Consider the following 245,304-nt stretch of genomic DNA (forward strand, 5'->3'; position numbering starts at 1 on the left):
AAATAATAAATGTCTTCAACGGATTGGCATGCTCGGAGAATGATCTACATCGTCTTGGAAATATCTCAAATGCCTCTAATCATCCCAAGGACATACTTTAGTCTGTTTATGGCGGCCTTGACATAGCGTTACAACCTCCCCCCCAAACCAAACAATACTTCTTCAAGAAAACACTCTGTTATGGCTCTGAGTAGAAATGCAAAGGCAAAGTAAAGTGCCAAGAGTAGATTTTGAAGAGCCTAAATTCTTTCTGTAGAACAGAAAAAGTAGGAAGGAAACTCCAGATGAGGAACTGCATAAAAAAAAAAGACCAACTGGGCAAGCCTAAGCCCAAAATTAGACATAAATGTTGGATATGGGTTTAGTGAGGTAGTGTGCATGGAGGTCAGCCAAGGAGACAGCTGAAAAACAACTGGTCTGTGTCGAGCTGGAACTCACCGATGAAAAGTAGAACCGACCAAAGGACATTCTTTTCTAAAAAAGGGAAGAATTCTTAGAGTAACATTCCAGGTCTCATGGACACTAGGAGGAAATGAAGAAGGACAGGAGGCAGATGTTGAGGGACAAACAGCCTGATACCAGGTATGAGACAACGGGTGCAGATGGTGGGATGCAAGCGAGCACTTGGACTACAAGAGTGGGACCACTGCACTGAGCATCTACTCAATGCGGAGCTTTTGCTATTAACAAGGTGCTCAGCTCTACCTAGGGACATAGAATTTGAAGACCAAGAAGGGAATTAATCAAGTTCTCCAAACTCTTGTGACTGCAGGAAAAGAGCTTACCAAGGAAATTGGAAAATCAACGGAGGCAAGAAAACAATAGCTGAAAGAACATCAGAAATCCTGTAACGTTATCTGCAGAAGATAACCGTATTGGACTATGTCATTCAAAAGGACAAAAACACAGAGCCACAAAGGAAAGGTTGTACAGTATAATGAAAGAAACTGGGAAAGAAAACAGATGAATAACACAGTTCAGTCTTCCTGGAAGATGTGTCACTGACCTCAGTACAAAGGCAAATTGGCTAAAATGTGACACACTGACTAAATTCAAGTCAGCCTACATGACCTCATGTTCAGCACGAAACAATAACTGGAATTTAGAGACGGGGAAAGCCAACTTAAACAAAGCAGTGTAAAAATTATAGTGACGGCTATCCCCTGTTTAAACAAACCAGCAAAGCAAAAAACCCATCACTTGACATTTTAATATAAAGACTGGAAATCTTTCTGAAAGATTTACTTAAGTCAAAACAGGGTATCAGGTTTAATGAAGAAGCGTATCACATTTAACGGCTTTACTAAGTGGTCAGACAAAATGATCTAATGTTACTCTCCGCCCTTAAAACCAATGGCTGTTTGCTTTTTTCCCTTGGTGGGCTTTTTTTTTTTCCTTTTTCCTTTTCTTTTTTCAATTTACAAAAGGTAGAAAGGTTGGAGCAAACTGAATAAAGGCAACAGTGGCAGTGCTGCCTTCTCCTTCAAGCAGAACAAGTGACATTACTGAAGCATCCACCGAGATTGAACAAGAGGAGAAGAAAACCCTTCGGTCTGAGACAAGGACTAACAGGTAACAGCCAGGCTACAGCAGTCACAGTCGTTCAGAAAGCCAGCCTTAATCATTTGAGGTGGAAGGCTGGACAAGAAAATAATAAGGCATTTTCTCAAAAAAAAAACCCAAATCAAACTACTAAAGGAAAAAGCCTTGAGGCTTGTTATAAAGGAAGTTGAAGTGGTTTACCCTGAATGGAAAAGGCCTCTAGTTGTTGGTCTGGTAGCAACCTTGTATGACCTTTAAACAGCGTTCTCACATTGTGGAGTGTAAAAACAAAGTCATAAAAAAAAACCCCTACACCATTAAAAAAATCCCAAACACAAAAACAAAACAAAAACCCCAACCCAAGCTGCAGGGACTTCAGGACTGACTCCTGGTCACCCCAGCTGGAAACCTCTCCCAGGATGTCCCTGCTGACCGAGATCTTTTCCTGATCCCTGTTTACGCTTCTCTGTTCATATACCAGCACCTCTTTCACATTTCTCCTTCCTCCTCAGCATTTACTGGTTACAGTCATTTCTCCAACTCAGCCTCCCTTTAAGCTGGAAAAGCCGAGTTACTCAGATATCCTCTCTTGCACAACAAGCCCTCCGCGCCATCAGCCGTTGAGAGCCGGTCTTTGCTATGACTTCAGCTCACGCTCACCCTTTTGAAAGCACATGACCAAAACTACACAAAAAATGCTCCAGGCCCTGTGTAGCATCTCTGATCCACTCTCCTCCCTACCAAAAATACTGTGCCAGACACATCTGCCATCGCACTGTTCTTTTCCATGGCTGCCCCACAGTGGCAATCCATCGGTCCTACCATGGGAAAACACCTACGGCTCCTTTTTCTGACAGCTTTTTGTTTTGACTTGCAACTACACGACTTTAAATTTCACAACTGGTATCTTTCTGCTTCTAACAGCCCACTGGTTGATACCATCCAATTCTTGCGCTGGGTCCAGAGCCTTCTGCGCACTGGTGATGCCTACTATCTTTGGGCCAGCAGCAGCTTCAGTACAGTTGGCCTCATTCTTGGCCTAGATCCTTAATTCAAATAACACCACCAAAAAAAAACCTCGACTGTCTGAGGCAGGCATTTTGATTACCTCCTCTTTCACCTTTCCACACTGCCTCAGGTCACCTCCTGCGGCCCTCTTCTGCCACCGCCTTCCCCACTTTGTATCACTAACTGCACCTTCTTCTGTCTGAACTTCATTCAGCACATCCTTTACCAGACAGAGGAAATCTAATCACATTTCCACTACCCAACAAAAGCAATCGTAGACGATGTTAAGGTTAGTCTGGCGTACCAGCCTTTGTTTATTACAGTACACTTTTCCAATTAGTCATTTACTCTAAGCCTTTTTTTTTTAATTCCGCTTTCAGACCACAACCTAGAAGTCAGTACCCATCGGTCTTGTCATTGCCGGGGTGGCTTTTCTGCTCCAATAGAAGCAGGAAACTGGATTGCTCTCCAGTTGTCAAACCGACAGATACGTTGTAAGCACCAGCATACAAAATATTGCACACATTACCACCACAATGGCAAAGCCTCTTTGCACCCATCAGTGCAGTATTTCAGGCTCAAATCCTGAAAAAAGTTGCGCCTGAGCAAGACGGATGATGGCTTGAAAATATGCAGTTGAAGGACAACAACCTTCAGAACAGAGCCCAAGAAGTGCACGCAATAAATACTGCTGCCTTCATTTCTAGTTCATCAATTTATTGATTCACTGGAAACAAAGCTTACTTACATAAACCATGTCGAAACTGATGCAAGAGAAGTTAGAAAAAAAAAAAAACAACAAAACCCTTTGGTTTTGCTCAGGAAATTTGGTTGCAAATGAGGCTGTCAGTGATTCTTAGCAGCCAGATGTTAAAGGTTTGTTTTACAGATGTTAAAGCAGCATCTTCAGCCTGACAAAGAAGATTCTTAAAACACAAATTGCCAATGAAATACGAAATCCTACTTCAACTGCAGGAGACCACCTTTGACCTTTTGCAAGTTTCTGGCCACAAAGCTGTTAGCGGTGTCTTTGCTGGGACAACTCGCAGCTGTACAGCTGCTTTCTGCTCCATTGCACAGACGGACTAGGATTGGGTTTAGTATCAAACAAATTGTAATGGATGACACTTTTGGCTCTAAATGTTCACGGCAAACACCTTCCTCCACTCTCCCATGGTGATAAAATTTCACTTTATATAGTGGCCCTTGGCTATAGACCTGTGAGTTTTGGTCCTTCTTGATTTACAGCCTCTCACCACCGGCCTAACAGATGGGGAGGCCGCTCTGTAGAAGTGCGGAAATGGGGGACAGTGATTCTTCACAGATCCCATAAAACCAGCTCACTAACCTCACGTGCACAGTTACTAATTCAGATTAATCGTGAACAAATAGGTAAGAAACTACCAAGGATGTTTACGTCCAGGTTCACTTTTGCCCATCCTGGATTTTCCTTCTTGCAGCAGCTAAACTTTCATCTTGCTTTTTTAAATTGTGTAGGGATGAAGGACATCTTATCCAGGAGCACAGGAGAGGCCGAAACAGCTTCCAGCCGAAATCCAACCTGCCTTAAAAGCACTTCTGCCTGTGCTCAAAGAAACAAATCCCTTCAATACAGCAAATACAATTACATCCTGCTGCACGCTTCCGTCATCACAAAAGCAAATAAAACAATGGACACGTCTCATGTTGGACTTCGGCAAAAGACGTTTATTATTATTATTATTACTGTTGTTTTGCTGTTGTACCTCCTCTGCTCTGCCCACAGTGGTGGCATAAATGCTGTTACCACATTGTAGCTGATGATGCCGGTGTACAAATCAAAAATCCATCTTAATTTCAAACTCCATTAGAAACACAGGAAAAAAGATCAACATTTACGAAATGTAAAGGGAAAAATGGTATGGAAAGAAATTTTTTTTTTATTTATTTTTCAAGCTTCCAAGACAGTATTACAAACAACAGAGAGCAAAGTAAAGCTAGAAATGAAATACTTGACAGCATCTGTTTAAAAATTACAGCTAAGAAACCTAATAAAAGTTGAATAAACAGTTACTAGAAATAAAAATTTTTACACATATGATATTTGTCTGGGATTTTTATTTCTTTAAAATAATTCATACAAATGGTTACAGTCACAAACATTATTTTAACCAAAAATATTGCTAGCCTACCACATTACCAGGAAGGAATCAATGTAGGCAATGAAATGCTGCTACTTTTCAGTAGTCTAGTGCCTTTTTCGCATACCACCAATAATATATACTTTAACTGGTGACAAAAAGCACAATGCTCGTTTATACAAAACCTTTTATTTTTTTCCTCAAAATCTCTTCGCAAGGGTGTCTTTATTTTGAAATAAGGGAATTCATGCCAAAATGAGGAGAAACTGTTTTTCTTTTGTTTACTAAATTATTCTAAAAAATAAGACAAGCAGGTAGAAAAAACAATGCACTGTGTGGCGTAAAAAGAAAAATGGGAAAAATTCATTGTCCTGAGAAGTTTGCCAACTGCCTCATTTTTGGGCATGTTTGAAAATATAAAAGAAAGGATTTTTAATCTCAAAATTGGTTTGTTGAATGCCTCCCTTATGTTTTTCCTTGTTGACAGCTAAGCAAACAAACCCTTTTTAATGTTCTAAAAACTGTACACAGACAAGTACATTCATGATATAATTAACTACTAACTTCTCTTGCTTAACAAAGAACCCATAGGACACAGAAACAGTGAATCAGTCCACTGGACAGGGACAAACTACAATTTATACGGAGGAAAAAATGTTTCCAAATCTTCTTTTTGTCTCCCACCTTTTCCTTTTATACTGTATATTGGACCAGTTTCTAAAACAATAATCGTCTCCTCCTGTAAGTTCATGGTTCTGCCTTTAATCAAAATCCAGGGTTTTGTTTTGTCTTGTTTGTTTGTTTTCCACACGCTAAAGTTGAAATTTCTGATGTTGGGAATGACGTTTTTGTAGGCTACAATTGGTCGCTTGGGTGGTCTCTATCAGCTTCTGGTTTGACAGTTTGGCCGGGGGAAGGAGCATGGGGCGGGTGGGCTACAGCAGGGAGGCCGTGTGATAAAGACATAGGGTTGGGGACTATTCCTTCTACGGCTGCAGGTATGCCAGTTGAAGCCACGCTTACCACGCCTGGGGGATACCTGCTGAGAGAAGAAAATAAGAACACACATTAAAACCAAGAGGAGACTGATCGGAAAGCCAACCTTGCCTCCTACTAGAGCTACAGAGATGCTGCTTTTGTTTTAAGACCAGTGAGAAACACAGTTGGTTAAGCTCCAGATGAGATACCGTATGCAGATGCTGCTAAATTAAGCAAAAGATGTTGTATTTTACCCAAATGAGAAATAAAAGTTTGCTAGATGGTTTCTTCAGATTTCAGATTAAACAGCACGAGTGACAGCACAGCAACAGAAACAACCTGGAAGTATCGCTCCTCTCAACAAGAGGAGGAGGTGCAATACCTATCTGTCCCCTACGACTTTTCCTGAAGTTAACCTTTGGGCATTCTTTTTCTCCTTCATTCTCATGTAGAAATTTTGGCATCTCACTGTTGTGATTTGAAACAATACTTCTTTAAACTAATCTTGCACTCACAGCTTTCTGATAGCTCCGCAAAAAAGCCGTCATACTTTAAGATGACAAATTCAAGGCCATTACATCCCAGTAACCTTTTCGGCATCAAACTTGCTACTGTTCTCATCTGCAAGAGAACCACTAGTTATACAGAGGGTAAGTGCTTTAGGCAAGAGAGAGAGAGATGAGAGATGCAAACACAAAACACTATGAATGGGTTTAAAGACTTGTTACTCTTTCTGGATTAACACCAAGGCCTAAGTATTTTACAAATTCAACAAAAAGAATCACCCTCTGATTCAGCCTGACTTTATGACGGTTCTGATATTATCAGGCAAAAAAAATTTTGCAAATCATTGTTTCAATCCTGAAGTTCAGATGTAATTGATGAACAGAGAGGTATTTCACAGTGCTGTATATAAACAACAGCTACACACGAACACTTTTTACAAAAATGTGTTTTCTCTTTAGCCAAGTACTTCAATAACAATCTGCAAGTTATCTCACACTGGCCACTTGCACCGCCCCTTTGCTTCCCCCAACATCAAGCTGCACACTCATCCCTCCTTCCCTCCTGTTGTACTCTGCTCAGCCAAACATCTCAGCCAGAGCCTTATCCATTCAAAAGCCTCAACACACAAACCTACCACTCACTCACTGTGGCATTTGCTACCCTAGTATTCACTTAGAACTAAATGAGAGAAAAGGCACCTGTGATCTTGCCAAGTTTTTCCCAAATATCACATTATTCTGCTGTTGTTCTTTTTCTTCTCGCCAGAGTTCAATGCTGAATGCACCAGGGAATTTCACCCGGTTTCAGTAGCATCTTTTCTGAAGTAATGCACGTTTGTGCTGCTCATCCCAAGTTCCCTCACAAACTGACAGAAAATTAGCGCAGAACTTAGGCAAAACTCCAAGGATGAAAAAAAAATGGATGAAAGCCCATTTACTTGTTTCTTTTTTCTTCCCCACAGAAACATCACGGGAACTGCTTTTTGCAAGCACTGTGCCAGAGGGGCTCAGCATGGCTATCTGACATGGCACAGGGACAAGGAAGACACTCGCCTGGTCACTCTGGGAAAGACTCCTACAGATCGTAACACTGACTGTAATCTGGGATGTATAACCAGGATGTGAAAGATTGCACCACCTGTAGGCCACAGAACTTTGTTCCCAATTGTACACGTATTTACAGGGCTTCCTATGCTAATTCCTTCTCCAGAGAGGTTCCTTAAAATTAATTTGCAGTTGCTAATGGAATTAGTTGCTTGTTTCAGTACCTCATATTGAATCTTATTAATCAAATTTGCTTCAACTCCTATGAAAACTGTCGGTCTGGGTATTTTTTATTTATTTAAATTTAATTTTGAAACAGCTTATCTGTTACTCTCGGTGCTTCGTAAAAAAACAAAACATGAAATGACAAAAGCTTCAATTTAAAAGCTCAATACAGCAACCAGTTCCAACACAGAATGTCTACTGTTTAACAACATATTCCCTAAGCAACACACCAGAGTTTGGAGAAATCAAGGAGACCACCAATTCTACAACTAGGAGAAAAACTCGGAGCCTCCCCTCGTGAAAATGGACAGTGCTGGATCAGAAGCATTAACAGTTGCCTTATGAACAACAGTAAGCAGTTCTAACTAGACATCTGTAATTCTCCTTTGACTCCGAATATTCTTTCTATATATAAAAATATTCCCCTTGGGCATAAAGTTATAATAATTGGGATTCTACCTGCCAGCACCTCTCCTCAGATACAGGCTTCCTATGGACTTTTAGTAATATCCAAAAGCTCTACAATTTTCTTGTCCTACAGCTACATACGGGCAGTAGCTGAAATACAGATAACATACCCCTCTACGGAAACTGTATTTTGCTTGACAATTCCTAACCCTATTTTGCCATGCTCTTTTCATAATTTTTGTCCTTTAATTCAATCATCAGTGTTGTTCAAATCGTGTCTGTGAAAGGGAGAACATGTAAACTCAACAGCCTCTACACGTGGGCATTTCTATCCTACATAACCCTCTCCCTATGTTGCTATTTATTGCTTTTCTATTCTTCATCAGCAAATACACTCCCTCCAGCACTTCATAAAGTTGTTCCCAATCTTCTTCCTCTGGTAGCAAGAAGTTGAAACCTTTTCCAGGTAAAACGTTCAATGAAGAAAATTTTTGCAAAAGCAGAAGGGAGACATCGGTAACACCTCCTCTGCTACTTCATACTCTTCTTTTCCCTTCCCCCACATAGTCTTAATTTACAAAGAAAAATACAGTAGCCCTCTTAATTACAACTGAAAAGCAACTCCAATTTCTATGTTAATCTGTATTTTTTAAACTACAGAAACACCTTGACCTCACTATTTTAAGCTCTGTTCAAGAAACTGAGTCTGTCCCAAAAGAGCTTAAAAATTTAAGTGTTATCTTTAATGCTGTTATCTTACATTACAGAGTCTGAAAATCACCAGTGAAATATCTCTACAAGAAGTAACTCCTGAAGTAACTCCTGAATCACCTACATCTAACCATTTTCATTCATGCACCTCTTCAGTACCTGGCTAGTCTCACCTTCTACCTGTTAGAAGACAGAAAGATAAGTCAACATGGCTATAAATTGCACAATCACTGTTTACTGGCTGTCGAATTTCACTTCGCCTATAACCTGCACACTCTGTGACAGAGGAAATGGCAGGGGGTGATGTAACAGGCAGCTCAGTAACGAACACACACTAGTAACACAAAAAGCAGGGTATATTATTATGCTGTTTCACCGAGACCATTTCAAATAGTTCCTTCTCAGGAATAATGTTAATCTTTACTCATGGGATAGGTCCTGTTCGCTTGACCCTTTGTGTTGATAGGGTGTCTCGCATTTCACATAGCAAATGGTTTTGTTTTCCACAGCATACGATGATATTCAGAAGATCTAGATTATATTCTGCTGAGGAATGCTGAACATTTTGCTTGCGATGGTATCTGATAATTTAAGAGTTCTGCCCTACATCAAAACACAAGCAAATGATACATCTAGAATAAAATAACCTTGTTAGTTTTAATTCACCAAAAGAGCCATTTGCATTTTTTAACATATAAATTATTATCCCAGGTCTTATCTTCTCATGCAATTACATGACTACGATACAGTTATTAGCACATCTGAAACATACTGCCTGCAGAAGACTCCAGAACTCAGCCAGTAAAATATAATCTTGGATTGCAAAGAGAAGGCGGAAAAATTTGTTTTGAACAATTGAATCAAATTCTGTACTTAATACAGGTAGGAATTAAGCATCAGCAAATACTGCTACTGAAACCAAATTCTTCACAAAGCCTGACGTTCAAGTTCCACATATTTCATACTGCACAAAATAATAACTGCCTTCACCCGCACTCAAACAGTATTCTATCACCTCTCTAAAAAGAAGCTTTTGTATTTGGTTTATGACTAACTTCTTCCTCAAAATTTCCCAAAATGAGTGTTTTTATATTTGAAAATAATTGTCAAGTCAAAACGTATTTACGATGAATTTTCTTTATTGAAAAATCTGACCGAAACCATGTCTAAAAAAAGTATTCAGTTCTGTGCCTATCCCGCTTAAATTAAATACATATGGTCTTTACCTTGTAAATCATTAACTCCCAAAACATTCCTAAGTTAAAACCCATTTCTAGCTGTGAAGCCTGCTTCTGCTGGACTTGTGACCCCCAAAACGAGAACAAACAAGTGCATTTTATTTGGGCACCCAACCCTGCTCCTAACTGCCAGGGCAGGGTTGGAGTTATTACCCCTGCTCAGCAACACCTGCCTTTAAGCCTCAGTTGCGTTCAGCTCCACTCCGAGTACTCCAAACTGAAGTCAATGAAACTACACGCTGTGTGGAGGAGGACACGTGCTTGAACTTTTCACCTGAGCGAATAAAACCACCCTTCTTCAGATATTCAGGGCTACGGGTACTTAAAATACTTTCCAAAAATAAACACCCTGATGTGATATGAGATATATGCATGTTGATCAAACCAAAGTTATTCTTTTCCTTTGGTGCACTTACAGCTACCAACAAGGAGATTATGGCAGAGAGTGGTGACACTCTCCCCTGTCATCTCACCATCACTTTCCGACGAAACTGTTAGAAGTCATTGGGACATGAAAGCTTTGCTTCACTTCTCAGCACAGCACAGCTGGGTTCTCATATGGGCTAACACCAAAAAAAAATCCTTTATCTATTAATAGTAGGGGGTAGTCCAAAGATAAGAAAGATGTATGAAGGGAGTAGAAAGATTAGGACAAAGAGGTATAAAAAAAATAATGAAACTATTGCACTGTCCCTTCCCTCAAGGCACTGAGGGAAGCAGCTGTCTGTAGCTTTCTCAGCCACTTTCATCCTACTTATGAGTAAATACCATACTGTAAGATAAAAAATTGCCGACGTTTTTCATAAATGGAAATCATGTGAAGCTGGCTACTAGGAAAAATCTGCTGCTAGAACAGCTGCTAGGGACGAAGAGACAGAGAAAGACTCTCAAACAAAATGACTAAGAAACGTACATACTAGGCTTAAAAAAACCTGTCTCTATTAATTATTAAGAGCTGCTTTCACAGTTGATTGAGAATACATAGCTCAAGTCCCTCAAATGCTTTTGCTTAAAAATTAAATGTGTAATTTAGAAAACACTACCTTAAACATATTTTCATAATCACCACAGGCTATTCCACTGTACTGAGTTATTTGTTTTCTTGTGTGTCTGGAGGCCATAGAACTATATAACAATAGTTTATTATTGAAAGTCTTTCTGGAACCTTGTCCTAGTTTTAGCTGGGACAGAGGTTTTTTTTTTAACAGCTAGAAAAGCTCCATGTTTTGGTTTTACTCAGAGGCTCACTCTGAGAAGAACGCTGATAACAAGCTGCCAAGGACTTTTCAGTGTGCCAGAGTGCAGAAGCACGGCAGGATAAGGGGGGAGCATAGATGGGACAAGGGGGACACGATTCCCCTTGTGATTTGTGTGGAACTTAAGACTGAGGGCCAAACTGGCCAATTAGTATTCCATATCATGCAGCGTCATGCCCAGTATAAAAGCGAGGGTCAGACGGGAAGAAGAGCTTTTGCGCTTTGGCTTTTGCCGCTTTTGCTCTTTTGCGCTTGCTGTGTTTTTCGCTCTATTGCTTTTTTTTTTTTATTTCCTCTCTCTCTTCCAGTACTCCCACTCTCGGAGTACTCTCTCTCCCTCTCTCCCCCTCTCTATTTCGGGGCCTCGCGTTCGTCCGGGATTTGCAGCTTTCGGGACGAGACGGGCTTCGCATACGAGGGGGTGGTGAGCATCTACATTGTATTAAATCATCTGTATTAAATCACTCTTATCTCAACCCACGGGTTTCCCGTTTATCCTTTAATTCCTCTCCCTCATTCCTGGGGGTGGGGGAGGGGGAGTGACCAGCTGTGTGTGGGGGGGGTGGTTCAACCTAACCCACGACAAACCTACTGCTGTATCATTACCTTCAGCAAAACGAACATAAACTTCTACTGCACTCACTGGAGATAGAATCATAGAATGGTTTGGGTTGGAAGGGACATCAAAGATCATCTAGTTCCAACCCCCCTGCCATGGGCAGGGAAACCCTCCACTACACCAGGTTGCCCAAAGCCTCATCCAGTCTGGCCTTGAACACTGCCAGGGATGGGGCATCTACAACTTCTCTGGGAAACCTGTTCCAGAGATGACCAGAATTGTTTTACGGGAATATACAAAACACTCTGTATTGTTCAGGTACTACAAACCACACCAAAAAGATAGGAAAAGGAAACGTACTTACGCATTGCATGACTAACTTCAACTAGCAAAACAAGATCATTCTCCTGAATGCAACAATTACGAAAACAATATTGCTGGGGTCTAATCCAGAAACACTCCATTAATTAATTGGAAGGTCTTTTATTTATTTATTCTGGAATACATAATTCTGAACTACGGAGGTATTTCTTTTACACCTGCACACTTACCTGTATGCAGCACCATTAAGCTCTGGATGAACAACTCCAGGATCCATGCTGGCCCAATGTGTAGCTGCAGTCAAATGATCTTTGTTAACACAGTTTTTCAGACTGTCTGGAATACGACCTAGAATGAAGCAAGGGAGAGGAAATTAAAAAAAAACACACATAAAAATTGTATGCCTTATGATTTTAATATATCTATATTAGAAATAGTTTCAAATATTCACATATTTAAATCAATACAGAAAATGACACTAAGAGCTTATTTTTGATGCTCACTGTTCCCCTTTTGTCTGGGATTGAGTTAGTAACTGTCACAACGGTCTGTGTAATTTTTATTTCTGTCTTTTGTGTACGGGGTCTCAACAAAACTGTAATCAACAAGATTCACGCTTTCCAAGAAGCTAGAACTCAAATATAGAGCATGGCTGTCACTCAAATTCAGTAATGTAGCCTCCTGCTCTTGTCTTTAACTTCACTTTCCTCTTTTTCCCTCCACACGTAACAGCAATAAAAACACTTATTGAAGAACGCAGGATTCTGAATAGCATTTTGCCACACAACTGAATACGACTGACACTTTTTCCCTGTCCTCCTGATCTTCCTCTTCTTTATCTCAATGGTTCTTCACATTTATGTATCGTAACGTATTAAGCCTCAGCCATTTCTTTCACTCCTACAAAAAATTAAAATACACTACAAATCTCTCTTTTTCATTCTGTCAAAATTTTTGCTTAACCTCTGAAACACTACTGAAGTTTTAAGACACGGATACTGGAAAACCTGTCAACCTGATTCAGCACGTACTGGACAAGCCTCTGACTGCCTTCTGCAGAACCATCTCCAGCCCTGCAAAAAATGACACGAACAGATACGATACACATTTTCTTCATGGCAACAGGATTATTTTCACCTATTTCAATGGGAGATCAACTGGAGCCTGTGTTTTTTTCTGACATCTGTTTTAATGGACCCTTTCTAAAGTTTAATCTTACTGTACATTCGCACACCCAGAGGCAGAAAGAGTCCACCCCTGCTACTGCTGGCAACAGTATTCCAGAAATGCTTTCAAAAACTGACCATGCTCCATCATTAAAGGATTCAGGGTTTGTGTCTCCAAATTCCTACTGGAAATTTGATTAAGGACTTCACTACTCTTTGCCTGCTCTTTCTATCTATCAGCCTGGCCACAACGGGACTGCAAAAAAGCCTTTTCACAGAATTGCTTTTTGTCTAGTGGATACTATCAAATACTTGTTACTCCATAACTTGCGCTGCTATCACTAAAACTTCCCACGACTCCTGTCCACAAGCTGAAAGGGCTTCTTAGTTCAGTATTGGACAAGATGAGGTACATGTCCCATTATGAGTGAATTCCTATCATTCTCCTGATCAAAAATCACCTTCTAAATTTAGCTGACATATATATCCATCTAAGCTGCTGCCAAAATTGTCCATAAATTTAAATGATATCTTTGTTCTTCTTAATTCTTCTCAAATATTTTTGAACTGCAATCACGTCTTCCTCCTTGCCCCTCTCAATCTTTGTTTTGCCAACTTCTGTAGGCATGTTCTACTAGTCTCCTCTTCCAAAACAGTATTTATTTAAAAGTTATTTCCTAACGATCTTTTCACTTGCCATGCTCGCCTTCTCATTTCTTCCACTACTGTTTTCAGCGGTCCTCTTTATTTAATACTTTGAATGTTTCGATGTTCAAAAACATATTTAAAGATATTTAATCTCTGCTTATTATTTTTATTTTATAAATCAGAACGTCATTGACTTTTTAGGAACAGCAGAACCACTTAACATCTTTATGGTCAGATGGTAGTCACAGCCTGTTTTCCTTCATTGTACACCTTTTTCCAATTAATTTCTCTCTCTACATCTTCTCTTCTCTGTGTTCCCCTATTACTTTATCCCACACTTCCTGTATCTTTCCTGCATTTGTTTCACTGCAATTCAATGTCATTGTCACCTCCCCAACGCTGGCCTCAGTTTGATCTTACTACAAACCATGTGCAAACACTGAAGTTCTGACAGCTTCAATACAAGTCCGCTTCTTAGATAACTGATAGCGCAATCACATGCTTTAAGAAAATACAGGTCTGTCGTCCCAGGTACATATGTTTGGGCTCTTGCACAATATTTAACATAAAACTTACTCGGTTTTCAGACCTTAGCCTATTAATGCTTATTTGCACATCAATCATTCCCCCAAGTAAATATCGTATGCTGGTTTGCGCAATCGCTCCCAGAGCTACTTGGGAGCAGGTCACAGTTATACAACAACTTAATGAATATACTATTAGAGTTCTTTGGGAGTATAAACACAAGGACCAATCCCAGCAAAGGGACTGTTGGACTATTTAGGTTACCTCTAAAAGAGAGATAAATAGTCCTGTAAAGGGCAATTCAGATCAGGAGTTTAAGAGGTGCCTTTAATCACCATCCAGAGGAGAATCTTCTTTCTGCACAGGCTGTAAACGAAACTAAATTGCCCAGCCTCTCTAGGAAAGGCTACTGCTAGTGCTTTTTGTATAGCAGAGCAATGTGTTGGCACTGAACTACTCTCAAGGTGACACAGATGGCCCTTCATGTCTGCAGAGCATTCAGTCTATATTGCCAAGGGGGAAACAGCAAAGTCCTACTAAAGAGAGAACATTAGTGCTTAATGAATCATTTTCCAGTATGAAAATCCTTCCTTTTGTTTTAGGCTACGAGGGATTCAAACCAATGCCAAATGGCTCACTTTTCTCATTTTGTTTATTAGCAGTGCATGTTCAAGACATAACTGTTTTCTCTTATGTGAGCAGTTTACAATTACATGGTAGTTATACAACAAAGAGAATTTGCCCTTTAAAATGCCAGACTTCTTTAGCAATGCTTTAAAGAGAGGAACATGTGAAATAGAGTACCCTCCCAATGAAACATTGAAAACTTTGTTCTGACGTGGAGAATGAGTTGTTGAGATATGAACATTACTAGAAACGGCACAAAGCTTCAGATGCTTTATCTCTGAACATTACAGCCTTAAGGACACTGAAATTCCAGACCGTCCTCTAAGACAAATCTGGATGAACTTTAGAAAATACAAAGGAGTCAATGAGAAAAGAATAAAGGAAACACAACTGCTCATGACAGGTATAAAGAAGCATCTAGGAAGACGTATGAAAGATACTAGCAGCACCTGGATGACTTGCAGTCAAACCCATCAAATGGGTAATACTTACATACAGAAACAACGATTTTTCACATGTAAGTGCATTTCTGTTTTATGGAAAAAGTACTTAATTTGCAGTGCCTGCCTTCTCTCTGTAACTGTGATGACCCTCCAAAATTATCCGTTCCAGTTCTGAGAACAGACTTAATGACTATTGGCTAGATTCTATGTTCCAAATACTGGAAGTGGTAAACAAAACCTAAGGTTGGTTCTTTTGGCATCTTTCAAGACTGAAGAAAGAAAAAGTTTGTTAAAACAATTGGCAGCGAAAGAGCTAGTAAGGTGATTTGATACCTGTGATCGCCCTTCGGATCTCTCGTGCTGCTTCCTCCCGCATCTCAATTGAGGCTTGTTCACTATACCAGGCTGCATGTGGGGTACAGATCAGGTTTGGTGCATCCTTCAAGGGGCCCTGACTAAAGCTAAATGAAGATTTAAAACAAGATCAAACAACAAAAAACACTTGGAGGAGGGGGTCAAGGAAAGGAGGGGGAAGGAAAGGGGGAATCCAGATGGATTTGTATATACACAGATTAATTTCTACAACAGAAAAGAACTGCATCTCTACTCCTTGTTGGGTTTATTTTTAATTCTGTCAGTTAATTTCACACACAATTCACAGTATAAATAAGCAGCAATCACCTCTCATAGACTCAAAGGGTAGAAACTAAGAATAGTAGCAACATTAGCTTCTGTCCAATGCACTTACTGCTAACTGCAGTCACAGCCACTGCCACTCCAGTTCTGGTGCAGAAATGCATAAAGCAAGACCCAAATCAATTCAGGATGCCATTCCATTTGTCCATTTCATCACAGTTTTACTGCATTAGCCAACAAAACTCTGTTCTCTCAAGAGTCACTGTCAATGTGACATTTAGTCATTTAAAGAAAAAAATCTTACAATTATTTCCAAAGCAGCAGCATGTCCATCAGCAGCCTCAACTTTATTTTTTTGTAATTATTTTTTTCCTGTTCTTTTCAACTATTTTTTTTCTTTCCTCTTCCTTTAGAGAAACTCCGCAGAAAGAAGTAAATTTACTTTACATATTGATTTTCAGGGAAAGCAATGAATCTGTGTAAAAGTGTGATCACAGATACAGAGTAAAGAAAGCGAAAATAATGGAAACTTGCTCCTCCTATTTATTTCCAGTTTTAATAATCTTACAGTCAACTGTAACAACAGGAGAACAAATATTTTAAGACAAAAGCGTGCTTTCAGAGTTGGTCATAATTCATAAGACAATAGATTTCATCTGTAGTTCAATAAACATCAGAATATCTGGCAAAACTCTTGAATAAAGAGTTGCATGCTGCGATCAGATAGACATGCAGCACCAAAGCCAAAGGAAATTGTGGCTGTAATCCTGCAACTGAATCTCTGCAGATGGCATCTCCATGCAGTAAATGGGGCTTCCTATAGGTGCAACGGTCTGCTTGTGCAGATCTGAGATCGGAATTGGGAAGAATGTATGTAGCTGAAAGTCCCCTGAGCTGTTAAGACTCTGGCTTTGCACAGCACTACTGCATTGTAATGACTACATTTAGAAGTAAATGAATGCAGGGTATGCATAAATAAAATTAAATATTTGTGATGTGGCATTGTGTCTCAGTAAATAGAAAAATTCTACCTAAAAGGATACTATTCTACTTTTTTAAAGCTTCTATTCCCCCCCACACGCTGATACGAGAGAGACTGTCCACTCTCCACTCTTTACAACCTGCCCTCAAGTCCTGAATCTGTTCCTCTTCAGAAATTTATGTGGATTGTTCCAGTTAAAAATAACATCTCTCCCTGTCCAGGCTGAACAACTGAAAAAGGCTTGTCACACACAAGCACTGAGCTACAGCAGTCTATTCTCATAACTCTAACTCAGAAGTCAGGTTCAAGACTCAAGGACATATCAAATAGACTCGTTTCTGATTAGGAGTGCTGATATCGTAATACCAATGCCACCTTGGGGAGCGGTACATTTCTGCCTAAAATGCTGGATTTCTCGGTGTCATTCAAAAACTAAGGCTTGTGCCACCAGCTCTGCTAATGACAGCAGTTATTACTCCCCTGATAAAGGGTAAACCAAAACAAAACCTGCACTCGAAATACCTTCCTTAACTTTTTTTTGCAACCTGTTACATTTATGGCTTTCCTGAGAGGCAATCTAGACAAAAGTATGTCTTTTCCTCCAGAAAGGTGTCATGAAGTAGTTACTTCTCACACCAAATCTCGGCTCTTTGCCGTCTGAAAGAGAGTGTGCAGACATCAACATTAATTGCCTCCAGAGTTGCATCTAGGACAAAGGAGCACTCCCCTCAAAGCCATGACACAAAGCCATGCCCAGGATTTGAACCCAAGACCCTGCTCTTTCTACTAAATAAACTAATTTGATTGTATTTGTTTTGAAGGAATTAAATCTTGGATGTCACTTTTTTCACTTCTGACCACATACACAAGCTCCATCTACGTTTGCATTAGCCCAGTGCTGCACAGATTCATGTTGCTTTACTATGGAGTATTTAGCTACTAAATGAAGGGAAAACTCAATTTACTTGTTGCTGTTGATTGTACCATGCACTAAGAATTAAAAATAACAAAGTGAACAAAATAAAAAGAAAAGAAAAGGAAAAGCACCTGAATGGTTCTGACTCATGTACATCTAAGGCTGCCCCTCGTATCCTTCCTTCCTTCAGGGCCTGTGCAAGTGCTTTTTCGTCTACTAACCCACCTCGAGCTGTGTTGACCAGGAAAGCCCCTTGTCTCATCTAGGGAAAGTTAAAAACAAGAATGATGAAATAAAAATAAATGAAATAAAACCGTTGTGGCATTATTTTTTACTCAAAAGAAGCATCCATTACAACAAAGGCTATTCAGCTGATTTAACCTGTAACAGTTGTCTTCCCTTTCCATTGGAAAGTACCACAAAATGTGATGCTTCTAACATAAAATGCTATTTCACAGCACTTAATAACCTTTTGTTTCTTGTAAGTAGTGTCTTTTAATAGAAACGTTGTTTCAGATATTGTGCAGTAACATGATCAAAAGATACAACTGTGCATATGAAAGTGACAGATCATTTTATGCCTTTTTATTTCACTGTGAAATTGCATGAGACAGAGACTACAGCACATTCTTAAACAAATTCATATTTTGTGGTTTTCAACTTTCACACAAATAAAAGCCTACATGAATTTTTCAGAAAACTCAATGCTTTTGGATTTTCAAACACTTTTCCCTTTAGTTGCCAAAACACAGTAGATGTATTTTTTGCTTATTTTTGTTACTTCGGCTTCCTCCTGCCCGTGAGACTTTTCAAATAAAAGTCTAAGAATTCTTATATTATTCAATTAAAAGGCATGAAAATGAATTTGGTTGAGAACACTGCGTGCCCGGAGAGAAGCTGTGCTGTGCATTGTGTAGATTAGCATTGTAGATGACACTGTGTGGGGAGAGCTACAAGAATTTACACCATAATATATCTACAACGTGAAAACAAAGTGGCAGTTTAAATAAGAGAGATGGTACCAAATAAAAATAAATTACTACATCCTGCTTCCAGCCGCCCTAATACTTCATCTTTTACCAGATGTCTCAAACACAGCTTCTGATCTCAGAAGCGTTTCTGCGCACGAAGGTAAGCACGTGAAGAGCAGGAATCATGGTGAAGATGAATGATAAAAATCTCATTTTGTACTGACTCCATCTCTCACCGTAAGAACAAAAACACCCAACATTTTGACACCAAGTCAACTACTTGAAACCTACACATCAAACTAAAGTTTATGTAAGTGGATCCTTACTCTGAAAGGCTGATTCAAAATGTGAAATTCATGAACAAGGAGGTTTGGATGAAAGTCAGCTACGAGAGGTTTTTTTACATGAGATCACAGGAAATATTAAACAATTAACGTGCATATACTTGCAGTAAGGTTACAAAAAAAAAACCACACCACCATATTTTACTGGCCAACTCACTAGGTTTAGTGTGGCCCTGCCTTTCTCCACTCGCAGACGCTCGAGCTTACAGGAGAACTATCTACTGGTCTGTACAGCAAAACCAAACTTCACTTACAGGAGCAGAACTAAGGGATACTTCTTTCAGTTTTATGGAATTAACTTAAGAATTAGAGCAGTGAAGAAATGGTGGCATGGTCCTAAGTTGGACTCGTAACAAGATGACATTCCTGATGGGAACCATCACTGCATCTGCTGTGAGAACTAGACCAAAACTAGCACAAGAAGTCTCACCCCAACACCAACACACTGGCTACACAGACATGCCATACAGGCTCGTGGGAGCTCATATATCCTTCCTGTGTCTGTGCTCTTGCAAATTGATGATCTGAGTTTTAAGAACAGCTTAGTGTATTTATATGCCCTTTGAAGGACTTCAAAATTTCCAAGTGAACCCTGCTAAAATTTTCTGTCCAACCTTAACAACCTTGCTTGAGTTTTCATTATAGGACTACTTACAAAACTCTAAAGCTAGTACTAAGACAAACCCAAATCAAACAGAACATGGCTGCATAAACACATTCCAGTGGGAATGAATAATGTGACTCACAATAAACTATAAGGGTGGATGCAGCTGGACATGACCCTTAACAATGGGTGTAAGCTTGAGAGAGCTTCACAGCTAGAACTGCTGATGGCTGTTAAATTCGCCTACAGTAAACCTGCAATAGCTGCTTTAAAAACGTACTGCATTTAAATTGCAGCTTCTTTTTCCTAAATTTGTAAGCATAAAGACGACCCCAGCTTCTCTTAAGAGCAATTGACTATCATGAGTTCAATAAACACAAGCTTGGAACACTCTGAGCTACTCTGGGTTTACAAGGTCAAGCATAATGGCAGGACAGAATGCTGACTAATTAAAAGGAAAAGCTACTGAAAGAGAAGACTGACACCAAATTTTCAAAGACATTTTAAGGCTATGTAATTTTAGATTTTACACAAAATTTGGGGTGAGACTTTAGTGAAATGAGATGCACCATACTTCTCTGTACTGTTTAAAAACTGGTTATTACACGAGCATGCAATATTGGACAAAAGTGGCATGCAATGCTCTCTAAAAATTTTAGGCCGACTCTTAACACCTGTCAGCCTAAAAATCTATTCCACTCTTTTTGATACACACTCAGAAGATCTGCTCCAAGCAAACTAAGCAGTCAGAGGTGTTACAATTTTATGGTTTTCACATCAGCTGTTACAATACAGACTGCTTCATCCAAACTTTGATCGAAAGCAAGAACTATCTTTAACATTTTAATCCTTGCTTTAATCATGAAGGACAACAAACAGTGAGATAAATGGTTACGATATCCTTTCCAGCACAGACGTTATTACATGCATTTCATTTGAGATGGTATCACTCAGTTTTAACCTGTTTTGTTCGTTTCTCTGATTACTGCATTAAGCTCTCTCCAAAGTTTATTGCATTTATCTACCTCCACTCAAAACCTTCCTGTGATACACTGGCCCAAGTTGCACAGCCCACTGTACAAGTGACCACTGCTAAGCCTCCAGATGGTCCCACTGAATTCAGTGTGATTCTGATTCTACTTGGGTCTAGATGTCTGCTTGCAAAGACATCTACCTACATAACAACCACTAAACATACCTGAGCACACAATAGAAGAGAACGTTCAGGGCAGAGTGACAGAGCTCTGTTCTCTTACAAACGTGCATCTTAAAACTTCTTAACTTTTTAGAGTTTTAAATCACAAACCCTGATTTTATGTTGAGATGGATCTGCAAAATCCCTAAAGTCTCAAATCAAGAAGTGCGTTATACCATCAGTTTTCTGCCATGATCCCACATGATTGTGGAACATGTTCAGTAATTGCTTCAGTTCTCCTACAGTTCAGGAGCAGTAGGTGCAAACCACTTCTCAGTAGCCAAGCAACGATTTAACAGCAAAGAGTGCTACTGTCATTGTTACCAAGGTATATAAACACGACATATATAAAGAGCAGCAAAATCAACTATTATATCTTTCCTGTACATTATTTACATTCTTACATCTCAATGTTCTATTTCTTGCTGTTACCTACACTGAGGTTGGAGTCAGAAGCCAGACATTTAATGAAAACGCTTACTATCAAATCAGTTAATAGCAGAGCAGTTACTATACTACACCTAGATTTTGAAATTATTTTAATATTACCTAAAACTTTAAGAGGAGGCTAGTGCTAATTCCAAGAAACATTATTTTCCCAAATTTTTCAATGCTGTAAATGCGATCCATCCAGGAAGCGCTCTGCAAGCATCAGGACTGAGCACAGGGGGGAGCCATTTAGTCATAATCCTTAAATTGCATCTAAAGAACTCAAACTGAGGAACAAGAATAAAAGGCAGAATTGCTACCTGAAAATACACAAGTAAAGGAAGTAGCTCCTAGAAGACACAGAAAAAATGCTTTTACATATATGTAACTTTATTAAATCTAAGCAGTATTAAGAAGAGCAAATTATTTCCACAAATGCAATGTTACTGAGCAAAAAAGACAATAAAAGCAAGAACACATAAGCTGCCAGCTATTTCCTAATCAGTTACAAACTTGCTTGATCTCAAAGTAGCAAAACAGAAAGAAATTTCTTTAAAATGAGAATCTGCCTGTTTACATAAATAAACAATACACGGTGGCAGCCACCAGCAGCACCAGTGAGGAGGGTACCCACAGAGCTTATTACCTGCTTTATGGTGAAGTCGTTAATAAGATGATGATTGTGTTCATTCAAGTTGCAGTGCAGAGTAACACAGTCACTGTGGAACAGCAGGTCCTGCAAAGTGCTCACCCGCTGCAGTCCCAGAGCACGCTCCATGCCATCTGAGAGGTATGGGTCATAGAAAATCACACTGAAGCCAAAGGCTTTGGCACGTAGTGCTACTGCTTGCCCAACACGCCCTAGAACAAGATAAACACGCGATGAGAACAGATGTGAAGCAGCTGGTGTAAGGCAGCCTCCTCCTTCCTATCGCAAACGCTTGTATCAAACCATACCGTTTTGTACAACAACCGAAGACAATTTAAAAATAGAGGCAGCTCCCATCCCACTTGAAATCATTACTAACACCAGAAACGTTGCACCTGGGCTGTTTCACACTGCTTTGTTCAAAACAAAGCAGGAGGTTTGCACCTTTTGCAACCGGAGATCTGAAATGCCAGAAGATGTCATGTAATCTGCAATAATCTGTGTAATACAAGGGTTTGCCTGCTGGGCCTGTTTATGGTAAAACACTACTGCTTGTGAACAACACATCCTGCCAAGGACTTTATCTTACCCATGTCAGGCTTTAATAAAAAGCTGTAAAATTAATCCTCAAAAATGGATGCAATAAAAGATAACTTGTTTAATCTGAAGCTCAACCATTCTCAATGCATGGAATCTCCTTTCTGAACTAGTATTTTCTTTTGTTTTGAATAACATCCTTTCAGCATTAAAATGCCTAAAGAGAATCCTGTCATCTAAGGCCCTACAAAATTCTGTATCTGTCTCTCTAAATGATTAATACATACAGTCCATCACATGGCACTTAGTTAAGCGCGGTAAGTTTGGTATTCACATGGACTTTAGCTTTTCTCTGTTCCACTTCCCTTACTGTGATATTTGAGAGTTGTGACTGAAACGGCTGTTTGGGCATCAGCCCACGCCACATGTATCAGGAGGGGTGTACTTCCCTTTGACACACTACTAGTACAACACAGAGGGAACAAGTGAGTGAGCACATCTATCTACTGAATAAGGATATTTTGAAGAATGAGAACTAACACACTTTTCAGGTTAGAAGACTACACAGTAGATACTCACATTAGAGTATTACAAATGTTAGATAAAGACATTTTCAAAAGCATCACACCATAATAATCACGTCTCAGCTAAAAAAAAAAGCCAACAAGTTTTCTATTGTAACATCTGAGTTTGTTCAAAAAAAGCATCACATTAACACAGGGAAATCCCGTCTCTTTCCAATTGTGCTTGGAGGGATTTCCCTCTGCTTTTCAGTTTCTCTTTGAATAAACATACGAAGCCACAGGAAGAAAGGTTTTTTTGTTGATCATTTAACCTGAACACAGCAATTCTGCAGTGCTTAGTGACAAGATGTGCTTGGAATAGTAAACAGTATGTCAATCTGATGGGGGCTGTCTGGTTTTCTTTGGGGACATCAAGTTAAAATATCTTCTAAATCTTTCACTTCAATACTTGCTTACATGTTATTTGTTTGCTTTTCAAGCTGGTTTTTTATGAACTTGAATTAGACAATTTTCAGCACAAACACTGTATTATTTTCAAATTTTGGCATGTTCACAGCTCAGAGAATCAGTCACACAACTGTAAACAATTTTTTTGAAAAAAAGAATCATACGCTCCATTCATTTTCACATGCAAGATTCTGTCATCTGTTCTTTTTCACACCCTTTACAACACTAATACCTGAGGGGATTCACAACAGTGAATCTCTTACAACAAAGCTACACTTTACATTCACTGCAACCAGGCTAATAAACCAAAGCCGCTTTCACTGTCCACGTTTCCCTCTGAAACACTTGGGAATCACATGCATGAACTTCTAGTCAGAATTGTCCTATTATGATTATTTTATGTGATAAAACCCTTCTGCAATTGACAATTCTTATTTAGTCTTAGTTGGCAGACAAATACATAGGTGGACACATGTTATTTGCCAATTCCTTTTCAAACCACAGTCTGACAATACAGCACAACCACAAACCTACGACGGTTTTTTTCCTTTCCTGAAAACTTCTTATGTCAGACTCTCCTGGGCATGACAGGTACCTCAAAACTACCTTAGCACATCAACCACAGAACAGCACAGAAAGCACCCCACCTTTGGGACAACTCTATCTTAAAAGCATACACAATTGCTATGAATACTCAGGGATGCCTCCAGGGAAGGCAAATTCTGGAGTTCAAAATATTAAATGAACTTCTGGGTCTGCAGTGTGGGAAGAATGCAGAAAATGCATATTGCATACAACAGAAAAAAAGCAGAGAGCAACAAAAGCCTATTTTACAAATTAGAGATTTATACAAAGCTCTAGCAAAGCCCACGCATGATTTCAGTGACACCAGAAGTGTAAAGAGAGACTCATCAAAAACGCCTGGGTCTCCTGTTACACTCTGACTCACCTACTCCCTCCAAGTCTCCCAACTCCCTCAACATCTCCCAGTTTGTAGGAGTCTCTGACCTTAACCTTGCCAACAACCTGATTTGAGTGTGACAGTACTGTAGCTACACCTGTCAATGACCCCCACCCAGCCCTTGAGTGAAGAACGTGCATCCTATGCTGGTATTACAAAGTTTTACAAAATGCCCTTGAGGCCGTGGAAATGTTGACGACCTGCCTGCAGACTTCCATGGAAACAAAAGGTGCTTTCGCTCAGCAGCTCTTTCCTGTCTATGCAACAGTAATGGAGAATCTGGGTAATTTTTCCTCCCTCTTGAAGAAATCTGAAATGTGAAGAGTGCCATTTTGTTACATTTCCTGCCGAGTACATTAAGAGAGCTAGTAGGATTGTTAAGGGTGCATCATTTATTGCATGGTAACACCACCCAACTCTTAAGCCTTAATATTGTCTGATAATGCAGAGCAGTACTTTGGCCAACATCTAGTCCGGACTGTGGGACTGTTGAGAGAATATAGCAGGTGAAGAAAGACAAACTGAGTGATGACATTTGTTATGATGCAGAGACAAATATATTTGGAGGATATTCACCTCCAAATGAGTGAGGAAATGCATTAGCTATTAGTCATCAGCATTTGTAACTGGGAAGGAAGGGGAGGGGAGTGTGACTTCACTGCCTTCACTGCTGTAAAATCGTCATTACAGCAGAATCAGGTCCAGCTATCTATTCATCCAAGTACTTACATGCTGCTGCTCACAAATATTCTTCCTGTAAAAAAAAACATACAACCAAAAACGCTAGATGTCTAGATATAAGGTGAAAAGGTATCTCTTTTGTTTTGGTTTTTGTTTTTTTATTTTGTTTGGTTGGTTTTTTTAAATGCAGGCTTGCATCCAAGCTTGTGATGGATCACTTGAAGTATAGTACACTGGATAGTATTAAAGCCTAAAAGTGACAAAGACAGCTGTTTACTGATGTGATATTATTTATGTAAGGCTCAAAAAAAAAAATCACACACTTCATAAAGACAGGAAAAAAAACACAGGCTCTGCCCTAAGGAGCTCAGAGGCTAACCAAACAACAAAACAATGACGGATGATACCCAACAAGCCCATGAAGCAGGCATTATGCTGTTGAATCTCTGCTTATCTTCAAGCTCAATACAAGTAGAGGATGAGAGATGGGGTTAACTTTAAAAGAGGAGCACAGAGTAATAGGATTAAGCAGGACAGACCAAGTGTCAAATCAGGAATATGCATGAGAGGAGGCAAAGAAAAGAGAGAGGGTGATGGAAAGAAAAAGGCAAGTGAGTCATGAAACTTGGCTAGACCAGTGGATAAGGAAGTGAGTAGCTGAAGCTTTGGCGGGAATGACAGCCATTCCCTAGCACCGAGATCGGCAAGAGCTAGGGTGTTTCTCCCTGGCAAAACAAGAGAAAAGCCCAGGAACAGATGTGTAGAAGGTCTGGAGGTAGCTGTTGCAGCAGCAAAGTGATAAATTTAAGCAACCCACTGCTGAAGAGACCACAAGTTTAAGACAAGAATAGAGAAACACAGCTGTGGTTGAGATATGAGATGATCTCAGACGCACATTAACGAGAAGGACAGAAACAGTGACATTACACAGAACTAGAGAAAAGACTTAGTAACAGATGATGAGAATTGTTTGGTTTGTGCCCTATACATTCACTTCACAGCCTCCTGAATGGTTCATCACTGCTGGCGTTGACATGTCTAAATAACAAACTGAGGCAAAACTACAGATGTGGGAGAAGGCCGCTAGTAAAGAAACATAACCTAAGGGCAACCATCTGTTGAAGATGTTGTAAATACACATTTTAGTCTAAAACTAGAGACAGGTAGCCTCTTGCAGTGGTCTGCAATAGAAACGAGCGTATATCACAGCCTAAGTGCCTGAAGTGCTCAAACGTAAAGTCTAGTACAGCCTTATTTCTGTATCTTCTAAGACTACATTTTTATTCTTCATTAATACATAGCTACATAGGAATTTGTGAGAACAGGTCAAAATTAAAACGTACCTAATCACATACATGCACAAAAAGAAACAGTGGAAGTTTTCAAAACTGACTTTAAAACTTAATTTTCCTTGAAATCGTGAATATTCTATTGTAGGAAAAGAAATAGGAACAGTAAAAGGCTAGAGAAAATTACAGGTTAATAACGATAACAGATATGTACTTTTAAAATCAGATTTTACTACTCTTTTAATATACCATGCACACAAAAGGCTTGCTTTTTAAAACTAAAGCAAAAACTTAGCGTTTTATGTAGCTTTACGCACACATTTGCAATCTGATTACCTGTTTGTTTCTCTATACTTTTCAATCATCCACAACAAAAACAACACACACAAAATTCACTTAAGGAAGTCAATAATAAATTACTTTTCTTCTAATCTCAGCCTGGAATTTGTACAATACAAAAAATGCAACGCTAACAGGACAGGTACCTTCAGCAAATATATACATAGTACGTGAGCCAAGGTTTAAGTTTCAAAATCTAGGTATGCATTTCCATTTTTAAAACGCTGCAGGTGACTGTCTATTTACGTACAGATGCTGTGACTGAGTGCAATACTCGGTGCGTGTTTAAATGAGGTGCAAAGCTACACGGGTACAGATTTGAGAAAGCAGCTTCACGACTAACTTACTGAAAGTCAGATTTTAAAGGCAATTCTTTGACTGTGAAGATGTTTTTGCTGCCTAGCATACTCATTTAAATGAGTACTATGTAATGCCAGGCTATTTTCAGCTTCCAAAAGTAAGAGTTTGTGGCTTGAGTTATTTGACAGCAATGCGTAACTGGAACAGTCATTTAAGTATGATGCCTTGTTGTCAAAAAATCACATTATTAATTCCTGTGGATGAATACCACAGCAATTACATCCACGATCTATCAGATCTTTGATAAGACAAGCACATGACTAAATAATTTTTATATAGAAACTGACTTGCTTGTTTTTCTTCTCTACTTCTGTAACAGACAGTAATTAATTCATCTCAAACAAGCCTGTCCATCTGTTAGATGCTGAAACACATTTAGGGCCATTCAGAGAGGTAAGTAGGTGATTTTATTAGGTCTGGAAACATTTCAAGCTTCCTTGCACATATTTTTCCTCTCATTTGAGCTGAAATACAAATTCAGACGCAGCTCAACTAAACCCATGAAATAACAGCTCTGCAGGCTGTTACTGCAGCAAAGACTTTTCAGGTATATTAGAAAAGGTAAAAGGGAAAAAGCACAAACAGACACAGATATGACAATGGATGAGAAGTACAACATGTACATGCAACAGCGGGCTGAGTAGCAGGATCCTTGTCCTGGAAAAGGGAAGCAATGGTGTCTCCTCCTCTTAAAGCCAATGTGCCTGAATCCAGGCAATACAATAGCAGAACGATGCACAGAATCTCAAAGAATTCAGAGAATATCAGAAACAAAAAGACGTTGTCTGAAGGAAACGATGATGTCTAAAAGGAAAATAGTAGAGGCACATGAACATCAGGAACAAAGGGGTATTATACAGAATGCCTGACATGGAAAGGAGTGAATTAAGTGTTCCATTTTTACAGCTCAAATCTTCATTTTATTTTTAAAGCAAAGAAGGTGTGGAGTATCAAACCACCTCTCCGAGCCAACATACCTAATCCAATAATGCCCAAGGTCTCCCCTCTGATCCTGGCAGCTCCAGAAGCCACTTCCCGAATCTGTTCAACGCTTTGTACTCTCGTGCCTTCTCGCAAAGCCTGGTGAAGCCAGGTGGTTCGCCTGTACAGGTTCAGAATGTGGCACATGGTGGAATCTGCTGTTTCTTCTACTGAGGCAGCTGGCACATTACACACTGCGATCCCTGTGAAGAGCGGGGGAAAGGGTATCAGATGCCAAATGTTTCTTACATTTTTGCGTTTAACAGCAATTCAGGAGTATGTTTAAATTTGCAGATATTTAAACACCTGCTTTGCACAAATACTAAGCTTCTGACTGTAATAGCAGAGAGAATACTTGACATAAGAGTTGATACATGTGTGCAAACATTTTTTTTATTACTATTTATTGTGTTTGTAAACTAAGGTAAGCAGCACTGAAACTACAAAAAGGAAGTACTGAAGATGTCAAGTAGTTTAGAACACAAGTTGAGGTCTTAGTAAGCGTTTTACATGCACACTGAACTAGATGTTCTGAATAGCAAAGAGATACGCCTTGCTCTCAACAGTGCAGTTAATGATCATTGTTTAGATCTAATTTTGTCAGTTAGTTTTCCATCACTAAGCAGATATTCTCCCAAAAGCTATCTATTCAAGTCATAAAGAAGAAAATAATTTATAATGACAGCAACTCTTATAAAGTCCTCACAGAATGACTATTAGTATTTCCAATTCATGTATGGGTAATCATGACACAGGAAGGGACAATTTGTTTCACGTTGCACATGCGTTTGTAGAACTACGACAAACAGAATCCAAGTCCTTTCCTGGTCCCTCAAAATAAATGGATAACCCATCTAATTGTCAATAGGGAAACATAAAACCTGCTTCTGCACGGCATGTAAAGATAATGCAAAAGTAAGTCCACGTTCCTAACAGCTGAAAAGTTACTAGCTGAAAAGAGCGTAACATCAAGAAGCTAAAAGACCGTTACGGGTTTCCACAGACAATCGTGGAAGGCGAACTGATTCAGGACTCACAATATTCTTCCCTTTACTTCAGGAAACAGATCAGGCAACAAGCGACTGTAATTGCATAGAAGTTATCCCATTCTACTTTTTACCTTCCAGTACTCAATGTACAGCAGTTAAGGAAAATGTTTATTCGAAAAACTTTGTGACCTTTTTGACTTGTCTCTCCATTTTTTCTGTTTACTACACGTTCTCTAATCATTAGCTCCCGCCAATGTTTGTGTCTCAGTTGTGCTGACTGAGATCACAAACAGTATACAGTACAATTTCACAGTGGAGAAAAAAAACGTGTTTTGTGTACTAGAAAACACCCTAATACTGTTTTCACTGGCTTAGTTGTTTGGATTTTTACATAAATAAATATTCAATGAGTCCTCAGCTAACACCAGTATATCTCATGAAGCAAGGGAAAAAAATTATCTTCAATAACAGTAATAACAATAATCTGATAAATAAGCTCATACCATATTTATCTGTGTTTTACATTCAAATGCCTTCACTCTGCTGCCTTGTACTTTTTTTACAGCTTTCTTTAGATCAGTAAAAACCAACATAATTAACCTGCAGAAATATTTTTCTTTTCTCTGCTGTAGAGATACAGTGTCTGCTGAGTCACTGCACTTAAAATTACAAAGATAAACCAGCATAATTTGCTGGAATATTAATCTTGGCATCCTGCTAACATCAATGGTAGCATGAAACAATTTTTTTTTAAAATGAAAAAAATACTGTGAGTGGGGATAAAAGTACAAAATTGAAAAATAACAGTCTTTTAAATGCATCCTATTAAACAGTTGCATTTGTTTATACAGAAAGACTTTTTCATGGAGCAAAACCGCAGGTTTTAGATAGCAAAACAAATTTAATAACCATGTCTTCTAATAGCTGGCATCAAGAAAGTAAAAGGAGCTTAAGAAGTTATATGACATATTTGGGAAAAAAAATAAGAAATTGAACTCACCTTACACCTTCCTCCCTAATAGGTTTCCTTAGGAAACCTGAGGGAGAAAAGTCAGGTAAGTTCTTTCCTAAACTGTAGAAATTCCTTTTTCCCTATTTTCCCCCAAATTTAAAACCAGCTAACTTCTGAAAGGCAGAGACGTGGTGAACCACAAAAAAGCACCAAGAGAGAGGCAAGGATATGAAGAAAAGACACACTTCCCCTAAGAAGAGATAGCACACTTATATGTATCACTCCTATGCTCCCCTTCCCTTTCCACTTTTCCCACCACTTTTAGAGATCTTGTGCATTCAGCTCAATGCTGAAAAACTCAGGAGTCAACTGGCACCAACCACGACTCCCACTTCATTTGCATCCAGTTACACTCACAACTCGTACATATTTTCTAGTAAACAACTAATAAACTGGAGAAAAAGAATAGGAGATCTTAAAGATTTTTATCCAAGAAACATCTGTTCTCACGCATTTTAAGAAGAGTAAAAGTGCTAATGGGAAAATAATACTTAACAGCAAAAGCTAGTAACAATCTCACCAGCCAGCTCTCTGAAAATTAACTCAAAAAGTTACCTCGGAAGTTCAGGAACATGTCATACTTTAAGGTCTAACTCTACTATATTTCAAGGGAACCAAAGCTTTTTCAAAGAGCAATTAACTCTCATGTTACCTACTTGAGATGCATATTCTTTTTACTAGTTCAACAAACGGAAAGCGATTTGTACCAGTAGTGGTGAGTTAGTATTTAATTCCAAACGTTTCACCCTAACTATTAAAATCAGATACTACACTGCAAGCCTTCCAGCATTTACTGGCTGTTGACAGAGTGGACAATTGTATCTTGTAAATACTGGAAAGCACGAATGGGGTGGACCAGAACTTAGCCTAATCACAACGTTGGAACTGAATGATTAGGAAATTGGCTGTTTAGCATTTCATACGAATGAGAATGTCCCACATCTGCCATACCTCACTGGCTTGAAGAATTATGCAGGTATATTTAGATTATAAACTTGGGTTACCACCCAGAATAGAGACTTGTAACAAGAGTCAACAAACATGCAAAGATATTCCTTTTATCAGGGATTCTCTGCATGAATCGGACTCCTGACTGGACAGGGCCTTTGATCTGTTCCTAGGTTTTGGCTTTTGATCCCGGAATTTACCCCAGGCCAATCTCTACTTATAAATGTGTTTTCTGGGGCTCCCAAGGCATGCACCTAACTGTGGCACTCGTTACGGTATGCAGGAACGCAGCCTTGCACGCTCTCAGATCTGATCTGTTCTTCATAGAAACTCACAAAGAAGTCATCAGCCTCTGCCTGCTGAGCAAACTACAGAGCCATTAGAAACAGGTGATTATTTTACTATCATTTACTGATAAACAGACCATATTACAGCTCCTCACTACATCACTGGGGTTATTATCAGGACTAAGCACTGTCACATCGAAGTAAATATTTCCGAGATCTTACCAGAGCATAATGGGAAACATACCCGGTCACCTCAATCTTAGAAAAGAATCTAAGAAAACATACACATTTATTCCACATGGTACTTTGACCTGTAGATTGTAGATAAGAGATTATTTATCCTAAAGTAAGAAAAGGACAAATCAGACCGTTGCTTTTTTATAGTGAAACACTAAGCACCATCTCTTCATAGTTCCAGTACCTGAATTTGTTCTAAAGCAGCAACAACTGATTCTCATAAAAAAAATTCTTATTTCTATTTTATGGAGTGGTTTAGTACTAAATCTCATGCATCATAAATAAGTCTCAGACAGTTGATAATGATCTCATTTTTTATGCAAACAGAAGTAGTATGCCACGCTGATGGAATTATACTTTGTGACTGGATTACAGCAGTACTAGTTAAAACATACAACTGGGGTAAAAAACAAAGAGACAAAAGATAATGGCCTTACTCCTTGGGTTTATATTGAACAGGCGGATTGTCATTGTGTCACAAAGCTGTTAATATTATCACTTAATTAACTAATGCTAGTATCTCCATAATGACTTTTTAAACACGTTGATGAGAAAATTATACAGCTTACATACTATGTTAGTATAAATTACATGGAAGACATTAATACAAAGACTTAGATGCTATCAGATTTCTGCAGGCAAGTATAAGATGTAAAATAATGTCTTTAATAGTCATACCTAAATCTCCAGCAGATTTGATGTCAATATTATCAAAACCACTGCCAATTCGGACAATTATTCGAAGTGCTTTAAATTTCTCCAGGTCTTCTCGTGTTAAAGTGATAGTGTGATACATCAGTGCACCCACTGCTTCATTTAGTACCTGTAAATAAAATGAAAAAAACCACTTACTTTTTTTCTTTCATAAGATCTCAGCTTAATCATGTATACATATTTTCAGGTATAAAAAGCCTGCAGAAGCAATAAACCCAGGTCTTTTGTTTTAAAGGTTATTTCTCCAAATATCTGCCATCCTCTTGTTAGTCTTTTTCATCTGATGTATCCGTTCTAGCATGACAAGATTAGCTTTAGGAGAACTAAGTGATCTATATTTGTGTTTGTATTAAGAGGGAAAACTCTTCTCATTTCACAGGAGATACTCTGCAATATCGAACCCTAAGCACAAGCATCACTGGACTGCATCTGCACATGCAGTTGACACACAACATGGGAGCAAGCACTCACTTTAAACAGTAAGTTTTTTTTTTTATGCTTAGGCAGCTGACGTTCAGTTTTGAATGGAGTCACAGAGCAGTATCTCTTCACCACACACGCAGTGGTACAGGCATTCACTGCGCTATTAAACCACTTGATACCTGAATAGAGAACATTCAGTCATCATCACAAAACCCTTAGACAACAGAGACTGAAATCTGCCAATTCATACATTAAAACAAAGTCTTTGTCCCTTAGTTTATTGATACTGCAACTGTCTAAGCTCTCGCTGATGGAAAACTGGATGTCCTATCGATTGGTACAACTGAGATGCCAAACTAGACATTATCCAGAAAAAATGACACCTCTAAGAAATAAGAAATTCTAACAATACAAAAATGTTGCAAAAGAAAAAAAAAACAAACAAAAACAAACTTGTAAGAACCAGTTGACAGGATCGGAAAGGTCTCAATATCTTTCAAATTACACTAGACTGCATCCAATCTACTTAAGAAAGGTTAAGAGGAAGTGATGTAGAGACGGGGAAGAGAGTCCAGCACACCATGCCCAGCAGTTTCAAATTCTGCTACCAAACAGTGACACTGCACGCCACACAACTGATACAAGTTCATTGTTCCAAAAGCAGAAAATATTCTCCTCTCTTTAGATGCAAACTGGATGATTTCACTTCTTCAAAACACTTCTGTTTCCACCTTCAACGCACTACCTAATATCCTCATAGTTCTACCACAGACAAAACATACACGACTCACTTCAACATCTAAGCAAGATATAATGACTTCAAGATGTTCCTGTGATGCATTTCACATAAAAGTTCTGCAGAGGCTCTAAATTTCTTATTGAATAGGGTTTTGGGTCTGGTACATGTACAGATTTTGTCATCTCAGTTATATCCACACATTTTCTAAGGTACTGCGAGATCAGTAACAATAATCAACATCAACATAAATCATGCAAAAAAACCTACTGCAGCAAAACACAGTCTCACACACAGAGGACTACAACTGTTGGAAACCAAGATCTATAGCAGTAATTTTTCAAATTAAAACACACGAAGAAAAATTTTAAAAGAAAGAAAATAAAACCAAACTCCATAAAAATGAAAGAGAACCACTTCTTATTGAATACTTCACAAAATGATTTATGTTATTTCAACAGGTGTTTCTGGATTAGCAACCCCCAGTCCTAAGTTGGATCAAGACCAGAATTGTTTGAGTAGAATTTGGATTTACTTGTAAGAGTAAGGATTGCAAAAAAATTAGAAGTTACACATGCTTAACGAATGCAGCTACAACATAATTCAAAAAACAGCTGTAGGCTCTGATCTTATAAATGATTATACACACACAAAACTCCTTGATTTTAATGGTACAAACAAGTCCTTTGGAGATTACATCTAGCAGTCACCAATCAGAAAGACTGCACACATCAAAATGTGTTTCCTTTAGGTGTTACAAAGGGTTAAAAAAACCAAATCAATTTACTGGGTTTGCTTCTACAGCGACATTACAGTTGGTATGGACCAAGTCAAAGTCCATGCCTGGAGCAGTCTGCACAAGAAATAGTCCCTCGTACAACCTAAGCAGCCACCTAAAATGCCGTTAGCATTGTTTGGTATTTTTTTGTACCATTAACTCCTGAAAGAAAATTGTTCCAAAAACCTCACAGCTCCAACAGTACAAAAATTTCTTCTAATTTCCAGTCTCAGTTTATTCACAGGCCAGCTTGTATCCATTTGCTCTGGTGCCAGTGTTCACCATTTGCTTGAACCGTACTCTCTCCCCCTCCTTGGTGTTTACAATCCATATGTATTCATAGACAATGATCATACAGAATGAATCATAGAATGGTTAGAGTTGGAAGGGACCTCAAAGATCATCTAGTTCCAAGCCCCCTGCCATGGGCAGGGAAACCCTCCACTACACCAGGCTGCCCAAAGCCTCATCCAGTTTGGCCTTGAACACCTCCAGGGATGGGGCATCTACAACTTCTCTGGACAACCTGTTCCAGTGCCTCACCACCCTCTGAGTGAAAAATTTCTTCCTTATATCTAATCTAAATCTACCCTCTTTCAGTTTAAAGCCATTGCCCCTTGCCCTAATATCCCCCCTCAGCATTTGTCTGGCTAGACTTTACAAGCCTAGTCCTTCTAGTCTCATCTAGGATGATGTCCTTCTACCCCCTTGATCAGTCTAACACTTCTCCACTGTGCTCATACAAGCCTAATCTCAGCTCTCTTGTGGGTGACCACAGAGTGCTACTGGAGGTCTCCCTCCCCACCATGTCACACCAACACCAGCACTGTCAGCACCAGTAGTATATGTACTGGAAATCTCTCCTAATGAAGTTTCACATGAAGTGCGACATTCCTGCATGGCCACCATCATGCTGCCAGCTTGGACTAACGTATAAATATGAATCCCTCTCCCTGAAGCATGTGTTTGTGTCACACTCCCAAATTTATACTGGGACTTCTTTCTCCCAGGTCGCAGCAAACATGACTTCAAGCCCCAAGGTCCTCAAGTTCTTTACAACAACCTGGTCCTTTCCAAGTACTCATGTCCTCCATTCTGTGTTTTATCACATACATTTCCTCCACCCCTTCCAGAGTTGCTCTAGATGGCTGTGATGCAGGAGAAAATATCCAGTTTAGCTGTCAGAAGGGCAAAACCTGAAGTAGCTCAGAGCTTACAATGACCCACCTAAGGCTCATACGACAGCCAGACTCTCCTCTACCAGACTGGAAAAGGTCAATGCTATGTGCATTTTTGTACGTGCAGACAGAGAGCAGTCACTACTTTAAGGACTGCATTAAACAGAGGCTAAAAGACAGCTGAAATGGCTCAGACGTTTGTGCTCTAAAATCACAGTGCTTCTTTTGGGAAGCCGCTTTTCACTTCAGAATCATACATGTTTTATCAACTCAGCCAGTCAAGACTGTAATTTGGACCCTAAGAGTGCCAGTCTGGACTCATCACACTACATTTTTGGGCCCATCTACGTTATGGTTTGGCACTAGGAGGAGACAGAAAAGTATTGGGAAGCTTTGGAATGTGTTCAATAAAAAGAAAATTATTTCTCAGCTATGGCTTAATGCTGACACTAGCCATTTCCACAGGCGGTTATTTACCCATCATATGGGATATGGAATAAACAGATGCAAATGAAAAAATCTTTTAAATTTCTTTTTAGCATGTGAGCCTCTTCTTCTAGGATTATGGACCAGTTAGCAAGGAAATGCATTGCCAAAAACGTAACCTTCTCTAACTGTGTATTATTTCACATTAATTTGATAATTTAATTATGTTACTGCTTTTCGCACCTGGCCATGTGATTGAAGTATGGCAAAAAGGCAGAAAACAGCAGAATATCTGAAACAGAATCATTCAGCATTGATGAATGTTAATAGTGCCACTTACAGATTAAAAAAAAATTAATAGTGAAAGTTTCTGTGCTTTGGAATTATTTGTATAAATTACATTCTCAGTCAATACATAAACTAAATGCACACAAGGAAGTTTGACAAGCTTGTCAATGAGTAAAATCAAAACTTGAACTAAATCCGAGTATAACACATGAAACTGAAATCCAGCATGAACATAAACAAGTTTGGAAAATGAAATAATCTTTAGAAAAAATAACTCTGCGTAGGAGTAATTTACTGATCACTTACAGAAGCACACCCAGTGGTGGATACATGAGAGATATTGGGACTATGTTGGTTTTTTTGTTGTTTTCCGCCATTGATTGATATAACATTCATCAAATTCTAGTACAACAATTTTATTATAAAAATATCAACTTCTGTCAACTTGACGGAGATACATATTTAACAAGCCAGAAATTTCAGATCAGCGCAAGAATGTGGCAGTCAGACAATACTCTCTCATGATCCCTCACAAGGAAAGACGAGCAAAATTTCACAGAGAAACCACAGAGACGGCTGTGTACCTTCAACAGCCATTCCTGCCTTTATCAGACTGCAATTGTGCTTTTCAGGAAGAAAGGACCTGAGGTGAAAGTTGAAACACAGGACATGAGTTGGCTTCCTTGTGTTACCAAATGATTATGTAGCCCATTTGTGTGACTTCCGTGCCTTCAGACTCACTTCCAGGTGAAGGTACAGCACACAGCTTGTTGAAAGCCTTTTTCATACCCTCAATGAGCTGACATCACTTCCAGTCACGACTGCTCTGATACATCTTTCTGCTGTTCTTCAACTTCAGAATGACTACTCTGCTTTCACAACATGCCAGGTCTCCAAGGCTCTTAGAGAACATATGACACTGTAGTAGGAGACATTTCTATTTCAAACAATTTAACAAATCTCGAGCACTGAGTATCAAAGGTTGAAATCTTTCTTAAAACATCTTCCTATCTATTTTTTTCACCTTATTTCAGCACCAGGATATTTTAGCCATCATGCCGAACATCGCGTAGTAACCATTGTGAAAAAAAAGGCCTCATTATTTGGGGAAGAACTCTTAGCATCTTGTTTATTTTTACAAAAAAAGAGTAAAACATATCGTAACACACTAAGAATAGAACAGCGAGGCCGCCTCTTCTTTGGTCATCTGAAGACACACTACTGGATTTTACTACAACAGACTGATCTCTGAGGCATCTGGATCAAATCTAGAGTACAGAAACGTAACACAGTATGTACAATGCCAAACTACTTCAATGCAGAGACAGAATATATTTATAAATTCATATTGAATATGACAATATATTGTAATTTTTTAAAAGACTTCTAGAAAATCCTCACTAGAAAGTGCTATGTTTCATCTGGTTCTAGAAACTACAAGGTATTGCATTTCTTGGACTTGGAGTTTGATCTGTTATCTCAAAAAAACCCCACAATGTTCCAGTGTCACCAGACTTGAGATATTTTACACATTTGGGTGCAAAAAAGGTACTTGACCTAAACTTAGCAGGCCTTGCACTATTTGACTTGCAAAAAGCAGCTGCACTTCAAATTTGTCATCAATAGTCTGCCACAGAGGGGAAGGCTGCAGCAGACTTACAGCTGCTCTCAAAGCCTCACTACAACACTACAAAGGGTCCATGTGAAACCAGCACCATTAAAACGAAATGAAAAGCCAGTATGCTTAAACTGTTATTTAGGAGGTTTCCAAAACTGGTAGTTTGTGTTGCTTTTTTTCAAAGTTCCGGTTTCTCTTTACGAGACTACCAGCTCAACATTAGGTTCCTCTGATCCATGGCACTGTCAGTAGCCTACCCCTTTCATGATTAGTCAGTTGAGATACTGCCTAGTGGAGACCCTAAATATTGATATTTAAGTTTATACTGTACAAAACCACAAATAAATATTTCATAAAAATGTAAACAAAACTTACTTGCAGGCTCCTGAAAAAACTCTCTCTAAAAACCTGTATTTCCACACACTGTATAAGCTACATGTATATACACAATATATATGGCAGTGTATTTCTAGTCTTTTTAAAATACACTATTGAAAAATATATACATAGAAATAAACACAACTATATAAATAACCTGCATTGCCCATAGCAAACTTACTTTTAAAAACTATATTGAAGCCAGTCTTTCAAACCTAGGATTTACTGACAATTATATGCAGTTTAATGACAGAAGTCAGTTTGAGAATACAGACTCTGAAAACATTTTTACTAAATAAAAGGCTTTAATGGAAAATCTTGAACAGGAGTTCTGTGTGTTAACTTGTATGTTCTATTAATAAGGCTGAATTGTGTTTAATTCAGTTTATCAGACACTACGATGGATTAAACATCTATAGCAAAGGATCATTATGTCATGAAAGTCACTGATGACAATGCATCAACCCACGCATCTCTGTCTCAAAAAAACCTGTTAATAATCACCAGCAATTTTCAAGCCCCAATGATCCTTAGTAAAACCTGGTACTGGGAAATGAAAGAAAAAGTGAGATGATAACCAACTGTATTAGACTCTAATCTGTCTGTAAGACTGATGTACGCCGCTTGCTGGGTACAGCAGCACTTCTATGCTGCTTTTAAAGGTCATCAGTTCAGAGGAGACACTGGCAGCCTGCCCCCTCCCGCAATGCAGCCCTTGACCTGTAATACTGACACTGGCGAATCTGACAGAAGTTGGCAGAAGGGTCAGTGAATATGAACAACGATTTTGTATACATCCTTACTGTGACAGCTCTATGTTAACTGCTTTGTTGTATAATAAAGTGTAACAAAAGTTTTTAGGATTTCCTTTAGTTAATTTTTTTCAGAGTCTCTCATAAGGAATCTGATCCAAGGCTCACTCAGCTTCAGTAAATTTACAAGGTTTTCTAACAGCTCTGAGGTGACAGCTTATTCCCAAGCATACTTTACTGTTTAGAACAAGGCAGCTTCCTTTCAATCTATATTCCTTGAGAATTTAATTTTGATGGAAAACTAAAACACTGCAACTGCATCATGAATACAAACAGCACTGACGGTACAAACGCAAGACTGCAGCTTCATTGCTAAACAAAGAATCTGAAGCTGGAAAAACCATCTCATTAACCATCTATATAACAGCAACAAATCAAAGACTCAGCTGAACAACAGCACCATTCTTGATTTGTTTGTATTGGTTTCAAAACATTTACTGCAATATGAAAGCTCTTCAGCTCTTCTTTGAAACAGTTTTAGATAAAACTGTAATGACTGTAACTTTCTACATTTAATTCCTATGTGAAAGTGCGACTGAAAAATTTCAAGTCACACACTGTTGAATAGGAAGTTCAGGTTTTACGTTTTTTTTCTAACTTAAAACATGGAAATGCAGCATCCCTGTGAAGTCAAGGGATCTGATAAATTCTAACTTAACTCAATCACTTGTAAGGCTGGAGCATAGGTGTACCAGAGAGACTATTATTTTCCCGCTTCCAACCAAATAACCTATTCTCTTTAATGTTCTGGTGCGTATCTTTATGCGTATCTGCATAAAGCAGTAAATCCAGTCAAAAACACACCCATTTTTTCCTTCTAGCTGATTTGAGACAAGATGTAGGAAACCACATAATTACAGAAAAAGAGAATAACGTACACAGCTTCAAAAAAACTCTTGACTTTCTTCCAGCCTATGTGTTCTGCTTTAAAGATCATGCCTCATCAGCTGGGCTTCCTGTCCTTCTCATTTGGGTTTGCAAGGATCACTTTATTTTCTCTCTGTCCTGCTTGGTCGAGACATCTATTACCAGATCTTGCATATTATGTTTACATTTAGCCCTTTAGCACTACACACCACTCTCCATGTTACAGAATACACTGCAGAAGTCAGAAAGCCCAAAGAGTAAAGAATTTGAACTCCAAAAATCTTAGGCAACACAAAGACCTCATGGGCATGCTTGAGTCTGATGCCTTCAAAGGTACAGAAGTAGAAAGAAGCAGCAATACTGCAGAAATCAGAAGAGCTGGATAGGGTGCCAAGGAGCAAGGAAAAGCAGTAAACCGTGAATGGCACTGAAAGGAAGAGGGATGGGGAAAAAAAGAAGGGGAAAGACAACAGCACACGAGACTGAAAAAAGCAAGCTGACTTGGAAAGAGGACTGAAGCAAGCTAATTATTTTTAAATAATTTTTTTTTGGATGAGCACCTATGTTTTTGGCAGAACAAATCAAAACAACGCATACATTTGGAAGCAGTCTGACATGGTTACTACGAAGACTGATTTACACATGATTAATCGTAAAATAAAAAACAATTTAAAACATAGTAAGTAACTTTTATTGACAGTAATGCAAACTCTATAAAGAAATTTAACCATCAAAATCTTAAAATAATTTTTACCCTAAATGATAGAAGTTTCCTGTTAGGATGCAGCGAACCCAGTTCCCAGTTATCCCATGATATAGTTTGACAAACGTAATGCTCAACTTTCACACAGCCATATGCATCATCTACAATAAAACAGAACTTAGAAGTCAAGAGTATAGACATGTATATTGCGGCCCTTCAGACTGGTTTGAAAACAAAATGCATTTTCTAGAGTGGGTGGGAGAAAAAAATAAACAAACAAAAAATCGATCAGTAAAACCTTACACATGAGTAATTACTGAAGGAGTGTAATAAGCGTCCTCTAACTACAAAGTTATTTCAAAACCTTGAGTCACTCTCAGGAAATGTCACTATTCACTTAAGCACTGGCAGCCTCATTTTCAAAAGGAAGGAAACATATCTTCACCATTCAACTTGTCTTCCAAAGCAGCAGCATGACAAATGAATGCTTTGACCTGAGATGAAGCAGAATTCTAATACACATTTTTATTTACTTGTGACCTTAAACAAGTTACTTATTTTCCATACTTTAATTTCCTCAGCCATAAAAAAGAGAATGACAAATGAACTCTTTGACATATGGTAACAGCTACAGAACTGCAATTCCAGCATCACCCAATTTGGAGAAAACTTTAATTAGCGTACGTAGTAAGGCATATTATTATTTGCTTATGTCCTGCTTTTGACTCTGTATACAAATGGCATTCAAATCATCTTTCTTTTCCTCCTTTCTGTATGTGTTAAAATCTCTCAGCCTCCTTGCTTCTCTATGAAAAAATATCTAGCTTGTGCTTTGCTGTCTCGCAAACTACTACAAATTCCCCTTCTCCACTCTATTTCCTTTGTTGTGGAGACATCTTAAAAGACAGCATTTTAAACCATGATCCTGTCCCTGAAACATTTTCATGACCAGCAGAAATCCCTTCTCCGGATTCAAAAATGTTTACCACTCAAAACACTGACTCCTCACACTCTCGTGATCACGGCTCCACAACTACAGAAGCTGAGTTTGTAGCAGTTCTTACTTTTCTAGCCATCCCTTTGTAGTCTTTCGTTACTTTCTTTCTCATCTGATTCTCAGTTTGTGTCTTCTTTCCCCATTACATTAATCTACAGCCACTCATCGATGTGTAACAAGCAATGTCAATCACCTCTTTCAAACCCCATCCTAAATTTCTCAGTCTGTCCTGCCTTCTGCAACTTCAGACTATCTTAAGCGTTTCTGTATCTGCTACCCTATTAAATTCAGTATCTCTTCTTAAAGACAAGAAACATATGAAAGAAAGTGAATTTCACTTCCTGCTTTCAAGCTCTTCTCAACACTAAACCTTTTCCCAATTTTCTGCCTTCTCTTCTTTCACAATGGGGAACAGGCTTTTGCAAATCAACATCCACTACCAAAATCCGTATTTCAATTAACAGGACAACATCATTTAGTACAATTAGGAATGTGCATTCATAAATACATGAACATTTGTAGATACTGCTTTAAATATGCAACCACTAATCTCAAAGCTTTTCCTAAAGACAATTCTGTATTTAGTAAAGCACCATTCCCAAATAAGGTATTATACAAGCAGTACTAAAATACAAATATTTCTTTATTATAACTCTAAACATGTGTGGAAAACAGGCGTTTTTCACTGCAGATGAACAGCTAAACACTTTTCACGCAGAAGTGAAAAGTGCTCAACTTCCTCAAAACAACCTCTTAGTCTATGTTAAAGTAGTACAACAATATGATAATGAATTTAGGTTTGTGGGTTTTGTTACAGAAGCTCACTACCTGGCAGAACAGTGGTACTTTGCAAACCCAAATGTTTTAAGAATGCATCATCCTTTGGACTGGTGAAAATTTGTATTATGGCCGCGTACTGGTAGCTAGTGAAAACACATTTTCCAGATATATTACTAAGCTCACTGAGAATTAATTTTTTTGGTATAATGAAAAGCAAAGGATGCAAGCTTTAGTACAATCTACTAAATACAACACTCTTGTGAAGATCAACAACAGATTACCTGTGTTACTCATCAGTTATCTAAATGCTTTTCCAAAGCTACAATTAGAGATACACACACTGACTTTCGGTTTCAAGATCTGAAAAGTTCGTTTACCACACCCCACCGATAACAGAAAATACAGTGTTTCTAAGGGAAGGCATTCCTGTCACACAGGAACTCCCCAGTCTTGACGCATCAGAAGTAAATGATGTTGATTTCAGTAAGCAAAGCATAAAACTATACACATGGTGCAGTTGCCAACATTACAGTGATCACCTGAAGAGCAGACTGCTATTATCTACTAAAAAAAAGGTGAAACAGCATTTATTACTGATTCTCCATGTGTTATTTAGTCCTTGTAAATGGAATCCAGCTATTTCATATATTAAACTTCTGACAATGGTGTGACATAGGGAAACAGCAAGATCAAAGCAGTTTTCAACATGATTAAAAAGAAATACACAGAAATAAGGCATTATATCACATTTTAAATCTCTCTATATATAAAAGATAAAAGAGAATTGAGAGGAAAAAAGCTTAGGTTGAATATTTCTCTAAATTAAAAAAAAACAAAGTATTATACTTAGATTACTATTGTCTTTGACCCTTACAAATTAAGCTTTTCTCAATGAAAAAAGAGAAACCAAACCCAGTATCCATTTCTATGCATCTCCAACTACCAATGAAGATAGAAAAGTCTTCAATTCTTTGCGTTTGTTCTCAGGTTCGTTACTTTTAAGTTCTCATTCACCACCACAATACTGAATCATTTCAGTTCTATAAACTGCAAGATGTACTGGTCTTTTTCAACAGATGTTGAAGAGAAGGTTGAATTAATGTTAGGTTTTGATAAAACCTTACTGTTTCAAAATAGAATGTCACAACAAAACAGAAGTTCAGGTTTTGAGTTTATGCAATCCCATTGACGACTCACTGTAAAGATGGTCTTCTATGACAGTACAAACACACTAAAAAAAGACATGAGATCAGAACTGTAATATTGCCAGCTCTGAATTGGCTTAATTCAAGCATCATCTCAAAAGAATAGTTTTAACTATCCTGTGAGAAATAACTAATGAACTGAAAAAAAGGGTGTTTGGAATGCAGATTATTTCCTAGTAGACGCAATTTTTTTTTTCCATTTTCCTATTCATATTAGAATTTTACTGTATCTAAAATGCAGCTGAACAAAACAAGGTAGCGACATTAGGCCAGTACTATTGCAGCAGAAAACAACCTTAAATATCATTCCTGCCTATTTTTCTGACAAAAGCCAATTCCTGTGTGGGAAGGGTGGCAGAAGGGTAAGGCAGGAAATCTTAAAGTCTGCAGAGATATCCACCAAGGAACCACAGACAGGGCTTCAGGAGAAGGGTTCTCTCTTGTGTCTGCCTGAACCACGAGAATCAGCAGTTCTAGTTTGTTGAGCTGATACAGCATACAAGTCATTAGTCTTCTCTTTACTGGTTAAGAGAGAAAAAAAAACATAAGGGGGGAAAAAAAAACCAAACCTGCCACTTGAAAATTTTGAAAGTTTTAACAATGAATTTTTTTTTCAGAATAAAAATATGCTTCTTAAGAAAGAACAAGCTGAATAGTTGATTGATGGGTTCTCACCAGGAAGATGTTAACATGAAATGAACTACAGAGAATGAGATTTATTCACTTGATTACAGAAGGGAAGTTAGGATTAGTATTATTTTCGAGTTGCTGGCTTTGTATGAAAGTCATCAAAGAAAAGATTAAATCTTTCATCATATACAGAGACATTAGAATGTTTAACAATGCTTTATATTATGAGAACATGAAAAGTAAATAAACAATTTAAACAAGTTATGAATTCAAGAGTGGAAAGCTTCTGAAAACCTGTCACAAACCCAAGGGCTGCTATAGTTAGTGTAGGACGAGTCTAACAAGGTATCTGTAGAGAAAGAACAACACTGGTGCAATTCGGTTCAGCTGACACCTCCTTAACACCTGCATCACACTAAGCAGTACACAGTACCACACGCACAAGAGTGGATACAGACACTTACCCCACAAGCCTTTAAGTTAATACTTGGATCTGTACTTAATAAATTCCTGTGGAAGGGCTCCCTGATTGACCTTCTCTGCTGTTGTATCCAGTATATTTTTAACTTCATAGAAGCTGTAAGGTCCATTTTCATCCTTTACCAGGTGAAGTATTATTGAATACTTGGCATTTGAGGCTTACTCTGCTAGCCCACAAGTTCACCAAAATGAATTCTATCTCTACAGAAATACAGACGTGAAAAGGTTCCATAGCTGTCTAGAGAATAGCAAAGATTTGGCGTAGACATGAGGCCTTCATGCTGAAAGAACTCTCTGAAGAGAAAACGTAGGTGTACGGGCCAGCTGCCTCCTTTGACTATCATCATGAAAAACGGGTGTCTCTCTAAGAAAATAAGAAAACCTTTGACAACATTAAGAACGACTAGTTGTTTTAGAGCTCCCAAACCATCAGGAAGGGTGCAAACTTCTGGAATAATATAAAGGTAGAATACAATTCTTAATTAATTTTCTAAATAAATTTTGGATTAGCATTTGTTTTGAAACTCTTCTGCTGTGTCAGTTCTCAGTGCATAAGGTCTCCTAATAGGATTTGCACAATTCCATGGCTAAACAGAGAAATCTGAAAGTTCCTCACACGACCAATTCAATACTGAGGTCTGGCTTTCCAGTTGAAGGCGGAGCAACACTGTTTCCAAGAAGCATTTCAAAATATCATGTAATAATATAATTTTCCCAGACGTAACACTCTCAACGAATCCAATTCAGTAGGTAAGCATACAGACAACATCCAGCCAAAGATACACTGCACAAAAGCATACTTCAACACAGACATTTTCATCTTTGTTTCATCACTTATTGGAAATGACCAGTAACTCACTCACTGAGGTAATCAACTATTAACTAAAACACAGTAGCTAAACACATTGTCATAGCGAACACAACACTGTATCTGTTCATAATCATTAAAATGTTTGTGCTTCCTAAAACATTTGAATTATACCTGTGAATATTACCTTTTCGTGAATTTCTTGTGTAGACTGAGCATCACAAAATGCCACTGTGGCTACATCCTTCAGAATGGGCATTTCTACTGTACAATCCCTGCCATCCAGCAACGCTACCAAAGGGCGCGGGTGCATGGGCCCATTCATGATCGGAGGTCGAATGCCTACAAAGAAACAGAGAAGACTTGTTATTCAGGCCATGCAAGTGTAATAAAAAAAATAGGTTCTAGCTCATCTGTTTATTCTGATGGCAGAAAAAGATTTCAAGGACTGAAGCTAGTGAAACAGAACAAGTTTACAGTCAGCAATCAATCAAGCACAGAAGATGTAAGAAAAAAATGCTGTGGAGGCTCAAGAGGCTGAACAATGGAAGATGGATAAAAATCATAAAAGCGCTAAGGGAATAGTATATTCCTTTTTAAAGAGACATCCTTACTGCAGTATTAAGAAGTGTCTCTGCAATCAAGATTTATGTTTTGATTGGATTCCACACCTTTGTGAGCTCTAGATAGAGTGAGAAATATCTTGTCCAGGCTTGTAAGTGTGTAGCTTATGGAATATCATAAGCAACTCAGTGAGGATTTGAGTATTCAATTTACATACATGATGATCATCTGTTGAGACTAATATTTAACTGAAAAAAAGCCTACAATAGCAAAGTTTTGAACATACTGAAGATCCAATGTCCAACTGTACAGGCTAATATAAGTCTGCTTAAACAAAATTTTCACAAAACAATTCTGTATAGTTTAGTCAAACAAACACATCATACTTAATCCACTGTTGAAAAGTTGTACAAAATATGAACAAAATGCCCCTCTTTAAATCAACGTCACACTTGGAACATCGTAGCGTGACAAAGAAATACATGTTAAATAACGAGGGGAAAGAAAATCAGTTGAAAGCGCAGACTTCATTTATATCCTCTTTACGGAGTCTTAAAATGAAAAGTAATCCTTATAACAAGATATTTAGAGAGCATCTTTTTAACAGTATAGATGCTATAAATATACAAAAGTACTCAAGGGAATAATATTAAACCATTACGTTTACACAAAGCAGTTAAGTGTGGGTGGAAAAAAAGGACTTCCTGAAGAGATAAGGCAAAGCAAAACCAAGAATGAAGTATATTATTTTTTTCCCTCTTTTAAAATAAGTAGTTTTAAACACTGCAAAATGAAGCAGGTTAGGTATTTCTTGGACACAAATTTCAAAAACATATTTTTATTTCAGTGTGAATTTAAAAACACTGCTTATTGCTTGATAATACAAGTTAGTCCAATGCTAATGCGAAAGACTGAGTTTTTCCAGCTACCTTCTACAAGAAATCTCAGCATCTTAAGTCCCAGCCTGTGTCTAAAAGCAAGCCCTGAAGGACTGACATCTGCATTTTAAGGAGATGGAAAATTAGTAGAATCTTAGCTGTACAAGAAACCTGGTGCAGAAAAACAGCTGCTGGGAAAAGAGATTTCCACAAGTCAACAGAAGGAGCATGTTACTTCCCCACTGGGACAAAGCTGGTCTGGGGCTGAAGGAGTACAGCCAAGGACTCTGTTACCTTCATATTCCCAACTGTCCAGCCTGCACCCGTAAATTTCACGTCCACCCCTAACCAAGCCAGGATGATAGGCCAGCCCTACTACAATCTTGCATTTAATTCTTTTTCTAATCAAACCACTTTTATACTTGAAGAAGACAGAACAACAACCATATCTGGTTCTTTTCTGTTCTAGTCCCAGCACCTCGCAACAACTGATGCTGCCTTCGGACTGCCGCTGCAGTACTCTCACCATAGCAGACAGGTATTCAGATGTGAGAAGTATTCACCAGAAAAGCATTCCATGGGTACAATACCTATGAAAACTACTCTCTGTTGTAAAACCATCAATTCCTAACCTCTACTGTGACAGATGTGCTTAGAAATACTTCGGGTCCACAGATTCTTTCAGTAATATTAAGTCACCAAAATTAAACGGAAGCCTTTTTAATTTATTTTTTAAAAAAATCACACTTCTTGCAAACGTACTATTGTTATCTGTTTGAACCAGAAATGGCCACATAACCTTCATACAGTCATTTTTAGTAAATAAACCACACACTAATAATGTGGTACAGGGCACAAACACCACATGAATACACAATGTAAAGCTATCTAATTATCCAGAAAATAATGACTATCCTTTAATGGGAACTTAATTATAAAACCTCACATTAAATCTACTTAGAAATAGCCTAGAATAAAGCATGTTACAGACTTGTTCCATATTTCCTTCAAAATGGTATATATAATAGCATTAATAAAATGCAATTATGTCTTGAAACAAACATAAAAATGATACTGCAAGTCCTATTCATATTACACAGAATAACTATGCTCATTTTACAACCAAAACGTGACAGTAATCATCTTAATTGCCAGGCCAACAAAGCCAGGTTTTCAACAACAAGCTAAAATAAAATTAAAAACAAGAAAACAGAACTTCAGTATCAAAGTTGTTGGAGATGAACAAGAGAAAACATGACAGATGATTCCCTCAGAGCTACAACGAAAGTACCTCTGTCAACAGAAGAGCACATACAGTCCAAGCAGATAAGGGAAGATGAGATTAAAAACTGTCACTTTTAAGAAACACTTTTATGACGAGCGCTATCTCAGAAAATCATGAAATATGGTATCACAAAACGCAACTATTTAAAATAATGATTTCTCTAAAATACATAAAGGTGTGGTCTGGTTTTCCCCTCCTGCCAGTGTATCTATCAATTTCAAACAAGTTACTGGTGTCTAAATGCTGGTCCTAAGTGGCATGGCAGACCAAGCACCAAAGCATAGCAACAGAAGTCAGAAAAACAACTAAAAAGATAAATAAAGCCACTCCAAGAGAACCTCAGATTTTGTTAAGAGTCCTCAGAATTAAAATACATCCAGTGACCTTGACCACGAAAACCCTACAAACCTTTGCTTGCCAAAATCCTTGCTGAACCTCAGCATAGACTTCCTGTTGCACAATCTTTCTGCCTAAATACCGTATCACTGAATCGCAGACAGTAACTCAACACTTAAGTAAACTTACAGTAACTTAATCACAGTGGCAGTCACTATTTGAAGCTTACATTTGGAAAGACAAAGTTTCATTATGAATCAGAACCCTTTGAACAAAAAACTACTTCTTCCACCATATAGATACGTTCTGCCCGTTTCTTATCTAGAAATATCACACCGCACCGCGTGTTTGGCTTTGCAGCAGACCCTTGCAGTGGCAGGATAAAGCAACGTGTACCTAAGAGCAGTATTTTCCATGCCTGCATTAACAGTAAGTCATGCAACTCGGTGCCAGAGAGGAATAACTGTAAACAAGTCAAAAGTCACATTCAACACCAGAAATGTGAAACTAATTAAAAAACATAATGTCACTCAGCTGGCTTATTTAAGTATATGGTATAGCATTTCACATAACAATGATAAAAATTATACCATCCACCCCCACATCCTAGAACCTTTGTTATGGGAAAACAATCTCAGTTTATCCTAACTTGAGACTTTCAGGAACCCCTACCAACCTGACATTTCTTAATCTGAGCTTGATTTCCAGGGTCATGAATTCGATTTCTCAATGCTTTACAATCTTCAGTATTCTGAGGCAAAATAGCAGCCTGTCATTCGATCCTCATTTCCATGTCTTTAATTTTTCTTGCAGCCTCCTGTAATCTTGAACCAAAGCTTTTAAACTTCTTATCCACTGCAACCTCTGTAGCCTGGACGGCGTTCAAATTTTTACTAAAAATTAAACACAAACAATACATTAAAACAACATTAAGGGTCTGACTTACGCTCACAGAAGCCAGGAAACTCAAAGTTAAAGCTTCTCACTGCATCTGTACCCTTCCCCCTTTCACTGCTGGCTTTCCACCACACCTGCTGTGCTGCCACCAGCCATTAACATACCAGGGAAACCATCGGACCTTGCGCAGGACAGCAGGTGTATTGTAAATAGACGTACCTGGAAAAGTCGGCACCACTCAGGCGGCAAACGCTTTGCCTAGGTGAGCAGGGATCTGAGGATAGCGCGAGATCTCCAATACCACCCGGGCTGCAGAGCCAAGAGCTCCAGCCAGCGCGGGAGATGGAGTGAGAAGCCTTAACTCTGAACTCACCGGTTTTGTTGGGTATAAGTCAGGCCCTTAAGGTTATCTAAATGTATTTTAAGGAGGAAAAAAAAGTTTCCCATGACAGCTCTAATCCAGCTATTAGTCTTAGTTTGTTTTTTTTTTTCTTCTTCCAATAAGGAAATAATCTGGCGGTGAAGCTCTTGCCCCAGTAACAGCTACTGTGCCAGTGACTGCTGGAATTTCTCTAAAATAGTGCCAGGTATAATGCACACACAGAGGAGTTAGCACGGTGAATAGCTGCTACATATGGACAACGGAAGAGTGCCTTTTCAGAACTGGAGTGCCTTTTCAGAAGTGCAATTTGGACTAGCTGCTCTAAAAAAAAGCACCTTATTCTAGTCCAGCTTTTATGGAAAAAAACTTGGAAATTTAAAAAGTGGCTTTCAGCTGCAGAAGCTGATGAGAGGCCAGCCCCATGCACAAGCATTTCAAGTGACGGTGGTTCTCTCAAACCAGAGGATTAATAAACTTATCACCCAGCTTTGTAACCAAAACTGGAGAGGATGGTTCATGAATTATTACCTTCATACCTCTGGAAGCATGGAGATTTACAAACTATCAGCTACCCTTAGCAGCAGACGCTTGGGTAGCTGATAGTTTGTAAATCTTTTTTAACTTGAGAGAAAAAAAGAGAACTACCTAAGCTGGCTAGTTCCCTCCCCCCTCCCAAATCCTACCCATACCTTCTGTCACTCCTGAGGTGTGCACCGTTGTGTGTCATGCTCTAAGGGGGAGAATCAAAGCCAATACCAATCGACATACTCATAACTGGAGGATAAGCAAGCTCTCCCTGACATACTCTAGGCTGTTAAATTATCTTAAACCTTTCATATTACAAACTGACAGTTAACTAAAATGATCACGTTGCACAAATAATAGGGAACTCAAAATAGGCTGTCACCGTTTGCCGACATTAGAAAACACATCAAAATGCAACAAGGTAAGCTATTAATGATGATTAACAATGCCATTTTCACATTTTTCTGCCACTGATTAATATAACATCATTAGGATGAGGAACGCCTCAAATAAGGCATACACGTTGAAAGAAAAGGACATTGTCAGGTTTGTAGGTCCAAAATTTGACCTACCTTTCATTTTCTTAAATCTGTTTGCAAAGTCCATGTAATTCTTTAAAAGTGTTTTTCTTTTTTCAAAACAAATGCTTCAATTCTTTTTTCTGAAAAATACATCAATGCCAGAAAGCACACCACTCATCAGTAACCCTATTATGACAAACCAATATGCACATGAAATGGAGGACAGCAGCCTGGCAAAGGAGAATCTTCTTTTTCGTGCTTCTGGGGATTCTTACAAGTGCAAAGATTAAATAAGCAGGAAAACTCCCTTGACAATGTCCTTTTAAAGGAATTTGTCCTACAAAACCTCCTGTATCAATGTGACTTAAGTTTTTAACAAAATGCAAACTACTGAAAAATCTAATCAATATTTACAAAAACAAGACTTGAAAATAGCAGGCTGGACATTCAGCTAATTTACAGTCTTGCACATGGAACGTGAGACTAATCCTCTGTGACATTTATCTTTTATATTCTTACCTAGGCTGTAAATTTGGTCAGAGCTGTCACTTATTTACCATAAGCCCTCAAAAAAATTTACTTTTTTTTTTTAAAAATGCTAATATTAATGTAAGTAAAGAATGAGTTGTCAAAACAAACAAAAAATATCCCACTCATAACGTGAACACAGAAGCTGTAATGAATTAGATTTGCCAATATGCACTATTAAAATTCCTAGAACCACCATACTTTAAAAACATATTTTAAGGTTCCTAACACATCATGCATTTTTAAATTTCAGACTTTGCTTTGGTCATCTCATTGTTTTATGCTTTGTGAACTCAAGCGACATTTAGATACACGGTAGAGCAAAATTCCAAAAGCAGTCAAGCAGAAATAAATTTTAAAGTACAATGCAGGTACACGGATCAGTAAAATGGATACAAGAAAATCGTGCTTACCAACCTTCACCATTTTGACATTCAGCATATTTAGATGCCGAATATGCAACACAAAAACCTCCTGATTCCACCAGAATCAGAGCCAACACGTTTGTCACCACCTTCAGTATGAGCAGGATGTAATCTCCCGTGATTTGGGACGCGGGACAGAGGGGGGGCAGAGGGGAGAATACTTTAAAATAAAGAACAAGGGGCATGTACAAAAAGATGACAGCTACACTTAGAAGTCTGAATTACTCAGATTACATTTAATATCATCCTTTGCTTTTCTCATTTAATGTTTCTAACTACGCTTTCTAAGATTTTAGGAACTTGCTGCAAGTCTTACTGAAATTAGTAGGAACAATCCCAAATTGACTTTCAAAGGAACAAGACCTGGACTTCACAGTATACGTGCAAGTGAAAATTAAGTATAAGCTTCGCTTAAAGCATATATATGAGCAGTCTCTACTGAAGTCTACAGGGCTCAGAGGTTACTGCTAAGCACACTGAAACTTATGCTGGAAGAGCATAGCTGATGAACACTACTCCACTCTATACTTTTTATTTACCCAAACTAAGTAAAACCAAGTCATCTTCCTTCTTTTCTTTTAATTTGCAAGAGCCCAAGAAAAATAAAAGTGGTTTCCGGCAGTATGTTGACCCAATGATGTGCAGAGCAGTCACACCCACTCATATCCTCTTGCTAATGGTGAAGACTGAAATATATCCAGTCATTCTCCAGGACGTTCACAGCTCATTCATTCCCTTACACAAAATATATAACCAGAACCACTACTAGGTAATTACCACACTGGTCCATACGCTTCCATGGTACTTAGATTCATGCACACATCACATTATTTTACCACCTGTGAGAAATGAGTGTTGGTATTCAAGCAATTGCTGCAGCAAACCATAGGAAGGCCTCAACACAGTATTTTGAGACAACTATCTTACTTGATTTTCCTCTTTTGATACAACTGAAACAAAACAAGTCAATGATTTCTATTTAGAATAATATTTCACATTTCCCTGCCATCACTGGAATCTCAGTCACAATTCTGCATGACCTCTCTATGTTCACATGGCAAGTTTCCTTGCCATTCTCAGATAACTGCAAGGATATGGGTTTCTGTCGGGTTTTCAAATAGTGATCTCTAACCAACATAACACACAAGCCTATGATCAAAACTAAGGGTCTGTTAAGGGGAAACAAAATCATCTGGTAACATTTTCTATTACTACATATGTACTTCAAACATCTATGTGAAAACTGGAAGTATTTCACATCTGTCAAAAAATCACTCAAATTACATATTCAGAGCATGCTATCTGCTATGGCTTATCTTAACCAATACTTTTCAAAATAAGACTGAAAACAGCATGAATCACACCTATTTAATGTCAAATGAACAAGCAGTAACAGCATGTTACTGTAAAATGTTTTAATTGTCTATCACCATTTAAAAAAATCAAACCAAACAACAATATTCAGTAACAACTATATCAAGTAATAAAATGAGAAAGCCTAAGTACCAGCAATAAAACATACACAAAAAACAACATTGCAGAAGCACTGGTTTCAAGTAAGAGATACAGGAAAGCAAACTCCACAGAAAGGCAAAATATTTTAAAGGACTGAGCTTTCCCTAGACATGCAGCTTTTCAGTGCCTGCCCACAGTAAATACTTCACTGTTTCAAGTATTTTTCGCTTTATTAAGTAACAAGTAAAGGAAGGAGAGGCATGGGGAGAAATAAATAAATCGGCAATGGTGGAGCTGCCCTAGGTGAGTACACTCCCATTAATCCCAGTTTTAGAGAAATTCTGGCTATGGTTGCCAACTTATCCCAGGAGTTTTTACGGTGACTGCGACATGCCCCTGTTGCACAAGCTGTGGCAAAAGCCACAAACTACTTAACAGCCAAGAGGAATGACTGCAGTGAAGCTCAGAACAATACCTACAAAATAAGAATACAAGAACCTGAGAATTATGCCACTCCAGCAGCTACATTTGCCCACAACTAAGGACATCAATTTCCCAGTTACTGACGGGGCTGTATCACTAAGACAGCAACCATGGAGCAGGCCAATAACGGCAACTGCGGAGGAACCCACCTTAATACACCCCCAAACTCCACTTTAAAGTACAACTGAGCTTATATTTCAGCCCGTAAACTTTATAGGTTGGTGGGTGTAACATGAAAAAAAAAGCCAGAAAACTCCTGCTGACAGGAACAGGAAAAACAAATCTGCTTCAACAATTGTAATAGGAGCAGAATGATTAACTCCCCGAGGCATTCCAGTAACAATACAGATCATGCCAAGACTTACTAAAGAACTTTCCACGGAAGAAGCAGTCCTAGAGATTTTGAGGACAACACTTAGTATACGGAACACAAGTCTAGAACGGGTTGGCAAAACAGGGCTGCGCTGCCGTACGAACCGAAATACATCAGCGGCCCTTATCCTCGCTCTTTTCCCCACGTATTCAATACAAAGAGGCATGCAAACTTTGCTTTCTCTTTTTCAAACCATGTTATCAGAACCGGCATCTTCGCTGCGATTTTGATAAAAGCGGAACAGCCACATAATGTTGATTTAAAACATAATGCACTCAAGCAAGGACTCTTGATTTGCCTGTAAAATATTATGTATGTGAACTATGAAGGAAAAAAGAAAACAGTAATTTTTTTTCTCTCCTCCAAAATTTTTCTTCTACAGTAAGTTATTTTACTCCAGCAGGTTTAGGGATCTTTTTTGCTTTGTTTTAAACCACTACCTGAGCTGTAAGTATGCTTTGGAAAAAAATACCATTTTTTAGTATTGTCAATGCAACCACTTTTAGGGTATGAATTTCACATTGTTTTAAAGACACTGCCAAGGATATATTACAGAAAATAACTTCTGAATGTAGCCTGTCCTAATGGCTACTCTCTGTGCTTCTTTTCTCATATTTCAGATGTCGTACAGGATGCTGTCTCAAAGAAACCCAACAATCCAAGCGAAGCCAACATCAAAGGCTTCCTTTATTCTGATCCCAAACACCAAAAGCAATTTCTCTAACAGCACACCTGTACTTTGACCAAGAACGTTAAACTATTACCTGGGGCACTCCTTATTTTCCTTATCAAAAAGTCTGAAGATAAGCAAGTGTGGGGCCTTGGATAATCAAATTCGTTTCACAAGGTTTAATTTTTTTTGAGGTCAGCAGAACACACTCGAATGACACTAAAAATAACAGTACAGAAGTATTTTAGGTATTGAACACTGACCTCTCCATTTTCTTTGTAACTTCTGAACCTTTTTTTATTACTATTTTGGGAAAGCATCTAATGTGATTCACCTTCCTCTCAGCTGAACATGTTGGTGCTGTATGTGTCAGTAATCCTTATAGTGAAGAAAAAAAAAAAAACTATGACTCTTTTTTAAGGATGGGAAGAAGGGAGCAGAGCTAGAAACTTCCTCTCAGATATATAGCTAAAACTTTTTAAAAAAGAAATAAATATAATATATAGCCAAGACTTTTAAGACCAATGTAATTAAAAAGGGTCAATTCAATACAGTACTAAGGTTTCCGGTAAATGAGGATAGTTAATTCTCTCTTGAGTAACACTCCATTACGTTCTTCTGAAAACCAAAGCAACTCTGACAAACACAGAACCAGTGCAAAGGGCTCCTTAAAGCTGCTTTTTCTCTCTCCCTTTTTGGTTCCTCCCACAACCCCTGACCTCTGGTGTTCTCCGTCAATATTAAGAAAATCGTTGATGATGATGACAAACTAGAGAACAGTTTTGTTGTAAAAATGAGAAAATGAGAAAGTCTGGAGCATACTGAAATTAAAGTCCTGCACCTCCCATAACAGGTCCTCTGCAGCCAAACAAAGCTTAAAAAATAGGATTTTCTGAAAAGATGTTTATTTTGAAGGTAAGCAAACAGGATGTACAAAAATGACAATCTCACTGAGAACGGGCCAGTAACAACAGTCAAAGTGCCAAATAAAACAGGCAGTTTAAGGCAAAAGCTGGGTTTATAATATCATGTTACATTTAATCATAATAAAATAAAAGCATATGATGTAAGAGAGCTGTTCTACTGAGCTTTTCTTCAAGTAGAGGTTTGCGTTTCAATTACAAAGGCTCTGGTCCCAATATCACAGTTAAAAGCTGTACTGAAAAACAGTTAAAATTGGGAGTTACTCCCATGACTTGATGAGAGAAGCAAAATACTTCTTCCCACACATACCACATTCTAAAGGGGTTTAGAGAAGGTTTTTGAACGCTTTAAGTTGTTTCCACTGAACTGGTGAAAAGTCAGACGTGTTTAAAAATGACCCATATTTGCATTTTTTCACAAGGCTTTATAACATCTCATTTAGTCTCTGTATTTTAACCATTTTCAACATGAAAAGGGTCTATTCACATGCATAAAAATGCTTTGTCTACAAATTTTTCAGGGCACAAGTCATGTTCTATCCCTGTAAATTGCATAAAACGTTTATTGGTGCTAAAAAGATCAGTCGCAAGAAAGTGTAAGGAAAGGAATTATTGACTCCGTTATTAAGAGTTACAAAATTTTAAGGCCAAAAGGTACCCTTCGTTCTTCACACAGGCGAGACTTCTTAAGAGGTTCTCTCTCTAACTGTATATTCTCAGTTTGATTGAGCACTGTATTTTGGAAAACGAATTCACTATAACATTTCCTCGTAAATGAAGTTAAGATGTTGGTTTGTAGTTTTATTCTAGCCTTTTCCATGTACACTTTATCTAAAAAAAAAAAAAAAATAAACTTGGTACAGCTCCTGTGTCCCCCAATCTGCAGGCAGAGACATTTACAAAACCTGCCCACGGCACATATGTGCGTCACACAAATGTCATCTCCCCCTCTTGCAGTGACAGCCTCAGACTGCTGCAGTGTTACAGTCTGTGAAAAAACGGACAGTTACAAAAAACGGACCCCAGCAACTTCCTTTCAAAACAAAATCTAGATTGACGACACACTGAGAAGCAATTTGAAAGGAAACTCGACCAATGTATTAGATGCAATAAAGAATTTCCAAAATAAGAAACCTTACTTTGTTTTTTCTACATTTTCTGAAACTAGAAACAGGAGGGATGTCAGTAGCAGGATAAACAGCAGTGTGCAGAAAGGCTTGCAGGAGCATTGTATTTCTAAAATCAGACAGTCAGAGGAAACACTCCAGTGACATGAAATTTTATCATCCAAAGATAATCAATGACTTCATGCAAATAAACTCAAAGTACATCTTGAAACTCATTCTGTTGTTCAGAAAAGGGACATGGCATAGACAAAGATATGATTTGCAAAGGCTGCAATTTCTGAAAAAATGAGAAGGAATGACAGTTTAGTACTCGCTCAGTGCAAGACAACGGCTAACGGATTAACTCCCAGAAAGTAAGAATGCATTATGACTATTTTCCAGAATGTCATGGGAGAACATTAAACTAATCGTTGCTCTCCAGACTGAGAAACAACAGAGCAACAAGTCTTCAAAATATATTATTTTCCCTATTTTCTGGATGCAAAGCAAACCAAATTAGCACAGGTATATCAATGCAAAAGTAAAAAAAAAAAAAAAACACACCACAAAAACCAAAAACAACCAACCACACAGGAGTCACTATTCCTGCTCCCTAACTTTGGTTACTACCACTCTTTTTGCTTATTAGGTACTTTGATAGCACAACTGCTATTTCAGAGGAAATTGTAGCTCTTACAATATTTTCTTCAGATCAATCTTTTCCTTCTCTCTGCCCCTTCTGGGCCAGGACTGTCATCCCAGTTACAAAAGGAAGAGAAGAAACAAGCACTGAGAATAGCAGATGAACTCTGGAAAAATAACTCTCTGTAGTGAAAATTCTACATCCACGAGTAGCCCAGATCAGGGTCATTTATTTGGTCTGCACTGTAAACCAGATAAAATAAGGTACATATAAATAGTGAAGAAGCTGGTGCTCGTCAAAGAGCTAAACGCTTTAAGAGGCAACTCCACCTGTGTGTTCTCACATTTTTGGAAAAATAACTAGCATTATTTCTTATGAAGTTTACACCACCACAATACATTGTGCAATGTGACCCTCAGGGGCTCTTCCCAGCTGCTACTCCAAGTTAGGAATACCGAGAGCATCCAGGCTTCCCTGGCAGTATTTCAACCAGAAATTTGCTTTCCAAGTTTTGAACGGTTGTGACTACAAAATTACCTTGCAGTAAGTTGCAAAATATTAACTTCTTAATGAAGTACCATTAAGACACTTTTTATTGCATTATTATGTTGTTTTCTAACTTTATACAATGCCTACCACAATCTCACAACAGCCAAATGACTTGCAAAACGAATGGAGTTACTGAAAACTGCACAGCTAATAAAAGTTTTAATCATTTTTTTCCTTTAAGGTTATAAACTTCTTCTGGTGATACTCTGACACCTGTCTATGTTTTGATGCATTTCTTTTCATACTTGTTCTATAGGTACTTTCCAGAACAGTTAGATAGAATACTCAAGCAAGAGTATATATTCTTTAAAACACATTAAATATTTTTGACGTAAAAGTTTAACTACCTTTATATGAGGTGGTTAAAGGACAACACGACTAGTAGCTTAATCCTGTGGGAGGGCTGACAAGCACCTACAGCAGACTATGGAAAGCTTCCCAAGTGAAGAGAAGCCTCTGATTTCAATGAGTTCTGTACCCAACCTGTGGATAAATGAATTCAAGAAAGATGCTCTCTCTTCCAACACTGTAAGAGAGCAGGGACCATACAACAGCACCAGCTACACTTAATTGCTTTGTCCTGAATTTTGGGGGCCACCTTATGACAAAACAATACAATACAACAAGTGCTGCATGAACTTAGGTTTACCATTGGTCAGTACTAACGAGTTGTTAGTGCTGCAAGACACCAACCACGGATCACAATCTGGTTAAAGTATTAAAAATATGTAGAAAGAGGCTATGCAGATTATTGAAAATTTAGTTCCAGGGAGAACATGAAAAAAAAGAGATCAACTTAAGCCAGAAAAGTTACAATTCAGTACGAGGATTAAGTCAATTAATAGTGGGGCTCTTTTTCCCCAACATGGTTCTCATTGCTGCCCTTCCTGGACCAGGAACGCCATTAGGCACTTCAGGGAAGGATGGAGAGGGGGAAAAAAAAAAAGTAGATTACAACAGCCACAGAAGTGCATCTTGTCTCCAATTACTCCGACAAGTACACCCAGACAATAAAAGAGTGAGACTCATTTATTTTCTGCTCTTCTCTGTTAGCAGACCAATTTGTTTATGAGAGAATGGGGGGACGGGAAGAGGGGAGAAATGGTTTTACTCTGTGCATATGATGAGATACTGTCACACAGGAAGCGGTACGGCCTAACTTCTTTTCACAGCTGCATCATGGTTAGTAAAAATCTGATCTGTAAACTGCTGAAAGCAGGACAAAAAGCCCTCATCTTCTGTACTAAACTCTTTTTCTCAACCTCTGAGAAAACCACTTGCAAGTAACTACAAGGCGCTCTGAACAGTTTCGGAGGAAGGGTTTGGTATGAAGCAAACTATTTCTTTTTCCACTGAAGTTATTTAAAGAAAATATTAAATGTGAAAATGTGGGGTTTACACCTCTTGGGTTTTGTTTGTTTTCTGATACTTTTTTTTTTAAAAAACTGTCCAGAGGGAATGAGCCATATGGTTGCTGAGTAATACCATGAAATTCGTAAAATAGGACTAGTGGCATGAACAATGTTTTCCTAATCTGCAGATCTGTAGTTCTTTCATCAAAATTTGTCAAATCCTGCATAGATTTACGCTTTTTAAATTGAACTGTGTGTACTTTAACTTAGGGAATAAAGAAAAAGCAGTGCAGCAATAGATCCAAATAGGCCAGATGAACTGACTGTTTATCGAATATGTAAAATGGAGTTACAAGCAATATCACTTGAATTTGCTTGGTTTGTGCGCTCCCTACGAAACGCATACTGAAACAAAATGTTTGAAGACTGGAACGGGATGGAGAAGTACGAGCCAAAGTAAATTAATTCAAATCTTATTTTTATTCTGCATATCCAATCTGTATAAAGCTCTTCAGACAACGGTCTGTAGCTATTAGGAATTAGAATGACATTAAATCTCATCCTAAAGAACTTGAAAGCAACTACATTAAGAGCAGACAGTCTACACCTGCATATAGCATCTCATAAATTAGATATTTAGTTATCTATACTTAAACCAGTATGTATCCAGATACAGTTTCAAATTTCTATAAATGGGAGCAAACACTACCAGTCTAACCATTCTTCACAATGAAGACGTGATAGTGCTACTCGTTTTCCTCCATGCAGCAGTTACTAGAGCATACCATCATGTCACCACGAATACTGCTGCAGTAATTATAAAAAACTCTGCAAGTTCACTTTCGCCAGTATTGAGGTATTTCAGAAACTGCAAACTCCACTAACTAAAGTCACAAAGTATCAATGAAAGTATTCCCTCACTTTTATCTGTACTGGTCAAAGCAAACCTCTATAACCTTTTTCAAGCTTAAATTCAGCAAACTCCTGCAAGAAAATAGGGTGCTCTTCAGAAAAAAAAAAAAAAGGAAGGGTAACATCAATAAACATATTACTAGGAAAGAAATTGAGCGGTGTGACTTTGCATTATTGAAAGGTGTTACATGCTTTCTGGGCTTAAACTAAGATTTGATGCTAGTCTTTTTTTCACTGACTCTGTGGAATTATACGTATAAAAATTATTTTTATACAAAGTACTGTCTTCTTAATACAGCGCACATGATGCAGCACAGCATTATTTCCCCCCCCCTCAAAAAAAAGAGAGTACATTTTCCCCTGTAAGACAGAAGGAAAGATGATGTACGTTGCATCGGAAAACATGCAAGTATTAATGATGGGGAATGATGAAGAACATAAATGGTTTCCATTTTCACATTCACAAACAAGTACCTGCAAATTAATGCTAAAAGCAACTGGCCTATAACGGACCCATGTTTCCATGCCAACTGATCACAGAAATACATATAATTCAACAAAAAAAGAATAACCTACAAAAGAAGAAAATAAAAAGAAAGTAGAAGTGCTGGAAATCAAGATCCTGACCACACCCAACTATTTTACAAGAATAGCAAAGAACACAACAAAGGATGCAATTTACGAGGTGAATGGTATGCAGCTAATGGCACTTCATCACAATACTTGTAAAAGCTGTCACTCTCTAGTCAACAAGAAAAACGGGACACAGAACACCTCTATTAAGAAGGAGGAAACGCTCATACAATAGCAGCAATTCTTACGGACGTTTCACAGTTGGTAGATACGAAAGCGCAAGTTACTATTCAGTGCACATCTTTCATTAGGGTTTTACTTTTTGTCTTTATTTGAGAAGGTCTTGCTTTGCTCCTTACTCACACTGAGCTGTACTGGGGTTCTGCAACCAGTCCACAGAGCTGTTGGGGAGCGAGGAAGTCCGCTACTTGAGCGTTAGTTGCAAAATCAAGCGCATTAGGAATGAGCAGATATGTATCTGCACACAAGCAGCTCACATAACGATGTGCACATACATATCTGATGCAATAAAGATTTTTGTATATGTATGAACAACTTCAGCTTCGTGATTGATAAAAAAGATGCTACCACTTTCTCTAGTAAAACAAAAAGTTAGAAGTTTATATATAAAGTTACAGCATATATGGTCTACACATGTATGCATTTGTACGTGGAAATAACGGACTTATTTTAAGTAGGGAAGCTTATAAATATTAAATAGAAAAGAATGCTCCAGATCTAAATATAGCCAGTTTCAAGATACTGACATTTACATGCAATAAAACCAGCAGTTTCAGTATTTGTTCTTTGAATCCTAGAGAATAATAAATAACCTCCAACTAAAAGGTCCATTAAACCTATGTTCTAAATGAATACAAACCGAAGACAGGACAATAAATTTCTGTTTCTTAATATGTCTTTATTTTATAAAGTAAACAACTGTGCTTTTCTTCCCACTCAGTTCTTGAGAACATACTAAAAGTCATTAAAGGTTTGAAACAGACGAAAAGTTACAGTCGCAGAACAGGAATCTAGAAATCCCGCCATTAACACAGTTTAGTACATTTGAATTTCACTATTTTTCTGCATTTTGCATGAATAGAGAACAGAAAATTAGAAGTGCTTGTACCCATCCTACTGAACTCGTATTTATGTGAACATACACAACAGGCCCTACACACTGCATGGAAAAATGCGAAGCTTACATAAAATGATTTTTAGGTTCACTTACTGGCTTCAGTCTGTGTAGGGACCTCAGTGACATCAGTGGATGAAAGGGAATAATTACATGGCCATGTCCCAATCTATCCAGATAGCATGAAAGATTAAGGGTTTTACTAGACTTTCTTCCTCTGCCAATTCAGAATTCACTCAGAATTGAATTTTCAGATGTGACAGTTGCTTGCTGCCCTTTTAAACAAGCACCAATAATAAAAAACATGCATTTTCTGGGAAGAGCTTTGACATTTAATGGCCAAAAAAAAAAATCTGGTTGAAAAGATCTAAGCTGAAAAGTTTTAAGTTACTAAGATGATTTTAGATGATTTTTTAATAAGAACAGTGTTTATATCACAGCCCAAGAAAACTGTAGACTAAACATTTAGCATCTCTGAAATTCTTATGTTTCTGACTATCTCTCCTCAGCTGTTACCTAAGGTTGGCTTCAGCTAATTGAACCAGCATTACTGTAGCTTTTGTAAAAGCTTAAAAATGATAATTCATCTGGGTGGAGAAGCCACGATTTCTGCAGAGTTCTTTGTGTATAAACTATTACTTTGAGGCAGTACACACTAAATTCCTGTTTGGAATCCTCAAAAGAAAAAAATCTACACATACACTGAAGATACACTGAATATTCCTAATTGATAAAACTGGATAAGTGAAATTACACACCTTGCAGGAACTTTTGCTGTGCATGAACTGTTTAGCAACTCTGAAAGTACAATGATATGAATTCTGACAGGGCAAAATGTATTTTAATAAATTCCTATCAATCTTTAATATTAGAAATACTGCTCAAAACAGCAGCAGCAACTGAAAGCTGTCAGCCACCCACAGAGCAGATAGTACCTGCATCCCCAGCTCCATGCTTCCCTGACAATTTATTCCTGCTATGTTTCGGAAGGACCAGGGGTGGCAAAGCTGAATAAGTTGAAAGGTCAGTTCAGCTTCTCAGACATTCACCTCTTTTCATCTATTGTTAAAAAGACTCTGCTGTTCTGCAAACACCTTTGTAATTTTTGGAAGCTTCTGAAAGTTAGCTTTGTACTAGCTATGTCGTTTCACTACCATGTACAAAAACATTCGTAAAGCACATTGGTTTTTCATACAGCGCTGCCTTGGGCAAGATCCTAAACCGTAAAAGAGCAGAAGACTCCATGTTATTTAAATATAAACCGGAGAACAATAATGAAATAAAACAAACAAATAAATAAATCATTGTCAACAGAGCAACAACCGTGAGGGCAAACAGCAACAACTTCATGTGCAGCAACACTTCTCCCATAGCCTTGGCCGGCACAGTCTGTTTATATAAATGAAAAAGAATGCTGCCCTGAACTTGCCCATTATCCCACAGAAAAGGTATTGTGGGAATGTTAACTTTCACCTGGCTGACTTCCAGATGCTGGCAGGAAAAAACACCCTTTTAAAATTTTAGCCAACTGAAGAATACTTCACATTTTTCACATTTTCCAATTATCCCAAGTTACATATAAACTAACACAGGCTTTGAACTAAATCTATATAAAATGGACGTAATAAGATAATCGACCGCTCCGCAAAAGAATGCATCAAGGGGTCTCAAGTCCAAACCAAACAGCCAGTATCATATTTCACAAACCATGACAGCTTTTGTACTAGCCAGCGCATTTCCAGAATAGCAGAAATGTTTGCAACATCCTTAAGAGCACTTACTGGACAATGCGAGTAGGAATAACAAAAAAAAACTATCCGCCATCCCAATTTCTGCAGTGCAGCCCAATGCTGTGATACAGACCTGGTACTATGTTACGAAAATGCTGTTTGAAACCCGTGTTCTGTCACACAATTAATAAGAGAAATGCATCTTGCGATGCATCCAATATCTGAATGGGCCCATGGCAGAAATGGCAACACAACAGAGAGCCAAGCACCGCAACTGCGTGGACTGGAGAATAACCCAAAACAAAACGAGCAAAAATCTCCCTTTCTGTTCTAAACAGAAGGCATTTTTCTTGCTCTTTTCCATCTGGCACTTCAAGTAGCTGTCTTTACTTAACAGTCGTCTTGAAGTTTTTAATAGTCGTGCAATGTGCAAACTCAAACTGAAAGAAATTATCCCTTACTTCTTCTCTTCCAAAGTTCAACTGTTAAGCAAAAATAGCTCGCAATCACTTCTCCGCTCCAAGCCTTCACATCTCAGCAGGAGCAAGAGTACTCAGCTCTAGTGTAACATCCCGATATTCCAACGCACAGCACATGGAGCTGCAGCCTCCTCACTCACCAGTATTTTGGTGGTTTGCTCGTATGCGTGTCCTGTCAAGCTAATCGGTGAAATACAATTTCCTAATTCAAAGATACAGGAGAGGGTTTTTGTTGTTTAAAGAGGAAGAGCTTTTAATGGCGGAAAGTACATTTTTAATTTGAAAAAAGCTCTTCAATCACAGCAGAATGTTGGCACGGCATTGTTTTCAGTCAAACCACAGGTTGCCTTTATCAAGCGCATTTACCTTGATTCAGTTCACGACTGAAATCACACTGCCTCCCAAACCATCTCCCTGCGATAAAACACGACACAAACAAGATCTACCAAGCACCTACTCAGAGCACCGTTAACAACAGAATCCTACTCTGATTTGCTGCCATTTCCAACAGATGCCAGAGTGCTTTCCCAGGTAAGCTCACCATCGCTACCCACACTCAATGCACAGTGGAACTGGGCACAGAGAAATGAATTCAACTATCCTAGGTCACTCTTGAGGCTACTTGCAAGTGGGAGATGACCACCCAGACCATCTGGGCCATTCCACCACCACTCAGCACATCTGCTAGCGCTGCTGTCTCTGTTCCCCTCTCTTTTCCAATGCTCTTGTCAACAATTAGATCAAATACGCCCCGAAAATCAGCTACCCTGCACCTCACCTTAATTCAGTACTTACCTAAAACTTTTGGCAATGAGAAACTTCTTGTATAACCACATACAAAGAAAAAAAAAAAAGACTTCAAGGTGATTTAGTTCTCATGTAGGACATTAATTTCCTCACGTAAGTGCTTCAGCACAGTTCCTTTTAGAGAGGTACGAACCTCACACAAAGAAGCTGTATTTACACTCAAGTATGTTTCTAAACTAGAACAAAAACGCCCAATATAAAGTCATTGCAAAGTACCACATTTGGATTTGGTTTTGCCGATTCCTAAATATCTTAATGTAAACATGAATAAGCCTGGTCTACACTTAAACAAGAGTTGAAATAGGCTTGCACTAGCTTAACTAACTTGATGTAAAATTGTACTTAATTAAATGTGAGCAGTTTCCCAAGTATCATATGGCACATCCATGGACTGCTTCTTTCACTACGCACTTTTTTGATGAAAGAAATATTAAATACAATAAATGAGGTTATTTACTATTTATAAAAACAATCACTGTTCTTTTTGGAAGTGGTCTTCTGAAATGAAAACTAATTTTCACTAGTTCTCTCTGAAAATCTAACATAATTACATTATTTCTGAGGTCCCTTTTTTCCTGCACAAACAAATCTCCTCCTCCCAATAAAACTTTTGGGTATTTCAATAGCTGCTATAATTGTCTAAAGCACACTTTGGAAAATTCACCATTTCTATAAGAAATAGCATCCCCAGGACAGTCAAAAAACCCAAACTTTATTTTCAATTACTTAGGGTTTTTTTCTCTCTTTTACTCTTTGTAAGTACAAGAAAATATTGTCTATTTACGCCTTTGTTCACAGATATTTTTTTAATGTAGCCACAAAGCTCAGAAAAATCACTAACAAAATTTAATAGGCTTAAAAACAAGTCCAGAGGGAAGATGCTAGTGAAGTTATGAAAACTAATACAAAAATCTAATATTCACAGTACTTCAGGTTCTAAATTATTAGCTCAATGCAATATACTATATTGTAAACTGTCTTTATTCACAGGACTAAGAAAATAAGATTCATGATTTTGGCGAGTCCTCCTAATCCTAATTCTTTCAACCGAATGACAGAACTTGTTCCTCAACTGTAGGTACTGAGCCAAACCAATCTTTGGAAAAAGACTTTAGCAAAAAGGTTATCCTGTAGTAACTTCGGCTTAGTATGTAGGATGCAGCCAGGATCTTATGGATTAGTAAACTCACTCCAATTCCCCTTGATATCAATTGGAAGCTGACTAACTCAACATCCTGCAGGATCAAAATCTGCCAGGAAAGGAAAAGTTGTGCCTGCAGCTTACTATTCTCCAAATTCCTACTTAAAATCCTCTTTTACTGCTTGCTCTGAGGAGCTAGTTCTCACTGCTCAATACACAATAATAGATTTAAATTTTAGATGACTGCGGGGTGGTCACAAGATAAATACCAAGGGTGTTTGTACGCCTCTGTATTTACAGTAAGAAGGAAAGTCATCTGGATTCAAGGATTCAAAACATGAAACCTTTTGAACAAAGACATGGTAAGAGAAAGCCTTGAACAGAGGATTGTCAAATACAAACAACAAACACAACCAAACCCAAAAGCCAAGGTATTGTGAAACCCTTTGAAAAACTATACAATACTATGGGAATTAAGTAAACTTAAAACTCCCCTGCAATACTCTCGTCATAGCTAATTTGTGATTTCCTGTACGCTCAGTACTAACAGTACAATGGAGCCTCTATTGTGAGCCTCCTCCCACAAGCTTTTAAAAAATGCAAGATATTCTTTTTATCTAGACTGGTGTGGCTAAAATACACCCAGCTCTACACAGATAAAAGGTTATTTTCTTAGACGATGCTTTTGCCTGTAAAACTAAAAATCTGCTGTCTGGTTGTGCTTGAAGTTCACAAAGGAGTAGTGCTTTGGTGGCTAAACTGCTGATCACGAGTCTCCACCAGAGCAGACGTAGAAAGCCACTTTAGTTTTAGGATAAAAGAAAAGGTTCCACATTAAGAACTATCTGCAAATTCAACAGATTTCAAATAGGCTTGGACAGTCTCGCAGGAGCTGAAAAATCAACAAAAATTTGACAGAACCAAGGAATAGAGTGATAGCAGTGTTAACAAATCTTGATTGCAGGTGAAGGTAGTGAGTCCTTTAAGTGAAAGTAACTGGTTTATAGAGGTACTGAAAATGGATAATGATTTTTTTTTCATCTTGAAGGATTCTGAAAGCTAATGGAAACAAACCAAAACGAACAAGACTTTCCACACCAAAAGCTGGTAGGGGAAATGAAAAGACAGTAACCCTGGTAAGAGGCAGTCTAGGAAAAGAGCACAGCTAGCAGAGGGAGACTTTTAGCATGCAGAAGAGAATTTCGTGAAGACGGAAAATAAAATCTAAAATGCTGCAATGGCTTTGGTCTTTATCTTACTGACCTTTCTTAGTCAAGAAATAGCACGCTTTGACAGAGAAAGACTGAGCTAGCCAGTTCCAGTCAGCATGGAGACGTATACATACAACACCAAATTACCAAAGATCACTTCTCAGTAATGCTGATTACATGAACGGGAACATCAACAGCATGAGAAAGGTTGTGATACACATTAATACTATTCAGCAAGGCGCTAGACACGCATTAAGACCATTGGTAGACCACAAACGTGAAAACACTCATTATCGGGTTGAAAATAAACAGTTTAGCATTATCTGGTACAACACATTAAAGAGAAAAAAATATTTAAATAGCAGTTTAAGAGTTCGGAGACTGGCTTGTGGTTATCTCTGCTAAACACTTTTTGTCCTGCATGACTCTGCAAAGACTAAAGCTACATACTCAGCGAGAGACAAACTGGCTGCAACCACCTAATGAAATTTGACTCGTCTGGGAATTTTGATGAAGTGCTCCACACCACCATTTCTGCTAAGCCATACATTTTCTTTATGGAATTGGGAATGCCGTGCTGCAAATATGCAAGAAGCAATGGTAATTTTGGACAGTTCAACTTAAAAGAGGGCTAATTCTGAAAATCCATATTCAGGTAAAAAAAACCTACAGAAGCCAACAGAAATTCTGCAAATATAAATTAAAGATACTGGGATCTGCACCAATGGCACAGACACTACTGTCTGTCAGCCCGGCAGCACCTCTCGCTGACATACTACACATATGACTAACAGCTGCCTGGGGCAGCACTCCCTTCCTGCAAATCCTCCTGTGGATCAGCGCAATCTGACTGGAGAGCACACATCTTAGTAGTATAGCTCCTTTCTGGCTCATTCTCCCAACTTCTGACTCACCCAGGGGCTACAATGACATTCTGCAGAGTGAAAAAATGTACGTGTAGTAGATGATGATTAAAATACTCTGCAGTGCTGCTTCTCTCCTGGCTTTTTTCTGAGGTCTGAGTTGCCAGTGCACTGGCTGAGCATGATGCAGGACGGCACACTGGCCCCTCTCTTGCTTGGCCAGGTACAGGGTTTTATGGCACACAGTGTGTGCTCCTGTCACAGGAAAGGAATACAGCTCAACGAGAACGCAGCAGAGAGAGCTTAGGAGAGCTGGATTTGTCATTCCCGCTATCATTAGATGGCAGCCATGGGCTAATTCTTATTGATCAAATTCGGAGGGTGGGAGAGGGGAACAATCTGTCACATGGCAGCAGCAACAGCAAATCAGCCAGGCTTTCAGAGGCTGTGACACAAGCAAAATACAAAGCAGGACCAGTCTCTTTTGCTGCCCCTAGAACTCAGCTTTCCTAAACCACTATCTACTTAACCAGTGGTTAGACGCTGCTCCGACTGCCCAACCTGGATGAGGGCCTACGCCCCTTCCGCACAGGACCAGACATATTTAGGTAAAGCTGAATAACACTGGGCTGCCTGTCGTGGTTTCCCAACTACAGACATTTCTCGCTTCTGAAGGTCACATGTCAACTGAGCACAGAAGGTAGCAAAAGCAATGCTTCCTTTAAAAGGCAGCAAAACAGTTACGCTCTTGTCATGTTCCGCATAGTAGCGTGAGAATTAATTGCAAGGCTCCCAGCCTAGCCTGCTGGGACGGACCTCTCATCGTCCTTATCACAGGCTGTGTCCATGTATGACAGCACAAGACTGAATCTATCAAAAAATATTGAGGCTGTTCAGGACGACTGTTAGTGCACATCTGATAATAAGAAATTTGGACTGCACACAGGAATTTGGAATTGTAACTCAAGCCAAGTAAGCAATGTTTCTCTGCTTCCTTCATTTTTGTGGTGTGTGGTGGTTTTTTTTTTTGTGCGTGAATTGGCATCAGAGGTCCCCTAACAAGACTAAAAGGAGAGGAGGGGTAATGTGGCGAGCTCTGGCGTTCATACAGAGTCAGAAAGCGTGAACAACTTTCATGGCAGACTTATGTAACTTTGCCGGTGGTGACACAACTCGCTGAAAGTGATTTGGGTACGGATAAGGGACATCCACTGACCTGTAAACAGAACTATTACAATATGCCTTAAAATACTTAACAGAAAGCAAAATTATATAATCACATTACCTCATGTTTTAATATTGGAGCTACAAAGTCGTCACATGTAACAGAAATACAAAGCTTTCTATTAAAAAGAAAAGCAACAAAACAACTTTACAATTACTCTGAATAATTGTCTGCAGCCCTGAGGCCAGCTTTTTCTGCTTTCTGTAGAAAACCCCTTCTGGCTACCCCTGCCTGGCAGGTATGCTGCACGGAAGCTCCTCCAAAAGCCCCTTGGAAAAGACAGGTATAATAAAAGATGAAAATGTGGAGATAAGCAACAGTTGTCCAAAATAAATACCAACACGAAACATGCTATAGCATTAGCAACATCTAGTTCAAATTAAAAAAAAAAAAAACACATTAATTTTCAATTCTGTTGATTAGACACAAACTGGATAATTAATAAATGGAATAAAAATATAGGAAACACGACATGTTTGAGATGAAATGACAAAAATATTTCACAGAAGAGACAAGTTAATTTATAATCATCTTCCTCAACAATTAAATTCTTGCTCTTCTATAGCAAATATAAACATGATCTGTTTTGCACACCAAAAACTAATTAACCTATATTTTTCAGCAGAGGTTCCTTTTGAGTGATTTCTTTTTATCTGAAATTTAATTATACCTTGTGAGCTTTTTTGTTTTGTGTTTTTTTTTTTTTTTAATTATTACTTCATTACTGTTTTTTTCTTTTTTAAAGGCGCTGGCTGTTGCAGCACCCATGCAGCTGAAGACGACCTCGGTTGGGGCAGCTGTCCCTCTGCCATCAGAGCGAGCAGTTCTGCCAGCTGCAGCTTGGGCTCTGGTGCTGTCAGGAGGCAGAGCCCCAAGGTGTGGCTGAGCCCCAAGGCGCGCTCTGGATACTCCCTGTCCCTGACGTGGCCCCAGAGAGCAGTGACAAGGTGGCACAAATTAGGGACAAGCCCAGGGACTGTCTTGTATTACTTGAGGAACTGGACAGGTCTCTGGTTGGGTTCGAAAATAATTTGAAGTTTTTACTCGTATCAACCACGAAACCAAAGCTGAACAGCAAAGGACAGGGCCCTCAAGTGACCACAAAAGTCTAATCCAGGAACTCACGGCACCCTTTTTCGCATCATAAAAAATTTGAGACACTTATTCCGCTTCCTCCTCCCCGCAATACCTCCTATAAGTCATACATCTATCTCAGACAGCCAATGCTCTGATGCTAACACACTCCCAAAACACTTCCAGGACGCTAATTGTTTGGGGAGATGGTTTGAGGATTACTGTGCCTTGGAAAAGATCTTATCACGATCACAGCTCAGAGACCCTAAAATGCCCACCACAACTGGAAACGCTGCTGCACTTCTCCAGCCTTCCCGGAGGAACACTGCTGAGGGAGCAAAAGATTATTTCAGCAGGAAATGTTAATTTCAGGTTTTTTGGTAATGAGTGTTTGTTGTCTTTTCCCCATTCATACATAAGACTCAAATGAATCATCGTCTTTACTCTCAAGGCAGTAGGGGAGAAAGAGACCCAAAAACACAGCTGGGAACTTCTGTCTCCCCAAACCGTAAATCTGCCGCTACGCTGTCTGAGCGAAAGCACGTGCGGCAGAGGAGATGAGGCTAAAGGGCTATGTACTACAACTTTTATCCTCACCTTAAATTTTAGGACACGTATTAAAAGTGTAACTCCATCTCTCCTCTCTCACTAAATAAATAATTACGGGGCCAGAAGGTCAGGGAGCCTCAGATGAGGCTGCTACGTTGCTATACTGCCAACTGCTATGGGATTTGAAAGCTTGACACATGCTGGAGAGTATCACCTCATCAGCGTTCCCAGCTGGCTGGGGAGGTGAAAAGCTAAATATTACTCTTAAAGGCAGATCTCTAACACACAAGTAGCCAACCTCCCCAGTTAAGTTTCAGGAAACATAGTTATTTACAAATTCATGGTAGGGAAGGAAAGAAAGTGGCAACAAGCAATTGTTACCCAAAATATTAGCCTGGTTTGGAGTTGTGTTATGTTTCACACATGTAAATCAAAGAACATGTGCTTCTCAGCCTCTTTACTTAAAAGACATTTAAATCTGTGCCTTTCCATACACTTATCCCCCTTCAAACTACTGACTTGTAAAATAAGCTTTTTTAATTATTATTTCCTTTCCCATACTTATGGCATTCACGTAAACAGGTACTTTGGGATAATGTCAATTTTCTCCTCAAAAGGGACCACTCAGCCTGGTCACCGATCTGTGGTAGATGTTCCTATTTGATAAGGAGGGATTGACTTCAAAACGCTGGCAACTACGCTACTGTGTCTGTATGGCAACCCTTGACAGCAGCCAGCCCAATCCTAATCTCTCGAATCACACTTCTGGCTAAGTACTAAGTACTGCTCTGTTTACATTGTAAATAAAACAATAACTCTTAGAAACAGAGGGATTAGTAAACTGAAGCGTCGCGCATTTTTAACAAAGGGCAGATGCTATTTATCCTTATGATCCAGAAGGACAAGTCAAGAGCTAACCAAACCGACAAACGTTAAGGGCACTTGTAATTTGTTTTGTCGCACATTCAGGAACTCCGCGTTCTGATAAAGTATTATAGCCTACGCAATATTTACAATGATGAGCTTTTTACGTGTGCTCAAAAGCTGCATGCTCCAGCTACTCTGTAACTACAAATGACAACACCGAACTGAAAAATTCTCAAAGGTGACTGTAGCAGTTTCATTTCAAAACAGCGGTTTCATTGACTAAACTCTTCTACTGAGCACGACTACAGCAATTTTCAGGATTATTACTGTTTTATTCGCCAACTCAGTAACGAAAAAAGACATCCCTTGATGAAAAAACACTGCATCCACGTTATTTGGGGAGTGGGGAGGGTTACAGAAGGACAGAGAACACTGATCACCGACTCTACACCAATTTATGCCCTCAATGCCATTTAACACATACATAGAAACTCTATTCACATCCCAAGTACTATTTTACATTAACAATGACAAAAATGAGAGAACGTTTAACTCTCATCTGTTTATGAATTGCGCCCACCCCACAAACACCTACTTGTTGTTCAGACTGGGAAACTGCGGCAGGTTGGGGGCAGGGGCTTGTTTGTTTCATTTTGGTTTCAAACACACCACTGAACTGCAAGTGGACAAAACATTTTGCCACTAGCTTACTCTCGGGATGGCTGACATAATAACAAACCACAGAGGATATTACTTGTCAAGCATTAAGGAATTCCGATATTGAAATCTTTCTGCCTTTGGGGGTCAATACAGAGCAACATTATAAAATACACTGAAGTTGGCAGTTTGGGCTGCTAATTTTACACGCCTGCTTCACCAACGCACAGCTAAAAATAGATAAAACAGATAAGAACGCAGAACAAAGAGATGCACTGGACAATTATCTTTCTGCTAGCATAGTCTACTTCACAGTGAGCTTTTTAACTCTATTTATGAACGATGTAGCTCTTTAGAGTGTTGCTCAATGGGTTTTCAATCTACAACTGAAATTACTTAAATAGAAATTTTATTTTTCTTAGTATTTTCTTGTTGCCTTCCTAGTGGGATACAACAACGAGATTTAAAATATTTTAATAAGGGCATGAGGCTACTTGCCAAGGGGCTCAAATGCTAAGTAAGAATATTTACATCTTCTAAGACCCAGGAGAAAGAATCAGGGCGATACACTTGAAACACGTCGCAAATACTATAGTTAATTTTAATTCACTGGGAAAGAAGTACACATTCACTTCAGTTTATTAGGCCTCATTACTTTCAATGAGGCTAAAGGGATTATTATCTTTAGCTGCTCCATCATGGCCTAAAAGCAAACATTCTTCCTGATAAGGACAACGGTTATTAAAATATAAAGTGACGTTAAATTGTTTAATTCAAGTTATAACAGGTGAAATTTTGAAAACCACCGCTGATAACAGTGTTTTCTACCATTATTCTGTCCAGATCGGTAGTTCGACTTTCAAATTTAATTTTTTAGAGGAAAACAAAGCAGCACAGTGAACTGACTCATATCTACATGCTAAACACGCTTATTCTCTGCTTTATAGCCTTCTTTTGGTATCATTTGCTTACAAAATGATAATGTTTATAAACAGAATCGACATTCTGTCTCCTTATGTCTGGGGGAAGAAAAAAAAAAATCACCTGCAGATTAACATGATAATGTATGCCAAGCAGTTCTGAAGGCATATCTGTAACATCACCCCATGCATATTATTCATGTTACCTTAAAAACCAGCAGCAATCCATAAATGCATTTGCTAGCACATGTTTAAACAAAAAAAAAAAAGGAAGAGGGGGGAAAAAAAAAGAAACAAAAAAGAAACAGAGAAATTGAAATTTACGGAGAAGAGCCTTACCTCTCAGATACACAACCCGTCCGCAGATTTAGCAAAATCATTTCAACAGCCAGGCCTTAAGCACTTTTTACAGCAATAAAACGCCGCTTTTAAACTTCCTGTTTATTGAAATACTAGTACAGCTTTTCTTCCCTCCATGGCACTTTACCAGCATTTCTCTGCAGTTAAAAGCCAGAGCACCGCTCAGCCCAAGAGCGAACAGAACCGGGGACGGAAAAAACACCCCAGATTAACATTCTGGATGCAGTTTTAGCGCTGCTTGACTTTTCCATTGAAGGATGAATTACCCCCGCAGCCGACTTCCCGGTCCCCTGACTGCGCCTCACCCGCCTCCCCACGCTCAATTTCTATTTCTCTTTATGTTTTCCTTCAAACCTCCCAGCTACCGCCAGCAGCTCCCAGGCAAAGTTCCGCCGGCGACGCGGCCGCCGGCTCCCGGCCGTCAGGGGAGCCCCACTCCCGCCGGGAGAAGGGGCTGGCGCGGAGAGGCCGGGAGCGGCGGTGACGGGCACACAAAGCGCGGTGGCGGCGGGGGCCGATCGCACAACCCGCCCCCCCCTCCCCGTCCCTTCCCTCACCCACCCCCAGCCGGTCCCCACCGCCGCGGCCAGGCCGGCGCGCCGCGAGGCGAGGCGAGATGGTTACCTAGAGGCAAGCCCTTGTTTAGCAAGTGAGAACTTCCCATTGAGGCGCTACGTCCGCGCCCGCCGCGGGGAGGAGAAGGAAGAGGAGGAGGAGGAGGAGGCCGGGAGGGCACCGCCGCTCCGCGACGCCGAGGCTGGCGATAAACATAGGAGCCGCCGCGGCATATGGCGGCTACTCCGTGGGCGCCCCTGAAGTGAGGCGCCTGCGGCGCGCGCCCGCGCGCATGCCCGCCCGCGCGCCCCCCGCCGCGCGCACGCGCGCCGCCCGCCAAGGGCGGGGGGGGTGGGGGGTGGGAGGGGAGCGGCCGCTGCCGCCTCCGCCGCCGCCGCGGGCGGGGCTTCCGCGCCCCGGCTCGATCTCCTGGTTCTTAGGCAGGAGCCGAAGACAGAAAGAGAGCTGGGCGGGCACAAGGGGGCCTAGAGCCTCACGCTCCGGTCGGTTTCCCGGCGAGACAAGCGCGCACCGAAACCTGGAACGGCTTTTAGGACCTGATGCAGCCGCTTCTTTCGTTTTGTTTAAACTTAAACAAAAGTTAGCGCTAGCTGCATTCCACATCCTCCCTGGCATCCCACGCCACCAGCACTTTTGGTATTTCATTATATTTTTGTGATTCGGCTCAGGCTTTTCCCCCTTATAAATAAGGATGGAAACAATAAAAACCTCCAAAAACTAAAGCCAGAGCCCTCTAATTTTGCTCCTAGTGAGTGTAAGCGAGCTGTAGTGCCTTCTCGTCACTGAGCCACCCTCCAGGCCCAAAACTGTCTCCCTGGTCCTCCCAGCAGGGCTGGGGTTGGCACCGCCACGAATGGGGATGAGATTAGAGGGAAAGCAGTAAATTGGCCAAATACCAACATTCTTCCCCATTGCGAGTGTTCCTGCGCATTCCCATGAAGCTCAAAGCGCTGGGCAATCAGGCTTGGGCCCTCTCCGGTCCCCACTCTCGGTCCCTAAATGTTAAAACCCCGCTTTATTCATAACAGACTAAAGCACCACCTCATTCATAACGGACCGTCCCTCACTTCTCGTGGAAACGCCCCAGTAACACCACCGCGGCAGCTGACCCCGGGTGTCCCGCTCTCCAGCTCCCAGCCCCGCTCCCACACGGGGGGTGCTCGGGGCGAACGCGCTGACCCCTGGAAAGCCCCACGGACCACGAAAAGCCTCAATTCTGCTGTAACGATGCCGCCCGGCAGCACCACACTAATCACAATTCACCTTCTATTTAAGCTGCTCGCACCATCCCGCGTGAGGACATGAAGAAATAACAAAATACAGGGGCCCTCCCCCCGCCGAGCCCGCCATTCGCCCCCTCGCCGAAGCTGCGCTGGCGTCGGCGGACGCAAACCAAAGTCGGCGTGGCGCCCCCGCGGCCGGCTGGGTCAGCTGACGGCGGCCCCGCCCCGCCCCGCCCCGCCCGACTGAGGGAGGGGGCGAGGGTGGCGGAGGCTCGCGGCGCCGCCATGGCCCCGGGTCTTTTCTGTCCTCAGCCCCGGGCAGGCAGCGGGAGTTGCGGTTCCAGCCGCCTGAGAAACTTTTGCGCCTCTCGTCCAGCCGCGCCCCCGCTTCTCCTCAGCCGCAGCCGGGAGCAGGCGGAGTGTTCGTTCGTTCCGTCCCCGCTCCGCAGACGAGCTCGGCTGCGCGAAAACCCCGTCTCTTGGCGTTTTCCAGAAACAAACCGCCCGGTGTCTGTCAGCGGCTACGCCGCCAACGGCCCCGCAGCCCGCGCTGCCGCCGCAGCGCCTCGGGGGGCCCCACGGCCCCTCAGAAAACGAGCGGGGGCGGGGGACGGGCACCCGCCAGGTCAACCTCCCATGATAATAAAACTGAGATACTGGTGCTGTGTTCTGAGCCCAGCGGTAAGCCGGGGCCTGATCCTCCTCAGGCGGGGGGAACGGCGAAGCTCTTACCGACTGCGAGGTGAGGGCCAGCGGGCCGCCAAGCCGGGCCGAGGCGCGGGGTCCGGCCGCCCCAGAGGAGCTCGGGGTGCCCTTGCTGCGGGCGGCGACCGCGGCGGGCATCTGTCCGCGCCTCGCCGTGCATCGGTCCGTGCCTCCGCCGGGCTCCCTGACGAGCTCCCCGCGACAAGTTTCGGCACCTCCTCTCTCTCTCACACGTTTTCAGTCGTTTTGCGGGATGATCCGAGAGTTCATCCTGCTGGCTGCACCGCTGAGCTCGGGGCCGCGGTGATTTTTAAAAAATAGTCCGTGGAAAAGGAGGGTGTAGACTGGAGCTTTTTTGGCTTCTGCGGGATTATTCTGCAACACTTACGATACCCGTAGTGGTGGGTATATTAGAGGTAGCTAATACAAATGGTTACACAGGGACTCCTGGGCAGCAATCATTAGTAATTCACTTTGATAAGCGACGTGCCTGATACTTAGAGCGGATCATCTCTTCTGTGTTTCTATAGGCAGAGGCTGCAGCTTTGCCTGTGGTTTGGTGGTTTTTTTTTTTTTTTATTATTATTATTTATTTGGGGTTTGTTTGGGTTTTGTGTTCTTTTTTGAGAGGGGAATATTTGAACCCAAAGGTTATAAAAGATGGGTTCAGCCTCCAAGTTGTGTGGATTTCAGGAATCCATTCAGAGCACAAGTAAAGGATTTTAGCTTATAAGCAGCCTTTAGCAACTTGGCGCCAGCTCCCTAATAACTTGATTTTCCCCATCATTCTCCAGGCAGTGTCTATTTCACAGGGCTATCCAGTGGGATTGGGAGGTAACTCCCAGGACAAGTTTATGCAGCCTCTGACTTTCTTCATTTTCCTCCTGTATTCATGGGAAAGCCTTTTGTGGCTTAGTAGAGACGTCTCAAACATCCCTCAAACAACATAGTTTCTCTAGATTCTCACTGTGCATCACTAGGGAAGCATCTAGCCAAGCGCCTCATGTGGGATTTGTATAAATAAACAAATTTGGGTTTAATAACTTTAAAGTGGTTAACCACTTTATTGGCATTTCTAGATGTTAGCAAATATAAAAATATATACATATCAAAGCTGTAAGAAGAAAATAATGATACTTTTTTTTTTTTTCCCCACTACCTAAGTTGCCAAGTGGCAAAGCATCAGCAGGAACGAGCATTAGGGGTAGAACACGCTTAAACTGCAAGTGAATACCAATATGGCTATGGAAGTATCTCCGAGAAAATTTAGTAGTGGAAAATGAAAATTCAGAAATGAAATTAAGAGTTCAGTTACATTTTTTTTGCAGAGAAGCATAAACAGATACAGGCAATGAGACCATTTCCTCGGTGGGGTTACATGACTGGGCAAATGTTTAGTTCTAAACTGGAACTGCTGCTTCAAGGAGGGAGGGGAGTGTGGTACAAAATATTATGACAAGGGGAGTGCTCTAAGTGAGGATAAGTTGGCATGATGAACAGATGGAGTATTCAATAACAGGAGGTTATTAATACTGCAGTTTGGTATTCTCTGCGCTACTTCATGAAGGGATTCATATGCTTGCTCTTTTTCCTTTCCGATTATACGCAGGCTTAACAAATATGCACACCATAGGTAATGCTGGACTTACTTCCCTGCCCGCGCACGCGTGCACACACACAAACACATCACAAGATCGAGGTTCCTGGGAAAGCAGCAAGGGCTGGGTCCTCAGCTGACTGTAACTGGACCAACTGTGTTCAAGAGCGGAAAGCTGCTTTGCACCTGCCGAAGCAGAGGTTATCTGACCCTGTCGCCCAGTCGAAAGGTCTCTCCACCCTGCTCGTTGACAGCTGCCACGAGGCACCTGCTCTAGAGGACAAACTATGAAGACTCTCAGGATGGAAAAGAAAACGGAATAACCCAAGAGTGGTTGAAGTTTTCCTTCAGAACACAATGCAATCCTCTTTCTGTTTAAGGAAATCAAGCTCGCTTTCACCCAGAGTTCAGTCCTCCTCCCCTAGACGGCTTTTGGTGGCCTAGTTTGAGACCAGACAGGAGAAAATCCAGGAGCAGACCAGCTGACTCCAAGTCAAGCCTCCTGCTACCCCCACCCGTTTTACTTCCTATTTTGTCCAGCTCACCTCTGGGTCACCAAAACATTTCAGTCATCTTCACGTCTTTTAGACTATGGCTTGTACAGCTACAATACAAGTAAGTCTTCCACAAAACGTAAAAATCCCCATCCTCTTATCACATTTTGGCACTGCTGTCACTGTGACTTTTTTTTTTTTAAGCAGTAATGTTACACCGCTGAGTGTCTTCTGTGTTTCGCACTAAGAATTACGGCATTTTTCAAAGCCCCCAAACTGTTTCTTGGCTTCTTAAGAGTCAGCTGGAGGAGCACATGTGCTGAAGAGTAAATACATTGTTTTAAGCGTATCTGTTAACAGCCATATGTATAATTTAAGTACAAGTTTTATTCCCCTCAGAATGTCTAATCATAAGGGCATGACCTTGGGCTTTCACAAATTAGATACATTGGGTTACGGTATCTTCAGCAGATGTGACCCTGAAGATACTGAAAGAGGAAGTTTTACTGCTGTATCGTCTAAGCAATGAGCCAAGATACATGTTGAATGCTCTCTAAAGTGAATAATGAGGTTTCACAACATTCTTACACCTAGATACTGAGATTGGGTACTTACAGATTCTCCTTAGTCTGTCATAGCTGTGCATGCTGGCTCTTTCAAGCATGTTTTTGCTTCATTATCAAACGTACGTCACTCACTGGTAACAGTTTTTAAAGCCATCATTTTAAAAGCCTTGTGCATTTTTTAATCAAAATGTATTTCAATGGAATATCTTAAATTTGCCAACAGTAAATCTTGCAGATGCTATTAGGAGATCCTAAAAGGGATTTATGTCAGAAGAAAAGAATGGTTGGATAAAAGCAGGCCCAACATTCCAACTTTATTCTAAAAATAGATCGTTAAAATGTGTAATCAAAATAAGTCAACCATTTATTAAAAATCTGGAAAGAAGATTTTGTTTGGATTTAAATCTTTCCTTAATTCTTTCACTCAGATCCTGAAAGGCATTTTATACAATACACACATAGAGATCAGTCTACTTTCATTTTGCAGTTGCATATTTTAATTAGAGCTGCCTTTTTTTTTTTTTCATGTATAACTTCCTCTGTGTGAAACTTCCCGCTGTAAGAAGTTAATGCTTTATGGTTGATGTGAAAGATAAAGGCCATTTTGGAGAAACATTTTCAGCAGGTTCTGAGGGGGAAATGGAAAAAAAGAATAATTGACAAAAGGGAAACACTTAATCTTTAAGAAACGGTGGTCATCGCAAGCATGAAATAAAATAGAGGATCTTCATCTACTGTAAAAAAGGTTTGCTGAAGGATCGAAGTCGTAGATTAAAGTTCCACTTAATGAACAAGAAGTTCAGCTGTGCCAAACATTCAAAGTCATTTCTGAAATGCCAAATGCACATTGCTCCTTTCTCAAAATGGAATGGCCATTCCAGCTCTATGCTGGAAATACCAGCTGTACAAAAGCGAAAAAGCTTGCAGCGTGCTGAATGAATGGAGGAATGACTTCCCTTCAAACCAGCGAACACAAAAAAAACCTCTCTCCTCTGATGTTATCTGTATTAGGTAACTAAGAGATTTTCTTCTTGATCTCACCCTCTTCACACAAGTGCTAAAAACACAAGAACCAGGGTGGAATTAAATCCCCTGCGTTTTCTGGTTATCGCGAAATGAGAGGTATCATTTTCCATCTAGTCAGGAGGAGTTAACAGACCATTTCCAGGAAGGTCTGTGTTCTGGCTGAAGAGGAAAAGAAGATAGAGATGAACAGCAGAAGAAACCTATCGAGAACCATTAGTGGATGTCAGCCATTGTCCATCTGTTCACAGTGGAATAAATCCAGACCTGAAGGAACAACTGCAACCTGCCCCATATGGCTTGCTCCCTCCCGTGCTGGCAGGGCTTCTTTGGGGATTTGACATTGGATGAGGTAAAGGAGAAGCAGCGCAATCTGTGTTCCCAGGAACAAACAGCCCATTAACATGCAAGAACACAAAGCGGGTTAGTAACCCAGGGGAAGGTTTTCTCCTTCTCACCTGTCTGAAATCTTGGGGCCCGTTCAAAACGTGTATGTTGCAGAGACACCATGCTGACGCTCCTACTACTATTGAAGTCCTTAAAAATTTAACCGTAGCTACTAAGAAAATTATGTGGGCAGTGGACGGCCCCTCAGTTGACGAGTGAGACCACTGATCCAGCTGTCTCCTAAGGTATTAAAGAAGGCACTTGGAATGTATTACACTAAAAATTCCATTAAAAATTATAATGCAATATACTTTCAACATAATGAACCAGCATAACAACATTCTGCGTTTAATTTTATAGAACTGGACTGCAGCAAGTTACTATTGAGTAGCAATTTACTTCCCAAATTTTAAATCAGTCTGGGCCTGGTCAGGAAGCAAAGTATTATTTTTCAGATGTTTAAGGGCAGTAGGCTCAGACCCATACAGCATAGTTATGAACAGGTGATTGTCTCTTTAAAATTATAATGAAAAATAGATACTTTTTGTGATGCTGCATTCTATATGCAAAGAAACAGACAGATATATTAAAGCCAAATGAAGAGATCGAAAACCAGCAAGTTTGTGATAATTGATGAAAAATAATAACCTGTTCGGTGGCATTAATTTCACAGGGAGAATAATTAACCATCCAGAAACCTAAGCAGAACCAGTGGATGTCCTGAGTGAACTTCCTACTGTGGGTATGCCTTCAGTCTTAGGACAATCTGCTGAGAAACTCAACGGACGCAGAAAATCAAACTCAGAAGTGATGCGCGAGAGGTACATTCGCCTACAGGGATTCAAGGGCAGGCTGCTGCCTGCGCCGCTTCCAGAAGAAAGGAGAGAGATGCTCAGGCTGGAGGCTTGATCTCGGCTCTGGCTCTAAAGCCATAAGCAGTTCAGATTTGCCAGCGTTACTCCAAACATAAGGTGATTATCTGCTCAGAAGTGGGACTAATTAATTTGGGCCTGGCACCACGCTAAAGCAGCAGTGGGGGCATCTCCAGAAGATGCTGTACATTCACACCAGTTTGGACTGGCAGTAAGTTAGTGGTCTCTATGCTGCTATGTCATTTGCATTCTGTTACCCTCTACCTCCTTTTCAGTTCCCTTGTAACACACTTGGCGTCTTATGTTTGTCAAACTTGCACAACAAGTAGCTGGAAAAAAAGCTATAGCTGTGTCAGAGATAATTTTAAAGTTCCAAAGTAATTATATTCACAATAAAAACCACCATTCACTCACTAGGTGGCATAGAGAACATCACACTTCCTTGTTTGAAACACATACCACAAAAGTGAGGACCCCCTCAGGAATGATAAAAAAGGGTATGAAATCAAAGTAACATCTCACTAAGCATTTATCTAGGGACTCTCAAACTAACCAGGAGGCTTACAAATCTGAACAACCAGCAAGGATGCTAAAGGATGCAAAAAGCTGTTTGTTACCTCAAAATGTCCATCTGCTGTGGAGGACCGTGAGCACATCGACACACTGGGATTATATACACATTTATGACACTGAAACGAACTTTCTTGCTTTGTCAAATTTACTTGGGGTGATTACCAGCTATCAGTCTTGAATTTCATCCTCTTCCAAACTGAACACTGCTTTGTGCCCTGGTGAAATGCTGCACTACCAGCACTCCGCTCTCACCCAGCGCTGCGACAAGAGAATGGCTCATCAGTGAGCAAAAAGTGACCTCTAGTGAATCATCACACCAGCTCCTGAGGCGCACAACATCTCCCTGGCAGCGCCTGGCCTTTCGCCGCCTGGTCACGTCCACATACAATCAAAATCTGATAATGCTACAACACAACAGTTGCACACCATCGGTCGAGCACTTCAGATACCTTCAGTAAACCGTGCTCTGCACAGCAGCTACAGAAAACGACAGAAAACATTCACACATCAAAAAACCTGAACATAATGAAATCTACCTGCAGATAACTATTAAAGAATTTAATGGACTACAACAAAAAGTGTAAGCGCTAACTAGGTTTTTTTAACTTGTTTTAATTTCATTTTAAAAGTAGTGTATCCAGAATTTTGTAAACAAAATAAGAAAAACATCCTATTAACTATGTAGAAAAAAAAATAATCTCAATGAACAGCCCTTTGTACTCTAAGACAACAGGAAAATTAGAGTGGGGAAAAACAGCAGAGAGACAGGCAGTGAAAATCAATTCCATAGTTAGAACATATGGAACAAAATACAGGCTAGGCAATCCATACGAGTGAACGATCGATGATTTTAGAACACTGAAAAGAAATTAGCAAGGCTTCATGAGTAAAACACGTACCTCACTGGCTGCAGAAACACATTTCACACGTTGCCTGCCTCCATATATCTAGCAACACGATAGAAGCATTTTCGTACCCTTCCTAATACGTCTGTATTTTTCTAACAAACATTTTATAGGAAGTTATTGGGAAGCACACCTTTGTTTCTTTTACTAAACCAAAATAAAGACTCTTCTGCAACTTTTTTGCTTCCCATTCTCCAGATCTAAAACTCAATAGCTGGAAAGTAAATGGCAAGAAATTCTTATCCCTATGCAAGACTTTTAAGATACATTCAAATCCTAAAGAACATCCCTTTAGGTGCCAATGTCCACAGTGAAATGGTAACTTTCTGTATATTGAAAAGCTCCCTTTGTATTGCTGTGTAACGGAAAAAAGAGACGCGAACTGTTATCCTGGCATAAATACTGCTGCATCATACTACTTATATTCATATACCATACAGTTTCACTACAGAAGAAAGTCATTTCAAATAGGTGATAATCAGCATCAACAGATTTACCGCTACTTGACTTTATATTTATTGCCAAATACCCCAACTTACAGATTAAGGCAGCGCTCTGCATTACGCTAAGATGGTATTATTTAAAGATTATTGGATAAACTTTCCAAAGGCGTTACCATATTACATGAAGAAAACGCTGCAGAGATACACATCTCATGAAAATGTTTGCTAAACCGTTGTCTTGGGAATGGTTCAACTCCTTTACACAGGAAAACACTATCTGACAGAGACGTTTTGTTGAGTTTGTATCACGGCACAGCACAACTGTGGTCCTACAAGTGTCTTTTGGGAACTCCACCACCTCACAACGACCATTACTCTCGACAGCAGAATCGCTGGCGTGATTTTGAAGACAGTCACTGTTATGCCAGGCAGGCGCTGGCGAGGCGGCTGCGCTGACACATCTGCGGTACTCGTGATTCACGGTGACATTGTGGAAAGCCCACAACGACTTCATCATGAGCTATAAACAAAAGGCATTAAAATAAATAAAAGAACTTTCTATGATAGTTTTAAAAGGTAAATTTCCTGGAACAGATGACTGAATAGAAGAGGATTGGGAACATTGTGTCAGCTTCGGAAACCCGTTTCAGTTAATGCACCATGTTGCTTATCTTACTCTTTTCATTTTTTTTTTAATTTATTTTGTCAAGACAATTATTTGGTCTTTTATCATATGCTATCTTTTTTATGAAGCAGGGTGTCTAATACCTCTTTTGTGTAATGAACTATTAGTTTTCACTACACAGACGTGCCATTTGAACTACCAGGTCACAAGAAACACAACAGCTGAAAATCTGCAACACTGATGCAATCAACAATTTTGAAGTTTTCTTTTTTATCTAGGGCACATCTTAGGGTATATCAAACTATTTTTTTCCTTGCTTCAAATTCTCATGTTTTATTTGGGTCCTGTTTATTCCTATGACCAGCAGAGTCGTCATTGATATTTAAATAATCTTTTAATAACTTGTAATACTTTATGTATCTGAAAGAATGATCACAGTACAGGCTTGTACATCACTACGGGAGGAGTAAAGTTCAGCAGACATACGCAAAAAGGGAAATATGACCATGCAAACAGATTGGGTTCTTAATTAAAACGATTCGATAAGCCTCACGAACAGTACGAGTTGTATCACAGATGAGGAAGTTACCTTAGGAAAAATGTACTTTAAATTAACTAGTGGAGGCTAAAGACAACTGAGCTGTAATAATAAGTAAATGTATCTAGATAATGTATAAATAATTAATTAGCTTTTCCCGAAAGACCTGGAAACAAATGAGAATACTTTGTGTATCGCTGTACTGGGCTGTTCTCTAACTGAAGTGGCTTCTGAGACCCATGACCCAGAAAGGTTAAAGTTTGTGTCTTTCCCAGAGGCTGCACCTACGTGATTAACATCACAGAGAAACCCACATCAGAAAGAACTATCGCAAGAGAGGAAGGAACAATAATTCACGTAGATAATAAATAGTCTAAGGAGAAAAAAAACACCCTACCTTGGCTCAATACGAGTATTTTGAATGTTTTTCCTTTCAAGCACAACTGTAACTTCTACTAAATACCAAGCACTGAGAGGGAAGGGATGATTTTTTTTGTTTCTTAGCGTTTTACAATCACAACCAGAGTTAAGTGCTCTTAGTCTATTCCTGGATCTTTCCTGACAAGAGACTTCCAATTGTGCTAAAATCTATGGTTGTTTTGAGATGTAGACAGATGTCTGCGAGGCCGTAGGCTGAGGTCATCAAACTCATCTCATTTGTGACCTAAGCCTGATCTCTTGGTGCTCTTTAAAAAAAAAAAAAAGGGGGGGGGAGCACACAGACGGTGGGTAAGAGTGATGAAAAGGACACCAAATAAATTGTTTGATAATTTATCTAAAAATTTGTTCTACTTAATTTTTTATCTAAAGGCATATTCAGATATTTGTAACCTACGGCCAAGATGATGCACATTGAGAAGATATCTATTTGGTCATCTATCATTACTACTCCTCACAGTGTAATTATTGTTTCTGGCATTATTAGTGGGCAACTATTATTTCCTGATCATCTGACCAACGAACTTTTAAAGAACTCATGTTTAAATCTCATTTCAAAGGCAGTTTTACTGCACTAAGTGGGTAAAATTAGTTCATTTTATAGATATTTTACATAAATCTTTATTTATCAATGAGCAGTTCAATTTCTCAGTTCTTTAAACATCCAAAGAAAAAAAGTGCCACGCTGACGCTGACATCGTTTCTACTGCTTAAGGGAAGATAAAATTGGGTCTCTCCAAGCTGCAGGCAAAATACTACAATGGATAACAAATATTCCTTGTGTATATGTGATTGGAACGGCTGTCTCGTTGGGTGCTGACTGTACATTGTGGGGCACAGAATGGATTCAGAGGAGATTTTTTTGTTAGAATCTGTTCATGTGTACATGCAGTATTCAAACAGCTTATTTTACAATCACTGCTACCTGCTCCCTGACCCCAGAGATGCCTTCTTGCTTAAAACAACCCTCAAACCTCCAAAACACTACAAAAACCCCACAACGTAAAGACACAGCCCTCTGATGGCTGCAGGGTAGCCTAAATTTTTACATGTAATTCACTGTTGTGATCACCACTGTTTCCGTTCTGCTCTTAAAAAGAGAGAAAAGGAGGAAAAGGTTTTGTACAGGAGCATTAATAGTTCCACTTGCCCTGTGGCAAATGGGGAAAATATGTCAATGTGAATTATTGTACTGTCTCCATGGATCAAGATTTCTCTCCGTGCTTTCAAAATTCCACTAACAGAAACAATTGCTAAGAGCATTTACTACTTAGTCTGCTATGCTGGAATCAAGTAAGACCCTAGGATCAACTAATGCTAAAATATTATCTTTTATATTGATTTTTTCCCCCCTACATTAAGTAAAGAAAGAAACAGCTAAATAATTTTAGCCAGAAAGAATGGCATATCACTCTCACAAGGACATTCAAGGAATTTAAATAATCAAGGTAATTGCAAAATAGAATTTTGAGCAGCTCAGACTACCAAAAATATAAGAATATCACAGTACAATTTTACTTCATTCTGACCCAAACAATTTGTACTACATATTGCACTTACTACACATAGTTACAGTGGGGAACGTAACATCTCTTCTCTACAGAAACTGAGAACACCCACACACATGCATTAGCAAAAATAATTCTAATTTTGTGCAGTTGTGCGTGCACATTCATATTCAAAGGAGTGAGCCAAATACTAATAAAGAGATTCCAAGTCCATTTTCCCTACTGGAAGGCTATTTTATGGGTATTTATTAAACTCTTTTATTTTAATATCTCTTTCCTAGTACTAGATTATGGTCTCAAAAAAAGTACAACTGTAGAAATTCATGGGCCATTGGGCAGATCTGGTATGAAAATTTATTTCTAAACTTCTTGATCTGGCCAACAAGAATGCAGTAGAACAAGAATGAATGACGGATGAAATCCAGACACTGTGTACTTACACATTATTGATTATTTGTACCAAATGGTGAATTATTGTCACTGGAAAATAATCATCTTGATTCTTACACTACATTCATCACCAAGATTCACAAACATCTAATGAATTCATCTAAGGCAACCATGAAGATGGAATAAAATTAGAGCTTTGCAGGGTGTCCACGTTAGCACTACTGACATTCTGGTTAAAAAAGTCAGCGCTAACAAAACTGCTAAAAACAAACACATACTAAAACGATTATGGATCGGTTAGCTTAGGACACATTTGTCCATGGAAAACTCTCTCAATAGAGATGTTTCTAATGGGTATCTGTCATCATTCTCACCAACGATGTGGACATAGATAGAAACTCTTTGCCAAAACGGCTGTGAACATCAGAGAAACAATAATAACTGCCTGTAAGAAATAACAGCAACAGCACAATCACACAGTCATTTTGGATCACAGATAAACAGAGATAAGAGAAACAAAACATGCTTTAATAAAACCAAGATGGAAAGCTTTGCCGTTAGAAAAGACTGCTGTCACATCAACAGAGTAGGGAACGAGAGGCTTAAAACTGACGTGCAACTTTGTGTGAGCAACAAGAACCACACCTCGACAAGAGCAGGTAACGTTTTCCTTCGAGAAACAGTTAAATTCAAGTTTGGAGGAAATTTTTGCCCTTGTGGATAGGAATTATCTCAGAGATAAATAGTTAACTATTGCTGTCAGCTCTGGCATTCACGTTGTGTGGGTTCGAAAGGGTACAAAAAGAAAAACTCAATGCTGGAGAAAAATGCCTTGAAGAACACAGCGTATTCAGATTGCCAATAAAAAATTGAGAGATAACTTGATTACACTGTGTAAGCACCTTTGCAGGAGGAAGGTACAGACACTAAAGGGCTGCCTAATCTTAGAGGAAGACATAATAAGAACGAGCAGCCAGAAGCTGAATGCTGCAGATTTATATTCGAAATCTGTTATTTTCTAGGGTTTGGGGATTTTTTTTTTAAGTGGATGGTACTGACTATACTATCAAGGGTTATGGTGGTGTCTTCATCTCCTGAATAATTCAAATGCCTTTCTGAAAGGCAAACATCAGTCCAATAAAAAATTTGGAGCTGAACTGTATCAGGGATACATGTGATACAAAGGGGCTCAAGGTAACCTAGAAATTCTCTCTGGATCCTACACTCTGGGGAGTTACAGCTCCAAAAACTTAAAGATGACTAATTGTTGGTCATCGCTCTGCTCCCTATAGGAATGAACAGAACAGATGATCTGCCTTTCACTGAGCGTCATCTACCGATATAAATCTCTCCCTGCTCTTGACGTCTATTAACAGGAAGCGATTACTACTGAGAAGTTGTGATGAAGAGCCATGTCTTATCATAAACCAGCTAAATTCCAGGAGAGGGCTCATGGTGATCCCACTGAGAGCACCATGGAGAGCAGATGTACAGATTTCAACTGGACATCAGTGGGAAGCCTCACACAGCATGCGAAACAATGAACTCAAGGACTTTTAGTACTGAACTAGTAACAAGTTGGTTTTACTGTCATTAAATACATCAAAGACTTTGGGGTTCATGCATTTGTCTGCCAAGTGCACTGAGATATGGATGTCTGGAGACTAGCAATGAGTAAACAGATGGCTGTGCCAGGAGCTCGAAGCATGGTCTGCAATGAGCTGAAGATTCTGTAGCACCTTCATCACACTACTCAAAGGTATAATGCTGGCAGAAGTGTTTTCAGTAAAAGATGATGAGATGGCAACATGTACTTCGTAGGTACCAGGGCTACAGCCATCTTACTCAGATTTAGCTCAGGCAGTGCTTCCTTAAGCACCTTCTCTGTCATGTGCTGCAAGCCTATTCTTGTATCTGACAAGTAGAACTGGATGTTGCCCATCAGTTCTTGGTATTCGAGCTGCTGACATCTTAACTGATGACACAGCACAGTCTTTTCTATTCAGTTTGCAAAAAACTTGCGCAACATGGAGCCTAGAGGAATTCTGCTGGCAAGTGCTTTTGTAAGGAAACTGAGGTGTCTGGGAGAAATCAGAAGGACTGAGGCAATAGCCAAGATTCGGGAAAAGTAAATCAGTTCCTGATCCTGTCACCAGCCTCCTATCATCCTTGTCATCCTAAACCACTTCTCTTCTGTGTATCCAGGCTCCTCATCTTTAAAATATGTATAGTATTCACTTATTGAACACTCATGTTTGCTGTCAGACCATATCCATAAAAATTTTAGACATCCCACTACAACTGAAGAGTCACTCTCAGTACATCTAACGAGACCAAAGACAGGTATACATTCCCCTGTGCTATAGATCTAAGTCGTGTCAGCAATACATCACCACTCTTGTTCCAAAGCGAATGGGGTAAAGCTTGGATTGTGCTGCTACCTTATAAAGAAATATCTTAAAGCCATCCATAGGAAGTCAACTATCTAACCTCCAGTTTGGACTCCCCCCTGCCCAGCGCTGTCTCACGCACCAGTGGGTCTCCCAATGTTCAAGTAACTGAAGTTCCTACTGCCAGCAACAAACTAGAATATAAATTTGCAGGCCTGTAAAATTACATTCATTTTAATAAAACTACTGTGTTTTGGAAATATCACCTCGAGCAGCCTCACACAGAATCACGCGCATATTTTAACATACTTGTTGGTGTCTTCTACTAGCACTGAACATTTTACTGTTACATAAAGAGTAGAGTTGAGGAGTAACCCTCAACATCCTCAGTCTTACAAAGGTACATCTCCCTTGTAAGGTGGATAGTCCTGGCAGGTCCAGATTAGGAAAAAAAAATTACTTTCAGTCTAACACAAAAAGCCGATTTAGGAAACTAAACTGTAAAAACGATGATAGAACTCTGTCAGGAAAACCCTTGAACCAAAACAGTAATAAATTAATCAACTGGAGACACAGAGTACGGAAAGGAGAAATTAAGATCAATAAAAACGGTATTCATCTGTTAATGATACATTTTCACCGCCAAAAAAGCTACTGTTGTTAGAATAAGAAAGACTATCAACCCACCTGGCTCATACATTTATTTTTTTAAAGAGAGCTATAGCTGTGTTGTATAGAAGAATTAAACATGGTGGGTGTAGGACAGTACTGCCTTCCTTTGAGAGGGCCACCTCAGCTCTCGTTTTTTTTACGGGATCTGCGTAACTGTACTCCAGTCACAACCGTATCCATCAATAACACACGTCAATGCCTCCACCTGCCTCTATGCTCTCGTCATCCTTAACTTTGGCTTGATCCAGCAAAGCCCTGGGCCTGTTTAACTTAACGTGCAGTGCGGGTGGTGCCACCAACGTCCCATCGCTCCGGTCTGCACACACACAGATCCACTGAATTCTGCTTAAGTCAAAGTCTGCCACAAAGTTGATTCTCCACCACCCCCTCACTGTGCTAACATTAATTGCATAAAAGACTTGTTGGAGAAAAAAAAAAAAGAAGATCTTTTTCTAGGACCTGAGAAGCACAACATACACTCATCATGTCTGCAATAATTATGGCATATGAAGTAAGTGTGAACTATGTATTGGTGCAGTTTCCACAATCAATTTAGCTTGAAAAAAGCATTATTGTGTTTTCCAATTTACTGGGAAAACTAAGAAGTAATTTTTTTTTTTCCTTTATGGACCAAGCCTTGATGTTACTGAAATCAATGAACGTTTGCCATTCAAATATACAAGACCCTAACATGCTAAGACTGACATTTCGAGTTAAATTTGTAACTATTTACTACATAAAATAGCAACTAACGCCAGCTGATTTCTGCTTCCCAGAGGTCCAAAATAATTATGAACACAAAGCAAAGATCACTGTTATTCAGTCTGTAGTTTTTAGACAGTTAAACTGAAAGACTAGGAGGATTCAATTAAACATTTAATAACTGTAGAGGACAGTACAGTTCAGTGTGCCAAAATAAACTTCAGCTCACAGCTGTATTAAAAATCAGAAATATTTTCAGTAAAATAAATCCATATTTTATTCACATGCTTGCTACAGCTGAAGGGATAACATATGCCATCATAAAATAAGTGTTTAAATCAGTACTGTACACTGTCTTGGATATTGCCTGCCTTAAAATCAACTCTCTCTGATATTTAGAAAAATACAGATAATAAGAACAATCTTTTATCACACACTGTCTCTTGACTAACCTCTCTCTCCCGTTACAGATTAGCTACAGGCAAGACGATAGGAAAACCAAGCACCAGCTATAAACAGGTATTTATTTGTGGGATGAGAAGTCGGCATTTTTGCTGACATCAAGCGGGGCAGCGTCTAAAAAGTTTCAGAAAGCAGAAGGGGATGATTGTTGCGATGGAGTAATCTTTTCCAGGAAAGTCCTCTGAGCTCCAGAGCTTGTTGCTCCTGCAGCTGACCTGCCACCAGGATTTACCTTCTGCCCACGGTCAGGTGAGGATAGCAAAGCTGCATGTGTTTGTCCATTTTTTTGCAAGGGCGAAGCAGAACCTGACACCTTGCTCGCATTTCATACTTCAACTGATGATCTTTAAGTTCCCTTCCAACCCAACCCATTCTATGATTCTATGAACATTAGCTAGCAAATTCCCTGAATGTTGAAAGAGCTTCCAAAAGAAGGGTGTTAATAAGTTTACTGAGGGGAACAGAATCTTCATTGGCTTTGTCCTACACTCCTGACTATCCTTTAGCAGCTAGAGTCAATGCTAACCTCTTCTCAGTGAAGACCTATTACAGAACTAAATGAGTAAGACTCGGAAACCTGTACAAGTTTTGAAATCTGAAGACAGTGATTATAGTCAAAAGCTGCAGTTCAACTCTAATATCAGTGGGTGCCTTCATCATCTATTACGGTTAAATGAGCGGAGTCTTCTAACACGACAGACAGATCCCTGCAATCCTCCACTTGCCGCCGTCTCCAGGTAGAGTAGACCCCACTGAATACGACCTCTGAGCCCCATCATCCAACCAGAGCTTTACCCCTCTGGTTGCCCACCAGCCCACAACCGCCCCACCGCAACCTCCCAAGCTGGTAACACTATGGGAGGCAGTGCTGACAGCCTTGTTAAAACCAAGGGAAATCATGTCTGCTGCTCTCCCCTCGTCCCCAAACACAGCCAGGTTCTCACCAAAGTGAATGTGCTCGGATAGACAGGATTTATCTATACTAAATTCATGCTGACTGTTCCCCGTCACCTCCTTCTGTTTCATGACCCTACAAACACGTTCCCAGTCTTCATACTACAATGCAGTGGCAGAAACTTTTTTTTGCCCTTGACATTCAAGCCTCAACTTGAGCTTTGATTTTCCTAACACCATCCCTGCATGCCGGGGCAGTATTTCTAAATTCCTCCTTTGTAGCCTCTCCCTCCCTCCACCCAACTCCACAGATCCAATTTACACATATCGTTTCCTGTGCAATTTAATCTAATTATTTGCTTCCACATTTCATTCAAAAAGAAGGTTTTTTTCTTTTTAAACAAAGCCTAACTGAAGAAGCATTGATATCTATAATGGGACTTGGATGGCAGCATGTGAGTAGCATTTAAAAGCCTACTGGGCGCAAAATTATGGCTCTTAAGGAGAGTGTGGCTTCTAAAATTTAATTTAACTGTTGCCTAGGCCTCTTCTTAAATTCTTATCTGGGCTAAACAATACAAACAACGGGGTGACTCTTCAGAAAAAAATACCTTTTTTTTTTTTTTTTTTAGGTGCAAAAATGCAATTTGGGCAATTAAAAAAATCCCAACCACCCAGATTAAGCAGTATTTCCTAGAGTCTTCTCTTCTGGCAGCCACAGAAATAGCATCCTTTGGTACATTTTTGTAAATGTGATTATAGGTCCACTTATATATATGACATTTTAGTGGTAATCGTACAAGCACAGCTAAGTAATTGTACTTGAAAATTTGATGATGGAAACAACTTTTTCTTTCTTGTATTCATCACTACTGAAAAGAGAATGCAGTGGGGTTTTTTAATAAATAATAACCTAATTTCTGGATGTTCTAAGTACAAACCTTGTGATTTAAATATAGTTCAGTCTGCTAAATGTTCCTATGAAAGAAAGATGATTTAAAATTCCATCAAGTATAACTGATGACAAGCTGATTTTTGTTTTAGCAAGGAGTTTGTTTGGGTTAAATAAATTTATTTTTTTTCATATTTTGTTTTATTTAATGGCAAATAAACTGCCCTAGAGATGAAAAATGTGGCCAGATTATCAAATATTTGTTTATAAATAATGCATAAAAATATTATTAGACTGATGACAGTTGTTAAACTGATGGCCTTTTCGTTCCTAATCACAAATTTCCTATAATGTTTTAAAAGTACATTTCACATAAGTGATTTTGATGTTCATCATCTCAAACCATATGGACCAAATCACAGGAGTGCAGCCCAAAAGAGGTAAGATCTCTGACATAAATGACTGAATTGAGTAGGAAAACATAGTAGGGCACTATGCCAAGGTGTACCTGAAATCACTACAGCTATAACTTGTAATAATGTTGATTTATTTAAATTCCTTTTCAGAGGAAAATGTTTGAAGGAGGACTTTCCCCCCCTTGCCTTTTAGTGCTGGGTTGGGCAGGGTATTACTGGCTGCTTTGCAAGAGAAGTCGGTGAGCTCGGCCGTCCTCCCCCGGGTAACCTCGGCTGCTCTGTCCTTACCCTCAAATTCCTCCCCGGTGTTTCCCACATTGAAATACTTATGATTTGCTCCTCTTAACTTCAATGGTTAAAGTGACCTAATTGCAAATTTTGACATCTCTGTGAGATGGTATGAGAGGAAGAAGAAAAAAAAAAAAAATCACCCTGCGGAAAGTAACATCTCTGTGTCCTACTTCTGATGCAGGAGATCTGTTGAATCCTGATGATGCTACCGAGTTGACTTCATTGGTACTGATCTCCTGTAGTACCAGACTGAAAGATGAATCCGAAAAGTCTCCTGACAGTTTCTCAAAACACACAGAGATTTATGCCTTCTACTTATTCTGCAATTTGATCACTTTTTTTTTTTTAAAAAAAAGTGTTAATTTATGTAACAAATTCATGAGTTACAATCATAGACATCACAGTAACTCTGGAAAACCCACACAGATTTCCCTGTCCTCAACAGAATAATGAAGAAAACACCACAGTCCTCTAACAAAAACACCCTTCAGGCTTTGAAGAGTATCCTAAGGGTAAAAAAATCTGGGCTTTGACCAGACAAGGAGCAAGTTCCAGAGCTCAGGACCATGTCCTCCTCCTAACTCTTTTCTCCTCTGTCCTTTGGCGGCTGCAGGTGTCACCGGGAATTGCTTACACCAATCTGTCACAAACCACTGCTTCTACATTTCAAACTGAACGTCATTCAGAGAGCTCAACTTCAAACTTTTCTGTCCTCCCACCTCCTGCTTTTTAAATGCAGCCTTAACTTTGTAACGTTGCTCTCAAGAAAATGGAGCAGAAAAGGCTTTCAGCATAGAAAAATGTTCCCTAGATGTCTCGCATGCAAAACCGCATGGCTAATGGGGTTTCATGACCCCAAACCCATTACTGGGGAATCTCATCCCACCACTTAGTTCCAAGACTGATGCAGGGTCATGTAGGGCATCACCCGAACCAGCAGGACGTCTCCATCGACCCAGTTGAGAATAACCAATTTGCAAAGGGACATTTGTGTGCTCCCCCATAGAAACCACGCAGTGAGGCCAGCCCGCATGCAACATACCCTGAGCGCCTCTTGCACCACAACGTCCCTGACAGGCAAGGAGAAGCTGAAAGTCCTGAAGATCTGCTACATTTTGGGTTTGTATAACCATATCTAAGCCCACGTAACAAGCTTATTTCTCTCCTGGAAAATAACAGCATACATTTTCATTCTCGTATTTACAATACGTACTTGACAACAGGATTTTCGTCATTTCTGCCTTCACTTTGACGTGACAAATACTTTGACATCAAAGGTTGCAAAGAAGATGAACAGATTTCATGTTGACACAGACCAATATGAAAACAATATATCCTTAGGTCATCAGATTTACTTGAATTTTCTGTCTGGTTTTGAACCAGGAGATTTCTTCCTGTGAATGGCCATTTCGTGTTCAAACTAAAGGGCAGGGCAACACAGCTGTGTCATTTGATTAAAAAGATCTCCAGGAAGTAAATATTTGCTCTTTGCTGAATAACTGGCATGTTTGGAGCTTAAAAGGGATTTAAAAAGGGAGTGATCTACTTGGAAGGTATAACCAGGCGTGTAACAATAATTTATATAGTGATTTATTCTTTTTGTACAGGCACAGAACATAGCACTCCCAAAAACCAGACCAAAAAAACATTGCGCTGAATGTTGTGAAAGGCAAGGGGGAAAGGAGAGGACCCCTAAAAGCTTTGTAGTTTAATCATGAAGCAAAATTAAAAAGTGCTCCTTGTGTTTCAGACATTAAATAAATGTAGAACAGCAATAGCCAAACGGTACCTCTCAAATTCTAGTGGGGGGAAGCAGCTTCTCCTACTGGAAATGAAATATTGGACTAAATGAAACATCACAGGCCACATCCAGTATCTAACTCCATATAGCAGATGGAAGAGAAACAGGCTACAAAAACATATACATGCATGTCAAAGATGCATATATATGTTTGGTTTTTGCATGTCAAAAACCAAACTCAGAGTTTGAGTACCAAAACACAACTTCAATGGATGCAGCCAGGCCTTCTCCAGGATGTTTAAATAGGTGTTTATCATTCTTGTACGAGACAGAAGCATTACATTTTAATTGCTAGCCTTTATAGCCATGTAACAAAATACTTCTAATAACTGAAAGCATAAATGTGATGATTAAAATATAGTCAATCTTACTAAGTCGTCCTCTAGTCAAATGCGGGAAAGTAATTCTTTTCCTGAATTATTTACTAAAGACATTTGCGAGAGGCAATGTGCCTGAGTAATTGCCACTCCAATCTTTGTTTCCTTTCTTAACTTAACCAAGGGAAAATCAAGAAGCTCAACTGACAACACACACAAAAGGAAAAAAATAGTGTTTGCGAAACAAATACTACATTTCTCCCTCTGGAATCTTACTGAGTATTAGCACTGTGTCATTTGGAAAAAGAGAATTCAATAGATCTTTCAGCACACTTCTTGCTAGCTTCTGGAGATATATGGCGTTGGTGCAGCGTTGCTTTGGCTGATGCAATACAAAACGTAGGTGGAAAATAAAAGTGCAATTAATCTGTCAAACAATACAATGAAATATTTAAATACGTATCTAAAACATTCAAACCCTGAATCTTTTCTGGCCGGGATTGCAGTTTTTCCCAGACTGGGGAACATGAGAGGCACACGAGGTGCTGGAACATCATTTCCACCCGCAACATCCAAACATGGAAACAGACTGAGTAACACTGAGTAATATTCAAATGGTAGAGTTCAGCTGGAAGCAGGGGGAGGTTTAAGCATTGACCTAGATACATAGAACTAAGTACTTTTTCTTAGAAAGAAATAAGAATTAGAGAGAATTCCTCATTACGCATCCTACCCAAAGGTACCAAATGTTCTCTGCTTCACCTAATTACATCTTTCATGCTACTCCTACTATTTAAGTTTTTATTTCTTCTAATGGTCTACATGGTCCATCAATCCATCAACACAAAAATTCAAGAAATGAGAACAAAAAGCATTTCAAGAAAAGTAGCACTGACAGCATCAGAAAGGAAATTTCATCTATGAAATAAAAAAGATGAGGGTCAAAAACATTTTAAAAAATGAGAAATAGATGGGAGAAATAGCATCAACAGAATGTGAATAACTTAAGTATTTAAAAAATATTAATGACAAATTAGAAAATAAATATTGAATATACATTTGATTAAATTATAAAAAAATGAGATTTTGTGTGTTATATATAAAACAAAATACAATCAATGAAGTTTGTGTGTATTCCAAACATTTCACTACTTTGACACAAAGTATCTTTATGTGAAAAGAAACTAAATTTGATAATAAAAAGATAATCAATAGTTTCCTTGCCAGATGTCAAAGTTGTAAAGGTGCGAAGTGATTTTGTCATGAATTTTCTTTTCCTGTATCTGCAAGAGTGATGTACGATAAGCAGAACTTGTCATACATCGCGTGGCTGCCTGCACTGCGCTCCCCAGGTGCATCAGCATCTGAACAAGTGCTCCTCAGACGGGCTGCCCTAGCCATGCTACCAAACTGATGGACTAGTTCTGACCTGAGTTAGCTTTTATGAGAAGATAAGAACCAAATACTTTGGCCATCAAAATGTGAAAACGGATCTGGAGTATGGGTTTGACTGCTAGAGTGCAATGTAAGACCCATAAAACTCTTCCATCAAGACTGTGGTACCAATGAAGTGAAGAATGCTGTAACTCCAATATAAATTTGGAAAAGAAAAAACAAAACCAAAACCCAGAAACAATGATCTTAAGATGCTGACGGAAGGAAGAGGAAAGGAAAGGAAACAAATGTTGCTTCTGCAGTGGGAATGTTGCCATGAAAGTTTAGGGGGGAAAGGATCAGTGATGAAGGCATCTCTTCACTCTAATTCCCATTGAACAACTGTTCAAGGTCAGGTTGGATGGAGCTTTGAGCAACTGGACCTAGTGAGAGATGACCCTGCCCATTGTGGGGAGTTGGACTAGATGATCTTTGAAGGTCCCTTCCAACCCAAACCATTCTGTGATTGTAAGAACAGCCACAAGAATGGCTTCTGATCCACTGTAAATGAAAGATGACTCTGCTCAGGCTAAGACACAGCAATGAAAAGTGACCTATAAAATAATCAAAGACCATCACCTTTATAAATCTCTTCGGGATGCTTTCTGCAAACAACACATCGTGTCCCCAGCACTGGTGGAAACATCTGCCTCCCTCTAAAACTCATTTCTCTCAACCTCGGTGCCCGGTTTTTACACTGCCAACAGTCAGCATGACTCTGAACACAACCTTTAAAATGAACACTTGGCAAGACAACAATATTTTCAACTGGTCGTTTATATGAAGGCATGTTTCTTCAGGTGGTTCATCGGCCCTTTGACACACCAGGCTTATTATACCTTTGCATTGTAACACAAGCAGGTTTGGGGAGGAGTGGGGGTTGTTTTCCTAGACACCCTTTTTTCCCCGATTTTTAAATAACGATGGAGCAGCTGTAATCACCCTTCTTTCTTCTGAAAAAAAAAAAAAAAAAAACCAAAAGAAAACAGACTGAAAGTTGGCATGTTAGGCAGTCTGATGCAAGTTAAATGGAATAAATAAAATAAATTTTATTTTTTTATTGAGTCAGCAACTCCAAGAAAGCAGCTGACCTCTGGAACAAACCCCAGTGTGTACTTAAAAATAACAAGTTTTCACAGGGTTTTGTTTTACTTATTTAATTCCCACTATCTCTTTACCATCTGTCTGTAATGAGAAGGTTTTCTTCTGACCAACTGAGTACTTAACATAATGCAGCAGAAAAGCTGGCTTATTTGAGGTGGGTGATGACGAACAACTTGGACATCCTGACAAATGAGATAAATATCCTGGCACTCACAGCTTATTTGATTATAGGGAAAATTATAGTAAAAAAATAAACTATTGCTGCTATTCCACGGTTCTCCTCTTTCATTTTAGTTTTACCGGTAAGAATAACTTCTCTTAAAAGTAGATGCTATTCTATTTTAGTTATTTAATAAGAAAAGTGGCAAATTTGTATACTGAAACTGGTATAAGCATGCACAAATACGTGTACTGTATTTGCAAATACATTTAATTCTCAACATTATTCTTGAGTCCTGGTGTTTGTCCATCATGTTTAGAGCGATACCATATTAGTAGGTGGTTATCATAGAATCATAGAATGGTTTGAGTTGAAAAGGACCTCAAAGATCATCTAGTTCCAACCTCCCTGCCATGGGCAAGGACATCCTCCTCCCCTACACCAGGTTGCGAAAATCTCATCCAGCCTGGCCTTGAACACCTCCACGGATGGGGCAGCCACACTTCTCTGGGCAACCTGTTCCAGTGCTTGGTTAATCCCAAACTGGTTTTGTATCATTTTAGTGCTAATTGTAAAATGTACATTGTATCATTTTAGTACTAAGCGTAAAATGCCAAACACCACTAACACCAACTCTCCTTTTCGTTAAGTATTTTAAACAGTACTAAAGAGAGTGAGCATTATATTTAGCAAAGGTAAAACTCAACAGCTTCTAGAATTTCTTGCAGTGAATGCATGCAAGACTCAACCACCACCTTGCTAAAAGAGAAAAAAAAGTACTTGGAAACCACAGACTTTCTCTGCAGTTGAAGAGACAGCAAAGGTGAACAGTCTCCAAATGAGATGCATAATTTTTTAGTTTCATAAATACATTACCTCTCACATGCACACAATGGTGGTGCGGTTCCATTTTTGAGCCAAAGCTCATCCAATAAAAATGTGCACATGCAGGTTTTTGGAAGGTATATGCGTGTACAAATTCTATATTTAAGAGAACTGAGGCTTCTGCATGTAGTAGAAGGCACTCACTGCAATGGAACCAAAATTAACTTGGAAACCTGCATTTATTGCTGGAAAATCAACCAGCTGAGAAATAGGGTATATTAAAAATTTTCCAAACAACCTATTATTATCCCTATTCTAGCAACATCTAAATGTGCCAGATGAAATCATAGCCCCATGGCATGAACTCAGAATGAGCAAATGTCTCTCGTTAGAGATGAAGTAGATAAGACAAAGGGGAAAAAAAGGCGCAGCCAGTTGAAGTGACTTGGTTGACGTCAACAAATCCGTTACTGGCCAAACCAATAATATAAAGTCAGTCAGCTTCCTACAACAACACGGTCAGGAATTTCACCCCTCAAATTGCCATTTACAAATCAACATATCTAGGCATCTCACTCATTTGTGCACAGAATCCTCCCTCCTTCCTCACCCCAGAGCCTGAGGACACTTGTGCAAATACCAAGGACCAAAACCCTTGACTTGTGTTTTTGTAAACTAATGATAAGAGTATTTGTTATGTTCTTCTTCACGCCTTTTTCCCACTCATCTAAAAATAAAGACTAACTTTGTAAAAACAAACATCAATAACATTTCTTCTGCATTTCTCAGCCTTAACTCTTTAATCACCCGTGGCATCACTCACGCAATAATCAACAGAGGCAATTACATTGTCGACCACAGGGGGCCAAGAGAAAAAGGCAACAACCAGAAATCTTAAAAGTTTTTCTGTTTCAGATAACTGTAGTTAACTTTTTTCTGGGTGGGCAGTCAGCACAAGGTAGCCCTCTTATGAAACACAGCAATTCCTTTGAGCTCAGTCATATGCAGAGCCCCAAAGATGCTGGGTCCCAACGGAGAAGACTTGGACCTCTGCAAGGCATTTCACTGCAAAGGACAAACAGGGCTCAAGGCAGAACCTGGCGCTGGTTATGGCACTGCTGTTCCTAATACCAGCATGAGAAGGAGAGGATTTGGAACAGCACTGGCATAAGAAGCCAGTTCTGTTGGCTTCCAAGCGACCTTGGTACAAGAACATATCAGAAACACGACTGCATAGATGAAAAACCATGCCAGAAATTCAGCCTCCTCCTTCCAACTCGGTAAACCAAAAGCACTGCACACTATAGGTCTCTCTCAGTTAGCTTCCTGGACTTGTGCACATTCAGAGAGGGGGAAAAGTGCAAAATTAAATTGCTAAAATACAAATTACATCAACGAAAAAGAAAAATAGGAGGAAAAAATGGCCTCTGTTTTTTAAACACAAATTTATCTGCAGCCTGACCAAAGCAAATAAAAAAGGATGGCAGCATATAAAGATGCACATTAAAGATTTAGGAAGCGTCTTTTACGCACAAACTCCATGAAAAACAGACTCGAAGCACGTCAGGGCTACTGCCTACTTAGCAGCATTAACAAGAAGGAAAAGTGGAGCGGCATGTTAGAAGCCTAAACCTCCTGTTTTGCCTTTTGTAATTTATGAAAGCATACTTCAGCTGATGGGAAACGATAACGTCTCTGAAGAGCAGCGTCAGGAAGGCCTAAGTAAATCAGTCTTTCATACAGCTGACGAGAAAAGCAGAATACGTTACGCTTCCAGCTCCAAATGAAGAAAATCTACTGACTTGGGGTATGATAAAAATATTGCCATATACTGTCACTTTTTTCATTGCCTTCAATTAATTTTTCTCTCCGTCACATCCAGATAAATGCTGGCAATCCTTACTCCTCAAGCCTAACAGCTATTTTTCATTTTTGATTTTACAAAGTCTATATAATGTGTGTGTGAGAAAGAATATGATTTAAGAGTAGTGTAATACTTTCAAAATGTATTAATATATAATAACTTCTCCTATTTAGTTGGAGACATTTTTTAAATTAAAAATACATCAAATAAAAAACTGCGGGACTCTTGTCCAAAATGACTCAAACCATACAATAAACCCATCATAAAACTATGATCTTCTTTGTGTGATGGAGTCGTGAAATGGCTCTGTCACGTGCATATATAATTGTACATTTCAACCTTTTGAGCAACAGTAAAATAGTTGAAAATGAACTTACTACGTAATTTTGAGAAAACTGCAGTTCTGTAAGTTTAAACAGAAAGTGTAGCAAAATACTTGTAACTAAATATATTAAAATTGAGCTCATTGAGAATCAAGCAATTAAGTACAGAAATTAAAGTAAAGCTATGAAAGCATCTAAGGGGAAGATAAACTATTTGTTGAAAACCCAACAGCATAACCGTACACTTCAAAATATTTTCCAGTTGTGCTTGTTGATCTGCTTTTGAATGCTTTTGTTGCTTTTCTTCCTCGGATCCTGGGAATCCTGCTTTCCTACAGCAGTCCGATACCTACTCTGATTAAAACCACACGAATTACTGTCCTAGGTCAGACCATGGATTCAGACAGCCCAGCATGCTGTCTTTGGCCATGGCCAAACATGAACGCCCCAGAAAAGCAGGAAGATCGGAGTAACCGTATAATAATACTTTCCTGAATGTGCAATAACTCAGTGCTTGGGGACTGACGGCTGGAAGTTTACCAATACCCAACACATTTCTCTTTTCCTTGCCCAAATTGTGCCAGAATAGTCTGGAGCTCCATGTCACCACCAAGAGGCATCTTCCTCCACCTCAAGCCCCACCACAGATCTTCCTTCAGTCACAATTTACACTCTACTCTTTGAGGTAAAAGAAGGGGGAGAAAGCTGAGCTCTCCTGGTCCCCCAGTGATACTTCAAAAGCTTGAGGAGAAAACGCAGCACCAATTAACTTCTTCTACAATCTAAAAAATCAGCCAGATTCTTCAAGCAAAGCACTTTTTAAGCAAGTGTAATATTAAAGTAAGGAGAGATTATCCTGGGCTAGTAAAAAGTGATTAGTTCTAGAAATATGTATAGTTAGGCCAGAAATAAAAAGTTTAAATGTTATCTGGGAATCAGGAGGACAGACTGGGAGGTGCTTTAATTGCACAGATGGAGCACATATGAGGCCAAGAAATCAAGTTACAACTGATTTTTAAAAGTTGAATTATTTACCTCTTACAAGCCTCTCACTAGAGTTTGTATTTTTTTCTTTTCATTATCACACATGTGAACAAGAGGTTAAATAATGGTGAAATTAATTAAGCTTAAAACAATTTTCTGGATCAAGACTGCACGCAGATAAAAATCATATAGCCTGAAAGGCCGACTTTAATAATTTTCTACTCTTGGGCTTAAAACAGGAAAAGAACCACAGCACAAGACAACAATCTCTTCACCTGGCAGTAATATGAATATAAAAACAGATGAAGACGATTCTCTTCCAACATTTTCTGGCTAAACCACAGCAAATATCCAAAGAGAAAGGAGAAGGTCTGCCTAGAGATGTCTGCATAGATTGTGTAGTTGCTTATGTGATTTACAAAGTATTCAAAGAGATTTAACACTTCACAACAGTTAGATGTTAAGTACGGTTGAAAGGTAATTTTTAACCCTGACAGAGGTTTTTATTCATTTTTACCTCCTTCATGTAGGGCTTTGCCTCCTCATTTTGCACTCACAGAGCCAGAAGGACGTCAGAGAAAGGTCGTCCACCTCCGGGAAGGAAGAATGCTGGATGTAAAAAGCCTAAAAACCTACAGTTAATGTCACAGGTGTTCTTAGAGAAAGCTATTAACATCAAAGATGCTTAAAATAAAATGGTTTAGAGACTGAAGCGTTGAGATGTTTTGATTAAGGTTAAGTGGAGCTCCAGGATGGGCATCTCAGGATATATATATATCCTACCTATTTGAAAGGTCACAGCAGTGGTATCAGATATTCTAAAACTTGCATATACACAACACTGAAATACATTTGTTTGTTAACGTACAGAAAGGACTAGATTACTCAGGGTACTGGAAATCAGATGCACGTTCAAAATACAGTTTGCTGCAGCCCACTGCCCTGACCATCCACCATCCGTAGCTGCTGCATTTGGGAGTATTAGAGGATACGTCCCCACCTGCTGCTCGTAGTGCCCCTGGATCAGATATCCAAGAGTTTGCTCTGTCTGTTTTTCAGTCTATCAGGCAGACATAATCTACCTCCACCATTTCCCAAGGCAGCAAGGTCTAGATGTTCACCACCTCGTGTGTAACTCATTTATTTCATCTGGTTGATGCCGGTCTCCCATTAGATTCATTAAATTGCCCTCCTGCTTCTAATATGGAAGGATTTGATGGAACAACTGCTCTGCTCAGCCATGTATTTACTGAGACTTGTAAAGAGTCTCTACAAAAATGGCAGATTAAAAGTCCAAGTTCATATTTTAGAAATTAATGCTTTTAAGAAGGGCTGTTGTACACATGGGACTCACAAAGCCACACACCCCAAAATCACTGCAGCTTGCTTTCTTTAAGCAAAAAGTATCTATCTCTGGAGAATCACACAGCATTTTTCGAAGTAAAACTGTACGCTTGCACATTACACTGGGATTCAATGACAACTCGAATAATACCGCATTTTCTTCTAGCCAAGTGTAGGAAGGATGTGTATATATATTGCTTTTCCCCCCAAGTATTTTCTGGTACACTACTACTTGAAACGCTCTTTTATAAGGAACACAGCTCAGATATTTTCATACCCGTTAGCGATGGCTAACTGTGGAAATGCACATAAATTTTAACAAGAGTACAACACACTTAGCTATTTTTAAAGCTGGAATATTTTATTCTGGGGTCTTTTACCACATTAAAACACAATGAAAGCCAGGCAACTAATTATCTAAGAGGTAACAAAACTTTTAAACTACACACAGATGTTGAGCTGCACTAAAAGGACAATTATTTTGCCAAAATCACTGCCAAATTAAAGTTCCTATTTGGAAACTTTCACACACTTGTGTTTGGTGCAGCTGCAGCTGTTTAATTGCACATAAATTTTGTTTTCCCCTTTCCGATTGTTATTCAAATGACATTAAAGAGCAATTACAGCAGAATGACAATAACTAGTCCGTTAAAAGTTCAAATTGCGGAAGATCTGTTTTAATTTAAATTCAATAAAGTATTAGAACAGTAAAATAAATGGATCTCTCCGTAAGCACAAAAATGTTCTTCTTCTTTACACACGCACGCGTGCGTATTCAATACACGTATCCATCGTATGGGGGCCGGGCGTAACTGTCAGCCCTTGGGTTGATGCTCATCCGCAGACAGGCTCGCCCTGCGGAGATAAATGGGCGGTTTTGGGGAGCAATTTGTGTGATCAGAGACTTCCAGATGGAATGAGATAAGCAGTGGCCCTGGCACCATTTGCAGAGAACACCCAGGCGTTCGGGGCAGCTGTAGCAGATATATATGTTGCAGGCACCTACGGCCAGGTAACTCCCACGTGGTTTTGGACTCTGGTGTTGTCAGGCTCTGACCTCAGCGGGTACATACCCGGGATCGGATGCTGAGCCCCACACATCTGATCACCAGGCATTTCATTTAGCTGACCGCACAAATCTTCAGACCACAAAACTCTGCAGACTTCCATCGTTTCAGTATTTATACCGCACCTAAATACTCCCGAAGGACTTGATTACCTCTTCTACAGAAAACTCTCTTAAAATTTGGCCTTGGAAATAGATCTGGAGGATATAAATCAGTGTGACTGAACCAGAAGAACGGATACCACCAAAACACGTGCCAGCGTAGCACCGATTATGTCCCTAAGGTTTCTCCTTATCAAACTGGGCAGATAAAATAGTACTGCACATCGTAAACCTAATGGATTTATGAGATTTTCAGCTGTGTACATCAACATCAGCGTGGGAATTTCTAACACCGAGATGGCAATATATTCATGTTCGCCAAACGAGTATGTGCTGTGTATTGTTCTTTAGTCTCGGCAAGTGGAAATGAGGTACTTCTTTATCAATATTTAATAATTTCATGACAAAGTTATGTTTTAAAACTACAGTTTCCTATTACATATAACTATAAAATCAAGGTAAGTAAGGAGCTACATTCTTAAATTTAGGAAATAAACTAATCCTTCAAAGATAAGGGGATTTTTTTAGAGATAATCGTTTTAAAATACTTATATTAAAGTTGGGAGAAGAATTCTAACTATGTATTTCTCTATACAGCCATATGAAGTCAAAATCATTATTTAACATACCAAGATAACATTATTTAAATATTTGTTAAATCAAATTTTCTTCAAGTAGTTTAAGCATTGAAAATATCATCTATAGCATATTTTGTTATTTAACTAGAAAAAAGCCCTAGTTTTACTTTGGTTTTAAGTAAAGTTCATATAGGAATTTATTCTGTTTTTACTTTTTTTTCCTATTTTTTTAGAAAACTATAGTTCCCTAAAAAGAAAAAAAGCTGACTTTTCTTTATGTCAAACTCAGCCAGTTCTACTTTCAGTCTTCCACTTCTTATCTCTCCCCTCCCCAAACACAAAAAAGCCTGTCAATTAAAAAAGATGTAAGAAGGACAACTTCATATTAGATAGCAGAGACACAGAGCAGCATCACCTGTGCAACCCAGCGTAGTTATCATCTGCTATTCATACAATCAACAAAAAAAAGCGCACACCCAAATTTCTGATCCATCAGTCTAGGCAAATCAGCTATTTTTAATAATGTTGCTTGGAGAAAAAAATCTCTTGCCTTAGCAATACCAACTCGTTTCCATCTTACCTGTAAATCTCTAACCTAGAGATTTACGCATCCTCAGGCATGCAAACACTTACACATTCCTTCATTAAAATGACGGGATTAATCCCATCATATGGGTGAAAGCTATATATTTAGGTACACCAAATCAAACGCCCCAGTCTCCAATTTCTTAAATCATTATCTCCACTACTTATGTTGAACCCTCAAGGAGAGCTTTCCTATTTCTTGTCCTTGGCTGATGGGGTTGATCCCTCAGCAGCACAGCTACGAGCTCTCGTTGTCTGCAATACGCTATGCTCTACTTTCCCAGCTCATATTCAGATGAATTATCATTTTTTAAATTGAAATGCTTTAAGAATAATTTTTTCAGACTTGGCATAAGTTAGGCAGCATTCCAGTCCCTGAGAAATACTCTGAAGCCTGCAGATAGCAAATCATTAAAATTTTGAAGACTCAGTAAAAATGGAATCATAAGATCTATCAGTTGAAAATTGGTCAATCTAGTCCACATCCTGACTCTGGAAGTTGTCCAAGCACCTGATGTTTGAAAAGCAAATTTTCTGCAAGTAAGGAAAAAATATATTTATTTCAGACTTGCATTGTCAGTCCTCCTCATACCATGAAATCAGAGGGTTTTAGCACTCCTAAAATTTTCATTTGCATACACTGTTTAATTATTCAATTATTTAATTATAAATTCTAGTCTCTTCTATTCTAAATGGGCACCCGTGAAACAGTTACATTTTCAGGTCAGCCCTTTCCAAGACTTGGCATCTATGCTTTTAGGGATGCTCCTAACTACCTAGCTCAAAACCTTCCATCCCTTAGTAAATATGCACTTACATCAACCAATTTTGGATTATTGTTTTTTTTCCCGATCACTGTACAATCTCTCACGACCAGGGCTGCCAACTCTATTTGCTACCATGCTGTTGTCAGATAAATACCAGATACCCACGCTTAGAGGAACGGTCCTTCATGAGCTACAAACTTTTCCCTATTGGCAAAGCAGATAGCAGTATGGAAGCAGATATTCAGAAATCAAAAATTACCTTCAAGTTCTGGGCTTCATAAAAAAAAACGCATGTCTTATAACACCATCTGATCTTGAGCTGATCTTGAAGAAATTGGGTATCAACTGTTATTTTTCCTGGGCAGCCAATAAAGGATGTAACACCCTTCAAAAGCATTTCTTGCCCATTTCTGAAGCGAAAAAAAATATTTAGTTTCTTCTTGTGAGAGGGCACTGAGAGAGGACACAGAAGGGAAGAACGAAAAGAATTGGCAAAGAGGAGAATATCTCATTTCTATCAACTCTAGGAATCCTGTCTGTGGCCTTGAGATGATGTTAGTGGAAGAGCCAAAGCAAGGAAAATGCTCTTCTCCTGCACAAACCTGCCTTTCTGGGTATTCTCTAAGTAAAGACTTGAACCAAGATTCAGATCTAAATTGCTTTCTCTTTTGAGATTCCAGAAATGTGATATACCAATAAGCTTTTCAAAGTCCCAGCCCCAAACAAGTCCCACCTTTTGTGATAAGCACACCTCTCAAGAACAAAGCAAGCACCGGCTCTTTTTTATATATTAGGAAATATTATAACCTAGAAGATTCTTTTGTGAATACCAAAATAAGCAGAGATCTTCTCTCACTGTTTGCTCCTCTTTTTCAGAGCTGGAGGAGATACATATATCACTTCCTTTCACTCATAAATCAGAGATGCCAAATCTTAATACCTCTATATAGTAACTTCAGCTATACATTTACCAGTGTTGTTCCAGGAGAAAAAAATCTCATTTTACTACTGAAGAGTGGATATTAACAACTTATTTGTGAGGTAGCTTCAAAATGTGTTCATGACGGTACAGGTAGAGAAGAGACTATGCAACACATAAAAGACTGTGATTTCAGGTGAATCTCGAGTTTGTCCACCAAGAGCTCCAGCAGCTCTCAGAAGAGCAGTGGTCAGCAGATGTTAATGGAGGAACACACCTGGTCAGAGATAGGAAGAGGAATACCACGCTCAATATCCATCTCACTGCCACCACCTAAAAATACCCCTGGTTTGAAGCATAATCCCCCGAAATAAGGGTGGAAGAACTTCCTTTACTGGGAAGGAGGAAGAAATGCTGAGGTTTTGCAACTGTTACAGGATCTGAGAAACGAGGACAGCTTTCTCTCCACCAGAACTAATTTTCTACTCACTCCCCTCATTTTTCCAGGGTTATCACAGACGTGACTTTTAAATGGCAATGTGCCTTACGTAATGACTTGCTGAATATCTCATCTATCCATCGCCAGCAGAGTTATCATCGAAAGCTGAGTTATCATCTAAATCTAATAAACAGGAAAGCATCACAGAGAAAATAAGGAAAATAATACGAAACCAGAAATCACGAAGAAATATACTTTGACGAACGACTAACCATCTCTCTGAAGTTACTTACAATATTTACATATGAAAAGAGGATTGCACACAGTTTCAGCAGTTCATATATTATAAGCTCTGATGTTTTATCTGTTTCCCATAAGAACTAATTGAAGGATGGATGCATTTGCCCTGAGGTATTGGATGGGAGATAAAATGTAAGTCAAAATACAGATGGGGCTACAATGATGATGGCTAGTGAAAATAATGCCAACGTCCAGCAGACACGTACATCCAATACGAAGACTGGGTTATACAGAGCAGCTTTCAGTGCCAGGGCACGAAGGCACCACACCCTGGAAAGAGCAAGTTCATTTCATAGAGAGCATTTATTTAAAAAATTAAATAAATGGGTTTGGGGAAACGCCGGAAAGCAAACAGAATGGCCATTCAAAAACTTCACGATCAATGAACCATTCTTCAGACGTCTGTTGCTTTATTTCAGAAAAATGTGTCAGTTTAAAAGCCAGACTAACTACGACAGGTTTGGATAACTGATGGTTTCGACCTCCAGGCTTTCTTCAGAAAAATCTCACACGACCACCAAAACCCCACAACTGATTCTTTGTGTGCCTCCTGGCATAAAAAAAATATATAATTTCTGCTAAAAAGGCTCAGCTAACATAAGCATTTGTTTCCACTCCATTTTATCACGCTCTCTGCCACGCTGTTTGGAGGAGAAGGATCCATAGCATTTTTCACAAACTGTCATACACTTGCAGATCAGTGGGTTAATGTATCAGCCTTTCACCTTTGGAAACCACAGTTCAACAGCCTGAATTACTTTGGTAATAAATGTAGTATTGTCTTAGTTCAATACAGACTTTTGTTTGAAGAACTGAAACAAAATATTTTCATAACCTTGTGGAAAAGATAAGAAGTTGGCAATTCTCTTTTATGCCGCAGATTTCCGCTGTAATCTCAAGAAAGCTAATTCAACCCAGCCTTTGAAAATAATTAGGTATCTAGCAGTCTGATTTTACTAAGTCTGGTTTAAATAAAACTACTTTCTTTGATAAACTAAGCTATGATATGAAATAACTATAAATTATTCCCATAAATAGGTTCGCAGCAGATAAAATAGATTATAGGCCAATAATAATAATAAAACATACACCTAGCTCAGGTAAGAGCTAAAAAAATTGGTTTCTTTTAGGAAAAGGGAGAAAAAAACATTATTAAAAATCAGATTTTTCAGCTTGAAACCCGTGTTCACATTTCAATAACAAAGCTGTGAAAAGCAGAGCTTGTTAAAAAAAACAAACACACACTGGGATACCTTACAATTGCCGAAGGGTTAGTTAGGAACCCTGTAACAGCTCTACTCACCATCATTTCGCTCACAGATACATATCACCGAGGGTTTTAACTTCAGGTTCACCCATGACTATATATACCGTAGAGCACAGAGGGCAATGTAATCTTTAACCAGTATGTTTAAGGGATTTACAGTATCATAACACCCACCCTTCCCAAAAAGTGGATGGATTTTTGACTTAATATTGATGTTTTTAAGACCTCAGAGCCCTAGGCAGGATATATTGTTCCTTAAAAGAAAGGCAAAGCCTTCCAAAACCAGATACACTGCAAACAAGCGCGCAACCAGATAATTTCCTGCTTTCGTACAACTAACGGGCATGTTAATTCTTTTACTGTAATAGAGATTATAAAAAAACCCTATTCTATTGATTTTAACGGTGCTGTCACTGTAGCAGAATAATACTCTTCCAGTATCGCTTTGCATTACTGCTCCAGCCTCTGATGACAGATGAAAAGTACTGAGTCTTAGCCAAAAGCTGAATACGCCATTATCTCTTTTTGCACAGCTGCACAGACATATCCTAATACAGAGTGGGGCTTTCTACCATTTTGTTTAGGGCTTAAAAAAAAAAAAAAATTTAAAAAATCCCATATCCTAAAGGCAAAGACAACCTGAAACTTTGCTCAAAGAAGCATGAAAGCGCAATTCCTTTGCAAAATGTATGACTACCTTATAATGTCACATTACCATACTTAGAGTTAGTAATGGGCGGCTGAACTCTGCAATGTTGTTTGGGTTTTATTCTCCGTTTGTTCCAGTCAGTTCAGCAAATTCCAGAAATGGGATAAATAAATGCATAAAGGTTTATATTAACTCGGTCTAAGTTATAATGTAATTCAGATACTATTGGGAATAGAGGCACATAAGCCCGAAAGGGACCTTTTGGGTCACTGCCTCTAGTTTTGACTACTATTCACATTTAGTTTATATAAACCCTTTTAAAAAAACAAATCACACTCCACTTTAAAGCCAGCTCAGTGTCCAGACCCACTGTGTCTGTCAGAGCAATCACTCACGGTCAGAAGCCTTCCAGCATCAAGCCTAAAAGTAGTAATTGTCAGTTTACATCAATTTATTTCTTATGCTAATGCTGGCATTCGGCTGAAATAACTCCTCGTGCTCCCTACTACTTTAATTTTCTGATATTCCTGCAGACAGCAAACATATACATGCTCTCAGCCCACATTTTGCTAAGCTGCCAGCCACTCTGCCTGACCTTCTCAGGATGCTCACCTCCATCATGTTCATAGATCTTCCCTGCCCTGTCCCCATGTGAATTCTTCATTTGTGAATGGGATGACAAGAGTAACGCACAGGGTCTGAGATGAGACAAAAGCCTTATTCAATGACATGACTATTTTCCTCTCTTTAGTGGAAGTTTCTTATATGGTGCATCGTACTTGACCTCTCTCATGGCTGTATTTCATTAGGGGCTTGCAGTTAACCTGCAGTCATCGACCACAACCGGTATTTTCTCTTCCTTTGTCATTTCTAACTGTGGAATAATATGAACTGGGAAGCTCATTGTTAAAAAAAATAAAATAAAATAATTAGTAGTCTTTCAGTGCATACTCTTGCAGTTCATGGTATGACATTTGACACCCTTTGTATTTTACCCATCCTCATCATCTTCCTCTCAGACACTGTAATCATTTACGATACATTGATAATTCTGTCCCAACTCACATTCTCAGCATATTTAATTTGAACAACCTTCCTGTAAGATCACTAATGAAAATATTAAATAAAATACACACTAAGCCGAATTCGCGCATGACTAACAACCCTCTTTCTGCCTTACTTTCCTTCACATGAAGTCTTCCATCACACTCTTCATTCTTTTACAAATTCTCATTGTTTTCAGTTTCAGTAACAATTTCCTGAAGTGACACCTATTAGGCACTTCAGTGAAGCCCAGACTGAGTAGAAGTATCAGTTACTTATTTTTAGTACTTTATGTCATTTCTATCTACAAGATCAGAAACTATTTACTTCCTCAAAACACTTTCCAAAGGATGTAACTGAGGTGAGACTAATAGGTTGGCAGCCCTTTCAATAAGCTTCCCTTCTCCTCTTAAAATTTTGGTTGTACATAAACTATTTTCCCATCAGTAATTGCTGTTTCTCCATCCTCATTGCCATTAGCCATCTCTCCATCATTATCCTTTTGGGAAGGGAAAGAGGTAACTTGGGTATAACCAGTTGCATTTAATCTCAGCTTCATTCAGAATTAAGGCAATTCTACTTCTACTTACCTTATTTTCTTTTATTAACCTTTAACTATCATTTAAATTTTCTTCTGCAAGACTAAGTCGGCTTGATTTTTCATTACTGTCTGTTAATTGCTACACCTGTAAGATGCTGCTTTTTTTTTTTTGCTCTTGATTTCCCTGCTTAGTCTGTCTTTACATTCCTGGAGGCTACTCATTCCCAATACCCTTCTACAAGTTGCTTTTCATCTCTGCCAGGCCAGAACACCTCCACTTTGGTTGAGGACGTAGGATATGAGTAGCATTTGTAACTTTGACCTCCGGATATTCAACACCTCCAAATACAAGTCCTCAAACACCGTAGCCCAGCTGACACCGCTTTTAACGTTTCTGAGCTGAAAACCTCACAAATTTATTTTTTCTATTATCCTCAGAACCAGCAACAAGACAATGCAGATCCGCACCCACGTCTGCACAGACAGACAGATTTATCTCCTGCCACCGTGGTCTGGCAGGGTGGTGACTCTCTCACCATGGGTATAGGGGCCAATAACTCCATCGACCACCTTCAATCCTCTGCTTCCAGCCCTCTGCCCCAATATTTTCCAAAAAAGGAAGTGTAGCAGAGGATGCTTCATTCCCTGCTGTGTATGTTTTTACGCCAGTTTGACACAGTCAGAAGTTAACACGTTCTTCAGCTATTGTTTCTTCACAACAGTTTTATCGCGGATACCGATCCGAGGTTTACCGGCAAAGATGACACAAACTCGAGCATTTAAAGCACTATTTTCTATTCCCAATGCTGTTTCTATCTCACTGAGAAAGTAACTATTTCAGTCTATTTTACCTACAAAACCAGGTGGTCATAGTTACTTATGTGGCTGCCAATGTACTACTAAATTCCATGCCAATATTAAATAGTGGTATCAGAAAGGCCAGAAGAAATTAAAGCATTGTGGGAGGCCCTCATGTAAGTCAAGGGTATGTGATGGCTATTATAAATTGCAAGGGAACGGCCATCTCATCTTACTAACGAGGATAAAACAAGAATTTTAACTTGATAGTGGGACGTATCTTCTTAACACAGTGGTGTTCTGCACTGCTGTGGCACAGCTGCTTTTGTCGGGGACTGGCACGGCACTTTCCTAAGACAGCAAAAAATATTTTCAAACACCCAAATGTAACCTGAGTAACATATTTTTTGGTTTTAGGTAGGGAGGGCGACTGCTGCTTGGGTATCAAATGGCATACAGAACGAGGGGGAGCGTTTCATGCAAAAAGACAAAAAAATGCAAAGATAAATTTAGTAGAAATGGAAAATGTAGAGGGGAAAGCCTGAAAAGCCAGACTTTGACAAGTTTCCCAGACTCCAGAGGATCTTTACTAAATTCTAACTCAGCCTGCTAGGACGTGCTGTTGGTACTATAAAATACCAGTCGCAACACAAACAATCCTTTGTGATATTTAAGTTGGGTTTCAGTAAAAGGTCTCATACTTGCTCTTCAGGACTGTGAAACTTTTGGTGAAGTTGTATATAACTGATCAGTGTCGCAAAATAAATATGTTAATACTTTGACTAAAAGGCATCACTCTCATTTCAACAGTTGTTTCAGGAATTTCTTTCTGTGTTGCTTAACCAGAGAAGAAGAACTAAATTCAAACTCACAGAAGAAAGTACAGTGTTGGCCACGGTTTATCGATGGAAAGTTCTCCATGTTATCTGTGTTCAGCCACCTGCCTTCAGCAAATTATAGCACGATGTACACGTATCAACACAGAACTGCTGCCAGGTTAGTAGGAATAAAATATCACCCAGTGACGTTGTTTCTGGAGCAGTTTAAGTACATAGTAAATTTGTAAAGTAAAATTGCAAAGTAAATTTGAACAATAAGCTCAAATTATATTAAAAAAATCCCAATAAGCCTCTCATTCTTTATTCCTATGTACAAGGACAGACAGCTTCCATTCCCATATGCTTTTTTTTTTTTTTTATCAAACCATTTTATTCCACTGAAAATCATAGAATCATAGAATGGTTTGAGTCAGAAGGGACCTAAAACAGTACCAGTATCTTAGTTAAATAGTCCTTTCTTCACACAATGAGTGGTTATAGAGTTGAAAAGCTGTAAAAAGACTCAGTTACCATTGATCTAGTAGAACAGATTTACTATTTTATATGCTCCTTAGGATAAAAATTCATTTTTCCTACTAAAAAAAGTCTTAATTTCGTTGCTAATCCTGTTAGCAGCACCCTGCTATCTTTAGCAGCACCCATGTATCCTGATCTTATTCCAGCATGACCAACTTAACAAACTAATTTTAAACCTTACTGGGTGAAACATCGAGCTGAGGGCACATCAAAACTCAACTGCAATGTAATATTTTCATATTCAAGAGAAGTAATGATAAAATCCCATTGCAGAGTGTGCCATGAGGTTCCCAGCTACAGGTAGCTGGGGGTGGGAAATCGTTCCCCCTCTGCAGCCTTCCCAAACCCCAAAGCAGCTTTACCAAGTTGCCCAGGTGCATGTGGTGGAACGGTTATCCCAGAGCATGCACAAGCAAGAAGGATGTGGAGCTCAATTTAGAAGCTCACACTGGCCTCACACTTCCAAGTCTTCTTGTAGTGTAATAAAGAAAGATAAAAAAATAAAGATACTGTGCTGAATTCATCACCTGAGACATTAGCTGGACAATAATTGTACTTCAAATTATCTAAAAGCCAAACTTTTCTGGAAGAGAAAACGGAATCAGCCCTTTCCCATGAGCATTTTCCTACAGAAGTAGACTGGCAAAAAGTTAAGTCAGTCTACATGAAAAAGTGAAGTCAACATGGGTTGTTTTGGAGTGAAATGGTCATTACAGAAAAAGTGAGAGCAAGTGATGCATGTCGCTACAGGCAGGACTGGGAGCTGGATTACACAGGTGGGAAACTAGAGCACTGGTCAAATATTGAGAAAAAAAAAAGGCTGAAGACATTTCTCCTCCTCCAGCTCGGAATAAGTACATTCAGTATATTTTTATCCGACTATTTATCATGCTCTTTTGCTCCATCTGCTGGCTCTGCCACTGCAGGCAATGTATTTTACACCTACTATAATTAAAATATCAATTAAAAAAAGAGGATAAAAGTAAGTGGAAAATATATTTATCAGGGTCTACCTCATTAACTTTTATCCATATATTGTCTTTGCATTTATAGACAGATGTCTAGTTGCCGTATCTTTTACTTATAAATGAGTTTATTCTAGCTTTTGGGTCATTTCCCCCCTACATACTGTGAGCCTAAAAGCCTATTTTGTCACTTGTACATTCGAATTATGAGTATGAAGTGGTTTTGAGTTCAAATTCCCTTATTTCTTAAGAGTATAATGAAAAATGAGAAGTGGACGGATTTTCTTACACCTTAGAAATTACAGTAAGTCCGTATATTCAGATTATCCATATATAGGCTTACACGGATACAGCCACACACTTAATAAATCAAACTCTACTAAGGAAAAGGGTCTTTCTAGGGCATTTTTGTTACTCCCCTAGAAGGAATCATATTCCCCCGTAGAATCAAAAGCTGGGACAGGATGGGATCTAAAGAGGTCCTTAGTCCATCCACCACCTATAGTAACTCCAAAGTTACCCCTTCGAAAAACCTCCAGATGCCACCAGCTCCTAAAGCAATTTATTCCACGGTAATACCAGCACTGAAACAAACTTGCTGAACAACTTAATAATTTTAAAGCTATAATTTAACACAAGGTTCCATGCTCAGAGATGGGTAACACAGGAACACACGAAATGCGTTTTGGTGGCTGATAGTACAACATCTTTGGGCTTGGAGCAACCCAGAAGTACGCGATTAGCACTTTAATGGAGCAACCTGCAGCCCTGGAGAGCAGAGGTCAAGTATGTCATACTCTTCTGCCGTCTGGAGCTTATGGCACATGTTTAAGTAGGTTAAGATGCACAGTGGAAATGTATACACTCTTTAAATACTATTCACTCTGGCATAAAGGAAGAAATAAATTCATTGCCGTGCCAATAACTTTTTGGCTCTTCAAAGTTAAGCACATGCATAGCTATTAAGTAGTGGATTTTTACTTTCTATTTAACACTTGCAATTTCATTTTTCAATTGTCAAAAACACATATAAATTTGACTAGATAGAAGCCTGGTATGAGTTGAAATTTCTGGTATTCTTGTGAATGAGCGGTAAAAGGAGAATCTTGCAGTTATGCTCAAATTTTCCTCTTTTTATAGTAAGCATAAAGAAAGAAATATGCAAAAGAACAAAGCCAGAGTTCAAAATCCGTTTTGCAAAAGGCACTTAACCCAGAAAGTGAAAGTTTTATGATCTCAAGCTCAATGTTATTCCAAAGTTAGTTCTCCTTGAAATTTGGGGCTTGTGGAATAAATCACTACAGTCTTGCTCTGCTCAGAAATTCCTCCCTTAGGATCTGATCCTTCTCGGAGACGAGTTACTCAGTACTTTGCTTGGACAGGGTACCGCCTGTCAACAGAAAGTTGCCAAAGTATAAAGAACAGTAATGAGATTTTTGGGGAAGAGAAAACAATCATTCACTCTTTCAAATTACACTATTAGATGGTTGCACAACTCAAATCTCAAAGTATATGTATATAAGGTACCATGTATCTATGTGGCAGCTAAATAGTAACGGGATGTAAACGTAATTTGGCACCTCAGTATGATTTCTAAAGAGACAAAAACCCTTTGAATTTTATTTTTTAAAAGCTAGTACAGAGGAAAATATTACCTGACCTTAATAAACTCTTCTTTCATAGGTTTTTTTTTATAATGTGCCTAATTTTACACTTTGACAGCTCCCAAGTTACTCATTTCAGGTCACCTGAGAACATTATAAACAGAACTATGTTCCAGAGGAGTATATTGAATAACAGTCAAAATTGGGTTGTTCAGTGAGATAACAGAGCACAAACGCAGCTGCTTTTTGTTAAGGTAACATGGTGTAGTGGCAGGTGTCCCTGCCTGTGGCAGGAGGGTTGGAACTAGATGATCTTTGAGGTCCCTTCCAACCCAAACCATTCTATGATTCTATAAGGAACAAAATCAGCTCCATCCAGACGAGCATTCTCATAGTACCTCATCGTGCAGTTGCAGGTGTTCGCAAACACTAGCTGTAAACTAAATAGCAAGCATTTAGGAAAAAAAATTACACGTATGGGTTTGTTTTGATCCTTCCTTTAGAGTCACAGGGTAGCAGAGGGTCTGTGCCACCTACTGGACCCCCAGCAGTTCTGCACAGGGAGAGGGAGATGAGTGAGGAAAGGATGAGCAATGCCAACTTTAAAAATATGTATCAGAAGTAAGAGTTAAATTCCAGTCTTCATTAAGCTGTTTCCTATCTGTCCCCTGTTCCTCAGTTTCTCATGTAGTAAAAAAAAAGCTCACAGTACTTTTTATACCTTTAGAATAAAGTACTACATATGCGTTGCTTGCTAATTATTCAATACTTATATTTATGCACATCCCTAAAATACTTCTCTACAGTTTCAGGCGATGGTATTATAGATGTTTGTCTTTGAGAAGTCAGTGAGACAGCAATTAGCTACAGGCTTAAATGAAGAGTAATGCATACAGAATCTATATTTATTAGTGACGAGTCATTTCGACAAGTAAAGATTTTTTTCCTCCTCCCTGCAAATATTTACGCACTCATTTCAAACCCGAGCACAACTGTGTAATACAACCAGCTTAAAACAATACGATTGTGCTTGCTTAGAATGCAAAACAATACGAAATTAATTTTGCAGTACTGAATTCTAACACGCATTTCAGGGGAAACAAAGTAAAGCCACAAAGCACAACTCTTTCTCCTGGGCTTCAGTACTAATTGCTTGTGGACTTTGCAAGTTGTTAGAAACGGCAGAAAACCACAGAGTCTTTTCTCAGTGGAAATCATGAGAAAAATATCGTTTCTTCTGACCACAACAATAAAGGCTTTTAAACACACTAAGTCGTCAAAAGATTTTTCTAAGCAACTCAGAAGAAATCACTTCAGACAGGATTACTACTTTATATGTATATCCAAAGCCCTGCGGGCGTACTAGAGTCGTATTTGTTAATTCTGCGCTAGCCTGCTTTGACTTTACCACGGGGCTTTTGAAACATTAAAAAAAAATTGGTTGAAAACATGAAGCTTAAAGAAAACTCATATTGCCTTATACTGTAAATATTCTACATCAGGAGTCGGGGACGTTTGGTGTCCTTGCCTTTCTGTTTGGCAATGATCAATCTGAATAAGTTTATTAATTTTTTTTTAATCCATCACTTTCAATTGCAGAACAGCTCACTGGAGAAGCCTCACCGAACCGATGGGAAATCACTGTAACTGTCCCAACCCAGGCCCCTGCACATGACTGCACATGTGCGTAGAGTTGCTCTTATGAAGCTGATCAAATATGCATGTGTTATGTTCAGAAAATCAAGCCCTTTACTTATTTATGAAAATTGGCACGGCCAATACACCCAGTGAAACTTTGTATTTTTCACTACAAAAGCCCAACCCTTTCTCTCCATGTCTCTATCGTCTGGACAAGGGAAATGGTAGGCGTCCATAAAGGCAGAGTAATGTATGAGTGGAGGTTGGATATACCACTTAGTTGGCATCTCTCCATCTCTGACCTGGCTCTTGACCCTCCCCACTCTCCAGGCATGGCTGCAGCATGGATGTTAGTTTTTAGTGCAAACGAGGTCTAAAATTCTCTTGTCTCAGATACAACTCAACTAACTGACATCTGGAGTTGGCCTAACCCACAAAGATACTCATCTTCTCATATGTTCATAGAGCTGCACCAACTGGCAGTCTTGAAGGGCTCATCACTTATTGACTCTTCGGATGAGGACAGCCCTACCTTACTTAACCAATCTCACCAGGTCTAACAGCTCACTCTCAGGAACGGGCAGCTGCTTCTGAGGATTTAGAGAATTTACAGAAATTACTAGTGACACCAGGGATTGACTTGTATCTAATCATAAGAGGTTTTACTTTCCTTCTTCTCCTATAACCCAGCCCCAACAAGAACAAGAAATAAAATCATGGGTTATAATGATGGTTTAAATAAGCTATTCCCGGTTTTAGCAAAAAAAAAAGTATGCTTTTCCAACAAGGACTACATTGTCTACAAATGGATTACTACAAAGGGACATCTTTGTGTCTTTGAATAAAACGTATCTTGCAGTCTGTCTTTAAAAGTACATAGATGCATTCATCCACAAACACAGCTCAGTTTTACCCATATATTAATTATATTTATCCATGTGCAAAGAATATGGCCAAAGAATCATAGAACGGTTTGGGTTGGAAGGGACCTCAAAGATCACCTAGTTCCAACTCCCCTGCCGTGGGCAGGGACACCTTCCACTAGATCAGGCTGCTCAAAGCCCCATCCAACCTGACCTTGAACACTTCCAGGGATGGGGCATCTACAACTTCTCTGGGTAACCTGTTCCAGTGCCTCACCACCCTCAGAGGGAAGAACTTCTTCCTTAGATCTGATGGAAATCTCCCCTCTTTCAGTTTAAAGCCATCACATTACTAGTCACACTCATAACAAATGCATGAAGTAACTGATGCAGAATAAACTTCTGAAAGGTTCTTATCACTAAGTTACTTTGATAGCTTTTACAAAAGAGAGGAAACAATCCTGGGATGGTACTAAGGAAAGTCTTCTCAAGGCAAGCTGCAAAGCTCAAGGCTGTGAATGTCACCTTGCAAAATCAGCAAAACCTTCTCCTCCAGTATTGGGACATTTGGTGCAGGAATGCAATTGCTTTTAAGAATCATAGAATGGTTTGGGTTGGAAGGAACCTCAAAGACAATCTCGTTCCAGCCCCCCTGCCATGGGCAGGGACACCTTCCACTACACCAGGTTGCTCAAAGCCTCATCCAACCTGGCCTTGAACACTTCCAGGGATGGGGCAGCCACAACTTCTCTGGGTAACCTGTTCCAGTGCCTCACCACTCTCAGAGTGAAGAATTTCTTCCTTAGATCTAATCAAAATCTCCCCTCTTTCAGTTTAAAGCCATTGCCCCTTGTCCGATCACTACATGCCCCTGTAAAAAGTCCCTCTCCATGAAAACCACTTGGTATCCTTAGAAACAAGGACTGTCTTTTCAAAAGTGACTACTGCTTGGGCCTGGAAGTGATGATAATCCATCCTCTGAAAAATCAGATACTTTCATGTTCTCACACAAACATAAAAGGTATCAAAATTTTCCAGTTCATTTTTAAAGCGTTGGCCCAGGGGAACACTTTGGAGCTAGGCATATACTGTTCCCTTCCCAGCCTGAAACACTGCTTAATTGAGTTAATAAGTAGTCTACTTCTCAAACAATTTCAAAGCAAAATATACTTTTCTGTACTTTTCAGGATTTTCAGGTTTTCTAATGAACAGCGTATTAACAAAGTATTTTCATACCCTTACGCCTTCTCCCTTGATTTCAGCGCACGCCACAGACGTCCCATCGTTCCAGTCCACCCAACAATACACCTGTTGCTCCCAGTACAACCGCTGGCGTGACTAACAAGGAACTGCTGCTCATGTTGCAGTTTTCAATGCCACATTCTGTATATCCTCAAATAGTTTGTTCTGATTTCAGAAGAAAAATATGTATTTCACAACATACTGCAAAAAAAAAAAAAAAAAACCACCAAAACATCACAGCATTTACAGGCACCAATTTTCTCTCAAAAAAGAAACAATGTTCACGTTCTCACCTATGCAGAGAGATATGTACTTCTAAAAGTTCTGTAATTTAGAAAGGCCACAGGAAAACAAACTTCAAAATCTATACTCTACTAGCACCCAATTGGTTTTCCCACAATATTCTTTATACAACAAAATACACTCATACGCTATCTATGTAAATGAGAAGCCAGCCTGGGCAATGAAGCTTAAACGACACCTAAACATACAGCAATGAACCATACAGTGATTTAAACATCATCAGCAGTGGAAGTATGGAGCTAAATTAACAGGCTCCCTTTGAAAATTGAACTCATTATGAAACCTTGGGTAGAGAACAACTTGGCTGCAGCCTACCTGACCGTATCTCATACCTTTTTGTGTAAGCGTAAGCGGAAAAGATAAATCCTGGTATATGTAGAATAATATCCTGATTATTTATTAGAATGTGTTTCTCCCTATACAAATGTGTTAGATCCATATTAGGTTCGTTCCTATTAGGTAAAACTAATTTATTTGGTATAAGGCAAATGGAAAAAAAAACGAGACCATTTTACAATTGCCTAAGGTCACTTCATGGGCAAAACAATGTATTTAAACTGCAGAGATGACAACATGCTTAATATGACTACATTGAAATTGCTTCCTTGATGACAATACATTAAAATCCTCATTGAATATTCATAGAATTTTTGACAAGATTGAGTGACACGTAATCCCAGCCCCAGCGAGCACCAACTTGATAGTCTCAGTGTGCGAGGACGGATGCCACACCAGCCAGGTCATCTTTGTTCCTCCCAGGGCCGGGAGCGGCTGTACAAAACATACCAGTTTCCAGTTTTTAATACCGCGTCAGGCTGACAAATTAGAAGAGAAGGAAATCAAACGTACAAAGCTCCTCTGTATATTGGATGCCAGGGTGAGTAAGAGCCTTTATCACAACTGTACAATAAGTAAGTGGAAGAGCTGTAATTTCCTTACAGCGTGGCAACGGAAAATTAGAGAAATAGCAAAGAAAAATCCTTTGAGTGACTTTCACTTACTAAGTTATGACCTCTGCATGACAAATAGGTAAGCAGAGTTTAAATGATGTGAAATATGTCAATTCCAAATGCATTAGGATGCCATTAACAGACAGTAGCTTAGACATCGGGAAAATATTAAGATGGATAGATCACTTAGCAACAATAGGACAAAGAAGATTTTAATAAAGGCAAGGCAAGGCAAGGCCACACTAATACCGCCAGACTGATTTTTTTTTTTTTTTTTATGTACCAATGTGATAAAAAACAATTAGCATTGAGACAAACAACGGTAGACAATTGGAAAACATTGAAGCCAAAGCCTTGTTTATTAATCAAGTAAGAAATTTGACTGCTAAATCCCATACCAGTAATGGAAGATGATTAATACTGTATTTCAATCCCGTAATAAAACTGTTTCATAACTTCCTGACTGCAAAAGTGATACATGACATATTCCTTATGCCATCGTTCCCGTTTCAGACAACGTTTATGACAACATAATATGGTAAGATTTTCGGATGACCCAAGGCCATAGCGGCAAAGCACTTGTTTGCACGATGACAGTTCCCCACTACCTGTGTCCCGCTGGACGGTGTGTCAGGCCATGAAGCAACTGATGAAAGAGACGCAGCAAACTGGTGAAACTGTACTACTCCTCCTAAGAGCAGCAGGATCTGGTAGCAGTTTACAAAAGACAATGAATTATAGATAACTGCCTCGCAGGGCAACTTTAAAGTGATGCACTTCTGTTTGGTTTTTAAGCTTGGAAACAAATGAAATTTTATAATAATTGCAGAAATATAAGCCTGGCATGGGAGAGAGTAACAAAGGCATATGTGTATAATACTGCAAAATAAAACAAAAATAAAATCCAAATAATTAATTTTATCTTGTTACTTTCTTGTAAGCCCCAGGCTGACATCTTTGCAACAGCTCCAGCCACAGAATTACACCTGGCACATGCAAAATTCTCATTTCTGTTGTCATTCCAGATCACTTTTGATTTTTACACCATTGACTGGTCCCATGAGCTTCTCATCAAACCATCTTATCTACAGCCAATATGGCGGGTGCCAGTACTAATCCAGAGATACGAGGGTGCCCCTTAAACCCGTCACTTCTACTGCAACCATGGACATAACACTCAACAGCTCGGAGACTGCTCTTGAATCTGCCTTCCCAATCTGCCAGCCCCTTTCGATGTCAGTCAGCCTGGTGATGTATGTGTGCGACTGACATTCAAGGACATTGTAATTCCTCCAGTGTGAACACTTAAAAAAAAAAAAAAAAAAAAAGGAAAGGGAAAAAAAGAACAACTCTTCTTGGAAGATTTTAACATTCATAGGAAAAAAAAAAAATCGGGACACAGGAGGTTTTGTGAGGCCAAAGCTCTGCCTTGTTTGAACAGGCAATAACATCAGCAAAAACAATCGGGGCAAACATTTTAGACGTGGAGCTGCTCAGCACAGCTGGCTGCAGCTGCAGCACCAAGGCCTGTTGCCTACCCCAGGCAGTGGGGAGGGAGAGAGGGCAAAGCCTCAGGGGCCACGACCCCTCGGACACATCCACTCCTCATTTTCAATTACAGAGTTTTAAATAATTTTTTAAGCGAGGAAAAGAATCATTATTTGCCAAACTCTCAGCTACAAGTCACAGGCAGAGCCCAAACAGATCAAGGGAGGGGATTCTGCCCCTCTACTCTGCTTTGGTGAGACCCCACCTGCAGTACTGACTTCAGCTCTGGGGCCCTCAACATCAGAAGGACATTGGAGCTGTTGGAGCAGGTTCAGAGGAGGGCCATAAAGGTGATTCGAGGGCTGGAGCACCTCTGCTATGAAGACAGGCTGAGAGAGTTGGGGCTGTTCAGCCTGGAGAAGAGAAGGCTCCGGGGAGACCTTTCAGCAGCCTTCCAGTACCTAAAGGGGCTACAGGAAAGCTGGAGAGGGACTTTTTACAAGGGCGTGTAGTGATAGGACAAGGGGCAATGGCTTTAAACTGAAAGAGGGGAGATTTAGATTAGATATAAGGAGGAAATTCTTCCCTCTGAGGGTGGTGAGGCACTGGAACAGGTTACCCAGAGAAGTTGTAGATGCCCCATCCCTGGAAGTGTTCAAGGCCAGGATGGATGGGGGTTTGAGCAACCTGGTGTAGTGGAAGGTGTCTCTGCCCATGGCAGGGGGGTTGGAACTAGACGATCTTGAAGTTCCCTTCCAACTCAAACTGTTCTATGATTCTGTGAAATACAGCAGCTTTTTTTTTTTTTCAAAAGCACTTACATGACAACTGTAACTGCAGACATCCAACAGTACAGATAATGGCAGTAACACGCTGCTCTAAGCCATGTACCTTTTCCAGACAAGCTTTCCGTTCAATGCCTCACATAGCTGCAAATAAAATACAACACATTTTAAGGAAATAGCTCTATGATAAAGGTAAGGAGGGGATCGCTGGGCTCCTGAAGACTGCAGAGGTTGTTCCTCTGCTGCCAACTTCCTTTTAATAATTCACCTCCAATATCCAAGCCTCAGTTCCCACAGACAGCATCCTTCTGAATAGGGGCATGTATCACACCCCAGCTGCATTGCTGAGGGTCGCAGTGGAAAGGAGCAGAGTTTTGCCACCAGCCTCCATTCCTCATGTAATTTGGAAGCAGAAATGTGTTCGTCAGCTTAGGAAAAAAAAGAGATTTTGAAATGCAAGAGGGAAGTATTTTTGACAAAAATGATAACCTCACCTACAGCACAGCGTTCCTGGACAACTGCTGCCTGGGGCCTGTCATGGGACAGGCTCATCTGTGTGCAGCCCCACTAAATCATAGAATCATAGAATGGTTTGGATTGGAAGGGACCTCAAAGATCATCTAGTTCCAACCTCCCCTGCCATGGGCAGGGAAACCCTCCACTACACCAGGTTGCCCAAAGCCTCATCTCAACCTGGCCTTGAACACTTCCAGGGATGGGGCATCCACAACTTCTCTGGGCAACCTGTTCCAGTGTTTCACCACCCTCATTGTAAAAAATTTCTTCCTTGTATCTAACGGAGATTGCCCCTCTTTCAGTTTAAAGCCATTGCCCCTTGTCCTATCGCTACATGCTCTTGTCAACAGTCCCTCTCCAGCTTTCCTGTAGCCCCTTTAGGTACTGGAAGGCTGCCAGAAGGTCTCCCCGGAGCCTTCTCTTCTCCAGGCTGAACAACCCCAACTCTGTCAGCCTAGAACAAGTCATTAAAATCCTGCTGAAGTCCCAATTGTTTTCAGTGAGGACAATCCATTTACGGATGGGCACAGACAACCCTGCTTTGGGCTTGCAACTATTTAACTTCGATTAACTTCCGAATTTAAATTCCTCCCTGATTAATGGAAAAAGAGCTGTTTTAATGCAGTTTTGATTTACAATACACCAGTATGACTCTGCTTGGTAGGTGTAAGAAAACAGAGAAGGTCCCAGTTCCTCAAGCCATTATTCCTCAAGCAGTTAAGTCCTGCTGGGTATCACATAACATCAATTCCAGGATATACATGGACAGCAATTACAAGCGTAGCTAGAAGACTGCACCTTATTTTTGTGCAAAAGCTAAGCAATAAACAAGACACAACTTTGCAACTGCTTTGATGAAATATATTTTTTTTTCAGTATCTGCAAACTGGCTTTTTGGAAGCAACTGTTGTACCTAGAATGTTTTCACCGTTCTTCATCCTCCTGGAAGCAGAAGAGACACATACTCTTAATATACTGCCCTGTGCTCTTACTCCAGAAAATGCTCTCAAGGCTGTGGCTTCTTCTGCAGCGTGAGCTGGAGCTCCTAATACCACCATCCATCTAACCCCTCCTGCGGTGCATTCCCCGGGAATACGGACAGGAGATGATCTGGGGGCTCTGAGGACAGACAGCTTCATCTGAAGCAAACACTTTGGAAAATTTGAGTAAAACCAGTCCAGTCAAATTTTAAAGTTATTTTCACTTTTTACTCCCTCCAGGTAAAATGCAGTGTTGTGACTGAAACTGTGCTTACAGAATTAGAAGACAGTTCAACTGAAAAGAAAATCAAACAACATTGCATTTGGTTTGTTTCTCAGAACTTGCTAAAAAAGGGACGATTGTCAATACCTTTAGACAATTGGCCTGATTACACTTAAAGTTTGAAACAGCTTTTGCATGGTATTTCATGGTATTTTGAATGCAAAGCCACCTGCAACATAAGCAGACAGGGAAGCCTTTGCCAGGTCCTTCCTCGGTTAAATTATACTGCTTATGTTTCACACTTCTTAAAGCTTTTCTTTTTTTTTTTTTTTTTCTTCCTCAAAAGTTTCATTTCCCTTTTTTTAAATGCAGACAGTATTAAAGATTAAAATGCATTTGGGAAAGAGGTGCTGAAAGTTGGAAATAAGCCCAGGGAAACTTTGCACCAGCAAAGGAAATGAAAAACTTCTAATCACGAGGACTTAAGTGAAGCCTACTGCAGCACGTACTGATGGGCTCTGATGCATAATAATAGTAACAACAATAATAATTACTGATTTTCTTGTAATTACATCCAATGTGCATTTGTATACTCTGAATTACCTTTACAGAAGAAACAGGATAAACTGGAAAAAAAAATATAAAAGCTTATCAATCGCATGCTTCCAAAAAGCAATTTATGAAATGCAAAGCCTGCCTGGCAATCAAATCTTAGACCAAGATTAACTCCATCTCATTTCACATATGCAATATTTTCAGCAATAATTTTTACATTCACTAATTTTTAACACACTATATTTACTTCTGAATAAACACTAACTAGTCATGTTGATGTTTTAGTTAATGCAGCATTAGGTGCCTCAAGTTTTTATCTGCTTCATTTCTCAACCTCAATTCACCACCAACGTTCAGGTTTTACATTTAGTAAATACACTCCATTAGCCAGATCTGTTCTTTACACAACGCGAAGCATGTATATTCCCAGGAATCACCTGAAGCCAACATTAACATCTGTGCAAAAATTTACCCTCCTTGAGAATGTTATTTGGAAAGTTTCCTCAGAAAATCTTCTCTTCCCCGCTCCTGAATACTCCACTAAGTCCTTCCCTTCTCAAAAAAAGCGCCAAAACCAGTTCGGCATCATTGGCATGGACTGACTATTGATTTCGTTGGAAGTTGCTTCTCTGCAGAAAGCATCTTCACCAGTGTTAGCTTCAGAGCTTGCTCAGTAAAAGGTTTTTGATGCATGCAGTAATGCATTTGGTGCATAACAAGAAGTTAAAACAAGTTGGTCATAAAATAATAATAAAAAAATAATCAAATACTAGATTCAGAAAGGTACCAAAAAAGATCAAGTGATGAATCCATCGTTTCCAACACAGCATCTAATGCCCGGCTGGTGCTTACGAAGCCAAAGTCTATTATTTATTACTGGTTGTTAATTGCAACAGCAAAGCCATAGCTCTAAAAAGACCGGTGCGACTGCAGCCATATTAACCAGCTACCTGAAACGGTTGGACAAGTCTTCAGGGCTCACGTGATGTTTGTGAGCCTGAGGGTCTTTCCTGGAATGGCACGTTTGGAAGAATGGTCTTGCAAGGGGAAATCCAAACCGTACTTTAGAGACTTCAATTCAGAACAAGAATGTGAAAACGAATCTCATTTTCTATCATTAAAACCACCTTTTAGCAGGGATGGTGATGAGGCTGAGGTCTCACCGTGCTGCCAGCTGGCTACAGGCCTGAGATACAGCCAAAAAATGAGGTACAGCTCCCAAATTACCCCTCCGTAGGTAAGCCGAGCACTGCCTGCACAGGCTTCTGGCACAGCATCGAGACATCAAGAAGCTTTTTCTATCAAAAAACTTCAGGAATCGAATCACAGAAACTCAAAACACTCTTCCAAACCTGGCTCCAAAAGCACATAAAACCCCATTCATCACCACTCACTTCGCAAGCACTGATGCTGAACTACGCAAAGTCTCCAGCTATATTTAAAAAAGCCTAAAGTAACTTGATTCAGTAGCTGCACGAGCTTTATCCTATTTATCCAGCTGCAGGGCAACTGGGAAAGTTGTGGGGTTTTTTTCAATACACGAATTTTTTGTAAGAGCATTAATTGTTTGACAGAATAACATGACGCAGGAGTTGATAAACTCATTGCACGTCTCTGAATTTGCCACCTCGTCCTTTATCCAAAGCTTCCTCTTTGGTTCTGGCCATCAAAGTCATCCATAAAATAAACGGTAGATCTCAACACATAACTCGCTCAATAGTTACCTGTGGCACATAAGCAGTACAATTCCAGCAAGGAAGAAAGGCTGATACTAGCCTTCACAGTTCAGCAATTGTATTATTACCAACACATTATTAAACAGCAATTACTGATCTGCCTGTTATGGTTTAGTTGGAGCCTAAAGCAGTTAATAAGAGCACAACTGATCGGGAAAAAGAGCTGACTTTTGTGTTTTGATTGGTTTTTAAAAAAAAAAATCTTAAATATTTGGTAACTCACAATTCAAAGCTTCAAAACTTTGAACTTTACTAAAGAAACCAGTGCATTTTCCAAAACAGAAAATAAAAACAAAGATAGGATTTAAAAATTAAAACCCTAGAAGAAAGAGTAACATAAACCAAGCAACTATGACTTCCAACCACTGTAACATGAGAGTTACAAGTGCTCTATCAGCTTCCCCTCTCTGTAAAAGCTTATGGGTCCAACTCAAACAGAAGGTAACCAACGAAAAAAACCCACTTCAAATAGGAGCCAGGACTTCTATGCATTCACTTTTCTTTCATGATCTACTGTTGGGACCATTACAATAGCAGCTCTCCAAATACACCAGAAGATCTTCTTTGCAGCACTTGATGTCTGACTGAAAAGTTTACACTTTCTAAAAGTCTTACTTTCAGAAAGTTTCACTTATTTTTGAAGGGCACACAACTTGCACAGATCCGTAAAGAACAGTCACGGACACTGGGGAGGATTAACTTACAAGACATACATATGGTGCCCCAAATACCCAACCCGTTTCTCAGATTTATACGTGGAGCCTTTCGCTTCTGAAGCTTCTCCTCAACTGTACATGCAGGAAAGAAAACTTCTGCAGGTAGGAGATTTTTATGTTGGTAAGATTAAATCCTCAGGTCATTCTTACACCACTGGAATTTGCAAATTTATGTTTAAGTTTCCTGAATGGTATATATATATGGTGTATATATATGAATGGTATATATGGTATATATATTATGGCTATTTCCTTCTGCAAAATCCCGTTACATTTCAGTCGATAAATAAAATTGACACTTTAATTGGAGAATACCAATGCTTTAGCATAGATGACTAACAAAAAAGCTGAGCAACCAAAAAAGACAAATTACTATTTTGTGCCCCAGTTTCCATGAGCAGAAGAAAGCAGCAATACAACTCCAAAAGAAATAATCAGATATTAAGCCACAAGTAGTAGGTACTAGGAGTAATTACAATCTGCTGACCTGTGTGTGTGAAACACAGAGATGTAAAACCAACCTTTCAGTTTATGCTGGCTTTGTTAAGTCACGGGTGGAGAAACTGTAAGCACTTCCACTCATTCCACAAAATTCCACCAAATTTTTCAATCACCAGTTAAGTGCATCATTCAACAGCCCCATTTTTAAGTGTTTTCTGAGACATCACGATCTCTGCAAGTACCTGCATCCTTTATTTAAAATTACTTTCCAAGCAGCAGAAGAAATGGAAATAAACTGAATGAATTTAAATTCATTACCAATTAAGTATAATTTAATTCATGATTCTTTCAACCTTCTCATGAGAATTGCAAGCTGCAGGAGGGATGCATACCTGGGCCGACGGAGCCTGATTTACTGCTGCTGGTGCCTCAGGAAATCACACATAGCTATATATAGCTATCAGAAACCTCTTGGCCCTCTCAAAAAAGAGATGTTTACAAAAATAGATTTAAAGAACAACATCTGCGTAAGAACGGAGCGTGTGTTTCTAAAAAGGTAACAGCATGCTGGGTTTTAGGAAGATAATTAAAACCCCAAAGTTAGCATCCAGGATGGCTAATCAGAGAGGCTCCAGCTCATGTGCTAGAGCTGGGAACCTAAAGACTTACGGACATAAAAAAGCCAGAAGCAGCTAATAAACCAGGTGAGATCCTGATTAACCAGAGTCCACAGGTCATAGGTGTCAAATCTGTTAATTATAGGTTTATAAAACACTTTTTCCCCAATTTCCACCTCTGTGAGCAACCGAGTGAGCCAGTCAAGGTCCCTGCTTAACTGGGAAACGACAGCACAAGCAGGTATGACCCACAGCCCTACAAACGGAGGCAGTGCCCAAAAACAAAGAGAAATCGATGGCAACCTGCGGTTCAGCTGAACCCGGCCCAGCTCTTCCATCTTCCTGCCTCCCACAGCACTATTGCATGGGCTATACCCATATTCCCACTGCGCATCGAGAACCGCCGACAACTGCCAAAAGCTGCCAATGTCGGAAAACCAAACATGCTGGAAAACAAGAATGATAATTGTTTATCCCATATCAGCTGACAAATACATCATTAATTTGTTTGGCACAACTACTTATTCCTTGGTCCTGCCTGCTTGCTTGTTTCTGCTGTGAGATGTTCAACGTTTACCACCGTCACTCTCCGCTTTGCACCCAAGGATGCACCATCCAAGTGCTGAGAAATGTGTAATCACCTCAAGTTAAAATTTAATTTTTAGTTTGCATTTTGTAATGCCAAATTAAAAAAATACAAAAAGTAAAAAATACTCTTTTTATAAAAACATAAAAATAAGTAACTTCACTAATTTGCTCCTGGTCAGCAAAGGAAAACGATAAGATGTCAACCCAAGCTCTTGAGAAGTTACCTATAATAATATATAACATAGGATAACACCTAAATTAGCTATAATGCATGGAACTGGCAAGCACCTGTGAGAAAACAGGAATGCCCAAGTACTTGTCGGAGATGACCAATGGAAAAGATGCCAGCAGCTCACAAGAAAGGAGAATCCCAGCAGAAAAAGCTTTGCCCAGCCCAACTCAGCCGCGGAGCCTCAGTGGGAGCACGTTGGTCTCAAGGCAGAAGGAGGTATGAGTACAGCTGTGGAAAATCTGCTTTTCTTTATTCTTTTTGCATCCTTCTGAGGCATCTTAATTCTGCTTGCAGGGGCTGTGACGACTGTAGAGGGTTATATATGTATAAAATAGATGGCTCTCCGTGGGTTTAAAAGGAAAGCAGTAGGCACGGGTATGAAATATCTGGTCAGGAATTAAATTTGTCATGGAGCAATTTCAGAAATAACAGGACAGTATGTAAAATTCTGAAGATTCAAAAAAGTCTGAAACATAAACCAGATTTTTCTTCCTTTTATTAAAAAAAAAAAAAAAATCAAGCAAATAACACCTTCCCCTAGCCTGCCTTTATTCAAGATACAGAAAAAGAGATTCCACATGTGCAAATGTTTAAAACAGGTTTTCCTAAAATATGGAAGAATTAAAGTATCGCAACTGGTCCGTTACAAAACACAAGAATATCAAAAAGTTCTTTTGCCATCTGGAACTGTTCCACTCGGCCCCTCGGGGCTGCTCAGATATTCCTCTCAGGTATAATATTTCAGCAGAAAAACTATGAAGTTGGGAAAACTCGCCAATATTCAACTTTTAACTTTGCAATAAGAAAAACAGATTTTTCTTATTAACCTAAGCTGTTATTCCTTTAAATTAGATGACTAATTGCATGACTATTCCTTTAAATTAGATGAGTAAGAATGAAAGAACTTTTAAGTAGAAGCAAAAAAATCTCTTTGAAATACTTCAAACTCAGGTAACTGAAATTCCCATCTTTAAAACCTGATACCACACAACTTTATCAGAAGTTACAAGTAACTTAATAAAAACATTGATTAGTGGAGTTTATCTTCCACATCGAGCAACAATTAAAGCAGCAATTCAGCTGCAGAGAACTACTTTACTTGTAATAATTCATGCTCTGGGGCAGAATAATTTCTTGTTTCCTATAATAAAATGGCTACATTATATATATAATTTATATATATTCATATTTATTTATTTTTATGTGTGTGTATGCATATATAGAATATATATATGTATATGAGCTCCATATTTTTTTCTTTACCCGTGGTGCAATACATATATAGCACCATTTTAGTGACTATATATTTCTATATATTTGTTTTTATATCTATATATTTATAGACATGTATAAAAATATGTGTATATAGTTTTTATATAATTGTTTATATATGTGTGTGCATATATAGATAATGTATATAAGCTCAATATCTTTTTCTTTTACCCATGGTGCTCATTTTACATGAAGAACTGACATGCTAATGTTACCAGCACACCAGTATTCATAGAATCATAGAATGGTTTGGGTTGGAAGGGACCTTAATGATCATCCAGTGAATAGCGTCCTTCCTTCACGTACGTGGGACATACCTGCAGTAGCCTGGCTACGTATAGGAGCACCACCAGGGAGGGCAGCAGCGACTGCAGAAGCCACCCAAGAAGCTGGGTTAATGCAAAAGCAGCTGATTCAGACCAAACTCAGAGCTGCTGTTCGAAGGGCTGCGACATTTACGCTCTTTTATTTAAAACCAGCTCAGTATGTTTATGGGAGCTGTGAAACACACCTAATAGATACCACGCAGAGATACCCACCGTAACTCTCCTACGCTGCTGCCAGCACCAGTTACCTGGCACAGTATTTTCTTATGAGATCTCCCGCTAGATACAACTCTGGTCTGCGTTCAAACTTTCTGCAAAGAGATTTTTGCAAACGGCTTAGGCAAACTTCAGCTGCTTCTCAGCTTGCTTCACCGTAAAAGGGGGGGTCCCCACCAGCCAGACGTTTCTGCTACCCTATCACTCACATTTGCACAGCTTCAGGTTTTTCAGATGGAAAGGCAGGCAGAAAATTCGGAAAAAAAAATGCATTTTCCAATACAGGAGAGAAGCATACAAAATCTAAAACCTTGTTAAAACACATTTTAAGTAAATTCTATGAAATCTAGCAATTCGTGTACATACCCCCGACATTTGTAAAATCCTAGAATAACAAAGTGTAAAAAAAAATCTGTAATATGCAAAGGAGCATGGTTGAGAAAGTATTAGCAATGTCTTAGGGGATTATTTAAGAGTTTTAACGAAGTATTTAAGAGTCTCTTGTCTATTTGCTTATCAAAGACTACTTTTACTTAATCACGTGTAGAAGAAAAGGTATTTGGAGGTCTCTCTCTTTGAATTCAATGGCAGGAACCGGCATTAGAGAATCACGTTTCTGTCACCAGCCGTTTCATTGGAAATCCTTGCACTCATGAAGTATTTACTGCCACAGCACACATGGCATAAGTGCACGTTTCCAAATATAATCCCCCATCTGATCTATAATTAATTTTTTATAAACTCTGTAAGTGCTGTAGTAACACTATTCAACACCCTTATTTTCAAATCAAATCAAACTCTGTACTATCAACTAGAAATAGTTTCGTGATCTCCACTGTCTTGCTCTCAACAGACTGCTGAGTGTGTTCATCTGAGCTGAAATGCGACGTCATGAACTTAGTAGCAAAATGATTTAATGTATCTTCCACGTGCTTTCTCCATACAGAAGCCAGGCTGGATGATTTCTTTCCTTATGGAAACACATATCTCGAAGTCTTGTGAGACTCCCTGCACGGAAGTCAGGTCACTGAAAAATCTTATTTGTTTCACCACGTCCATCCTCTCGATGAGTCCATCAACAACGACTCCACCAATATTCAGTTGTGAAGCTAAAAAACTGTTTTTTCTTGCTGAATCTCTCCCCTAAAAGTGCGAATGGGTAACGAAGCAGAGACTAATCGAAACTGATTTTTGCTGAAGCGATTTTAACATCTATAAATTTTGCTCTGAAGAAAACAAAGGAGCCGTTGGCAAACAGCTCTTGAGACACAGTTGGAGAAGGTTAGGAATTCACCAGCGTAAGAAGAAAGAAATGATTTTATGTTTTGAACAGATTATCCTTTCTTAAAAAGAAACAATCTGGCAACTAATAGGATTAAATCAAACAGTGGCAACCAGTCAGAGATGTTTGCCAAGTCAAGGTGGTCTAAACGGTTTCCACCCAGCCTAGTGCTCAGGTCCTCAAGGAGGTCACAGGTACCCACGCGCCCAGCAGCTCTCCCCACGCAAACCCCTGCTGCCGCCGCAGGCATGGCACAGCACGGCTGGCCGGGATGCCGAAGCCAGCAGCTCACGCCACACGGTGCTCGATGAAGGCCAGCATCTCGAGTTGTATCAGAGACGCTCCATGTGCCCACGCAGGAGCCCACGCTTTTGAAGCAACACACAAAATTAGAAAAATTGATGTTTTTATAAGTACATCTCAATAATAAATGATTATCTGCTCAACTATTAAATAACATCGTCAAAAAGATAGAAATAACAACATGCAAACAGAAGTTTCAAGATTAGAAGAAACACCTGGAACAGGTAATAGCCACACACCTACTGTGAGGGATGGCAGAAAATACACTCACAAGGATGTTCAAACAGCGCGTTTCCACAGTTCACCCTTACTCAGCACAGCAATTTCAGCCCACATTTAATCAAAACGAAGCGTGTGCCTAAGCGTTTGTCTTAAAGCACACAGGATTTCCTCACGTGGCTGCTGTGCTTTTTATCAACACAACTAAAGTATCTTGTACTACGAGCCCAGTTGCCAGTATGACTGCATGCTGCACAGGCTAGAGCTTTGCAGTTTCCTCCTGAAAATTCTTCTGCTCTATACATTACCTCGTTTTCCTTGCAACTACAAGGAATTAATGGCATAAAAATGAAAAAGAAAAAAAAAAAAAAAAAAAGAAAGAAAACCAAGCGCCTGCAGCAAGTTTTGGTTAGCGTTTCGCTGCTGCTGGTTCCCCATGCCCATGGAGAGTGACAAGTGTAACTTTAAAATCGTTAAGAGAACAAACAGAAAATCTTTTCCCAGCAAGCTATCAAAAAAAACCCTAAGCACTACTGTACCACACATTATAGTTTTCTTCTGGGTGGGCTCTGGATATAAGCATAGAGAAACTAAAAAATATCAATTACAAAGATACCTAATGAAACCAGGACTTCATTTAATAGAAAATAACTGGGAGAAGAAAAAGAAGAAAAATGCCTCTCAGCCGTTCAAAATGTCTTTATAATAATTGGGAATTTTTACTGTAACTTATATGTTTTTTTAAAAAAAGAACTGCTGTATAACCAGGTCCGATGATGCTATGGAAAAGCGTCGTATCTTTTGAACACGTAAGTTATTAGAACGTATTCAGCTACTAAATGGAAGTTGAGTCTAAGACCAATAGACATCACTGGAAGTTACCACCATCCACCCAGAGCTGGGGGAGTTTTTTTAAAATCTGTTCTTCTATTCAGTGACAGAACGGTCAACTATTGCCTCAGAAGCTCTAATATTAACCCAATTTTAACGGAGAGATTCTACATCAGTGACATAAAGTGAAGGTCCTGCCACAGTACAGCTCAGAGCACCCAGTGAACACAACCCAAACCCCACATCTCTCTTAGCATAAGTGGATGTGTTTGGCCACCCTTATGCGTTTTTAGAATGTAAAAAAATATCAAATATGAAATATAGCTCCTTGATGTGAAAATTAACACAGTCATTACTTAACCAGTTTGCTGGAAGACTTTTAGACAGCTCAGAATTGGGCAGACACCATAGCTTTTAAACAAAAAGAAGTTACCAAATATTAAAGTGAGAGATGAATCAACTCCAAACCTCACTACTCAAGACGTGCTTCACTTACACCAAAACCAAGGAGGTATTAGCAAAGAGAACTACACATCCAACTAAAACATCAGGATTTTTAACAACTTCCAAATGACTTAACAAAAAAGTAGGAAATGGCTTAGCGCAACCCTCATTTTCAATTTGCAAAAAAAGTTAAGGTTTCTGTAACTCAATAGTCAACTACATTTAAAAAAAAAATAATCTCCAAAGGAACTAAGTTACATCGTGCCTCCGTGATTCTCTATTCCCTGAAGATTTCAAGCCCAGATAGGTAAAAATCAAAGCTACTGAGCACATCTGCTTTGCATTAAAACTGTCATGTAATTAGGGAGTGGAAATACCTCTACACCTAGACCACACACGCGGTACGCCAGTGAAGTGGCTGGCATCTCCTTGACAGCTCTGCATCTACATCAGTGTCTGTATTAACCGGTGACCTGTGACACAACACGCGCAACTGGTTATGGATCCACTACAGATGACGTTCCACCCCTATTCATTAATTACGGTTACCACAGTCTGCATTTAATTACTTTTTATGAGCAGGAGGCTCAATTAGATGAGTAAGGCTGCTATACCATAGCGCTCCATTTATGCGGATTCTATTATTATAAATCAGAAAATTAAAAAACGGAGATAGTGCTTATGATTCCTCATTAACGCTTTGTAACAAATAACAGCCGTTCTGTTTCAATCTCAGTCCTCGTGTAGCTCATCACCAAGACCCTCATAGTCAGGCCTCTGATCCTGAATGGGTCAATACTAACACAGCAGTGGGCATGTAAGAAGGACATGGATCTCTGGGACCGGGTCCAGAGGAGGGCCATGAAGGTGATCCAAGGGCTGGAGCACCTCTGCTATGAAGACAGGCTGAGAGAGTTGGGGCTGTTCAGCCTGGAGAAGAGAAGGCTCCAGGGAGACCTTCTAGCAGCCTTCCAGTACCTAAAGGGGCCTACAGGAAAGCCGGAGAGGGACTTTTGACAAGGGCGTGTAGCCATAAGACAAGGGGCAATGACTTTAAACTGAAAGAGGGGGGATTTTGATTAGATCTAAGGAAGAAATTCTTCATTCTGATGGTGGTGAGGCACTGGAACAGGTTGCCCAGAGAAGCTGTAGATGCCCCATCCCTGGAAGTGTTCAAGGCCAGGTTGGATGAGGCTTTGAGCAACCTGATCTAGTGGAAGGTGTCCTTGTCCATAGCAGGGGGGTTGGAATAAGACGATCTTTGAGGTGCCTTCCAATCCAAACCATCCTGTGATTCTATCCCCACTGACCCAAAAGGCATCCACACCTCGATGAAAGAGCAAATTCAATGACAACCCATGTGAACACTAGAGATCATGCTGACAAAACAAACCAGTTCATCCTCTGCCAAAGTGCTGCCACCATGGTCCAAAACCAAACCTAGAGAAGATGGGGCTTCCCTGCCTTCCTCCGTGCTGCAACCTGGCAAGATCCAGAAAACTCAGGTTCAATCTCTTCAGCCATAAAGCAAATAGAAAAAGAGATGTAAAAGATGGAGAAGTGACACAGAAAATCCCTTTTTTCCTTCACTTGCATGAAGCTGAATGCTTATAAAACATATACTTTACTGTATTTTATATGTAATGTTTTTAAGGTCTGCCTAAATCCAGATATTTAATTTTTCTTTTATCAAAAGTTTGCCAGTTGTTTGGGTTGTTTTGCACCGTGTCTGCCATGGTGCCATTACCCTGCACACTCTTACTACTCAAAGTTTAAGAAAATAAAGTTGTTTTTTTTCAAAGTAGAAAACCAAAGAGTTTAACATTTAGCATATGATGGTATCAAATGCAGGGGAAAAAACCTATGCATTGATTCCATTTCTGGAAAATTAGACAAGGAGCACAGGACATTGTAGCACGGAGGAAAACCAGCGTTTTCCCCAAAAGGCAGTAACTGGGATGTACCCAGGGTCAGGGTTACAAAACCCCAGCAAACGGTGATTGATTTTCCTTCCAGCTGGGGAGTGCTGAGCGCCCTGGGAGCCCTGGGCATGCCTCCGTCCCCCACCTTCTCACCTTCTCCAGCTAAAGCCTCAGAGAACAGCAAAAGGTTTTCGCGTTAGTGATGAATGGTGCTGTTTGGTTTTTAATTGGGAAAAGCTTTATTTCCTTTTTTTTTTTTGGTTTTCAGTTACAAATATCACTAGCAACTAAAAAAAAACAATAATCTCATGACTTGACATTCTTTAAGATAGCTTCAGTTAAAAGTAAGAGTGTGAAACCAGCGCTGTGATACAGAATATACTTGCTCATTCAAATATTGAGTTCAATAGGCTCTTTGCAATTCTGAACTGGACTTGAAGATTATTCCTGGGGAAAAAAAAAAAAACAAACAAAAAACAACAACCAAACCAAACAACCTTTTCATAATTTTATTTTGAATTTTTTTTAAAAAAAACTATTTTTGCTCCACATTTCAAAGAAAGCAACATCTGAAAGAAGTTCTTTTCCACCCACCTATAATAATAAAAGGTCACTTATTACCCCACTTTGTGAACACAAAAGAAACCTCCAGCTGAATGGGGTCTCCACCGAGGGGAACAGATGGGCCAAGTGTGTAACGTAGCGCTGCTGTATTGACTGGTGATGGAACCGAAATCGCATCGCCATGGCAACTCCTTTACTGCCTCCTCCCTCAAGACAACGAGAAATAGCTCACAAGAGGTATTTTAGGAAATCCATAAAGAGGAGAAAAATTGTGTTTCTTGCTTTCCAATTATTTAAAACGTACCTACAAAAGGCACTTTCAGGAAACGGGTGGATGGCATTGGCTTCCCAAAGTGAAAAATAATCTTCACCGCTACCGGAAAGACTCACAATGAATGCCAGGTATCGATCATCCTTCTAAAATGTTAACTGCAAACTTTATGGCGCTTCCACTAAAAAGCCTTACGCTGATTTTCTAATGTATCTGCTTTGGGTTTTTATTTTCTTAATTAGATAAAGAGAGCCGTGTGAAGCCAGGTCTAAAGCAAACCAGCCTATTTCTTCTCTGAAAACGATCTGAACTTATCCAGAGGTTACACCTTCCTGTGATGCTCACGTCATTTTTTTGTACCACTATCGCATTTAAATCATCACAAATGCTGAGGACTCCTTTTGCTTGGCAAAAATCCCTTAGAAAAAGAAAGGGAATAAAACTGCACCAAAACCAAGACCAAACTCCCCAGCACGAGGGAGGGAATGGAAAGTGGGTGGGTGCCAGCGAACTCCAACTTCTTTTAAGCAGGATATCCCCAAGCTTTTAAACAATAATAATGCTTCATTCTCAGAATACAGTTCCGTGAAGTGCTTGTTTCCTTCCAAGTGAAATTAATTGGGTTTTAATTTTCAGTAGAAGTATTCCACCTCTATTTTCCGACTTGTTTACAGCGATATATGTCACACAGACACTAAAACTGCGATAGATATTATTTATAAAAGGCTAGAACTCTGAACGCAAACTGCTCATTAAATAGTCCTAGTTAAATTCTTGTAGAAAGCTTAAGAAACTAATAAACATATTTGATTTTTACAGCATTACCTCAAAACACCAGGAACATAACCCAAAGCAGTTCCAGCTGTTTCATGTATACTTGAATAATTTTGGAAACTTTCATTTCTGACGCACCCCTGAAGGGCCCCGCTTCGATTGTAAATGTTTTTGTTTTGGTTGGCAGAAGCCCCCCGTACAATCTCTGATTTAATATCAGCTTTAAAGCAATAATAAAAATAACAAATCTCCCTCGCATGCCAAACCACCCATGCTGCTGCAGACCCCAGGGGAGGGACGGGCTGTGGGAATCCGGCTCATCGCTTCCCATCGTGTTTTCTTAACTCTCGGCACGTTTGAAGATTCCGTAACGGAGCTTTCCTCGCCCTGACCCCTGGGCAGCTGAATTCAGGCGCTTTCCATAATTAAGCGGTCCCAGCACTGGCACAGTAGGCTGTGTTTGACTGTTGCAATTCAGGGTAAGAACAGCCAAATTACGTACGATTTCGAAGGTTAAAGATTTTCGGGGAATGGTTACAAAGCTTCCCGACGTTAGGCAGGTACAGCCTGCAACAGAAACGCAACACGTACTGCTTGGCCGCTCTTTTTTTCCTGGTTACATTCTGAAACTCAGTGGGTTTTTTTGCCACATCTAGGAAGCGTCACTATTTAAAACGTACGTGGATTTCATTGGCTTTTGCTTGCTTCTTTTTTCTTAAGGCATCAAGCGTTCTCCTTCAAAAAAAGTGAGAAAATGGCAAAGAATCTCCCTGCAGCCCTTCTCTCCTGCTTGCCACCGCACAGCTCACCCTCCCTCATCTTTTCTGTCCCCATTTTACAACACACACTTCATGTTAAAGCACTTCCACTCCCTTCTGTGCAGAACCCACTGGACGATGCTGCCGTCACTGAGAGCTCCTGTCCAGGGAGCTGCAGATGACGGGATCTTTGCTTTCTGCTGCTCAGAAACATCTGGCTCCATCCTCAAACTCTCACACACTCATCCCACTGCTCTCATCCTCTGCGCACCCCTCAGCGTGGATAAACTGAGGGTTTAAGTTTGGGAACAAAACTTACCATCTTATATCTAGCTTGAATTTGTCTAACTTACAAGACCTTGGACTTTTATTTTTCTCTTGGAGTATCAAAGCATCTCTCTCCTGTCTCAGACGACAGGTTCCCCAGGCTTTTAAATCATTCTTGTACATCTTCTCCAAAACTTTTCCTACCCGATGGAAGGACCCACCTGCCTCAGACCCGCTCAGTCCCATGGGACAAGCAATTCCCTGTGCCTGAAACAGAAGGGATACCTCATTTTGGCCACAGCTCAGCAAAGCAAGCTCTGGAAGCTGACACTCATCTGCCAACCCATCCTAATTCGGAGTCGCTGCTTATCGAGATAACCCATCATCGTAAGTATGACACGCAGCTTTTGCTTCTGTGCATCAGACTTAATCTTTTGATCTACTAAATCATATACTGAATTAACCCCATTGAACCAGGTGATCCAGAGCCATCTGTGCCTATGACTTCTTCTCTTCAGTAATATCCATCTTTGTCTCAACTACAAACATCATCAATGACGTCTTTACAGGTTTTTTCCATATCATGGATAAAAACGTAAACGAGGATTAAGACAAAAATTATTCTCTACAGGACTTTGCTACAAACTGGCCACTTTTAATCCACTTAATCTTTACACTGTTCATTTTGTATCGTTCTAGTTTTCTAATTAAAACGTTGCATGGTATCAAGTCAAATGTCATAGAGAAACTTAAGATTGTTAAATCAACATTATTATCCTCATTAAAAATAATCCTATAAAAAGACCTCACAGTTCGATAATTTATACACTATAAATCTGTGTAAACTGTTAATTTTATTTCTACAGTTTCAACTCACACCATTATTTTTTTAACATGTGGCAGGCAAACTAGTAGTAGAGGCAAAGAGAAGTTGTAATCAGCAGAAAATAATTTACACCCTGGAAAAAAATTACTCAAAACCTTTTGAAGCTAAACCTCAGACTGAAACTGGGCACCACTGAAAACAGGTGTCTGAGTTGCAGTTATAACATCATTTTAAGAACATCTACCTCTACCAGCGACTCCCCTGATGCACCAATCACGCTCCTACGGCCAAACCAGTCATTCCAAAGAGGAGGAAGACTCCTCATTTCAAAATATATCTTTTGGCCTCCATATTCCCCAGATCCCACCTCGTTAACTAAAAAAAAAAATTGTTTTGGACTCTGTGGAAGAAGAGAAAGGCACAATAGTATTAACAGAGCTGTGGTGACATAAAGATATTGGTACATTAGGAAAATTGTTTTGTCATCATATCGCACTGTGTAAATAGAAAACCTAATTAATAAGGACAGGCATGTTAATTTTGGTTCCTTTCAAAACCTGGAGGCAAGGGGATGAGAAGGGGAAAAGACAATATTTGGCAATAGGAAGAAACACAGTTGCAAATGAGACATTTTTCAAACCCCTCAACTAGCTTTAGTAACAACTGAGAATAAAAATAAACTTATAAACACTTTTGTGTCCTTTAGAGTGCTCAATTTAAACAGCATATTTAATCTAAGTCATATGTAACCTAATAACAATGCTCTTCTTGCCCTCAATATGAATTAAGCATACTAAATACGTATGTGAAATAGTAGCCCATGCTGGAATGTCTCCAGAATGAAATTCTTAATATGAGTTTTTTTGCTCTCTTTTACGTTTTTGTGGGGTTTTTTTGTTTTGTTTTTTTTTTTTTTACTTTAAGCCACAAAGATATTCAAAACTAGGTCAAGCTTACAACACCCAACAAAAGTAAAAGGATCTGCAATTTCTTGGATTAAGTTTTTTAAAAAAATTTGCCATAAAAAGATGTTTCCATTTTCTTCATGAAAAGGACAAACACCGATATGGATTTCTCTACCTCCCTGGAAACAAGCATACACAAAAATAAGGTAACTACTAACACACAGCTTTATTCCTATCCCTGGTAGGCATTGCTGTTCTGGAATTACGTCTGCTATCAGGTAAAGTCACTCAAACTGTATGTCCTCTAGAGACTAACTCACTGTCCAAAACATAAAGAATTTCTAAGAAACTAAAAGAAACCGGATATCCAATTTTTAGGAATAAAAGTGTATAAAAATAAATGTGACTCTCTGGTTTCATAGAGGCATGACTAAAAAGGACATACTCATGAACCTTAAATTGTCAGCAACTGCCTCTTCATTTGCATTTTATCACTTTCTAAATTCTAACAGATGTCAGTCAACTCTATTGTTGGTTGCTGTTTTTTTTCTTTTAAATAGTAAAACAGACTTAGAAAATTAAGGGAAGGAGGCGTTACATTCCCCTCTGCTGTTTATCCCACGTGCCCCCGAGGTACTGAGAGACCCTATCCATTTCATAGAATCATAGAATTGTTTAGGTTGGAAAAGACCTTGAAGATCATCGAGTCCAACTGTTAACCAAACACTGCCAAGTCCACCACTAAAACCATGTCCCTAAGCACCACCTTTTTAAATACCTCTAGGGATGGTGACTCAATCACCTCCCTGGGAAGCCCTTGCTTGACAATTCTTTCGGAGAAGAAATGTTTCCCAATATCCAATCTAAACCTCAATCAGCCAATCAATGGCACAAATTTGAGGCCACTTCCTCTTGTCCTATCGCTTGTTACTTGGGAGAAGAGACCAACACCCACCACTCTACAACCTCCTTTCAGGTAGTTGTAGAGAGTGATAAGGTCTCCCCTCAGCTTCCTTCTCTGCAGGCTAAATGACCTCAGTTCCCTCAGCCGTTGCTATTAAGATTTGTGCTCTAGATCCTTCACCAGCTTCATAGCCCTTCTTTGGACACACTCCAGCACCTCAATGTCTTTATTGTAGGGAGAGGCCCAAAACTGAACACAATATTCAAGGTGCAGCTTCATCAGTGTCAAGTACAGGGGACGAACCCTTCCCTAGTCCTGCTGGCTACACTATTTCTGGTACAAGCCAGGATCCTATTTGCCTTCTTGGACACCTGGGCACACTGCTGGCTCGTATTCAGCCAGCTGTCAACCAACACCCTCAAGTCCTTTTCCACTGGGCAGCTTTCCAGCCACCCTCCCCCAAGCCTGTAGCATTGCATGGAGTTGTGGTGATCCAAGCACAGGACCTGACGCTCAGGTTGTTGAACCTCGTGCAATGCCTCAGCCCATCGATCCAGCCTGTCCAGATCCTTCTGTAGAGCCTTCCTACCTTCAAGCAGATCAATGCTCCAGCCCAACCTCATGTCGTCTGCAAATTTACCAAAGGTACACTCTATCCCCTCATCCAGATTGTTGATAAAGATATTGAATAGAACTGGTCTCAATACTGAGCCCTGGGGAACACCACTTGTGACCCAGCTACCAACTGGATTTGACTCTGTTCACCACCACTTTCTGGGCCCAGCCATCCAGCCAGTTTTTTACCCAGCGAAGAGTACGCCCATCCAAGTCATGAGCAGCCAGTTCCTCCAGGAGAATGCTGTGGGAAATGGTGTCAAAGGCTTTACTAAAGTCTAGGTAGAAAACATCCACAATCCTTCCCTCATCCACCAAGTGGGTCACCTTGTCAGAGAAGGAGATCAGGTTAGTCAAGCAGGACCTGCCTTTCATAAACCTGTGCTGACTGGGCCTGATCATCTGGTTGTCCTGGATGTGCTGTGTGATGCGGCACCCGAGAGGCAAATCCTCTGGCCACAGACTGTTGTACAGATGATGGGATATATCTTCTGCGAGCAAAATCAAGGAACAAACCAGTTCAATTTCTAATGAACCCTCACTAGCCACTCTTCCTTTCATTCCCATTCATATACTGGGTAGTAAGAACAGTGCTTCTCAATCACTCCATTGACCTTCACCCTTACTAAAAGACAAGTTTTTCACCTTTTTGTGTCATGTTCATCATCATCTTTGCAAAAACCTGCTTGCCATTAGATACAACTCACAGATTCCCAACATTACAGCTTTCAGTGGAAAAGCGATTTACCTAACTAAAACCACATTTAACAAGACAAAATCTAAACAAGTGTAAACTTAAATTTCAAATTCCATTTCTCTGAAAAAATGCTGCAGCCAGATCAAAGAAATCAAATTGGCTGGATTGCCACAATGCATGAAAAACACCGACTCCAACTGCTAGAGCTGTGGAAGTGAAGAGGTGGGATGCTTGAGACAGAAGGAAAACCTAACAAGGAAGAGACCTGTAATTCACAAAAAAACTAACTTTTGCCTCCGTAGTAGATACCGCAATTATAACAATGAGGGCATGTAGCTAAGGAAATACAGTATCAGACGTGGAGCCTGGGGAGAGGAACTCTTAGTGGTGAACCTAGTTTTCACTGCAGTCAATGACAAATGAACAAGGGAAGACATGCCTTGTAATGAGGCAAAGTAAATATTAATAGCTAGTAATAAATAAATGCTGCTCTACTAAACTAATGGTCAATGGTGAATACCCAGGAACGGCTCTGGATCCCCACATCACCAGTAACAACCAGTGAAACAGCAATAACCTGGAAAGAAGAAACAGCCAACGAAGGATTAAGAGAAAACCTTAGCATAAAATCTTAGAATAACTTCAGTTGGAAAGGAGCACGGATGATCATCTGCTCCAGCTCAATCTCTTTCTCAAAACAGGGCTCCAAAATGCAATTTGTACACTACCGATTTCTGATGATTTGGGAAATACATATACTGGTCAAAAAGTCCAGGTAATGCCATGAAGCTACAGTATCATCAGTAACAGAAAGATGCTGCAACATAAGTAAATAGAAGACCAATAGAAGACCTTGCCCAAGTTGAGGGCAAGGTTCATTAACAGCCAGTGATCAAAACAGTCAAGAAATATGAAGCCATTTACAAAGCTTAAATAAATCACTATGGATTAGTGCCTCGTTAGCACAGCAGGTTTTATCAACAGGGATGAAACTTCCTTGAGGCACTTGGGAAGTGTTGGGAACAGACAGGATGCAGAAGGCACCAAATTCTTGATAGACCATCAAGCAATCTAGTCGGATCAAGACAAAAACAGATTTGCAAAAAGACCTAATAAATTAAATGAAGAGCTGGGCAAAAAATGTTGAATTCCTCTATACGGCTTGACATCCTCACCCCTCCAAAAAAAAAAACCAGTGCTATGACAAAGCTTACCAAAGAAAACATGTATTGACTTAACAGCACTTATCTTGAGCTGTGTATTTCTGGTGTTAAAAAAGGTAGAGCTGTACCATAAAAGCCTGTTTCAGATTTCCTTTCCTCTTATATCGTCTATAAAGACTTAAAATGAAAACCAAAATTCGTGTTTTCTAAGGGACCGAGGGACCAGCAATGCTGAAGCTGCTGGATGAGGTGCGAAGGGTTAGCACTGGGCCAGGTGGGAAGGAAGTCGACAGGAGTTTCCAAATTTAAACAGTAATTTCCGAAGAGTGGATCTACATCCAAGAAAGTGCTCGGTGACTCCGGTTCAAAGGCTGCCATTGGATTGTTTCCACCATGAGCGGGTGGGAATCCGATGCCTCGGTCTCCTCCCTGCAGCCTGATGGACCAGCAGCAGGAGACTCCTACCACCGCCAGCTAGAAAGCCTTTCATGTTAGGACAACCTTCTGTCAGAACCCTTTTGTGACAGTGACAGATAATCATACTAAATTATGAATAAAAGAGGCAATGACTTCTTTTTGGAAAAGCACCAAAACTGAGGGGAAAAGGCTCAGGAAAATATTCCTAATAGATCTCTGAAAAATTATTTGTCTACGGCTCATTAGTGAACACAACTTGGCATAAGAATATACAACTCCAAGAGCATTTGTTATCTTGATCTAATTTATATCTATACAAACATATTTATGTAAAATTCTGTATTTACATTATATAAATTTACATAGAATAAATTCACGTTATCTATTTTATATATGTGTGTATATATATCAAAACTCCAACTTTTAATTAGAAAGACACACAGCCAAATTAAAAGGGAACAACGTGTAAGACTTCAAATACAGTTGCTATTCCCCTGGCTCTTTGTAGGGGTTTTCCTGATTCGTGAGAAAAGCGTAAAACAACCCCCATACTTTATTCACCAAAACACATTGCTGATAAACTACATTGACTTTCCAAGGCATTTCCACAACTCCCTGCACCACTAGGAGCTTTAACTAATATTCCCGCTTAGTGTAACCTGGCTTGCTTAAAAAAAAATTACACTGCAGTTACGCAACACTTCTTTACACCACGGAAACCCTGGCAAAATTTTGTTTATTAGTATCCGAATCCCCATACAAAACGACGACACTCAGATGTTTCCTGGCAACTGGCCCCACAATTTACAAGCCCACATCACTTTGCAAATACATATGGCAAGATATTCATTGCAACCCACCCAAAGTTTCTTGACTGTTGATTCAGTATCTGCTTCCCGTACTCCCGCTGAACGTTTACATAAGACAATTGCTTTTAATCTTTTTGTATTTGCTTTAGATGTACCCTGACAGCCACTTAGAAAAGTGGCATTTTCCTGACAAAATGAATCATTTGCCTTCTACCACCAAGTTGCAGATCTTTGTTACCAAAATAGAAAGGCTAGAACATGCCTTAGGAAGTCTCTTTCTCCACTTAGAAATTATAGGGAGCAGATATACTCCATTTGAAAATCCTATGATGAAAAAAATTAGAAGAAGAATTAAAAGTGACATGATTTCCAGAAGCATGGGCTCGTGATGGGAACAACATATTGCAACGAGTGGATTGCAGGAAGAAAAAATACAGCCTTTCTAAGTCAAAGTACCGACACCACGTTCTGCTGCAAAACCCTTTTTGTCCCTCTGATTTAATGGTGAATTTCATGTGACTTTTCTTGGTTGGAGGAATGGAACAGAAACAAACCTAAAACACTGTCCTGATGGATTAGTATTAAATACCTCCTTTAAGAAATAAACTTCATCTCATTTATTGTTACATAAAGTTCTATTTTTGGCCTGAACAAGGGTAAAAAAAAAAAAAAGAACCACAATCATTCACAAAGCAAGTATCCCCTGGTCTAAAAACATAAAGGAGAAATCCTTTTTAAGGAAGAACAGACTTTGATTTCCAGTCTTATATTCCGGTTTCCACCTTTGCTTGACAAATGGTGGTCAGTGCTAAACTCCTCCCCATCCAACGCATCTGTAACAGTTTCACCTTCCTCAAACCCCTGTCCTTTCACAATATTAACCACTTCTGGTTTTTGAAGCCTTGACCTTCCCAATGCTATCCCTCCCTATTTGCGCTTTGACATCCCTCCCTTCCCAGAAACAAGTCCTCCTCCTCCTCCAATACCCACCAAGGTTCAGATGTTGACGTCCTGCTTTTTCCTCTGCCCATCCTGTTCCTTGATTTGAGCAAACTCCATCTTTTTTATGCTGACAGCTCAAACTCTGTGTTTCTCTAAATGAAACCAATCTTAAATTTGGCGGAGGTACAGAACGTGTGCTCAATAACATCACTGCAGAACTATCACTTCATTCTCCATCCTCCCCTGAGACTTCAGTGGTCTCCAATTATTCGTCTCAGCAGGTAATGCCATCACAACAAAGCATCATCAGCACTTTGTCCCCCACTCTTCCTGGGTCTTTTTGGTTAGATGTAAATTGTGCTACTTCTACTTTGCAAATTAAAAAACTCGTGAGGAACACAATTCTTTCTTATGACCTTCGAGTCATTTACTGTATGTTTTCCCAATAACAAAACCCACATTCCCTCATCAAGCCTTTACCAAATATCGCTACTCGACTATTTTCTTTCCTTGTTCTTTTCATCACCTCTCTCTTTAAGCCCCTTTAACTGGTTTTTGGTGACTCAAGCACAACCCAAGATTTTTTTCCCATTGCATGTAAAAGATGTAATTACAGTTGCTCACCTACATTTTCTATCTATTGAGGATACACAACACCATTTGCCTGCTTGCTGTATTCACCTTAAGGTTTTTGGCTTTTATAGATAGCACTACTCCTGTCTTTCATCTTTTTTCCTCCTAACAAAAAATTCCACACCAATGTCTCTTTGTTATAATACCACAAATCATTATTATAGCATAAATGTCCACCAAGTGACACACGCACTTCGGGGTTGGTTTTTTTTTTTTTGAACATCCATTTGCTTTAGAGTGGTTTCCTACTACTAGTTTACTTCAGCTGCAAGTTGAAATACAGAGTGACCACTCCTTCGGCATATGGCCCTTTTGACATATGGAAAAAAAAAAATACAGATGCACAAATGTTTTATATAAACCAGAGAGAAACTGCAAAGCATCCTTCAGCTCCAATTTATATCCTTTGTACTGACACCATAATTTAGAGAAATTAGTATGTTTCAAAGTTGTCTTTGATAATAACTAAAGTACTTTTTTTAGAAAGTTGTTTTTGAAAGAATGGACTATAAAGGTCTTTAGAAGTAAGCAAGAAGATCTCTTGTGAAGGAAAATGCCAGTTACTGATGCTTATCAGACAATCAAACGTGCCCCTGTGTGGGCATGCACACTCTCGTTCTCAGAACAGACTTGCTGATGATTGAGCTACTGATTTCAGAGAAATTAATTTTTTCCTTCAAAATCCTTCAGAAAGCTTTTTTGACTTTTTTTAACAATAATTCCAAAATATTTCAAATCATGTGAATAATGATCTCAGGTTATTTAACCAAAACATATCACAACACGGGTACAGCCACAGAGAGAATCATCTTTTTATTTTCCATGAAAAAGAGAAAGGTTCAATACCATAAAATCAGACCTATATGGAGAAATGGTAACATTAAGCTTACTGATACGTCCTAAAATCTGAAAGATAAACTTGATCTAAAAAAACCCCAACCCCTCAGACTCTTCTAACTGATCCTCTGCATTCAACAGCTTAAAGTAAGAGAAGTACGTAGCCAGCTACTTTGCGATGTGTTAGTACCCATAAGCAGACTTACAAAACTGAAAGCATCAATTTAACTGTTTTCATGGAGGCAAACAAAATAAAACAGTGTCTTCCCAAGGTGTTGCACTCCTGCTCCATGTCAGGGAATGGCCATCCCATAGACTGGCAAGCACAACATCCACACCCACAAATAACCCATCTCCAGCAAGTGATGCAATTTGGTGGTCTCCAAACAGCCATCCCTGAAGGGTTCCAGCTGGATGGACTAAATCTCTACAAGCTTCTAAGGCAGTAACCAGGACATGCTGCTCCCAGCGACTGAGTTTCCAAGGTGACCGAGTTGAATGTGTCATAGGGATGTAAAAAGTTCCTGTTCAGGCGTTTTCTTTTCAACACGTTAAAAGCTTTTCTTGCTGTATGTTCTCCAGGTGAAAACAAAACCAAAAAGGAACTGGTGGAAATGTTAGAGGTATATAATCCAAGCACAGATGCTGTGGGGAATATTAATCCAACAGGCTCCACCTGCTCAAGAGAAGACGCCATACCAGGACTCAGAAAGGACTGCTGGGGCTTTAAGAGCACCCAAAAACTTGGCACTGTTCCTGACCAGGATACAGTATGGCTGTTTCATTGTAACCTTGCTTCATCAGGAAAAGAACAGTAAGAGCAAATGAAATTTAAACTTCACAGAAAGCTGATTTGAACAACACAAGTAGTGTGTCATTCCATCTTCTATTACAGCAACATCATGAGATCGTTTATAGCTCACTTTTTTTTGGACAAAGTTCCTCTGCAGCAGCATCCTCAAACTGTAAGTAGCCACGTGTTATCTCCTTCTTCTTTTCAGATGTTAAAATTCATTAATCTCTCAGTAGAAGTGTACGGATTGCTGTCCTTGTAAGGTGTGCTTCATGTCCCATCCAAGCGTCATTGACACTACGTGATCACCAACTGGAGGAAACAAAGCACTGCAGGATCATAAAAACTGGAGGTGCGTGGGGATCAGAAGAAATAGTCTTTACTACTAATAAACTCAGAATCTTTGACATAAAAAAAAAAAAATATGTGCCATTTTCTTTCATCATTGGTGAGGATAGTTTACTGGTTGTTTGCCCACGACCCTGTTCAAAGGGTCGATCCAGCCTTCTCCCAACTGCTCCCACAAACACATACGGTCTCGTGCTGAATCTGGAAGTCTAGATGTGCTGCGCTTCACCATCTCCTCTATTCCGGCTTCAATCCAGCTCCCACCTGGCTGGCAAAGCCCAAAGGCCAGTGGCAGAAGATTATCTGGGCACAGCAACCTGGGGCTCAGCTGGGTGCTTTCCGTTGAGAGACTGCCAACATTTCCTTGAATCCACCCTTGTTACTACGCTCTCCCATACCCACAGCAACTGTGAAATCACTATTAATTACATTCTTTCACCTGACCCACTGATCTCGAAATAGCGGTATCCGGGATGGGCTAAAAACAGGAAAAAAAAAAAAGAGGAAGGAAGCTGTACATTTTGCTTCCCGGATAACTCCTCTTAGAAAAGGCAACTCTGTTCTGATTTTCTCCACTAGTTTTTCCTCTTTCTTTCTTCTTCAACTTCTCTTCTGCATCTTCCTTTGGTTTCTCTCTGCAAGAAGAGGAATCAGGTTAGGAAACAGGAACGATGGAGAACGCTGATGCAAATTGCTTCACATCTTCGAAAATGTGGAGAGAATATGATGGGGCGTGGGAAGGGAATGGAGCCCTGTGGGTTTTCTTCTCCAGAGATGACTTTCTTTTTCCTTCTGGCTCATGACTGAAGGAGATATGAGAGAGTAGGAACTGCTGGAGATTTTGGCAAATATTGAAAAAGGAGAAACAAGCAACTACAATTATTTGGAGAATAAGAAGCAAATGCTGAAGAAAAATAAACCCCACAAATATAGACTATGGCCTCTATCCAGAGAGAAAAGGCTTTATTCAGTCTGAATCAAACCTGTTTATTTTTCACATTAATTCAAGCGTGGATTTAATACAAAATTCACAAATATGTACGTCAAACACAGCAGTGCATACCAGTTTAGATGCATCAGAAAACATCCTTTTATTTTAAGAGAGAAGACACGCAGTTCCGTTTCCTGAAGAATGACAAGGAACCAGAAAGAAATACAAACACGACCTTAATATTGTAACTAACAATGTTAAAATGTTCTTGTCCACAAATTCTGAGGCACCATGATGCACTTTTTGTTTACCCTGATTTTTGCAAGGACAACAATACAAACTAAAACTGACCCTGGCCTTCTGCACTGCTGTCTGGAACAAGGTTCATTTCTGGTTCAGAAGAAAGGACCTTCGTAATAAAAATATGGTACACGAACATGCCTGGGACCTGAAACACAGGTTTTGCTCCTGCAGCACGTGAGCCATTTGCCAGGTATTCAAGCAGAAGGCACCGTGCTAGAGCAGCCAACAGAGATCCTCATTTCTCCCAAAAACGGCCAGCAAGTCTTTCCTCGTCACCCTTGCAAAAACCACTGCCAGAATTAGAGCTGTTAACCTACCGACACTGAACACAAGTACAGAAAGTGAGTATTTATTTAAATACAAGCCATTCTTGGGACATCCTTTTCCGATTTTGTTTTCTTACTTGTGACCTTCAGGAAGGAAGGACACATTCAAAGCCTCAGTTGCTGTTTGTTAGCCGAGGTAATATCACTCATGTAATAGCACAAGCACCTGATTATTTGCCTTCACCAATCAATGGATCAGTGAAAATATTTTGGTTTTAACTCACTTAAATTAGAGGTATCTTTCACCAAGTTAAAGTTTTCAGGAGAAAAGGAGTTTGCACTTAGTGATGTTTTCAGCAAGACACGAGACTTAATATAAAATAACTACTATTTCTGCCTCCTGACAGGCTTGTTGGAGTATTTTAAAACAGCTTTCTAAAATAAATCAACTCTTTTTCCTGCATAGATTTACCATCAGGGAACCAAATCCTATCCTTATAAGGTTACAACAAAACAAAAGTCCTGACAAGAAGTACAAAATCAAGCCCATTTTTTAACTCAGTAAACAAGACTACTAAGATACAATGAAGTCCAAAATCAGTTTCTTCAGAATTAGCACTAGTCAGATGCTTAAGAAAATAATCTTCACAGTGATCACCCTCTTGTTCTTCAGCCCAAATCGTTTCTCTCCATCTAGTAAGATCTTAACCCATTAGAGCTACAAAGCTACAGCAGAGATTTTATATCTACAGGCAGTATTGAGGCTTTACCAGCTTAAATATTTTTATACACACAGACACAGTTACTTTTACCACTAAAGAATTCAAGCTGCTATGGGAAGGCACAAATTACTCAAATGACTTAGGCTACAAGCACCGATACTGAATCTGTATTAAAACTACAATATACACAAAAGGACAGGAGGAAAAAAAAAAACAAAAAAACAAAAAACACAAAACTTAGCATCAAACACTGGAGAAAGATCTTAAGAACAATAGACTCTACATAATTTACAAGATTCTAAAATAATGTCTGTGCTAAGCTAACACAGAAATCAAGCTATTTGAAAAGAAAATCAGTATTAACATTTCAGTTCTCGCCAAAGCAGGACAAAATGGAGTGAAAAAGCTTGAAAAGCCAAGGTTTTCTTTTCTATTTTATCAAATTTTTGCTGTGGACCTTATTCTATTTAAGAAGTTGCATGAGAAGCAAACTGCTCTGAAGCTGAGCTGAACCTCACCCAAGGTTAAGTGCAACACCAAACGCAAGTCATTTCCTTCAGTTTCTTCCCATAAAAAGAAAATATTACCAAAAATACAAAGAAACAAAGGATGCTGCTATGGTGGCTCGTACAAGCACGTTACATTTCTGATGTCTGCAGTATTCAAAGTCTGCATAAGTAAACTTTAAAGGATATTGAGATCTCAAGAAGTTATTTTCATCCTCTTTTTCATTATTCGACACTATAAGTTGAATCGTGTATAAGATTTAACTGTACTACATACAAAAGCAGCGGCACACCAGTGAGCACTTCATTAATTAAAAGCCAGAAAAGGAAGTTTGCTAAACGAAGCAAATGTTCTTATCACTCCTATCTATATTCATTAAAACTGACAGGAAACCAAATATCACCATCTGTCTACTTGCAATAAAGACACTAAAAACAGCTCCGGGGTAGAAGAATAATATAAAGTATAAAACTGCAGTTTTTCTAGTTTCAATTTTAAATGGACAAGAGAGAAACTGATGTCAGACGGGGGAGAATAAAGGATGACAAGGAGCCAGTACACAAGACTGGAAAAGAAATTACACGTTTTACAATATAAACCGAAGCCCCTTTGAAGTCTCACAAAACAAACGACCAACCTAAAGTTCCCTCTGCAGATCAACGGGTCTGCAAAAAGCCAAGTATAGCAACAGCAGCTCATTTGCCTATCGAGAAACAACTGCTACCAAAAACATTAGGAAAATTATATGATGCTACATAAACTGCAAACTTTTAATGCTCGAGCAAGTCCCAGGAAGCACTTCTGTAGTTTTATTATGTGCCGATGCGCTGTCTTTACATTTACAATAGAGATTTTTATTTTTTTTTAATTATTCCTATATTTGGATTTTGCTTGCAAGTCGGCAACTCAGTATAAAAGTTGAATAAGACTTGATGAAAGAAAGAGGATCGCAGCGGTACTAACTTAGAGCTGAAAAAAATACCAGTGCTCACACCAGTGGCTGCAAAGGTCAACCGAAGGTCAGTGATTTAAGGTAGTTTCCAGCAGTTGTACAATTCCTACCTTGTAGCAATGGCCCTTTTTTGCACTGCAGGAGAGAGGAAAGAATAAAAACAAATAGATGGTAACAAGATATTTAATGACAGAAATGAAAATAAACAGCACAGCTCCGTGGTGTTCATTTTGCACCATACCCCAGCTGCATTTAGCATAGCAATGAAAAGTGCTTCCAGTTCCTCTCCATGCTGCATAAAATATGAGCTCTATAGTCACAGTTTTTAAGACTAAATAAGGTATAAGTAATTTAAGGCTGAGATAAACAGAAAAAGAAAAGCCAGACGGCTCCCAGCCCCGTGTTGTGCCCGGGTACGGGAGCACATCTGCTGCGGGGCAGATTGCTGCCATACCTATAGGAAACATAAACAGGGTTAGGAGAGGCGAAGCAAGGAGTTAAAGATCAAATCGAAGGCTTATTGATTTTTATTATGTTCCTCCAGAACAGTACTTTTTTTTTTCAGTTTAATTTTCTGTCCTAAGAACAATAATTCATACGTCTAAAAGGCTCTCATTAATATTCTATGAGAATGCTTTTTTCAACTCAATACAATTACAACACAGCAACTATTATTCTTCTGTTAATACTTCAACAATACTAACAGACCCATTAACAGCTCAGCACAAGTATGAGAGGCATTGAAGAAACAGAAGTGTAGGACTATTTCTGTTTACTAAAAAAACCACAACAAAATTATAGAAGCTAATAAAGTCTGAGTGTAAAAAGTTACTGTACATTGATGTGCAAACATGCCATCAGATTCCTCGTTGATTCTGAGGAAACTTCTTTTGAAAGTCAAGTCAATCTATAAGGGTATAGGAAAAGTGAAGTTCTTCAAGTGAAGGTTGAAATTCAAGGGTAAACTCTCTTTTATGTTAAATATATAACATCAAGATACAGCACATCCGTTACCTGTCCATGCCAATGAAATCGTTGGGACGTTTAGAAAGGACTTTGGAAAGCTAGTAGGCAAGTGTGGAGATACATAGCAGAAGACAAAATACAAAACCATCCATTAAAAAAATCCTCTGTGTGGTTTGAAAACGCATCCAGACTCAAGCCGGAGAATGTTTGTTTATCCTAAGGTGGTTGTATGGTATCTTTAAAAAAACAAAAGAAACATTGTTGCCATGGGGGGGGGGGGGGCGGGGGGAGGGAAAGGCAAAATTTTGACATGTTAGCTTTATAAACCTTCCCAGGGTTTATATAAACACGTGTATACCTGATTATTATATTTTGAAAAATTTTATTTAATATACAGATTGTTACCGCTCTTATTTTCCTACTGAGAATAGAAACCGTGGAAGTTGCATTTCATTTTATTTACTAATAAGAAGCGTACAAAAACTCAGGTTCTTCAGGAGCACAGATAACCAGCAAAAAAGGCAAATTTTGGCAGAAAGAGCAAGCACAATTCACTCCTGTACTCCTCCTGTCCACAGTAACAACAAGGTGTAAATCCAAGCACCTTCCACAGCACGTATTTGTGAAAACCAGCCCCAGACTCCAGGCTCCTTGGATTTGAGAATGCCAGGCTAGGAAAAGCCTTCTGGGGAATTGAGAAAGGATCAATTGCCTATAATCCTCTTAAAAAGGTAAACGAAGCTCAATCCTGAAATGCACAGTGTTTCTTAGTCCTCCCGTTCCTACACTGTGAGGCTGTTTTCCTCTAATGACATGAAACTTCCTTCTAATGTCATATACACACAAGACTATGGGTACTACTAATTTCTAATATATTTATATATGTATATATCGAAGTATCAATTTATTAATGACTGGTCTATTTTCTGGACGTTGTACCTACCTTGTCTACAAGCTGAAAAATTTCCTTTGCCTGGTATTTACCTACAGATGAAGCTCTCCTCTTTATAAGGTCACCATAAAGCACACACTTTTCTCTGGTTGTACCAAATCCCCTTGCTCATAGGATCACATACATTGTGTTTAAATTCAAGATGGTCTTTGCCCTTTTGTGCTCAAACACATCATCTTCTCTTCATCCCGATACATACAATAAAATCAAAATTTGTCAAATTCGATTCTAGCTTGCAGTATGACTTCTTGTGGTGAGCAGATCGCTGTGACGCCTCCTCATCCACTGCTAACACCTCCTCAGCGGCATTATGCTTGAATTCACTTTAGACAGTCAATAACAGTTTTCCATACACCTTTGTAAAAGTAAATTTTCAGGGAGCTTTTAAGAAGTGAATGCTAAAGCGCCGATACCATAGTCACAACGCCCTCGTGTCTGTTATTTAAAGTACAGCACCATTACATCTGTACGCCAGCGATGTAAGGCTCATCACGCTTTCTGCTCCACAGCACTAAAAAAACCCGACCCAAGAACAAGTCCATCCTAGCTGTACCTTTTAATCCACACAAAGGCAAAATAATTTATTGCTATTTAGATCGCTTTAAGTATTTTCGGGTTGCTATTTAGATGGCCTTAGTAGTAATGACTGCAGCAAGCTGGAACAGGTTTGCCATAAAACAGAACCCAGGCAAGCACTAAAAATAAAACCTGGGTGTCTTGAAGCCTGGGAAAAGTACAGCGATGCTACAAGGGATTCAGTGCAAACCTGCAGAAGATATTCCCTACACAGACAATAGTTCTTATTCATTAATTTGAATGGATAAATATTTACAGACCGATGACAATCCAGAGCTTCTACAGGTTTCTTTGATGCTCCCATCGCTCCAGTTCCCGTTTCCAAAGCATTTAATCTCTCACACTGCGGTCTTCTGCCCTCTACCATCTTTCTTTCCTTGGACCAGGCTCAGGCCAACTATTTCTCCCCATCCCAGCTATGCCCAACTCTTCCCCACGCACAAACGATGTGAAAACTCATCCAAGCAGGGTCTTGGCGAGCTCCGGTGCACGAGGCCCTTGTCTATTGGGAAACAAGTCAATCTTTTTCTGCCATTTCTTCATACTCTGCAGTAATCATAGCCCCTTTCTTTCTTTCTCCGCAGTCTATCCCATTACTTTTCAGGGTTTTTTCCCCTCCTTTATCCTCCTATCACTATCATGGTGTTTAAGAGAAAGCCGAAGCTGTTAAGTACCCCACATCTGTCATTTCAGTATCATGATTAGGAAGCAGGCTCTGAAAATCCTCGTACCACCATAAAACCAGTAAACAAAGAAATTTCACCTTAGATTTTTATCACTTTAACACTGTTCTTGTACCCTTCCCTAGATACCTCCTGCTGATCACCATCAGAGACAGGATATTGAATTAGACACACTCAATCTGAATCGGTACGGCTGTTCTTACAGATTTATTGCTAAAACAACTGTTTCCGCTAGACCTAACAAAATCAGCAAGAAATAAAGTTAGGGAGTCTTGCATTTTACTACAAGCAGCTTTGTTGAGTGGAAGTCCCCCATTTCACCATCTACGTTCATCAGAGCACTATGCAAAGAGAGTTAATTCTGGTGACAATCAGCATATATGTAAAGCACTCAGATATTTCCTTTGGTAGTGGTAGGAAACACTAAGGGTAGGAAATTTCGCAAAAAATATTTTTCATCTGCTAGGAAATACGGGTGAAAACACTTTGAACTTGATTTCGCTAAGAGCATCAGCATAAGAAAGAAAATCGATTCATTGGGAAACATCCACCATTTAAGATATCCCACGTTGCTTTCCAATGGTATTTTCCCAGAGACACCGAGCACAGTTCGGTTTTGTGGTTTGGGCGGGGGACAGCATGGGGGGAGAAGGTTGTTGATGTTTTGGGAAAACCTCCCAAAGCTTGCTTTGCTTCCTTGCTCCTGATCCTCAGCTAGAGGCTGCTAGAAGACCTCACTTCAAAGGCCAGCTGTAGGGGAAATTGTCATTATTTGATCCATTAAATCTATAATTTATTTAAGTTAAAAAAACAAATCAAAACACAAAACTTTGGGAAAAAAGATCTGAAGGAGATAGCAGAAGATTTCCTCAACAGTAAAGTCCAAGTCCCATTGGCAAAACCCCTCCAACCATATATCCACCCTTGGCTTCCAGTTCCAAATAGAACTCCTCTCCTCCCCATCAGTCTTATCTTGTCAAATTCAGAGCAGGAGGAGAACACCCGGCGGCCCGGCACCCCAAGGACCGCTCCGCACGCTGGCAGGCAGAGCACCGACACACATGGCAGCGCTCCCGGCAGCCGGCTCCCGCAGTTGGTTTTCATTAAGGAACACACACACTTCTGCGCTCCAGTCAGAAAAATTCGGAGGCTCTAGCACATGAAGAATAACTCAATAATCACATTTCCTTCTCTGTATCATAAAATAAACAGAAGTTCTGAGACAGGCTCTTTGGACTTATGTCCTTTCGAAATAATTTAGTAATTGGGCAGAAAAAAAAAAAAAAAAAAGAAAACCACAAGTAAAGTGCACGGGTTCAAAATGTGCAGTAAATACTTTTGAAAGCAATGTTCTCATCTGGGAGTATTGCAACAGATGTTTATCATGAGCTACCGCAACAGTTAATCCAACTCCGAGCCAGATTAACTCTTTGCCATTGGAAATGAGCCTTTTTTCCGTGGGCAGCCTACAGCAAACAAGGGGACGTGCCAGAACTGCTGACAGCAAGCAGTTAACTGAATGAAGAGGGGGGGAAAAAAAAAAAAAGCCATAAAGCCCAACCAAATAAACCAATGTCTGGCCCAAAAGACTTAGATGAACAGGTGTATGTGTGGGTGGGAGTGGGGGAAAAAAAAATGAAGAAAAAAACATTTAAACAAAGCCTCCACTGAAGTTCTAGTCGCTGAAGTGGATACACACAAAAGGAGCCAAGCAACGCTTTTTAGCAATTCAGCAAATAATGGATTTGTTTTATTAATTTTGGAGAGGAATAGGAAATATGATTATTGATCTTGGTTTTCAAAATGCGGTACCAATATATCACAGCACCAACTCAGAGGTTATTCTATTTAAAGACATCCTGAGTAAGAATGAAATAGGAAGGTACAAAACTGCAATTCAAATACGTACCATTCAAACAGCAATTCAAAAGTTTAGAAACATTACAATATTTCAAAACACTACAAACTTCTAAAATCTAGCTTAGGCATCCATACACCAAACAGCGGTAGTCTACTAGACTATTTTTCTCTTTTTTTTTTTTTAAACTGAGTAATTTAATGGCAGTTTTTTAATTTTTCCGTACATAGTTATACTACCTGTGTATGCAATCTGGTATTTACTCTTTAAAGACACAAATGCAAATCACAATTTAAAGCATCATTATTTAAAGCTAAAATCACCAATTCTTAACAGGTGCAAATCCAATCCCAGTCTGCAGCCTTTCCTGAAGGTAAGGGAAGGGCCATTAAGTCACGGCCCAGAGCCATTCCTCTGCTCCTAATTTCACAGGCACTTAATTCTGGGAAATCCTTGAGCATACATAGGTCCCATGAAAACAGTGAGCGTTCCAAAAGAGCCAGGAGAAAGCCATTCCTCTTCACCACCCTCAGGAGATGACGCAGAAGACATACGTACACCATGTCCACCAGGCACTTGCCTGAGCATCACCTATGGCTCCCACATCCCTGGGACCACACGAGACCGTGGCTGCACCAGGATCCAGTAAAACTGCTGGGAAGCAGGGATGGTTTGAGGATTTGCAGCCTCACACAGCTTGCAAGGCTACATGCAATCTTCATCTGAGGCACACACCTTCCCCTTCATATTCCCAGCTGTGCTCAAACAACATTAAGAATCACAAATTCTGGAAACTTTGGTCTAAACTTCCTTCCTGACTGAAGAAAATCTCAGATTGGTGGTTGTTTTCTTGTTGTTTTTTTTTAAACAGAGAGAAAAACAAGTGCCAATCTGTCAAGTGTAAAGACAATCTAAAGATGTTTTGTTTATCTAATTGTTAGGCAGAACAATAAATGAATAAAAAGCTGTAGGAAGTCCTTTCGACTCCGCAGTATTTCTGCTTGTAACGCAGAACAAGTTTCACTCTTGGTGATACTCCTAATCAACAAAAGCAACGGCAAACATTATCAGTCCTTTTATATTTGAAGAAGAGATTGATGCTATTTATTCCAGAAAATCTTTATAAATATTCCTCTGATTCTAAAAAGACCGATGATCACATAGCCACGTGCTGGCAATACCTACCCAGTCCCTTCATCCCTATGAAAAGGCCAGTGGAATGGCCACTCATTACTCTGTTGACTCAAATACAATTGTTTTCAACTTGTTTTGGGTTTTTTTTCCCCCCAGATGTCAAATGTTATAACTGCTGAGAGGAAGGTTTTGTTTTCTAAATTTTTGGTATTCCAGAGAAAAATACTGACATTACATTCTGCAAGTCGTGCCAAGAACGTCTTTTGTGTTCACAGCTTCGGTGTTGGTGATAAATTTTGAACATTAACAGTGCAAAGTATGATTTAAATCAAAGCCTAAATCATAAATGTAAAAGTAATTTAAACCAGGGAACCGGAAACCTTGATTTAAATAATTTCATTTTGCAGATATACTTCTCCTAAAGAATTATTTGCTTTCAATGGTTGTTAGTTCTCACTGAGTAGGTAAACAAATTACAGGCATCTATTTAAATGATTATGAAGACTAATACACTCTAGATCTTTTATTTTTTGCATTTTATTAAGTAGATAATTTACTAGGCAATTATTTTCTTAACTATGACTCCTAAGTGCTTCAGAAATATTTAATAAGTCCTAAAGCACCTTTTATTATGACGATTATTCCAATTTTACAGGATAACCCAAAGAAGACGTAATTAACCAGTTTGGACTCTTTCCTTCACCAAATTAAACTATCTCTCAGATAAGATGACTGATCTCCACTACAAGGACTACTTGCTGCACGTAATTTTTCACTCTGACCTAGCAATCACAATAATTTGCAAATACCAGTAAGAGAACAATTAGCAGTGAAGCCTCAGGAGGCCGTAGCAAAAGGCAGAACTAAATATCTGTACAAGAACGGGAAGGTTTTGCTAGATGGTTTCATCAAGATGTAACGCTTGGTCTTATTTCGACTTCATCGTCTAAAATTCTGAAGTAAAGGTGACACACGACACAGTCTGCTGCTATTCTTCACAGCAGCACGGCTTGCTTTATAAACAGCCTCAATTATTTCGCCATGAATAACGACGGCAAAAATAGCAGTGAGCATTTTAGATGGATTCCACAGCCCAACCGAACCGTCGCACCGTGCTTTCCAAGCTGCACAACCTCTAGCTCGAGCGCTCGTTTCTTAATATCGTGCCTCAAAATCTGCAGGCTGTTGTGCCAACAGCACTTACTGTGAACATTTCAGAACGATTTCCATGTACTGAATATTGCATATCCCGACGTGCCAGCTAGGCTGAGACCTTACACATTACACAGTTTCTGCCCTGAGGGACAGTGCCGGATCTGAAATGTTTACTAGTCAAGATAGGTGATGTATGAACAGCGGGAGGAGAGGCACAGACTTATTTTTCAGGTTTTTCACAGTCTTTCACCGTTGTGCCCATTTTTCATTGGTATTAAAAGCTACTCGTGCCCCAAGATGGCCCATGATGGGAAACTTTGTCTTTCCTAAAGCACCTCCTGATCTTTCCCCCCTAAAGCCATCCCTTACCAAGGAGGAGCATCAATATCTCTCAAGCTACTTTGTCCTCCTATAAACTTGCCTTTGCTGTGATGCTTACAAAAATTTTACCAGTTAGATATTAATAATCCTCTCTGTGCTTTGCCAGGAGGGGTGAGAGGCAGAACACCAAGTGCTGGAGGAAAATAAAACAATAAAAGACACAGTGGTCCATGACAAGACAAATTTAGTACCTGTGCCCATATAAAATGCCAGCTCTTCCCATCTGCCTGAAGCCTCAGCCATCATTAAAGGGGTGATCAGTAATAGGTGTGTAGAGGAGGAGAGTCCTGACAAAATTAAGGGCCTTACTGAGACGAGACCTCTAATGAGACATTAGAGGAGACAGCCCATCGCTTTGAAGAGGAACCCCACATCTTGCAAGGTCTAGATGGATTCACCCAACTCCTTGCAAGTCCTTAGCTTCAGCTTCAGGAAATAAGGTCCTGTTCTCTCCAAAATCATTACGGTGTGTGCCAGACCCCAAATCCTACACGCGCCACTCTTTTTGCCTACGCACTAGCTAAGGAATTAGGGGGACAAGGAGAGACCACAGGGACGAGAATGGGATTAGCCAGTGATGGGTCAGGGACTGTGCTGTGGCTGAGCAAGTCACCCTCCTAAAGTGAAACCGAAAGAAGGTTTTATACTTAAAAATTTCTGCATTTCCTGCCCAGTTTCCCAACAATATATACCAGGGGACTCATTTCACTCCCCTGGTTGCCCATTCCCCACGCAGGCTCCAGCCCATCCTGCCCTGCCCTGCCGGTTTAGACATGATGCTGCCAGTCTGCGAAGTGGATGGGCTCTGATGGGAACACCGACCCCGAAAGGCAGATGTTGTGTAAATTCATATTTCATAAACACAGTTAATTGTGACAAGAGGGCTATAAAAATCCTTGTACCGCTTAAATTATTTCTCCACTTAGAGCAACTCTACCACCAGAAAATGTTACTCATCACACTTCATACTGAACCGGCAGCGCTTGGTGATAACATTACAGCTCTATTAAATAACAGATATAAAAATCACAGATCTTTACAAACTACAAATTAATTTTTCTGCTGCCATTCAGCATAACCATTTAAAAATAAACATGCCATGCAATTGTCACAAAAAGGTTTCCAATCTAACGCTGCACGTGTTTAAATATGAAAATTATACTTTTGAAATAAACATTGCTGCTATCAGGGAAAAGTGCTACTACAAGTCGCATCACTATTACATAGAAACTAATATCTTAAAGAAGTCAATAATCCCTCACACTTTACCATGAAAATATTCTCTTGCCATCCAACAAGGAATGATAAAGGAAAAAAAAAAACAACGAAAACAACAACAACAACCACCAAAAACCAGTAACAAAACAACTGAATGATACCTGTTAAAACTTTGATCCTTTCATTCAGACACATAGGTAGGTAAAAGACAGGTAATTCAGCAACTATTTTTAAATAAACGTATGATTTATGTGTTTACTGATGCTGATCCTCCAGTGATCTACGTATAGCAGATTCATCGTATCCATATGAATCCTCTTGCATATACTGCAGTCTAAACTGTTGTTCAATGCATACAATTAGGGGGAAAAAAAAACCAAGAAAAAACAACTATTTGAGTTTTACTTTTTCTAGCCTGTTTTCTTTTTTAACACTTGGTTATTTCAAAAATACTTATTAAGAGTTCATCTATCTATATTTGGAAAAGATTTTTTTTTTTTTAATAGCATGCATCTTTAGGTAATGGTCTACAGGTACTAACATTCACTAATTTAAGGGCAACTGTAACAAACAACACGGTTTTCTTCAGCTCTGCCGGGTCACCGGATCTGCACGTGGTACCAGATAAGCGATGCGGTACTGTGCGAAAGGGAAAACGGGAAGACTTCATCTGCTCACTCTCACCTGTCTGGGTGAGAAAACGAGCAGGAGGCGTGGAGGGGTAATTCGGTTCTGCAGCACTCACGTCATCTTTCATACTTCTGTTACCACCGCAAGCAGGCAACGCCTGCCAGCCTGGTTGCAGTTTGTCACGCACTATTAGAAATCAGAATTTGCTATTTACGCTAAAGAAGTCTCGGTAGGTATCAACTCGGCATAGGCGATATCTTGCCTGTTTTCTCAGGATGCTCTGGAAAAGTTTATACGAAATATGAAAGTCATGCGTGCCGTTATGGAATGAAATCAAAATACATTAAAACGTATACATGGATATTTCTGCTTTTAAACAGTAGTTACTGAACTGCAGCTGGCTTCATTTTAAAAGTATGTATCACTTGTACAAATAAACAGCATTTATTCCATAATAAAAAAACCTTCATATATGTTTCTACGTTCCTCATATACTCGAGTATTCACAATCATTTGAATACAATACACTGTTAAATTCAATTTAAACTCCCTCGACATCTATCATTTTAGACTAAGTGACTTGGGCAGATAAACATAAATCTGCAGGTATGTCCCATTTTTTTCTAGGAGCTGACAAACCACTGGTGGTGCAACAGGTACCGCTCCCATTCATCGCTATTTTGTACGAAAAGGGTCACGCTGGCACGGTCCCCCTCAGCAGTCAGGCTGCCCGTGCACCCACGGGTGCGCGGGCGAGAGGCGGGGACCCGCGAAGCTGCAGCAGCGCGGATCCTCCGGCTGCTTCCCACGTCCCAGAGGTGCAGGGGCTGCTCCTGCTCTGAAATTCTTCCGTCACTCCCAGGAAAAACCTTTACTGCTTCCTACAGCTTCAAGCTAGCAACAACAAAAAAAAAAAAAAGAAGTTTTTAGGCCTAGCAATAGGCCTGGACCCAAAAGCATCCTTCTGCCTCTGCAACACACAACAAGGGGTTAACAGCATCACGAGCAAACTCGGGTACAGATGACACTGACTTCACTGATTTTAACCCAAATTTCTATTCAGGGCACCTTAAAGGTTCAGCAGCAATTTTATTCGAAAGAAACATTCAGGCACTGATTTTTAACCTGCTCAAACCAGGTATTTGTCTCTAAAATTTCTACTGTTCACTCACATCAAAGAAATCATCATGCAAATATACTACAGTTTCAAGTACTGCCTCCAGCTGGGGATGCTCCAGTATATTTAAATTTCGAGCAAACTAGTAGATAGCACAGAAAAGCACACAAGCCCCATCATAACTGCAACATTACTCAGAGAAAATGCCACAGAGAAAAGTTGCAAAATCTGTCGGAAGATTTTTCTGTCTTAAAACAGTTCTCGATCAGAAATAACTTTTGCTACGAAATCCACTAGGAAACTCGGAACTTCAAAAGGTGGATGTGGGTTTAATATGAAACGAAATATACAGAAGAAACATAATAAATACAATTGACTGCAAAACGCAGATCAGGTATGTTACAAGACAATATAAAGCCAGATTTGACCCTGAACCACATAACAGATTTACAAGACAAGATAAAAATGGAAGATATTTAACTTCCTGTTTGTTATTTTAAATCTAAGCCAAACAAAATATGTTCAGATAACAACACGTAATCACGTCCCTTTCCAATTAGCTATAATGTCAGGCTGAAGAGGAAACTGTAACTTAGCATTTAGCAAATCCACAGAAATAACTCATGGGAAGGATCCAGGATTTTCCCCAGGGATGTGACGACAGCCCGAGAGTCGATTCCGAGTGACTTTCCGCAATTCCACGCACGCAAAACCTCGACTTTAAAACCGGAGAAACCCGCAGCGCAAACTCCGCGCTCCGAAAGTTAATTTCAGCCCACCGCCACCCGGCCCCGCGCAGCATCCGCAGGACGGGCAGAAGGTTACGCCGCGCCTAGAAACCTCCTCCGCTCTCTCCGGGTACCACCGGCGAAACCCGCAGCAGGGCTCCACCGGGCAGCGCTGACACCTGCGGGGATTTTAAACAAAACCACCGACTCGAGCCGTGCCGGTGACATCGCGCATTTTACGCCCGTCCCGGTGGCGCAGGCTGGGCAAACTTCTGCTGAAGAACGGCCTCGGCGACCCCCCAAACACGGGCGCGCACACCCGCCCCTTCCACCCGCGCACAAAGAACCCCCTTTCCCCGCAGCAGCACACCCCACAGCGCGGGGCGCGGGGGCGGGCGGGGGCCGGGGGCTCGGGCTGGGCGTCCGGCGCTGCCGCCGCGGCGCAGGACGCGGCGTTCCCCGGCGCCGGCGGGGCTGCGGCTGCGGCTGCCCCGGCCCCAGCGCACCGCTGCGCGCTGGCGCAGCCCGGGAGCGCAGGCACCCCGCCCAACGCGCCGCTGGAGCGGGGAAATAAAATCACAAAATAATAATTAAAAAAAGAAGAAAGAAAGAAAGAAAGAAATCAACCGATTCGGCCTCAGGACGGTGATGAGAGCTGGGGCGGGGGGGAGGGGGGACCGCCCGCCCGCCGCGCCCGGGTGGGACGAGGACCCCATCTATCCATCCATCCATCCATCCACCCACCCTTCCATCCGTCCACCCACCTTGCATCCCCGCCGCCGGCTGCCCACCGGAATACGCCGCCGCCGCCGCCGCTGCTGAAAATACGGGGCAGGCGGGCGCGACCAATCGGGGCGGAGAGCCTCCCGCCCGCAGCCAATGGCGGCCGCCCGCCGCCCGCCCTCCGCCAACCACGGCGCAGCTCATTACCCGGCCGGCGGCGGGGGAGGGGAGCGGCGCGGCGCGGCGCCGCCGGCGCGGAGGTGGGGAACGTGCTCCGGCAGCCGGCGAGGGGCCGGGCCCTCAGCCCCGGCTCTGCCCTTTCCTCCCTCCACCCACCTCTTTTTTTTTATTTATTTTCCCCCCCTCCACTCTTTTTTCCCCCCTCCCTTTTTCTTTCTTTTTTTCCTTTTCTTTCTCTCCTCCCCCCCCCCGCCTTCTTCTTCTTTCCCTTTTTCCTTCTTGAGGGGGAAAGGGGCTTTTTACAGATTTTTCCTGCATCATACAAACCAACAACTTTGGGAACCCCTCAGGGAACTTGTCCTGCTAAGTGTGCAAGGATGGATACCCCTGCATAAATCAACACCGATTGCTACTAGCACCAGAGAGTCATATTTTTAGAGAATCCAGAAGGATGAGGGGATGAAAACCCCTACAATCGACTCCAGCTAAAATCCGAGGCTCAGAAGAGTGTCTGTTCAGCCACCGTTTTTAATAACACGACACACAGACTCTAGTGCATCACTAGAACAGGCTCCTGGGGTGCTGGACCCAGCCTTTAAAATACCAAAACGAAACCAGCAGGTGTTTCAACCACACTTTGCTTCAGCACACAAAGCTTTACACTGCATCGCCACGGCAAAACTATCAGCAAAGCAAACTTATCTTACTCAGTCCAACTATTTTGGAAACAAATATCTGCTTTATTAAAAAAAATATTGAATGCATCATCTTACTTTAGATAAAATTGAAATTCATTAACATTTGTTCACAAAAATATACTTTTCAACAAACAAAACTCATGGCTGCTGTGTATTACAGCAGAAAACGATCAACTGTAAAAGAAGGGATAAAAAAAGCTCAGAATTTTGTTTTTCCAGTCTAGTGACCCTAATAATTCCTAAGTTTAGAGTGAATTAAAACAGTGAGAATACCTGTGCCTCCCATTTCTAACGTTCTGCTCCTTCTGACCTCACCTCCAATATTTAAAATCACTAAACTGTATTTGCTGAAAACTCTTGCCCGAACGGGCCACGTTGTTAATGTGTTCACAGGGTTTGGCTAATACAGGATAATACACGCCGTGAAGTGATAAACCCGATATCAACACAAGTCCTGATGATCATTTACAGGAGAAAGCTTTTCTTTTGCAGATCAAAAAACACTTGTTTCTAAGGTGCCCCAAGAGCCAAGAACTCTGTGGTGCTACAAACTGCTGACAGGCAACCGATAACCGTGACAAATTATACATTCATGGCATCTACAACAATCGATAAACTGACTCGCCAAATTAATAAAATATAGATCACAAAGCATACATTTTTATTAAAGAATAATTTCATGATAACCAAGTAATGTGGATGCTCCCAAGCATAAGATTAAATTACATGCTGAGCAAACCTGGCATTTTGTGATAAACTGCGAAAATAGTCTTTGCAACAGCAACTGAGGAAGAACATTGCTGACATAGTCTATAAACATGTTTCATAAAGCATAACCGAAAGTAACACACGCACACACAAAAAAAAATATCATTGAAGTGGCGGTTAGAGAATTCACTACCATAGCGGCAATAATTACTTTCTAGACTTCTCCTTGCTTTGTAATTTATTCCTTCAAATATGTTGCTGATTTTCATGTTAAAAGTAATAAAAACAGATTACCTACATAGGGGAATATCTACACCAAATTAATTCCTTAACTAGTCAGACTTCAACAGCCGTCATTATTGGAGAACACAAAGATTTCTAGTACATTTAGGATGATGAAAATTTTACTGAAATACATGAAGGCAAGTGTCTTATCAGACAGAACGACATGGTTTATCGGGAGTTTGTGCCTGCTGAGTAACTTTAAGTATTTGCCTGAGCTTAGGAATACAATGAATCCCATTGGACTTCAAGGTCTGAAGCTACACACGTGGCTGAGTATTTTCCTACACGGGTATTTTCCACTCCTGAGAAATGCATCACAAAGAGCTCTTCCAACCCCACGTAAAGGTATGGGAGAAGTCATTCCTTCCTCAGGGAGGATGATGGAGCATCTCTTACGGCAAAGGCTTTACTTCTGGGAAGAAGGCCCTGAGGCACATCCTCGGCCTCTGTTACCCTGGTTAGGTTATTGCTGTATAGCTTTGAAACACGTCCTAAACAAAGTATCTAAAATACTAAGATCCTGTTTAGTAGAGTTAATTTATAATTATTAGTTCCTGAAACTCCTTAGTACTCGGCCTCTGCAGGCTAACTATGCCGTATCAACAGCATTAGAAGACTGTCCTAAAATTAGTTTTAATCCTCCACAATGCCAGATATGGGGTGCTCTCAGGCAGTCTTCACATGGTTGAAGCCTTGTCTGGTCTTCTGAATATTTCTTTTATAGTAAAACGTCCAGCAGTTCCTGGAAGTGTACTTTCATACTTGCAATGCTTCAGTGAGTCAGTGAGCATTTTACATCCATAATGTTTCCCCACCTGCTGAACTTCCATGGATTTCCTAGCTAAACACATGATATGAGGTCTTTCCTGTCTTTCTTTCTAGCTAGTAAGTAATGGAATCTTAATTCTGAAATGCTGTTACGAAGCAAAAGTCAAACAGAGCCTAAGTAATATAAGAACAATATTTGTTTATACTAGATCCATTATGAACTGAATTCCTTTTTTAAACAAATGACATTTAATAATACATTAAACACATAAACAGGAACATATTTGAAGTTATAATTCTATCAGCTCTTTCTCATGACATTTATCTTCTCAAAGGCTGTATCCACATTTCAATCTAATTATTTATAGAACATTAACTTAATAAACAGACATGGTGCCTTAAAAATGCCTTACTACTTAGATACGCTGCGGTCTTCCCTAACTATAGCAACCTAGATCAGTTTGGGGTTTTTTTTAAATAAATAATCTATTCTCTAGCATATTATTAGCAACTGGAAATTTATTATACAATGTTATTTTCTTTTAGAATGAACTATATTTGGAAAATACACCCAAATATTCCCACTTACAAACTACCATTTATTTCACTATTTTACAAATTTTCTGCACGGTGATCATTTTATTTGCTAAGAAAATACCCACACTGCTATGAATCTTTGCAGTCACCAAAACGTGACTGCAGATAGCAGCAATGCATATTTTAGAGAAGCAGCAAACAGGACCAGCTTCAGAATTACACCCACCACCCTCAAGATAAGATGAGGCGAGAGCGTTTTCTTTTGCCATAAATTACCACTCCCTCCTATCAGCAATTATTTAACTTTCAAAAATAGCTGCAACGCAGACAAATTGTGAGCTGTAATTACGCAAATTTATCCCTGATATTAAGACTGCATACGTGCATATATGTATACCTACTCAGTCTATTCCAAAATGTATCTGCATGCATAATGTTAGGTGTTATAATTAAGTATACCAAGATGTCTTTACCTTACTGCCCAGAAGGACCACATTTCTATCCTAAATAGCCATTCCAGTGGCCAAAAATGCCCATTATGGCTCTTTTATCTGTATGGTACCAGTCGCTTGATTCTGATGTATCATCTTCTAATAAACCTTCCTCCTTCCCGGCCAGGAGTGCAGAGACCTACGTTCACAGGAGTCAAAAGAAGCACAAGCCGTGCTCCCAGGGGGAAAAAAAATAAAAAAAACCAACGTATACCTCTCTATATATATCACTGAGTACAACACAGAAGCTGCATCAGGTTCAGAAATCCGTACTTTGAAAATACCTGATGGCTGGAAGTATTAGAAATACCATATATAGGTGGTCTGTTCTTGGCTGCAGTTGGGTACAGGACATTGGGCCAGGTGGTGCTTACCATCTGATCCAGTTCAATAACCACTTAATGAAGTACTTTAAGACCAAGTCCTCTCATTCTTGTCTTGGAAAAAACAGAATTGTTGAATATCTTAAATGAAAAGCAAATTAAAATTTGACCATTCCTACAAGGCAAACACCTTTCACGTTCAGAAAGGACACTTCGCCAGAGGTCATGGCAGGACCCCAGTTTCTCCAAAGACCCAACGGAGCTTCTACTAAACCTCTATTATGCTGCAAAGTGCCGCCTCTCAAACAGACAGCTGCATTTCTCTTGTTCCTACATCCAATTATCCAGATATTCATCTTAGACGTGGGATAACACTGCAGATCTTTACCAGCAGCACTGCTTTAAGGGCACTGTTTTAACTCCCATGGCTCTTCAGAGCCTCAGGTCCTGCCTGCATGGCTTTACATTTGGCCATTTACATACCAGAGCCTGTTGAGTGAGGGAAGGGAGGTTATATGGGAGGAAGCACCATGGGCAGGTTTGGGGTGAGGGTAGGCAATCCCTGGATTCTCAGTCATCTGAATGTTTCTTTTACTCACTTATTAAAATGTCAAATTTACAACATTCATTACGCAGTCAACATTATGCAATAATGAACTCCAATTTATTTTTTTTTATTTAAGCATTTCTTATTATTCTTTGCACTCTTATGGGTCTTAAAAATCCCAGATTCCCAGAGACCTACGTTCTGCACGGAAATGTAATGAAAAGATGGCAACCCAATACAGTTGTCTTTTTCCACTCTGGTTTTCAATGGTGATAGAATATATTGCTACAACAAAAACCCTCGATACTTTCTGATTTAAAGCACAAGAACAAATGCTATTTTTGAAGTCAAAATCTGTTATAATGATAGGGTTGGGGTTTGGGGTGGGCTTTTTTTGGAAGAGTAAAGATTTTTTTTTACTTACAGTGAGAATTCTGAATATCGTACATGCACATTCACATCATTTTGCAAAACTGTCAACACCAGATACACGCTTCCTTCTTTGCACTATCATCCCTGTGTTGCAACCCTCATCTAAATTTGAAAATATTTTGGTAAACATAGCTGATGTTTCATGGGTGTAATTTGAGACCATAAGGAATTTAAGAAAACAGTTGATACTGTACTAACATCTAAAATAGGCTTTTAAGAATTTATCTGCTTTCTCAGATCAGCAACTAGTATGATAACCATCTAGAAATGAGTATCTGTAGCCCATCTACTTCCTCCTAAATTTTACTCCCTTGAGTTTTGTTTTGGAACTTCTGAGCTCCTTTTGAAGGACATTTGTACATTCTATTGTGGTGACATATTTAATAGATTAAATATATTCTTCTCTTAACATTACACATTTAGCCTATATATCAAGGTACTTGTATCACATTTTTCACAATGGGCTTTTACTCCAAGAGCAGATCGTCTCAGTATAGTTGTGAACATCCACACTTTTCCCAGATAAAGAAAATTGTTTGAATAAGGCATTGAGTGCTACTGGCGTAACACGTTTCTTAGAAGCACAGGTCTGAGAAGGATTTCCCTTGGGATGTCACAGGAGCTAGCTATGCAAAATAGTTCCTTTCATGAACTTGAACTTCCTTACTGAGGAAATCTCTGCATTCTTTACCACCCCTCCCCTTGGGAAACTGGTGGACTTTGGGTGCTCTGTCCATCAGAAATCATAGAATTTTAAAATGGTTTGTGTTGGAAGGGACCTTAAAGATCCCTAGTTCCAACCCCCCTGCCATGGGCAGGGACTCTTGCCAGTAGATCAGGTTGCTGAAAGCCTCACCCAACCCGGCCTTGCACATTTCCAGGGACGGCGCAGCCACAACTTCTCTGGGCAACCTGTTCCAGTGCCTCACCACCCTCTGAGTGAAAAATTTCTTCTTTAGATCTAATCAAAATCTCCCCTCTTTCAGTTTAAAGCCATTGCCCCTTGTCCTATCACTACACACCCTTGTGAAAAGTCCCTCTCCAACTTTCTTGTAGCCCCTTTAGGTACTGGAAAGCTTCTAGAAGATTTACCCGGAGCATTCTCTTCTCCAGGCTGAACAGCCCCAACTCTCTCAGCCTGTCTTCATAGCAGAGGTGCTCCAGCCCTTGGATCATCTTTGTGGCCCTCCTCTGGTCCCGCTCCAACAGGTCTATGTCCTTTTTACGTTGGAGGCCCCAGAGCTGAAGGCAGTACTCAGATACTATTCCAGCAGTCAGTCTAAATTCATTCAGCATATGTTGGTACCATTTTTTTCTTCTGCAGCCACTGGCTTTCAGTTCTTTTACTTTTGCTTCGTGCTGTATCTCCCTAAGGATGAATACTCTATACTCTTCATGTCTCCCTCTTCCATGATATTCCTTTGCCTCACTTGTTGAACTGTTCAGAAACAATGAACTTGCACTGACAGAGCAGAAAATTCTGTTCACTTATTATGCATATCACAGGGACTGCTAAAGCACATCCCATGATCATCCAAGTACTATTCATCTATAATTAGGATCTTGTTCCAAGTTCCTATTTTACAAAACTCTGCTATTACTCACTTAAAAGATATGACCTTCGATTCTGCATTTTGAATTTGATTCCACTCTTATTAGCCCAGTTTTCAATGTCATCTCAGTTATTTCTGTACAATATCCTGATTCTCTTCTATATTTAGGGTGCCTTCCAATTTTGGCATTAGCACAGCCCCTCTACTGATGTCAGGTGATCCACATTAAGCAAGTCAGGTTCAAAACTCTCCTGGCAACCTCTCTTGCACACCGCACCTTTTAGAAAAATATTATTTAATTTTGAACAACACTAGCCAGTGAATTTATGCAGGAAGAAATAATTCTTCTTTAGTGGAGCTTTCGAGCTGCAACCACTCCACTTGCTTTCTGATTCACCTTTAGGCTCAGAGTAAAGATACGTAGAATGAAATCGTGCCTACGGTTGCTTACACAAAGACCATGTCTGGCCTCCGCAACATCATTATTCAACAGATGGTCATGAGTAACATGTTCTGGCTCAAGGTCTTTAACAACACTGGGTGTGTACTGGAGGAATCAGCCCGTGTGGTTGGAGTCACACAGACGCTCACGCTTTGTGGATGCTTTGCTCCAATACCAAGGTCTCACTGACCTTCAAGAGGCAGGTAAAACCCAAACCTTAGCTTGTATCTTCACTTCTGATAGCTCATAAGGTAGAACCCTATAATTCTTGGTAGCAGTAAATACTAATTTTTATGAGTCTTGAGTTAACTCACAATAAGCTGCTTCGCATTCTATGAAATGCACAACACTTGTAAGTGCTGAGGGCTGAGCCGAAGCTTTTTTTTTTTTTTTTTTTTTTGGAACGAGAGATAACGTCTGGATTTCAAAACACCATGGTGGTTTAGAAACGAAGAGCAAAGACTCCTCCCGGGAGGTGCTAGATGTTGTCCCGCACGCCGCACGGCTGCCTTTAGAAACTCTAAAAAAAAAAATGTTTCTATCCAAAAAAAAAAATTAAATAGGTTTAACCATGTTTAGAAGCACTGCCAATACCAAGATGTCAAACCAGAGTCTTTGCCTGTACCTGCCTCCCTATCCCTAGAACCATCAAACAGTATCGTTAAATCACACAGGATCGTCAAAGCAGTTAAGACCGTCCCGGAGGTCTTGGACCCAAAAGCAGCAGATCTGTGGGCAAGCCCCCACTGCCTCTCCCAAGGGGAAGATCCTCGGCTTGAGGAGGCCAGCGCGCATCCGTACATATTGCCAAAAGGGCGGGATTTCTGCAGAGAGATGTCAGGTAGCTTTGGAACCTCTGCTGAGGCGTGTTCAACGAAATGTTGTGTTTTAATTACACAGTTACACAGAACTCGAAGACTCAGCTCTGAAGTTTTGCAAACACAACCCGCCTTCCTGGCACAACCTACTTCGGCGGTTAAATTCTGCAGCCATGTGCAGGGCGAGAAGATTTTTTTTCTTAAACACTTCCAACAACATCAATAACACAGTCCTAGTTATGAACTGCAGCTAGCTTTGTGCTCATTAAATCACAGCTGTTTCCCCTTGATGTAGCATTAGATCAGACATCACTAAAACCACCTCTCTGTGTGTATATACACAAATACGCTTTTCCCTTTGTTCTGCAAAACAATCTCTTAACAGAAAACTGTTTATATTAAAACTAAGTAGAATTAAATGTCAATTAAGAGCCTTAAGATAACATTTCAGATCTATCATAGTCCCATAATAAACTAGCTGCAGAGCTGACATTGCTCTGGTTTCAGCTATGTTTTGACTCAGAAAGGAACTACCAGTTGATTAAAAAACCTGAATGATCCTAAGCGTTAACACCTCAATTAGAAACGCTCCTGAGCTTCGCTGTTTGCTCTCAGTGAGGTCAACACGCCTCATTTCACTCGCCTACCTGCTCATCGCAGCTCTGCATACATGAGGAAGGGTTTGGGGTTTTTTATATATATTTATTAATTAGTGCTTCTTTAACAAAAGCCGTCTTTTTTCCTACTCCTCTAGTCCTTCATAAGCAATTTGGATCACAGAGGACCTATTTAGCCTATCTGGAATGACAATACTGTTCAATTTGGGTAATATAAACCTATTTTCAATGAAAGGGATATGTTTATTTTCAAAGCTGTCTGAAATCCAGAAAATAATCCACTAACTGAAGGTATAAAACTAGGTAAAATAGGCAATAATTAACACCCTTTATTGCATTTAGCACTCACACTCTCACTAGAGTAAGACTTCTTCACGCAGCCCATCTTGCAACATGAGTAAGAATAGAGCAGTTTTGATGGGTAAAAACCAACAGCTTAAAATTTATTTTTAAGATCATCCATTCCTGTGTGTCTTTTTGGAAGGGTTTAATAGTTTTCAGAAGCTCTAAAAAGGTTCTTCCAAAAAAAAAAAAGAAATAGGCTTAACCATTTTTAGAAGCACTGGGAACACTAAGGCTTCGCACTAGAGTATTTGCCTGTATTTGATGCTTCTGTCTGTGAATACCAGACCTCTGTAATTCTACAAAAAGCAGCAACTGATACTGTAAAAAATTCTGAACTCTATGATACTCTGAAGCATCCAATTTAAGTTCTTTGCTAATATGTACTGAAGCGTGAAAACATTTCAGTTTACCAACATACTTCAGTCCCAAGTTAATTTATACATAAATTTACCTTTATCTTGTAGGAGCATTTAATGATGTCCTCTGTCACCTAAATTCTATACAATAAGCATTTTACTACCTATGGAAAAGGAGTTAAAGCTCAACAGCCAGCTGTATGCATCTTTTCCCACCATTAATGTAATGGGAAGGTGAATGGCTCAATGTCCAAGCAGAGATCAGTGACAAGTGGTGTTCCTCAGGGGTCAGTACTGGGACCAGTGCTATTTAACATCTTTGTCGGTGACATGGACAGTGGGACTGAGTGCACCCTCAGCAAGTTTGCAGATGACATCAAGTTGTGTGGTGCTGTGGACACTCTGGAGGGAAGAGATGCCATCCAGAGGGACCTTGGCAGGCTGGAGAGGTGGGCCTGTGAGAACACCTTATGAAGTTCACCAAGGCCAAGTGCAAGGTCCTGCACGTGGGTCAAGGCAATCCCAAGCACAAGTACAGGCTGGGTGAGGAATGGATTGAGAGCAGCCCTGACAAAAAGGACTTGGGAGTGCTGGTGGATGAGAAGCTCAACATGAGCCGGCAATGTGCGCTGGCAGCCCAGAAAGCCAACCGTGTCCTGGGCTGCATCCAAAGGAGCGTGGCCAGCAGGTCGAGGGAGGTGATTCTGCCCCTCTGCTCTGCTCTCGTGAGACCCCACCTGGAATACTGTGTTCAGCTCTGGAGTTCCCAGCACAAAAAGGACATGGAGCTGCTGGAGCGGGTCCAGAGGAGGGCCACAAAGATGATCCAAGGGCTGGAACAACTCTGCTATGAAGACAGGCTGAGAGAGTTGAGGCTGTTCAGCCTGGAGAAGAGAAGGTTCCAGGTGATCTTATTGCAGCCTTCCAGTACTTAAAGGGGGCCTACAGGAAAGCTGGAGGGGGACTTTTCACAGGAGCATGTAGTGACAGGACATAGGGTGATGGATTTAAACTGAAAGAGGGCAGATTTAGATTAGATATAAGGAAGAAATTCTTCCCTCTGAGGGTGGTGAGGTACTGGAACAGGTTGCCCAGAGAAGCTGTAGATGCCCCATCCCTGGAAATGTTCAAGGCCAGGCTGGATGAGGCTTTGAGTAATCTGGTGCAGTGGAGGGTGTCCCTGCCTATGGCAGGGGGGTTGGAACTAGATGATCTTTGAGGTCCCTTCCAACTCTAACCATTCTATGATTCTATAAGGTGACTGATGAAGCTAGAGTGGGCTATAAATGTCCTCTGGAGCATTCTGCAGTACGGCACACGTGGTCCAGGTCACTTGCTGTAACAGGAGTTTGCATCCTTACTCCTTCTGCAAAAGACAACGTTACTACAATCAGCTGCTTACGAAGTACTCAGTATGTTATTTACAGTGAACTAACACTGTTACAGTGACTGGAGTGACTTGGTGAATCCATATGTATTTTACATGGAGTGTATATGGTCTTTAATAATCACCCGATGGTCAAACGCCTTCTTTCAAATTATCAGCTAAAATGTGTGTTTTATATACTCTTTTGGAATAATAAAAACCAGAATTGTTTTAACTTAATCCCAGCTCCTGACATCCCTCCTTCTCAATCACCTGAATGCACCTGCGTTTGGCAGATGAGGAAGTGCAGCTTCCATTGTGTCCCAAAGACTCACACAGGACTTACAACACTTAGATTACTTGAACCAGGTTATTTTTTTGTTTAAACACAGAAGAAAAACTCTGTTGAGCTTAAAGAAAGAAAAATTGGGAGTAGTTAACAAGGTAGAAAAGATCACTGCAGCAGCCCTTGGCATGGATAACACTTAACAAGAGCTGAAAAGCAACAGTCGTTGAAGAAGAAACTAGTTTCAACTTGTTTGAAGTAGAAACTCCTTACAGGAACTAAGCAAACATCCTTATCCTTTCAATAACCCGAACACTTGAAGCCAAAGTAACAAAGCAAACAAATATGTTCAACAGTATTGTGTCATTCTGTAACATCTCATATCTGGGGCACCCAGAATTTTCTGAGTAATGCTAGGAAGTATTGTTATTGTCATGGACCAGTGAAGAAGTTAGAAGATAGATTTCAGTCCCATGAGAGGGTGCACATCACTTGACTTAGTCTCCACACACACAAATTTCACAGGGTGTACATAACTAAATGCCTACAGCCATTTAATCTTGGTAAGTGTCAAATATGTTAGAATAAGAAAGCAGGAGTCATTGAAAAAAAAAAACAACAAAAATAAATGAGACAAGAATAAGACATGCATGAAATATAAAAGGCAAAGGATTGATTAATGACAAGCAGCAGGATGGCAATGCAAGAATAAAAACCAATCTTCACTGAAATTACGACATTTTGTGCAGAAAAATCTTTGCAGACCACCATACTGTATGGAGACCTTACAGGGCTGACACCCACAGTACCTTGATAGGAAATTCAGCCTTATCCCTTCTCTTAAATCCAGCACTATGTAACATACTTCCTCCTATAAATACTTCAAATGTCCATAAGCAACAGCAGTACTGACATAAGTGATTATAGGACAACATTAATATACAAAAATGATTTTTTTATTTCTATTATGAAATATTATTAATATTGTGCCTAAATAATTTCTGAATTGTGTCTACAGAGACTAGGCTTGTCTTTTTTTACAAAAAGTGCAAACGGTGCAATGAGAATAGAAGAAAATTTCATATCACAATAATATTTCAGACACAAAATATCATTATAAGGACATGTCATTTGACTGTATAACATCAGATAAATCAAAATTAAGTGACACTAAAAAGTGTCAGAAGTTAAGCTATCCCACTCATTTCTCTCAAACTATTTTTAATCAAGTTCTCATTTTAAAATTATTCAGTTAATCCATTGCTGAGCACAGTGTATTTTGAATCTGACACACACACTCCCCTCACAAAAGAGGCAATCCCATCACCAAACTGGTAAACTTATTATTTAAAAGTGACTGTATTTGAAAAGATCAAACTGTCTTTTTGGTCCACTGGGCTTTCGGGGGGACAAAGAGCAAAATTTCTTAAATTTACAGTATCAGTAAACAAAAGCAAGAGAGATGTAAATCAGATGGCTTTTTAGAGCATCGAACATTTTACAGAAATGGGATTTTATAAGGATACGGAAGAGAAGATTTTCTGTATTTGAAGAGTAAACCAAAAGGGACGGGAAAACAACAAAAAAGGTACAGTGTGAGGCAATAGGAATGTAACATAAAATTATTTGAATTTTAATACACTTATTTGCAATTTTTTTAATTAATTAGGTATGTATCATCACAATGGAGATATCTGCTTAGAAATTCGTTGAGTGAAGCTGAATTATAGGAGGATTAGAAATATACTGAATCATTATCAATTCAGGATGAAAAGGACCGACACGCATTCATTCCCTGGTGCATCTCCAATGTGACAGGACACGGAGCAGAGATACCGATACAGCCAGAACTCCCGCTCCACAAACAGGCAACCAAAGACAACCTGTATCGTCTCCATTTCAGCTGGAAGTATTTTACAGATTTATCAACTTTTATCACCTCAAATGCCTTGCCAAAAGTTTTATCATCCGAAGCTCAGAAAACAGGTTACGGTTTTCTTGAACACGCTGAGTATCTAACAGGCCTACATGATTTACTTGCACTGGCACATTTCAGATTATTTAAAATGTTAATCGGTGATTTGTGAAAATAGGGTTTGTTGAAAACAATAAAATGATACATGTGCAATTCTGTCTTCTAATTATATTACTTCTTTTCGTCTGTTATATATTACGTATTTGTTATATCGCTCACACAACAGTGGATTTGCTGTTTCTGGAAAAACACATAACAGCATCTTCTTTCATTTCATGACAGCACACTGAGATATACTGTCTCTGTGCAAGCACATGTCTACAGAGAAAAAAAAAACACCTGACTACCAGTTTTTAATGTAAAGGTTAAGATGCATCTGCTCTCAAGCTCATTCTATTAAACCTTTTTTTTCCCCCCTGATTAATGGTTAACTGGCAATAAGTTTGCACTTTTTTAGTGATATTTATTGCGCATTACAAGCATCGTGCTGAGAAGCACATATGTAATCAGGTTTATTTCTATTTTCATGCTACTCCTTGCCAAAAAGGCACGGTGAAACCCATCTGTTGTATTTCCTGGCCGAGGTTAGACAAGAAAAGGAGACTCTAGACAGCACTCTATCACTGCAAACGATATTGATTAAAGCAGAGTTTGGAGATGGAATCCAAAGTGCTTACTCAGAGCAAGCATTCTGCCTCGTTGATATACCCAGATGGAAATATATATAAAATACGACACACACAGAAGAAATAATGACCAGGAGACATGCAGCTCTGGAATCTGGTCAGGCAGGTCCCTGAGATAAGGACCTAAGCAGAGGCTGAAGCTTCAATAATAGTTTCTGTACCTTTGTCCACATGTACCTTCAGATACGCAAATTTTTTGTAACAGTATTTTTCATTTTGTGCCAGTTTTCTAAATGATGTATCTACCTGAAAACTGAAGTATATCTGGGATGCCTGGTTTTGTACCTTGTACAAGTGATGCAAGTGCTCTGATACGGCATGCACACTACAATTTTAATTTTTTTTTTCTTACTTTCTCAAGGAAAATAGATACTGTCCTCTTTCTTTGCAGATGGCAAGCCTTTACAGTGTTTTAACTGTACTAATTTCCTCATTCAAAACTTAAGAAATGTTCTTCCTTCTATCTGTCAAGGAAACTGATACAACACATAATTCAATGTTACTTTAGTGTGCGGAGGAGCATAAGTAATCGGGTTGTTGGTAAAATCAGTTGAGACAATGCAAATGGATTCTGACACGAGGAGGAAGAAGGGTCACCAAAATATCAGACTTAAAGGGAAACGAAAATAACTGATACATGACTTATTTTGAAGGGAACAGGTGTAGGCAGAACACCCAAGAATGGCTGTATGTTGACTACATGAGGAAAGTAGGTATTTCGGAACTAGAAACAGTTTAGTATTTAGGAAAGCAAGGGTATATGAACTATAACTGAACCATGTAACTGGCAAACACACAAAACACAGCTCCAAACAAAAACTGAAGTACAGAATTATTACAAGCAGTACCATTGCAATTTACAAGGGTCTCAATTAAAACAAAGCAGCAATTGAAACTCCTAAAGTAATGCCAAATTTTGAAAAACTGTTCGCAGTGCGGATGTTAGTATCAACACAATTGCCAAGCCTAGGTTTAGGCATAAACACACAACATGCTTTTCCTTGCCTCCCTTTGAAAGGTAAGCACACGTCTACTACTTTTAAGGAGCGCTGCTTTCAGAGCTCCAGAAAGGAATGTTCTCAATAGTAAAAACACTGCACAGTCAAGAGCCCAAGATACATGTGGGCTCCTTAATGCACTCTGATGCAGCAATAAGAGAGTTATCTCTGTGGTGAAGATACAGTAACAGAGCCAACAAGGTAGCTTTCAAGAATAACTGCTCTCCCGTCTAAACTTCAGATCCAAAGAAGTTCATCTGAGCTCTCCCTAGGCTCAGATCCTTCCTACCACCTAAAGCAACAAAACAAGGTACCTTACTCAGGCTGGAAGTTCCTTTATATTTGACTGGAAATGATTGAAACTTCCAGATCATGTCATCTCAAGTAAAATCCTAATCACTGTACAGACTTCTTTCTTCCTCCACTGATGAGCAAGCTAGCTTCACTTTGGCTCATCACATCGCTACTAAATTCAGGTACAATATTCTGAATTTAAAAAAAAAAAAAAAGTTCATAGAGTAAACAGCAGATCTCTACAGAATTTATCAAACCTTCTTGTGTGGATCAGAGTCAAAAGGCACTTCCATCCCCCATGGTTGCTAAACTGGTGCCTCCCCACTGACACTGCCAGCAGTATTATCAACCGCTACCAACAGTGGCGAACACAGTAATACAGTTTTGGTAAAACAGACATTAAACGGCATCCTGTCAAACCCCAAAATTTTGTCTTGGTATTAATTATATTTCAACAACAGGAGAGAGAACATTTCAATAAAACAGAAAGTTACCCTGCAGCTGGGGACCAGGGTCTTCCACGTAGGCACGTTCGGTTTGATTTCTTTTACTCTCAAGTTCAACCAAAAGTTTCCTTTTATCATATAGATGTTTTGGCGGAAGGCCAAAGCGAACAGTTATACCAGCTTCATCTTATGCATCTTCACATCTCTTTGTAGCTCTGTTACTTCTTGGATTGACATTAAAGACTCAATCAGAAACACCACGAGTTTACCAGATATTTCCCCATTCTTCCCTCAACCTTATCAGTGCGCTAGACATGTTTTTCTTCAAAATAAACCCCCAAGTTAACCCAATACTGTATTGTGCAGCCTATAGATCCATCACGTAGATTTTACATGTTTAGGGATATAAAGGATGCAGAGTTGTAATTGAGACCATCTCTGACACTGACAAACTGTTTCACAAATGACACATCACCCACTTTTTCTGCAGATGCCTGTTAGTTAATATTTGCATCACCGTCCTTATTTTAGGTGATTCAGTTCAATGCTATTTACTGGTAATTACATTTTTAATTTTTTTCCAGAGATAAATCTCATCCTAATGAAGCCATCCCTCCCTTATCTAGTACCTAAATCTCTGGCTGTTCAGAAAGATCACTTTCATGAAGTACTGGATGCAGTCTGAACCTAAGAAATTACTTCTCTGTACTAAATTTCAAACATGTTAGAAATCTTGGAGAAGTCTAGTAAAGTGATTCTTGTAACTGTATTACTAAAGCAATAAGATCAACAGCATATTTTTACTATTTGTTTAGTAATAGCACTTGACAACCATAGAGCACTGTAACAGTAAACTAAAATCCACTTATATTTTCATTACTCCTGCTTCAAAAAAAAAGAAATAAAAGAGTAAAATTCTTGCAAGTAGTCACAAGTTTCCTCCTTTTCTTGATGTAGTTTATATAATTGCTGTTATAGTTCAACACTTGATGAGGCAATATTTAAATAAAAGCACAAAAAAATCTGTACTAACAGAATCAATTTGGTTTTAAGAACTTTTTAAATTACTGTGCACTGCCAGCATATATGAAATCAGTTAGAAACGTAACAATGGTTTCCATTTGAAAACTCCCGAGTATAACAGAATCTGTCCTTTACGCATGATAAAATCTAGTGACACAGCAAAATATTGCTGCTGCAGTGTCCTCAAGGTATGCCCTTCGGAGAGTCCTGCGCTGCTCGCTCAGAAGTGCTGCAATAATCCATTAAGTAAAAACCATTTACATGCGCAAAAACAGCTCAACTGCTGAATCATGAAGTAAGTATATAATAATTATGTGTTACAGCTTTTTAGCTTGATAATGCTATCATTTTCTTTCAAATTTTCTCTGTAAATATGTTTCAATTATTCCTTAATAGAGACAGTTATTTGGATAGACAAATTATTAAATACTAGGTAGCATTATTCTCTAACAGTCTGTTCATCTGTTGAGGATTTTGTTTTGTTTTGTTTTTTAAACTATATATAGACTTTTCACCTTGCTGTAAAGCCTCAGACAGTAAAAGCATTATCATCATTTCACAGCTAAGGAAACAACTATAGTGGAAAATTGCTTCCACAAGAACTCTAAGCACAGCTGGTGAAGCCTTGTTCTGATACCCTGATAGACCACTTCTAGAGATCTGATCATAGATTTGTTACGTACATCATCTACATGTTTTGCATTACCGTAGGTAGCTGATACGGAAGACCATTTTTTATTTTTCTTCATTTTTAGGCATCCTGCCTCTCTTTCTATATACACTTCAGCAGTTCTGAGTTAGACAAAAAAAGCAAACTTACAAGCGGTCTCTAAAATTATATTTCTTCCAACACCTATAAAATATATATCTGACGTAGTGAAAAGCAGCATTATTTATTGCACTGACAGGCCTAATGGAAAAGTATTAGAAATGCACAGCAGCACATACCTGAGATCCTAGACATTGATATGCTGGGTTAGCATACTGACGGACTGCAATTCGGCAGTGCTACTTCAATTTTTGTCTCTAACAATGAGGCTAACGAGGCTAGATGCCTCAAAGAACAGGAGAAGGACCCTCCAAAGTTCTACTAAGTTTGGCTGAGGAAAAGAGAAGCCTTCCACAACAAAGGGTGCAAGAAAAGCTTGTGATGGGTTCAGACCAAAGGTCTATCTTGCTCAATAGTGGTTTTTTCCTGCTGCTAGATTCAGGAAAAGAACAGTAAGAAAAAGAATATGAGAAAAGGGCAAGACCAATAATTCATCTCCAGAACCTCTCCTTTCAATTTGCAATTCAAGAGGTGTGTGAATCAGAAGTGTTTCAGCAAACCCAGTGGATTTTTCTTCCACAAACATACCTACTCACTTTTTCAACCTGCATGAAACTTTAGTAACCTACAGCATCCTGTGGTGAGGAGTTTCGTAACTCACCTGATCTGTGAAGAAATGCTTTCTACACCTACGCGCAGCAGTTTCACTTGATGCCCACTGGTTATCGCACTGAGAACAGAAACAGATTTGCAAAGATACCAGGCAGGGGGTTTCGGATGCATTTGCAGGAAGCAGGAGTGCTACTTTCTAACCTCGAGCTGAGGAGACTATTTTAACAGCTACACTTCCATTAAACTAGGTCGAAATCTTCTTGCTTATCCCCAGAAAGGGACATGATGTTCTGACTATCAATAGCGTAAAGTGCAATGCTGAGTTAGGTACTTTTCCAGGCACAGCTCATCAAGACTTTCCCAATGAGAAACACTTGCTCCCTACCCCGCCTGCCAGCTGGATCCACGCACAGTCCATGGAGAACAGCAGAAACTCCAAGCAAGTCCTGAACTGCTCCCTAAAGGCACCTACTTTCAACTACAACAGCCCCCACCAACCTCCCTGGTCTTTACCGGATGCCAGACGTAGTTTGGATACCTGAAGTAGGCAATCTTCAAATCAAATCAGCAAACCTAAAAAATTCAGAGTGCGTAACTTAACTCTGTTATGAGTTCTCATCTTCATACCATCCTAGTGTTTTTAATTCTTGTTTCCCTCACTTGGCTGGTAGCAAACTCTGAAGAGGCCAGAACACAGACAGGCCAACAGTCCCAATTTAGGGTCCAGCTACACAATCAATAATCAATATACTGTTGGCAATTTGCGATTTAATTAAAATATTACGCTGTGTCCCCAAAACACAAGGTTAGTATGCTTTTTCCTTACTTTGAAACATAGTAAAAAAAATACATGACAATGAGAACTACAAGAAAATAAAATGCCCAGAGGAAATATCTGAAAGGAGATTAAGAATTTCGTAATTAGTTGATTTAGCTGGCAGCTAGCCATGCTTATGCTCAATTGCTACACAAAACATTTATGGCACTTTGTAGGTACCATGGTGTAGGTACAGGTATCTTATTAAAAATTCTATAACTCTAATAAACGCATTTTCCACTATCTCTTCTAAATTGACTAATGCTGAATTCAGTGACTGACACTGTGATTCATCACGCAATCTTTAATTTTCTTCCACTTTCTTTTCAATGAGTTAAATGCTTTTGGAGCAGACGTATTGTCATGTTGCTTGGAAAACAACAACAAAACCCACCAAAACCGAGGGGATTACACCTAAGCTTCACAGAAACTGAGTTCTGAAAACATCACATTCAGCACACACTGAATGCTTCTATCAAATTTTGTGCCATTTAAAAAAATATGCTAATCTTAAGCATTAATGGAATGTCTTCAAATGGTGACTGTATCTTAAAATAACCTTACTAACTGCTGAAACCTCAAGCCCAGATATGTTTTGTCTTAGTAGCAGCTGTGCTGATTCTCTACTTGGTGATAACATCATATGATCAATATTATTATTAAACAAACCTAGAATGAGAAAGCTCTAGCTTATAGTTACCTTCTGTGGAGACCAAACAAAAAAACCTTTCAGCAAGTAAAATAAAAACTAGATCATTGTCATATGAGCTAAATATTAAAAAAACATTTGTTAATACTATTACTATTTGTGGATAACATATTTAAAAACAAAATTAGGATCACAGGCCAGGACTGACGATGGAGCAGGTGCAGCTGAACAGTAAACCTATGCTTGAAAGTACCTGATTCAAAGTCCTAGTTTTAGGTGTGATAAAAGACAAAATATTGACAATAGTGTCAGTATTTCTCTTGTTTCTTGAATGGTCATTAGTAGATGAATATTGGGGTTTTGGGGGAAAAATTAACTCCCTTCTGCAAACTTATACATTTATACCAAATAAGTTTTTATTGTCTCACCCCATAATTTTCTAATGCTACTAGAAGGACATAATGTAATTAAAACGTAATTGATAAAAAGGGAAATGCATCATTAATAGACAACATCAAAAACATTATGCATATATCAATAGGGAGAACAATGCCATCTGGTTTTGGATGGTCAGGCAAAATAGCCAGGCGTTACTGCCAATCTACAATACAGATTATAGTAGTAATGTCAAGGATATGATGATAGCTTGAACTTACTTTTATTTATAATTTTAGTTTCCCCTCCCTCCCCCCTGCTCTGTCCTTCACAGTTAAGAAACGTCTCCACAGAATTACTTCTCTGGAAGTTTCCAGTTTTCAACACATTTAGTTAAAATCTGAAGTTTAAGCAGTTTTTTCAAGCTAAATTGTCTTAGATCAACTTAATCTGTCATACAATGAAGTAGCCCAGCGAAACTAATGGATTTATGACTTATAATGAATTTATGGACTTTCTACAAATCATGAAAACTCTGCTTCTACTATTTTTAAAGAGTTTATTTAAAGGATTAATTAAGGTTTATGATCTAAACCTGGCAACCTAAGTCAGGATCTGTCCCATGCTCCAGCTACATTTGAAAACTTTTAAGACCAAAAAAGCCAGAAAAGTGGAAGTATCCAGCAACTTTTAAAATTAACTGCTACTAACAAATCAACTTCCTATTATATATGATGTAAGTGTAGGTAAATCATAACACCAAATTCAAATAAATAAGATTTTTCAACAGAAAACATACCTCTACGCTCCTATAAAGAAATGCTGATAAACCTTTAATTTCTGTACTTCATGGCATAAGTTCTGACCTACAGAGTGGTGTAAACAGGAGACGAATTCCAGGAATCAGAGTGCCAGCTCTGACAAAACAAGCTCTGCAGTACTCAGGCATGAAGGAAAAACAGAAAGGGGAACAGGTACAAACTGTACCCGGACCAGAAAACTGCAGAAGCAAAGCAACAAAAAAAATGAATAGCAACAAACTCAAAGCAAATCAAAGGTCATAGTAACTCCAAGGTTAAGGGGACAGGTGGCAGGAATACTGTACCTACATGTTTAAAGAGTTTTTTTAATAAAAACATCTCATTTTTGGATATAGAATATTTGGTTACATTTTCAGGTGATCTATATTGTGTATGTATACTCACATATACTTTAAAGGAAGTATAATACTATTAAAAATAGGTACTCCAAAATATAAGTGTTCTTGTCTGTGCTATTATTAATGTAAACTTTTCCTGTTAAATCAAGCATTCATAACTGACTTGTATAGAATGAGGCTAAAGAAAATACTTTTTTTCTTTGAACTCCATCTTCCTACCTGAAAGTCTTCTGTCAAATTTTATCAGCACAAAAGGATAAACTTGCCTGTAAATCACTTAAAAGAGAGCTTTCAAAATTGCATACAATGTAAGGCTTTTATCTGGAACAATCCAACAATCTTTGCTTAGCAAATATGTTTTCCAATTGGATAATTACATCATGACGAGGAGGTACAAGTCAATCACGCTTCTGGAGCACTTCACGACTCGGGGAAGACCACAGCTCATATCCGACAAGCCCTTGGCACAACCAGTGGAGCTGACATGGAAACGCTGTTGGTACTTCTTTTGTAAAAGAGGAATCCACAACTTAGGGGCAGGAGTGCTTTCCATGTGGAACAGAGAAGCGGAGGCTGAAATACGTGCCCGTAACATGGGTCTCCTCCAGTTAATCATGCACAGACAGAACAAAAGATGGAATGATCTGCCATATTTGATATAGAAGTCTCCAGACTTGCTAGCTTTTGGAGACATAAGCCAATGTCAGAAGAGATAAACGTTTTCCCAGCTAAATCATCTCAATCCACTATCTGCAAAAAGCTTCAAATCTTCTTCATCTAAAAGGACTTTAATTTACCATTCAGTAAGCATTTAAACATTTTCAAACTATGTGGAAAACTACACTTTTAGGAACACATTTGCTGGTGCTTCCACTCATAAAGGACTAGTGCAATAAAAATCAGAGTAATGAAATCGAGCTGAACATTAAATTAAAAAATTAACATTTAATGTTAATTGATTTCCAGTGGAAATTCACTTGCATATCACCAAACAAAATCACACAGAATATTGTAAGAAACATTAGAAAACAAGGAATGAAACAGACAAGGAATGAAATAGAAATTATTTTATTTCCTCATTAGGAAAGAGAACCAGAAAAACAAGGAAAAGGAGACTCAGAAGTACAGAGAAAAAAAAAAAAGCAGCTAAAGACGACATCTGAGTGCAAGATCACACTCTTTATCACCAGACGCACTAGTGCTATTATCTCGGTATACACCAAGGCCTTTAAGGAGTTGCTCTAAAGATTCTTTCACCAACTATTCCAGGAGGCAACCATGCATTTGGTGATTTCTGTAACCACAAGGAACCTATAAAATAACCACTGATTTATGGTTAATACAGATAAAAGGAAGCAACTGACTAAAAAATTCTTCATTGGATGTTTTCAACTCTGGAATGAACTCCCTTTTACTTTCATGCATCAACATCTTGGACAAGGGGCAAAACTCATCTAATCTTCTGACATTTTGGGAAGTTTCACAGACTAACACTCAAAAATTAAACAGGAAAGGATTTTGTAAACTTTAAGATTATATTAACAAGCATTTCAGAATACCAGTTAAGGATTAGGACCAAAGAAAAGTTCAAAACAAGCAAGTGTATTTCAAAAGCACTGCAATTTAATTTTACTAAGATACAACTAAGAGATAAGGGAAGAATGAAGAAAATGTGGGTCTGGAGGTGTCGTATGCTGGTTTTAGAAATACTTTATCAGGGCAAGTTTCTTATGAGACTAGAAGGGAGGAGGCAGGGACAAGAATCACCCAGTGATGGAGGCACCTCACCTTGGAGAACAGAAACAGTCCACAGTTTTAAGTCTCCGTCCACAAAATTCTGTAAACAAACATACTAGAAACAGGGAAGAGAAGATTGAGTTTCCCTTCGTGAATGAGAGCACTCATGACTGAGCTCAGTTTCCCTTTTTCTTTCCGGCACAATGAATCCATCTTGCATTATCTGGAACATAGATAGCAGTACACCACACACAAAGGGTAACAAACCTCCCTTCAAAAAACTCATGATCTTTGGATTGATGATGATCTAGAAGTCAAAGTTCCCCCATTCCTGGGCGAGCGCTCTTATCTACTGAGGAGCCAGTTAAATGCAGTGCCACTTTGCAGAAACAACTTTAAAACTCCTTGGTCTAGGCAGGGAACACAATTTGAGTCCAGTGATGGAAGGTGCTTCCTTGGCCAAGGAACGACGAGGTGGCACTTCTTGTTTCTGTATGTAATATCTGACCACCTTTTGGACCGATTTTCAAAGGAAAACAAGCTTACATAATTATGTCTGTCCACCTACCCGCTGGGCCCTCCTTAATTAAGTCCTTAACTCACTAGACAATTCCAACCAAAAGCCGCCAGTAGTCTCGAGGAGAATTAAGTTCTTGCAAGTTTCATTAAGGAGAAAAAAAAAAGGTATCCAGATAAGAAGACAGACTCAAATTAGAAGCCCCACTCTGTGAAAGGCTGCTGCAGGACATCAGCAGTAACCCCTTCCATGACACCAGCCGGTCCCCAGACACGTACTGACAACTCAGACCCAGCCAGCTGTTGCCTTGTGCGAGAGATGCTGGGACAGGAGGCAACACACATGAACTTCGTGAATAAAGCACCATCGTGCCTGCTACCTTTCTGCAAAATGGGGTCCAGCTGATGTGTGCACCTGTCTTCGAAAGAGCTAATTCTGTTTGAGGATCCTGCCTTGTCTTAAGCACAAAATGTACAGTAAACTGCTCGAGCCTGCAAGAGGAGAGAAAATGAAGATGATCTCGAAGCATGGAGGGAACGTAAATTTCATCCATAAAGTACAAAGGGATTCCAAGGTGCTGATGATTTTAGACAGGCTTTGAAGTACTAAGACATCTACCTTCCCTCTAACTCCTAACTTTGGGTGTCTATATCCTTTTGCAGATCTGGACTGAAGCATGTTGCTAGGCTGCCAACAACTGCCAGGCAACAAATCACAGCACGTAGATTGAAGTCACGCTTACAATGCAACATATTGAGCATGTTTTATTGTTAAGAAATCAATAATCTGCGTTGCCATAATCAAATGTAAATGTGATCATATTGTTCCCAGGGGGAAAAAAAAAAAGACTAAAAAAAATCCTGCAAATGATTCTTATAGCCCTTCAGAAGTAAAACTTACACACTCGTTCTTCAATCTGTTATAAAATCAAATTAATTCCAATATTAATGAACAAAGCCACTCACGTTGCACAAAGCGTAATTAAGATTCCTACTACTTCTTTCTGAGCTCCTTCTATTCATTGCCCCACCAAATTATTAAAACAAAGCAGTTACTATGGTAACTAATTCATTCTCTGCATTATTATATTGTTTCTAAACATCAGCGTCTAGTTGTTCTGACTTACATGCCCTAAATTCCAGTTTGAAATTCTAGACTTTTGTCTTGTTTGTCAGAAAAGCCCTTTACAATCTATGCATTCACGCAGATAAGGATAGCTAGAGTGCAGCTGCTTTTGTTTATTGCAAGAAGAAGTAACTGTTACTAAATTATTTGAGTTTGATAAATTGATGGTGCCTGCATGCAAGCGCAGAGCAGCACTCGGGGAACAAGCATGGGAGTTTGTGGAGCACTACACAAACAGACAAACATGACCATCTGCAGGTTAGATAAACTAACAACAACAACAAAAAATGACTGGCAGATGTTGTGGAAACCAAGTAACACCTGCCTAAGTGGTATGTGATACCCAGAAAAAAAAACACACGGCTGACGCAATCTCCAAGAAGGAAAGGAACAGCAGGAAACAAAAGAGAGTGATAACATTGCCTGGGAAAAAGTTTTATTAGCATTTAATAACCCTGTTTCTTCAAACGTACACTCCTTGACAAAAAGAGACATTTATCATGTATTTAATTTTACTTATAATTATTCTTAATTACCTATTAACAGGAGTCATGGTCTATTTGTATTTGGGTGTCACCATCTAGCACATGAAGAAACTTTCTGGAAAATATAGGTAGGATCAAAAGAATGAAGAGTCTTTCCTCTTCATCTTTTGCTGTCCTACTGCCATTGCCTGTAATTTTTATTGGGTGTTTTGGTGCGTCTCCATTTAATTGGCAGAATGAGAGGTTTGAAAATTCAGTGCATAGGATGCTACTTTGAAAAATAAGCATCGGGAAAAGGGAAACATGAGTAATTCTGAACAGCTAATTTCAGGCTTAAAAAAAACCAAAACCACATCTACTCAAAGTCACGAGTAATTTAAATTTAGTTCTCACAGAAAAGGAAGGAAGAAGGAACCTTCTTATTTAAGCATCTGAGCAGGGTCATGAACCACTGCAGAGCTCTGGACCTGCAGTGGTACCAATGGGCACGTTTCTACCTGCTGCCAATGCCAGGTACTTTCAGTTAGCAAAGCCTCATTTTTCAAAGAGATTCCAGGAGTGTTACACAAGCCTGCTGTTATTTATATCACAGTAACTCTCAAAGCCTCTAACTGACTGTTTTCTGTCAAAGAAAAGGCACAGAGGCAGAGAGGCAACTTTTGTTTCCTAACCTGCTATCTGACTTCCAAAGAGCTAAAAGATAAAACACGTTTCTTAACTCCAAATGACCTGTCCATCACATCACAGTGATTTTTCTGAGGAGGAGAGATCTCTGCAAGATGTTCTTCTCCTGGTTCCTGTTTAAGGAGAGGCACCTTACAAGTTCAGTACTGACCTCATGGAACAAGGATGGAGCAGCAGATGCCTTCAGCACTAGAAGACTGTCTCCACTTTTATATTTTCTTGTTTCCACTTGCATAATCACACTTCCACCCTGACTGCACTAAGGGAGGAAACAAAATAAAATCCTTTTTTGCATCTCAGACTGCACTTCCCTAAGGATGGGAACTGCCTCTATGAAAGCTGAACATGTCTGCTTTAATTACATGATTATTTAAATTTTTCAGTATGTTTACCTAGACACTTAATCTTTGTACAGTTCAGTTTTCCAGAGCAGAGCGTAAAGCAATGTACTGCAGAGCATCTTCCCTGACCCCAGGCAGAAATAAGTATATATTACCATCAAGTATTTAGACTTCTAAAGCTTTTAAAAGTTCTACCAGACACTCATCTGCACTGTATAAAAGCTAAGTATATAGTCCAAAAAGTTTTTTTAAATTCTCTGAAGATTACTCAGGAATTAGATGATGAGGTGTGGTTAAGTATTGGATTCTGATTCAAATATATATGATATTAAAAATACAGTGATTACAACCCTGTAAACCTAGTTTCAAGCTATATTGTTTACAGTATTTAATACTGTCTTTGACATTAACATTAAATAAAACTATTTTGACTTTATTATTGCAGTAAAACGTAGTGCTCTGGATACATCACAGCTGAACGTAGCTGCTGTCTGTCACAAGCAAGCAGCATATTTTATTTCAATATACCAAAGAAAATATAACTACACAGATAAAATATGTAGTGCTGGACACCACAAAAACACAGCTTTTCTTTAAAATATTCATAACTCAAATCAGTGACCCGAACGTTCCAGCAAAATTTAAAAACCTCAATGAGATTCTTTCCTCTGTAGGTTTTTTTTTCGTCCCCATTTTGTTGTTAAAATAATGCTTTTCATTAGCAGCTACTGTTCAGCATCATTTAGGGCAAAATGGGCTTTTAAGTTAATTTTCTTTTCATACAGCTTGCATTGTTACTAGTAATACCTCTGTAACATTGTAGTAGTCTAAGTGCACGCAAATTCAAAAGCTGTTTAGGCAGCACATAATGAAGACTCAACTTATGAAAGCAGGTTACTGCAGCAATCCAAAAGAAAGCCAAAAAACACCTTGCACAGTAAATACTGAATATTCAGGATAAAAACAAAAAACAAGTATAAGCCTATGCATAAGCATGTCAACTATAATTGTAATGAGATAAAGGATGTTTTTGTATTGGGGTAAATATACCCTGAATACACAGATAACTTTCCTTAAGGTGTGGTACATGGCAAATGTTCTTGTTTATGTGACGATTCATGGTAGCATCATTTTCATTTTATTATTTCAAGGTCAACTTACCTTATTCCTTTAGAATAGCCTTCCTGTTCTTTAAAGACAACTCTTATGTAACAGATTAAACCTCATTCTCTGTATTTCAAGCTCATAAAAATATTTTCAAAATTCTTACAGGCAAAACACAGGAAAAGAGTGTTGAATTGTTAAAACACCATTGTATGCAACACAGGAAAGTATGTGTTTTTATTTTAAGACACCTGTATCAAAGTAACTTGGGTTCCTCATAGAATATTCTGCTTGGGTTATTCATAGAAAAACTCTGCTTGCTCAAACACTTTCATTTGTTACAGTTGAAAGATTTGATAGCTGTTCTGCAGAAAGATTTTGGTAGCTTTTACTACCTGATTCCTAATTTAATTTGCACTGGATTGCTAGAGAGAAAAGGAATTTTCTCCAGTTCAAAATCTTTATTTATTTGCTGAAGGCACTTAAGGTTAGAAAAATCACATTTTTGTGAAGGTTAATTAGTACTTTATGAAGCAGCAACTTCCACTTAGGAAACAACCAACGATAAAATATTAGGAATCTTTTAGCTCCCTCTGCTGCCCTAATCCTTCAATAAGGCTTCTTCCAAAGTCTGCCAAAAAGACATCAAGCAGCTAGGCAGCCCATTAATCTCTTTTTAAGAAACACTTGGCATATTTAGTATGACTAGTGCTAAGATCAGTATGCATAAAGGAAACCCTACAAAGTACTATGCGATTAGCAATTGTCTGCACATTTTACTATTTGCTTTCTTTCGCTGATATCTGCAGCAAGTGAGGCAACTAGGAACATCTTCAAATTTGGATGTCAGTTAAAAAATGTGATAGCTCGTTTTTCAAAGAACTTGACATCTGCAATTCCCACTTACATAAGAAATAGCTAAGTGTACTCACTGCCTAGAACCGTTTATTCTTCCTTCCTTTTATTTACAGATCAACTTACACAGTACGTACCAACTTTGGTAAAAATCCTTTTTCAAATTCAGGGAAAACCCAAGCACTGCCAAAGTAGGGCATGTCTCTCATTAATATGCAGAAAACTTGTCTTAACTGCCTAATTTCACAACTGCAATGGGTCAAATCACAGTTTATGCAAGCCAGATAGGCTCTATCAGTGGTCATGAAGTAACACTTGGTATTTGTCAATCTGGTACTTTCCACTTGTTAAGAAGCCAAGCTCTCTGTTACATGCAACAGAAGAAAGATAGGGAAAGAAAATGCTTTTTTTTAAAAAAAAACTAAGCCACTCGGTATTTCAAGATTTCTTTATAAATTTGGAAAGAAGAAAACCAAATTCAATTCATATCTGCTTTTTTCTCTGCATTCCTCCTGGAACCATCACTATACCACATCAACTACAAATTGAAGAATCATCTTATTAAATTTCATGCTATATAGCACCACAAGAAGGAAACAGAAGCTTTAAAAACACAGATGCTTTCTTACAGGGAAATAGAGCCTAGACTATATCCTTGAAAAGAAACTATTCCTTTATTGTGCACTTTTACAGTCCTTCAAAGAGCACAACACTTGGTTGTTTGCCAGTAATCGGACCTTCCCAAAGAAAGGCTGCCCTTCATAAGAGTTGAAGATGAGAGATTTTATCTGAAATCTCAGAAACTCATCCCATTAATACGCACTTTCTTTTCCAATCTATGATCCTGACCAACTCTTCCTCTTTTCTTAAGTAATAAAGCAGCACTGTTCAAATAGCTAAAATACATTTTGAGTTTTCTTCTGGGCGCTTTTAAAAAGGAAGAGGCAACCCGTGTACAAAGAATAACCTTAAGATGTATCAGTGCTGCATAAAAACGAAAAAGATTAGTAATGATTGTCGAGAAGCGCTGAGGTGTGCAAAGATGCTTTTTTCTTCTTCAAAACCGGAACTAGAAAAACATGTAACCTTTTTCTGAGGCATATAGGGTCTTCACAGACACGGTGTATTTGCATACACTACAGCCTTTGCTATATATATCACATATGAGGCACTCTGGAAAGAAATTCCTGGTTTCAAGCAATCATCAAACTGGAAAAGTCACTCTCACAATTTTGCAGTTACACTTCCCATGTTGTGCTGTAGTTGTTTAATCCCTAATACTTGCGTAAACAAGAAAGAAGAAACGTAAGAGGAGACAACCTTTTCCTCCTCCCAGTTCCACCAAGGACCCTAAGCTCGCCCCTTTAAAGAGTCTCCTAAAGCTTAGAAACCCACTAAAAGCAGTGGCTGACTGAGCACGCTATATCATACAATGTAATGTATTTAGAGAAAATTCAATATGTTCATCAAGCCCGATCACAGACAATTCAGACACAGTAGAATTTTCTTCACACTGCAGCCACCTTCTGTTGCCTTCCTACTTCATCTATCAGCTCCCAGCAAATTCAACAGAGGTCGGACATCACCAAGGTAACTTCCAAGCAATGGTCAGTAAAACATACACACATTTAATTAAAGATTTCTAGAATATAAGCAAATACGCAGCATTGTTTACAGTTTTGTTACAAGATAAAGTACAATAACACCTTAATTAGAGATAACAACTTTTCAAAATGCCAAAAACATTTAGAATTCTTCAAATTACCCACAAAATGAACACATTTTATTTTTGCACTGTGGCACTTCCAACTGTTCTGCCAAATGTATACTACTATAATTACGCTTTGCAATCACCAGCATCACCGGAGAGGGGGACAAAGAACAACGTAATCAGTAACTAATTAATCTTTCACAAGCCTTGATACTATTTATCTTCAAAGGAAGAATTCTAAATGTTATTTTATAAATTGTGAAGTGAGTTTAATATTAGCATCTCAGAGTGCCTAGAATCATGTCGTTATGCCTAAGTATAATTCACAGCTACTGGTGGAAGTTAGAAACCAGAATTTAGTATCTGGGTTTTTCAAGGGACAGTCTTCAATTTCCATCATCTAAGCAAACTCTAGTTTACAGAGCTATATAAGCTGGGATGACAAAGCACATTCTATACCACTCTTTTGAGATGATGCAAATAAGAACATGGCAGACCATTGAAACGTGCATGAAAATATAATTGCAAACAGCTTCAGAATTAAAAGCAAATATTCAATTTCATACTTAAGAAATCACTGAAGGGAATCATGCGTACCTCAGAGACCAAATTACTTACTCAGCTACATTTAAAAGAGAACTAATTGCTCCCAAAGTAATAGAATCAGGTTTCTTTTCTTTATTGAGTATCAACTGAAATTTAGTAGTACTACTACCATACTATCATTAACTCACAAGGTAATAGTAAATTCAGTGATGCCTGTTCAATTTGTTGCTTCATTTGCATGAGCAGTTATTATAAGCAAGTGTGCAAATTACCTAACGCCACAGGAAAGCAGTTCAACTCCAATAACATTGTGCAAGCACAGTTATCTAACTTGCAAGAGCATTTGTGGCAATCCATTAACTCCTCAGAAAAAGCTGTGTGCAACACTGTGCACAAGCTCCCACCGTGAGCATTTCATTTTGAGAATCAGGCCCATACCAGTCATTTTTCAGAAACTGAATTTCAACTCATTATCGTCCCCTCCTCAAACAGGGATACAGACAGTAATTAAATGCCGTATGTCACCACCAGAATGGCACCACTGTCTCTTTATGGATATGAAAATGTATTAATGTCTGCCCATCACAAGTTTTTATGTTAAACAATTTATGAAAAAATAGATACTTAGGAACAGTAATAGTTACTAAATCATTGTGGCCTGGTTTTAAGTGGAACTTGCAATAAAAAGAAAATGCACCTTAAAAATAATTCTCTTCTGAGAGAAAAGGTTAAGAGAAGAAAGCTGTACACAAACTGATGAACAAAAAACGCTGACAGAGAAGATAAACCACCTTTAATAGCGTCACAGCTCATCACATTTCCTGAGCTTTGTAAAACATTATGCGTATTTCTAAAATGTAAAATATTTAGGTTGCGTGATGGAAGGCACATGTATCAGAGAACAACTCTGCATATTTAACTATTAAATCTGAACAGGATCGTATGTAGGGAAAAGTCTTTTCCAAACAACCCAACTCTCTAGTTTTTAACCTACTGTATGCAGTTGCAGGGATAGCGATTTTTTAAAAACACCCAACAGAGATGTGTTTACAAACCTCAAAGAACATTTGAACATACAGACACTCAAGAGCAGAACACAGCTTGGACACTTTAAAGAGCAAAACTGGACTCCCATAACCATAAAACATCAAGCATTTTTCCATATCCATTGTTTCACCCTCTCTCCTCTTGATCATCTTCTGCCTGGTCTTCCCACTCTATTTTTCCAACACAGCTATTTGTCCAGCACATGGTAAATGGGATTAGGACGCAGAGCTGGCTAAAAAAACCTTTTTCCTACATTATTTTTCAACTGGATCAAATTCCTGCACTGCATGGCCACACAGATTTTACCAGTAGGATGCAGTAAATTGTGCAGGGCTGGGAAAAATAAGCCAGACAAAAGGCGCTGATTAAACAGCATCAGTAGATGCAAACACAAAGTCTGGGGTAGCCACTGCTATTTTAAACAGTCACAGTGGCTACCGGTCTGTCACCTCTGTCCCTGAAAACATTCTTTGCCAAATTATCATAGGCTCTGTTTTCCTCTTAAGTTGTCCCCCTGATCAGCATAATTAGCCTAAAAGGAGGCTGAAATTTGACAAAGTGGGTTGAGCTGATCTAACTGCCAGCTGCCATCATGAGACAGTTTTCTCCATCCTCCTCACAATTTGCTAACTCAGCTGACTAACACAGGCAAAAAAAAAGTTATCATTCTTTATTTTTTATTGAGGGGTCAGATACAGAGACTCTAGGATGGGGACCTGAGACTGGGAACAGAGAAGAGGACCCATGCACTCCACCAGCACACCTCTAGGTAATTTCCAGTTGATCTGACCGCACAGCTGCCCGGAAAGAAGAGCAGCCTTCCCAAATTCCCTGTCCTCAGCAGCCAGTTCCCCATTTCTCTGAGCAGGGATTAGTCTCCAGAGAGCAGATTCAACTGACCGCTCAGCCAACCAGTCTAGGTGGGACATGAGAACAGTTTGGATCTGGCAATCAGGGGCAGGCTTGGCCGGTTTGAGTAGAGACTAACAGGGAGATTAATCATCTAAACCAAATGTGGAACTGCACTCTGATAATTTGATTAAATAGCTCTTTCTCTGGCTACATCAGGGTAAACGGTCCCAGCGTCCCTCATTGATCCCTTCCAACTGTCCCCTTCAATGCAGCTGTTTTGTCAGCTGAACAGCGACCTGGACTGAGGAATTTACCTAAATGGAAAATATACCAACAAAAGAGTTTATTTTTAGTATGAGTCATCTTCTCAGTCAAGCTCATTATACGGTTACGCTCATATTGGCACACAGAAAAGGGGAAAAAAACAAGGAGAGAAATCGGCTGCCAGGGACTGCTTACACCAACACAGCTGTTAGAAAAAAAATCTCAAGACCAACATGTGGAGGAGCAAATGTTTCAACTGCAGTTCACTGCTTCAGTTTTAGAAATGATGCAGAAACCATGTGCCCGGAAGTCTGCACACTTTCATCCTGTTGTATCCAAATGGGTTAGGAAAGAAATTAACTATTCCCTTGCCTTTTAAAGGAGAAGTTAACTTTTTAATATAAAAATTAATTTAGCCCAAATCATTCGTGTATATTCTCGAAAATAGCACACCTCATCCCTCGATCTGCTTTCACGCCAACTCTAAAAGCAAACGAATAAAGAACTGTAAGAATATACAACTCAGTCATTTGTGACTTAAGGTAAACTGGCTGATCCAAATGTTTACACTCTTTTCACTAGAATTCAGGGTATTTTTGTTAATACTCATTAAAGTTCGGGGGTCTTCTGGCATTTTTTGTTTTGGTTGATTTTCCTTTCATTTTCTACTTCATTCCTAGGATCAGATACAGGATCTTAAATCAATCTATATGAAGCATGCCTGTAGAGAAAGACTCTAGAGAGCATTATGTGGCCATCTTATCCTTTTGTGATTGTTATTTTATATAAAACCACAATCTTCCACAATATTTAGGTAGAACATTGTAAAATACTAAGTCGAAAGCAAACTTAATTGTAGAATAGTACAGAGTTCACACACTAGTTGCTTTTATTTGTCTACATCTGTTTTCACCCAAAACCACCATTTGTGCACAGTTAATATAATCGAACAGGAACTCCAACTCCATTAAAAATACACTGGCTGACTAAAAGAAAAGAGTTCCAGTCTCCAGAAACATCAGTAATCCATGAAATTAACTGATGCAGTTAACATTAGGAATTGAAATGTCTAACCTTCAAATATGCGATCCAGACGTTGCCGCTTCACTTTGTGTTTGTCCATTAGAGACATAAGAGTAGAAGCTCAAAGAACGTCTCCACACAGTTTGGTGATGGTCTTCTCAAGCCAGTCACAAGTCAGAAATGTTTACTGTCTTTTAGAAACTTAATTTCACCTGTGAACAGAAACAAACTTCTTAAACTTTAAAATACAGGAGTGTTTTTTCCACCTCTTTCCAGGAAGATGATCTATATGTAATTCAAGCAACTAAGAAAAAACACAAAGTTCTTAGATCACATTAGCTAACCTGGTATTTCACAACAAAGTGTCTTCTAAACACATAAAGATGCAAGCACACAGCACAGCTCAAGCCAGGGAAAGAAACACTCCAAGACAGCCGCTGTTCTCCACCTTTTGACTCTCAAATACTTTTTCCCCCTTTCACTGAACACACAGCCAGCCAAGGGAAGGTATCTTGGGCAGGCACAGGTACATGCTTCCCATAAAATGACAGAAATGTGGCCACCTGGAACGAAACAGTAAAGCCATACATACACTTTCGCATCCTAATGCTTGCAGCCATGAGAAATTACTCTTTTAATACTTAACTTTTAAGCTTTCAAAGATAAAGGAAACCAGAGTTTGATACTTGGAAGTTGAAGGAAGTAATTCAAGGCGAATAGACCCGAGCAAATGCATCACGGTGACAACGCTGAATGCCAACATCTATATCAACCAAACGGCATTTAAAGCAGGTTTATGCATGACTAGGCAAGCTCTTTGGCAGCAAAGACAACCAAGCACTTTTCAGATCCCATGTAGATGGGCAAGACAGCAAAAGGGTACTGCACCAAGCAGTCTGCTTTTTAAGCCAAACCACTGAGAAGCAGGAAGGGGGGATGGGGACAGAGATGAAAAATCCCTCAACAAGAACCTAATCAAAGCAGTAGATTATAAAATGCACACGAGCAAGCAGACCGGGTAAAGCCAAGTATACAGATTCTCTAAAAAGCATAATCAGAGCATCGCTTCTACTCTCCTTTAAATATATGTTTAAGAAGTAAGCTTTGAGACTTTAAAAGCCTTTAAAAGACTTGTAAAGACACTTTCAAAAAAGTTTAAGACTCAAAAAGACTTCAAGAAGTAAACTCAGAGAATGTTGTATTACAAGCACAGTACACATCCAAACGAGCCAAATAACCCACTTCCCTGTTTCTTTTTATTCCTGCCCAACAGCTTTCAACATCAGTGGATGACATTAAATGTCCTTACAAGTGACTGAACCTAGAAATCTGCTTGTTTCTTTCTAGAGGCAAAACTTTTTCTAAAACCAAACACAGGCACACTTCATCAGCATGTTATGGAGATTTAAGCTCTCAGAATGAAATGATAAATATTTTGAATATCAAGAACTGCACATTTGCATTACAATAGGAATCTTTGCCAGCACTACCCTGTTCTGCACATTTGAACTTTGACAAAGTTCCTTTCTTTGTGTTTATTTTCATTTAGAAATGGAATTAATGTGCAATATTCATCATGCTTTTAATGCTCTATTCAGCCTCATCCTCCTCCTCACTTTCCCTCCACACCTCTTTTCCTTTATCCTCAACTACAAGATTCTTCTGCTTTTTTGCATACTGATTCCAGCTGAATATAACATCCCATCATGAATGGGGGAAGAAAAATGGATGAATAATGCAGAAGCTCAGGGTTTTTTGCTTTAAAAATCAAAAAGAATGGTGCTGTTACATTTCCCAACATTGATTATTCTTACAAAATACAACATTCTTCAATACTGAATGTGGTTCTGTTTCAAGACTGCACAGCGTTACATCAAATGTAACATGAGTTTTAAACCTTAAAAGCTACCTATCTAGTCACCTGCCTTTCCTCAAGCCAAACCCCCGAACTTGTGTAGAGGATCAGTCCTAAACTAGTCGTTAATTTATTTATCACTTCTGTTTTATAATCTGCTTCAATAGTCACACAGGAAGATCCAGAAGATAAGAAACAGAAACCAGAATATAATGAACATTTTAAATACTAGTCTGGGTTTAAATTTTTATAGCTTATTTAATTTCCCGTCTTGTAGAAACACATATGCCTGCTGGCCTCCTTGTGTTGTTTTTTTTTTATTCACTCAGCAAAATTTTTCCACTGTAGTCATTCTACGTACAATGCTGGATGACAGCTGTAAAAAACAGACCATCTGTAACTATTGACCTACCACTGAAAGTGTCACCAGATGTTTTCTATCTGTCTACAGTAGCTTGAAAGTGTACCATATAAATCAAGTAGTTTTTTCGTTTAAACATTTGGGTTTAAATTATTTTTATTCATAGTAAGTTGTCATAAGTTTAAAAAAAATATTTTTGAGCAAAAAATTGAATTAACATGTTAACACAGTTCTAAATTTAACCCTCATACAATTTTATTATACTTCATGTTCTAACACAAAGAGAAGATGATGATATGGGAAGCATTTCCCAGCAAAAGAAAAGCCTTATAATTATGGGAGCAGTAGTTACTAAACCACAACATGAATAATTGTATTTGAGAAATTCACTAAAAATACAAGCACACTGTCTAATGAATTAAAAATCAGAATACAAAATACCAAATAGCATTTAAGAGCAGACTTCTGCAGATCAATATTTTAAGATAAAGAATCCAAGTGATTTAAGAATATATACTGCTTATCATATGTCAAGCATTAGCTACCAAGCCATCCGAGATACCACCAATGTACAGAACTCTTGAGCAGCACAAATTTTAGATTAAAATATATACTGTTGAAAAGAATATTAAGAATGTTTTCTTTCAGTTAAGCAGGTGATTCTAGTGTTTGAAAATATTTTTAAAGAGAATATGCCTCTGGATATAGCAACCTGGAGCACTTAGTTCTTTCTTGAGAAAGGAAAACCCTCACTCTTCCTGAGACTTCAAGAAAAAGGAAAAGGGAACCTCTGTCATTTTTATAGGACAGTGAGCAAATCCTACAGGCTAAAACAGGAAGGCTAAGTAAATAAGTCAACTTCCATTCCAGTTTTCAAAACAGATAGCACTGGTAATGGAGTAAAGGATAAGCATACACTGTGAGTGAGAAGATTTGAAGTAAGGTCCATTCAAAACCCAGAATCTTGTCTCCAGAAAAGAGGATAAAAAAGAAGTAAATTTAAAAAATTGAAATTTTTTAAAAAGGCGAACCAGTAGGCTAATAATACACATACTTGTAGGTTGAGACAAACTCCAAATTACTAAGGAAGAACTTCCATCAAACCCAAAAGGTTGCAGCGTGCTGTGCAGGACCATTTCCGTTGCATCAGTCTAAAGGGAGAATTTTGCATGGACCAGATCATGTTTCTACTAAATTTGAGCACGTGGAGAAAGCCTACCAGAAAAATTGTAAAGTGTATCGTGCATAACCTCTGATTAGTTAGCCCACTCGCTAAAATCTTTGGAGCATCAAGTCTTCTGAGTACAGACTTTCACCTATATGGCTAAGAACAGCAAAAGGCTGATTTCTACCTTTGCGTCACCGTCAAGCTTCTGTTGCATGAAGATTTGTAGGCTGTCCCAAATCAGAGGGTGAAGCATAAGAAACCCAAAACAGAAATGAAATTCACAGAACAGACTGATAGATCATTAACACATCGAGAATAGGGTCATGAAGTTTTATATTACTCTTAGGAATCTCAATCTTCATTAATTTATTCATTCTAATAGATGCTCTTTGGTCTGAAACTACACTGAGTTACTGAAACATTTTTTCTTTCTACTATCAACTTTCAAAAGGTATAAAATATTCCATTGCCATCAGGTTTTGATGACTTAAAGTAAATAAATATATTTCCTTCCCACCCAAATTGGTAAGATCTCTACTTTCCATGACACCTCACAAGCCTGGAAAGGTCCATTCTGCAGAGTCCTGGAAGCAATAAGTAAAGATAATGAAAATGTTGTTCCTCTTGTTATAAATATTTTAATTATCCTAAATAATTATACATTTTGCAGTAGCTGTTTGTTTCAGATAGAAAACAGATCCTCTAGTCCAACCCTCCCACCACAAGCAGGGACATCTTTCACTAGATCAGGTTGCTCAAAGCCCCATGCAACCCGACCTTTAACACTTTTAATGATGGAGCATCCACGACTCCTCTGGGCAACTGCTGCAGTGTCTCACGATTCCTATCATTAAAAATTTCTTCCTTATACACAAGTCAACCATAGCAAAGACTTGATGGCAAAACAGTCACAGTCGTCAGTGAGCTGGATGGTGTTCTTAAGGCAACTGGGCTGCTCACCAAGCAGATGGATGTCTTCTGCAATGACTATTGTTGCAACTGTATGACCACCAATGTGAATATCTTACCTCATATGTGTTCACCTAAACTGATGAGAAACAACACAAATTTGAGTTTTTTTGTTCCTCTTCCTCTCGCCCATTGATGTTTGAATATCTCTTCAGTGAAAAGAACAGAATGACTCACAGGATGCACACCAGCTTCATGGATGGATGTCAGATATTCCTAACATCTGAGATGTTCTATGCCACAACTGGTTCCCCAGCTTGTGCAGCTAAAAGCAGAGCACCAGAGCACAAATTTAAACCATATGCTCTGGAATTTTGAAATCCATTTTATGGACTTGACTCTTCCCAAAGCACGAAGTGCTAAGCTTTGCTGCAAACCTAACTCAATGCACAACCCACAAATCAGAATTACTCACTCTACAACAATCATTGATGTTTCTTAGAAATTAAGTTTCAAGTTTCGGTTCTTTCCCTTTTTTGAGAAAAGGGCAGACTACAATATATGCTGAAGACAACTCAGACTGCAAGAAAGTTATTACTGAGAAATGGAAATTTATCTGAATTTCAAAATATTTCTCTAGTACAAACCCACGTATCTTGTGTTGGCAAAAGAGAGGATAGTATCAAGTTGATAAGCAGCAGAAACTAAACTGTCATGCAAAAATGCTAAGTGAGAGAAATTAGCTTAACATTCAAATAAAAGCAAAGATGCATTTACATAATAAAGAAGTCAACTTTCTGAGGCTATGGCAAGAGCTGGGCTCTAACTCTGAGAAAGTGAAAAATAAAGCTGATGATGTACAAGAGAAATATTCTGCTTGAAAAAGCTCTATAATTTGTAGTTGAACATTTCTAGTTCAGTAGCAGCAGTATTGGTTCTGTATAAAACAAAAATTTTGGATCAGAGGAATGGTGGTTCATAACGGAAGTTAGGTGATACTTATGTCTCAGTGAAGTTACACAGTGTACTACACCTAAACACAGAATATAACTTTAAGATTAATATCTGAACTCAATGTTTTTTTCTTTCTAAAGTTCAAAAGTATTCAGCAGTACTTATCGCTAGGAGTTTGAATAGTGTCCAATTAGAAATATAGAGGAACGTCGAATAGGAGAACGAAAAAAGAGGACAAAGACTTTTGTTTGCATGTTTCTTCAAAATGCAGCAATAGATGAGACTGCTACAACACTGGAACATCCTATTCCAAAGTTCTGCAGGACAGCATTTGTTCTTGCATTTTATTTCAGGCTCCCATCCTTTTCTGGAGATACTGTGACTTCATACTAAATAACTTCTGCAGTAAAGAAACCCATCACATCACTTTCCTGGTACTCAAAACTATTCTTGCAAAGATTTAAACTGTATATAAAAACGTGTGGCTCAAAGAGCAGAACAAAAAGAGATAAATTGCCAGAAGAAAAGGTATTAGGTCAGACTTTCTGTGCAAAGATTGAGGTTATTCCATCTTGCCTTACAAAAATTAATACTGAGTTGAGAAGAAAATATATATTTGTCTGACAGACAATTTATCTTGCCATTAAGCGTGGTTAAGCCACTCTGCCTTACCATTAGATGTCAGTACAGTCTAAGAGAAACTGTACAGGAAGCTTCAAGATCAATAAATTAATCACGAAAGTGAAGCGATTATTGAATTATACGCCAAAAAGAATGTTAGACACTATTCAGAAAAGGACTAAAAGCCCAAACATTATAATGGCATTACCTAAATCCAAGATGCATCTTTCTCAAAAAAGATGGAGAAAGTGCCAGGATAGGCAGTAACTATGATCCAAGGCCTGGAACAGCTTGCTGAAAAGGAGAAAAAATAAATGCACTGGTACTCCCCAGCTTGCAGAAGACATGACAGTGGGAATAGAACAAATACATATAAAACAGGTACCATGTCTCAGTTCAACGTCTAGGGAGCACACACAGTGAAACAGTAAACCAGTATATTAAAAACAACAGGAAGCTTTGTCATGGAGTATGCAATTAAATTGTAAAAATCTGGAGTCATGGGTATTATGGAGGCCAAAACTTAAGTGGTTCCTAAAAGGAATTAGTCAAATTTATGGAAAGCCCATCAGTGGTCACTGATAGTAACGGCCACGATGCAAACCCAGGGCAGAAATCCATAAGCAGGTAAATGCCAAAGGCAAGGAAAATGTCAGTGCATGCTTGCTTTGGTCTCATACATGGCAACCGCTGCACTATGTTACAGTGACCAAATATCCATTAGCTCAGCATCCAACAGTTGCCATGAAATGAGATGCTTCATAGATTCCTAGATTTCTAGGTTGGAAAAGACCTTAGAGATCATCCAGTCCAACCGTCCCTAATCCCCCATTAAACCATATCCCTAAGTAGTTCATCCACCCTATTCTTAAACACATCCAGGGATGGGGACTCAACCACCTCCCTGGGCAGAAGAAGAAGAGCAAGAGCATGAAGAGCAAGAGCACAACAACCACGGTAATTTCCTTAAACATCCACTGGTGGCCACTCTTGGAGACAGGACATAGATGGACCTGCAGTCCCTTCCGACACATGGGCACACTTTACATTCTTCAGAAAAGCAGAGATCTACTACAAAAATGGACCGATCCAGCCATGCAGAAAGTGAGGTCCACAGTTCACAGGGATGCACAAAAAACATCATAAGACAAAATAGAACTGAAACAAGTTAGTACTATCATGCCTCAAAAGTTAATCAAACTAACAGTCTCTCCAATATAGAAGGTAAGAGACACCCAGAAAATCATCATAATTGAAAGACTTCCAGTGCTGTAGACCCCTTCATAGTACATGGTAAACTCTTCCAACAACAAGTGCCCTTTATTACTGGCTGGTTTTGCTTAATTGTCAGTTTAGGTTAAAACTTCCAGTCATCAGACTTTCTTACACCTTTGCCAAGCAGATGGAAGAACTCCCTGATGTTCTTTGCACAAGTATCTCTTAGGTATCACCAAGCCATCCCTTGATCTACTTGCAGAAGAGACCAAGCTCCTTGATACTCTCCTAGAAAGTCATGTTTCTGATCCTAAATTGTGTCAAACCTTTGCATCCTTAAATTCAACACCAAGTCACTAAAGCACAGGTCTGCAAGGCTAGAACAAGACAAAGCCTTGCAGGAGCAGTTACATCAATGTCCAGTGCAGAAGAACCTCTACTGCTCTCCTTCACAGTTCTCGGAAACATTCTGGGAGCACACTTAAGATGAAAAGATTTTGCACTGGCTTCAGCAGTTTATTCATCACCAGTGCAAACAAGCCTACTTCTTTTTAGGATGAGGTTCTCTGCCCTGTGGAGTACAGTCGACAGTTTTATTTATGACCTAAAATTTGAACACAATTTGACGGAGTACATCTTATCAAAGCAAACTTGATTGCTCTGCAGCACTTCCATCTCCTTTTTTTATCGTATCAGCAGTTTTTACTATATTTATCAGTGAAGGTTTCTTTTCCTGTTGATAAAATTGTTCAAAATAAGCCAAGAACACCCCTTGTCAGCACGTCATTAAAAACAAAGCTTAAGGGTTTTCAGCCCATTGTCCACTATTTTTTAATACCGTGAATAACTTTTTTGTACTATTCTATGTTTTTAATCAAATTACTTGAGTATCGAATAAAATGTCTTCCAAAATGTAGTGTAATCATTTGATAATCATAAGCCCTTATTTTTATAGCACGAGATTATAAAACCGTCTTTTTGACAGGGAATACGGTGAAAACAGTAGAAGAGGTTGTGATAGTAATTCTGTCGTTCGAAGCTTTTTACGAGATATTTGTCTTCACTCTAAGGGTTTTTTCCAAAGCTTTTTTTTGCCTTAGTAGCATTCTCTCTCAATTATAGATCTGTCCACAAGCCAAAAATTACTCACCACTGAAAATGTATTACTGCAGATGTTTATGACTACAGACAGATGGGAAGCATCTCTGCTAACTCAGATTTCTAGGTCATGAATAAAACTTAATTCAGAAGCCCAAGCTATCATTGGAAAATTATTAAAGACTACCTACCTGAGACACCTACATTTTAAGTAAAATTAAAAAGATGTCCTTAGCGTCAGAAAACATTCACTTCTTGGAACTTAAGGAATATGATTTCTTATCAACCAGTGTTTCTAAAAACTTCATTTCAGGTATTCAGCACAAGCTTCTTCAGAAAGACTGGCAGTGAGACAAGCCTCAATCTTACTCATGAACAGATTTAAAGGAAATGAAAACTAAGAGACTGGTGTGGACTTACTTGGATTACAAATCCGATTCACTCATAAATTGAATTCCTGGCTTTGCCTCTTACTCTCAGGCTTGAGACATACAACCTGGTGGGTGCGTTCTTCATTTCACCCACCGCTGGTTTGGTTTGTAAAGCAACACACAGACATGCCCCAGAGCACAGAGATACTGTGATACCTACTGGTTTACAAGGTACTTTAAAACTCCCAAATGAAAACCATTTAAAAACGTCAAATAAGTGGGTTGTTAGATCAGTGTTAAAGTAATCACTTCTGTATTTTTTGAAGTCTGAAATGAAAGAAAATTACATTGAAAGAAGATCAATTTTCACTCAATGTGGTTTGTTTTTTTTTTTTTCTGAACAGGCTGAGGAGCTGAAAGCATCCCTCCCTTTTGGAGAGCTGGATGCAGAGACAGACAGTAACTGTAAATGAACAAAGTAAAATCTTAGGGATTTTGAAGGAAAACAGCAGTGAAACTGAACTGCCTCTACAGAAAATACTTCAGAACACAAGATTTTCATTAGTTGACAAAGAAATACAAAATTAAATAATTTGTATTTAATATTTTCATGCACCTGAGAAAGCATAACAGGATGTAAAGAATTAGTCCTTTCTCATGACAATACGAAAGCCTAATGCCTTGATTAATGAATTCTCTAGGAAAAGAAACAATTACTGGCGCATTTCATGAATCTCCATTGCAAGATAGGATTTGAACCAGCAGAGAGAAAAGATTACTTTTAACCTGTTATTGATTTATTATGTCTTAATTTTTTTTTCTCCGAGAAAGACACAAACCCACATCAAAATGCCAGGCACACGGACTGCGTGCATATTCCACATGTGAAACTGGTTCCTCTGCCCTACTACTAGAAGTAGCCCATAGATGTTCAAAAACCCGTGCTTTACAGATTAAAACTACTGATTAAAATAACAGATGCTTGTTCAGTGGAAAAGAAAGAGTGGGGAAAAAAAGAAAGAAGCTGTATTCTGAAAGTGAGTAAGAAATCATCCTTAAAGACATTTAGGTTAGAAAGTTAGTGAAGGCTAATTAAATTTAGAAAAAGAACTGTGGGACCCGTGTTGATTTTTTTCTCTGTATCAAAAGCCTAGTATGTTGTATATGTGCTGTAAGAAAGCACATTAAGTACGGGAAAACACTTTTTGAGATTGAATATTTTACTTTCCACTTGAACAGTAAACTGTTTGTGCAATATTTAAATATTATGATTGCACCTCATTTCTTCAAAGTCGCTTTTATACCTAATAAGTATCTTAGGGAAATAACTTTATTCATATAAGGCAAATACGATTCTTGGCCACATTTTTAGTTTGCCCATATTACTGCCCTGTGGCAGCAACATACCAGCAGCAGCACCAGTGGCACAAAAATAGGCTTTTTTTACACTGTTTGCAAACCTTAGAATATAAACTTTTTTCATACAAAAAGCTAACTTCTCATATTTTCAAAACATGCAGTACTACAGCACTAAATTGGATACACCTACTGTCCTTCGTTTAAGGCATTTTTAAGACAAGTAAGTATAAATTCATTTTGTAATACTTTGTGCTCATTAAAATACACATTACAGACTTTAAAAATGAACGCTTAACTGTTTCATCACGTAACTACTGAAGATATTATCATCCTTCCTCAATTACTAGAAGAAAAAAAAAACACACAACAACAAACCACTTTGAATGATTAGATTTCCAGAAACTCTGTTTCCAGTTACGCACTTGTGGAAAACAGAAAATACCAAGGATAAAGCTCTGCTACTATAGCTCCTGCTCATAAGACTATGGCAACTCATCACAGGCAGAATAAAAGATACCTGGTCTGGGTATTCATCTATTGCTTACTTATGTGTCCTGGGAAAACTACAATTTTTAGTAGCACACAAATTATGAATGTATTTTTAAAAAATTGTACATAGACATACATAAGTTACAAGTGTTTGAGTTTTTTTAATGCAGTACAAATGCTGGACCACTGCCTTCTCTCATTTTAATGAGAAAACAATTTCCACCACCTAAAAATGGTAAAACAGTAAATATCAAGTGCATTTACTCTGCATTTCCCAGAAATCAACATTAAAAAGATACTTAATTGTGCAATTTATACATGATCATTAATAACATTAGCAATAGCATTTCTACATTTCTTCAACATTTCTGATACCAGTAGAATGACATATCTGGTACATAAATCCTTTCAAAGTTTGTGGGGTCAGAACAGCTAAATTTCTTTAACAAGCAGGTATAGCTACATTAAGACAAAAAAAAAAACATTTCAAGTCTAACACTAGATATTGGCAAAATGTTTTCCCTCCTTATTAAGCAATAAAAACTTGGAGATAAGGCACTGTAAGACAAGTGACCAAACAAGTTGTAAGTTCCATTTACTTTAAAAGTATTACCCTTTACGTTTTAAATTAAGTCATCTTTGTCAAGCTTTCCATCTTTACCTACAGTCCTATAAACCATGGAACGTTGTGGGTTGGAAGGGATCTTTAAAGATCATCTAGTCCAAACCCCTGATCAGAAGCAGGGACACCCGCCACTACATCAGGTTGCTCAAAGCCTCATCCAACCTGACCTTGAACACTTCCAATGATGGGGATTCCATGGATGCACAACTACAATACAATGTTACATTTCATAGATTAAAAACAGCTTGCAAGTGCTGTAAATTGTAGCTACAAAAAACCCTAATATTAGAATATCTACCTGGCAAAACAGAAAACACTACTGAACAACGCAACTGAACTCTACAAAAACACCTAAAAGTACAATTACCAGATTATTTCCCACTGTGGCTCCCTCATCCTTGGACTCCTGGAAACAGCTATCTAGCCTTGAAGGCATCACTGACCATCTTCCCGCAATCAACTTTCATACTCGACTAGAGAAAATTGTTTAATTGGTAATTCTTTTCCCCACATTTTGGTGTCGATGTACATCTCCTGACATGACATTTCATTAAGAAATTCCCAGCCAACTACACTCCCATCTCAATCGCTGTAATATAGAGCATTTTCCCACCTTGCTAAATTCTATAAGCAATCTCCATTGCAATTACAGGAATTGCTTATGTAGAAGATTAATGCTGGTGGCTAGAATACAGTATCCTTTAATGCGATTAAGTGTGGGCAAACAAAGAATTAAAAGTCCAGTTACATTGTATATTGGGTTTGCTGGCAACGTTTTGGTAGCAAGGAGCCTACAGGGGTGGCTTCTGTGAGAAGCTGCTAGAGGCTTCCCCTATGACCGACAGAGCCAATGCCAGGCAGCTCCAAGATGGACTCGCTGCTGGCCAAGCCTGAGCCCATCAGCGATGGTGGTAGCACCTCTGGGATAACATAGTCAAGAAGGAGAAAAAGATACTGCACAACAGCAATTGCAGTTGGAGTGAGAATACGTGAGAGAAATAACTCTGCAGGCACTAAGGTCAGTGAAGAAGGAGGGGGAGGAGGTGTTCCAGGCATCAGAGCAGAGATTCCCCTCCAGCCCATGGTGAAGCCCACGGTGAGGCAGGCTGTGTCCCTGCAGCCCATGGAAATCCATGGTGGAGCAGAGATCCACCTGCAGCCCATGGAGGACCTCACAACAGAGCAGGTAGATGCACCCAAAGGAAGCTGTGACCCCATGGGAAGCCCATGCTGAAGCAGGGAAGGACCTGTGGCCCCATGGATAGAGGAGCCCACACTGGAGCAGATTTGCTGGTAGGACTTGTGACCTCGCAAGAGGGACTCATGCTGGAGCAGTTCATGATGAACTGCAGCCTGTGGGCAGGATCCACTTTGGATAAGTTCATGGAGGACTGTCTCCTGTGGGAGGGACCCCATGCTGGAGCAAGGGAAGAGCATGAGGAAGGAGTGGCAGAAACAATGTGTGACGAACTGACCACAGTCCCCACTCCCATCCCCCCAAGCTGCTGCAGGGGAGGAGGTAGAGAAATCGGGAGTAAAGTTGAGCCTGGGAAGAAGGGAGGGATGGGGGAAGGTGTTCTAAGCTTTAGTTTTTGTTTCATTATCTACTCTGATTTGATTGGTAGCAAACTAATTTCCCCAAGTCAAGTCTGTTTTGCTCATGACAGTCATCCATGAATGATCTCTCCCCGTCTTTATCTCAACCCACGAGCCTTTCATTACATTTTCTCTACCCTGTCCAGCTGAGGAGAGGAGCAATAGAGCAGCTGTGGTCAGCATCTGGTGTCCTGCCAGCGTCAACCCACCACAGATAGTCTCATGCATCTGCAACTGACTGACAATTGTATATGATTCTAATATATTGGAACCAACACTAGTACACGCTACTTATTTCCCAAATTGATTATGTTTTGCCTACATCCAGCATTTAAGCTCATCTGCTCTTTCTTTTACTCTGTAGTGGGAAGGTGGAGGAGAGTCACTGCAGGCTGCTTCCCTATGGAGTTCTGCAAAATTGACTTTTCAGAGAGATATAGGGGGTACAGTTTTTAAACTGGGTCTTCCCTTCTTCTGTTCACACACAGTGGTGAGATGTAGTCTCTCTCAAGAGAAAGAACTTGAAAAATTTGGGAATCGTGTTCTTTACATTCAAAAGTCACATTCAAGAGCTCTCGAATGTCACAGAGCAGCAGCTTGCTTGGTTTTCAAGATGCACTTCAACGCAAAACTACTTTGTCTTTACCGTAAAACAATTTTGAAATTTGCAGAAGGGGACAAACAGGCAATCAGCTTTTCACACACTGAAATCATTAGGTGTTAGAAATCTTAGAAAGCTTCTTCATGCTCACATCAGGATGCAAGATCCCTACATTAAGTAGACCAAAAAGCTGGCGTAGTAAGCCAGTCTAAATGCAACAAGCTATTTTGGTTTATTTCAAAAAGGTTTTAGTGCAACTGCATTCATCATAGTATCTCAGTATCTTTCTGCAACATAACTGACGTAATGATAAATTTTCACAGTTTATTCTCTGTCGTACCTGGGAAGAGAGTTGTATGTGCAGCCTGCTATTTTTAGTTTCCTTATTTGAGCATATATGCTAGTTTGTATCTTGTTACAGAAGAAAGATCAAGCCAGAAGTGCACTTTGCAGCTGGTCCGTGAAGTGGTAACACCGTAATAGTCTTTAATGTAAATTCATTTCAGTCTTACACTACACTAGGAAATAAAATTTCCAGTCCATATTAACGTGAAGGTTAGTCCTTCTTGATCAATTAGAATGATCCTGTTACTGAAGAGAGCAGTTTTTATCTAAAAGTTTTAAACTATCTCAAGTTCATAACATTTTACATCTTGAAGAATAAGGCCAAAACCCTGATTCTAATATTCTCTCACAAACTAAGCAGAGACTTTTCGAAAAGATGTAAAATGACTGAAAGCTAGACAAAGTAGTCTGAGTTTCTCAAGAAATGTGTTCCCTCGTTCTGGATGAAAGCTGAGGAGGTGAGACACGAGGAGCACTGCACATTATACCCAGCACCCAAGCCACTAGATCACATCCTCAAACCTTTTAACCAGTTATGAGGCAGATGACTATAACTGAAGTAAGAATTATTCCTTGCAGGACTCCTCGTAGAAGAGATGTGGTGGTGGCATATTGTGTCACTATACTCTTGTCACTTTCATTCACCTGATCATAACTTCATCTGTATTTTCAGCAATTACTATTTTTCACTGAGTGAGATAACAAAGCAAGCAGCCAACAAAGCAAGTCTTTGTTTTAAAACAAATTTCTTTAAATTTGTTTGTTCTTAAAACAAATAACTTCAACCTAAAGCAAACAATGATCTACAACACAACCATAGGATTTTCATATGTGAAGAACCTAGAAAGCAGACTACATCTTATAGTCTCATAATAAACACTACGGTCTTTATGTTTTAATTTATTGTAATCCATAAAGGTATTTTAAACCAATTAAAACTATATTTAATGTAACAGTTATGAAATATGCATATATGGAAAAACATGGGAACTGGGGCATAATTTCTATCAAGGATAGGCAAATGTTGACCTTGCTTTCACTGCTGGTTTTATTTCTCCAGGAGTAGTTCAAAGACTGCCCACAAAAGAAAAAGACCCTGCAACATTTTCCTGAGTATTTTCAATATAATTGAAGAACAGCTCTCTCTATACATAATTGGCTTTGAAAATGTAAATGTCTTTTGCTTGAATAAATAATATCAGGAGTTCAACACACCAAGATCAGTGTATCTGCAATTATACTACAGTTCAGAAACAAATTAAAAACTGCCCTCTGAAAAAACAAGTCTTAAAAATAGACCAAAAGTACAACATGTGCTTTTGTTTATCTGACATTGTTGCATATCTGGATTGAGATTGTTAGTTTCTCTATGTCAAGATCTAGATGAAAATTATCTGTATAAAGGGAGTAAAATGTCAAATTCTGAATTATCCGACAACTCTACAACAGATGGCCTGAAATATTAGTGATTCAGTTGTTGCTGGCGTTGGGTCAGTTCTTTACTTGTTAATTAAGGACCTTAATTTTGAACTATTATTTTGCTATAAAATGCCCATCGGGAAAAGAAAATTAGAAAATGCATGGCTAAAGATTTTATAAAGCTTGCTCTCCGTTTGTGCAAGAATTTCTATTCTGGCTCTTTAATAAAATTCCAGGTGGGAAAAAAGCTCTGCTCCCAGTTGTTGTAATGAGATCCAGATCTTGCCTTTAGTAAATATTGGCAGTATGGAAGTGCAGAAATGCTCAACCCCATCCATTTCCCCTCACACGCAGATACATTTTACGGTTCAAGATGCTGAGATCTAGGTCTTTGGCCTCTTTCTTCCAGAGGGTGCACACTGGCTTTCAAAGGCAAGTCACAGAGAGAGATGACAAGAGGCAGCTACTTCTGCTTTATAGACAAGATATTCAGAGTCAAGCTTTCTCCAGCACAGACTGGAGCGTGTTGGGAGTTCACTCATCATTTGCATCACAAAGCTTTCTCCTTCAGATAGGGCCTGTCTCCCTGCGTGCCAGCGCTGGACCTCCGCATCTCCTCTTCCTTGTTGCATCTCATCTTCACTCATCAAGCCCACCACGGGTTGCCCCAAGCTGCCCAGAAAAGCTCTAGGCCACTCAAAGAAAGTCTCCTTTCTTTCCATTGTCATGTCTTCTGGGTGGCAATGCATTCCCCAAACCACTTCTCTCAACTACCAGTCTACATTTGCACTGGTCACAAGAACACCTCACCATCGGTTACCACTGGGAGCAAGTCCTCAAATGACTCGAAGCTAAGGTTTGCTCCCTGAAGCATCATTTTGCTACCTGCTGCTTTGAAATTTATCTGCAAGAATACATACAAGTTGGCAATTATATGGTGGGGTATTTATAAACTCTAAAAATATTAACATATTTTAGAAAGAAAAAAAATACAACTAAATGAACAAACTTTCACTTCCCATTAGATACGCATTCCATGAAAAATACACAACTAGGCAGTAATCAATCTTGATAACGTATCTTTAAATGTAAGATACAATTACTTTTTCAATAAAAATAAATTAAAGTGAGTATGAGATTCCCAAACATTACTGTAGCCAAAAGATGCATTTGAAGGAAATGGAAACATTAAGCTTGGAAATCTACAAACTTTTATAATTTGTTTACTTTACAACAAGTAAAGACCCAGACACCACTCTAATATTGTGGAACGCTGCGTTGCTTTTAAATATTAAGGATATCTTTGACTTCTTGTATAAGGCAAACATGGTGACTTCATCCTTTTTAAACTAAGCCTCGATAAGCATTTCGCTTCATTTAGCAGTTACACTTACTGGCTGTTTAAATAAAACATTTTTATACGTATAGCAACGAACTTTTCAAAATGCGTGCTTCTGAAATAAACCCTCCTCGACGCATTTCATTTTGATTTCTATCTGTGTGCAAGGAGTTATCCAATGCTATCACACAGGCTGCCTATGCGATGCTGGAAGTTATGTTGGTCAGACATGGTAACGGATAAAATCCCGTTTCTCCGCTTTCGGTTCTGACGCTAGACTGCCATTCGTAACGGGGCTCTCTTTGCCCCAGTGTGTCAAGCTGAAGAAGTGCACAGCGGAAACACAACAGGTTCAGAAAGCAAATCGCTTGTGCCGTGCCAGTTCTTAATATTCTATCACTTATTAAAGCTATCAAATTTGACAACAGAGAAACAAACAACAGAAAATTAAGAATTAATAAAACATCCTGTAACCCTGAAAACAAATGGGGGCCTATAGATCCAACGTGCAATTTGTGATCGCAGGAGTTAGGATGCTTTTTACTGCTTGTGCTAAGGACCGAAATAGCTATGGCATAGATTAATAATACTGAGTCTATAAAGGTTGAATTGATACTGACATCTGCGATATTATTACTGTAAATGACAGATTAATGGACAAAGGCACAAGATCCCAAAAGTCATCCTAGGTATTTAATTACTAGGAAGTAACCAATAATCATATTAATTAGCACAGTTAAAAATCCTATAGAAGAGTAAATGATTTCAAAGCAAATTTTGGCTATAACAATGACAAGTTAAGTAATAACTTACACCGATGCCAGCACAGAATAAATGATGTAATGATCCCCATAGAAAGTTTTCTTTTACTGAGATCAATATCTGACCCTTATTACACACTAAAAACCATGCCTAAAACCAATTATAAGAACTACTGTTGCGCATCTCAGTTACAGAGAAACTTCCTTCTTGATTGTCATTCCATCAAAATTAAATAGATAATATTAAACTAAATGCACCTTTTCAGCATCTCAAGAGCAATAGCAACTATTGATATTTTAACATTTTATTAAAAAAAATTAACTGTAAGTCTTTGGTACTCAACTTCCTGGATGATTAAAAAAAGGCATTTTGCAGCAGTATTTCTTTCTATACACAACATATTAATATTATGGCTAAGTGAACATTAATAGCAATAATGATACAATACTGTACGTGAAAACCAAAGAAAATGTGAACTAAAGATTTGACATTATTAAAAGTGTATTTTCAAAAAATAATCCCTTTCAAACTTGACTTCCATCAAATGTAACAAATAGCCTATGAAAAATAAAAGGGTTTGTGATGAAGTAAGACCCTATATAGCTACTTTCTATTTTTATGCAACATTTTTAGAAGTAATACTCTTTGTACTCGGGTTTTGCAGAAACAGAAGTTATTATCTAAATATAGTAGAAGGATGGAATACATAATTATTTCTTAACTGTAAAAAGTTATGCCCACATGCCAAAATTGATTATTTTTAAACAATAAATTACTTTTTTAAAATCTTATTTACCAATAAAACTGGATAAGATGCATATAGTAAATGTGATATATACAAAGTGAAAAAAGGTTAATATTTAATTGCACTATGAAATATTACTACTCCAATTTTGCACACTAACTTTGCTCAGATCACATCCTGCTTGTGTAGGTACCCTGCTTGTGGATGATACCAGGCAATAATAAGGCTAATTGTCACATGTCAATCAAACATCACCTTAAAAAGCTGTTAAACTGACAAAGTATGACCTGAATGATGGAATATTCCGTTAAAAATTGAGAAGTAATGGAAATAAGAATCTCAACTAATTCACTTTATCTTTGCCATGAGCTAAAAGCAGGCTGAAAATACTTATTACTGATCAGCTCTTAACATGTTAATCTAAAATACCCTGATTTTATATTTTTTATATATATATGTGCATAAAGAGTCTTAATCTGCAAATATCTTCATTATAAATTCCATAGTGGATTTATGCAATAGGTGCTTTTTTAAAAATTTTTGGTTATTTAAATCCAGAGGCATTCTAATTTTGACATTAGACCAGTTGATTCATGGGTTCTATTCAAATGTATTGCTGTTTCTAGATTTATACCTGCTACTCAAAGATGGGACAGAAACCAAAGTATCTAAAAGCAAAAGCAAGGAACCTACATGGCTGCTTTTCACATCAATATTCAATTTGTTCTACTTACAGTATTATATATATTTCCTTTCTGTAAGCAATATTTCCCTTAAAAGCTTAGTTTTTCAACCAAGCTTGTTTTCAGGAACAGAAATATAGCTTCCAGAAATGATTTGAAGAATAATTAATAGTCTCTTTAGTACTAGGCAGTGTAGTTATAAACGAGACATTAACCTGTAAATACACCTGCACAACCATTATGGAAATATGCGAGCGTTTGAGGTACCGTATCACTTAATAGAAAGGCTTAAATAATGAATACAAAACCAATGGGGAAGTTCTCCCGTTCCATTGCAAAACTGAAATTTAAACCAAAGGCAAACTTACAATGAATTTCAGAAAAGGACTTTCCTACAGTAAGATCATTAATTGCTTTCAAGTTTGTAAATGGACAAAAAATAAGAACAAAGCATCCATATGAAACATAACTGTAACTGAAAATCCTATGTTATTAAAAGAAATACGCAGCAATTAATGTAGACAGTTCTCAATCTAATGCTACTTTATGATTATCGCGGTTAAAAAAATGAGATCATTAAATAGAGAAGTTAAAGATTAATTTCTCAGAAGTTTCTACAGCTGAAAGCAGACAATAGATTAACTATAAGATGAGAAATTTATACCCTCTGTATTATATCAAGTATTAATTTGCACATTATGCTTGGCTCTCCATCAAACTCTGCCCTTAAAAAAACCTTTTGTTTAAAGTTTTAAAGACTACAGCTGTTCTTACTACCAGTTTTGGAATTCACTACTGAAAACCTTATTTAAAATATAACATACCTGAAAAGACTACAAAAATGATACTTCTAAAAAAAAAACAAACCACACTTCTCTCTAAAGTCAACTTTCAACATCCTGAAAATGAAAACAGCAAGAGCAAATAATTAGGAAAACCACAACTGTTTTATAAAAGCTTCAGGAAGAAATAAATAAATATGGAAAAATGATTTCAAGAATTACAGGGGATACTGAATATTGGAATATAAAGCACATAAGGCTCTTCTCTGAAAATATTTGTTTAAAAGAAGGATCTGTATATTGGACTTGAACTGTCACACCTGCTGCTTACTCTGAAAATTAAATTAGAATGAACAATTCACGATTCCAAAATAACTTGGAACAACCAGTTACAAAATTACAATGAGAAAATGTTGGCATTCATTTAATTCATCTGCTCCAATCTTTTTACTAAAGTACTAAAACAAAGTTCACACAAAGGTCCTTTGTTCTAAAAACAGCAATGAAGAAAAAACATCGTATAGATTCTAAATAAGTACATACCGCAGAAAATAGAAAGGATTTCCTATAGCTACAAACTGGCAACCTCTCCTCCGCACGGAATGTTTTGTTTTAATTCTCAAATACGTAATAACAAATACACAAGAAAGCATCTCTCATGGTTCTAAGACCTAAAATAAGCTTGACAATAAATGTATCTGAAGCAGTCTTGCTACAATCCTTACAATAAAAATTATACCTCACGGAATCAGAAGCAGAGCAGCTTTATTGCTCTGAGGTTGCACCTGAGATAATCAGGGAGGAGCTGCAAGAATTAAATGGCAGATAAGCACAAGGCGAAATGGCTCAAAAACCCTACTCCGTGACACACTGTCTTCTTTCCAACAAAGCAGAACCAGATTTTTAGCTATTAAACAATTGCCCATTTATTGCTGCAGGTAGGCAAAAAGAGTGCTGGTTGACCAGAAGCTGCAGGACCCCTAGTGCACAACCCAGACTCATGTAACATAATACAACTCACAGTTTTCTTAGACAACGTCTAGAATTATGCTGACTATACCCTCATCATTTTGGCAAACACCCTGAAAACTTCAGGAAGTGATCTAAGTAATTTGTTTTTATGTCATAACAGTCTATGGAGTTCCGTATACCCCAAGTGAACTATTGCTTCAGATCTGCTCTGTCTTCCAAACAGGTATGGAACAGTTTCAGAATTCTTAATTTTTGACATTATGACAATATTTATATGGTTTTCATATCTCAAATACATTTGTACAGCTCCAACTATAATCCAACTGAAGTCCTTTAGGCCAATTTTCTGGGAATGTCTCCACGAAATTCAGAAGTCTGTTGTCATGGAGCACTTTTTCCTTCAGAGCACACTCTGATAATTTGGTGTTCCCATGCAACAACCAAGGGAACATTTTTACACCTTTAAAGAGGTTGTACCTTCTTTTTCCCCTGAAAATGATATGAAAACTATCTTAATTGTTCTTAGATGCTTGAACAATCAGGACATTAGGTACAGAGCATGGGCAGACCTACTGAAATATAGACAAAAAGTAGACAGCATGACAACCTTTGAAGTGCGCTGACCTGCTTATTACCGATGAGACAACAAATACATTTTAATATAGCTTTAGTGTGTAGATGTAGAAAATTTTAAAAAGTCTGTAAGAGGTGGAATCATCATTGCTAGGCTCTAGGTCTCTACTAGTCTAAGACCATTGAAAACACAGGTTCATTAGAAAATATATTGAGACAATCAGAAAACTGAAAAATATTCTCAACAGAATAGATGGAAAAAAAGCAGCTCAATCTGTCTAATCAAAAAGAATGTTGTGGTTTGGCGTGTTCAGAGTCGACTTGTTCAGAGTTTTTTTCTAAGTATTTATGACAGATTTCCTCCCAGCATCTGCCATCTCATCAACACACACACCTTACATACATTACACTCCTTGCAAGAGGTTAATGAAAAGGTAACATCTGCCAGTTTCTAGAACTATAATACATAAAAGTATAAGGCATGCTCCTATGTTTTTAGCAGATAAGAGCTTTAATAACAATATTATTACTGACCTCTTGAGAGGTCATGGGTGAAGATCAAAAGGAAAGTAAGGGACCATCATGGTGCTATTCTGCATATAGCAAATTTCCTCTGCTCGTGCTGAAATTATCACCTTCAGTCCACTGAAACCAGTAACATTTTGCCTCCCCAAGAACATCCTGCTGTAATGCTGGCGAACAACCTCATAAACACAAAGTACAAATGTGAACGCGTCACTGGGCAAAAAGCAGACTTTTCCAGAAACATGACAAAGACTTTTCTGTTGGGATCCAAAATCATAACTGACAAAGATCAAGTATTCCCACCTTTGGAAAAAGAAAAAAAAAAAACAAACCCCAACAAAACACACCAAAAACACCAACCACAAACCTCAAATTACTTGCGCTGCTCCTAGTTTTCAGTATCAATATGGACATGAAACCTGACAAAGTAAAATATCAGAAGAAGAACAATTTTAATCATTTATGAAAAGTCACCACTCAGAGCAACTGCCCTCCTTTTTCCTGCCAGTAATGAGGCAGACTTCCACTCTGGCATGTTCAGTATAGTGGATTTGCAGGTTATCTCACGTTTATTACACAAGCTTAAAACTGAGAACCATTCCTAACAAAATGAGACTCAAGTGATTCTGCCTGTATGCCTCTGATTTAGAATACTTTCTAGTCAAATTAGTACCCAACTCACCTGTTTTAAAGTTTTTATTCTGAAGAAAAAAATTGAAGAAAAAAATTTTTAAAACCCCACGAGTACAGGCACCTGAGGACTCCCTAGCTTTACATCATCCAGTTAAAAGAGCTCTGAGGACAGCCAGTCTTCCTCTAATCTGTGACATCTTGAGATGTTCGACAGTAACAATCTGAAGATCATACCTTTTTGCAGCTCTTAACTAAGTCAGACACTAAAGTCCCTAAAGAGACTAATACAAATGAAAAAAATAAATTAGTCCCTTTATGAAGGTCTAAGATATCAAATACATAATAAAAATATAAACATTCTATGAGTGCCTATATACCAGGATTGATTTAAGCTCATTTGAACACAGCAAAGGCAAACATGAAGTTTTTACTTACTTCCTTTGAATTCATATACATAAGAGCAGTGAAAACATTTTATTCAGATATAATTATCCCTAGAGAGATATTTCAAATTATTCTTTTAAAGACAGTGAAACTTTGAACTTTGGATGTCTATATACGATACATTAAAAAATCCTTAAAGAAATATTTCACATGGGTCAGGGCAATCCCAAGCACAGCCTGGGCGGAGAATGGATTGAGAGCAGCCCTGAGGAGAAGGACCTGGGGGTGTCGGTTGATGAGAAGCTCAACATGAGTCGGCAATGTGCACTGGCAGCCCAGAAAGCCAACCGTATCCTGGGCTGCATCAAAAGGAGCGTGGCCAGGAGGTTGAGGGAGGTGATTCTGCCCCTCTACTCTGCACTCATGAGACTCCACCTGCAGTGCTGCCTTCAGCTCTGGGTTCTCCAACAGAAGAAGGACATGCAGCTGTTGGAGGAAGTCCAGAGGAGGGCCATGAAGATGATTTGAGGGCTGGAGCACCTCTCCTATGAAGACAGGCTGAGAGTGTTGGGGTTGTTCAGCCTGGAGAAGAGAAGGCTCCAGGGAGACCTTCTAGCAGCCTTCCAGTACCTAAAGGGGGCTTATAAGAAAGATGAGGACAATCTTTATACAAGGGCTTGTTGCAATAGGACAGGGATAACGGTTTTAAACCAAAAGAAGGTAGATTAAGATTAGATAGAAGGATGACATTTTTTACAATGAGAGCGGTAAGGCACTGGAACAGGTTACCCAGAGAAGCTGTGGCTGCCCCATCCCTGGAAGTGTTCAAGGCCAGGTTTGATGAGGTTTTGAGCAACCTGATTTAGTGGAAGGTGCCCATGGCAGGGAGGTTGGAACTAGATGATCTTTGAGGTCCCTTCCAACTCTAACCATTCTATGGTTCTATTCTATGATTTTATGATTTATGTTCAAATATTAGTCTGATAATACATTGCCAAAAAGGGAAACTGAATCTGCAAGTCACAAAAAAAAACTCAGAGGCCACCAGTTTAAAAATCTCAGTTTTTGATATTTCTGCAATTATTAGAACTTTGCTCTCTCACAGCATAAATTCTCTCAGTGTGAAAGAAAAAAAAAGTGAGTAAAACAGTAAAAAAAGGCCCTTACTGTTTGGTATTGATCCTCTTACAGTTGTTCCAAAGGACGGTGTTTCTTCTTGAAAATATATGCTGTCTTCTCTTCTATTGACAGCCATACTAACTCAGCCGTCTTCTATCGACAATTGTGTCACAGACTTCTGCCTGCTAGGACAGGTTTTTTTTCCAGAGAAAACCTCAGAAATGTATTTGTAATGTTTTCAGTGATTTTTTTTCTCCCTTTCAGAAAAAAAAGTTAACCACATTTCATTTTTACCTTTTTTTTATATCTTCCTTCCCATCCGCCCTGCTCCTCTCAGCTACAAACAACCGAAAGCATCAGCTATAACTGTAAAATGGCATTTTCTTCATTACTTCCCATCATAAACTACAGCGTAATAACGTTGAATATTGTTCACAACTGCATCATGCTCCAGAAATGCCTGTAGTACTTCCTTTTGGGCAAAGTAAACTGTATCTCTACATGGACAGATGTGTTTTTCTTAATCAAAAAAAAAATCCCAGTGATAAGAGTTACTGATTCAAGCATTTCTAGCACATATTTATTTTGTCCTCCTTGTCCAAATATAATTTATATTTAGCACGTGCTATAAGAAAACAAAACATTGCAAGGCTACTCTAAAACTAGCTCAGGCCTTTAAAAGTGATGTCTAACTTCTGTGACCTGTTCAATCATAAAGTAGTTTGGGTTGGAAGGGACCTTCAAGACCATCTAGTTCCAATCCCCCTGCCATGGGCAGGGAAACCCTCCACTACACCAGGTTGCCCAAAGCCTCATCTAACATGGCTTTGAACACTTCCAGGGAGGATGAGGCATCCACAGCTTCTCTGGGCAACCTGTTCCAGTGCCTCACCACCCTCAGAGTGAAGAACTTCCTTAGATCTAATCTAAATCTCCCCTCTTTCAGTTTAAAGCCATTACCACTACACACCCTTGTCCAAAGCCCCTCTCCAGCTTTCTTGTAGGCCTCCTTCAGGTACTGGAAGGCTGCTAGGTGGTCTCCTCAGAGCCCTCTCTTCTCCAGCCTGAACAGCCCCAACTCTCTCAGCCAGTCTTCACAGGAGAGGTGCTCCAGCCCTTGGATCATCTTCATGGCCCTCTTCTGGACCCACTCCAACAAGTCCATGTCCTTCTTATGTTGGAAGCCCCAGAGCTATCAACTCCAATTTAATTATTTTGTAAGGATGGATTACTCCTATGAGGAAATACTGCAGACATTAAATCCTTACACTTGTTTTGGGAAAGTGAGATATTCATGCATTCAGGAAATTTATAGAACAGTGCAATTAGGAGAAACCCAGAAAAAACTATCATAGCTGTGTATCATTGATAAAAACCTGAATGGATTAATAGGGTCCATTTCAGATAAACACAATTTTTAATGCATGAGCAGAAAAATCTCATTTCTGGAGACATGTAGCTGTATGTATGAACCTCATAATCTACTACCAATTTGAAGATAAAACTAATTCAATTCACATGCTTCTGTTATAGGCATCAATTCTGTAAGTGTTTATTAGAATAATTACAAATATTTTTCTTTCTCTCATAGTTATAACACACTAAATCATTAAATTCAAAAGAAAAAAATTACCAAAGACATTTCAGACATCCTTTGCATCCAGAAATTCCACCCAAGATGACTTTAGACTTGTTCTTATTGTACAACCCTGAGACATGAAAGACTTGTTAAGTCATCTTAATAGAGAACTTGTCCCTAGGGTGTCTTCTGCAAGTGATTCATTTCATTGACTCTGATAGTAAAAGGGTCATAAGCAGAAGCAACAAATATGCAGCACAGCACTGAACGTACATTCTGGATTTATTAGAGAAAATGGAAAGTATTGCAGCACCAAAACCTAATACAGCGTTAAATACAGTATAAAACACAATAAATACCCCTATGTCTTACTTTTATTATATATTTTACAAATATTTTAAGTCACAGTGGATTAAGCTATTTTACTTCCAGCATAGGACTCTGAGGGTGATACCTGAGAGCTACATCTTATTTCTCCACTTCAGAACTTTCTTATTTATGTATCATACACAGTTTATCACAACTTAATTTAAATAGCTGTTAATCCACACACTTTTTGTTCCTCGACCCATTATATGCTTTTGCATTGCATTTGAGAAGTACAGTACTTGGAACATCTAAGTTGTTTCTCTGTATACCTAAAAATATACAGGCTTTAAAAGACAGCAGTCAGTACACATCGCTGCAACATAAAACAGCAATGTGTAATAACATTTGCAGAAAGCATGAGATTCAGTTTTCAATGTGAAGAACAAAGACTGATGTTGAAATATGTTTCTTTTCTGTAAGTTGATAGGATAAACAGACCCCTGGAACATTCCGTCCATGGCAGGAGGTTTTTAAAAAAAAGATTGCCAAATTAGGTGTTCAATGCTAACAAAGTGAGTGGGACTTTGCCCAAAAAACCTCACGTGCCTTAGAAAAATTCAGTCAAAAAACAAACTTAGTACTACGTATTCTTTGTGAAGAATGCACCTCAGTCTTCTACAGATAAACTCTACTTGTCCAGAAAAAGCTCAGAAAACAGGGTGAAGCACTCATTAACACAGTGATGGACAAATGAAGTAATCTTTAAATGCAACTGTGGAAACATAGGATGAAAGACCACCAAGAAGACAATGTGCAAATCCTGATATCATAGAATCATAGAATGGTTAGGGCTGGAAGGGACCTTCAAAGGTCATCTAGTCCAACTCCCCTGCAAGGAACAGGGATATCTCCAACTAGATCAGGTTGCTCAGGGCCTCGTCCAACCTGGCCTTGAACGTCTCCAGGGATGGAGCATCCACCACCTCTCTGGGCAACCTGTTCCAGTGTTCTACAACTCTCATGGTAAAAATTTTTTTCTTAATATCCAATCTGAATCTACCTCCCTCTATTTTAAAACCATTACCCCTTAACGTTAATATATGTTAGTCTGAAACCTCTTCAGAATTTCCTGAGTAAAATGAACAAGAACTTTAAATGTATATTCAAACACTGGCTTTTCCCATATGCAATCATTGACAAAAGCCTCAGGATTCACAAATTTGATCTCTAACAGCAAATAAACAGAATGAATACAAGCAAAATACTATCATGCTGCATCATCACACAAGTTCAGATGATACAAACTGGAGAAAAAATAACCAAAATCTATGCTGCTACTGGGCTGCTGTATCTTTTGGAGCTTTTTTTTTAACCTTGTCTTCAAGATATTAGATTGTGTCATGACAAAGTAGTGCAGCTTTATTGAGTTTAAAACAGCAGGCAAAGATTAATGCGATATAGCAGCTTTTATGAACTTAGCAGCAGTGTAAAGGCTGAAACTGGAAATTCAACAGACATACATAACCACAAGGACACCCAAGCATCTACTACAGTGTCCAGGAGGTCTTCAAACATTTCTTTGTTGTTTAGTTTGGGTTCTTTTATACTAGATATGCTTTTAGCTGAACTTCAGCATTTGGTATAGTACAAAGAACCAGACTTACTCAACTCAGTTTATTTTATTTTTCTGTGCTGATTCTGAAGCACAGTCATAACCATATCTAGTCAGTGCTTCAGCACTGAATACATGAATTATAAAAAACTTCACATCCTCGCTTGTCATTTAGCTTTTTGCTGATGGCATTTATACAAGGTAGGCACAATAGACAAATCATGTAGAAAAAAAGAGGCTTTACCAAAAACCTGATAAAAATCAAAATCAGTAAACTTTACTTTGACTTTGCATCAGTGATGCCTTACCTTCTGTCCTGTAAGAAACAAGAAAAAAGGTCACCAAAATAAGATGTAACATGTGAATGCCCCCAAAAGGTAAGCACCTGCCTATGACATATCAAAAATATATAAACCTTTTTCCCCATAACTATGTGGGAAATACCATCCTGATGACTTCTGTTAGCTGTTGCTACCTTTCACTCTTCAGAAGCACTCAAACTATTCAAAAACCCTCACTGAGAAAATGTTGCTGTTTATCACAACATTAACACTAAACTCCTTCATATCTAAGTCAATCGATTTGATTCTTTACCAGCTATATAGATAAAAAACAAAAACACACTATTTTATGAACATCCTGCAGTTCCTCTGAGAGCAGCTGTTACTGTAAACATGTTTCGCTAGAGGCAAATTCTGTTCTCTTTTCATATAATTCCTGCTTTCCTCTAATTTTCAAGGTTACTTTAGTAGGAATAAGACAATAGGCAGCCAAGCCAGATAGTACTGTATTTTAAGTTTTATAAAAATCTTTTCACACACAGGAATACATATTGTATACATCCAAATCTTCTTCCAAATCCTGAGAACGTAAAGTTTGAGTCAATTATTTGTTTTGTTGTGGTTTTTTTCGGGGAAAACTTTTACAAACCATCACAAGCTACGCCACTACAGTACTGAAGCTACTTAGTACTAACATGCAGTTTTCTGCATGAGATTTTGATTTTCTATATGAATTCTGCTTATTTCAGTTACAGTTTTGTTTATATAAACATTTTGCTTTATTGTAAAAACAAAAAAGAAATATGTTCTAGACGATTTTTCTTCAGTCCCCTATAAAATCCAAGCAAAAACCTGCGTCTTTGTATTGAAGGGGAACTGAGATTTAATATCCCAGAGATCACACATACACACACTGATTATTTTGGCATTAACTAACATGACAATCATCTCACATTAAACTATAAAGATACAGAAGCACAAAAATACATGAAGAAGGTATTTATGTACAGCCAACACGGGTTCAGCATAGACAAATCGTGCTCGACCAACGCTAATGGCCTCCCTGTGGCAAAAGACTGCGGTCTGAACAAAGCGCCGCATCTCAGAGGTCTCATTTGGAAGGTGAGGAAGCATGAGCTGCGTCAAGGGGTTAGATGGGCTGTAAACCAGCTGCACCACTAAGCCCAAGGAAGTTAAATCACTGGCTTGGCTGGTGGCATGTAATAAGCCAAGCAAGCCCAGGAGTTATTGTTGTTTGATATCTTTATCAGCAAACTGGAAGAGATGGAATGCATCTACAGCAAATACAGTGACAATATCAAGCTTGGAAAGGGGGACATTGATATGCCATATGGTAGAGCTTCAACTTCAAGGAACCTTGATGAAGTAGAGGACTGGGCCAACAGAAGGGTACCCACAACAAGTAGCCAGAGTGACCCCACACATCAGTACAGACTGCAAATAGACTGCAGCCGTGCCGAAAAGGTCCTGGGAATTACTGCTGTGGGTGCAAGATGAATGTGAGACAGCTCGGGGAACAACTATCATGGAGCCAAATTCTTCTCAGAGAGAAAAACAGAGGTCAAAAGAAAAGTTGCAGCTTGGGAGGTTCAAACTGGCCTCAGACTGAGGAAATTCAAGGGGCAGGCAGTGCAGCAGTGGAATAGGTTGCCCCAGAGAGATGGTAGAAGCTGTACCTTAGAGGTCTCCAAAATGAGGTAGACGAAGCCAGAGCTGACATGATCTTGTCCTATCAACAGTTCTGCTGTGATGGGGAAGTTGGAGGTCCCTAATACATCATAGGTGTGATGATTCTGATCTGCAAGAACCATTTGCAGGAATTCTTCCATATCTTAACAAGACATTTTCCTTCAGCTAGGTGCTCTGTATTAGCCAAGAGAAGTCTATTTTCACATCAAATTTACCTACTGTAAGAAGAGATTTTTCTCATGCAAGTACAACCAACTTCTGCTAAAACTAGGCTTGTTAACTGTTTCAGGTACTGTTCCTGAGAAAAACGCCTTCAGATTTCAGGTGTAAAGTAACTGGGCCAGTAACATCTCCCTAAATCTAAAGCAATATTGCTGCTGGGTGGAAGGGATGTCTGTGATAGTTGCTCTTCCCAAGCAAAAGAAGGAACCACAAATTTGCCTTCATATCCTCATCCTCCCCCAAAGCTTCTATGAGAAATGTTCAATATTAACTGAAAGGCTGACCTTAGATTAATTGATTTATTGGCTTGTGGCACAGCAAAATATCTCAGTCTCCTCAGGATAAACCTTGGCTGCAGGGTTTTTCTTTTTTTTAGCTGAACATTAGTGTGGATCTGCATGGTAGGAAAAAAAAAGTCTTGGTCACAGCACACGTCATCGACATCATGTTTATGACTTAAACTTGTAACACTGGAGTCAGTTTTAGATTCAGGTCTCTCCAGGTGCTCACATTCATGCTAGGTCTAAATACTGCTGCTTCAAAGGTTTGTAATTCCTATGTAACTAAAATTCTAGTCCAGGCTGTTACTAACAGACACTCTTATTATTTCATTGCGTGGGTTTTTCTCTGACCTGAAAATACAGACCTTCCCTTCTTATAGCCTCCAGCATGCTACTATAAAGTTTACTTGGTTTACCTTTTGAATAATGCATCCCTTTTCCCACGTGCCACCCCTTCTCCGTTACGTTGAACGCAAACTATTAGACCACACTCTGAAGACTCCTGTAGCATACCTCAATGACCACTACCACCTCTCACTCAACAAAAAGCAATTAACTTATGTTTTCCCAAACCTCCGAAGCCAGACTCCACTAAGACACCCGTGGCATTTTCAGCCAAGCACCTCTGAGCTTTCTGCTGTGAGATGTCTCCCTCACACGTGGGAAAAGCTCCCATACAAACATCAACAAATTCACTCAGCTACAGTGGTTCATAATCTTGTACCAATCCAAACAAAATCTAGAGCACCTCAATGCCTGAGTGGCTAAGTAGGCACCCTCAGAGGTCAACTATAAAACCAGATGCTCCACAAGGAAAAAGGCAGAAAAATATTTAGCACCATCTACATTTTATACACAGCATCCCAAAATGCTTTCCTTTAGCTGAAGGATTAAACCCCACATCTCTCACCTACCACAAGTGTTCCGTGCAAAGCAAGTCTAGAATAGGGCATCTTCCACCCATCTGGTTACATCTGAGCCACAGCACAGGTAAGAATTCAAAGATGAAAGCGGTGGGGGAGAAAGTATAAGGGACTATTCTGTAAGAAAAAGGACACTCAGCTGAGAGACCTCAGATTTGGTTATCCGCTTTCGAAATCATTTCGACGTTTTGTAGAAAGCACTCAGCCTGTTCAAAAATAAGCAAATTTGTCAGTTCAACTTCCAAAGCAGGTTATTCCAGATGATTATACTGTTAAAGGTAAGGAGGCAGTGTTCATTTTCCTGCTTCACAGCATACAGACAATTACTGTAAAGCCAGCATTCCGAGTGCCTCGTTCTCAGGCTACAGAAGTATTTCTCATAAAAGTATCCCACTAAACCAGTAAACAAATACATGTTGCCACCTGCTAGAAAGGCGAAACAACTGTTCACAGCGGACTGTAGAAAGAGCAGCGCAAATCTCTTATGCGCCACATATAGTAGCTGTAAACTACTTGTCTAACTTGGCAAAGGAAATATTAGAGAAACTTTACAAGTCTTTGCACTTGTTTATGAGGAGACATTAATTTATATCATTCCTGATTAGATCCATGCAAATACTTCTGATCTATAAATAAGCGCCCCTGTTGAAGTGCATGAAGCTAATTCAAAACAAGACATACTTTTTCTGGAATGTGAGCAGCTGTGCAGAAAATAATTGGGATGGCTAGTCAAGGACTGCTATTCCAAAGGATTCCCCATGTAAACGTGGTTTTTGTTATTCTACTCGACTCTTCTACTCTATTATTCTCTTTTGTACTTCTATTTACAGTATGATATTCTAACTCCTTGATATCATTAGAGAAGAGTTAAAGGTACAGAACCTTGTTTCTGTCAGCAGGGGAGCCACACCAGTGTCCCATCCTCCCCAAAATAATCTGTCTGCTATGAAAGCAAGGATCAGAGCACAAAGCAATACAGTTTCATCCTGCAGAACACTATTACAGAATAATCATCATACAACCATAAAGAGCTTGAAAAAGCACACTCTTAAATGTGCCCAATAGTGACCCTTGAAGCACTTCTTACTATTTTCTCTCTCAGCAAATCTTCTGATGTACTTTATACCTAGCTTATAATCTCACTTTAATTTTCATTCCATTCCTGAAACTCTGCCATCTGTTATGCCTGAATTGCCGGATCAGTCTCTCTGTTATGCTATCAAAAAAAAAGTTTCTGACTTTTGTACAAGTCTCGGACATGAACTACAATTTCTCCAGTGAATAAAGTGAAAATTAGATTTGACCTCTCAGCATGATCAAACATATTCCCAGTGTCCAAATATCTGGGCTCTGATAACACAGATTTGTCTTCAGGAGATTTTTGAAAAATCAGTATTGAGAATGAGCATTTGTTTCTGCTGGCTGTAATCCTCTCTTTATTACTATGTCCTCTGGTAGTCTCCAGTTACAGTAGTTACAGACTACAGAAAGTCAAGAGCTCCAAGGACTTTCTCTTTATACTTGATGTTCGCAACAGCAAATGCATTTAATCAATTCTAAGTAGGAAGTTACAATTTTTAAACTATTTCTTGATAGACTTACAGTAAGCCAAAAATACTCCAGGCAGTTTGGAAAAAAAAAAAAAAGATGGGGTTACTTTTCAAAAAAGCAGCTGGATTGGTAACTTCCTGAAAACTTCTTGTCCAGACAACGTACAGACAGAGGCTGACAATGTGTCTAGTGAGCACCAACAGCTCGGAATATCTGTGTCTTTCAAACTACTGGAAATACAAGGCATGAAGCTTGGACACCAGGCTGGTCATGAGATGAACACATCCCAGGCAGCGGCTACAGCCCTGCGCTTTGCTCAGTGTAAGTAATCCCAGAACAGAAAAAAAGGCAGAAGTTGAAGGTTTAAGAGCATGAGAATCCAAAATTACAGCAAGGGAAGAGGAGACAGGGGCTAAAAGACTGAGACCGAGCACAGAAGTTGAGTGTGGTTTTACTCTTTCTCTCCTATTTAGTTTCACAATTTTGTCGTCAAGTAGAAAATACTGCAACAACTTCTTAAACTCATTTCTCTAAGCAATCAAGAGATACTTCCTTGGTTATGAAAATTCTATTTGAAATCACTTTATCACAGAATCACAGAATGTTAGAGACTGAAAGGGACCCCAAAGGATCATCTAGTCCAATCCCCCTGCCGGCGCAGGACCACCTAGATCAGATCACACAAGAATGCGTCCAGGCAAGTTTTGAACATCTCCAGAGAAGGAGACTCCATAACCTCTCTGGGCAGCCTGTTCCAGTGTTCTGCTACCCTTACTGGGAAGAAGTTCTTCCTCATGTTTAAGCGGAACCTCCTATGTTCCAGCTTATATCCATTTCCCCTTGTCCTATCACTGGATGCCACTGAGAAGAGCCTGGCTCCATCCTCGTGACAGTCACCCTTTACATATTTATAAACATTAATGAGGTCCCCCCTCAGTCTCCTCTTCTCCAAGCTAAAGAGACCCAGCTCCCGCAGCCTTTCCTCATAAGGGAGATGCTCCACTCCCTTAATCATCTTTGTGGCCCTGCGCTGGACTCTCTCCAGCAGTTCCTTGTCCTTCTTGAACTGAGGGGCCCAGAACTGGACACAATATTCCAGATGCGGCCTCACCAAGTTAGAGTAGAGGGGGAAGAGAACCTCTCTCAACCTACTAACCACACCCCTTTTGGTTACCACTGGTTATAGCATAATTTTTGAGTTATTTTACTTCTACTTTTATATTTAGTTTTTTGAAAACTCTCATATTTAGCATCTATGTATTAAGGAGATAAGTGACTATGGTGATTAAAGAATCAATAATATTTTGCATAGCTTGTATTAAAATGCATGTTAAACATATTGACTAGTAAAATTAATATAGTTAGTATATGTATGCCAAATTCTGGTTTTAAGGCTTGTTCTTAGCATGTCTTTTTAATTGTGTTTTACTGAACAGAAAGCTTACTTGACACAATTAAATCAGATTAAATAACATGATTAAGGGTGCAAAATTAGGCATGCCAGAGTTAGAAAACACTAAAATTACAAAGTAGCATGCTCTATGTGTTTCTAAAGAAACATTATGAGAGAGATCCTGCCTTATTCAGCAAGAATTTGTTTACTGTACGTTATTCAAATCCTGCTCTGAAGAAAGACATTCCTAATATGCTTTTTCTTTGGCACTTTCCACTGTAATTCCTGAATGCTCATACATTCATTTATTTTCAAAAAATGCGTATGGTGAAGGAGGGGTACTTTCCAGTCGGCAAAATAAGGAAACTAAGGCACAAGAAGGTTAAGAGCAAAGGTATCAAATAGTCAATATGAGATTCCTGATTTCTTAAAGGACAGGATATTAAACAGCAATTCATACATTAAAGTATTCAAGACCTGTGTTGAAGCACACCATACCATTCCAAAGGTATGGTCAGTCAGCTGACAAGTCAACCTAATAGCTCACTGCCGCTAAAAGAGAGAATCTTCATTCCTCTCCCTTCCATTCTTCCAGACAAGAGATTCCACTCTTCACTTGTACAGCTTGGTATTTGACTATTCAGTAAATCAATATATTCCAAAGAACAAAAATAAAACTCGGATAACCACAAAAAATTATTAGCTTCTGCTGACCTAGTGAGCTAAACTAGTTTGTCAAGCAGTCTGGCAAGCAGATTTGATGTGAGGGAAGAAAAATGATACAGCTATAGGATAGAGAGTGGGATTTCCCCTCTTGGAGGCAATCACCTGTTGGATCAGGTCTCACACCGCACCCAGCTGAGTGATGCTTCTTCACAATTCGGACTGCAATGGTTCAACAACAGACTGTCAAAGCTGGCAACTACCCAAGGAAAAAAAAAAAAACCAACCAGCAGTCAAACCTTTCTAGTATTGTACCAGGAAAAGGAAGAAAAATCCACCTCATTTCCCCAGGAAATACATTTTCTGATTTTAACTCTAACACCCACCGTTGCTGCATTCCTAAGCAACAGAGCTACATACGAGAAGAACTTAATCCTTGGAAAACTGCACGCATTCCAGTTTTTGCAATACAAGGCAAAGGAGCTCATAGGCCATCACAACTCTTACCATAGTTTTACCCTGACCCTTCCTATACATCAGACTGCTGGTCTTCCACGAATAGGCTACACAGAAACGAAGCACAAACAAGAAATGGCACCTCCTGACATGACACCTGAGTAAGGCAGAAATCCTCTTGACAACAGAACATATAAATAAATAATAAAAGATGTCACAGTGAACAGCAGATCGAATTTATTTTATCAGAATTTTAACAGTTACCAAGTTCTGAGGGTTTCACTTTGGAAACTTCACAACTTATTTCAATATGTACTATGCATTCGCCGAGCCCTCCCAGCACTCTTTTTTAAAATGAAGGAATAAAAATTCCATCACACAGAATAATGCAGGCAGTCAAAAGTTTCATATTTGCCATAGTAGCTATGCCACATGCACAGTGACAACACGTCAGACTGAGACTACAAAACAAACAGATATAAATTGTCTCTGAGCAACAGGACCAGGCCTTAGGGCTTCACTCCATAAATACTCCCAGCTATGCTGATGCAACTGTTCGCAGGAATGCATGGTGGAACACAACACTGAAACGTTGGGGGTTTCTTTAATTTTAAAAAAAAACACAAACACAACAACAAAAAAAGAGCTGACCATCTTTTAAGCAGTTTCCTTCATTAGTAAAGTTCATACAGTCAAAAGGAATTAGACTTCAGCGGAGGATAACAGAGGAAAGAACATCAAACCGTACTTCTACATATGAAACACCAGAACAGTGTTTCGTTAATCCTGCCACCACGTATTTCTTTTCCCCTGGTGTCCATTCAACACGTGACCTCATTGAGAACGGGAACGGTTAAGTAACTGAAAGATTCAATAGTCCAAACATCATTGTTATTGTCAACTCTGTTGTTCTTATGTTGACAGCCATGTTACTCCAATGGACTACAGGTTCCTCGTGAGAACCTCTTTACTGACTTTTTGAGGTTTGTATTTGCACGGAGTGCTTTTTCAGGATTTGATCAAAATACTTGTGGTTGGGGCAAATTCCAATTAACTCATAGTCAGATAAAATTCCAAAAGCAATCATCCCAAATTTCCAACAAGCATTGGAAAGTTTGAACAACTCTCCTCTTTTTTCAATCGTTCTTCACTTGCAGATACGCTTCATTCTCCTTAACCCCTTCTGAGATGGAGAAATACTTTCTCTATGGAATTCTTGAAAACATTCTTGAGATATTTCTAATTCACATGCATTTTCATTTTAATGCCACTTTTTGAGTTGCGTTTTTTTATATTTCTTTTTTTTTTATTTGCACATCCCACACTAGTATAAAATTAACACTTGGCTAATATGTTTATCATGGATTCGTTAGTCAGAAACCACTTGTTCCAACAACATTATAGGTGACATTGATGACCAAGTTGCAAAATTTCTTTTTAAATCAAAGTAAGGCTTTTTCATTTACTTCTTTTTTTAACAGCAAAATCCCTGACTGAGCTATATTACAAAAGATGTTTGTTTGAAATACCAGAAAGAATTCTAGTCTGCTGTTTCCATCCCTTTGTTCAACCTTTGGTATGGTAAATCAGATCAGCTCCTAAGCTGACATCTGGCAATCAATAAACGTATTCAAGTTTGCACAATTTTTTGGCAGTTTATTATCACTTTAGTGGCTGTAATTAAAATAACAAGCAATGAAATAGTAATCTAAGTATTTTAAATATTGAAACACACCACTCATTAGCCAGCTTTTTACAAATTTAAATATCCAAATGTTTTTCATATACTTTAGGTACTTCCAGAAAGCAGCAAGAGTGTCACAAAGTTTCAAGAGGTGGTTTATTCTACTTTTCACTCTTAGTTGTGCTGAGTTGACTCAAATAATCTTACCAGTCACCAGTGAAAGATGAAATCTCATTCTTCAGAGCTTCTACAATTCTGCGTCCCAGTAGACTAAAGAGCATGAAAATGCTTGATAGATATTTTAGAATACTTGAGTTTTAATTTCTAAATTCCTTCTTAGCAAAAAATGTATAACCTCTATATAAAAATGCTACCATGCTAAATATTTCAGAGTAAGAGAAAAGTTCAAAACAAATGAAAGCTTTCTCTTACAATTCCTCCTTTCCCCTCCCCTTTAAAAGCAACTAATGCATAAGGATTCTCGGTGTCAAATACTTATACACACCAAATGCTGAAACTACAAAAGTTCCGGTATGCTATTTAAAGTACTCTTCATTTATTCAAAAAAAAAAGAATATATATTTATTAAAATATATGTTCAAACTTGAATTTAAAGCACTTGGGAATTAGACAAATTTTAATCACAGAAAGGAAAATTTAATAAGTGTTTCTGAGACTCAGCATACTTGGTCCTGCAATTTCCCTGTAGCAATGTACACACTGAGAATGAAAAACAAGGAATGTAAATTTATGAGTAATTTTAGTAATACAATGAGATACTCATTATTTTAAATTACAACACGCAAGAACATTTACAAAACAGTCTGCAAATGCTCTTCTGCAGCTTCTCCAGAACAGGAGTGAAACAATACAAGCTATAATTTAGATTTAGTTACTACATATGTACATTCTTGGTTCATTTTTAATATACTAAAGAGGTTCAGCTCCAACATAAAAAGAAAACAAAAAAGACAAAGTGAAAAACAAAGTAATACCACCTACATATTATTTTGGTTAAAGTTATTTTATAGCAATTCTTTCTACAGGGGAGATTCCGAAATAATTCTGATAGCCTAACATGACTTACTAGGGTTTAAAAGGTAGCACAAGAATTTCTGCATATCATTTCTTTGTGTATTATTTGCCTATTTTGTTTTCTAGTTAATGTTAATGAACATCACAAATTTACTACTACAACACAGATCCATTGTCTGGAACAAGTCAGAAAGGAATGCCAAATATAGTGTAGCAGTCTCAATGGAAACTCAATTTTCAAGCAGTAGTATCACTTAGATCGATCTCGAGACTAGTCTGTAACAATGAGTGAGACCAACAGGACACACTAGCCCTCAACTGAATACAAGATAAAAAGCCCAAGACTAGTTTTTGAACTTGAACAGACTGCTAAGGAACCCTGCATGCTTCTAGGGGAAGACACCAGATAATCTACTGATTTATCTTAAAAATTTCTTGGGTAAGTGGTTCCACCTGTTTGGACATCTAGAAACATGCTTTCTGCTATGGAAATTTCAAAACAAGACAGGGAGAGGGAAAAAAAAAAAGAGGCATCTTAGAAGCTTTAGTAGCTTCTGTGGGCATAAATCAGATTTAATTTAGGAACAACCAAACGAATCCCAGTCCCTGCCATGCTAACGTAGCACATTCCACATGGCCTTGCTTTCGATTTCAGAACCACATGAAGTACTGCCATTTTTCCATGGGCTATTTTGGCAACAGAAAGCAGACAGTTCTTCAAATGATCCAAAAAGAAGTTTTCAAGAATTTGATCCTGAGAAGGAGGCAGACAAAAAGAATCAGGTTTGAGAGCATAACAAAATTTTTCATTGCTACAGTAAAACTTCAGAATTTAGCTGCCAATCAGCCATTGAAAACAGTCTGGGAAATAGTCTTGTTAAACCTTTGAATTACTGAACAGTTCAAAATGCACAGTCTAAAAACATTTAAGTATTTCTACATCAAAAGTTTGATTTTTTTTTTTCAAATCACGAGTGAATGCATTTCCATCCAGATACTTTTGAAGCAAATCTGCTACAAAAAAAAAATAAGGTCTTTTGAGTACAAATTTCCAATACATAAAGCCTTACATAAAAAAATACAGTCATTATTGGGTGCATGCTTTAATTAAAAGTTCGTTTGATCAATTTCAGACTATTTCTGCAGGTGGACCTCTCAAGATTCAGCTTAAGCAGATCTTACAAAACACTCACTCAGGCCATGAAGAATAAAAGAAAAGCTACTGTTTCTCCAGCATAACTTTGGGTCATCTGTCCAGACACACCATCAGGTAATTCAAAATAAATCCATCAGCCCCCAGAATTGCCCTTACAGACAAACAACAGATAAATCTCATCAAGTTTCTGGGCACAGGTTTCAGGCGGAACAACAAACATTCTCTTCAAGAGTCTCATTTGGTTTGCTACACATGACTTAAGACTATGCTGGGAGGACACGAAGATTTTCTCATTAAATCTCTCATCTTTGCAGGGATGGGAGGGAAGAAACCCCCAAAAATAAAAAACAAGGGATTCAGACACTTCCAGAAGTGCACATCACGGAAGGGTGCAGACAGTGAGAGCGGAACCTTGTCCACGCATCTGAATGCCGACCCACCTCTCCCAGAGATTCAGCCGTCTAAATCGGCACATGTGGCTGAACAAGCGGGCATGCAAATGCTGCGCTTTTATTGCATAAGTGGTAATTGCACAATTACATAACAGTAGGTCAACAGCTTTGGAAAGTAAGAAGAAAATTCTTTAAAAACTCCACTTTCAGAGAAAACAACTTCATTCATGTGGAAGCATGAACATAATGAACTCCCAAATGCTTTAGCAATATAGTAATGAATAAACTCACGAGGGCTGAATAAGCATTTACACAAACGCACTTGGAGAGTTCGTAAAATAGCAGGCCACACCAGATTAAAAAACCCACAGGATGAAAACACTCCAGAGCTGCGTCTCATATCTTTAAAGCCAAACTGCAGACTAGGAAAAGCTGGCATGTTCTGAAGAGAGATTTTTCAAAAGTGATGAAAAACGAAACACAGATCGCACCAACTCATTGACCGGAGCTCCTAAACAGCTGCATACTAACATCCTTGCATACATTAGAAATTATTACAGAGCACTTGGAAATAAACAGACAGCTTGAACCCTGGCAAATTAACTGATCGCATATAGTACTTACAGCTTCATACTGGAAAGTAGTTAAACATACTGGTTATTGCTGCCAGTTACCTGCCCAAGAGTACACATGTCAAACAAAGAAAAAAAAAAGTTGACTTGAAGTTATATCCCTTCCATTAAAAATCATAATTTAAAAAAAATGAGAAGTACTGAAACTTTTCATGGTTGTTCTATTCTATTCTTAGGTTCATAGAAAAAGAAGCTGGCAGAGACAGCTCAAAAAAGGTCACCTGGCTCGCCCCTTTCCCAAGCCCAGATCATCTATACTTCTCTCATTCCTAAAAGAAGTTGCCTAAACTGGAGCTTAAAGTCTCAGATAACAGAGACTGTGTAGAATTTCCAGGCAGCTGATCCCTGAGTTTCTGTATCATTATGCTTAAAAATAAAAATTTGTTAGTTTGGTTTTAATAAAGTTCAACCTGCCTGACACTGTTGCTGTGACCCAAGTTCATTATTTCTTGTACTCTCCACCATGACTACACAAAAACTTCTTGCACACTCCGAAGCTGTTATGTCTTAGCAACTTTCTCTACAGATTAAACCCTAATTAGTCCTTTTATTCCCCCTTCCAACTCAAGTTTTCCAAGACTTGGGTCTACATGACAATTTAACACAATTTAATTTAAAATTTAATACAATTTAATACAATTTTATATCTTGCTGTGTACAACGAAATCCAGAGCAAAATAGAATAACATGAAGCCAAAAATAAAATCTTGAAAGAATCCTAGAACAAGCCACGTCAAACAAATATTTTTAAAAGCCAAATGTGAGAGATTAAAGGGTTTCTTTGGTCTCAATATTCTACCCAACCTCAACATCATCACAGGTGAAATAATACGTCACAGTTTTATCAGTAACTTTCACTGATACAATCATGAGGAAAGTGACAAACCAGAAGCTTTTTCTCATACAGCCATCACACTGGCAAGCACCCTCTTACTTTCATTGCTCACGGTCCCTTATCCTAAAGCACTCACATTGAGGGGAAAACAACTATCAACAGTTTGTCAGAAGTGACCAGCCACCTATATTGCTCCAGTTCTACAACTCATGTCTGGTTTGGAGCTCACAGGGCCCTCTCACTAACCATCTTGGTCTATGTCACTTCACAGAAAGACATTTCTTCAATTACAGATTAATTTCCTTGATTTTATCTCAACATTAAACATGTTATACTACAAAAACATCTGACCCAAATAAAAGTCAAAAGCAGTTGTTCTTTCTTTAAGATAATTTTTCCAGTAATCCATCATACAGAAATAGAAAAAGCTACATAGTTTCTTTAAAGCAAAAGTGAAAAAAATTTTTGTAAATAATTTCCGAACCTTAGGTCATCAAAATTGAAAATCTGGTCTCTAAATAATAAGTCTAATTATTGCCCGTTCTAGCTGAGAAAAGACTTTATGACAGTCAGACTTTTATTAAAAACAAGTTGCTTTAACACCTCTGTTGATTTCCACCAATACTCAGCCCTGTATTTTTGGATGCTATCAGGCAATACCTGAAAACACATTGGAAGGCAAAGTGCACAAGTTATTTCTGGTTGTTTAAATAAAAAAAAATCTAGTAAAATTAAACTGAGAAGGAATACAAAGGAATCCTAAGGGCATTATCTCCATTTCATCCTAGTGATCACTTGGCCGTGCCATGACTTACAACACACACCACTTCCAGATCACTGAGATTGTCCCCTACTGACTCCGATGGAAGCGAAAGGAAAAAACGATGCTCAGCTTTAAGAGGAATGAGCCATTACAGTACCAGCGATATTTTAATACCAAACAGATGTTAACAATGCTTTATACTGCTTGACAGTGTTTTACTGTGCCGTAAAGCTGACTAAGACGTAAGACAGGTGGCAACTATTGCCTTACCTTTCAGGTCCACATCATCTTTGTAGTTCATCAACTACAACCCAAATCCATTAAAACCATATGAAACTATACAGAAAGCTAAAAACATCATATAAATCATAGAATCATAGAATGGTTGGGGTTGGAAGGGACCTCAAAGATCATCTAGTTCCAACCCCCCTGCCATGGGCAGGGAAACCCTCCACTACACCAGGTATGTGACTATCAAGTTAACCTAGGACTTGATCAACATCAGATATGACAATACTTCTATATGACAAATTGAATCGAGAATAGAAAACTTTATTTCATCTTTAAATCACGGATTTTCTTACTGCTATCTTGAGGTATGGAGATCCATACTTCATAAAAGCAGCAATCACTGCAGCCAGGAGTTCCAAGTTCTTTCCAGGGTATCAAAGTCTTGTTTCAACACAAGCTTTTGGAACACCTGAGAGTTCATCTAATTTTTTTTTTTTTCAGTGACCAAAGAAGAATCTAAGGATCTCCAGCATTAATTCCTCACCAAAAAAAAAGCATTTTTCCCCCTCAAGCACGCATCTGTCTAAAGCGCATGCCCGCAATCAACCATCTTTCTAAATTTGATCTGGAGTTAGAACTAAATGTAACAGTTGTTTCGATGTTATAAAATCAAGTATGAACCTCACCCTCCAAAACCAGGTGAGGGAGGAAACAAATTCCCTTTCCCCTCCTCCTGTTTCAGAGCTCACGCAAACACTTAAAGCAAAATGTTATGTTGCTTAATAATCGGAATATCACAGAAAATTCTAACGCAACCCACATGGATGCAACAATCCACAATGAAGATGATCTCCATTTGAAACATGGAGAACTGAAAACTGACAGCATCTATTTTTTGGTTATTCTGCTTTTACATGTGAAGTATATTATAGGGTTAACAAAGTTGACTAAGTTCAGTCTTCTTTCTAACTCCTTTCCTCTTCTCCCCACCCCCAATTAAGGATATTTTTAAAAATGTTTTAAAAAATGTTTGAGTCAACACCAAATTTTTTCTTTAACATCAAATTGTGAGACACCTGTCATAACATCTCATATTAAGCACAACTTCGTCCAAAATGCTTTATTACATTATTGATCTTATAACACACACATCTCCAATCTGTACCATTAAGTCTTCCTTTACAAGTCTGTGTTTAGAAAACAAAACTAAGCAAATACAAATGATTAGTAGTTTATTTCAAATCTTCTTGCAATAGTACCTCCCAGTCAAAAAGATCTGTAAAAGGGGATTGCAACTAGTTTGACAAACGACAGCCACAAAAAATAACGTGGTACTTTCATACTCCCTCCTGCTCTATAATCTAAGACACTATCATATCCTCTCCAGATAAGAGACTTTCAAATCAAAGAACCACCACTAACTAGGTAAAAGCAATGCAAAGAATGAACAGGGAAGGCTTCTCACTGGGGAGGGAATGTTGTGCCAACTCTAGCTATTCCAATGCATAATCGTATTTCCAGGCTCAGACAATGAATTTTCTGCTCTGCTTAAATAGGTATTAGGTCTTAGCAAGCAAACCATCCACACACCACATGGAAGGGCGAAGACAAAGACTGTAAAGTTTAGAGCTCTAGCACTAAAAGCAGTTGGTGAAAAGACACCAGGTGTTTTCTCTAGAGAGGAGGAAGGATCATACAGATTATGACGTGACTACACAACTTACTGTAGGACGCTTTTTGCTCTGAAGGGGCAGGAAGACCCATTGAAACATTCCTCTCTAAGCCTCTACGCAGACATCAACAAGGCTGAACCTTCTTTTTTACCAGCATGACTAAAAGACAGACAGGTATTTTTGAGAGCCTATCATCATCTTACTTTGCACCCTCATTTAGTTCATCAGAGGCCGTGAGAAACAGCCTCTCACTACCAATCAGCTCATCCACTGCACATCTGCTGTACTTCTGAGCAAGCGTCATCATTCATCTGAGCCACAAGTCAGGTTGGCAGAGAACTTTCTGTTAATAGTCACAGTTACTTAACTACTGCTTGTGTGAATCCATTTTCGTTTCTTCTCTGACAGGCTCTTCAGGGATACTTTTTTTTCCAGATTCACAGTGTCCAGTAGAACAGAAAACTGGTCTATAACCAGGTTTAATAAGGCACTGTAACCAGGCTAAATATATATTCTGGATAGATTAATCTCACACAGTATTTAGCACACATCTCTGAAAACAGAAAACTCTCCAGACCGTTTTTGGATTGTGCCAGGATCTCTGAAAATTCAAAGAATGGAAGCTTCTGGCCTGTCAATTCAAATTCCAGATTCTTGTTGGATCTGAGTGCTGCAATTGGAAATATGACAAATTCTTTTCCCACACACGAAACTCCCCCTGATGCTTACTTAGCATAACTTTCCTAATTACTCAAGAGTCAATGCTGAAGAAGGAAGCCTTTGTATCACAAAGTCTGCTCTGGGACATGCGACTGTCAATTGCCATGGCGTGTTTGTCTTTGACGATGTAAAATATTTGTGCTCGAATGTACTGTTATTTATTTTGGTAGCAAGACTTACGAGGGACAGGCCATTTCTTTATTCTGTGGACAAGCTACACCCATAAAGCTTAAGGGACACACCAGCATTTGACAAGAAAACATTGCTGGAAATCACCTTCTTTGATACATCACTTATTTGTTAATATCCCATATATTACTCATTTTGTACATATACCAGTTTTATTACTCATAATGGTTTTATGAAAGAACTATATTCATCCATAGAGAATCAGTACACACATAATAAAAGACAGTTGCTTTGTTACAGTATAGTGACAGTTACTGTGTCAATATTTTATTTCATTTAAAATTTAAACTGAATTTAGTTTTAATTTAATCTCGTGTTAACTATCCTATCCAGGGGAATGTAACCGGATGCTGAACAACTAACAAAAATGGAACGTTGAATTACAATCTAGTGCCTTATCCTATTCTTTTTATGACATCTATTTTTATTGTCAGTCTTGACATCAATGCGAACACCAATTTGCATAAATACTGAATCAGGCTGCAAACTGTGTAAAACTTTCACGGCAGTGAAACTAAATAATGCAACCATTTGTATAAAGAGAAATGGATTATTTTGACAAGTAGCTGGATATAACACTATTTCTAAATTAAAATTTTACTGCAATCCCAAGCTGACGAAATATATACCATTTTTGCTATCAAAGTGCACCAAGTCCAAGCCAGAACTCTACAAATACCTCTTAAAGAATCACATTTAAATTATCTGATCTTTATAATACCTGTTGTTTACACCATGCCTTTCATTTCAAGGCTCTACAGCACATGCAAATACTGCTAATAGCAAAAAAAGCTAATTTCAGAGAAAAGCACATCACCAGATAGGTTCCTTACTGTAGGCCAACTTCTCAAGATAAGACAAATTAATATCTGCACTGCATATTTTTAGCCACTTTGCAGTTAATAGTCTGCTTTGGATGTTTTTATTGCATATTCAGTGGTTACTATTTGCAACGATAGTGACTGTCATTTTTAATTAGCATTGGGTAACAGCCTACTCACATAAAAGACTTTCTATGCTTACAATAAATAACCGTTGGCTGGAAAAAAGCCTTCGTAGCAACTTTAGGTATACATTGGCTTCACTGACTTCAACACACACAATAACTTCTTCCAGAACTACATAAACTTGATTACTGCCAACTAAGACCATTTTTATCCCAATTACGAATTTAGGAAAGAATGCTGAAACTACAGCGGGCATATTCCTACAGATTAAAGCTTGTACCTCTAAAAAAGCCCCCTGTGAAGCCATTAGCAAAGACAGTAAATGGTAACATGTTTTAGTAATTAAAGTTTAAAGCCAAATGCTGAAATTAAGACAACACCTTTCAGGATACAAAGTTATTCCAGCCTGAACGTTACAGTTAAGACTACACAAAACCCCTCACTTTTTGTAACACAAAGCTATTAAATGTATCATGAAGGAGAGGTACTCCAAGGAAGAGTTGAAAAATCAACGCTGGATATTAAACAAGTTTCTGTTCCATGTCCAGATCATTTCTTCTCAAACATTAATTTCTAATTATGACATTGTCAGAATTCACAGTAAATAAGATTACCAAAATGGCTGTCGCTCAGAGAAGTGGGTTCCTGAAAATGACACCAATCCAGCTGTTCACACTACTCCCAAAACATACAGCAGAAACAGACAGCATGGTGCTCTGCACACCTCAACCTTACCTTTAAAGTACGAGAATATGTCATTGCCTCTTCCCAAAACACTAGAAAAGATTTTGGACTCCATCTCCATCGATATAATTTGAGGATCGTCAGCTGACAATACTATCTGATTCATCATTATTATGAAGACGGAAAAATGCCTATAAAACCAAAGCACTGGAATAGATAACAGCTGGCAAAGTTGTTTCTTGAAACAGAAGCAAACATAAACACACTGAGGAACTTTCAGGTCTGTACTCATAATTTTCATTAGAACACGCTGCTCATAGGCTAAAAGAAGAGTCAGTTTAGTGTTTTATCCCATGTACCCCTACCTCCAGAAAACACCCGCTTACATCTTCAGGCTTGCCAACAGACTATCCATTTCTCCCAAGATGGATCCGGACAATCACAATCTATGAATCACCTCACGACTACACTGCTGTGCCTTTCCTTGCCTAATTCAGACATCACTCCATCTAAAACACATCCAAAGGAACAGAAAATCTTATTGGCGTTTCTGGGAAACTTGTGACTAGCAGGCAAAGCTATCACCAATGGACTCTAAATCAGAGGGAAAAAAAAATATATACACTTAGAACATAATACTGCAAGGTAAGCACTATCAACTGACTATAAACACTGAAAAAAATAATGAGAAACAGAGGTAAAGGTGTACTCAAATACAGAATAAAATACCTGAAAATCCAATGCAAGCATCTAAAATTTAGAATGACATTAAAAAGTGCTTAAAATATCTGCCATGCTTATCTATTATCTACTAATTTTGCTGTACAACACCAATTACAAACTTGAAACTACCTATTCGTGTAATTTGTGCACTCTACCGCTAACTTCTTATGCACTGTAGGTTTATACTGCTTCCCTCCAGCCACAGCAGGAGCAGGCAATCTTTTCCATACAAGTTTTTAGCACTTCCACAGGTTAAACTCTCCCTTAACTGGGCAGACAGAGATGCTCAACATGACCTAGACTTAATTAAGTCTGATTCAAAATAAGTACCAATAAGGTCCAGAAACCTTGATACAGAATTGGGATGCAAGCATGGTGTCCTGGTTTCAGCTGGGATAGAGTTGGTTTTCTTCTTAGTAGATAGAATAGCGTTGTGTTTTGGATTTAGTATGGGATTTGGCATGAGAAGAGCATTGATAACATACCGATGTTTTTAGCTGTTGCTACAGAAATCAAGGACTTTTCAGCTTTCCATGTTTCACCAGTGTGCAGGTACAAAAGTTGCTGGGAGGGAGCATAACCAGAACAAAGGACGCACAACTTCCAGCTTAGGATTTGAGCTTAGTTTTAGGATTAAGGCCCAAATTGGCCAATGGAATATTCCATATCATGCAACATCATACTTGGTATACAGATGAGGGTTGGCCGGGAAGTTTTTT

General features: G+C 39.1%; 1 protein-coding gene across 6 annotated transcripts; it reads right to left on the reverse strand.

Annotated features, from left to right (window-relative positions):
• Positions 1-4,630: 4,630 nt before the first annotated feature.
• CTBP1 (C-terminal binding protein 1) lies at positions 4,631-198,590 on the reverse strand. Of its 6 annotated transcripts, none has more exons than XM_086611315.1 (10): positions 74,487-74,523; positions 49,204-49,420; positions 45,652-45,806; positions 32,322-32,466; positions 28,167-28,373; positions 22,049-22,263; positions 17,991-18,121; positions 15,659-15,786; positions 12,147-12,264; positions 4,631-5,712 (listed from the first exon to the last, which is right to left on the reverse strand). In XM_086611315.1, the coding sequence occupies exons 2-10, from the start codon at positions 49,208-49,210 to the stop codon at positions 5,526-5,528; spliced, it is 1,293 nt and encodes a 430-aa protein (XP_086467441.1). In that variant the 5' UTR covers positions 49,211-49,420; positions 74,487-74,523; the 3' UTR covers positions 4,631-5,525. The 6 variants fall into 6 exon arrangements, with proteins under 6 accessions (XP_086467441.1, XP_086467442.1, XP_086467438.1 ...); XM_086611316.1 differs by lacking the exon at positions 74,487-74,523 and adding an exon at positions 50,904-50,922; XM_086611312.1 differs by lacking the exons at positions 49,204-49,420; positions 74,487-74,523 and adding an exon at positions 198,490-198,590 and having other exon boundaries at positions 4,631-5,709.
• Positions 198,591-245,304: the final 46,714 nt, after the last annotated feature.

The sequence above is a fragment of the Tauraco erythrolophus genome, chromosome 5, assembly GCF_009769465.1.
Source record: "Tauraco erythrolophus isolate bTauEry1 chromosome 5, bTauEry1.pri, whole genome shotgun sequence".
In the NCBI taxonomy this organism is placed as follows: Eukaryota; Metazoa; Chordata; class Aves; order Musophagiformes; family Musophagidae; genus Tauraco; species Tauraco erythrolophus.

Excerpts from the sequence above, each read along its gene's own strand:
- CTBP1 (XM_086611311.1), bottom strand. The coding sequence starts at position 198,547 with ATGTCTCTAATGGACAAACACAAAGTGAAGCGGCAACGTCTGGATCGC. Across the intron at positions 22,264-28,166 it reads CTTGGGCATTATTGGATTAG|GGCGTGTTGGGCAAGCAGTA; the intron begins GTATGTTGGCTC and ends ATCTTGTTCTAG. Across the intron at positions 15,787-17,990 it reads CATGAGTCAGAACCATTCAG|CTTTAGTCAGGGCCCCTTGA; the intron begins GTGCTTTTCCTT and ends ATCTTCATTTAG.